At 49.4% G+C, this 236,305-nt stretch overlaps 7 protein-coding genes, 1 long non-coding RNA gene and 1 other non-coding gene across 17 annotated transcripts; 5 read left to right on the top strand and 4 right to left on the bottom strand.

Annotated features, from left to right (window-relative positions):
• The first annotated feature begins 21,333 nt into the window (after positions 1–21,333).
• On the top strand, positions 21,334–38,221 carry MIS18BP1 (MIS18 binding protein 1). The gene is made up of 16 exons (XM_072337080.1): positions 21,334–21,901; positions 23,211–23,342; positions 23,897–24,408; positions 26,087–26,163; positions 26,964–27,094; positions 27,538–27,628; positions 28,127–28,290; positions 29,423–29,589; positions 30,504–30,612; positions 31,549–32,311; positions 33,148–33,317; positions 34,123–34,265; positions 35,187–35,335; positions 35,846–35,927; positions 36,493–36,550; positions 36,732–38,221. Exons 1-16 carry the CDS (start codon positions 21,487–21,489, stop codon positions 36,824–36,826), a joined length of 3,258 nt encoding a protein of 1,085 aa, XP_072193181.1. The 5' UTR covers positions 21,334–21,486; the 3' UTR covers positions 36,827–38,221.
• Positions 38,217–70,944, bottom strand: FANCM (FA complementation group M). The gene is made up of 20 exons (XM_072337367.1): positions 70,795–70,944; positions 70,367–70,498; positions 69,774–69,906; positions 68,732–68,860; positions 68,132–68,233; positions 67,364–67,548; positions 66,189–66,395; positions 63,295–63,526; positions 59,262–59,419; positions 58,546–58,698; positions 47,646–49,554; positions 46,248–46,324; positions 46,077–46,145; positions 45,020–45,157; positions 43,330–43,486; positions 42,946–43,052; positions 40,784–41,317; positions 39,435–39,792; positions 38,540–38,831; positions 38,217–38,364 (listed from the first exon to the last, which is right to left on the bottom strand). Exons 1-20 carry the CDS (start codon positions 70,942–70,944, stop codon positions 38,217–38,219), a joined length of 5,370 nt encoding a protein of 1,789 aa, XP_072193468.1.
• A 5,140-nt stretch (positions 70,945–76,084) lies between these two features.
• On the top strand, positions 76,085–85,683 carry LOC140253423 (heme-binding protein 2-like). Its single transcript, XM_072338985.1, has 5 exons — positions 76,085–76,391; positions 81,082–81,173; positions 81,676–81,817; positions 82,424–82,607; positions 82,990–85,683. The coding sequence occupies exons 1-5, from the start codon at positions 76,163–76,165 to the stop codon at positions 83,159–83,161; spliced, it is 819 nt and encodes a 272-aa protein (XP_072195086.1). The 5' UTR covers positions 76,085–76,162; the 3' UTR covers positions 83,162–85,683.
• A 3,194-nt stretch (positions 85,684–88,877) lies between these two features.
• FKBP3 (FKBP prolyl isomerase 3) lies at positions 88,878–93,308 on the top strand. Its single transcript, XM_072337088.1, has 8 exons — positions 88,878–88,903; positions 89,083–89,323; positions 89,430–89,531; positions 89,606–89,719; positions 89,856–89,991; positions 90,914–90,981; positions 91,783–91,880; positions 92,647–93,308. Exons 1-8 carry the CDS (start codon positions 88,893–88,895, stop codon positions 92,699–92,701), a joined length of 825 nt encoding a protein of 274 aa, XP_072193189.1. The 5' UTR covers positions 88,878–88,892; the 3' UTR covers positions 92,702–93,308.
• PRPF39 (pre-mRNA processing factor 39) lies at positions 93,303–111,053 on the bottom strand. Of its 6 annotated transcripts, none has more exons than XM_072337083.1 (14): positions 110,925–111,053; positions 107,227–107,592; positions 105,672–105,797; positions 104,913–105,031; positions 104,476–104,643; positions 102,754–102,919; positions 102,277–102,384; positions 99,830–99,994; positions 99,391–99,517; positions 99,029–99,297; positions 98,275–98,459; positions 96,846–96,920; positions 96,239–96,359; positions 93,303–94,809 (listed from the first exon to the last, which is right to left on the bottom strand). In XM_072337083.1, the coding sequence occupies exons 2-14, from the start codon at positions 107,584–107,586 to the stop codon at positions 94,756–94,758; spliced, it is 2,043 nt and encodes a 680-aa protein (XP_072193184.1). In that variant the 5' UTR covers positions 107,587–107,592; positions 110,925–111,053; the 3' UTR covers positions 93,303–94,755. The 6 variants fall into 6 exon arrangements, with proteins under 6 accessions (XP_072193184.1, XP_072193185.1, XP_072193182.1 ...); XM_072337084.1 differs by having other exon boundaries at positions 105,159–105,797; positions 110,925–110,981; XM_072337081.1 differs by lacking the exon at positions 110,925–111,053 and adding an exon at positions 110,345–110,461.
• On the bottom strand, positions 98,871–98,956 carry LOC140253664 (small nucleolar RNA SNORD127). Its single transcript, XR_011903940.1, has one exon. It is a non-coding gene; the product is annotated as a small nucleolar RNA SNORD127 (small nucleolar RNA).
• Positions 111,054–111,341: 288 nt separating the features above from the next.
• Positions 111,342–148,063, bottom strand: TOGARAM1 (TOG array regulator of axonemal microtubules 1). 3 transcript variants are annotated; one of them, XM_072338659.1, is made up of 21 exons: positions 146,786–148,063; positions 139,599–139,755; positions 137,785–137,919; positions 130,631–130,909; positions 129,294–129,547; positions 127,986–128,212; positions 126,216–126,316; positions 124,449–124,538; positions 123,857–124,023; positions 122,761–122,929; positions 122,328–122,462; positions 121,419–121,572; positions 120,633–120,738; positions 120,002–120,237; positions 116,433–116,591; positions 115,816–115,942; positions 115,408–115,526; positions 114,836–115,022; positions 113,386–113,605; positions 112,716–112,802; positions 111,342–111,890 (listed from the first exon to the last, which is right to left on the bottom strand). In XM_072338659.1, the coding sequence occupies exons 1-21, from the start codon at positions 148,007–148,009 to the stop codon at positions 111,637–111,639; spliced, it is 4,587 nt and encodes a 1,528-aa protein (XP_072194760.1). In that variant the 5' UTR covers positions 148,010–148,063; the 3' UTR covers positions 111,342–111,636. The 3 variants fall into 3 exon arrangements, with proteins under 3 accessions (XP_072194760.1, XP_072194761.1, XP_072194762.1); XM_072338660.1 differs by lacking the exon at positions 124,449–124,538; XM_072338661.1 differs by lacking the exons at positions 111,342–111,890; positions 112,716–112,802 and having other exon boundaries at positions 113,588–113,715.
• Positions 148,064–148,361: 298 nt separating this feature from the next.
• KLHL28 (kelch like family member 28) lies at positions 148,362–160,602 on the top strand. 2 transcript variants are annotated; one of them, XM_072338765.1, is made up of 6 exons: positions 148,376–148,459; positions 148,978–149,098; positions 151,237–152,135; positions 154,221–154,664; positions 156,877–157,085; positions 157,666–160,602. In XM_072338765.1, the coding sequence occupies exons 3-6, from the start codon at positions 151,237–151,239 to the stop codon at positions 157,827–157,829; spliced, it is 1,716 nt and encodes a 571-aa protein (XP_072194866.1). In that variant the 5' UTR covers positions 148,376–148,459; positions 148,978–149,098; the 3' UTR covers positions 157,830–160,602. The 2 variants fall into 2 exon arrangements, with proteins under 2 accessions (XP_072194865.1, XP_072194866.1); XM_072338764.1 differs by lacking the exon at positions 148,978–149,098 and having other exon boundaries at positions 148,362–148,459.
• A 39,678-nt stretch (positions 160,603–200,280) lies between these two features.
• LOC140253393 (uncharacterized) lies at positions 200,281–207,672 on the top strand. Its single transcript, XR_011903842.1, has 4 exons — positions 200,281–200,443; positions 200,567–200,692; positions 206,551–206,672; positions 207,021–207,672. It is a non-coding gene; the product is annotated as an uncharacterized lncRNA (long non-coding RNA).
• Positions 207,673–236,305: the final 28,633 nt, after the last annotated feature.

Raw genomic sequence — 236,305 nt, 5'->3', positions numbered from 1 at the left:
CTTTGGATGGACCTCCCAGATCTCCAAGGCCAACCATCAGCCCACCCTCCCACCCCCATCCCTCAGTGCCACTCCACAGCTCTGGAACACCTCCGGGATGGTGACCTCTCCACCCCATGGGCAGCTGTGCCACTGCTGTGCCACTGCAAGAACAAGTTCTCCCTGCTCTCCAACCTGTCCCCTCCACATGTGTTGAACTTCAGCTGATTCTTCTGGTACGAAACACTTATTGGCAGGTGGGCCCTAAAGGGCCGAGCACCTAAGGTTAATAACACACAGTCTATCAGCTGGTGTTTATTTTAATACCCATAGGAGTTTTGTAGGTACTTAGCAAAGCCCCAAATAATTTTGCTGTTACAACAATGCTTGAGCGGTCAAATAAGGAATAGGGCGGCCAGAGACTGAAAAAAATGCCTGCATGCTTTTAGCCATATAAGCAAAAATAAGAGTGTACCAAGAAATACAGTAGTCCCCATGCAGACATTTCAGCTGAAGCTAACTGCGTCTGTCACGTGTTCTTTACCCCTGGAGTATCATGTTTGGTGTTTTACACCAGATTCTGGCAACATGTTTCCCTTGTTAATTGGAAGCTGCCATTTCCCCCACAGTGTTTTGCTCCGCTTTCTGTATTTCTGATTTGCACTAGAGTGTGAAATAGTTAATGGTGGAGGAGAAGCACCTAAATCGTTAAGGCACATCACACCACTCAGACAGCCCAGTGAGCCGCAACAAGTGAACTCCTTTGGAGGACAGCATACCTCAAACTGACCTTCCAGCAAGTGCGCGCTGACCTCCTAACATGGCAAACCAGTAGTTAATAGAAAGGAAAACCCAGTTCTGCAACCTGCACGAGGGCAAGGACAGCCATAGCAACAGCTGATAGAGGTGAGCAGCCACATTCCTCACAATGGGTTCATTTTGTACACAAGGGGGGAAAAAAAGAGAAAATAGGAAAAAAAAGGCAAGTCATCTAATGATTAAGCATGGAAAAGACCTCTAAGATCATCTATAGCCCAACCACCATCTGCATAACAGGCCAGCATCAGGCTTTGGTTAATTAGGTACTACTTATTATGTGGCAGAGCTGGGAGATGTGCTTTGTAATGTAAAACTTCAGATGGTTATCATGGGCCTTGTTAACATCAACATCAGTTACACCATTGTGGGACTGTGGGATCCCATAGGTATGCAGATAGCTACGTACACCCAGCGGTGCCTTCGGTGCTTCAGCAGCGAGCCTCCCATTTCGTATCACCCCTGTACACCCGAACTATTTACCACCGGGAAGGAGACTGAGTCGCCAAAGCTTTGCCAAGCCAGGTACGGCTCCTCAAACCATCCAAGCATCTCCTCAGCAGTTCCCATGAACAACTCCAACTTCCACCGTGCCTACAGGAGGAGCACAGCACATCCCAGCACATCCCAGCACATCCCAGCACATCCCAGCACATCCCAGCACATCCCAGCACATCCCAGCACATCCCAGCACATCCCAGCACATCCCAGCACATCCCAGCACATCCCAGCACATCCCAGCACATCCCAGCACATCCCAGCACATCCCAGCACATCCCAGCACATCCCAGCACATCCCAGCACACCCCAGCACTGCCTGCTCCGCCCCTGCAGCGGACGGGACACCTTCCCGCACACGGCAAGGAAAACGCACAGCTTCTTCCCGTTTACCTTCCCGATGCCACAGCCGGCTGGAGGCTGCAGCAGTGTGCAGGGACATCTAGCGATCATAGGGAATAGTGCAAGTGAGCCTGGGGGCCGCGCACAACTCCTCCTGTCGGTAGAACCAAAGGGGCAGAGCTCAGAATTTGATACTACGGAATAACTGCTGTCTCCCTTTCGCCATCCTTCCCTCGAGACGTTTCCTGCCCATCCCGATGCCCAAGGCCACGTCCATTCAGCGCTGACCCTCGTTTGGCTCAGACCTTATTAGGGAAAAACAGAATCTTGGAATCACCGAGGTTGGAAAAGACCTCCAAGGTCATCCAGCCCAACCCTCCAGACACCAAATCCTTCCCACTAAGCTGCGTCCCTCAGTACATCCCAGCATCTCAAACACCCCCAGCAGCCCTTCCCAGCTCCTGGCTGCTCTTTTGGAGAAGAAACTTTTCCTGCTGTCAAACCAGACCAACCCCTGGCACAGCTTGAGGCCATTCTCTCTCGTTCAGTTGCCACTTACAGGGGAGGAGAGGCCAACCCCAAGGCTGTAGTACCAAGGCAAAGTACTTTTAATTTCACACAGCTACAAGAGCTGTCAACCAAGACAACTCCTCTTCTTTGCACTGAACAACCAGAGCTCCATGTGAGCTAAAAAGGACATTCACAGGTTTTGTTTCTTGTGCTTCAAATCAAGCAAAACACAACGCTTTCCATCACTACCATGTTTCTTTTTGCTCCACATCTATAATCACCCTCCTGGCTACAGCACTGGTAAGTAAACCCACATTTCTGACCTGCTGCATGTCTTACATTTCTTCTTTAATAACTCCGTGAGCGTGGCAGGCTCTTCCTATTAACGACATTACATCATCATTATCAAAGACGAAAGGAAATGAATTTTGTTTTCCAAAGCCTTGGCAATAAGTTGGTTCTTTACTTCATCAGACATCTGCTGTTTTTCTGCGCGTGTCGTTTGTGAAGCAGAGTTTTCCTTGTGACTGGATCCTCACACTGGTTTGTCATGCAGCAGCAGCGTTTACTGGGGCAATAAAGCGGGGCAGGATTTCTCATTTGCCCCATAAAAGAGCAGAGCTAACGGAAAGGCAACACCAGCCGCTGTACTGCAGATCCAAATACTCCTCTGCTTTAAAACCAAGCTCACCAAAGACCATCATGCAAAAATAACCACTCTTGGTCTTGGCCTGAAATTTATTACTGGTGCTGCAGTACTTTGTTTTAACAGATGGGACTTTATCTGCAAATTACATGGGCAGGCCACAACCTCCCTCAGGAATGGAGGAGTGCTGGTATTTACCCGGGCTCTTATCTTTGCACTTGAAGCCGTATTCCAACCACAAAACTCTATTTTCATTTATCGATATAGAAGACAAAGCACAGAGAATCTTCTGTTCTAAAGCACGCTGCATTCCTAACCTTTGTCTTCCTCTTGTATGTCACAGAGAGCAGCTGTCAGATCTCTCACTCCAGAAAGTTTCTCTTCGCCTTTTTAAGGTTCAATGCACTCTAATTTGTCTTCATGTTCACCACATAATTTCATTAATGCTGGACAAGTTTACACCGCTTTTCAAAATACTCGTTTTGCCAAGTGATTTGATGTGGCTTTGTTTGGAGCTTCTTCTCTACATAACTACATCGCAATTCACCCCAGAAATTCCGTGTTCAAAGTGAGTTTTGCTCACAACAAGTGCTTGTACAGTACAACAGCAAGCATCAGGAACCAGAGGTTTGGAGAGCAAACCAAGAGTGCCACGTCCCCATTCCCTTTGCAGGGACCTGCAGGACCTGATCCTGTGATGAGTTTCTGGTAAGCAACTCCCATTCATTACTTCCCATGGTGTTTTACATACGCCATTCTACACTGACGACTTTTGCACTTCATTTTGCATATTCTTTCTACAAAGATGCTTTTACTGTCTTTTTTCTTTTTCCCCAGCCATTAAAATACCCCCGGGTGTACCCATTAATAAAAGCCACAACACAAGTCTCAGAATAGAGTGAAATATCTGATTGTATCGGACTACTGGATTTCTTCCCATTAAACCCACCTACTGGATCAATGAATTTAAGATTCATCTTTCACTGAGGCTCTTCATTAATAGAAAGATTCTCAATTAATTGTCAGCTGTAAAACAGAAGCAGCCTACATCACTGAAAAAGAAGAAAACACCTCGGAGAATAACTTTACATATATTTGTAATGCAACATTATGAAAACCTGGCAGCGGCCGTCCCCATCCATACAGGAATTTCCAGTGCTCCAGAATGTCACAGAGCCATCAAATCACCAAGGCTGGAAAAGACCTCCAAGATCATCCAGTCCAACTGCTCACCCACCACCAATACTTCCCCACTAAAACATGTCCTGTAGTATCACATCTAAATGTTTGCAGGCAGAGATAGGAACCAAATGGCATGGTATGCATCACTGTAAGAATAGGGGGTTTCTGGTAGAGAAGAGCTAAAGTCATGTTTAAGAGTAGTAAATAATTGCCAGTGGTGTGATTGATACGAGAACAGTGAAGTGAAAGCAAATTCCAGTGTTTTCACTGAATATTACATTCAGATTCCGACATGTAAGGAAAGGAACTCATGTGAAACGTGGGCCTGGGTTTAAATTTTAAACACCTTGCCATTAAAGTTGAGGGTACGTTTGGGTCACAGCTCGACGCAGGTTTGGATCTCCATGGAATATCAAGTTTTTAAAGATACTTTTCCTTTTCAGACGTGACAGTTACAAAACCCTGGGCACAATAAACCATTTGACTTGGGGAAAGAAGGCTGAGCTATAAACTGAAACCAAAGTAGCTCAACTCGGGAGTGTCCCAGCTGCAGAAAACTCTTAATTTTAAAACACTTTGATTGATCCCCAATCTCTTCGAATTACACCACAGTAAGGACTGTGCACCCTTCTGAAATCAGGCCACGCTTCAATTACTTCAACCACGTATAGGTTTCATTGTTATTTGAAACATATGCAAAACACAGATACCAGCATTCTCTACAATTGATTAAATATCTGCCTCATTAAAGAACAAAATGTACAGTATAAGAGGCCCTACTGCGAGGGTTCACTTTGCATCAAGAATGCTAAACCTTGCCAGGGAAATGCTATTCTAGATCAATCCAGTTTGGCTGCACAACATCTGTATTTTAGCAGCTGGACACTTACACCACCAACACCCCCTCACTGAGGTTTTCACCAAATTCCTGCTAACTGAATAGAAACAAACCCAATTCTGCACCCTCATTCCTCTCACCTGATTCACTCAAGCAGTCCAAATGAACAAGGTGGCCAGAAATGGGCTTTGAGTACAACCTTGGAGTGAAAAGCCTCATCCCACAAACCGGCAGTGCCGACAACCAAATTTGGACCGGAGCATTTTGGAAGATTTGATGAATTCAAAAGCAGTTTAAGGAAACATGAAACCCAACAGGCTTTAGTCTGAGAGACCTTCATGGCTATTATCGTCAGTAACTGGGAGGTCTGAAAAAACCCTGTACCACTTCTGTGAGGATCCACAGTCTATTGGCCAAGAAGGGTGTAGGTATGGCCAGAGCCATCTCAGCAAGGATGTAACTGAGTGAGTAGCGCTCAGGCATGTTGGCTGGGTGGGTCATCGCTCACTGTCCTTCCCCTACAGCCTGCCAGGACACCACGTGCCTAAACAGAGGAACAGGGATAGCCAGCATGCCCCAGGAAGTCCTTGGAAAAGTAATGCTGTGGATTTTAGATGAGCCTGAAGAGCCTGTTCTCAGCAGCCTTCTTTACAGAGAGACTCGGGACGACATGCCCTGCAGCCCAAGCAAACCACTCCAGAGGTGGTAGTCTACATTTGGCTGATATTTGTCACAGGACCTCATTTCTGGCACCACGTAACCCATGGGAGACAGCTCCAGGAACTCCAGTAGAAAAACAACAAGGACTCCACAAGAAAAATGTTCACATAGAGGGCGGTGAGGTCCTGGCACTGCTGCCTGGAGATATGTGGGTGCCCCATCCAGCCCAAAGCCAGGCTGGATGGGACACTGGGCAGCCTGAGCTGGTGGGGGGTACCTGCCCATGGCAGGGAGTTGAAACCAGATGGGTTTTGAGTTCTCTTCCAACCTGAGTCATTCTGTAATTCTGGGAAACACAGGTCATGCTCATGCAGTTCCCACCACCAAAGCAACTGAAGCCAACTGCTCACCCTTCACATGCTCCTGAGTTACTACCTGAAAAGGAGGAACCAATTGCAGGTGGGTTTACTTCACCTGATGGCAACACGCAGCCTCTGGGTCACAGGCTGAGCACACTTGCAGTTAAAGATCTCAGTGCCATGAGTCTTTCACTCCTCTATTGCATTGATTAGATGAGAAGCAGTACAGCTCCACACTACTGCTGCTGAATGGGCACTTCAACATCAACAGGATGATTTTTGTAGTTGTATCACAGAATCATTAAGGTTGGGCGGACCTTGTGATCTTTTAGGTCTCTTCCATCAACCCATCCCCACCATGGCCACTAAGCCACATCCCTAAGTTTAAATCTATCAGGTTTAAATCAACCCCTTTCCAAAAAAGCACTTCAGCATGCAATTACCTTTAGAGATGTATGTTCCTCGTTAAGCTGGTAGAGTTGAGTGTGTCCTTAATGACACAAGAATAACAAGAACATGCTTAAGTATTTGAGGACAGTGAGTTTCTCAGAACCAACAATGTTATACACTGAGTTGACAAAGGAATTGGTCACTTTTACTACAGGGAAAATTGGATGTGGTTTTTCTTAATGCTTCAAGTAAGAAATACAAAACAGATTCCAGAACAAAGCCATTCTCAGGCATACAGGCATCCATCCATCTTCCTTCTAAGCTCTATGGGAACTGCTCTTCTGAGTGTACAAGTGAGGTGAGTTGCTGCCCTCATAGCTGCAGGGACAAACATGAAACATGCATTCTTGCAATATTCATTCTACACTTGGCACAAGGTTTTGTTTTCTGAAACGCTGATGATTTGTCAGGGATTCAAAGCCTGATGAACAAGCCCCTTTAGGCCCATTTGGGAAAAAATATTAGGACATAGGCATTCCTATGGCCCTACCGGCTTTTCTTTCACCCTCTGTAAAGGAATTATGAGATTGAATTTGTTCAGTTCAGATGGGGACTTGAGAGGCTTCAGCTGCCAAACCCTAATGAGCCTCTTCTAAACATCTATGAACATCTGCAAAGATTCTGAGAGCCACACAGCTTGGCCACACTGGGGATAAAGCACTGCATGGGGATGCCAAGAGATCCATCTGATATCAGAGCAATTTCCACTTCCAGGTCAGGTTTCACGTCTTTGTCCAAAGTGTAATTTTTAGTGAAATTATTTTCACTTTGAGCAACAACAAAATGCATCTTTCTCCAACCTCAGCAACAAGGGAGTTGGCTTTAGCTATGGCTTAAAGAAAAGCAACAGAGGTACAAGCAAGCAGTAACACAGCATTACAGCATAACGCTCCAGATAACACCGCCAATAGCATTACTTACTTCGCTTATAACTAATGTAATGCTGCAACATCCTCCAGATGTTTATTAACAATACCAGGATTGGAAAAGGAGAATAATGGTCGCCTACTGATCTAAAGCACCAACCGAGAGGTAATTAGTGCTGCCAAAAATGCCACCCCCACAGCAGAAGTTACTTTCCCTGCAGCAAAGCACCCTGCATAGCACAGGGTGTAAGTCCTATGGCTTTCTGAACCACACAACAGAATCAACACCAGCCTCAAATGCCTTCTTATATAAGAATTCCTCATTCAAGCAGTAAAAGAACAGTGGGTGCTGATGCAGTTGCTTTGCCACAAAATAATATACTGGAAAAGATGATAAAGACCTTCAGTAGGTGCATGATCCCCAAAACACGCCATGTTACACAGTTATTTATCAAATTAACGTCTCAGCATCTTAGAGATCAATTGGATTAACTCCACCAAGGCCACGTCAGTTCATCCTTACTAAGGCTACAACTGTAAGTTTGAGCTATTTCTTCCCCCATATGAATAAGACTATCTTTATGAGTGCCCTTGACTTCTCCATTCATTGCACAGAATCGCAGACTGACTTAGGCTGGAAGGGACCTTAAAGATCCTCCAGTTCCAATCTTCTGCCACAGGCAAAGTTGGCAACCCATAGATCAAGCTCTCCAGGGCCCCCCCAACCTGACCTTGATCACCTCCAGGGCTGGGACATTCACAGTTTTCCCCTTACAGCAGGGTGATCTACTAAAGCAGTCAAAAGACTTCAAGAGATAATCCTGCATCTGATCATTTGGCAGCACTCATTGCACATGGGGAAAGAAACAGTGACAAGCAAAAAGGACACAAACACAGAACAGTTTACATCAATGGCACCTTGAATAGTTTAATGTAAATTCCACACACCAATATCTGGGCTCTGTTGTCTCAGCCACTGCTGACTTAACCACTGTCAGAGTAAGCTGCTGATGGTGGCCAGCTGACCTAGAAAACAGAGGGGATTATCTGTGTAAAACACAGTCACCCACAGCATTTTAGGACGAGAGGCAACTGTCTCAAGTTGCACCAGGGTAAGTTCAGGCTGGACAGCAGGAAACATTTCTTCTCTACAAGAGCAGTGCTGCAGTGGCACAGCAGCCCAGCAGTGGTGGCTCATCGTCCCTGGAGGTGCTCAGGAACAGCAGAGACATGGCACGGAGGGATGCGGGCAGTGGGCATGGTGGGCTGGCCTGAGGTTGGAGGTCTCTTCCAACATTAGTGGCTCTGGGATTCTAGAAGGATGATCCCAGCACGCTGGGGGGATTAAATGAGCCCACAACAGAGGCAGGGCACTCAGCGCTTTCCTCTGAGCACTTCCAGATATGAACTCTCCATGAAGCACCAATGGAATCTGACAATCGCTTTGTGGCAGCTGGAATTACAGGCTAGCAGGGAAGCATCACATAGGCAACTTCACAATAGAGCTTCTTTCTGTCCTATTCCAGCTGTTTTTTGAGTATCTGCTTCTCCTTTCCTTCAGCCCTACATTTCTGGGTTGCAATACAGATCTAAAGACCAAGAAGTACTTGAAAATACCAGGAAAGCATTAAAAGCTATTAAATCTGCTGGCAAAATGATCAGTGCTTTTCCCCCTTCCTGAATATGTCAAGAAAAGGTAACCACTTCCAGCAGAAAATAAGGATTTCCGATCAATAAAATGATATAAAAAGAAAACAGAATTTCAGCACAAAATATAACTCTTTGGGGGTTTAGTCAAAGATTCCCATGGAAGTAGGTACGTCCCGTGTACACAACAAGAAGTCTGAAGGTTTAAAAGAATTCAAAGACAACAGCGGATTTACATCCAGCTTTAACTAAATGGCTGTTCTTTAATGCAACCTTTCATTTTAACAGCTCTTTTCTTTTCAGCAAGTCCTTGTGGACCACAAAGAACAGCACAGCACCTCTGGGACTCCTTGCATAGCAACACAGAGCGATCCTGGAGGGCAGCCAGCGGGCCAGGAGGAAAGATGAGGGCTGTAATGATTCCTGAAGGATCTGGGGGTTTATCTGGGAGATTTCTGCCCATTGGCCTCCAAAGGAAACTCCAGAGTGCACCTCCAGCAGCCAGGATGTGTGCCACAGGAAGGTGTAAACCCTCAGGATAGAAGCACGCAAAGGAAGATGAAGCAGATAATGCAGTGCTATGAAATCTGCCTCTCATCCACTTAGCAAAGTTTCTCCCAAAAATAAATAAATAAGTAAAATGATATAACTATTTCTAATGCTTCGTTAGAAATCAGCCTTTGTGGGGAGAATAGAGGGGAGAGAAGTCCAGTGAAGGCAGATGTTACTACTAAATATATAAATCATTAACTGTTACAAAGGCTTTTTTTTCCTTTCTAAAAGGGATTTTCTTTCCCTTTTAAAATTGCCTTTGCAATCCAATTACTTTGTTTTTACTTTCTGTATCAGCCCAAGTGTAAGATCTCCCCTTCTCTTCTGCCTCCACTGCTTTAGCCAGCAGCAAAGTCCCGCACCCAGGGCCACACATGGGGCAGGGATTTACATCACAAGGCCCCAGCACTGAGCTGTGGAAAAAAGTCTTTCAGCAGCAGAAACAGCATCTGGCTTCTTGGCACGCTGCACACACAGTTGTGCCGACAGATCTAGAGTTGCCTTTTACAGTGTCATACAGGCAGGCTGCTAATGGGACGTCCCACCCCACTTGTCCTCCTCCATGTCATTTTTCTTCTTCGACTCCCATTTAGCTGTAATGAGGCTGCAAACATTCATCCCTACAGATGGGCCTATCCCTTCCTTATGCTTCACAGCCAACTCAGCCAAACATCCATACTGAAGCAGCATCTACACATCCCTGCATAGGATTTCCTTAGGAGGATTCCAGTACACATCCAAAACCCAACCCAACAAAGCAATGGGCCATCTCTGACACTTTCCTACCAGAGGACCTCAATTCCAGCCCAGCATCACAGCCACCTCATTAAACAGGCAACAGAGGTTCTAAGAGGTTCTGATGCATCCTGCCCCAGCACTCCGGTCTGTCACTAGCCTGATGGGAACCAACACCACTTCATGTTATTTTCACAGATCTCCAGTGTGTGAACCTGGGAGACAACTTGTGAATCTGAATCCCAAAGCAAGCTAAAGCTCCAGAAATAAAGTATTCTTCTTACTTACTTGTTTAAGCACTCAGCACACCAAGTACACAAAGCATTACTCCTTCCTGTGTGGACAGAACCACTCTGCTGAATAAGCTCATTTTCTTAACGTCACATTAATGAAAATGAGCTCTGGAAAGCTATTTACTCTAGATCCATTTCTGGGAATTCCCTGAAATATCAAACACTACTTTCTAAATCCATTTGATCAGCTGGTTGAGCAGGATTTTATAACAGTTTTCATGATAGTCCTGCACTATGCCTGTATCTGTGCGCAGTTCTGGGCTCTCCACTTCCAAAGAGACAGGGATCTCCTCCAAGGAATCCAGCAGAGGGCCACAGAGATGACAAAGGGCTGCAGCATCTCCTGTATGAGGAAAGGCTGAGTGAGCCGGTCTGTTCAGACCAGGGAAAAGAAGGCTGAGAGATCTGATAATTCATGAATATCTAAAGGGAGGTGGGAGGCTGGTGGAGGAGGACAAGCTCTTCTTGGTGGTACACAGCTATAGGACAAGGAGTAACAGCCTAGAACAACTTACTGTGCTAACAGAGAAGCAAAACTACTTCAGACAGGACCTTAGCAATACCAGGAAAACATTCACAAACAAGCCAACAATCACATACAGAAAAGAGTTGAACTCACCCTACTGGTGGAGGGGATCTTTAGCTATACAGCACTCCTTCCCAAGAAGCAGCCCAGGTCCAAGAGATACTGCCCTGCCTATGGCTGGCCTTTATATGAGCTCAGCGGGGGCTCTGCTCTGGGTCCAACCCTTCTGGTCACACAGGGAGCACAGGTGCAAACAATGTGCCTGTGCACCGTGGGCCAGCTGCACTCCCTCACCAGGTGCTCCATCACCAGCTCCCACAGCTGAACAAAGGAAGTTCCATACCAATATGCAGAAGGTCAGGTGATGGAGCACTGGAACAGGCTGCACAGAGATGTGGTGCAAATTCCTTCTATGGAGGCACTCAGGAGCCAGCTGGACAGAGACCTGTGTGACCTACTGTATGTAGGGAGCTGCTTTAGCAGGGTGTTGGACTCAATGATCTCTGGAGGTGCCATCCAAGCCCTGTGATTCTGTGACATGTTAATATAAATACCTCAAAAAGAAAGAAGTCCAATGACAAAAAGACATGCAGACTTCCTGACGCAAACTCTTCAGCCTATCTTGCTGAGAAGTAGCATGAAGCAACTTGCATGGGGCAAGAATCTGGTCAGCTGCTCACAGGTGAATGACCGTAACTGCCCAGCATCTGAAACGGCTTTTCTACAAGAAGTCAAGCAAGAAGATCTCAGCAGATTGCAGTGAGTACCTTACAGGCTCAATGCTGCAAGATAAAAAGCATGCTGGCCATTTTCCAGCAAGGAACTTGAGCATGTGCTTATCTTTAAGCTTACGAGCAGTCACACTGAAGTCCCATGCTTAGTGCCTGAAATTAAACATTAACTCAAGTATTTTGCTGGATTGGGGCCAATGCAATTAAAAAAGTGGCAGCTCCAAAAGCAGGGCTGCTTGGGGAACAGTTACTCAGGTGCACCTCGTATGAGCTCAGCCTACAGTTGCAGGAAAGGACGAAAGTGCTGTTGCCTTTCTGCCTTCCAGTAAACTCCAGGCCTGTCAGCCTTTCAATTTAACCCCTGATGGAAATTAAAGCAAACTCATGGCTATGGGCAACCCATCATGGCAACCGATTGCCTCCATGACATGCAGTGAGTGAGGTTTGATCCCCAGCTGCATTTGTATCTTATACAAATGGCCTCGCACAATGTAACACAGATGCAATTTTATCTCAGCCGCTCAAAATAAAGGAGGAGGAAGTTCTAAAAATCAGGGGTTAGATTAATTGTCCCAGTCCATAACGGAGCCTTTTGCAGCATCAACCTGCAACTTCTCCTAGTGAAGTAAATCAAAGAGAGAGGAAGCAGAGACAGGAATCAGAAAGAATTAAGCACTGCAGAGTTAAGCTGTTCTCTTTCACACGTGAAATTCGGTATAAAATACTTCCCTATAAATACTCATCAATAAACACAACTGCTGCAAATGTATTTGGTAAATGTTGAGGTCAAAGGCCTCAACTGTTTATTGCCTTGTAAACTCAAAGGCAAGTAAATTTATTGCCTGAACGAGCTTCAGAGTATCGGCCATCATAAAAACTCTGCATCTGAGGCACAAAATAGCCCATCGGCTCTCACCACAGCCATTCTGCACGTAGCTCCGGGGCCACCGTGTGCAGCATAATTCAAAGAACCAGAACCTATGCTGCTGCCATGCCGAATATCCACTGCCATGGGCTAGGGCAGAGCTGCCTGTCATTGCCATTAGAACCACCACTGCGAGAAGTTATACACTTTTGTGCTTTTAAAAGCAATTTGCTTGCAGTACTTTTGTAGCAGCACATTTGCTTGGCATCACAGAATGGCCCAGGTTGGAAGGGACCTCAAGGATCACGAAGCTCCAACCCCCACCACAGGCAGGGCCACCAACCTCCACATTAATACCAGCCCAGGCTGCCCAGGGCCCCATCCAACCTGGCCTTGAACACCTGCAGGGATGGACGGGGCATCCACAGCCTCTCTGGGCAGCTGTTCCAGCACCTCACCGCTCTCACAGTAAAGAACTTCCCCTGACATCAACCTAAATCTTCCCTCCTTCAACTGCAGTGTCCAACTGAAACTGGAGGAGCACTGGACCCAGTACTGCACAGATGCTCACTATGCAGCAGTATTTACCCAGAATGCTGGGAGAAGGCTCAGAATGTGGATGAGATCTTGGTCTTACAGATAAAAGAACTTTGCTTAAGCCACATACTGCTCTTTCCTAGTGTCTTAGTTTCAGCTGGGATGGAATTGTTCTCCTCAGAGAGCCTGGTATGATGCTATGCTTTGGTTCTAGGAGAAGAACCATGTTAATAACACATTGATGTTTACAGTTGCTGCTAGATAATGTTGCACACAGCCAAAGGGTAGAAGCAAGGGGATGACTACATTAAACATGCTGGGTTGAACCACATCAGTCAGTTTGTCACCAACATGGGGCTCAGAGTGTTGAGACAACAGCAGACCTAACTGGGTTGCATTAACAGTCAATAGTGTGCCAGTGCAGTTTGATAACTGCTGGTCACCACGTTAGTTTTTTGCCTATTTATTATGGAGCTCTTAGAGATTTTTCTCATGGAACCATACTTCAGCCAGGGTTGCCAAATCCACGATTCAGGACCATACTTCCAAATTAATGTGTTGAGAATCTTATTCTCTCTCAGCTCCAAGACTTAAAATGCTTGGCTCACACAACAGCAAACTACATACGTGTGTAAGGTTCCCTGAATAGGCTTGTAGTTGGGAAACTTTACATTCTCTCTCCAGGAGATGCATGCATTCAGTGCCCTCGGTCAAGTGCTCCCTTCACAATTAGTGACAGACTATCAATTAATGTAAATTAACAGAGAATGGGTGGGAATCTGTGCAAACTGAGTCAAGAGAAAATTCTGGGCTTGAGCTAATACAGGATATAGCACAAAACAGTACACAACCAGACTCTGAAACCTGGACTGAAATCTCCCTGGTGCAAGAACTGATGTTTCCACTGTGGAGGATACAGACAGTGCCGGTAACTTTGGGGTCCACTCAAATTCTTGATCCCAGCCATTCCTGAAACCTTACATGATAAAAGCCTCTGGTTGTTCTGAGAAACATAGCCCACAAAATTCAGTTTGCAACACCTCCTCAGGTACAACAAGCTGAAACTGAGAAGGAAAGGCACTGTGCAAGGTGCTGTCACAGAGACAGTCTATAACCTCTGTGTTTGTATTTCTGGGTTTTAGAGATGTGTGATTAATTCAAAACAAACACAGGGGACCATCCTGCCGCACTCAGCACTGCGAGGCCACACCTCAAGCACCGTGTTCATTGCCAGGCAGGCAGCCAGCGAGGCCCTGGAGCCCCTCATGACAAATGTCACAGAAGAAACTTTTTGCACCCATGTCTGGCCTTTGTCTGCATCAGCAAACAAGCTTAAGGTGCAGCTGTGGACAGGCTATGCAGAGAGGCTCCCGGTACATGCTCACCACCATCAAACCACAACAGCAGCCTTATGAACTCTGAAAATCCTTATGGATTCACTTCTAAGAGCAACACCTTGAGCTCCCCGCTGTGCAGGCGGCTCTACTGAAGCCACTTCCCTTCACATCAGATATAATTTTGGATGTTCAGCAAGGAATCCCTTTAGTATTTTTGTTAAGGAAACCCCCAGATTCCACAGCACGGGGTTGAAAACAGCGGTGCAAGGTAAGCCGTTCTTTGATTCTATTTCCCACACCTGCTTTTGGAGGAGGCTTCCTTGCATTGGGCTCAGCTGGCAGAGGTGCTTTGCTGCGTTCTCCCCACTGGTGCTCCTGCACAGGTAGCAGCTCCCCCTGCAGAGTGCAGGCAATGAGGTAAGAAACAGATTCGCTTTGTTGCAACATCTTAGAAAACGTAAAAATGCTAAAAAACCAACTGTAAACCGATCTCCAGCCAAAGTACACATTAATTATACAGCTTAAGTCAGGCGGATGCTCAAGGAAAAGAGAGATAATGTTACACCCAGCTGGATACTTTGTAGTTAGCACAAATGTAATATAAAGCGTACCAGAGTTTGTCAAGTGTCTGTCTGGATTTTCAGTTTTCATTAGTACTATAATTAAAACCACATTTTCAGCTATATTACCTATAACAAGAAAGGAATGAGAAATGAGGTTGTCAAGGTCAGCCTCTCTCTGCTCTTTATGCTGAGTATCTGCAGGCCACAGGTTGTTGAATTTGGTGTAAACCAGAGTAATCAGATGGAATGTCACGTTACAACCAAACCTTTGTGGCTGAACAGACAAACTTATGAGGTCACTTCCTTTTCATCGCCAATGGAGCGTATTTATCTACAGCAATATACGTCAGGGAGACAGGCAGGCAGATGACAGACAGGCTGACAGATATATGGGAATACCAGCGCCCTAAACACGGCCACGGCAGAGCTGATGCACTGAAACACTCCCTTTCAGAAAGCTGTGCTTGAGCTTTCTGGCTCAAGCCTTTCCCATTTATAACTGACACCACCACAAATGCTTGTTATGGCCATTCTATTGCTTGTCGCAGAAGGCACAGCACAGATGCAGCAAATAGGAACACTGGATAATTTGGATGAGAATAAGCTAACAAGGTTAAGACCCAGGTGTACAGTTTTAGCACTTTGAGGGAGTTAAGAAGTTTGCAGGAGACCGACACACCAAAGCAACTGGCAATCTGACAGCAGGCTTCCCACCGGGGGGACGTACTGATCCCATCCGCTGTGGGAGCCTTAAGCAGGGATCGGTGGCGAAAAGCAGCATCGTTTCACTGGAGTAGGAAGAGGTCAACAATTTACTAAGGATCTGACCCATAAATTTCATTATTAAAAATGTAACTTGTTAATATTCAAGTGCCTGGGACAGACGAGGCACCAAGGAATGGGGCTCCCAAGGGCAGTGAGTGGCCGAGAAAGCAAATCTGGTTTTTGCTTTCCAGAGAGCCTGGGGGGAGGGAGGGAGGATAAGAAAAAGAAAGAAATCAAGGCAACTGATCAGTATTAAATATAAATGTCTAGTTTGTCCGTGACAATCAAAATGGGGTTTAGTTGGATTCAAAAAAACCAACAACATGACACCAAAACCAAAATGACCTGCTTCAAAGGAGATGAGTGAACCAACTGCAAACCTGAAAGAGTTCAAGATGATACCCCAGGAGATAACATTCTAAGAATAAAGTGCAAGAGCTCATATAAAATACAAAAGGTGTGTTGTAAGGAAGGATCAGAAGGGCAGACTTTGAGCTTCATCTCGTCATAAATCAAAAGCTTGTTCTCCGTCATCCTTGTCTATGAGGTCAGCTTTGATTCCCAAGCTGCAATTCCCAAAGGATGGAGGCTTTTCTATCAGCAAGGATGTGTCTTTCTTCCCCGGGGCTGGATCTGCCAGCCCTGCTGTCACCATGGGCTGTCATTATCTCAATCTCTTTACTGCCCGGGATTGTTCCATCCCGGAGCCACAGGGCACTATTGCAGGACCGTGAGAGGAAAACCCATTGGAAAGCAAAGGGCATTTGCAGTGCATTACTTCACAAAGCAGTTTATCATGACAGGCCATCTGCAATAGCTCAGCCATTGTCAGCGGCCAAACGATTCAGCACACCGCTCACCCTGTAAGGCGGGAGGAATACAGAACGTTATGCAAAATAAAAACAAGGGGTGAAAATATCAACTACCTACAAAACCCACCACTAAATAAACAGTGAAAAGTGTCACTTTCTGCCCTGCCATTTGCTCCACATCTCTTTCGGTCTGCGTAACTCAAGCACTAATCTCGTAGCTTTTACTCACGCAATAAACTACAAGAGGGGAGATTTAGATTGGATATTTTTCACAACAGGGGTAGTGAAGCACCGCAGGTTGCCCAGAGAGGCGGTGCTGCCCCATCCCTGCAGACAGCCGAGCTCAGGGGATGGGCTGTGAGCACAGATGGAGCTGTGGGTGTCCCTGTGGGACCAGGGGGCCTTGAGTGGCCCCTTCCAACTCATACAACTCTATGATTCCACGATTTGATGAATTAAAAAGTTTTAATGTTAATTTCACACCTATCATTTCAATTGCAGCACTTCTATACTGTGCAGTGCATCCCGTAACTTGCTCCATTAGCACTGAAACGTTTCACTTCAGTAATTCTCATCACTTAATCCAGACAAACACCGCTGTGTGGCATGAAATCTGATCGTCACGGCAAGCATCTTTAACAAAGATAGCACTTACAGAGAATAACGCGGACATTGGATCCTACGTGCTTCTACAGATAAAAACCTTCGTTCCTTCGGCACTAACGCAGGAGGCAGAAGGGGCACGAAGCCTGGATTTTTAAGCCAAGCCCGCCCTCTACTGCTTAGGAGACGGTAAAACTGCGAAGGGTCACCACGACTTGGTTCGTACGACCAAGAGCTCCCATAGCCGGAGCTTCCAAAGATCTGCGTTGCCCTGGAAGGCATTGTGGAAAACATGACACAGAAGTGCGGCGTTTCCTTCATAGCAGTCTTCACATCCCTGTGTGCTCCAGTACTATTTTGAAGCCCTGTGTGAAGTGCAGCACTGTAGGACCCAGCACTGTGCTGACACACTCACTAAGGTAATCTTTCTTCCTGAGGGTCTTCCTCTAAACGGCACTGTAAATAAATCCCAGCCCCCATTTCTAGCACTGCTGCTGAACTGGTTTTCATGGTGTCTGGCGAGTGCCCGTTTGCCATAAAGGAAATGCACTGGCATCAATTAAAGGCATTTCCCCTCTCATGGAGGAAAAAGCACCTGATCCCCAGTTAGTAAACATTGCCAACAATGAAATCATAGAATCATAGAATTACTCAGGTTGGAAAAGACCTTGAAGATCATCAAGTCAATAAAGCAGATGTTGCTGAGCTCTTGGTACTGACACAAGTGGCAGTGCAACCTTTACAGGGTACCTCCTGCAGCCCCTATGGCTGTATTAGAGCCTAATTTCTGTCCTATGAACACTTAGGAAAATGATTAAGAACAGTTCTCCACTTGTATTCCATGTTATGCAGAGAAAGTTCCTGGCTGGGCAGTTTCTTGAGTGAAAGCGTGCTGGTGGGTAACATAACGTCACAAATTTTGTTAATCCCTTAGTTGTATTAAACAGACCAATGGGGCAGAGCATTTGATATTTGTGCACTGTTAAGTGTTTGGTTTGTTTTCCCCTTGTGGCAAATTGGACTGTATTTCCCCTTCACCTTACCCAACACACTGATCAGCCCCATTAACTCAGTGGAACTCCTATTGCTGCTGTCATGACTGATTTTCATCCTATCTGTTGTTTTTAGGCTGTGGATTGGAATGGAAGTCTGCAAGAGACAAACTGTCAGCAGCGGAAGAATGAAGCAGTCCAAGTGTGGAAAGGAGTTGTGTTATAAGAACAGCAAACCTGCAAAGCTGCTTACTTCATATCCAACAAAGGGATTCTCTACACCAAATCTGGTATTTGTGTTGTAACCAAACATGCAAATAGAAGCTGATGGATGCTAGAATTAAGGGCAACTGCCTGCCTGCCCAATTGGAAGCAGTAGAAAAAACATTTCTCTGTTTCTGTCAGCCCAGTTGGGTTTCCTGCACTGGGTCTGGAGAAGCAAAAGCTGTTCCTGGGCATCTCTGTGTTGGCTGCGTGCATCTGAGTGACAGGCAGTGAACCCCCCTCTCAGCACATCCTCCTTTCAGGCAGTCATGGAGGGCTATGAAGTCTCCCCTGAGCCCCTTCTACACACTGACCCCCCCAGCTGCTCCCCATCAGACGTGCTCCAGAGCCCTCACAGCTCCGTTCCCCTCAGCACACACTCTATGGCCTCGCTGTCTGCCTGCCTGGCAGCGAGGGGCCCAACACCAAACCCTCTAGACTCTACATACTACAGCGGGTCAGCCCCATGTGCAAACAGACCACGGGGAATAAATATCAAATACTCCCTGGCAGCTCTACAGCCCACTCCTGCCTGCTGTGCCGGGAGACAAGGGGTGGATTTGAGTCGGATCCACCTCCTTCTCCTGAGCACCATTGTGGCTGCTGTTGTGGCAGCAACTAGAAAGCCTGCACTGCAAGGTGCAGGTAAATTCCTGTGTCTTCAACCAGATCCACGGTGTATGTTAGACGCAGGAAAACCAACAACTCGTGTGCTGTTTGGCTGCAGCGTGTGCTTTCTCTTGGAAACACTTCAGGATTTTATTCTTGTGTATTACCTTCAATGGGTACCGTCACTGAAGCGTTCCAGTGCTGTACTGCAAGCATAGAGGCGTAGGAGTGAGCATCTGCAGTCCTCTGAGCTGTGTCACTCTTCTGCATCATGTTTCTGTCCTGTGGAGATGCTCCATGTACAAAAACCAAGGGAACAAACAGCTTCTGTTGGCCCTTGAACATCTATGGCACACATGAGAGGATGGCAAATGTTCTGTGCTCCAAAAGCAAGGCTTCAAGGGGAGAAGCTGAACAAAAGCAGGGAGCGTGTTTAAAATCATCCATCTTTTATTGTATCTCATTAAGCCAAGATAAATTACTGTTGATAATTAGAGAAATGCTCTTCTGCCCTAAGGTCTTCCATTTCCTTTTCCTACAATCACTGTGAAGCTCAAAGAGGCACAGTTTGTTAGTACAACTCTTCATCCTGGAGCCATTTTTTCTGGCAGTTTAGTCATTACACTGGTCACATCTACACATCTGGGAGCTATTGGTAATAGGTGAACAGTTGGACTGCATGATCCTTTAGGTCTTTCCCAACCTTGGTGATTCTACGATCTGTCTGGCTAACTGGTGTCTAACTTGCTGGCATTACCTTCACTGCGCTTTATCCCCCTTTCTTGTTTGTTTTCTTTCATTGACTGGAAGGCATACAGCCATTCCTGGGAGAAAACTGTACTTTTGTTTTAATTTTCCAGGCTTTTATGTCAACCAATTTGTCCTTCAGATTTTTTGAGACCTTAAAATCAATTGCTTGTATGGCTGAAAAAAAGACCTGCAGGTTTCTTTGTCGGGGTAGGGAGGGCAGAAGTAAATATACCCATATTTAACATATACACGACTGTATATTCAAGATAGTTTATTACTGGCTTTAAAATTTCCTGGTGGGGAGTTCTCTGCTCCTCTCCCTTTGCTCACTGGGCTCTCAAAGCTTCCAGCCTTGCTTACAATGCCTGTGTGCGCCTCCTACTGGAGGAAATCACTGCAGCACTGCACACTCAGTTTACTAAAGGTAAGGAACTCCAACATAAAGAGACTTCTGCATTCTGATGTGAGTTTGAACAACGTTCATTTACACACTTTCAACACCAGCCCACGTTAATACCCACTCCCAGGAAATGCATCTGTTCAGCTCTACAGTCACAAGAAATCAGTGGGACCACTCAGATTCCTTGGTGTATGCTCACTGACCAGTAACACCAGAACACAAGGTGGGCTTGAGACCAGCTGTCAGATGAGGTTCATCAAGAGGACATCCAAGACCTTCCATCTGCCTGGCCATCAGAAGCAGGTGAGCATGGCCCTCAGCTGGGGGGAGTCCTACCCTGCAAGACTTGGATAGCAGCGTTCAAATCTGATCTCTCTTAGTGGCATCTTTCTGTGCATTTTCCATGCTGTTTTGGTACTCTAAACAGTCCCTCACATCTGTGCAGTACTCTGAACACAGCACTGACGGGACCTTGCACATACAGACTGTGATTTGCAGGATGACTCTGTGCTCCTTCAGGCTTCACTGGCATCAACACAGAGCAGAAGCTGTTACTTCAGACAACCAAAATAACTGTGGCCCAAAGCGTTCAAAAGCATCAGATGTTTTACCCTCATTCCTGGCCTTGGATACCTGAACGTGCAAACTAGCTTTAATTTGTAAGAGCCAAGGCCCAAACACAGCTGCCACCCTCCAGGTGTGGCCTTGAGCTAACGAACCTGCGCTTTTAACCTCCAAACCTAATACTGGCCCTGCAGCAGTCAGCTCTCCTGACACAGCTGCTGCTCCACCTGTACGCAGCACCATTAAACACTCAACCCACAGAACATCAATTAACTGCTCTACTACTTTTGTTAGCTGAAGCTCTCTGTAGGTAGCCAGGATGACTTTGCTTTCCTCACACAGAGCCACGCAGCTCCCACCGGCCCCAGCGACACCAGCTCCGCTCCACACACCGCTACCCCAAAGCGCCGCACCAGGACCCAGCCGAGCCATCCCATCCCCGCCCGCAGAGCTCCAGCTCCTCCCGAGACCCGCATCCCAAACATCGCAGCGTTCCGAGCCCGCACCGGCAGCACCCGCACAGCACTGACGGAGCCACCCCCGCCCCGCAGCGTCGCCCCGTTACCTCACTTCCGCTGCGCTCCGCCATTTCCGTTCCGCACCCTGTGACGTCACGCAGCCCGCCGCCAATCAGCGCGAGGCGCTTCCAACTCAAATCTTCTGCTGGGCGCTGCGCGCGCTCCGTGAGGGGCGGGACGGGGCCGGGCCGGGCCGGCACCACAGCGGGACCGGGAGCCGGGAACCGGGCCGTGACGGGACAGCGCGGTACGGAACGGCCCGCAGCCCCGCGCCGCGATGATCGCCACGCCCCGCCGCGGGGCGATGCCGTTCCAGGCGGTGCTCCTCAGCTCCGTCCCCACGAACACGCTGACGCCGCTGAAGGAGCTGCGCCGTGACGGTCCCGCCGCGCTGTGCCCGCCCTGCCGGCCGGCTCCGCTCCCCGTGCTGCACTCCACGCTGCTGGAAGGCGGCGCGGGCGCGCGGGAGCCGCTGGAGATCAGCGAGATCCGCCCCGGGCCGCCGCCGCCGAAGCGCCGCTTGCGAGAGCAGCCCGCCAGGCAGAGCCCGGCCGCGGCCTTCCTGAGGATGAAGATGAGGATGAAGACCGAGGCGGGCGGCGGCGGCAGCGACCGCATCCTGACGCCCGGCGGGCCCGGGCCGCGCCTTGCGGACGGAGGACGGCGCAGAGCCGCGGGGCAGCCCGAGAAAGGTTCGTAGCCGCGGGGAGCGAAACCTGCGTTCGTTCTACCGGGAGCGTCTGCGGCGGTGGGGGCTCGAAGCTGAAAGGTGGGGGCTGGGTGCGAGGTGAGGGCCGCCATCCCTACCCGGCACTGCTGAACGGAGCTGCGGCGCTCCTCGGTGGCGGTGTCCGGAGCGGGGCCGGCCTGACCGGGGGGCACCCAGCCCACGCAGGGCTGGAACTCGAGGGTCTCTCAGGCCCCGCCCAACCCCGCCGTGCTGAGGAACCGCGACCGGTTCGCTTAAATTCATTCCCCCTGTTCCGTTTGCGAACGGCGCTGAGCTGCTGAGAACTGTTCAGACTGGAGAGCGACGCTGTGAGATAAACAGAAACAAACGGCTAGCTTGTGCTGTCCCTGACAGCTGAGAAAGGAGGAGGGTTGGTGGCAGAGCTGCTTGGAAGCTGAAGTACTTCTGAGGCATCCTACTGGGTGCCTGCTCTGGTGCCTCTGCAATGTGGCATCCAGCTCCCAGCAGTTGTTGCAGTGCCAAGTTTGCAGACTCGCAGAACTCCACGAACAGGAGCACCCACAGCTCCTCCAGGTGCTCAGAGCCCCATCCAAGCTCTGTGCCCAGAGAAGTGCTGCACTGTTAGGAATTGCTGCCTGCTAGCACAGGGCTGCTGTCCGTGCAGGCAGTAATGATGGTTGGCAGGGGAAGCTGTTCCGTGGCAGAACCCTGTTATCCTCATGTTTGGACCATTCTGAGTGGAAGAGCCACTGAAATACTGTCTGATTTATCAGAGGGGTTGTGCTTCATCTCTGTACACCTGCTTGAAGTGTACTACGTATAAATAATGACTTTTAAAGGTCTCTTCCAGCTCAAACAATTCTGTCATTCTAAATCTTATGTGTTGGCTGTTTATCCAGTTAGTTAACTGAGAGTATTGCTATGGAGGTAGTAGCGCCCAAGCTTCATGTTTAGTTATTTAAAAAGCCTTCCTAAATCTCCTTGCTGCAACCTAAAGCCTCTCATTGTCTCTGTTGGACGTGATGAAAACAAGGAGCTTCTTATTTCTACAAAGCCTGAGCATTCTGAAACTTTTCTTTCTAACCCCAACTTTCCAAAATGCGTGTTTCCATCCTGCCTCGTCCTGCCTCATGTCAGTAATGATTTCTGACAGAGCCCTGTGTTCCTCTGGGGGGTACTACTGGGTAGAACTTAATAGTACAAAATAGATCCTGTTTGCGTTCGGATCTTATGAATTGTGTATTTTGCTTTTCCTCTTCCTGATGTTTTTCTTCCCCAGTTTCAACTGATTTTTGAACTGTTGTTTCCAGAATTACCCTGCGTTCAGATCCCCCAGAACCAGGCTGTGAAAATGCTAAACATAGACCCTATCGTATTGGAATCTCCTCAGAAGTTCTTCTTGCGTATAAAGCAGAAATTGCAGCAGAAGCAGCAGCAGAAAGGTACTCAATATTGCTCTCAGAACCGCTTCTAAAGCTTGCAGGACTTCAGGACTCTTTCTTATAATTTCTTGTGTGCTATTGGCAGAATAGTGCAGGCTGTGGTTTGCCTTTGTAGTCTGTGCATGGAGGAAAGAGGTGCAAGAAACCTGCAGGTCTGCCTTTTCAGCCCTGGAGATGGTGTTAGACTTGCAAGCTGTAGGTTAGGATGCTGCCTTCGGGCACTGAAGTTTGACACAATTTGTCTGTTGTTTTTTGTTTGTTTGTTTTCTTCCATGTGTGCCCATCCGATGTTCGTTCAGACTCTAGTGTTGTGGTCAAGAACTCTTTATGAACTAGGTGTGACGGTTTGGCATTGGAGTGGGAATTTGATGGAAATGTCCTAAACTTTGTATTTGCCAAGTGTTTCTCCCCCTCTTTTGCTTTTAATACATAAAGCAATTCAAAGAGGTGCTTGCTGTAAGGCTTAGCAGTTGAGTTAGTGCTTTCAGAACAGTAGTGCTAACCACGAGAACATACTCAGATTAACATCACTAACTGCCTTTTTTTTTTTGAAGGGGCAGATCCAACGTTTTCAAGCCCAAACAAGCAGAACGTTCCTCCTCGCCCAGCTGCAGAAAAGCCAGCGGTCAAATCTGCTTTTGGTGAGCTGCTCCCAAATGCTCAGACAGAGTGTGTGGCTGCTGATAAGGACAAGGAGGATAATTTCCTTGTGGAATCAATGGATGCTGATGATGAAATGTCTCTAAATACAGTAACCAGTACTGTGGGTGTCTGTTCTACCCCTTCTGACCCTGGGGATCAGTTAGAAGGAAGATGTGGAAATAGAGAAGCAAAACGTCCTGAAATTCAACAGGAGAAAGGACGGTTGCAGCCAAGCAATCAGCGAGCTGAGCACAGAGCAGAAAAGATATTGGAGACTGCAACTCCAAAACCCTCACGGCACTTCTGTAGTGTGCTCTCTAATCCTGAAGCCTCCGTGCCAAGGAAGCAGAATCAGAAAGAAAACTGTAATGGCCCTTTGGGTAAACCTCGGGCAGATCAGATCGCTGTCACTGCTGACAAAGAGGTGGGTGCTGACAAAGAGGTGTTACAGCTGTAGGGTAGAACTTCCCATGGGCTGCCTGTAGCTTGTCATCGTTTTGTTTTTTTTTGTCAAAAGTAATAAGTGTACAGATGAAGCTGCTGGGTGTGATGCTGGGATGGAGTTCACCTTCCACACAGCAGCCCAGACAGGGCTGTGCTCTGCACTTGTAGCTGGAGCGGCAGCGATGTGCAGCACTGCTTTGTCTCTGACTAGGCAGTGCTGGTGCAGCAGCAAACCTGCCCCAGAGCCAGGTGGGGAAGGGGGCACTGCTGAGATGCTGACCTACAGCACCCAAAGTGATATCTCACCATGGGGCATCATGTGCAGCAGTAGGAGCTGGGGAAGGAGGAGGGGAGCTCTCGTTATGACAGTGTCCTCCCAGCTGCTGCTACATCAATTGAGGCCCTGTTTCCCAAGATCTAGCCAGGTGTAGCTCACTGATGGGAAGCAATTTTCTCCTCTTGTTTCTGTACAGTCTTTGTATTTTACTTTTTTTTTTAATGAAGCTGTTGTTTAGCTCAGCCCATGAGCCTTCTTTCACCATGTGTTTTCCCCCTGTTTTTTTGAGGAGGGGGTGTGAGAGAGCAGCATGGTGGAGCTGAGCAGTGTAAAACCTCCTCAGGCCTTACTGGTAAATATTTTCCCCTCAAATGACTTCATTTTTTTTTCCCAGATGAAGGTCTGGTTGGTTTGTATAAAAGAAGGCTTTTTCCTCTAATATTACACACTGCAATCTGGGCTTAAAGAGCTCTCAGCTTGAAGGAGTTTTCTGTGAGATCACTTAAATAAGTTCATTACCACTCCCTGGTGTGATGTCCCGTTCAGCTCTTGGATGTAGAAGGGGAGGAGGGGAGATAATTCCTAGCTGTAAGTGAGGTGGTTCTAGGGATAACTGAATCTCTCTGTATTTGATGGCGAGGTGGAAATCTTGGGTTTGCTTGTGGAATATCCAAACTAATGTCATGGGAGGCAAGAGTCTTTTCCTAGAAGTTTAGTTTGCAGATGTAATTTTCACTTCAATAAGCACTTGGTAGTAGTTAGAACTTGCTGATTGGATCTTGGGGAAAGCAGAGTATTGTGAAGCGTGCTGAACTCCTCAGGAGCGAGCCCAGAGGGAAGCATCCCTCCCCAAGAGCTTGTTTTTGTGGTACCCCTGAGACATTTCAGCCCAAAACGATCTCTTAAAATATGAAGGCCATGCAGTGGGAATGTGTTAGCAGCTTTTAGAATTGGATACAGTCATTCTAATGTGCTCCAAAATTTTAGCAATAACGTCGCTCATGGATTTATTTTTATGATAACTTGTTTTTGTGAGCAGTGCTCTGAGGCATGGCGTGCTGGTGGTACTTTCTGAGGAGGGCTTTTTGGGTTTGCTAGGAGTCCTGACCAATGACTTTGTCTTCTAAAAGTCAGTGCTAAGTAATTCAAAGTGTTTGTTTTCATATCATATACTTTGCATTGGGACCCAACTTGCTCGTGATTCTACATTTATGCATTTAATGGCTGTTTTCAGGCTTTTTTGGTCTGGAGGATGATGCCTAAATAGATTCTCCAGATGTACAGCAGTTAATTTCTACTTTGCCAATGCACTGGCAGTGTTACATAGCTTAGTCTGATATCAGAATAATAGCAGGTGTGATCTTTTTTTCTTTCCCTACAGAAACGAATCTGCCTTTACAGCTGGTGCATTAAAGTGATGAATGGTCACACTGGGGTCTGTGTTGAAGGAAAACGAAAGTAAGGAAAAAAATCTGATTTAAATGCAATGTAAAACACGTTGGAGGGGTTTCAACATCTCAGCCCTAAAGGTGGTGCCATCCTTTGAGATGAGGGGTTGGAATATGTTGGTAGCTGTTAGAATCAGTTCCATGCAATTCTGCTGCCTGCAAGTCTGAAGGGAGTTCTGTTGTTTGTGGCAAGTTAGGCAGCTCAACATTTGGGCTGTGTGCCCTTAGTGCTGCTCCGTAGCTCGGTCCGTTGCCTACTGCTACTAAAGTATACTTCAAAAAAAATCCCACGTAGATTCTTTTTGCATTAATACTCACCTGTATTTCTCATTGAGAGGTCTCTTAAACACTTGTTAATCTCTACTTTTTGCGTGGACTGGAGCTCCTTCTTCAGTTATTGTCTTTTAAATAGGAAAGTAAGAAATAAAATATTCCCAGGGGGAGCTTAAACTGGGCTTGTATACTAGCACCTCTGCAACATCCGTGAGGGTATCACTGCAGCATCGAGCTGAATGGAGTCCTTTAGTCTACTTTGTTTTTGCATCCTAATGCCTGGCATGTTCTGCGACAAACACTTGCAGTAGTGGCAAGCTCATTTTGTTCCCCGTCCAATTATTAAATAAGAGATCCAGAAAATCTTCCATGCTAAGAAAGGAAATCCTAGCACATCCTGCCAGTGTCTGCCTGACTCATCACCTGGGAAACACTGTTACACTGATGTGGGATAACAATTCCTTGTTTTAAATTCCACCTTTTATGAAAATTGTGGGCTTTTTTTTCGTGTTATTAATATTATTTATCTTTTCTTAGAGATATGAAGGATATGTTATGGCATAGTAACGCAGTTGTAGAACGTGTAAAGTACAACCAAGTTAAAACATCATCTGGCAGTATCTACTTGCTACAGGGACGTATAGATTCTGCTTCGATGAGAAAAGAAGGTAGGAAGACCATTCTTAATGTAACATTACAGACTGAGGAGGGCTTTAGAGTTAAGGCTGCTTTGTGCGAACTTGCACATGCCATCAAAGCGAATGTTCTGTGTTATTCTGCAGTCTGGGCTCTGGGGGTATCAGCACTTCTGGCAGCTTCCAATGGAGCTGGGAGCTTTGCCCAGTCCCTCAGTGCTGGACAGGCTTCTGTTCCTGGCTCCCACAAACCGGAATGGCACCTTCACAGGTGGATGTCTGCATCCTGTGGCCCTTGGTTCACTTTACCATGACGTGTACAGTTCTTTCAAAGTGGGAAAATCTGCCTGTCTGATGTTTAAGATGTTAGTGAGTTTCTGAGGTGCTTACAAACAAATCATACTGCGTGGTATTTCTGTGTTTCCTGATTAAAAATATTGCTCAGCTATCATTAATGCCACTTCTGTTTCACACAGGATTTTCCTATCAGTTCATAAAAAGATTTATGTTTGGGTTTTCTGAAAGATGGAAGGAATACGTTGAGGAGTTACTCAAGGAATTAAGAAGGTAATTTCTTTGGAAATTGTTTAATTGTAATACTCTCCCAAGTATTAGTTGGTTTTTAAATATATTACAGTAGTGGAGGATGAAAGATTGTAGATGTGTGTATGGAGACTTCTGGTCGCTCTGTTGGAAGGATGGATAACCTCTTCACTGAATCACAGGGTGGTGAGTTAGAAGGGACCTTAAGGATCATGAAGCCCCAACCCATTGCCACAGGCAGGGCCACCAACTTCCACATTTAATACCAGACCAGGCTTCCCAGGGCCCCAGCCTTACTATTCTTCATTACAATGCTTTGGTTTGTTTCTGTTGAGATGCCTGGGATGAACACAAGTGAAGGGCATCTCTGATTCAGTGGCTTGAACTATGAGTAGAGCTGCACTGTCCTGCTGGGCTTTTGCTGGGATGGGGAGAAGGCTTTGAGTCTACGTAAGTCTTTTGTTAAAGGATAACTGCTTTAAGTGTTTATTATTATTTTTTTCTTAAACTCTAAATCATTAGGAAAGAACACAAAAAAAGGATTAAAGAGGATGAAAATGAAGAGAGTGACTCAGTGGTGGACACAGATGAGGTGCAAAGTACAGAAGACTCAGCAAGAAACGTAAAGAAACGTGAAACAAGGAACGCTACATATGAAGTGTTACCAAGGAAAGATGAACACACTTGTGAGTCTTCAAAATCTTTTTCTTTAGAGAAGAAATGGGTAGCTTGTGATAGTTTGGTTTTGGTGGCTTTGTTGGTTTTTGTTTTCATAGAATCACAGAATGGCCTGGGTTGCAAAGGCCCACAGTGCTCATCCAGCTCCAACCCCCTGCTGTGTGCAGGTTCGCCAACCAGCAGCCCAGGTTGCCCAGAGCCACATCCATTAGCAAACTTGACTGAAGTATCTCCCAGTTGCTATATTGTATATCATGCTCTTATCATTCTGGGATATATGCAGGATATAGTCTCCCTGTTGAGGCTTCATTCCTGGGACTCCCATGCAGTGCTGGCCTCCACCCTTGACCCCTTTTTTGGCTGGCTTCATTTTAACTCCTTCCTTGAATCTGCTCCCAAAGCAGGTTTCTTTTATGGCATCTTACTTGTTTACTGCCAGAGCTGAGGAATAGAGTGATGTGCTAACAAGCACTGGGCATGGTCAGAATGGTTGTAGAAGAATTACTTGCTTTGGATGTTTCCAGAGGGAACAACTGTGAAGCCACACGCCAACAACCAACATTTTTTTGTTGCCTGGTAATGCAAACTTCATTAGGGACACAGTTAGCTTCTGGCTTTTAACTTCAACTTCTTTTCCATATCTTGTCTTAGGCTCCAGCAGGACTTGGCAAACTGTTAGTACTGTTATCAGATTGTCTTGCTCATAACATAACTGTTTTCATTTTCTCATTACAGTGAAGGTTTGCTCAGTGCAACAACTTTTATCACTGTAATTCTCTGTGTTTTCCAAGTTCTTCATAGCCTTGTAAGCGAAGTGAAAGGCTCACAGTGGTTTATAGTTCATGAAGATGATTGTTTCAGTCTTGTTCAAGTATGCTTATTTCTATCCTACATGCTTGTAAAAGAGCATTGTTACTTTGTGGTACATCTGTATTTTCCTTATTGTTTATGCAAGTTCCAGGTTAGTATGGTTGGGTTGTGGTTGGACTTGATGATCTTGAAGGTCTTTTCCAACTTGAGCAGTTCTATGATTCTTAGTGAACTGGTTTAAGTACAACATCACCTTATGTTTGTGAAGTGCGTGACGGTGAGTTTTCAATATGACATTCGGGGCTGAACTGAAACTTGTTTTTCTTGTAGATAAAACACCAAAACATATCCCTTTACCGAACGGCTCCCAGGGAATCTACACCCGTAGTGGCCGTCTGGTCAAACCACCACTCAGCTACTGGTGTGGGGAGCGTGAGTTTGTGGATCAGGAGCTAAATGTTACTATACAGAAAGGTGGGATGGATTATCTGAGCATGGTAAGTGTCCCTTGCACATTGTGAGTTACACATTTCTGTAAGTGGTGGTAATAAATACGTCAGTAACTTCAGTGTCATTAAACTGACAGACAGGCTGCCCCAGTGAGTGCCTGACTAGGCAGGGCGTTTTGGAAACATTATGAAAGCATCTTAAAGCAGGAACAAAAGCCTCTGGATTATCAGAGAATTGTTGTTGCCTGTGAAGCTGGGATAATCTGTGATTCCTTCTGGAAAAAATGGAATGTTCTGGAAGGTCAGGAAGTTGTGCAGAGGTTCTGCTTTGGGTGACGGAGGTTCCCAAGTAAAACATTTCCTGCAGTGTAACATCAAATCCCTGCCAGAGCTGTAGGCAAGGTTTTACATTATCTGTATTGTTCTCAGCTTTCCCTTTTCTGTGTGGTTTCATATTCATTAGGAGAAGATGTTTCTTCATTTCTTACACCTTGGTCTGTCCAGACCCACCTCAGTTTTGATTGGGGAGGGTTATTCTCATATATTACAACACTCCAAGCAACTCTGATGGTGCTGTGATAATGAGCAAAGGGTGTGTGAAGGAAGGCAGCGTTCTTTTCGGCAGTTGTTTTCTCCATAAGATTAGCTGGCCATACAGCCCAGGGAGCACACTAACTTGTCAGCAGCTCCAGCAGTGCAGATGAGCGTCCAATTCAGCAGAAGGTCCTAGCTTAGGAGATTTTAACTGTTAGAGAATGGAGCGGGAGCCTGGTGAAGTTGCCTTAGTCACATGCGCTCATATCAGCACCTGTGTGCATCAGACAGCACTGAGTGGATCCTGGGCAATGCAGTAGCCTGAACTCCACCCATCCTGTAGACGTTTGGCTTTTTCAGAGCTGGTGTTGGTAGGCTTGCTATGTGAGCTCTAGCAGAAGTTTAGATTGAATTGTTTTATTTTGAAGTTGTATAGCGCTGAAAAACCCAAAAGAAAGACCAGTTCACTCTCTAAGGCGAAGGAAAGAAAGGATTCAACAAAGACAGTGGAAGAAAAAACAAAAAGCCAAGATAAAGGTAAAAAAAAAAATCACAACGTTTTTGCTTGTTCAATTGCAAGTTATTGAGTGGGATGATGATCTGGGTGCTGCAGCAGCGCGGTGATGTCTGGCTGGTGCAAACAACTTATTTACATCTTTAATTATCATTTGCTTCTGTGGAGAATTAGCAGAGTAATGCTGATGGCTGCTTCCAGAGCTCAGAACACGTTTGTAAACTGCTGCTTTGGTACAGCAGGAGCACGTGCACGTTTCTTTCCAGAAATCAGAGCAGTTAGGAATTCATTTATTGAAGTTCCTGCTCCTGTTTGGGTCTCAGTGTGCCTGATGTGTGCAACCCAAGGGAGCTGCCTGGGCCAGCTGTTGGTCTGGCTTTGCTTTTCAAGCTGCTCGGCTTTAATGAAAGGAAATGCCTGTGTGGCTGTACTGACAGTGTTCTGAAGCCTTTATTTTTAATAAAACTTGGGAAACAGCAGCACCTTGAAACCAATGTAAACATAAGGGAAAATACTCTGACCTAAAAGCAACTATTTTCTACAGAAACATGGTCTGGGTGATAAATACAGCTTTTGGGATAAGTGTTGGCTCAATCTCAGTCCAAGCATTTCAGCAACGTTTTCTGCTTGCTATTTTAGTCTCTGTCTGTTCCATGCTTTCAGGTTCTCTTGTTGCCTTGATAATTCTAATTCTTCTAATAGTCAGGGGGCATTCCCCCATGGGAACAAAGAGTCCAAGTACTGGAATTCTGTGCATGAAGGACCCTGCCTGCTGCTGGCTGTGCTCCCTCTGAGCTGAGGGGGAACATTTGCTCAGCCTCAATCCGATGCTCAGAACTGGCTTCATGCTGTGTTCTCTGTACCAGTTTGGAGGGAGGGTATTGTCAGTGTTGTTTGCTTACTGGAGTACAGTAATGATTTCCCTTAGGTGTGTGATATACTGACATCATCTCTTTCAGGGAAAAGCGAACTAAAAAGAGTAAGTACTAAAAACAAAGCCACGTCCACTGAAAGCAGAGAGGCCAGGCGCTTTATTTCAGATGATGAAAGTGACCGTGCAAGTGATACTAATAAAGTCAACACGTGGCTTTCCAGTACGGAGACTCGCTTAAATACTGAGCATGTAAACAACTATAATAGCAGAAACGTGGGAACAAGAAGAGAAAAGACAGGAAAAGAAAATGGAGACGTGCCTAGAGGTCAGAACACGTACTCCTTAAGGTCAGACAGAAAAGCTTTTCAAGGTGAGCCTTTAACAGAGGAATCTTCAAGCAAAGACAAAGAAGAGGAACGTGATGATTATATCAAGCTGACTGTCAAAAGGAAAAACAGACCTTTTTTGCCAAAAGAGGTTCAAGACTCTGCACCTTTGTCTACCTGCAAAAGACTGCAGGGCAGCACAAGCAAGGGGTCGAGCAAACTCCAGGCAGACACACACTGCGCTGCCGCCTCCCGTACTGCGCAGCTGAGGCAAAGGATCCCTGCCTTCATCGACAGTTCTGATTCCTCTGCAGGAGAAACCTCTTCTGGTGAGGAATATCACGTAAAGGAAAAGAGACCGGAAGCATCCAGTAAAAAAGCAAACGGTGATGTTTGTAATACTGGCAAGCCTTCAGCAGCAAAACCAAGTGAATCCAGGGGGGACAAGGTGCACAAAACACTCCCTTTTTTTTCAAAGGCAGCTGATGACTGGTCTGAAAAGGAGCTGCAGAAGCTGCACAGGCAAGTGGTTCCCTTGTCTTCAGAGGGCAAAGCCCATCTCAGATACCAGAAGGCCTAATTTGGGCTCTGGTGTGTTTGGATGGTGGTCTGAATTTGGATTTTTCAGGTTTTTGGTTTTGAAGCAGTCCCACATCACTGTAAATTTCCTTTTTGCTTTGACTCCCTTTTACAAAATACTTCTGGGTCACGAATTAAAGACCAGCAGAATAAAGCAGACAACGAGTATTTCCGGCAGTAGCTGTGGAGCACGAGCTTGCAGCAGCCCTGACCTCTTCCATGTAACAGTGAGAGGAGCACAGTTGGCAGCTGCAGGTTGGTGGCTCGCTGCTCCTCCACTGCTTTCCAAATAGGCCTCATTTTTTGTGAGATAGACATCTCTATGGATAAAGCTGAGAGACCCAAGATGACAGGAGTGCTAACATATGTGAGAGAGACAGTAACAGTGCTCATATATTCTCTTCCCTAATGAAATAAAACACTAACCATGTTGTGTCCGTATATTTAGATTTTGTAAAGGGAAGACTGACCACAAGAGTATTAAATTAACACGTTGGGCAGTTATTTAATGAGCTACTGGGCAGTGTTTAATATACACACAGCGTCAGAAAATGACCAGATTTGGCTGTATTCTCTTACTCTGTAAGGATGGCAGGCACCTCGTAACTGAGGCATTCAAAGGAACATCTGCATGTTATGGTGTCTCTGGTACCTCCTGCAGACCAGGTCTCCCCACGCAATGCATGATGGCACTTGGACACACTGTTAATCTCAGGTGCACAGCAGTGCTGCACAGATTCTCCTGCATGCAGAAGGCCGTGGTTGTGTTCTCTTGGCAGGGCTGTTGCTTCGTTTCCAAAACACAAGAATGGTTTCTGGGTGGAGGTGGCGATGGCTGTCGGGTCTCGTTCTGCTGAGGATTGCCATCAGAAGTACACTGAAGAACAGACAAAGGCTTCCAAAAGACCTGCTGTAAAGAAAGCCACGTCAGAAAAGCCAGAACAGAAAGGTACCGACCTCTTGGTTCAGAGCACAATTTGGTCTTTACATTTGACATTTGTTATTTATTATATAATGGGAGATGCAGCCATAAGCACGCACACACCTGATAATTAAGCAATAAGCAGTTCTTACTGTGCTTGGATTGGAGTCCTGGAGTAAAGGAGGCTATCTTCTGCACTGCAAAGGTTTGCTGCAGAACCTGAGGGATGTTGTAGCAGCAGTGCTGAGTCACAGCCCGAAGCGGTGATGGAGCACCTGGTGGGAAGGCAGGGCCAACCCAGAGGAGCTTGGCTGCATGCAGTGTACCTGAGTGATGAAGGGCTGGAACCAGGATCCTCCCCTTCCCAGCCCTCAGTTACGGGTTGGCAGCTCTTTCCCTTCATTTTTGCATCCATGGCTGCTGCATTTGGGCTTGTTCTCATTTGCTGTATCTAAAGACTTTACCACCCTGCTACTGTCATCCCATTATGGCGTTACAGATGGCAGGAATGAGAAGAAAATGGGCAGTTTAGAGTTTTTTTGCCCGTGAACCCCTCCTGGAGGAGCTGTTGGGAAGGCTCTGGGGTAACTTTCTGGTTCAGATGCAGGGAGAATTGATTTTTGAAAGTGTAAACCATATAGAAATGTGAAGGACCACAAAGAGGCCGTGAGAAGTTTCCATGAAAGAGAGGACCTCGCTGCTGGCAATGAATGATTCTATGATTCCATTCTATTCTACAACTCCATTCCATGCCCTGTGATTGTGTCCAGCTCATTTACAAGCATGCTATGTAATTAATGGCCTAGAGAACGTAATGCTTGGATTCATGTAGGTAAGGCAGAGCCAGTCGCGATCACTGCCAAAGTGGGAACCTTCAAAAGGAAGCAGCAGATGAGGGATTTCCTGGACAATTTGCCCAAGGATGACCACGATGATGTTTTCACTACTACACCCTTTCAGAATAGAAGAGTGAGGGTAAGTAAGCCTGGAAAAGCTGTACATACCATGTGTTTTTCTGATGGGTAATTCAAGGGTGTGCTGCGGGTCAGCTTGCTTGGTGCCAGCAAAATGAGGCTGTGGTTTGGGGAGGGGAGGTTTACCCACCTGATTTGATTTTGCAGCTCTTTGATTGCTGAGAGAGTGTGGAGCGTGACTTCCTGCTGCTGTCTGCACTAACTGGCTCCACTTGGTGATGCCTTAATGTGGTGCCCATCCAGAAGCAGAGTGGCACCATGGCTCACTGGAATGTCATAATCAATTTAATCAATGGTAGCTTCCTCGCTTTCTGTGGACAGAAAGTCCACAGTCCCTGTGACAAATCTATGCAGACTGGCTATGGAAGAATCAGTGCATCCATGTCCAAGGTGACGGAAGTTATTCAGGCCTTTTGATAATGCTCCTCTCTGAACCTCTTCAGCTCTTCTCTCGCCCTTCAAAATGGAAGGGCTGCAGGTTCCCTGGGAATCCTGCAGTCTTCCTCCTGAGAAGTAATGGTCAGCTCTGAGCCTGGAATTTAATCAGACTTTTTTCTTTTAATATGTGGTAGTAAACAAAAAAGGGGCAGCAAAATAGTGTTAAAGTAGGACCGAGCCATCAGCTGCCTGCCCTGTGGAGTCCTCACACACCTGCATTCAGCGCGCTGTGTCCGCTGCTGCTATCCGCATCTCAGGAGGGATGTGTAGTGCAGACAGGAAAAGCAACTGCTGTAGCAAAGGGGTGGGGAGAAGAGAACCTGCTGAGAGGGGAACAAAGCCTGGATCTGCTCAGTGCAGGCAAGAGGGATACAGCCAAAGTGCAGCTGTTGGCTGTGTTTGCTCCCAGGCAGAGTGGTGAGAGGCCTCTTAAGCACAGCTGGGGAAAGGGCAGATCATGGAGTGCTCTGCTGTGTCTTTGTAGTTGCCCACGTTCCTGGGAAGCCATGATGATGATGAGAACGACTTTTCACTTGCAAACAACCCAATCACACCTTCCTCAGCTGTCTTCCCTCTGGAGAAAACCCCTCAGTGTGAGCACATCAGCCCTGGTATGCTGGGACCCATCAACAGGTGGGAACTTGCTCTGCTGCTCCTTTGCCGATGCTTTCCTTTCTTATTTCTTCTGAGAAGGGTCACTCTTGGGGTTATTAACCTCCGTTATGCAGAGTAAATGCTGCAGGCCTTCAAGTATTTGTTCAGGGAAAGCTTTCATTTGACAGCTGTGGTTGAGCCACTCGAGTAAGTGTGGGCACCTCAAACATTGGCAATAAAGCTTCAGGCTTTGTTGGAATAAACCAGCACCCTCTTTAGTGAGAAGTGGCACTTTCAATAACAGATAATGAACCTTTGGGGTTTTGTCTGATACTTACATTACTAGTTCTAGCACATGCTTTAATTAAGCACTTCTGCATTGAGTCGTACTCCAGGAACTGTTGCAATATTTAATTGGCCAACAACAGCTTTTTAATGACGCCGCTAATTTTCTTTCTGGATGAGCGCTGTGTGCTGGCTGGAGCTGCACCCAGCTGATGCCCTGAGCACAGCACAGCGCTGACATGACTTGCTTGTTGCTGCCTGCAGGAAGGACTGCGACAGACACGTGTTCAGGATGCAGAAGACTCAGGGCTGCAGGAGCAGCTGGGACAACGTGAAGAAGCAGCAGGTGATGCTGGTTTCCTGAACATCAGTTCCACTGTACCAGTGCAGGCTGTGCTAAGGAGGATCCCAGGCTCACAGAGTGGGTGCAGAAGGAACGCAGGAGCCTTCCCTGACCAAAGCCAAACTTCTGGGTTTTGTGTCTGCGTATTGTAGAGAAAAGATACTTTGATTGTGATTCGTTGCCGTGATCAAGCAGGCTGCCTCTTTCAGGATCTGTAATTGCTTGTGGGTCCTGGGACCTTTCTGGTGCTTTAAATTCCTGCTGTCTTTTTCCTGTGCAGTGGGGGAGGATGTGGGACTCCCCACCTTGTGTCCTGAATTTGTGTTCCTTTCCTGTCCTTGGGTAATTCCGCCTCTTTAACAAACAGCTGCGATGCCATGAGCAGAACAGCACTTTAGCCACAGATTTGATGGTAGAGAAGCACTTTAAATCTCATGTGGGAACGTGGCGGCAGGGCAGCTGAGTTCTGCTGCAGTGCTGTCTGTGCCCATTCTGCCCCCTCAAACCATTCCCCCGTTCCCAAGGTGCCATCGCTGCTGTCTGATGGAGACTTGTCCTTTATTGGCAGGCTGCAGCTCTGCAGGGCACGCCGGCTTCCAGCAGAACCAGGTTCACCTTTGATAAAAGTAAGTGTGTTTTGTTTCTCCTTCCACTCAGCTTTACTCACCTTCACGCTGCCGCTGCTCTGTGGGTGTTCACATCTGCACTGAGTAACCTCAGCATCCTCCATCTCTCACAGAACCTCCTGTCCTGCTCCCAGCTCTGGTACACGCACTGATGCTCTCCTCCCTGTCTTTCCTATTGCAGGAGCGCGGCAGAGCCCTGCTGTAGGGCAGCTCTTTGTGGCCGAGGCAGCGGAGACATCGGAGGAAGAACAGGAAGATTCCTACTTTTCCGTTTGAGCTTCTGGAGTTTTTATTCAGTATTGATGCACTTGTATAAAGGAGCCGAAAGGGGGAGCTGCAGCCACCTCTCTGCTGTGCTCCTGCTTGAAGCTGGCTTGGGCTGAGCTCAGCTGCCCTGGGCTGTGGTTGCAGCTGGTTGCCAGCTGGGTGCCGTTCAGCACTGAGGAATGGCTTCTCCTGGGTCCGAGTGGAACCTGGGCAAGGAAGTTCCTCCTCCCTTTGCCCCGTGGCGGGGAGAGACGCGCTCCCACACCTTGGTTCCCTCAGACCAAACCCGAAGCATCGCTGTACAGTTGGTTTTTAATAACAGTTAGTGATGAATTGAAACTGCTTTGCCCTTTGCTCAGAGTCATTTTTAACACGAACGTAGCAGCAGTTTTATGAGCTCTCAGAGAAGCAGCTGCCAGGAATGGGTTGGGGCTGTTCTGTGAGCGCTTCTCTTTTAAAGTAAAGTAGTGCCTCCTGCCCTCAGCTGTGCTCAGGACTTTGTGTGTAGTGCAGAATAAAGCTTTGAGCATCTCTTTAAATGGGAGGTAACAGGAAGGAGGTAATCGGTAGCTCTTCAGCTCAGGGACTTCACTGCAGGCTCTCACCCTGTGGGCCCCACAGCTGAGCTGCTGGAGTCCCTTTCTGCCTCCTCCTTACAGGGAAAACCTTCATGTGCCCCCAAATAAACTTGCAGGACTTACATTTGGGCTGAGCTGCTCTGAAGGCGGCTGCTGTGGATGCATGCAATGGAAAGCTGAGGAGTGACCCCTGCACAGAGCAGGGAGCTGGGAGAGAAGGTGGGCAGCTCCCTCACCCCTTTCAGCCCATTGGCACCACTGGACCTTGCAGCATGTGTGAGCACAGCTCCACCTCCCTGCCTCCAAAGGAAAGGTGGCTGGTGAAAGGGAAAACAACTGAAAGCAGCCTTCTTCCAGTTCCAGCTCCCACTGAGGGCAGGGTGTCCCTGCGAGCGGCTGCAGCCTGCTGCTGTGTGACAGCACACACTGCTAAAGCAGGAGCTGCTGTGAGGCTCAGCACTGCCCTGAGCTGTGGGTGCCCCAGCCCTGGAGGAGCCCGGGGCCATGGCAGGGGGCTGTGGGGGCTCAGGGCCATCCCAGCTGTAACCCCAAGAACTCCATGTTCTGTGCAAAGCAAAGCAGGCACCAGCAGCAGCACAGGAGTGCTGAGGTGATGATGGCTCATCTGTAGGCACTGTGCTTCCACCACTCCCATCAATTAAGGGAAGTAGCTGTAGGTACTGCCCCGTCCAGCAGTCTGTGTGCCCCAAACCCCACTGTTTCTCTGAGTGTTTATTTACATATTTGACAGCGACTGTAAACTCAGCCAAGTGCAATGGAAGGAGCAGCCCGGGGCTCTCAGCAGCCCCACGTTCCTCTCCTCAGCTCCTGGGGGTGTTGCTGCTCTTCCCCTTCGCACAGAGGCTCTCGGGCAGCATCTGCATGTCGAAGCCATAGCGCAGGTAGCGGTACGTCTCCTCGGCGCGCTGCAGGCTCACCTGGGCACCAGCAGCAATGTCTGATGGGGAGCTGCAAGAGAGCACAGTGAGCGGGGGGTGAGCGGGGAGTGTGGGGACACAGCAGGACAGACTGAGCACAGCCCAGGAGAGCTGCTGGGAAACGGGGAGTGCAGTGAAAGGAAAGGGGGGAACAGCAGGAAAAGGTGGGAGCAGAGCCCAGTGACAGTCACAGCCTGGGCCGTTACCTGTTGACCATCGTCCTGACAGAGCTGAAGTGGTGGCACATATTGAGGGCAGCCAGGTAGCTGATGTTGGGAATGCTCAGGTAGAAGTTGAGCATTTCCTGCTTGTGACCCTCCACCTCTGTTGGCACGCAGATGGCAGCCTTCTTCCTCTGCTCCACCAGCGCCAGCTCCTTCAGCAGCAGCGCAGTCTCCTCTTGGCAGGAGCTGAACAGGACCCGGATCCCGGCCTGGAGCAACGCAGCGAGCGTAGTGTCGTAGTGCTGCGTCCTCTGCAGGAACCTCGAGGTTTCCCCTGCAGGGGGGCAATACAGAAACCTCAGTGCAACTTCAGTGCTCCCTTACTGTGAAACTGCCATTGACAAGGGCAGGCAGCCCAGGGATCCCCGCTATGAGACCTCACAGATAAAAGCAAAGAGGATGGAAAGCTGAACGAAAGGAGGCTGGGGGAGCTGTGGGACGGGACTGAGCGGGTTATTTGGGAGGGAGAGGTAGGAGCTAACAGTGAAAATGTACATTGTATGCGGGGATCTTAGGAACAGCCCCGTGGTAAGGGATGGGCAAGAGAACAGCACGGAGAGCTGAAGAGGTTTTGCAGAGCTACAAAGGAGAATCACAGGATCGCAGTAAGAAACGAGCGGCAATCAGAACAGTGTAATAATGAGAAAAGATGGACAGAACTGATGAAAACGCATCACTGGTCAGTAATTATCTGTACAGAACCAGGTCAGGTTGTGCCCTTATTGGTGTAGCACTCCTGCAGAGCCTACGGGAGTTTCCAGCCTGCCCTCAGTGCCACAGTTACACACAGTTACACACAGTTACACACAGTTACACACAGCCAGCAGGGCCAGCAGAGCTCAGCACATCCCCGCCCCACAGCCCCAGGAGCACCCACCTGGTTTGGTCCTGTCCTTCTCCACGATCACACACACCCTCTCAAACATGCCCTGCAGGCGCTGGAGGCGCTGGCTGACCTTATTCCTGTTCACGGAGCTCAGCAGCTCCGACTGGAATTTCCTTTCCACCGCCATGCGGTTGCTGACCACGTAATCGCTGCAGCCCAGCGGGCAGACCTGGACCTTCACGCCATGGATGGCCTTCAGGGAGGAGATGACGTCTGTGCCAGAGGAGATCTCGCGGCTGTCCACCAGAACACGCAGCGCCGCGTCGTTGCCCAACAGAGCTGGAGGAGCCTTCATGGGACCCGCAGCATTCCCAGCAGTGTCTTTCACCGAGCTTAACAGCTCTAAGTGCTGCAACCAACAGACATGGCAGAGTGTAAGTGCACTGCAGGAATGCTGGCTGAAAACAGTTTCCGATAGCGGTGCTTAACAGGCACACTGCGTTACACAGCTCGGGAAAAACCCAATGATAGAAGCTTTTAAAGGCATTATTGATACTGCAACTCACAAACAATACTTTAATCCCCTACAAACAAACCTCCTGAATCAGCTGAGCATCCATTTGCAGAGCAGCATGTGTGACAAAGCACCCAGCGTTCACTGCCACTGGAAAGTTCAGCAACAGCTGAGTAATGTAAGAGACTGAAGTGCAGCATGAAAACATAAGGACAGGGAATACAACCCCAGGTTGTTTTCATTTAGGAATCACAGCATGGCCTGGGCTGCAAAGGCCCACAGTGCTCATCCATCCCAACCCCCTGCTGTGTGCAGGTCACCAACCAGCAGCCCAGGCTGCCCAGAGCCACATCCAGCCTGGCCTTGAATGCCTGCAGGGATGGGGCATCCACAGCCTCCTTGGGCAACCTGTTCAGTGCGTCACCACCCTCTGGGGGAAAAACTTCCTCCTCAGATCCAACCTAAACCTCCCCTGTCTCAGTTTCAAACCATTCCCACTTGTCCTATCACTGCCCACCCTCACAGCAGCCCTTCCCCTTTCTGTTCATACGCTCCCTTCAAGTACTGTGAACAAGTATTTTAAAACTGCAAAACCAAACTGTTCTCTCTCTCTGCTACTGGAAACAGACCCATATTCCCTCGTGCTCATCAGACTCAAGAGCAGCTGATCCCAAACTTCCAGACTGGGTGCTCAGACACCCTGCAAGCAGAAAAGCTTCCTGCGGCAGCACCAGGGCTGCTATCACAGAGCAGTGTGGGCAGAGCCATCCCTCCTCCTCCCCCAGCCCCGTGCTGTGCTGCCAGCCCTCACAGAGCATTGCAGGGCAGGCTGCCCCTGCAGCACACCACGAGGCAGGGAGAGGGCAGTGCCAGCACCCACACCCACCTCGGCAGGAGCCTGGAGAGCCTCCTTCCCTGAGCTGCAGCGAGGTCCTGGTTGGAAGTCCAGCATTTCAGATACAGATGCCTTCAGGTCCAGAAGCGCCCGGCTCTTACTGTCTGCAGGCTGATGAGCAGGGCTGTTCCCAGCCATTCTTTTATGTGGCACAGAAGAGACGGAAGGCGGCGATGTGAGCAGCTCGGGGTTGTCCTGCTCTGCCCCGGAGCAGTGTGCTGCCATGCCCTTCTCGTTGCTCACACTCGTTTCCTCCCCGCTGGAGTCACTGAGGACAATAATCCGGGATGGCTTCTTCTGCAGCGGCACTGAGCGCTTCTGTTCCATCTTGGCCCTGTGTAGTTTTTTCCTCCGCCGAGTGAGGTACCGCCGTCCTGCACCACCAAAACTCTCGTTATCCAGGAGCTCAAAGTTAACGCACACCTCCTCCTCCTCCTCACTACAGTCACTTTTTCTGCACGTCTCCTCATCCCCCTCCACAACACAGAAGCTGTCCTCTGCGTAGGCCTCGTCTTGCTCAGGGACCTGCAGGGGGTGAAAAACAAACCTGGTCAGAGGGAAGCAATGCAGTGACTTTGCTCTTCCTCTTGGTCCACCTTTGCTTATCAATCCAGCCCACATGCAGAGCTTCTCACACATCCACATACGTGTTCATCGGCTCAGGATGGACATTAGGAACTGTTTATGCTCTGGAAGAGCAGTGCTGCAGTGGCACAGCTGCCCAGGAGTGGCGGGTCACCATCCCAGGGCTGCTCCACAAGATGGAGATGTGGCTCTGCAGAATGTGGGCAGTGCACACAGTGGGGTGGGGTTGGACCCACCTGGTCATCTTGGAGGCCACCAAAGAGATTCGTGGTGCAGGCAGGAGCGTCGTGCTGCTGCACAGGGCTGTGGGTGGATGCCACAGCAGCATGCTCAGGACATGCTGGGTTTGCAGGAAAACCAGGCAGGCTGTGCACACAGCAGTACTGCGCAGAACCAGCTCTGCACAAACACACACAGCCTCTGACAGAAACACTCTGAGGTGCCTTTATGATATTAAAAATGAAATGGAAGTTCAGGCTTTGCATCTGCAGTAGCACCCTGCGTCTGTGTGAACAACAAAGCTGACACTGTAAGCCCATGCTGCTTGGAGATTGAATGGCATGCGCTCTTCACTGCTTGCAAATCATCAGCACAAGCTGAGCTTTTGTTCATCAACAACAACAGCAACAGCAACAAAGTTGTTTGTTCTCTTCATCAACACAGACCTCAGTTCTGCTTGGCCAAAGATGAGGTGCAGACTGGAATATGGGAAAAAGAAATAAACCTTGGGGTGGGGGTGCTAAGGAACCACCCCAAACACCCATTTTTCCAGTTCTGGGATATATTTGGTCTCTTTGGAATAAAGGGAAAATTAAAGACTAAATAAGTAAAAAATCCTGTACAAATGATTCTCTGTGTGATGTACGAAGAGCGTGGAGCAGAACGGAGCAGAACGGAGCAGAACGAAGCAGAACGGAGCAGAATGGAGCAGAACGGAGCAGAACGGAGCAGTCAGCACACATCGGACACAGCTCCACATTAGTGCACAAACATGACTGTGTGCAGCAGGGCAGGAGCCCACCTGGGGATCAGCTCTGGAGCTGCTCATGCTCAGGACACAACGTGGCCTCCCAGGGCCATATGGGGGCTCAGGCTGAGCAGCAGCAATGAGCAGTGAGAGAGAAAGCATGCCGTGTGACTTCCTCATTCTTTATCACCCAGGGAGCAAATCTTGACTTCTGCTGGATACACTGGCACCTACTGGCACTGCTGCTTGCCTGGATAGTGCAGGGCATACAGCTGAGTAACGGGAGCATCCCAATGTACTACACTTCTGCTTTGGGGCTGCTTCTTCCTGGGAATTCAGTACTGGGATGCAGGCAGAGCACCGGGCTGCTTTTGCTTCACACTGCGGACAGCCTCACTGCAGCCAGTGGAACCTGTTGGCTTCCATCACGGAACTTCTGCATGCTTCCAACTTGAAAATCAAAACAACGTCAAAAACCTTCTGTTACAACTTACTATATAGCAACAATAGGCTGCAAACAACTCCTCAAGGTGGGACTGGGACTGAAACGCTGTCACACGTAACCAAACCTCACACAGACAGCAGCTGTTTGGTTCCATACCTGTGAGAAAATCTCAGTGCTGTCGAACTCCCGATGCACCATTTTGTACCTGCTCCCCAGAGCTGGGCTGCGCACGGACTTCAGGTAAACGCCTCTCATCTCTGAGTCTGAATGAGACACATCACAGCACTATTAAGGATACGTCTTTTCTTTCATTCAAACCCTGTTTTCCTTGAGCCGTTCCTTACAGCCTCCTACGTCTGAAGGCCTCCACACCCCCAAAAAGATCCAAACAGCAAAGGTACAGAGATGGAGAGCACCTCACCTACCACAGCTGAGGATGTTACTGCTTACAGCTGGCACGCAGCAGGGGGCTGAGGGCTGCACCTCTCACACTGCACTACCTGTATCACCTCCCTTCATCAGCCACAACCCACCACTCACCATTTAACACCTGGGTGATCTCTGCGTCGTCATTCAGGAACTGAGCGAGTGAGGAGCTCAGCTCCTTGTCTGTGTCTTCAGTTTCATCAGAGGAAACACAGCTCTCATCCTGCTGGGACAACTCCGCTTCTTCATCCAAGAACTGTCTTGCTGCATCCTGAAAAAGAAAAGAAACCCCAAACAAATGTTCAGTGAGATGAATTCATTGCTGCTACAATGAACTGACGTTACAGGACGCCTCCCATTAAATGCTTTCATGGGCTCAGAACATCAGCTAAAAGGAGAATCTGTCCCAAGGGAACATGATGGGGAGAACGCAGCACTCAGGGAAATAAAGAACATAGCAATGTCCAGGGAGTGCTGAAGGGCAAAGCTGGACTGCAGAGTGCTGGCCGAGCACATGCACTGTGCCCTGCTGCTTGCACTGGGTTAATGCTGCAAGGAGGGGGAACGGCTGTTTGTGAGAGTGGGCAGTGACAGGACAAGGGGAATGGTTTGAAACTGAGACAGGGGAGGTTTAGGTTGGATCTTAGGAGGAAGTTTTTCCCCCAGAGGGTGGTGACGCACCGAACAGGTTGCCCAAGGAGGCTGTGGATGCCCCATCCCTGCAGGCATTCAAGGCCAGGCTGGATGTGGCTCTGGGCAGCCTGGGCTGCTGGTTGGTGACCTGCACACAGCAGGGGGTTGGAATGGATGAGCACTGTGGGCCTTTGCAACCCAGGCCATGCTGTGGTTCTATGATCTCTGACTTTCAGCATTTTAACAGCCTGCTTACACCAATTAGTGCCTGAATAACAGGATTGTTAGCAACCCCTTTCCTAGCAGTATTTTGAATATTATGAACTGCACTGGAGGTCAGCAATTATGGGAAGAACCCCCGGTGCTACAGCCAATGAGTCTTCATCTGTCTTGCTTCTGAAAGACCCCGAGAGGATGAACTGCAGCATGAAAAGCACTGTGCCACCAGAAGCTAACAGCGTGGCCATGCTCAGGAAACAAGAAGTTAGCAGCTTTCCAGAGGGTCTGGAATTGCCATGTTCGTCATTAGGAATGGTTAGCTAAGTTGACAGGTGAAAGAAGAGTGGAATTCCATGAGCATATAAAAAGCACACACTGGTTTTATGAGGCTGTTGATCTCACCTAAACAGAATCACAGAATGGCCTGGGTTGGAAGGGACCTCAAGGATCACAAAGCTCCAACCCCCCACTGCAAGCAAAGCCACCAACCCATACGCTGAATACCAGCCCAGGCTGCCCAGGGCCCCATCCAGCCTGAAAAATGGATTTCTGGTCTTTATAATTCCTTTCATTCCAAAGTATACCGACCTGATACTATAGGAAAGCCTCCATAAAGAGGACTATCTTTAAAACAAAGTGGCACCAGGGGAGGTTCAGAGCAGGTACTACAAAGCGTTGCTTTATGGTGAGGTGTGCAGGCACTGGGACAGCTTGCTGGGAGGCTGGTGCTGCACTGCCAGGCGTGTTGGAGAGGCATTAGGACAGTGCCCTCAGTGATGTGCTAAGGGGCATTTCTCTGGACTTGAAACTATTTGTGTTGCTGCAAACACAAACACTTTATATTTGTAAATACATGCAAGACAAAGCAAAGCAGCTCAACGCATTGCAAGCTGAATGCCGGCTGCTCCAGCTGTGTGCTTCAGCCCACTCAGAGGAACAAGGGATTCCATACCTTGCGTGCGATGCTGCTCCTGACCTTCGGACGTTTCACACCTCTGTGCTGTGCCTTGGGGCCCACTGCTGAGCAGCCCTTGGAGCTCCTGTCTGGGTGCTTGTGAAAATCCCCGCCGTCATCACTGGACACGTCGGACTGGAGGAGTTTCACAAAGACTTCAGTGAATAAGACTAAAGCAAGACGCCCGTCACAGCCATCCCTCAACATCTGGCACTTCCTAAGCAACACCAGATGATTGTAATAGACGACATGTGTCAAAACGATGCTAATTGTTCTGCAAAAACTGGGCCCTTCAGAACAGAACAGAAAAACACACCATTTGGGATGAAAAAAACAGATTAAATGTGGTGTGAGCATTGGTTTGAGTTCAGATTTCACAGAAGGGTTATTTACTGCCTTTCACAAAGCTCAGCTCTCACACCTGCACCAATAATCCTCTCCCACACAGACACCAGAGGAGACCCTGTGGGAGAACTGAAGGAAGGAAGCCCCCCAGGCTGAGGGAGCTGAGCTTGTTAGGCCTGGAGAGAAGCAGGCTGCAGGGTGACCTCATTGCAGCCTGCCAGAACCTAAAAGGAGCCTACAGACAGGAGGGGAGTGAACTTCTGTAAATGGCAGATACCAGCAGGACAAGGGGAAATGGATTGAAGTTGAAGGAGGGAGGATTTAGATTGGATGTCGGGAAAGATCTTTACTGTGAGAGTGGTGAGGTGCTGGAACAGCTGCACAGAGAGGCTGTGGATGCCCCGTCCATCCCTGCAGGTGTTCAAGGCCAGGTTGGATGGGGCCCTGGGCAGCCTGGGCTGGTATTCAGTGTGGAGGTTGATGGCCCTGCCTGTGGTGGGGGTTGGAGCTTCGTGATCCTTGAGGTCCCTTCCAACCTGGGCCATTCTGTGAGTCTCTGAAGGAATAAAGGGCATTTTCATGTGCCCTTGGGCAGAACGTATGTTCAGTGTCACTTTCCTACTGACTGCAAGTGGGACGAACACTTACAGTCTCACTCCATGACTGAGTTTGCCTTATTTCCCCCCTTCAGCACAGAGCCCCCACTCACCACAGCCCGCGGGTGTCGGCGCTTCCTGGCGGCATGGACGGGCGATTCGCAGTCGCTGTCATCCACAACCTGTGCAGACAGAGAGAAGAGTAATTGCAGAGCAGAGCTTTGTTCTGACACTGACGCACCCGTCATTTGGCTTCTCTTCGTCTTTTCCCCTTTAAGACTCACATCAGGAGACTTCAAAACATTGTTTCTCCTATTTCTCCTCTGGAAAACAATCTCTTCTTCACTTTCACTGCTGGCTCCTACAGAAAAAGCAGTAAGCAACAATGGTAAGGAAACGCATTGTTCAGAGAGCAACGTCGCTGCCACTGAACAACCAACCTCCATCTCTCTCATAAAAAGGAGATTGCTTATTGATCTGCGCAGCAATCTGTTCCCTTCAGCCCTTTTACTCCAAATGAATACTCTCCAGTTGAGATGGACAATAAATCCCACTTTCCTGGAGATTCTCCGAGAGGAAATGACTTCCCCAGGCAGGACAGATACACAGAAAGGGAGGAGGGAAAGGAAACAGGAGCTGGGACACGTGGAGAAGCTGCCCTAAGGTGAGTCCAAGTGTCAGAGTTCTGGAGGCATTCTGCCACGGGTACAACTTTGGATGCACTGAAACAAAACCAGAACTCACCCAACAGAGCTCCCTAATCACGTTTCAGACAACTGCAGCCCTGCTGCCTCTCCCCATAGGACTGCTTATGCTGAAATACATGGACATGATAAAGGGAGAGAATTGGATCTGCAAGCAGCTCCTGAGCGGAGAAGAGAGATGGCCACTAATGAGGTGCATTTAGTGGATAGAATTATCAAAAGCACTTAAATATATATATAAATATATGCTTAAATAGACATCTATATATGTATATATATATTGTTCCTAAAACAGAGAAGTACAGAAAAGCAGACAGATGGGAGGAAATAGAGTCAGAATAGATCCTACAACGAGCTGGTGTTTCAAGCACAGGCCAGGCTAACGCAGAGGGCATCAGCAGGAAACTGTAGACGAGTCACACAACCATAAGAAAGAAACTCACCAGTAGAGCTTCTGTTCCTCAGGAACAAGGACAGACAAATGTGAAAACACGGGCACAGGGAGTGAAGCACAAAGGATTTGGTGGCTACAGATTGAGAGGAGTGAGAGCTGGCCTTAAGGGCAGGTGTAGCTCACATGGCTGCACCGTTAGCCCTTGTGGAGAGGTACCAGCAGTTTAATGCTGACTGCTTTCTTCAATACGTATGTGTGCACTTCAGCCTCAGGTGGGTGAGCCAGAATGCAGGACGTGTTACAGGAGGCTGGAGTTCTGGAAAGCCTCCCGATGGAGCCAGATTCAAGTAACACAACTATTAGCCCCTTTCATCTTAACCACCTAAATCACAACAGCTAGCTGAAGAACAGAGAATCATAAAGGCTGGGAAAGAGCTCCAAGGTCCCAAAGGCCAACCCCAGCTCCACCACAGCCACTGACCACGTCCCTCAGTGCCACATCCCCAAGGTTTTTGGAGTCTGACAGATATTGGTTCAGCAGTATTTGCTTAAACATGAAGCTAACAGTACCCTGAGTTCCCTACCTTCTGCAGGAAACACACGTGCAGTATGAAGGCTGGTGCCTTCCAGGTTTTCAGTTCTTCTTCCAGTGGGATCAAGCGCATCCAAGGCCGAACTCCTAAAGCTCTTCCTCTCTGAGTTTGCATCCACTTTATCCATAGGACGAACCTCTGGAACCTCCTCCCTGACAGCAGAGAACACGTTCTTACGAATCCTTTTGGCAGCTCCAGCACTGCCAACCTTCCTGCCCGTTGGGGTAGAAGGTGAAGGAGGGGAGGCTCCCTGTGACCCCCGTCCCGTCCTGCCCCCTGGCGTCCCACTGGGCACCGCTGTGTCCCTCACGTTTCTGCTCTGCTGAAGCAGTGGTGTGGAGACGTTCCTTCCCTCCAGATCTCTGCAATCCCATTTTGGTGACGTCTGAATCCTGCAGCCATCATTCAGAGATTTTCTATTGGCGGTGAGTTGAACACCCGCACGACTCCCCGAGGCACTGTTTAACTCGGGGGCGTTCATGGCATCCATGTCTTCCTCAGTGATTTCCTCCTCACACTCTTCAATGGAAAAGCCCAGATCGAAGTTAACAGAAAACAGCTCCTGGGAACAGTCACAGAGGTCACTGCTGTGCAGGCCCTGCTCAGTCGCACTGCTGTGGCCCCACGTTCCCCTGGGTGCTGTTTCCCCCCGTGCTGCCCCTTCCCTGCAGGCTGCGTCCCCATGTGGGCAGCCCGGCCCTGAGGGCAGCAGCTGTGGGTCTGGCCCTGCAGTGTGCCCGCCTGAGCCCGACCTGAGCCAAGGCTCCATGTTCACAGACGTCGTTTCATCGTTTGCTTCGTAGATGTGTTCATCTTCAAACAGGTGAATACTCTTCTCTTCATCAATAGTCACATCTTTCTGGTTCGGTTCTAAATCCCCTTGAACAAAGTGTTTATTTGAAGGGTTATTTGTGTCCTTTGCTCCGAATCCCTCCTTGCCCAACAGACTGTGGAAGCTGCCACCCCACAGAAGCCTCTCCTTGGCTCCACCAGCAGCTGCTGGTGAAGATGGTGCAGGTTTTGAAAGGCAGGGATTATCAGACGCACTCGGGTCAGCAGCGACCTCCAGCTCTGGACTTTCAGCAGGCGGCAGTGAGTGAGAGACCTCTAAGGAAGAGTGAAAGCCTTTGTCTGGCAGTTGCCCTGAATAACTCCTGCAAGGCAGCTTGGGAAGAGGGCACAGTGTTTCCTCGTGTCTCAACAGCTTTTCAGAATCTTCAAGTTTACTGACAGGGGGAGGAGAACGTGCTAACAGCCTCTTCACACGGGAAAACGCTGCTTCCAGCCTGGAAAGCTCTTCAGAGGAGCTGACAGGCACAAGGGAATCCACGTGTGATTCCGGGAGATAAAATAAGTCGGAGGACACGGGTGATTTCTCAGCCGTGAAGCTGCCGTAACCCACATCTCTGTGGTTCGGCTCCACTGAACTGCAGCGCTTATCCAACAACCTGAGATCCTCTACTGATGCACTTTCATGAGTTACGGGACTTTCACCGTCGTCACATAAGTCATTAAATTCATTTAAGTCAAACGTCACCTTCTCTATTTCCTCCTCCTTTTGACTGCCCAGGTCAGCACTCTCCACCGGAGTGAGCCTTCCTGCTGAGCAAGGCTCTGAAGCTTCAGTATCTGTAGGCAACTCAGGCTCCTCCAAATCCAGCCCAGGTGTTGTTCTGGGAGCCTTTGTGTTCGTTGTTTTAAATATAGAGAAGAATTCCCTCTCGTGGTCACTGATATCAGGTACAAACGTCCTTTTTGTGCGTGCCATGTCTCTTCTAGAATAGCGAGTCTTATGAGCAAACGTGGAACTGGTTGTGGAAGGATGGCTTTTGTTCCTTTCATCACGAATGTCTTCAGTGCGTAGGTGAGGCTGAAGCTCCAGTTCGTAGCTGCAGTCTCCCTGGTGGAAAACAGGGTGTAGTACGTACCGTAAGTGCAAAAAGGCCTGCAAGGATTTGTCATGAGAATATTTAAAACAAGGGACAGAAACAACCCAGGGGTTTTCAGAAAGGTAAAAAACAAAAGAAAAAACAAAAGAGGAAACGCTTTGCATTTAAGGTCACAGCGCTCAAAGAAAATGCCTCGCTGCAAATCCATGCTTGACTTGTCAAACCTGAATGCTTTAGAAAGACAGAAAATACTGAGCCCAAATGGCACTAAATGGAGCTGCAGAGCACAGCGCTCGCTGCTGCGCATCTACGTGCAGGGTGTAAAACAAACAGCTTCACTCCGATAGCGCTGCTTACAAACACTCTTCAGAAGTATTAAAAAAGAATGTATTAAATTTGCTTCACTAATAATTACTTTTTAATGGAGGAGTAACATCTGAAGAGAAGGTATACTCATGTTCTAGCAGTTCAGTCTGAAGGATCCCCAGGCTCCTTGATCCTTGCAATAAAACAAAGTACCTTTATACTGGATGAGAAATGACTCTTACGATCTTTCCACACAGTGAAGTCTCCAAAAATCTCATCAGACATAAGCAGGAAAAAAATAAGGTCCTTGCAATCTTCAACTCCTGAAACCTACTCATAGTCCTGAGATAACATTATCAGAGAGGTTCTGCTTCAGCTTGTGCTGGCCGCTGCTCAAACTTCAGCATCTCCCCATAGCATCCATTACCCCTCCACCCTTCACTAACCCTTCACAAGCCAGACCCTTCGCTGGTACCAGGCAACACACAGGCTCTTCCTGTACAAACACAACCCCCAGGCTTCACCCACAGAGAGCACAACTTCCCCATTCATCAGCAACTGGTCTCTGCATAACGGAGCTGTTCTAAGAGATGACACCAACATCATGGGACCAGCTGGTCATCCCTCCCCAAGACAGGGAAGAAACTGGACTTGCTGATCTCGAAGGTAGTTTCCAACATAACAGAGTGTATGATTCTACAAAACAACAGCCAGAGCTTCCACAGCCAGCCTGCCTGCAGATAAGCCGACTTCTACTGTCAGGCTCCTTGTGAGAGCCTTCATGGGAAACAAGGCTGAAGAATACTCTGAAAATCATTCCATCCATCCCACTGCACAGGGCAGAAAGTCATACCTACATTTACTGCTGCTGCCTCCTCCGAGAGTGTTCCTGAGAACTGCCCAGGGCTGAGATTCCAGGCTGCCTTTGAAAACAGCTTACACCCCAACACAGCTTTGGATACGCTCTGGCTGCAGTAGATAAAGCAGGCTATCCGGTATTAAGAGTTCATTGCCCAACTATTAATAATGATAATGATAATAAATATCATTTTAGATTTGAATACTAACTTTACAAGCGGGCCACAGAAAGGATAATAAGCAGAATGAATAAGGAAGAATCAGTGCACAGGCTGTTTTGAGGTCAGGGGCACAGCTGGCTACAAATCCTGTTTACTGCAATGACATCCGTGCCTCAGAGATGAAGTATGTCATCTCCATAAGGTCAGAACAGCAGAAAGGAGGAGCAGGGGGAAGGGGCTCCAATGCTGGGGCCATGAAATACCCACTCCATTCATCACAACAGAAGATGGTACTCAGTTGCCACACACTCACTGCCTGTGTTTAGCCCATCTGTTGTAAATCAGTATATCCAAAGGAACTAAAAGCCAGGATTCCTCACAAAGAGCATGAAAAGAAGATCCTTGGACTACACACATTGACCCATAAGAAGTCTTACTGCCAGAGCAGAACAGAAAACAGTGAGTACAAACAGGGGTAAGTTCCAAATGGTTGTTTTCAGCCAACACAGAGACACAAGATAGGGAAGTTTTCATCTATTAACAAAGAAGAGCAGTGACAAACAACAGCCAACAAAAGCTGGTCAAACTAACCCTGCACACGTCCTCAGAGATTGTGCATTTGGCTGCCAAGGTAACAGTGCTGACAGCAGTATGTTCAGCTCTGTGCAAGCAATGACTGAATGCGGCACGCGGCTTTGATTGAAGTATCCAAGCATTGTAGGAATACAACAGGTATAAAAGGGATTAAAGACCGATTAGCTGCCAAACCATCGAGTGTTACTGAGACAGAAGCAGGTGATGCTTCTTTCCACCCAAAACCCTTGTAAGAGCTGCAGCTCAGCCCATCCTATACCCAACACCTCTCTCATTTTTAAGGCAACCCAAAGTAGCACACAACTGAGCTGAGAGCTAAACCTGCAGGAAGAGATGAGGGGAAAATAGTAATTCATATTGCAACTGGATCCGAGGTAATCAATTAAGAGCAACTCAGAAGAACCATATAGCAGAAGTGCTGTGTGTCAGAACAACAGGACCAGCATCCAGGGCAAACACAGACGCTGCTTCCAGGCTTACATGCAGTTATGCAATTGTTCGGCAATGGTTCAACTTAGTTCAACTTGGTCATTCGAATACTTTCTCCCAGCAAGTCTAATTAATGCTGATGGAGTGAAAGGACAGAGTTAAGTTTATCAGCTGGTAGCCTGGCTACATACAACCTGCAGTACATTGAATGTTCTGAGCACAGCCAACCCAGCACCAAGGCGAAGCAGTGCTCTGTAAGCAGGTCATGCACAGGCACAGAAATTGGCACCTTGCTGTACTAAACAGCAACCTCACTTAGACCCACCGAGTCAGTACAGAAAACAACAGGCTGCCCAAAATTCCAAGGACAAAAAGGACCCTCTCAGGAGCACGCAGAAGATCTGCTGTGTATCCTGAAAGACAAAGCTAGATCTGAACCCTCAGCCACGGCCGTTCCTCCCCCACTCCCTACACTTGTGAAATATTTCTTAGGCTGTAATTATTGCTTGGAATATATTGGATATTATAACACACACATTGAGGTGTGGTTAGACTTCCTCAGAGGCTGGAAAAGATCTCCAAGATCAGGCCCAACCCCAACCCATCCCACCATGCCCAGTGACCTCAGTGCCACATCCCCATGGCTCCAGGGACCCCTCACCCCCCCAGCTCCCTGGGCCGCTGTGTCCCTGCAGCACCGCTCTTTGGGAGAAGAAATGTTTGTCAGTATCCAACCTGAGCCTCCCCTGGCACTGCTTGAGGCCACCATCTCTCATCCCTCAGCTGCTCCCCACAGGCTGTGTGCTTCAGACCCCTCAGCTCTGCTGTCCTTCTTTGGAAGACTTCTGGATACCAGAGGAATCAGTTTTCCTCCAGACACTTTCACGCCTACTAAAAGAGCTTCTCCTGATGCTCTGGAGGAAGAAATGCTGTCAAAAACGCTTTGGGGAAGTTCAAGTTGACTATACGCAGCCAGAGACCCTTAAAATGACCCATAGTTGATTCAATGCAGAAGCCTAATGACATAAAAACCACTTCGCCCTGCAGCAGCTGTGCTCTTTCTCTTGCTGACAAGTCACTACCAATGGATCCAGCAGTTCTAACACTGCCATGCTTTCAGGCAGCTCCTTTGGAACCCATCCACCACCAGCTCCCCTCTTACTGCGCCCACAGACACATCCTCACACCCAACTCACTGCCACGTCCCACAGCTCCAGCCCCCGCTGATCGGAGCGGCTGGGAATTCCTCACAGGGCACCACCTGCTTCATTGGCAGCTGCTAATCTGCTTATACTAACTTCAGTGACACATCGCTTTCAGAGCACCAGGCTATGCACCAAAAGCGCACTTTAAAAGACTTAATAGCAAAATCAGGCTTCGTCAGCAGGTGTCATCAAAGAGGCAGAGCAGATATTCCAGAACAACCAAGTGTCAGAAAACAAACAAACCTAAGGTTTAGGATCTGCTTCTTTCACAAGACTTTCAGTACAGAAGTGGCAGCTAGTTGCATTCGAGGCGTGTGATGGTAGCGCAGACTGCCCTGTTATTTGACAGCACAGATAGGTTATTACAGCTGACATTTGCTCTTCCTCAGCCTGGGATGTCCCTGTGCCAGGTAGGGTAGAACACACAGGGAGCCATGGCTCAGTGGGCACGGAGGTGACTGCTGAGTGGTTGGACTTGGTGATCACAGTGCTCTTCTCCAACCTTAACCAACCCGTGACTCCACAACGACCTGAACACCACTATTTAATTTCTACAGAAACACAGAGAGAAACGTGCTCCTGCATTTCCATAGCCCTCAATATACAGATAGCATCTTCAGTGACGTTTGGTGTACAGGAGCGCCTACAAGAGGCACCAGAGGACTGCCACGTACCCTTGCAACGCTTAGCGGAGAAGAGCTTTGCCACATCATTCTTCTGTAACAGCTTAAGGAACAACCAACCAATTATTTACCTACATACTTGTAGCCTGTGAAACAGCACGCAACCACTTCAATGCACAGATCTCAATGCAAAATCCCACTGCAGCGCTCCCTCCCAGAATCTGATCAAATAACACAATGGAACCAAACAGCACAAACAAACAGCAGCCAGAACCTACACACCAAGGCCTCTGGGATGTGCTCCAGTCCTGCACCGACAGAGGGAGGGACAACAGGAGTGCAAACATTAACAACGAAAGCTGGGAAACAGCAGGCAGAGGCGTACAGTGGTGCTATGGATATCACGACATGGAATGCACACAGAGCTGCTCTTGCCTGCAGGTTTAAGGCTGTAACCCTCCATCACGTGTTTTACATTTTCCTTGGTTTCCCTACGGTATGACATTATGGTTTCTAGAAAACTGAGAATGCTTAAATTAGGTGGAAAAAAGTCCTTCTGGCTGATATGCCTGAATCTGGCCAAGACTTCCATGCAGCACTGCACAGGATCAAGGAGTCAGCGCTGAGCACAGCAGGAACATCACCTGGAATCAGCACAGCTAAACCCTTCCAGGTGCCACACAGTGCCCAGTCCCGTTCACTGCCCCTTTCACATGGCTGACACCCCAAAATCTTTTCCCTAATCACTTTCCTGTTCTCACTGTGAGAATAAAACCCCATAGGAGCGTTCAACTCAAAACACCTGCAATTAAAGGTTGGAACCATCTAAACAAGGTCTTAATTATAGTTTGAGCTCGAAATGACCTGGCAGTAAGATCAGAAGGATTGATATGGTGCAAATAAACTGTTTTAATTGGAGAGCTGGGATTTTGGGTCTCTCCAGTTCTGCCTGGCAGCCTCACTGCCTAAGGACAAAGCAAAGCTCCTTCCCCACTCACACCATGAAGCACCGCTTTTCTTGGCTCGTTTCTTTGCAGTGAATGAGCAGGGACACTTCTGCATGCATCTGGTCGAGAACCCCAAGAGAAAGTATTTGCTTTATCTGCTCACTGCAGTCTAAGGCAGGTTTGGGGCCCAGGCTATTACAGCTGCCCACAGTTAAAGCCAGCAGTTCCACGAGCAGCTCAGTGCATCCATCAGGAACATGGCAAACAAATACCACTTGCTGCCTTAAATTAACTGTGGCTGGGGAGGAAGTTTTGCACATCTCAGAACAGATTTGCAACCAGAAACACGCTACTGCCAATGGGAGCCTAAAAAATGCTGTCTACTTCATGCTCCTCATCGGAACCATTTTTAACCTTGATCCAATAACTCCTGAGAAAAAGTCATTTGGAAATACCCTCAGACTATACCTGATTTAGAGCTCTGGGGGAGCACCTTCACGTCCTTTGGAAGTTTAGGGGATCCTGGAGCACTTTTCCCTTTGTCGGGAACTTCACCCCACGAATCACAGATGGATTCTAAGTTCTAAGGAGAGCCTTTGTTCTGAACGACACTTCCCAGTTCAGCCCTCAGTGGGAAATGGGTCCTCGCAGTGGTACTCTGGCATTCGACAGCATTAGGACTGCCCAGGAGTCATTAACAATTGCCTGCCTCCCAGAAAATCAGAACGCTTTTGCACATCAGATTCCTGCTGCATCTCCTCGGGATCTGGGGCAGATGACATCCCAGTAGAAGCGATTACTTTGCCCTGACCTTGTGTCCAGAGGCACAGCTCAATTCCCAAAATGCTGAAAAGCCGTTATTTTGCATAAGGACAACTCCATTTGTTCCCATGTTACAGGGCAATCCCTGCTTGTAGCCGGTAGAAAATCCAGGCCCATCTGCCTTGTTGCTGCAGTAATAAAGGCAGGCCGGCATTAAAGGCTTTTCTGCAGGGATGGGTGTGTTGCAGGGTTCTTATTTGGAAACCTTTCTTGATCCCCTCTCCAGTGCGCCCACTCCCCTGCACTATTAAAAGCATATGATTGCAATACAACCGAAATTATTTCACACATTTTCACTTCTTTCATTTAAAAACATGTAAGCCTTTGAATCTCAAAGGTAATGTAAAACACAGCAGCATTGGAGGCTTCTTGGAAGCATTAACTGGATGAGTACAAGGAAAAGAAATCTATCAGTGCTGGTGCAGTCTGGGCTGTGTTCGGTCCCAGAAAGAACACCTCCAGACCCTGAGCTGGCTCGTATGAAGCTGTTACTGATCCCTGAAATAACTGGCTCCATTAGGAACCCGCAGATCATTTGGTTATTCAGGGGAAATAACGCTCCGCCTGGTCTTGTATTTCCTTCCCAAGTAAGAAAATAACGTATAGAACTGTGGCTTGAAGCTCTATCACAGCTATTTAAGGAAGTAGCTCTGACTGTACTCGGCGTTATCCCTCGGCTATTAAGAACAGCAAGTTAACGTCAGACAGATTAGCAACGATATATTTGGCTATGGAGTATTTATGGTATGAACATGGGTGCACTGGAACTGCAGAGCCTGCAAAAGCTCCTGAGCTCTGCTAGAACGTTATGGTTTCCTCCCACTCACCCTCATACCAGACCAACACTGGAGGTAGATTTCCTTACAGGCTGAACTTCTGTTCAAGGTTAACTTCCCAGAGCCTGCTGGAACATCCCTTTATCCATCCCCACCACTCAACAGAAGCATGTCCTACAATTCCAAAACATGCTGACATACCAAAGCAAGGTGTGCAAATTACCACCTGCTGCAGAAACAACCTCAGCCAAGAATGCTCAGGTCCAAAGTCGTCTAGAAAACAGAGCTGGAATTCAGAGTAACCCATCTGTGTGCTTACACTGAGCACACACGTGTAGCTGCAGCTGCACTGCCCTGGCACAGCACACCAACACAGCAGGCACTGAGTGCAGCCTGGTCCCCGTGCCTTCAGCAAGCACCATGCAGCCCAGGGTCCCACTGTGAAACAGAACCGGACTCTAAACAAGGTCTGAATCAAATCTAGCAGAAGGGCATGATTTAAAGCCTCACGATCTTCCCAGAGTTAAGCAGTGCAGAGGCAGAAAGGAGCACGGGGCTGCAGTTTTGCCCAGCACAGCTACTCATACCTGCACAGGAGCAGAGACAGGAACATGCCATAGATATATATATACTCACTGATATAAAGGTGCAAAAATTTAAAGCACTGCCTACAAATCTAAACTTCTTTTCTTTTGCTCTATTTACATTTTTAAATGAACAAACAAGCACTTCATATGAGAAAATGGTGGTGACAATATGCTGCCCTGGGAAGACCGTTACTGTCTTTCAGGTGTCAAAATTGGCTTAAGAAAACTAAGAGAAAATTAATAAAGCTTTGATACAAGAAACCTCCATCAGTGAAGACAAAATAATTAAAACATATTACATTTCTGGCCTTCTGAAGCTTTGATGTCCTTGAACCTTGACAAGAACCTTGACAATTTGGTGTAGAGACAACAACCACTATGTCTGAAAACTGGGTGTCAGTGCTTGGGCAGGGTCACCCTCTGCTCACTGCGCAGCAGAGCCAGCTGAGCTGGGCTGACACATTCCAGCAAGGGACAGCAGGCAGACACATCTCTACAAAGCTTTGCAAAACCAAGTCTGGCACTGCCCTTTGCTTACAGCTTTCAGCATCTCCTTTGGGAGAGTTGTGGGAGAAGACTGACAGCGCACATGGCAACTAATGACGTCGCTCTATACATTACTTTAAAGGTACCAGAAGTGAGTATAGCACGTTCTACAATGAACACACTTGGGAACCTAAAACAGTCTTCTGGTACAATGCATTTTCACTGAGGAACTTGGAACACAGGTGTTCCAAAATGCCTGATTTGGTCGTGGAGAGTGAAGTCCTCCATTAGGTAAATGATTCTGACTCTTATCACCAGTGATTTATCTCTGGACTTCCTTCAGCTCTCTCTGTACCTGAACTGCCCCCTGAAGTTGTCTCTCTCTCACAGTGTGTTCTTAACCCAAACTTAGGAGCACAGACCCTAGAAAGAAATTAAGACTGCCATTGTTCTATGATGGAGAAGCTTATCTTAGCTCTAAAAAATCTATTTACAACTTGCCATTAATATACTTTCCTAGCAAAGAGCACAACTACAATGTCTCTATTCTCTTCCTTGATTAGATTAGTAATCCAGTAAACTCCAGCAGCTTAGCAACAGCTTCTGATGACCTAGAAAACTTCAACACAGTAAAAAGCAATACGAGTAGAACTGGAAGAAAAAAATAACATAATGAACAACTGCTTGTCCTGAAACATGGAAATCACTGTTACGAGATGCGTTTAATGCACATACATGATTTACTTCAGCCTGAAGCAGAGAAGGCTCAGGGGTCTCCTCAATGTCCATACGTACCTAGAGCCAGGCTCTTGTCAGTGGTGCCCAGTGCCAGGAAAAGAGGCAATGGGCACAACATGGAGCACAATATGCTCCCTCTGAATATCAGGAAGTATCTCAGTGCTGTGCAGGTGACAGCACACCGGCACAGCAGGTCTCTCTTTGGAGATGTCCAAAAGCCCCTGTCCATGCCCTGTGCATAGCTCTGCTGGGGCAGGGTGAGACCAGAAGGACCTCTAGCTTTAACTATTCTATGATTCTGTGATGTCACAAACCTCTTTCCAATTGCCATTACATCCTGGAATAGTGCTAGCACTGCTAGCACTCCAGGTGACTTTTTTGGTGACCACGCAGAATGAGAGAGCTCATTATTCAAGTATTCTCACCATGGATTACATACACGTGCGTGTTTTTGAATGTAAACACCTTACCTGTTCTTGTCTCATCGCTTCTATCATTTCCATGACACTGATAAAATGGTAGCAGCGCTCAGAGTGGTCAACCATACTTGTAGGAAAAGGACGATTCTGCCAAATACTCCACTCAGACAAGGACAGTTTATGAGCCGCCTCCTCTTCAGGCTTCTGCAGTTTAAGATCAGCAAGAGATTTTAGTCAAGAGATTGTTTAGCAAATCCAACGCCTCCTTCTCTGTCAAGGACAATAACTGCCCCGAACACAGGAAACAATCCAAATATTATCACAAAGGCTGAAGTCTGGTGTGGGAAATTCAAAAGTCACAGGCTTTGTGTTGCCAGAGCTGCTCACAAAGTACAGGCTGCTTTAAGCAGGGAAATGATACAGTAATTCCTGTTTTCTTGCCTGAATGAAAGACAGCTTGTACAACTTCAACCTTCCATCAGTAACAGTCGCACAGTTACATAAACAAGGGAATGAAAAGCTGTCGTACAGCGCATCCTGCTCGAATGTCTCTGAAGCAGAAGAGAACTTCCTGGATACCGGGTGACTTTTTTCCCCTGTTTTTAATAGGTTCATTTCAAACATCTAATTCCTAAATTCTTATCTTCAAAAACCTAAAAGAAATCCCCCAAATTGCACTGTTCAATAGGCATCCCTCCAACTCTTTGTTACTCAGTGCTTCCATTAGGCCAAATGTCAAAAAAGCATTGCACAGAGGTTGGACTCACTGATGTTTCATCCAGATTCTCTAAGGTCTCAAAGCGAGTGCGAGGCAGTACTGGCTCCTTTACTCCATCATCTTCTTTAAGTCTGTACAGCCTGTCCCATATCTCAAACTCCCCAGGTGACAGAGCCCAGTTCCCATGGCAGTGCATTTCCTTCGGATCTGAAAGGGGGGAAAATGCTGTAAGAAAAGCAATACATAGAAGGAAAAAGAAAACACTCTGTATAGTACCAGTCAAAAGAAGATCCCTCCTTTTTGCCACAAGCAAAATCAAATACAGAGAATCTGCTGCCAGAAACAAAGCATCAAGCCAGACATTTGTATGTGTTGTAATTATGGCCCCATCTACGGACTGTTGTGGGAAAGGCCTCCTATAAAGAAACACTGACAGATACAAATAGAGAGACATTCATTCAAACACCAACTGGCCTTGAAGTCGCTATAACAAACAGGGAAAGCATCTGGCTTGAATTGGTAAACGTAATTCTCCGTGATTTCTAAATGTAATTGCAGGGACAAACTGCAAATAAGCTGTGGGGGAAGTGCTGTACCTTGTTTGTATAAGTTACTCTTCTAATACTGGAAAGCAACTTTCCTTTGTTATGACAAAAATATTTCTTAGTCATTTCTCGACCAGATCTCTTTTCTGTTTTAAACCATTCAGGGCACGTAGAGATGAGCAAGAGGACAGGAACAAAAGTATGATGAAAATTTCCCAGGAAGAAGCAAAGGAAACAGAGGGCTTGTAGTTGTGTACACACTATAACACCAAGTGGGAAGTATGGGGCATCTGTGAGCATCAATGCCAGGTGAAAGCCAAGTCAGTGCTTGCGTTGCAGCTGACTGAAGACAAGGCCCTGGTGCTGCTCGGCTCAGAGAAGGAAACCAAGTTACTGCAGCAGTCTGACAGCAAGCCTCAGTGCAACCACTTTGGCAGCCACATGCAATAAGAACACTCGACCTCCCCAGCAGCCCTCAGTGCAAATAGCAAAGGAACATACAAAGCATTGCTGTTAAGAGCACTTAATGTGACTGCTTGCAGCCTGGATGCACAAAGCTTGGAAAAAAAATCATCAAGTTGATCTGACAACCACCCTGAGAGTGGGTCTGGGAAGAAGGGGCAGTCAGCACCCCGTGCTCAACTAACACTACGTGAGAGAAACCAGCCTGCACCTCTCAGTCCTCTCAAATTACTGCTGCCAAAGAACACATCTCCACGGAAGCACATGGGACTCAAATCCAGGTCCCTGAAAGTTCTGAGCACAAGCCTCAGCTCCTGTCAAGTCTTTCACAGCCAGAAAAGATCTACCCGACAGGAATATTTTTCAAGACCAGGGTTAACAAACGAAACAAACAAACAACCCCAGAAGATCATTATTGCTGCCAGAATATTTTTGACCCAAGCCTAGGAGATGATAAACTCATTTGTGACTACCGTACAGTACAGAGACCCAACTCAGGGAGGAATAGAGATGAAATGTAGGAAACAAAAATCAAGAAACACTTATCAGAAGAGCCTATCTCATAGCTCCTGTTATTTATAAGAACAGTTAAGTGTTAGGTTTGCTTGAGCAGTAACTATCCAGCACCCACACACCAAGACAGTATTGCAGTCTTTTGAATCAGTGTGGAGCTCTGGACCTGATTGCCTGGGAAAGGAATAAAGGAGAGGCCAGGAAGAGTCCCATCTGGAGCCTAATGCCCTCGGCCAGTCCAAAGAGACTTCCATTGCCTTGCTTCAGACATGTCTTCACATCCAAGAAGTAGGAGAGCTGCCTGCCAAGGAACCGAGGAGACACTTCCAAACAGCAAGTTGCTAGATGGGAAACAGCAGACATCAGCAAAAACCTTCTCAGGCAAACAGGTCTGGTTTGGGACAGTTTTGGCTGCTCTTGAAGACTGTTATCAAAACAGCATAGCAGAACCTTCTGTAAGAGTTCAGGTGATGAACGTGCCATCCAGACATTAAAGGAAACAATGGGAACAACAGATGACTTCAGTTTTCCTGTTACAGATCCAGAGGACAACTCGTTCTGACAAAGCAAGAGGACCCTGCGATACCATCTGCCAAAGTAATGCACAGGGACCCTACTGCCCAAGGTTACATAGGCATGAAGGCCTCCAATAGCTTGCAACATTCAGTATTCATTCAGTATTCAGTAACAGCTACTTTCCAAAGCTCTGTGCCCAGTAATTATTGCGTTTCTGTTCCTGAGCAGAACAAACGTCTGGGCAATACAATGTACTCTGTACCTGACAAAACACAACAGGTCTCTGTGAGAGAGGAAAATGGAAGGGAATCCCCTCAGCTTGCAGAGGGCAAAGATTAATGCCTGATTTACAGGCTGCTCAACTCTTCCCTTCTCCAGAACCAATTCCATACAGCAAGGAGAAATGCCCAACGTCTGACATGAACACTTGAACATCTCAGGCTAAGGGAGGAAAGGAGGAGCTGGAATTCGGTCATCTTCTCCCATAAGGTGTAGTTGCTGTTACACAGGGAAGGAACATGAACCAGACTGAAGGTTTGCCATGGGAAATCTGAACACCAGATGAACCCCAAGAACAAGTGAAGGATGAAGAGCAAGGAAGGATAAATGAGAACATAGGCAGCTTGTTCGTTACAGCTTCCACCTTCAGCTTCCCAGCATGGAAGGGAGCACTTGGATGAGAATGAGAAAATGTATAAATTGAAGAACATTCTCTTTGTTTTGAGATTTGCCTTGAACATCGTTTACATTGGCAGCAGGCAGTGCTTCACGCAGCAACGAAGGGGACTGGAACACAAAGCTGGTGCTCAGTATGAAGAAAGAATCAGTAATTTACACGCTTGTAGCACTTGTTTGCAAGACAGGCAGTCAATCCCATCCATCCTCATCCAAGGACAGCTCACCACCTACACCACGTACTTCAGTTGTGGCTGCTGCTAACCTACTTTGCACAAAAGGAACCTGGTAATTACCGCAGCCTGCCGAGTGCTATTCCCTCAGCAGGAAACAGGCTCTGCCAATTATCTGCTCTGTGCACCTTGTGCCTCTCAGTCCTATTTTCTAGGACGGACGGACAGATTTTCTACAATGATTAATTCCACATTCTGCTCTGCTCTTTGTTCTTACAAGTCGTATCTTTTTATGCCACCGCTGCTTTTCCTTGCTGGGTGCTGCCTGGGTTGTGTGCAAAGCCCAGATAAGCACGCCCTACAGAGGCATGGAAACAAGTGATCAGGAGGAGCATCACAGCTGTGCCATGGCCGTGTCTGCAGCACAGGCAGACCCACAGACCGGTTAGGCTGAGGATGGTCTGTACAGACTGACTTATTGATCCTAATCCTTCTCCTTCACATTTCTCCCACAAAGGATGCTGAAATGGGAACTGTTCTGCAGCCAAAGAGGAAAGTGATCATTTCTGCACGACTCTGTAGCTTGCTTCCCCGTATCTGTGCTCAGGCTTCTTGATAATAAGAAATTCTGCGCTCAGAAGACTTAACAACCACTAACCTTTACGTCTAACTACTTGGATACTGCTTCCATATATAATATATTCCATACACACATATAGACCCAAGAATTTAAAGCTTCTCAAGTCTTTCAGGAGCTTCTTCCTTCAAAATATTTGCTGTTGGTCTCGAAAATACCAAAAGCACTTAATAAAAGAGATTGTGAATGATTTCCAAGTATTTCTAATGTTTGGCTTTTCCATCCTACCTTACAATCTTTATCCCTGTCAGTGAACGTTTCCCTTTTTAAAACTTATCTTTCTCCAAAAGAGCTCTAAGGAGAAGGGTGAAACAAAGGTCTGATCTGAAGGACAGACATTTAAAGACAGAACTGTGATGTGAGGATGTCTAAGGAATAGAAGGCAGCGTCAAAGCAGAACAGTGGAACAGTGAATAGGCAGCAGGAAGGTGACAGCTGGCAGAAGGGCACTTCTGCTAGAGACCCAAACTCATGTGAGCAGGCACTTCTGATACGCTGTAAGATAACAACATGATGTAGCAGCTTGCAGAGTGCTTACAGAAAACACCATAATCCTCTTACCAGTGACAGAGGAGAAGAGAGCAGATTTATGGTGGAGAGAACTAGGTCTCCCTCTGGAAAGCCTTCTTGAATCGTTTGGTTCGTATTTCTCAGCAGTAATAAACATTCGGTGCAGCTCTGGATTTATGCCTTCTGGAATCATCCGCGGGCTGTGCTGGTAAAAATGAAGCATTTTGTTTCCTGAAATAGCTTTCTGGATGCTCCTTTTGTTGGACTGGCTTTGGTTGTAAGTCTGCAAGAGAAAGGAAAGGTCACATGCTGCTGAAATGCACAGGGCTTGATCAAAAGCAAAACAACACCTGAGTGTCTGTGGTGTCTTCCACTGAACAGCAGGGGTTGGAAGGGCTCCCTGGAGATCACCCATCCCAACCCCCTGCCACAGCAGGTTGCTCACGTGGCATCCAGATGGGTCTTGAATATGTTCAGAGGAGACTCCAGTAGCGCTGTGAGCAGCCTGCTCAGCGCTCCGCCACTCTCACAGGACAGAAGTTCTCCCCTGTATGGAACACTCAGTGTTTTGGAACGTACTGCAGTGAATTTCTACCAGCTTTTTTCCCCCCTCAAACACAGATAAAACAAATCAAGTTGGCCAGTTAGATCAACAAAATGGTGTGCTCAAGTTCCTGACCCACAAGTTCAGGGCTGGCAGCATGCATCCACACCATGGGAACCACAGCAGAGGAGCAACAGGACTCAATGTAAACAATAAAGCAGTACAGTTGTGCAGACAGCCTGACAATGGTTACATTTAAAACAGCTTGCAAGTCCTTTTAATTCCTTTTTCCATAATAACATACGGAAGTCAAATTAAATTTGAATTATCATCTCCTTGTGCCTATGCAAGACGTGCAAAGCAAACAGAGTAAAAATCCTAAGAGGTACCAAAGAACAGTGACTGTTCTTTCAATTGCAGACGTGCCTTAAAACTCCTTGGTGCAAATAAGACCAAATAGAAACACAACATGCAGCTTTTCACATTCTATCAGTCAGGCAGAAGCAGGCACAACGCTTACAAGTAACACAGCCCTTGCCTGGAGGAATCTGCAATCTGCAATAGATACAGGGATGATGTAAATTGGATTACATCAGAATGAAAGGAGGTCAAGCAAATTAAGGTATAAAGTTACTAGTTAATATCGTACGTGCTTCAAGTCCTTTTATTACACTTCCTTTCATTGCGCAACAGAGAAACCAAGATGAGAACAGAGAAACTGAGGCATGAATCCAGTCCCCACAGCACACCCCCTGCCCTAACACACTGCTCTGAGTCCCTCTGCTCCAGGGCTCTGCTGGAGGCAGCAGCAACGTTCTTGTGACAGCTGAAGCTGGAAAGCAGGGCTCCAAGGGTTGGGCACAAGGAGAAGCTCCCTGAATAAAGCTGGAAGGCGTTAATGGTGAGCTCCATTAAACTGCCCACAGACACCCCGTTACACGCTGAGATCCTGGCCCAGGTCAGAAAAGTTGTTTTATGGAACGCAATTGGAACAAGATTTTTGAATAGCACAGAACTCCATAGGAATGCAGCTGCTTAAAGAAAGCATCAAGGAATGTAAGGGACCATCTCAATATCCCACTAGAGTGGAACTTTCAGTCTCCATAAGCAGCATAAGAGAACATCTCTTTACAAATAACATTCACCTCCATTTTAAATTCTCTTCCTTTCAAATAAGCCTTTTTCCCCCCCAGACAGGGTTCTTTTGACCAGTTAAATTCCAGCTACCTACACATTTAAATCAGAGGCACAACGTTGATAGGAATAAACCAAATATTAGTAAGACTCTGAAACCTGGGGTTTGCAGCCATTAGCTTACACAGGTCTCAAAGCTTACAGTCATGAAACCCAACCCACCTGGGAACCAGCCTAGCAAGTAAACAAAACCAAACCCAACAAAGAACAAAATCCATTTTCAGCCCGAACAGTGATAGAGCCTACAAATGCCTCGCATTCAAGATGATGTTGCAAGATGAAAATGTGAAAATGCAGCTTCATATTAGACTGCAACCAATCCAACCAAAGAGAGCTGTCCCAGGGGTTCCCAGGCTTCCTCTCACCTAAGCACTACTGTGTCATCTTGGGTCCTAAGCTTGCAGTCATGCAGCTGTGGACTGACCCTGGTCAGCCCGCTGGCACAGCTGAAGATCAGTTCCCAGCTCCCAGCTTAGCTCTCCCCGGTACGTTTGTTTCCCAAGGGGCAGCCAGCACTCGGAGGAGATTAATTGTGCTCAGAGTTGAGTGCTGAGATTCAGGAATTTAGCAAAAGTAGATTTCCACTTAAGCTGATCTCTTCAGACCTCATACGCAAGCTGCTGCCACTAAGCACTGCTCTGAGAGCACGGTGCGTCAGCAGCTCAGAGCGAGGCACTTCCAGCCCCAGCTCTCAGCACTGCATTCCCATCTCCTCCATGGTCTGCTCTGTAACCTTGGCAAAACAAACACCCTGTGCTTTCTGCATCCCAGTTCATCATTTACAAACGAAGCACTTCTAACACCAAAGGCTTAGAATCGCACAATCATTAATGTTGGGAAGCAGCTCCAAAATCCCCTCATCCAACCCATCCCACCCCACCATGCCCAGTGCCCACGTCCCTCAGTGCCACATCCCCACGGCTCAGGAGCACCTCCAGGTATGGTGAACCCAGCACTCACTGCACAACATGCCTCAGAGCATTACCACTCTTTTAGATGACATATTTTTCCTAATATCCAACCTGAAAGTTGAAGTTCTTAGCACCGAGAAAGCACACACATTTTCTGACGTACACTGTAGGCTACGATACCTGCCAGCATGCTCAAACAAGACATAGCACTCCCACGTAGCCCAGCTTCTAACACAAGCACTCCATCTCAACCCCAAGGCCCCTCTCATCTCCCAGTGATGGAGGCTCACACCCACCCGCTCCTCGCGCCCCTCGGCGAGGATGACGACGACCCGGCCCTGCCGCTGCCGCCCAGTGCGGCCCATGCGCTGCACCAGCCGGATTGGGCTCTTCTGGGCATCAAAGCAGATGATGAGATCGACTTCCCCAATGTCCAAACCTTCTTCTCCGACACACGTCGACACCAGCGTGTTGTAGCCACCCTCACGGAAGCGTTTTACCACCTGAAGAAAAGAATGGATTTAACAAATTAGCCTGAACGCCCCCAGTACACACTTCTCTGTTTAGCCAGATTTTGAACTAGAAAGAAATTCATATTTAAACTACAAAACTCAGTCAGTCTTTCCAAATGTCTCGATTCCTTCACTGTGATCAAATACCACACGCTAATACTGTGGCGCAGGGGTAGAAGTGCCGCCTTGCTACACAGGGGGCTCGAAACCCGGGAGTTGGACTCGATGATCTCTAAGGTCCCTTCCAACTCGCACGATACTATGATACTATGATATGATATGATATGAATACTGTCAGTGCAGCCTTTCAATTCTAAAACCAAGGACATAAGAACACCTTACTCTGACTCTAACCATGGTATTTTTCTAAAATTGATCTTCCCAGCTTTACAATTATTTCTTTTTAAACTCTGCTACATCAGAACTTCAGGATATATCTTATTTCCATATCTAGGAGGAAAAAAAATCCCCAAAGCAAGTATTTTTGTTTGATTATAGAATCACAGCATGGCCTGGGTTGCAAAGGCCCACAGTGCTCATCCATCCCAACCCCCTGCTGTGTGCAGGGTCACCAACCAGCAGCCCAGGCTGCCCAGAGCCACATCCAGCCTGGCCTTGAATGCCTGCAGGGATGGGGCATCCACAGCCTCCTTGGGCAACCTGTTCAGTGTGTCAACACCCTCTGGGGGAAAAACTTCCTCCTCAGATCCAACCTGAACCTCCCCTGTCTCAGTTTCAAACCATTCCCCCTTGTCCTATCGCTGCCCACCTTATAAACAGCCATTTACATTCTGTTTACTAAGTGTAGTTTTGGATAATCTGAAAGCAACTGAACTACCTAGGAATGCACCAATGACACTTGAATTCTCGGTCATCACCACACAATCCATGTTAATAATCGTATTTATACAATTAATATTCCTTATAAATACTTCCAGCTGCAAGTTCCAGCTGTTTACCTCAAGCTGCTCCTTCTGGGTGAAGCCCTTCGTGCTCTTTCCCGTGGAGTGCCCAACAAAAGTCATCACTCTGACAACTGGGCTGAACCGGGACAGCATTTCTGCAATTTCTTGCACGCTATCCCGAAATGAAGAGAAGATCATCACCCTGGTGCTCACAGATGGGCTTCCGGACATGGTTTGATCTTTTAATTCAAGAAAGACAGAAAAATGCTTCTGTAAGTGACACAAAAACAACGATCCCCCTAAACAACAGACACATCTCACGAGTTACACACAGCTCCCACTTTGCTTCAAAGCAAAGGCAAAAAGACCTGCACCTGTATTGGGTTTCTTAGCAAGGCACCTTTAACCAAAAGCATATTCTTAATGCTACGCAGAGACAAAACTTGTCTTCTAGATACTGCACTTTTTAATACTTTATTTTGACACACATAGAGGTACCTTCTAGAGCACAAGTGTCAGCAGTAGGACAACAACAGCATCTTTCCTACTGTGTCACACTCAAAGCTGTCTCCCTTCAAGAACTTTAACCACATTTCAATGCTCTATTTGAGTTCATCAAATTTCTCATCAACAGACCAGGTAATTCACATTGGAACACAATCTAGAGCACAGTACCATAGCCAATTAGTTTACTTAGCACAGTATCCACCAGCACACCCTGCCTACAAGAAGTACCTGAACAAATGAAGCCAGCAGGCTCTTCTGTTCACTGTCAGCACCTTCACCCGTTCACTCCTTTTCCTTGGAGCTGTCAGTACTTACCAGAACCGCCCACCCTCCGGGACTCAAAGTGCTCTATTACTATTTCCTCCAATTTCTTTAATTTCGGATGACTGTAAATAAACTCCTTTTTACTTTCAGACACTGAAAAAAAAGACATAAAGCAATTAGAGATAGAAATGAAACTGCCACAACTGTAAAGATTCAGTGAAGTTCGTTTTGTGCTGTTGCAGTTCCCCAGTATCAGGCACACAGACGCCTGCTGCCTACACTCACTGCGTTCACCTGAACAAAAACTGTACTGAACTATTTACAGAAACATGTTGGTTAAATCCAGTTCCTTAAAGCTGCTGTTGTGTCACAGTCACACTGCAAGAGGCGCACAGTCAAATAAGAATATTTTAACCTTTCGTTTTAAGTTAAATTAAAAACTTCAAACACGGAACTCACTAGGAGGTAGTTAAACCCACCAAGAGATGGGAAACACCAGGAGGAGCCTGGGGAAAGTGATCTCAAATAAAGAACGCTATAGCCAGGTGTATCAGAATGCAGAGCTTCCTGCATCCACAAACTGTGCAGAAACACTCAGTGTTTCTTTCAAACAGGAAGTCAATATCCTGCCCCTAAAGGGGAAATACAGACCTGATCTACTCTTGTGAAGATTTCCATTTGCTGAAGTCTGACACACGTCTGCAAACATGTCTGCCAGCTGCTGGTACAGCCTCATGAAGTCCTCATTGCGACCAAGTTCATTCTTTGTACGAGTTAATCCTGCGTTAAAACAAGTTAAAACACCTCAGCATTCAGTCTCCAGAGCAAACCTCACCTTTGCAGCCCAACAGGTAAACTTCTCAAAAGCAGCAAACTCCTTTCAAGAACAAAACAGCACAAGTTAGCTCAGGAAATGCAACCAACATTGTGGAGAGCCAGTATTTCCTCAGGGAAGATGCTGCTGGAGAACTGAAAGATGAGAACGGTTTGTAGGAACGGAAGCCTGCGGTCCCTGGGCAAACTGAAAACTTCTACCTCAACCACTCGGCACAAGGAAAACCATCCAGAAATTCTGCGGCTTCTTTAACCAACTGGCAAAGAAGAAACCTAGTTCTGAAAGCTCAAACCAACAGACCACAAACTAATGAACAAACGGGTTTCTGGAATGACCTTCTGACGGTGCAGAAAAAAATTCTGTTCTATTCAAATGGGAAAGTAAATGTACCAAATCCAGAACAGAAAAACTGGTTACTAGAAATGCTTTCCCTCTGTCACCTTTTAACAGCTGACACGAATTTAAGGGGACTGAGAATGGAGGAAGCACAAGAGATGCCCTCCAGCACTAACAAGAGTTCTGTATCATCAGAGAACAACAACCTGAAATCAATTGTTGCTCAGCACTTTGCCTCTCCTGAGATATCGCTGCCACTTACTTAACTGGTGCTCTCTTGGAGCCTTATTTATTATTTTTCCAAAATTACTGCCACACACGCACATTTGCTTCCCCAGATGTACTCTGTCTGTAGCACTGGGTTCATGCAATTCCCATAGGGTCAAAGCAAAAAACAAACACCTACCAGACTTGCAACCCACTCGTTATACTAATTGATTTGTACAAAGCTAGCAAGACAGAGGAGGTAAATTAATTGAGGAGCAGAGGAACAAAGGAAGGACGCTTCTGAAGACTGCTCACCTTTCGATCCGTCCATAATTCCACAAAGGTAGATGAATAACGACCTCACTCCCATTTGCTGCAGCAGCTCGTAACCGTGATACAGACTGATACAAAGTGCAAAATCTCCCTCAATTACGCCTTGATGCATCCCCTGCAAAAATGAAACCGACTCACCATTAAGTCAGGGAGATGACAACCAGCAGGAATCACAGCGCCATTCGTATAACAAATACGAGACGAGCATTTGAGCAACAAGCCAAAGAGCAACACAGCACACAGAGAGCTTCTGCCTGCCACAGCCTACAGCAGGTTGCAGGACTTGGGCCCTCCGTGAGGTGCATAACCTCATTTTGAGGGGAAAGTGTAACTTTGGTCATCATGGACCACAGCTCAGCTTCTCAAACCATTCTGGTTCACAAAAGTGGCTCTCCTCTTTAACTCTCCCATGATAGAATCAAGAACTGTGGAACAAGTAGGCATGTTTTATTCCAGCTGAAAACAGAACGTTACATTGGAAACCTAGCTTTAAATACACCAAGAAACCTCATGAACTCTGAAGTATTGCTTTTCATTTACTACTTGTACAACGTGAAGTAAAGGATGACACTTACCACGTTTTGTGGGGACGGGTTTTTCCTGTACTGGTCTCTCGCCAGAATGATCTGGTACTTGGTGAGGCTGGGGATGTCCCGCCTGGATAAAACTCCCATTTTGATCAGGCGTCCAGCAAACGCTTCCAGCACCTGCAAACAGAACACAGCAGAGTACAAGGCATGTGAAGGATGGGGATGGTTAGCCTCTTCCACAGCTTTATTTTACCTCTCTTGTGCAATAGGATGCAAGCCACTCACTTACTTTACTTTCGTTTACTTGAGCTGTTGAATTTTTCAAAACCAGGTGGTACTGATTTCAAAACAACCTGTTACTGTACCAGGCACAGCCAGCACTCCCGGGCTCCATGCAGCAGAACTACCACAGTGCGGCTCCCTAAGGATCTGAGCCCCCCATGGCAGCTCCCCCACCTGCTGCCAACACCGACCTTCTCCACAAAACCAGCGCCAGCAGACGGCCAGCCCAGGCTGAAGGTGTTTGAAACGTGTGGCAGTGGTGGGAGCAGAGGTGAGCAGCGTGGCCCAGAACGCAGGCTGCCCTGCTTCCCTCGGCCAGCAGGCAATTTATTTGCACACATCGCAAGCACCTGCTTTCCACATTGCTGAACCAAGGGAGCTGACCTGAACTAACTCACCATAATCTTGTTTTTCCTCTTTGTTTTTCAGCCTGGTCGGGACTTATTTATTTATTTGTTTATACAGACTTAGCTTTGCGGGAGCACTAACTCTGTAATAATTGGGGTAATCAGATTTGTTCTACAGAATGACTCACAATCCATCAGCCCACTTGGCGAGCGGATCCCAAATCACCTCAGTGTACTACAGCACGACATGCCTCTGTCCAAAGGCAGCCCTGACCTGTGTGGCAGCGGGCAGCCCCTGAGAGCTGCGTACAGTGCATGCAGTGCATGCAGTGCTTCCCCAGCCTGACTCAGCTCAGCCCAACCGCAGCACAGAGGCTGCAGCCCAACAGCCCCTAACCCAGCTGCTGCTTCTCCCAGCCTGCTGAAAACCGAGTCTGTCTGAATACAACGACAGCTCCCTCTTTCAGGCTTCACACAACGCTGACTTAAGAATGTCTTCAGTTCCTGAAGATGAAATACCCTAAGAGGAGAACAAAAGCCATTTTAAAACTGTGATGCACGTTCAAACACTAAGTAACAACGCTCCATTCACCCTCCGCATGCATTTCATGCTGTGCTGGGTTTTCAGAGCCCATTAAGTCGCACAAATATTATGAAAAGCCGCACTATTCATATGCTGTCAAGCAGCAGCAGTTAGTTTAACTGCTCTCTGCTGCCTTGGCTGTTTTCACAGTTAGGTGCTGCTTCAGCTCCTTGCTCCGTGGATGGAGCCTGCATGGCACAAAGCAGTAAATCCCAAGCAAAGGGAGAGGCGATGATTGCCGCCACCAGCTCCAGCAGCATTAATCCCACAGAAACAAAAAGCACACAGAGAACTTTGATAGGGCGAAGGAAAAATTGTGAAAGCAAAAGCTAAACTGAGAAAACACGGTGCTGGGGAATTTCCACGCTGCTGGCTGCAGGCCCACAGCTCCTTCAAAAACAACTCGCTGCAGTCGGCAGCTAAGAGGATTACGACAGATAAAGGCTGCTGAGAAATAATAGAAACAGCCTCAATTCCAAACACCGGCGCACCTCAGGCTGCCCTGCGCCTTCCTACAGGGACAGCATCGAACCACAGAACTGCTCAGGTTGGAAAACACCTTCAAGATCATCAAGTCCAACCACAACCCAAACGTCCAACCCTCACTAACAGCCCTCTGCTCAGTCCTGGCCCTGAGCACCACATCCAAACACAGCCAGGGATGGTGACAAAACCACCTCCCTGGGCAGCCCATCCTAATGCTTAGCAGCCCTTTCTGTAAAGAAGTGTTTCCTGATATCCAGCCTAAACTGACCCTGGCACAACTCGAGGCTGTTTCTCCTTGTCCTGTCACCACTGAGCAGATACCAACCCCGCTCTTGCTGTAAGCACCTTTCAGGTGTTGGAAGAGAGCAATCAGGTCTCCCCTGAGCCTCCTTTTCCCCAGACTAAACAGCCCAGTTTCTTCAGCCTCCCCTCATAGGACATGTTCTCCATGCCCTTCATAAACCTTGTTGTCCTTTGTTGGACCTGCTCCAGCACCTCAACGTCCTCCATGTACTGAGGTGCCCAAAACTGAACACAGTACTCGAGGTGAGGCCTCACCGATGCTGAGTGCAGGGCAGGATGACCTCCCTAGTGCTGCTCACCACACCATTCCTGATACAAGCCAGGATGCCACTGGTCTACTTGGCCACCTGTGCACACTGCTGGCTCATATTCAGCCCACTGTCCGTCAGCACACCAAGGCCCCTTTCCATCAGAAAGATAAAACAGAATCATAGAATCACAGCATGGCCTGTGCTGCAAAGGCCCACAGTGCTCATCCACAACCTCCTTGGGCAACCTGTTCAGTGCGTCACCACCCTCTGGGGGAAAAACTGCCTCCAAAGATCCAACCTGAACCTCCCCTGTCTCCCTTTAAAACCATTCCCCCTTGTCCTATCACTGCCCACCCTCACAAACAGCCGTTCCCCTCCTTGCAGCATTTACCTGGTGCAAGCAAATATTTATTTAGAACAGAAGTTAATGCTTTAATTAAAAATTGAAGCCCACATGAGCGTAATATCTCTACTCTGGTCTGTTATTTCCTTTTTATTTCTGTTACTTTTGTTGCATAACGTTTTTGTTTTTTAATTTCCAATTACTTGTATTTCTATGTTTCCTCTCTTGACCTGGTTTATAACATGCAAGAAAATCATGTTGGCACTGTTTGCTCGGTGTCCAATTTAATCATCTTCTGCAAAACAAACCAAGGAAGGCTATTACAAAAGACAGCAGGATCCAGGCACCTGGAGCTTCCAAACTAACAGGAACAGTAAACATAACCTACTTAGAAGAGATACAGAAACAAGCACTACTCAGAGTGATTACTTTTATCTGGTCTCCCTACCTTTATTTCTAATTGAAAAGATAATACTCCTGGATTAGGTCTCCCGAACCTTTCCAAAACACTGACATGTTACATTACATTTGTTTAGATGAATTTCTTGCCAGGACTAATGACTTTTTCTAGCTTGCTAAATGCAATTAAAACAGCTGACAGATTTACTACCATGTATACAAGGCATCTGGTGAAGTTACCCATGCTGCACTAAAAGTGCCAAGAACAGAAAGGTTTTGGCAGAACAAGAACCTTCCCAGCTCCAGCACACAGCGTGCCACACCACTGTAACCACACCAAGCACAGAACTGATAGAGGAGGACACGAGGCTGTGAGGTGTGATGCAGGAGGCAGTTATTAACATAGAAATGTGTGGGGCTGCAGCACAAGATGCCTGAGGAAGGAGCTGGTGCTCAGTTTGGGTTACTGTGTATCTCAGTGCTGTGACAAACAAGTAAACCTTAACTGTAAGGGTGAAGAGTGCGGTTACACGTGAGCTTTGTGCCGACATATTCCTAACTCCCTCAAAGCAAAAACAGGGACACAGAAGGGAACGGTGCCTTTAAGATCATCTCCCAGTTCTCCAAAACTGATACCAATCAACATCTTTATTCCTCTCAAAGTTTCCTTGCCACACTGATGCTAATCCATAAAATCACAGAACGCCTTGGGTCAGAAAGGATCTCAAGGATCATCAAGTATTTCACTTATTAAAAGCTATAGAAAAGGCCTACGGTTTGTACTTCTCAATTCACTTCACTGAGAATATTTTTCCTCTGTTACTTTAGAGGTTATGAGAAGAAATGGTATTTCTATACAGACCTGTAGATCAGTGAACGGCATCGCTTTGCACGGGGCAGAATGAAGCACCTTGCTGAGAATGCTCTGTATCCTCAATTTGCAAGGCTGAACATTTGCTCCTGTGTACACAAAGCAACAAGCTGTGGGGAAAACACCCAGAATGGAGCACTAACAAATCCACCAAGAACCAGCAGCTGCAGGAAAAAACAAGCCAAAAAACCCACCCAAACAACAGTCTGCTCTGCCCAGCTCCAGAAACAGCCCTGTGCTGTAACAGCACCACACACAGCCCACAGCACATCTTCAGCACTCTATCAGGCAGCCTGTGGTACTAAACTACCAGGCACACCACAGAATAAAGCCAAATGAAATGAACAAAGAGCAGATCTCTGAAGGAGGACCTTAAATTCTTATCAGCCTTTCTCTTGGAGCAGCCGCTTACCCTCCAGATGATGCCTGAACAAGGGTTGGAACTGTTCTCCATTACAAAGCATCAGAGCTATTCCTGCAGGGTAGGCTGAAGAGCCTCCACACACCAGGCCCATAAGGCAGCCCATCTCAGAGCAATGAGAAGGCAGCCCATCTCAGAGCAATGAGAAGGCAGCCCATCTCAGAGCACTGACCGGCCGGCAGCCAGCTGAGGTGCCATGATTATGTTGTAGTAATTCAACTTGCCAAACCATGCAGAAATGTCCTACCCACACAAGTGAGGCTGGTGCTCGTACCGAAGCTTCGTTCAAGGTGTTGCTGTGATGTGGATCATTCATACAGTGTCTTGTTTCACGCACCTGCAGCCAAGCAGCTGCCCCAGGTAGGAACACCTTGATGAACAGACTGATACCTGCCACAGCTCAGCTCCATGAATGCTGTGACTGCACATCAGGAGCTGACCATGCAATCGTATCACCAAGCAAGGCTGTCAAGGAGGCAACCTGCCTTGGTTGGCCACCTCTGGCTGCCAGGAGCACAGCACAGAACTATTTCAGTCTGTTGGGACCTGCACATCTCCTGCTCCTCCGGCAATCAGTACTTTGTTGGATCAGGTAACCGAGCCTGGGAGGGAGAACTGCCACATCTCAGACACTACAGCTACATCCCCAACACATGTTCTGCTCCCACAGGCATCTCAACAGTGCATGAGAGAAATCCCTGTCCTTAAAGATAAGCCCCATGGCTTCCCCTTCGTGCCTGGGACACAGGAGTCCAACTGTTACATCTCATTAACGTTGGGGACCAAAGACGGGCAGCTACACGCAGAGCTGCACACTCCCTGCACAGCCCAGAGTCAGGGCCAGCTCTGGGACAGCCTTCCACATCCCAAGGAGCTGCGTGCCTCTCTCCTACCCACAGCACCGTGTGGCTGTCAAATCCCAAAGCTGGATATTCAAGAGCAAGATGACTCCCAGACTGTGCATGCAGTCAGCTTCCATTAACTGCGGGAAAAGGGAAGGAGTTGGGAAGGGAAAGCAGACAGGAAAGAGAGAGGAGCTGGAAAAGTGCTGTGAAAGGAAAGGAGGAAAAAGGAACGGGAGGGAAAGGAACTGGAAAAAAGAAAGAAGCAAGGAAAGGGAGATGGGAGAGGAAAGGAGCAGAGCTGGGAAGGTGAACCTTCACTAGAAACCCAGAGCACATGAAATGCAAACACCCTCATGGCCTGCACCGAGCAGAGCTGGCAGCAGCAGGCAATGCAAAGGGCAGCTGCTGTGTGCACACTGCGGGCTGGGAGGGCAGTGCTGGAGCTGTGCCCTGCACACACAGATACACACACACGGGTACACACAGATAGATGCACTGACATGCACACACATGCACACACACACACACACTCACACACATGCACACGCACACACACACACACACACACACACACACACACACACACACACACACATGCACACACAAACACACACACACACCTGGGCGCTGTCCCCGTGCCCGCCCCCCGCTCCCGCCCACGCGGAGCCCTTTATAAAGCGGCCGGTCCCGGCTCGGCTCAGCCCGGCGCCATGGAGACGGGCGGCTGCCGCATGAGCGGCGCGGAGCCGAGCGGCCCGGCCGCCATCACGCTGGAGGAGCTGGACGGCATGGCGGAGGAGAGCCCCGACTCGGCGTACCACAGCCACGGCAGCAGCCTGGAGGAGGAGGCGGCCGAGCGCATGGACGACGAGGAGCAGGAGCGGCTGCTGAGCTACTGGCAGAGCGTGGGCAGGGGGCACCAGGTGGACGTGCCCCGCGGTAAGCACGGCCGGTCGCGGGGCGGGGCGCTCGGGTCTGCCACCGTTCGCCTTCCGAGCCGCGGGGCTCAACCCGTTCCCGCTAATTGGAGCCGACGGGGGCTTACAGCCTTAATTAAAGGTTACATCGGCTGTCCCCGAACTACAGGATTAATCTACAGGTTGTCTTAGGGACGGGGCGAGCCGAGAGCACGGCTCGTCTGCTTTCAATGTAAGCAGTCTTTCGGTTCCAGCTTTAAGGGAACTAAAGGCTGAGATCGGCTTTTTGACAAGCCGGCCAGGTCTGCCCCAATGAAAAGTTCTACACGTTGCATGTTGAGCACATAGAAAATGAGAGGCTCTAGTAAATGCATGGCTCCGTGAGCACAAGCTGCCTCTGCACACAGTAATGCCCAGCAGGGATGCTCAGCGCTGCTGCTGGGCTTGTAAGGAGCCTTCAAAGAGGGGGCAGGCAGCAAGCCCCTGAGAGACTGCAAGTACTGCTAAAAGGAACTACTGTTCCCTATGAACTCCTTTATTCCAGCACAGAGGACACGAGCTCATTTTCTCCCTCCTTATCAAGTCACTCCAACAAATTCCATGTTACCTTTCTGACACCTGAACAAGGAGAACTGGTGGCTCCTTGGGCAGCAGCACACCTTGAGCCTGGCTGAGGGAGCTCTGAATGCACAGCAGCAGCAGGGCAGCCCTGGGCTCCAGTACTCACTGAGGGGTCCTTAGGGTATCAGGTTCAGAGGATCATAGAAGGGTTTGGGCTGGAAGGGGCCTTTAAGACCATCTCGTTCCCACCTCCTGCTGTAGGCAGGGACACCACCACAGCCCATGTTGCTCACAGCCCCATCCAGCCTGGCCTTCACAGCTCCCAAGGAAGGGGCATCCGCAGCCTCACTGAGTAACTTGTTCCCGTCTCACCACCCTCACAGTGACAAATTCCTTCCTAATATCTAGTCTAAATCTACCCTGCTACAGTTTAAAGCCATTTCCCCTCATCCTGTATTTAAAGTCAAAAGCAGTGCACATGCCAAAAGCAGCACGTTGCCATGTTTTGGTTACTCTCCTATAAAAGGTTTGCTTCCTAACGTGAAGCAGGCATTACAAAGAGCAGGACAGAGGGGCTTCCTTCAGCTCCTGCCTGGGCTGTCAGGCTGGGTTTCCCCTCACCAAGCAGAAAGAGCCCTTCAGATCAGCCCACAGGCTCCATTCCAAGTACAGGGAGCTGTTATCCTGCAGGGCACATGCAGTCAGCAAGAGCACCCCCAGCCCTGGGAGTCCCAGCAGGAACAGGGACGGCTCTCAGTGAAGACAAACCCACCGCTCCACACAAGCAGCTGATGCCACAACACACAAAAACACGGGAGTTATTTGCTGCTGCTGGTAGCTGTGCAGCCAGAGCACTGTCATCTTAACAGCAGAGCATACGCTTGCTGTAGCCTAGCGGTAAAGTCTGTGAAATAAGAGCAAAACTGCTCCTGTCACCGTAGTTCTGGGCTGCTGCAAGCTTGGCACCTTGCTGCGTGGTGACAGCATGCCTTGCAGAAAGATGTCTTGCTAGTAGCTTTTGTTAGCACCTTGTAAGGGTTACAGAGCGCCATCAGCCTCCTACAAACATCAGACACTGAGAGATTTGCACACCACGCTTCTAGGACTGACAGTTCAATTTGTCACTGTTAGCAAGACCACAGTAATGCCGTGGTGCAGCCTATGCCAAACCCCGCAGCCAAAAGGAAAGTACAGGTGTAGGATGGTGCAATACAGCTCTCGTGGCTTGGGAACTCCACGTTATCTACTCCCAGCAGAAGCAGAAAACGTGCTGCAGCAGTTCCTTCACATTTCTCAATTATAACGAGATTAACAAGAGAGCTGTTAAGCATGAAAAACATCCACTTGCCGCAGTGTTAGGATCTGAACTGAGCACCCCGGCTCCAGATCAAGCTTCAGATATTGACTTGCACGTGGTTTTCCATCAGTTCCAATACGCTCCCCATGCTGAGGTTATGCCACACGGGCAGTAGTAGCACATCTCTGTGGGTACGGAGGCTGCTGGGCATGCAGGGAAGGGACCGCGGGGGAAGGAAGGAAAGAAGGAAGGGGCTGCTGTCAAGTGTGCATCACCTACAGAAACCCCTTGGTAAAGGTTTGCCTCTTTCACAATACCTCCCCATAGGCTGTGATACGACTCTTTCATAACTTAATTTACAATTGTACAATGTAATTAAGCCAAGCCTTCACCAGGTGCACTGCTACAACTCGTTGTCATCGCCTCGTCTTGTCACACCAGCATCCAGGTGCCCAAGCCTGGACTGAGAGAGCATTTGTCCCCAAAGCAGCTCCGTTGCTTTGAGCCATGTAAGCTGAGTGCCGTGCAGGGCTCAGTGTTATGTGCTCATCGCACCGCTGTGCTGGTGGGCATGGATCTGTGGAGTGAAGAGCAAAACTGAAGGGACTTCCATTGGTTGGAACTTATCCCGTGTGTTAACATGCAGGAAAGAATCTGATCACGTTTAGCGGTGGAAGAATCAGAAATAGAGTTAAGGTTTCCAGGGCCCTAAAATATCTTCTAATTCGTCACTCCACAAATCCAGAGCTAAAGCCTAACGTGCTATTTTTTCCCTCAGCGCTCAAGGAGAGCAATTTTAAATGTCATTAATTGCATTTTAAGTTTATTTCCTAATGACATTTACAAAAACAGGTTTCAAATCAGTGTATCTTTCTGCCCCTTGTTAATAGGGTCTAGACTGCTCCAAACAGCCGTAGGACCCTGCACTGAGAGCCGGGAGATGTGGGTTTGATTCCCAGCTCAGCTCCAGATTTACCGAGTGACACAGGCTGTTAATTCCTCTGCTCCTTAACCCTGCCCTCCCTGCGGCCCTGTGCCCCCAGCCCCTGCCTGCCCCCAGCACCCTGCCCGCCTCCCTGCTGAAGGCTCTGGGGCACTCGGAACACACAAAAGAAGGAACCTTCAGTTGAAGCTTCCAGTCCTTTGCACTCCTGTGTCTGACGCCATGGGGACACACGGCAGAAACTCACAAACACTGTGTAGGAAAATCGAGTTTCTTGACCCCTGCCCAAGCGCACAAATGCTTGTGTTGCCTCAGCTTGGAGATATACAAGGGAGCGGCTCCTTTGGTGGAGGGGCTCTGCATCGCCAGGCCCAACCCTACAGCCAGAGCTGCTGAAGCCGCCTGTGAGGGTTGGCCACAGCCTATTTACCAACTGCAGCCAGAGACAAACACAAATACACTCACTGCAGCCACATTTAAACCGCAAACCCACAGGGAAACAGAAGCACAAGGATGTGCCGGTATTTCACACGTGGGTACAGACACTGGCCACGTGAGCTAAGAATCATAGAAACACAAGGCTGGAAAAGACCTGCAAGATCATCTGCTCCACCCGTCCTCCCATTGCCATTGCTACCACAAGCCACTAAACCAAATCTCGTAGCTCCTCCTTCCTTAGCTGGGAAGTATAATGATTAGCACAGCTGCTTTGCTCCACTCCCACCTTGCTGCTGTACTTCACTTTGCTGGAACATCCACATCACTGCTGGCTTCCAGCAGCAGCCCTCTGCCCCTTCCAGGCCTCCCAAAGCCTGCACCTGATGTCCTCAGCATCCAACCAGAGGCAGCAGCACAGGGGTAGGATGGTGAGGGGACCTGATGGTCTCGATGGTCTGTTCCAACCTGATTCTATGATAAAACTGTTACGCACCAAAAAGAAATGGAGTCAAATTAGCAGACACAGAGAAGTTCTATTCTAGTTCCTTTGTGAAACAATCACGTCTTGAGAAGATGCATTTCTTCAGTGAAGCACACTGAGGAATTCCAGTTTTGCTCACTCTTTAACAGGACACTTTTCTTCTCCCTTATCTGTACTTTCAGTGCTTTTAAAGAAACAAACATCTCACACCTTAAGAGTCGTCCATCTTTGCAGTTTCCAAGGGCAGATGTCCCTTAACATACCCAGGACGCTGGGTTTGATCGCTGCCTTTTCTTTACATACACAGTCAGAATTTTCTCTGCTAACTTCTGTCTGCTTCCTGCTCCCCCATCACCGCATCCTGCCCACAGCTGTGGTGGGAGCAACGCACTTCCATCCCCCCATGGCATCTCAGCATCCTTTGCACCCACTGTACCCTTGGTGCCCTCTGCTGATGTACAGAATCACTGAATGCTTTGAGTTGGAAAGGATCCTTAAAGGCTTTCTGGTCCAGCTCCCTGCAATGCACAGGGACACCTGCAGCTCCATCAGTGCTCACAGCCCATCCCCTCACCTTGGCTGTCTGTGGGATGGGAATCCAGCACCTCGCTGGGCAACCTGTGCAGTGCCTCAGCACCCAAACCCTCCCAGCCTTAACAACAGGGCTTGCGTGACAAATACAATCTTGTTTTTTTGTTTTGCATTTGCAAACAAGAGCAGCTGACGCAATTTACTTTTTCATGTGAAGGCATCCAGCACTGAAGGATTTGCTAGAATGGGCAGCACCATCTGCACAGAGCCAAAGCAGGCACTGCCAACCCCCCAGCAGACACAGCTGTATGCACAGCACATGGGCAAGAGCTGCTGCCTGCGCCTGGTGATGCGAAAGCACCGAGTCTGCTCCCATTCAACTGACAGAAGGCAGCATGAAATGTCCCACTGCGTCTCTGCAGCTTCACATCTAAACCTGGGAATGCTGTGTTTTGTTGCAGATATGGCAGAGCCCATCCAGCAGCTGACCCGAAACAACAGCCCCCAGGAGCGGCAGAGCATCCCATTCACCCTCATCCAGCGCAAAGAAAAGGTACCGGTACCGCTCCCTGCTCTCTTTGTCCCTGCTCTCTTTGTAACAGACTTGGCGGGATCCAAACCCAGACTCCCAAGCCGTGTTCCTTTATAACGTTAAGTGACCTGCTCAGGATTTGGGTGCTGTACATGCAAAGCGTTATATTCAGGTAACTGCACTCCATTCTTAACCTGTCACCGCTTTTCCAAGCATGGGCGAACTTCCCTATTTGTGTGAGCTGGAACCGAGCAGGAATGGCAGAGCACAGAGGGGCATCACAGCCCTTGTGACACCGTAGAATTAATTTAACATAAAACCCAAAACATAAATCCCAATCATTCCTTGTGCTCGCTATTCTCTAAAGAACAGCATTTCCTTATAATTAAGCTACTGAATAATGTATACTGAATGTATACTGAATGTATACTGAATAATGTATGACTTTATGACTTCTGCTTGCTTGTGTGTTGTTACATCAGTGAACTTCCAATACCAAACAATTCTCCTCCTGTGCTTGCAGCTCGGAGACCTGCTCTATGAAAAGCGTCAGTACGGGAAGGCCAAGTGGGCCTGCATAAAGATGAAGGAGAAGCAGTACGAGCAGAGCATCTGCCTGGGCTTCATGAAGCTCATGAGGTACATCTGTGAGCAGAACTCCTCAGGTAATTGGTGCCACCATCCTACATTACAGTTAAAGTAGCACACTGACACATTGGCTCCTCCCTGTCAGAGGGATATTTCTATTTTCCTCTCCCCAGGTAGATCTCCCCACATCCACCAACACTGTCATGCAATGCAGCCCTTCCAGCACAACACTAACCGGGCAGCTCCCTCAACACACCTGCTATTAGAGAACAGCTGAAGGAGGCCACCACTGTGAGGGCATGCAGACCTCCACAGCTGCATGGCACTGCTGCTGGCTGGCCCTGTATGCTGCAGGCTGTCATGGTGTAGCTTTCACAGCAGAAGTGGCATTGCCTCTTCTTTGTAGACTTGCATTTACTACAGCACATAGAAATGAAGCACCGTGTTTGTCAACAGCAAACCCTACAAGAACTCACAGTGCAGACCGCTGTCCTGCCTACACTTTGTTCCCAAATACTTAAAACATGACACACGAGCAATGTGCAAGATAAACACAACCATCCCAAAGTGGAGGGAAGCAGTAAAGTGAGATCATGTATGAAGACAGGAGTGCTCACTAATACTGCGTATTTGCAAATTGAGGTGCAAACTGCACCTTCTAAAAGCCATCCGTGTGTCCTCAGGGCTGTACCTGGGGATAACCATCCCCATCGTGACCATCGTGCACACCAACGAGTCTCAGTCGGAGATGCGGCAGGCAGTGACGGTGGCATACTACCTGCCCGAGCTGCTGCAGGATCAGCCACCTCACCCCTTTGACTCCGACATCATCATTGAAGAATGGCCTTCTACTATTGTTTATAGTAGGTAAGAAAGGTTTTTGCTTTTCAAACCAAATTCTTAAAGCTAACAAACTTCAAACATGACCTTCGGTACCTTTTTAAAGCTGCTCACTGTGCAAAACGAGGGCACTCAGTGAATAACAGCTACCAGCACAACCGGGGGGCGATGCATGTAAATATAAGGTGTAACTGCTTCTGACAGCACAGAGTTCTGTGCAGCTGGGACAAACCATCCAGCCTATCGCTGAATGGACTGAGCTAAGAAAAACTGTTACCTGTCTGAGCTCAGCCACAGTCAGTGTTGTTTGTGAATCACAACCAAATAGTTTAGAAGAGGAGCTGACACTTGCAGGCTGTTAGAGCTGCAGATTGTAAGAAAGAACCTGCTAAGAAGCTGCTCATTACAGGAGCTTCCGAGGGATCACCAACGAGGACTCCATCATGAGAGAGATAAACCTGCTGGCAGAAATCCTGGAGAGCCCCGAGCTGTGCCTGCAGGACACCTTCATCATCGCCGGCTACACAAACCCCGCTGCTGCCAACAGACACAACGAGATCTGGTTCCTGCAGAGGCCGTAGCCTCCAGCTCCTGGTGCTCAGCCCCCCAGAGCCGGTCCTGACCCACAACCCCCCCCGGGGCAGGACTGGGTGTGAGGCCCCCGGCAGCACGGAGCGTGGCTGTCAGCGCAGCACGGCAACCAGTGCAGCTCAGTGAGCACACAGAGGTACCGCCTGACACCGACACCATTTCCTACCGCAGCTCCCACCATTTCTAAACAACCTCCAGAGATTTTTAGCACCACAGAGAGGAGTTCACCTTATTTATTTTCCCCTCTGTTGGATAAGGGATTCAGAGCCCTCCCCCAGCCCAGCCCCCAGGGCAGATCCCCAGCACCAGCTACAGCCGCTGCCAGCAGGACAGAGCACAGCGTCAAACCCACCTCCTGAAACACAAACACCAGGTCTTCATTTCTAAAGAGACTGGTCAGATTTAGGCCACTGGGAGCAGACCAGGAGCGAGGCCCAGCCAGCTGACCAGTTCTGCTCCCATCTGTGCAGCAGAGGCTCTCAGTGCTTACCTCAAAAAGCATCCAACCAAAGTAACTAACCTCGAGAGGAGACCAAACAGGCAGAACTGCACTAACACTCACTGACACCGGAGGGGAAAAGTTACAGTTCACCTCACTGACGCACACAGCAGCCCCATGACCACCCTTGGCATTCCGAAATAGAAAGTGGTCACTCTCAGTTCTTTATAGAGGCTTTTTCTGAGCACTTTTTCCTTTAGTCTCTGTGGAATGCTGCAGCGCTGCCACTGCAGCCATCTGTTGGCTGCTGCCCACATCTCCCAGCAGAACCACCTCAGCCAGAAGCGCCCTCTGGCACAGCAGCTCTGGGCCCCATCAGTCGGTCAGAGCATCCCTTCCAGCTGGGCTGCCCCCACCTCTCCAGGCCCTGCCCCAGAACCCGACCACCCTCACTGTGACCGTCCCTTCCTGACCGCTGACTTCCCACATCGCAGCTCGTTCCCTTCAGCCGTGTCCTTGGGGCAGCTCCTGCAGCCCACACACAGCTGAGCGCCCCACAGAGCCCAGCTGCTGAGCTGTGTGTGGGGCTGGGGGCTGCACCTGCACTTACAGCACCTGACACTTTGGCATTGGGTTTGCAAACGGCTTTGCTCTCAGAAATCCCTCCTTAATGCCTCCCCTTACCTGATAACTGAATATAGGACTTAACGAGTATCTTTTCACACAGAATTTGATGAAGCCTGTCACCAGTTATTTATCAGTTACCAGGGTTATGCTTCACGGGGAGCTTTGTGTTCTCCAGCTGCAACACCATCATGACACGCAGTGCTGGTGAGTGCAGTGCTGGCAGCTTAGGAGGGGCTGAAGGGCCCACAGACCCTGCTGGAAGCTAACAAACTAATGGGAAACAGCCCCTCTAAAGCTGACCTGAGTGTAGTGCCCAGGGAGGCGTGAAAGGAGAAGTTCTGCTCCTCTCACTCCCTTCTTTTTCCCACCCCAACAACACAGCAAATCAAAAAACACATTTCCAACTTGGACAAGATCTGTCAGGTTCAATTTGCCAGTGGCAGAAGTGATCCTGGCACATCAGGCACCACGAACCTGCCAGGAGCAGCCGGTCCTCTCACCAGACAGCATCGCTGTGTACATACTCTGTCCTTTAAATGCCTTTTGTGTGCTGTATCCTGGCCCTTTCCATAGGAGACTCACCAAAACACTCGTGTGGCTCCGCTAATGTGGGTATGTCACACACGGCTTGTCACCAAACACAGACCTGTCCGAGTGCCGGCAATATCTGCAGCGAGTGCTCAGTGTTGTTCAGTGTAAAGCAGTGAGTTCTGGGGTAGTAATGATGCTGACTTAGGTTAGGCTGCTTCTGCTGCTGAGAACAAACCGACACATCCTATCTCTGAAGATGCATGTCATGGCTATGGAGCACGGCTATGGAGCACGGCTATGGAGCACGGCTATGGAGCACGGCTATGGAGCACGGCTATGGAGCACGGCTATGGAGCACGGCTATGGAGCACGGCTATGGAGCACGGCTATGGAGCACGGCTGTAAACAGCCCTCGGGGTGCAGGCACAGAGCTGTGTTTGCTAATTGCTGCTATGGGGCCAGCCCCATAGTCACTCCCTGAACGCCAAGGGGCTGTTCCGGGGACTCAGGTGGATCTTCAGTTCCCACACGAGCTCCTGCCCATTACAGGAACAGGCGCCGCGTTCCCCACCTGCAGCTCTGCTCCGTAAGCCGTGAAAGTATTTCCATTTCTCATTTGAAGGATTTGATTTTGCTATTCAAGGAGATAGGAAACAGGCCTCCCCTGTTCCCGGCAGATTAAACGCTGTAGCCTTAACAGACAAACACCATCCCGCATACCGTGTATTTTGCAACCAAGTGCTAGTGCCTACACCGCCTGTCCCAGCCCTGTGCTGCTCAGGGCCGTGCTTACTGCGCGTACACAACTAGAAGCATCAGCAAGCTGTGCTGTTTTACACCGCCCTTTGTTTTTACTTCTGTGCTGTCCTGTTTACTGTTATCGTTTCTCAGAGTAAAGGCGATGATTTCACTGTGTGCGGAGCATCCTTGGGTCTCGCTTTTGTGCCACACAGATTCCTGCCTCTGTTGGCACTGATCTCAGTGCAGTGCGTCACGGTCTCTTTGCTGCCGTGTTTCCCCTGAATGCAAACAGCAGAGCTCAGAAGGCGCAGTTCTGATGCTGCAAGAGGCCTGAGGCATTTGGGACCGTCACGGTAGGACCCAAAAGGTGTGAGCAGCACTCAGAGGCGGTGCACTCTGCTGAACGCACCCACCCCGTGCTGCAGCCTGCAGGGCCGCACAGCCACTCCTTCCCACGGCCAAAGATGCCTTCAGAGCCCAACTGAAGGGATGCTACACAAAGAGGAGGCACAGCTGCCGTCCCACCTTCCCATTCAAGCAGCTCATATCAACTATCTCACCCTCTCCAAACACAGGAGAACCAAACACACAGCTGAGCTACAGCTCTCAACAACAGCCTCAATCAGAGGAAACATCTGAGCCCTGCAGAAGGCTGGGCACAACCTGAACAACACAGAACCTCCCAGCACCACCACGTGCCACCTAGACTAGAAACCCTCAGCTCAGGTGTTGTTCTGCAAGAAGAAAACAAATGAAGCTCTCCACTGCAGCTCCTGAAGGGTAACATTGGTGCAAAGCAAAATAGCAGCTCTGGGAGCTGACAGCACAAAATTAACCGGGGAGCAAAGTATTATCTTAATGTGTTATTGCTGTTCTAGGTGGGGATGTTTAAGTAGGAAGGCATATACAGAAGTAGCTTGGAGAAGCTACTTCTAGCTTGGAAGAAGAGAAGGCTGCAGGGAGTCCTCATTGTGGCCTTGCAGTACTTGGAGGGAGCGTTTAAACAGGAGGGGGAAAGGCTGTTTGTGAGGGTGGGCAGTGATAGCACAAGGAGGGTGGATTTAGGCTGAGATGGAGGTTCAGGTTGGATCTGAGGAGGAAGTTTTTCCCCCAGAGGGTGGTGACGCACTGAACAGGTTGCCCAAGGAGGCTGTGGATGCCCCATCCCTGCAGGCATTCAAGGCCAGGCTGGATGTGGCTCTGGGCAGCCTGGGCTGCTGGCTGGTGACCCTGCACACAGCAGGGGGTTGGAATGGATGAGCACTGTGGGCCTTTGCAACCCAGGCCATGCTGTGATTCTATGAAGTAAATACCTGGTGGCAGAGCCCATTTACCAACAAGGGAAGGAAGGACTCACGTGGATGTAAGCTCTCTGGATCCCACTCAGCTCTTCACCGAGAGGAACGACGATTTTTTCCACCTGCCGCTCGTGTGAATAAGGCTGGATTTCCGGGGAGTCCTCAGCACACAGCTCGATCTGAGCTATCAGCAGGTTGGAAACGACCTGCTGCACAGCCTGGGGGGGAAGCCGCCAAACAAAAAGAGCACGTGTGCTTGTTAATATCCCAACCATGCAAGTCAACGCCTTGTGAAAGTAACGGCTCTTACACAGCTTTACATCTCACATCAAGGAAAACACGCTGTGCAGGAATTGAAACGTAACAACCTTCAACTTGAAGATTTCCAATAGCACATAAAGACAGATGGCAGCTGCACGAGGGGACAGAGCCCTCCCTTCAGGGCTGGGCGCACCCCAGGGCTGTGGGGGATGAAGGTTCCCCACAGCCCCACATGGTAATTACATGGCGCAGCTTTCCCTTTAAGTGGGTCTGGACGCCTTTGGTGCAAACCTCAGCCCAGCAGACGACGCTGAAGGCAATACAAGAAACACTCTGCACAAGCCGTGTGCTCTTTGGCTCCAGTAGGTTTGCATTCTCACTGAACAGAAGACACCATTTCCTTGAAGGAAGGGCAGGAAATAATGACTCCAGCAATGATCCGTACAGCCTACAAGGAGCAGGTCAACGCTGGGGAACCAACGGGCTGTGAAGTGCTTCAGCTCTGATTTCCAGCTCCCCAGCTTTCCATCTCCCACACCCGCTCAGCCCCAGCTGCTCACCTTGGTGTCACTGCCAGGCGTTGCACTCAGGGCCAGCACCCGGAACTGCCTGCTGTGTCTGCTCAGCTCCTTCACAACCTGCGGAAGGAAGGGCCCACATCAATGCCTGCACGGGAGATGGCGGGAGACAGAAGCTGGTGGATGCTTTGACTCTGTGCCACAGCAACGTGTCAGACAGCAAAGCGCCTTCAGGAAAGGTTTGCAGTTATTCTGCAGGCAGATAAGCTATCGGCTCCATGGCTGTGAAAATAACGTGCTGTAGTTCTGAAAGGAGCAGAGAGAAGAAAACTGCAGAGGGACAAAGCAGCCGCACTCTGCTCACACACACACGGCTCCTCCAGCTCACAGAGCAGCAGCTTTGCCTTCAGTCACCTACACATGGAGGTTAAGGCAAGATAAAACAACAGACTCTTTGCTCTGAGGAACAGCTGGGGCTCGTTCAGCTGAACAATCTGCGCCACAAAGAAACCTCCACTTTGCTGTTCCCTCCATCTCGGTTCTGCCCAGGGATGGCAGAGCAGCACCGAGGAATCACCTCAGCACGTCTCCATACAGGTTACAGCCAGACTCAGTGCGGGGATCGCACAGAGCAAAGGCTGCAAGAACTGCTCCCTGGAACTGCAAACCGCAGCGCAGGACAGGGGAGAGTCGGCGGGTCGGTCTGTAACCGCAATCGGAGCAGGGCCGGCCCGCAGCGTTACCTGGCAGTAGGCGTGGTTCCCCAGCGCTTTGTGGGCTTCGTCCACAACCAGGCACCTGATGAGCGCGGCGGGGCAGGTTCCCCGGCTCAGGTCGTTCACCATGATCTGCGGGGTCAGGAAGAAGACCCTCCTGGCGGCCCACAGCTCCCTGCGGCTCAGCGCCTGCGTCCCGCCTGGAGAACAACGAGCCGTGAGGGTCGGGCGGCGCCTCTGGACCCCCCCGGCTCATCCCCACGTTAACGCAGCGCCCTGAGCAGCCGCACACGAAGCGGGTTCGGATCTGCCCGGGCTCCATTCTGTGCCCGCAGCCCCTCGGCCCGGCCCCCCCCACCCCCACCCCGCTCGTACCCGTCATCTCGGCCATGTCCCGCCCGGGGATGCCCATCAGCTCGGCGCACGCCTCCATCTGTTGTGCCACCAGCGCTTTGGTGGGCGCGAGGAAGAGCACCTTTCCGGAGGGGAACCAGCGGTAGAAGTTGTACATCACCACGGCGGCCACGAACGTCTTGCCCAGCCCGGTGGGCAGACACAGCAGCGTGTTGGCCAGCAGCGCCGCGCGGGCCATGCGGAGCTGGTACGGCCGCTCCGGACGGTTGGTCGGGTAGATCCACAGCGCGCCCGCCGCGGGGCAGAAGCCGCCGGCCGCCGCTTCGGGGCCCGGATCCGGGTTCGGCTCCGGGTTCCGGTCCGGGTTCGGGTCCAGCTCCGCGGCCGCGGCCGCCAGCAGCTCGTCGTCATCGTCGTTGTTTGCAGCCGCCCGCCCGGCCCGCAGTGCGGGAACCGCGGCCCGCCGCCACGCCTCGGGAAGGGTGCGCTGCCGGACGGCGCCCATCGCGGGACGGGGCGGGACTGCGGGGAGGAGAGAGAGGAGGAGGGCGGGAAGATGGCGGCGGCCGCGGCGCCCGCGCAGCCCTGGAGCGCGGAGGAGCTGCGGAGCGAGGCGCTGCCCAAGAAGGACATCATCAAGTTCCTGCAGGAGCACGCGGCGCAGCAGGTACGGCACGGTACAGTGCAGTGCAGCACGGCACAGCGCGGCACCCGGACCCCGACCGGTCCCAAGCCGCCCCCGGCCGCGCTGAGCCCCGCCGCTGTGGTTGCAGTTCCTGGCCGAGCACCGCCTGCTGGGGCAGGTGAAGAACGTGGCCAAGACGGCCAACAAGGAGCAGCTGATCGCGGCCTACACGCAGCTGTTCCACACTCAGGTACGGCGGGCAGTGGGTGCGGGCCGGGCGGGGCGGAGCGGGCCGTGACGGTGCTGCGTCCCCGCGGCTCGCAGCGCTTCAAGGGCACGGACGGAGCCGAGCGGGCGGCGGAGAAGGCGAAGCCCGGGAAGGCGGAGGGGGAGAAGGAGAAGGAGAAGGCGGCGAAGGCCGAGGAGCCCGCGGAGGAGGTCGGTGAGGCCGCGCTCGGGGGGAGCCGGGCCGGGCCCACACGCGGGCTGCGGGCGGCAGCGGGCGGCAGCGGGGGTGGGACGGGGGGGGGGGCGGAGCGGAGCGCTTCTCCCATGTGAGCCGTTCTGTAAGCAGGGGCCGCCAAAATACACCAAGTCCATCCTAAAGAAAGGCGACAAAACCAACTTCCCGAAGAAAGGAGACACCGTGCACTGCTGGTACACCGGCAAGCTGCAGGACGGGACCGTGTTCGACACCAACGTTCAGAGCAGTAAGGCCGCGTGTGTGTGTGTGTGTGTGTGTGTGTGTGTGTGTGTGTGTGTGTGTGTTTGTGCCTTTGTGGCAGTGCGCTGAAGGAGCCGCTGTGCGGAGGTCGGTTGGGCTGCGGTGTGACATGGCTGCGTCCGGCCCCTCGTGTGCCTGCAGCCGCGGCTGGCTCTGAGTGCAGCGCTTCCATTGGTCTGAATGGAAAGCTTTTCTTCTGGAACAAGGCAGCACGGCTGGCTTCTCTAATGAGGCATGAAGCTCCAACCCCCGCCACAGGCAGAGCCACCAACCTCCACACTGAATACCAGCCCAGGCTGCCCAGGGCCCCATCCAAGCTGGCCTTGAACACCTGCAGGGATGGACAGGGCACCATAGCAGGGATGTGCTGATAATGCAGCCATGGCACAATGGGCTGGAAGGCGCCTTTAGAGATTGTTTGGTCCCAACCCCAAACCTGCGGCTGTGATTGGAGGATTCAGGTGTGCCCAGAGCCCTTCCAGCAGTGCTGCCCTGCACCGTGAGGAGCTCAGACCCACCAGCCATTCATTGCTTGCTTTAAAGCACTTCTGCAGCGTTCCAAGCAGATTCGGTTCCCTGCTGGCTCCGCTGTTGTTTCAGCAGCACATTTACGGTGTGTGCCATCAAACCTTGTAACTCAGAAATGACTCTGAGTGGATCCGTGTGTGACAGGTGTGTGTCAGTGTGCAGCCTGAGCCTGTAACGATGGTTTTAGTGCACAGTGCTGAATTTTTCCTAAAACAAAAAGGTGTTTATATACAGCGGGATCCCAGGTGATACAGGGCTATCACAGGGACACAGATACACACAGCAGTGATACAGGGCTATCACAGGGACAATATAGTGGTGATTCCAGCTGAAGTTCGGTCTGTGCTGTTAAAGCATGTCAATGCCAAACTGTCTTTCAGGCTCCAAGAAGAAGAAAGCAGCCAAGCCTTTAAGTTTCAAAGTCGGCGTTGGAAAAGTTATCAGAGGTGTAAGTAAGACTCGGCCCTGGTTCCCTCGGGACACACTGAGTTCTCAGTTGTGCATCTCAGCTCTGCACCACAGGACGCCGTGGGGATCCCGGGGCTCAGCTGCCGCGGCGCTGTGTGCTGAGCAGCCAGAAGGCTGGGCTTTGTCAGCACCTTCCTGGGAAGGGGACGCAGCCTCGGGCGCACGGCCAGCACTGCGGAACTCACCGGGCTTTTCTTTACTTGCTGGGCTCGGTGCTGCTGTGCTGTGCGGTAACACAGGGCCCTCCTGGGGTTACAGGCCACGAGGAGCAGCTGTTTGTTGTGAGGCCGACATGGTGCTCAAATAACTGCTGGCTTTGGTAGGGCAGCCTCTAAGAGGAACAAGGACTGCTGTGAAGCTGTATTCAAGAGCCAGCTTTCAGCAAGCACTGTAATCCAGGGACGGGACAGGGAGAAAATCAAGAGGTGGAGGCAGATCATGAGACAAAACCTCCCTTGGTACACGCAGTGTTCAGCTCTGAAGCGTGTCCTGGGCCGTGGCTGGTCTCTTGGGTCTGGCTCAGCAGCCGGCTTGCTGCACGGCTGGGCTGTGCTGTGCTGTGCTGTGCTGTGCTGGACAACCCAGGCTGGTGCCAACAGCAGCTGTTGGTAAATGTTTCCTCAGATGGAAGGAATGAGAAAGTACCTTGTAGAATGCACCGGGTGGGCCAGTGCTGGAGGAAATGATGTATCACACAGACCTTTGTAGAAGCGGGTGAGCAGCAGGTCAGCAGTTCTGTTGGTAGGGCTTTCAGTTGTGCTTTGTTTTGGTTTGTCTGCAGTGGGATGAAGCTCTGTTAACTATGAGCAAAGGAGAGAAGGCTCAGCTGGAAATCGAACCCGAGTGGGCGTATGGCAAGAAAGGGCAGCCGGACGCCAAGTATCCTTTCACATCAGTTCCTGCTATGTGGGGTACGCTGGCAATGCTGCTGGCAGGACGGTGTGCTTTACACACATGGACACGGTGCAGTGTTCATTGCTGTAGTGCAGGCTCAGAGGGATATAAATAGGTGACACGAAGTGATGGCTCCAACTGCCCACTTGTTTGGAAGGAAACCTCCCGTCCACATTCCTGCATTGCAGCGTGCAGCAAAGCTATCCCAGTGCTTTCTGCCTTTTCTCCAGCTCCTGAATGCAGCACAAACACGGGTAACAACCAGCACAGCTGGGAGAAGCTGCTGCTGCTGCTGCAGTGGCGGAGCTTGCAGAGAAGCAGCTCTAGATGCAGCTGCCATCACTGCTGAATGAGCAGCCCTGTTTATTTTCCTACCAACCCTTCCTGCTGCTGCTTAGGAAGGGATGATTCTCCTGTTTTGACCTTATGTGCTGGTAGTTGGAAGCGCTGGCTGAGTACCTTGAAATGGGGCAGTGTGAGCACAAGGGGAGGCAGCACTCCGGCAGTGAAGGTAAAACTCAGCTCTTCAGGTGAAGAGGATCGGAATCATGGCAGTGTTTTGCTAACAGCTCGTGTGCAGCCCTGGCACTGGGCAGCTCACTGGTGTTCAGCAGCAGCTGCGGTTCCACAGAGCCGCAATGTGAGCACAGGGCAAGCGATGTGATGAGCAGAGCAGGTGCTCAGTGGTGCCGTAGCTCCACCAGCTCGGTCTCCATGTTGTTTGTTGTGTTCCCTTAACTTGTGCCAACAGGATTCCACCAAATGCAAAACTTTTCTTTGAGGTGGAACTGGTGGACATTGAGTGAAATGAAGGTTTTCCTTTGCTGCTGGGATTGCTTTGGAGCAAGGAAGCTTCTGCCAGCTGCAGTTCTGCTCTCGAACTTCAGGATGTAACCACAACTGTGGCCTTGTACTGACATCAGATCTGCTGACAACTGCTGTACAAAACCTACCACTAAAGAAAACAGTTTATACGTGCAACTGGTGGGTGGTGCTTTTGTGTCTGCTTCCCTTCCGCCCTCTCCCCCGAGGGGGGAAATGCACCCACCTCCATTGCCCGGCAGCCCCACGCTGCGCTGCCGCTCCTTGTCCCTGCCAGCTCCACCATCCCCTCAGCACCCACCTGTAACTGAAACATCCATTCGATGCTGACACCTTTCTCTCACGTTCCTTGCAGTGCAGCTGAGCATTGCCCGCCCAGTGCTGCAGGGCACAGCTGTGGCACTGCTCCCATTCCAAAAGAGAGGGGAAATTCCTCCTTTACCTGCACTGTGAGCTGCTGGGTGCGATGTCAGCCTGCCTCCAGCTCCAGCTGTTGCAGTGCTGACCCTGCACAACTCAACCCTGCCTCGAACCAAACCGGAATGAGTTGTTGTTGTGAAGGAGGGAACCCAAGAAAGCTCCAAGAACGGCTGAATTGCTGGCTTTTATTACGAAAATGAAATGATCACTTTGATCAAAATGAAAAAGTTTGCTCACATTGTGTACATGAAAAACTCCAGATACAAAAATCATCCCAAACACGGCTTGTGCTTCTTAAAAAAAGAATGCAACATCATTTTGCACTGCATTTTAATTTCGGACCCCCCACATGGAATAGAAAACACATCACAGCTTCCAAAGGCTGCCACCCCCAGCTGCACAGTTCCAGCCCTGACCCTCTAACAAAGCAATCTGGGATTTGCTCACTGGGGCATAGAAAAGGATCGCACAGTGGAAACGGGCGTCGTTTGGTGGGAAGGAGAGAACGGGTTGGAGAGCTGCTTATTCTAAAACAAAGGTTTAGGGATCAGCCCCACAGCGCAGGGCTGGGCTCAGGGTGGTGCCTGCAGGGGTTGCACCAAGCGCCGCTTCCATCCAAGGTGCAGTCGGCAAAGCTGCACTGCCGTGAGCACTGAGGAAAGGCTCCAACACACTGCACAGCAGCTGGGCAAAGGGGGCTGAGAAAGTGGGAAGCATCCCCCTGCAGCCCCAGTGTCAGGCGGGGGCAGGAGGTGCTCTGTGCACTGCAGATGTAGCCCTGCAGCCTGCAGGGACCACGCAGAGCGGGTGGCTGTGCCCCGTGGCTGCTGCAGCCTGGGGTGGGGGGCTGCCCACCATGGGGCAGGAGGGCTGGCAGCAGCTGCAGCCCAGACAACATCCAGCTGGATCAGTGCCTGCACCCATATGGGAGAAGCTCCTGAAGGCAAGGGAAGGACCCACCCTGCGGCAGGGAAGAGCACAAGGAAAGGAGAGCAGCAGAGAAGAAACTGTACAGCCTGAGCACAGCCCTCACTGCCACCCCGTGGTGCTTATGGGGAAGAAGGTGGAAGGATTGAGGCAGACGTTGAACCTGGGAAGCAGGGGAGCAGCAGGAAAGTGTTCTCAGTTTGCTTCTAGATCTCACCGCCCTACTCTGTTATGAATTCATCTTCCACACGCTGAGCCCGTCCTGCCCGTGGTGCCAAGGGGTGAGCAACCTCCCTGCCCTCAGCTGGGCACACCGAGCTGCTGGGGTTGGGGAAATCCTACTTTCTCCATGTGGCCTGGGGAGAAACGAGGGAACAGCCTGGAGGGCAGCCAGAGCAGGTCAGCACTCTGCAGGGATCGCTAGAGACCGAACAAAACGCTTCAGAAAGCTCCATAAGTTAGTGCAGGGAATTTAAAAAATGCATTTATGGTAAACTAGAATTGTACAGATACCATTTATCAGTTACCGGCACACAATTCTTGCTTCACACATACCCTGTGAACATCAGCTCATTTTACATGCAGAAGACCAAAAAGCAGGTATTACAACAGTTCTTTCACAACCCTAATTTAGAAAAATAGATTTGACTCTTTGTTGATACTGCACAGTGAACGTCACCCGCTGCTCGGATCAAGTTGAAGGAGAATAATACTGTCCGTAATTCCACGCGTTCTGGTAATTGTACTGGAAAATAAAGAAGGAGACAGGCAGGTCAGGACACCTTGCTCCGTTACGCTGCCATCTGCCCAGAAAGGCACACACAACTTACGCACAACTTCAGCACCTCATTTCAGCTGCTCTGAACACAGCAGCCCCTGCAGTCACACAGCTGTCTGTGCTGGGAGTCACATCCACCACATCCCCTTCCACTCCCGCTTGAAGCTTTGCACGCCCTGGATCTCAAGCTGATACAGAGGGTGGAACAGCCGCAGGTGTTTCCCTGCAGTGCGAGGCCTATCAACTCCAAACCACCTTGCAAGAGCAGCTGGAAGTCAGCTGTGCTACTGAAGTGGAACTGAAGTGTCATTCAGTTGCAATAACAGCGAGGCAGATACTGCTGCCTGGGATGATCTGTCTGTATGAACAGACCTGCCCATTCCCTGCGGGCTCCTGTCTGCTCTTCCCCATGTCATTTGAAACACAAAAAAAGCACCCAGGGATGGACTTAGCACTTCAACAACAGCACAGAGACCTTCACCAAGGAAAGGTACAAGCCTGCTCCTCCCATGGCTCTGACTGACAACAAGGGGCTCTCCCAGCACTGACTGGTTTCCTTGCGCTGTAGAGCTGACCCGATTTTCTCCACCTGACTTTGGAGTGAACGTTTGTCCTTAACACAGGCAGCTCTAGAACAAGTTACACAGCTGTCTGTGTATCACTGAACACTGCTCTCGTTGGCTCACTGGGCTCCGTGCAGCCTAAATACAAATCTCCATTGCACTGCTTAAGCAAACGTTTCAGCTGGCCCCTCTACTACTCAGAACAAACAAGGCAATGCATTCCAAGCCCACAGCATGTGATGCACATCCCAGCTGACAAGTACCAGCACTATCCGCCTGCAGGATTAACCTCACAGACAAGGCAAGTTTCAATGCTCTGACTCCGTAATCTTCCCCTTGGCCAAGCCAGGACACAAAATGACCTGTTAGTGTAGGAGCAAGCAGAGCATGCGCTGGAGATGCTGCTACCACAGGCCCAGCAACAAGAGGAAACTAAACTTACTGACTTACTGTGTCCCTGTAGGGGACAAAAGGAAATGCCATGAAAGAACAGGCTCTGATCTCACATGCACTAGGTGCTACTGCAGGAGAATGGATACGAGACGTTACAGGAAATACTAGCTGGAGAAATTAACAATGAAAACTCTAATTAGTTGCTGTACTTCCCTTCATCCAGAGTTAGCCAAGCTGTTATTCTGCCCCATGCTAGAGAGAATGATTTAACACTTATGCAGTAGGATAAAGAGAAAGCAACAAAAGCAAGATGAGATTTTATTCCAGCCTTTCCTTAACATCTGAGTTGGCCACAGGTAAAGGGAAGTGCCCAGGAAAACAACAGTTTGCATAAATCCAGAACGTGCACAGTAGGAAGAAAATCTGAAGCACCCGCTTACCTGATACCAGGCATTATAGTTGTATGCTGCCTGATTGACCTGCATGTCTCCATCCATCATCTGTGCTGACGCCATGGTTTGCTCATCTGTGAGCATTTTCTTCTCATCTGGCTCCTCCGCTCTGCAAAGTTAGCACATGCTCGTAAATGGAACTGACATTTTGCAGAGGAACGCACTAACAGGCAGCAGGAAGCAGCATTTCCAAATTCAGCATCCTGTTTACATGGGATAATGCAACAAGATTTTGACAAGGATGGTGATTTCTGCTGCTCAGAACAACCTCAGTCTGCCTTCCAAATGATACTGGTGCCCCAGCTGAGACTTCAGCTCCCTGCCCCTACTCAGAGTTTTGTTACTTTCACCAGCATTCCTTAGTTTTAGTGGAAGGTCACTTTTAATCACTTACAATTTTGTTCTTGTACAGTCAGTTTTAAAGGCAAAAAGATTTACTTCACAGACTAACCATAACATGAACCCAAAGTCACCAGCTTTGGCTGCTCCCTGAGGTATTTCTGCAGCATTTACACTCCCTATATCCAGGTACTGCATGTTCCTGCTACCCAAGCTGCATCATCTACCGAGTCAGCTCACAACTCAGACTACCCACCCGTTCTCTGCTCTCCTCTTTAAAGTATCCTGCTCCTTCAGAAGTGCTTGGTGTTCGTCATACGCATCCAGAAGCCTGAAGGGAAAAAAACCAAAGTGCTTTGCTCACCACTTCCACGTTAACCTTTTAAACACAAGCAATTGTTTTAAAATGTCTACTTCAACATACAGAAATGCTACAATATTCTAACCCAGTGAGCCGAAACAGACTGAAAAGCCAAGAAATAAACAGATTCCACATCTAAATTTGAAGGGAGATTCCATGAAGCGCAGTAAAAATTTCCTCAGAAGCATTAGCTGAGAAATCCCCGACCTGCTCAACCCCTCGCACTGCTGCACTTCTTTTAGGAACAGACTTCACAGGGGTTTCCAAAACGTGCCGCTCCTTCCAGCAATGGCGCCACGTCTCCTTGGTGCTGATGCTATCCACACTGCACCGACGTTCAGGAATGGACTTTCTTTAAATACTGCCAGTCAGTATAATGCAGAATGAAAACTACACTGAAGCACCTTATGGGCTTTTCTCCAGCAGGAAAGGACAGGTTTATTTACTGCAGCCCCAGAGAGCTGAGCCACTGGTGCTTTATAGATGACCGTGTCCTGCTGAGTGGAAGCCTCATTTCCTTTCCTAACTCAAACTCAAATGTCTCGCTGAATATCATTTCACCTGATGCGTGCTACAGCTTACAAGGCATCAAATGAAAAATGCACCAGCCGTCAATACTGCTCTTGGGAAAAACGTTTCTGGCTCTTATTCGTCCCCCTGTAGTACTATTTGTGAGTGTAACACTTCACTTTGTTTGATCCATCTCAGACCTGAAAGTTGCAGTGCCCGGCTGCCATGTGAGCTGCAGTGCTCAGAGCCAACAGAAGGACAGCTGTTACTAAAAACATACAGAGCAGAGCAGAAAACTAACTCCTGCTTCACCGTGCCAAGTTACTTAGCTGCAGAACATAAACAGGAGCTTATTTTACATTACGGAATCAAGACAAATAGAGCTTAGCTAGTACTTCAGTAAAAGCTGCACTCTTGCATGATTCCCCCATGTAAGTGTATGGCATTGTTAACACTTCTCATTGCACGGGAAGGGAAAAACCAACAATGCAGTTTTGGGAGCTCAAGCAGCCGCTCCCAGGGCACAGCAGTGTGTTTTATAGCCATGCCACAAAATATTCTCTTTGGGAAGCGCCTGCTTAGGAAAAGAAAACTGCAGCAGGAAGTCACGGGTGGTTAGAGAGGAATATCAGAAAAAAAGGCAGGATTTTCAGAAGATTCCTACTTTAAAATAGGCCTTCAGCATGGGAAAGCTGACAGAAACAACTGGTGTGGAAATAAACAGCTCTGTGGGTGCACCGAGCCATCCCCTTCCCTGCCACTTCGACAGGCACGCTGTGACCTTAACTGGGCTGCTGCACACTCTGTATCTTACTTGTTTACATCAGAACCAAAATCTTCAAGAAATTCCACTTTTCGCTGTGAAAACGTAACCCTCATTTTTATAGACAGCGAGCCATTAACAGCCTTATCAAAACAGCTCAAAATGTTCTCTTCGTTTTGTGTGAGATCACCACAGTACTCCATTTCAAGCAAGTTGAGATACAGTTTTGTGTTTTCCTGTACAAAAAACAAACAAACAAAAGAAGAGGAATAAAATCAGAAGTTGTCATCCCACTGCAGCAGGTATTTAACACTGAGTGCATCTACTGAATACATCCCGTAAGCATTACATCACGTGTGTGTATCAGAACAGCCAATATCAACACTTTGTTCTCATACTGGTCATCCCTGATCTGGTTTGGTGCACAAAGGGATCAGAATCGATCCAACACCACAAAAGCAGGAGTTGTGTGGAGCTAACAGAAGGGCTGCAGCAGTTACACAAAGCAATCCGAGAGCTACGCCTGCATGATCAGTGTGGTTTGCCTTGAGATGGGAACATTTCCATAACGGTTACGATTCCTAAAAGGCAAAATGAAGCAAACTGTACTTCCCACGAAAGACAGTTACAATTGCAAGCTGCAAAAATGGCAACGTCAGTTTAGAGGGACTGGTGTCTCCATGCGGTAACAAAACATCACATACAGTTACAGTACCTGTCATCACTGTTGCCATACTTTAAGAAATGAGGAAAAAAAAATACCAGTTTGTTTTTGTTTTTAGTACAGCAAAGAAAGAACACATACTTTGTCGATTTCTATGGCATCTGACAGCACTTTTCTTGCCTTTGGAAGATTTTTCTGCACTTTGAAGAGGTGCCGAGCTAATTTGATGGCATAGAACGACGATTCACTAACTGACTTGGCATTCCTAACAGCTTCTTCCAGCAGGCGCTCGGCTTCTTCCATGTTCCCATGCCTGCGCTCTAAGCTCACTCTTCGCAAGCGAACCATTGCTAGGCCTAGAATGCACTCCTCAAACGTCTTCAAGATTCTCCTCGCCTCATCGATGTTGCCTAAAACACCAGAGAAGGCGCTTTAAAACACGACACTTCCAACGGCTTCCTTAAAGCAGAACCCCTCCCAGGAGAGGTTAACTTTGCTCTTACCCTGCTGTTCCTCAAAGGCAGCCCACAGCATGTGAACCATCGGTTTCTTAGGAAGATGTATTGTGCAAGCCCTGCTGTAGACATGCCTCACTCCTTCAATACTATGATTCTCCATGTATTTGGCATACTATAGTTGAAAACAGAGCAGAGATTGAATAATTTTACAGCTTACATTTGTCTTTAAGTACAGGACAGAAGGATAAAATTCTTTTGTTTAAACCCATTCAGCACCTTTATTGAACCACTAGACTAGTTTCTGTAAGGAAGGACGTAGAGAGGCAACGAAGTTGGCATATGCAGCAGTCAAATCTGGTTGCAAGCAGACCATCTCCTAATGCAACAGATATAGTTATATATGAACAACGTTCGACAAGAGTACAAAAGGTTAGTCACCAGGTCAGTGTATGCCGTGGGATCAGTGGCAAACCACCTCCCTTACCTTAATCCAGAAGTCCTCATAGAGGGCACATGAAATAACACATCTCTCAAAGAGGACCACAACTCGTTCATGCGTCCCATTTTCTATCTCAAATTCTAAGTACTCTTTCCAGTTTTTTAGCTGAGCTTTCTCCAGAGGTTTCACGTGAAAGTAAGGCCTCTTTATCTGCAACAATCACAGGATGTGAGGTAAGACTAACAAGCACACAGTCAAGCCCGTTAAAAAATAACCACGCACCATTCAAGTCGAGGCACTTTAGATTAGCAGGACTTCAAAGTGGCACCTTATTATCTATGCAAGTGAGTCAAGTGGGGCGATCCCACTTAACTGAGAAACATCATTCATAGCTACATTTTAGGCTAGAACTTGGCTCACCCATAGAGTTTACTAAGAGCAACTGTATGCAGGATTTGAAGGTGACAGTTACTACCCTGCAAACCCTTCCATTACAATGTAACAGCATTAGAGGCAACAATTACCCTGCACAAACATACTGCCCAAACACCACTACAACAACGAATGTCCTACAAGTTCAAAATTTGGTTGAGAATCGTGGCAAGGAAAGACAGCACTGATCTGAATTCCATATCAAATATTTAAACTAAGCCGATTATTCCTTAAGTAGTGAGACTGGTAGGCCAGGCTGGATGGGACCCTGGGCAGCCTGACCCAGAGGCTGGGATGGAACTACATGATCCTTAAGGTCCCCCCAACCTACACAATTCTGATCCCATGACTGTGCCGGCAATGCTGCCAACAAGAGCTGGGTTGGACAGAGCTCAGCACAGGAAATATAAATGCTGCTCCAAACTAAGCATGGCAAAGCATCCTTCCAGAGATATTCTTTCCTTCTCTTCACATCTAATTTTCCTTGATTATTTGTTTCTCACATTGCAATTCCACAGTATACACTCCTCCGTTCATTCAGATGTTGAATTATTATAAGCGTTATCACAATTGAGGAGGAACATTCAGTCCCTCAAGGCCACTCCAAATTTAAAGCCCATCATCTCCCTGTGGTCCTTACCGAATCCTACTATGAAGCCCAGCAGCTTGTTGTGGTGATAAGTTTAGGTACACTGATGCTGCTAAAAATTAAAAGGAACAGAGGTCTGGGAGGCTTCCATCGCTACCTGATGTCTGCTGTACATCTCTGTTGTAAAGACACATTTAACTTCATCTTATACACTACAGATCCAAAGTGTTAGTGTCTACAGAGCAGATGCTCTCCTGGTAAAGCAGGTAGAGATCCTGGCCAGGACTAATACAGAATAACCTGTTTCCAATACATTTTCCACAGCACGCCCATTCTTAGAGCATTTTATGAAGCCTCAGTAGCATGTAGCTAAACCTCAGCCAATAACAGCTCCATTCACTACCATTCTGTGCTACCCATCAGCACACCTGAGCCTCGCTTCCTCTTGAGACGCTCTCTGTATCCTTTGCTTCCCTCCAGGACAGACACCAAGCCCAAAGGAGATCCTGCAACACCTGTACCTGCCAACAGCCCCCCAGGCTGTGGTGCCCATTCACTGGAGCTGACTGCCTGCCGGATGGGCTGCGGTACCACAGCTCTGAGCTCCCTTAGCTTACTAAGCACCTTGTCTACTCTACCAAAGCACAACAAGGAACACAGAAACAGGTCTGAGATCATGTAGGCCTTAAAGAATCTCTGACCACTGCGCCCACGATTCCTGGACACAATGTGCTCTTTGTTCTTCTCTTCCATTTCAATGTTGCAACACAATACCACGCCCACCACAAAACACTGAAAACCTGGGGCTACTCTGTCAAAAGGAGCTGAACTTCATTCTACATAGAAAACGTTTTCTATTTCTGTGATCAAAGTATTAGTTTAATTAACTACTTTTAACATGTTACACATGGGAGCAGCACGTTAATGACAGTTACCTCAGGAAAACAAAAGAAAAATGATTTTAGATGCAAGAACATAATCCAAAAATACACAGGCAAAGAACACTTTTCTTTTAGGATATGCCTTCCTTCTAAACTAACGAAGGGAGGAGACAGTAATTACAAGTACTGTGTAACACTCCGCATGTGCAGAGCAGGACTGAATTACAGACCCACACAGCTGTAGGGTTGGAAGGGACCGCTGAGGATCATCAAGTCCAACACTCCCATCAAGCAGGCAGTGCCACAGCACCACAGAACTGCACGGCACTCAGGACGTGTATTTAGAGGCAGCTTAGTGAAATAGCGTTACACCACCTTGTCTCTCTCCAAAACCTTTGAAAGGCTTTTACAACCTTAGGTGACAGATTTGACCTCACAAGCTGCTTTTGACAAGGAAAGCGAAGTGAGACCTTTACTCCAAGAGCCACAAGAGTTTAAGCTGTGAGGCCTAACCATTACTCAAACTCTCAGTCCCCAGCCTTACGTTCAGAACTCTCACATGCCGCCTTACAAAGAGAAAACAAACTTACCCCTTCTTCAAATGTCCACCTCTTACTGACTTCATGTTCATTGTGATTGAACATTTCCTGATGAATCTCAATGATTCTGTGCCTCATGTTCTCTATTTCAGTGATTAGCTAAAACACAATTGGTCAGAAATGTAACACAAGGAGACGCTGCATCAGCTTCGTAAACACACTTTATGACAACAGTACTATGCATAAATCAAAGGTAGCACGGGTGCATTAAACGCTGCACAAAACAGCTTGGGGGAGGGAGGAGTATTACCCCGATGATGCCTTGGTTCTTAGTGCAACCCAACTAAAGGTTTTCTACGTGAAGTTTTGGTCTTATCTTAAAGATGAGCTCCATTTCTTTGACACCTACGGAAGTGCTGTTAGAGCATGCTCTACAGACAAAAGCCGTCTGTCTATAGCATGAGGCAAGGAGCAGTGATATGCAAGAGTAAGGGAAGAAATCCCGACAAGAACTCTCTGCATATGTACCTTGGCAGGGTCAGTGATATCCTCGGTACCCGAGGGCAGATCGTCGCCAGCCGACGCGTCGCCCCCTGCGTGGCCATTCACAGATGCGAGTTCCCTGCGCAGCTGAACAAACTGCTCAGCAGTCAGGAGGTCCCGAGGCAAGTTGTTCTGGACATGGTCTTTAAACCTAAAACAGTCACACATGCATCAACACTAATTTGATGGCTCATGTTTACATACTGTGCACAGTCAGAACACAGTCATCCTAGTTGGGTTCTAAATCACTTCATCCATCCAGAACACCACTGAGCATACAACTCTGAAAATGTACACACAGAACAAACCTACCATATATCAGGTGTTCACAAGTTTCACATCTCAAAGGAAAATGAAATAATTACAAACTTAAGTAATGAAAACAGACCACTTAGATCTGCAGGAATGACAAGGAAGACTAGTGCGTAACTTAACTAGGGCTTCTACCACCCTCTTCATGTCTCCAAACCAACAAGGAGCTCAGCTACCTATAAGTTAGCCAAGCATTTCTCTTTATGCTTAAACAAAATCATGACATCAAACAGAGTAGCACATTGATACGGCAGAAGGAAGGGATGCCATCCAGCGGGACCCTGATCAACTCAAAAGGTGGGCACGTGTGAACCTAATGAGGATCAACAAAGCAAAGTGCAACACTTTGCTCTTGGGTTGAGGTAATCCCAGGTCTGTGTACAGACTGTGAGGGTAGCCCTGTGGAGAAGGACTCAGGGTCCCTGGCAGATCAAAATATGAATGTGAGCCAGCAGTGTGCTCTTGCAGCTCAGAAGGCCAATGGGATCCTGAGCTCCATCAGCAGAGGGGTGGCCAGCAGGGACAGGAAGGTGATTATCCTTTCCTACTCTGCCCTCATGAGGCCCCATTTGCAGTGCTGTGTTGAGGTCTGGGGCCCCCAATACAAGAAAGACAGGGAGCTGCTGGAGGGGTTCCAGAGGAGGCCGCAAAGATGCTCAGAGGGCTGCAGCACATCTCCTATAAAGACAGGCTGAGGGAGCTGGGCTTGTTCAGCATGGAGAAGAGAAGGCCGTGGGGTGACCTCATTGCAGCCAGCTAGGTCCTAAAGAGAGCCTACAAACAGGAGGGAAATCAACTTTTTACATGGGCAGATAGTGATAAGACAAAGAGGAATGGTTTTACGGTAGAAAGGAGACTGAGGCTAGATGTCAGTGGAGGCTTTCACTGAGAGCATGGTGAGGAGCTGGCACAGACTGCCAGAGAGGCTGTGGGTGTCCCATCCCTGGAGATGTTTAAGGCCAGGTTAGACGGGCCCTGGGCAATGTGATCATCCCAGTGGCTCAGAACGCTGCCTGTAGCAGGAGGGTTGGAGCTTGATGACCCTTGAGGTCCCCTCCAACCCAAGCCTGTGGGTGACTATGAAAGTGTTTTGCCACAAGTGAGCACTGCACGAGGTATTAAGTTTTAAAAAGTTCTCCATCAACACGCGCTTTCCTTCTATGATTCTGTTTTTTCAAAGGCTGATCATTCCAAGGCATTCCTTTAATCCGCAGAAAAATTTGAGATCTAAAACCATATTCCTAAAACGTGTACGTACCAGAACTTAAAAACAGCTACTCAATAGTTATGAATAAATAAAACTATTTTAAATTGTTGCTCCAAGTGAACATTTTCACTGTAAATAACTAGGTTAAGAAATTCACTGCCTTAGCTACATCTTCCTTTCCTCTTTACCTTTGGAAGTGATGACTGTAGAGCTGTGTTGGAATTCCAAGGATACGATCATATATGGATGTAACTTCCCTCAGGTTTCCCTGCTCATCTTCCCAGTTTATATACATTTCCCACAGTCTGTCAGAACGGAAATCTGTCCCAGCAGCTAAAACTGCATGTTCATAGGCTCTGAAAAAGAATTTAGTTGTTTCTGGATGCAGTGACAGAGCAAGGAAGAAAAATCCTAAGAAAAGCTTTCATTTAATTGCAATCACACTTCTATTGCTTACTGAGAAATTTTCATATGATCCTCTTGGTATCAACGCAAGATCTCCAGAAATTGAGAAGGTTCCCACTTTCCCCTCCAGCCCCTTAGTAAGACACACTCATCTGACTGCACTACACAACACAACGACACACACGCTCTTCTTGTACCACTCACTCAGCTTTCAACTTACCCTCGAATAGTACTGTTAGCTTCGGGATCATCAGGGTCCAAGGTGTCTTTTAAGAAGTTTATATAATGTATCCAAAGATCAACACTAAGAGGAATTGCCTGAAGCCCTCTGCGATAAACCTATGAAGAGAACGTGAACTGTACTTCAAATACTTAATGGTGTCCTAATAGAGAGGCAACACTGTGTTATCCGGTGAACCTTAGAAATACTAATTACTGGAATTTTGTTTAAATAATCTACCATTACCATTCGGGTGGAGGTTGGATAGAACATGGCAATGTTCTGATCTCCACGTGCAGAGTCTTGATCTTCAAAGCGCAGCGGTCCCTGCATTCTGACCAGGTTGTGTGGGCAGGCTTTGGGGTATAGACCATAGGGCACAGACCCATTAGATCATCATTGACAGCGTCTGACCAAAAATGCAATAAGATGTAGCAATTGTGACCAGCAAACCAACTATATTGTTTTGAAAATGAGTAATAAATGTAAGTGAGAGAAAAGCCCTGCCCTACTTGTTAAGCTGCAGTGTAATACAGAGGCTTGCACTGCAAAGCTTGACAAACTGTAGAGGTTTAACGCACCTGCCAACAAAGAGAGAAAACATTAGCTACAAATGCCACAGAAGTGACAAGTGCAAACAAAATCCCTACAAACCTGACCATACACGGCAGGTTCTGGCAGCCAAATGACTTGTGGCAGCTCAGTCATTATTTGGCTAACGGGATCAACGGCAATAGCTTCGTCCAGCTACCTACGTACCTCATCGGACTGCTTAATGTTGTCGTGTCGCTTTTCTAGGTCTGCATACTTCTTCCAGTACCCATAGCAATATGGGTAGTGTGTGAAAAACTTGTCAAATGCTTTCCTGGCAGCTGGTAAGTGGTTCTGAAAAGAAGAAGATAATAAAAGGTAACAGATCATTTCCAACATAAAGTTTGAAGAACAAAACAAGCATCGTGTGCACTTGCAGCCCAGAAGGCCAACTGTGTCCTCGGCTGCATTAAAAAAGGGGTGGCCAGCAGAGACAGAGGCAGTGATTATCCCCCTCTACTCAGCTCACGTGAAGCCCCATCTGCAGTACAGCATCTAGGCCTGGGACCCCCAGCACAGGAAGGGCATGGAGCTCTTGGAGTGCGTCCAGAGGAGCCATTAAGATGGTCAGAGGGCTGGAGCACTGAGGGAAGTTTGAAGGAATTGGGACTGTTTAGCGTGGAGAAGAGAAGGCTGCAGGGAAACCTCACTGTAAGCATCCAGTACTTGAAGGGAGTCTTTGAACAGGAGGGGTAACGGCTGTTTGTGAGGGTGGGCAGTGACAGCACAAGGGGGAATGGTTTGAAACTGAGACAGGGGAGGTTTAGGTTGGATCTTAGGAGGAAGTTTTTCCCCCAGAGGGTGGTGACGCACTGGAACAGGTTGCCCAAGGAGGCTGTGGATGCCCCATCCCTGCAGGCATTCAAGGCCAGGCTGGATGTGGCTCTGGGCAGCCTGGGCTGCTGGTTGGTGACCCTGCACACAGCAGGGGGTTGGGATGGATGAGCACTGTGGGCCTTTGCAACACAGGCCATGCTGTGATTCTATGATCTAGCTAGTATCCTGTCCTGGCATCATAGTGCAATCAGACCAAAGATACACCTAATGCAGTAAGCCCACCCCAAGGACTTCAAAAGAAGTCTAAGAACAGGACAAACATACAACAAAGCCTCTTCAGAAACCTTTCCTGGCCACAAAATTTGCTTGCATTTCATAGTCCCTAGATGGAATCATTGGACATTACAGCCATGCACTGTGTGTGTGTGTATGAATTCACTCAGGCTCAACAAGTAACAAGACAGAATTCTGTTTTCGCAAATCCTGCTGCAAGAAGTCACACAGGTTATCTGCCTCTCATGAGGAAAGTCATTGGTTTTTGTTTGCTGTGGTGCATGTGGCTAAGAAGGACCAAACTAACACATGGCAGGAATCTTCAGATAATGTTATAGCTGATTATTTACTAGTAAAATCTAAGTGCAAAGAGCTATCTCTAGTAACGCTCAAGTTTGAGCAGATATTTTCACCTTTAGAAGCTGGAACAAAGTTCTTGCAAGTGTAAAAAGCAAACAAACATAAACCACGCTATTCCCATTTTCAAATTAGTTACTGTTTCAATATCATCTTAAAAACAGCTGCTCTTATTTTATGACCTTTACAACCACCTCAGAGCAGTGCACATCAAAGCCTGACGTACAGTTCTGATTTGTTACTGGAACATCCATGAGTTAGTTCGGTTTTGTTTGGTTGTTTCTGGAAGACCAAGGAAGAAGGGGCGCACACTAACCTCTTGCTCTACATACTGAAGCAGATAGACCCATCCTGTGAAATCCTGGGGATTGTCCTCTACTACTTTCCAGAACTTGTCAAAATCCGGAGGGAAACCAGCCTCAATATCTGTCGTCTGTAAACTTCCGATATTTGGAATTTCACCCTCTTCTTGTGTGTTGTCTTCATTCAGGTCAGGAGAACTATCAGGCGATTGTTCCATCTCAGTTACACTCATAATTTCTGTGCTGAAGTCCATATTCTGCTCTTCTGTTGCTGTTTCAGCGCCATTGCCAGTGCTGTCGTTGCTTACAGCCGTTGCCGTTGTTGCCTTCTCCTCCTCTGTATTATCCGAGTTCTGCACAGTTGAGTTTTCCATGCTGTCCTACAGAAATAACAAGATTTAATATTTAAGTAGTGAAGATTCAAGTAGAAGTTGTCTGTGAAATAGCAGCCCGCGTGGTCATTAATTCAACTGCAGTACTTCAGGAAGTGGCAGTAAGAGCTGTGAGTGCTCCCACTGAAAGGGAGGGGGTGGGGGAACCACTTATTCCAAACAGACATTACTGACATCAGAAAGCTGCCCGCTGGCTCTGACTGCTGCAAAGCATACGTGGGTCAAGCTGTGTCTATACAGATTCATCCATCTTGTTATCTCGAAAGCAATGAGTTCATGTTGATCCCTTTGTTCTAATGAGAGAGCACAGAAGGTTCAGAAAAGCCTAAAAAGCTCAGAAAAAAACTGGGATTCTACCTCAACAACTCGAGGATGGTTCCTAGTTTAACTAGAAACAGGAGTCAGAACAGACCCTTCCACCATCAGATGGAAGAAGGCACCGCTTGAACCCAAAGCTTCCTGATGTTCAGCCAAGTGCTCCCTGCACTCCATCACAAACCTTCACCAACTGCAGCTGCTTCTCTCAGCCCTGCACAGCTCAGAAGTGTCAGTACCAGCCATGCGTTTTTACATGCAGATGCAAGCACATCACTGTGGATTTTCCACATCATTGTCACCAGGAGCTATCAAGGCATAAAAGTCAACAAATCCAGTTCTCCTGTATGAGTCTGCTGGCAGTTTATTCCAAGCAAAGAAATCCATTAAAACATATTCATTAAAATAGAATTCTCCTACTCAGTACAGATCAGCATCTTCTGCAAAACAAATCCGTGCTTGGATTCTAGGAGAAAAACAACATTAGCAACACAGTGACGTTTCCAGCTGTTGCTAAGCAGATCCATACAGGCCGAGGCCATCCTGGTCCCTCAGTGAGAGCTGCTAGAGGGACCCAATGAGCTGGAAGGAGATGGCTTGAAATGTGTAAAGGGATATTCCATAACATAAGGCATCACGTGGAAAGAGAATTCTGAGGGGGGTGAGAGCTCACCTCCCCTGCTGGGGTCCATCAGTTGATGCTTTTTCTTTTCTCTGCCTTAGTAAATAGCTTTAACTCGACCCATGAATTCTACTTGGCTTTTTTTCCCCACTGAGAGAGGAGGGCAGTGAGCAAACAGCTGTGTGGTGCTCAGCCACATGCTGGCTTAAACCACAGCATTATGCTCAGGGTGCCTTCACCCCCTGCCTGAACTGGCCCAGGTGATAACCTCACACAGAACAGAACTACTATCAGCAGCAGACTCAGTGAGCATTAAAGATGTGTATGTATACACCAGTGGGCCGCAACAGACACAGCAGCTCCTTGCGTGCAGTCACACAAAACCCAGGTGGCTGCTGCCTCCTCCTGCCCCTCAGGACAGACTCTGCCTGCCTCCCACTCCTCACTTTGATCCTGCTGCCAGACGCTGCCCTGCCCTGCCCTCCTCAGTCCCTGCCAAGCTCTGCAAACCACCAGGGGGAACCATCCAGCCAGGATCTCTCAGCTCAAGCTGCATCCCAATAACAGACCAACACCAAGTGGTGTAACAGCCATGCAGAGAAAGATGGCTCTTCACTGGGAACCTACTTTGGCAGAGGAAGTAGGAGTTCAAGCATTTAGATAAGGCCATCACCTTCAAACACACCCTCACTTCTCTCTATGGGGTTCTCCTCACAGAACAAGATAAAAAACTTACTTAAACAAACACCCAGGTCCCACCCCCACTTCTTATCTATTGAATCCTTAAACCACCAATAACAGAATGGAAAAAAACTGGCAAAGGAAACGTGCCTGTCCCCTGTCTTCATTGCTGAGCTCACAGCCGATGTTTGCTGAACAGCTCACCACGTCAGGTGACTCTGAAGTATGTCTCAAATGTCCACGTGGGCCTACTTTGTAAGTGTTCTAACCGCTGCTCAAGAAAAGCATTACTTCAGTTCTCTACGGGATACATCAGCTGGCAACCACATAAACAAGGTCTTTCCCTTATGGAAAACCTCTCATAAATGTGTATCTTTATGTGACAACTGAAATCCAATAGCCACACCCTGACCACAGCGAGCACTTTGCTGCCCTTCTGCCAGCAGAGAGGATGCTTTGGGTACAACGAGCAGTTTGTCCTTGTTGGGAACCAGTTCTTCCCAGTTTAGCATGGAGAAGTGAAGGCTTCTCTCTTGTGGCCTTCTTGAAGGGAGTGTATAAACAGGAGGGAGAATGGCTGTTTGTGAGGGCAGGCTGGATGTGGCTCTGGGCAGCCTGGGCTGCTGGTTGGTGACCCCGCACACAGCAGGGGTTGGAGCTGGATGAGCACTGTGGGCCTTTGCAACACAGGCCATTCTAGAATTGTTCCCCACATCCCAGGCTGCTCTAGAAAGGATACATCCAAATTCAGCTTCTTTGGAGACTATCAAAGATGTCTTTGATATAAATCATTTTTTTTCTTAAAATCATTTAGTTAAAAATGTAAATCAGCAAAGCAGCCTCACTGTGCCTTGACCAGGGCAACGCATGGCCACGTGTGCAGCAGTTAAGAAAAGCTGGCCCCATCATTCGGAGCTCACCTCTGTCAGGCTGATGGCACAGGGGCTGTGCAAACCGCAGTCCCAACGTTTACTATGAGCCATAGTACCCAAAACCCGCTCTGCTGGAGAAGCAATCCTCCCACAAGGCCGCACCGCCACATCTCAGAGCAACTCAATTCCGGGAGTTTCTACATCTCCCAGACTAACGTCAATCGTGACGCCGGATAACGGCAGCTCTTACACCGCTTATGTGCGAATCCATCCCAGCCGCGTGGCTGCAATATCCCTCACACGGCGTCCCGCGACACGAAGGCGCTCAGGGCCCGCTCAGCCGCCCTGCCTGCCCCGAGCTGCTGCCGCGTGGCTTCGGCTCCGAGTTACCGCTCTGGCGGCCGAGCGCACAGTTCGAAATCCACCGTCAGACGTTCCGGCCTGTGACATCGCCGGTCGGAGGATCGGCGCTATTTCAGCACACAAAGTTCGGTTACAGCCGTTCTCCCCTCACACGGCCGGTCACCCCGAAGCGATCGGCCGCAGCCGCCTGATGGCCGCGCACCCGGCACCTCCCGCCCGGCCCGAGCCCCGCAGGAGCGGCCGTTCCGTCCGGCTGCGCGCCACAAGGCCCGCCCCGCGCCGGGCCGGTAGGGCAGGCCGCGCCAGTAGGCCGCTAGGCCGGGATAGACCAGCCCAGGCGGCCGGGCGAGGGAGGAGCGCCCCGCCGGACCCCAGCGCGCTGCCCGGCCTCGGCCGGGGGCGGCATCCCGGCATCCCGGCATCCCGGCGGCCCTGGGCGCCCCCCACGTTCCCCGTCCCGGACCCACCTCCGCGGGGCCGAGCAGCGCAGCCTCCTCGCGCGGCGCCGGGCCTCAGAGAAGAGCGCGGGCCGCGCCTGCGCACTGCCTTCTGCGCCTGCGCCGCGCACGCGCGCTGAGCGCCGCGTCCGGACCGCGCGTGCGCCCACGGCGCTCACAGCCCGCCCGCCAAATGGCGGCCATCCCCCCCCAACACACACACAGACACACACATACACATATATACACACACACACACACACACATATATACACACACACACATATACACTCACACACACACACACTCACACAGAGCCCCGAGGCGAGGACGCGGTTACAGAAATAAATCCGTTTATTGCCGTCAGTTCTCGTACATCGCGCACAGCCGGCAGCGGGCGGCAGTAACGGGCGCTTTCCTCCCGGCCCTGCCGTGCTGCCGCGGGCTGCCCCCGCTCGGCTCCGCGCGGCCCGGCTGCAGGCGGGGCCCAACACGGCCCGGGTCAAACACCCAGCACGCGGCCCGCCGTGCTGAGGCGCTGCCCTGCCAGGCTCCGTGCAGGCGCTCAGAGGTCCCGGTGCTGTGAGGGCAGCACGGCCTGGGCCTGCACCGCCGGGCACCGCGTGACGCCGCAGCACCGCTGCTGTGCCAACTGAACGTGCCGACTGAACGTGCCAACTGATCGCCGCCCCACGAGTCCCCACATAAACAGCCGCCATCTGCCATCAGCCCGCAGGCGCCGTTAGGTGGCCATCTCCAGGAACTCCTCCAGGCTCCTCCTGATGTGCGGTGGCTGCGCTGCGGCGTGAGCCAGCAGCCTGGGGCCCATCTGTGCAAAAAGCGCTTTGGACAGTTTGGCTGTGGCCGCCCGGATGTTCCCTCCCGCTCCAGGCAGCGCGCCGCTGCTGGTCATGGTGCCCAGGAGGTGCCACAGCACAACTAGAACCTTCTGCTCCACAGCGTGAGGCTTCCGTGGGTACAGCTCCACTACGAGGTCTGCGAGAACAAGAGTGGTTAGTGAGCAGTGGCTGGGGACTATTACAACATGCAACTCAGCAGCGAGCCCCTGCTTTGGGTACTGAATGTCATCTTCTCACAGCAACTAATGAAGGAACGCTGCGCACAAAAGCTTGTCTGTTTTCACAGCACCATGAGTGGTCCAGGAACAGTTACGAGCTTTCCCTACAAACGTCCCTTTCATTCTCTCTCAGGCTTGAAGAATACGGCCTACAAGGAGAGACTGAAGGGACTGGGGCTGTTTGGGCTGGGGAAGAGGAGGCTGAGGGGAGACCTGACTGCTCTATTCCAGTACCTGGAAGGTGACTGCAGCAGAGCGGGGCTGCTCTCTTCTCACTGCTGACAGGATGAGGGGAAACGGCCTCAAGTTGCACCATAAGAGGTCTAGGTTGGGTATCAGGAAATGCTTCTTTACAGAAAGGGCTGTTAAGCACTGGAATGGGCTCCACGGGGAGGTGGTTGAGTCGCCATCCCTTTAAACACATTCGTGGTTAAAAACCGTTTGGATGTGGTGCTCAGGGCCACGACTGAGTGGAGGGCTGTTAGGGTAGGATGGTTGGGCTGTGCTTGGACTCGATCTTTAAGGCCTTTTCCAACCTGAGCAGTTCTATTACTACATAGAATCATCTTTTCTTTTGTCAGTACTAGCTTCAATGTGCATTACAAGGGGGTGAAGTTTGACAGCTGGTATATTGTTAATGCTCACAGTGCACTGTGGTAGATATGCAACCACCTCAACCTACAAGGAGTTTGCATAGTTAGGATGGTACACAAACAAGCGTGCAAATCAAAATGGCATCTCACCAGCAAGCTTTTCTGTGATGTCTTGTTTAGCTTTTCCATTCAGAAATTGGACTTTCGTGCAGAACGGCTGCAGGAGCAAATAGCTGTCTAAATTTAAAGAACAAAACATGTTAAGAATTGTAAACAAAATTACTGGAAATAAGCACATTAGAAAACAAACAAACAAACAGCAACTAAGAATCTTGCTTATGATGCTTTAAGTCCAAGAATAAAGGTAATTTATTAAAGGGAATATAACCATACAAGGATAATCTTAACAAGCCCTAATTCAGAGGGTCTGGTAAGATGTAGCATTTTCCTTTACTGAAAATAGTCATTTCTGCTCCAAAGCCAAAAGAGCTGAGGAACACAAACAGCTGTGCCATGTACAAATCCCCACGTCTGGTTCTTTGACCTGCTTAAGAGCTTCAGCATTCTGACACGCTGCCGGGTGGTGACAGACTTGCCATGCAAACATAACAAACCCACCTCCACAGTTAGGACAAGTCTAGCTATCTATTCCTGTATGGAAATAACTACACTGACTTGCATGCTTTAAAATGTGTGAGAGTAAAAGCAGGGATGTATTGAACAACACAATGACTGACTGGAAATGACTGGAAAGAACAACTCTTGGCCTTTAAACCATAATGCAATAAAAACTCCTCAAAAAGAAGAGAGAGCAGATTACCTAAGTGTTGACACAGAGCCTGAATAACATCTGTCGCAGCTGCGTAGATCCCTGGATTTTTGGAGTTCAGGTTGTTATCTACCATTGCAGGAACTAACATGTTGATAACTGGTGATAAATTGTCTTTCAGCAACGGAATCATCTTGTGCATCGTCTCCAAAGCAACCTGATTTACTTTGCTGTTGGAGTCATGTAAGCGAGACTTGAAAGCATCGAAGATCTGAAAAGGCATCCAAACAGCATCCATCGGAACCAATACGTACTTCAGGGGGACGTTACGTTGCCTGCTTGTTTTTACACTTCAGTTGTTCACCACAGCAAAAGACGGCTCTGATACGCAAATACTTGGGATTATTTTTGGAGCAAGTAAAGCAACACTCGCTGTTTATTTTCATGCTGTGCGTGCCCCAGCGGTACCCAACCCACTTGATCTGAATGTCAGGCCTTGCTCTACAATGTACTTGAAGCAGACCAGCCGTCTGTATCTTTCTGCACAGCTCCAATTTTTGCAAGCAATTATTTTTAATGAGACACAGCTCTAGTCGGCAAAAAGAACATCCAGTAGGATCTCTGAAATGTGTCTGACTTCTGTCTTCTATAGCACACAGTGACATGGTTGTCTTAATAACTAATAACCCCTACTATTAGAACCCCTACGCGTTACTACAAGATATCCAATAATCTAAATATGTTTGGGTTTTTTTTGCCTTTCAGAGGCGTTAGGAAAAGGAATCCTTCACAGGAACGCTCTGTCCGAACCTCTTACAGTTTGTTCACACTGTGTCTATCCTGCAGCTCCTGCATCCAGCCCATCATTCTACATTTCACCTCTTTACAAAAGCAATCGGATCTTAAGGATGTAAAAAACATTCCTAGTTAAGATGCCATGAATTTTCACAGCAGTATTTTATTGATTTACAGCACAGGCGTCGCATTGTTAAAGGTCAACCTCATTTTCACTCTATCAACTCACCAGTCACAACTGTTGGACATCACCACATCTTTCTCTCCCTTCCTCCTGGGAAGGACACTTACCCCAAGCTGTTATACTACAGTGACGACCCTTCCCCACTTTCTCCAAGATAAACAAAGCTAATAATGAAACTTGCAACTGCCTGCGACGATGTCTCACGCCTTGATTGATCCTTCCTGCTCTGCCTGTTACCTGTTCCTATTTGGTACCTTCTCAGCAGCAGCGTCAAAGACTGCACAGAGTATTCCAGAAACACTTCTCTAACTGCTGCCCAGGTGAAAGCTTCCAACTTCCTCCTCCTGCTTATTGCCTTTACTACCCTTGCAGCTTACATCTCTTAAGGCACACCTGACCCACCCCTCAGAGCCTCCCTGTTAACCAGACATTCTTATCGAAAGAAGAAATCGTGATTTTTAGCAGACAATTCTGTGATGGAATTTTAAAAGCCTTTGAGTTTGAAAGCTGTCACACACTCACCTTCACAATGTTCACTACAACAAAGTCCTGGTTGTTCTCTGTATCTGATAACAGTTGTTTAATTCCACTTATTCGATCGCGGAAGTCTTTTGCATTCAATAAACCTACAATGTCCTTAACGTATTCTTCACTTTCCAGGGAATTACGAGGACCTGCTTTTCTGACCTCACGTGCTTCTGCAGCCTCCCTGTGGAAAAGGAAGAACTTTTAGTCAGCAAATACATCAGCAAACTGAAACGAGTCTTTAGTCTTAAATGTTCCCTTTCTGTGTAAGGGCAAATACAGAAGCAAAAAGCAAATCTTATCAGGCCTGGAATTAATTACTCTGAATAGTAGGTGGTGCCTGATAGACGCCCTCAGCCCAGAGGAGTCTCAGACTCTATGAGCTCTGTATTCTCTGATACAGACATTCTGGCCTAGTTTGAGTCTCTTGTGCTTTTAAAATTCCATCACAGAATTGTGACCTTCTGTGAATTGTGAATTGAGCACCTTTCTGTGCTCCCTTCTCATCATGCGATTATTCTCCTAGAGATCAGTTACTAACAGCATAAACTACTCAGGACGATCCTTACCTGTCAGTGATGCTGAAAGCATCTCTGGAAGTAGACGATGACCTCGAATGTCCAACACTGCCGGTATGAGAACGTCTTCCTTTTGCTGAGGGTGTGTCTAAGGGCATCTCTCCCAAACCCTGCACAAAATGAAACGACTTATTAAGCTGGTTGGTAATTCTGCAGCACCAGAGACTCTTTAGAGGCAAGTCTTACAGCCATGCAAAGCACAGCAGCAAAGTACAGCGGGTCCAGTGTATCTGCAAGGATTAAAGGCATGGACAGGTCAGGTAACAATCACTGTATTAATCTGATTACCTGTCTTCATTTGAATACAGTCCTCCCATTCACTATAGATCCAATGTCTATAACTAAAAACTACTACTAAAGTTTGTGTTTCTCAGCTGTTACACAAGTTTTTCTACATACCTTTTGATGCAGATTGTTAACAAATTCCTTAATGTAAGGCAAATCCTTGGCTGGCACATACTTTTCAAGTGTTTTATCAAAATCAGGATGAGTCATCATGCAGAAAAGCATCTTTCGACCATAATACCTGCAGGGAAAAGACATGCCATACACATCAGTGAGCAGCCATCTGCACATTTAGACAAATGTACCTTCAAAATAGAGCAGTGCAAAAAGATTGCTGTCTATCTGCACATGTCACCAGGCTCCTTTCCACCTTCCTCCAGGGAAACTCTGGCCAGCAATCATCACCTGACCAACAAATGAGCACATGGAAGGCTGAGAACAGTCTTCCATTTCAGTGTTCAAGTACTGGCTGTATTTAGACAGGGTGGCCCAGCTCTGCTGGTCAGACAGCATGCATCCTGGAGCTCAGATTCCCATGGCCTGGGGAGGGCACATGGCAGAAGAGCACGTCCACTGATTCCCTCTCCTTCCTGCTGCTAGGTGGTAATTCAGGTAATTCCCATCACACATTATCTTAACAGCCATCTACCGCAGCAGAGCACCGTACACAGAGCTACGCAGACATTTCAGCCACCTCTAGTATGTTTTGCTTAATTACTGACTTCACTAACCTTGTTTGCTGTGAACTATCCAGTGCAAACCTGGTGATCGCAGGGAAAGTCCTGTCAGTGACACCTTTGGTTCCAGACAGCACCCACTCCGGTCCCACACGTTCTATAATATCTGCCATGTGCTGGGCTGTGCATCTTCTCACCGCTGTGTGCAGGTGGCTAAAGAGAACACGACTGCTTAGTAAGAGCTCATGACAGCAGCTAACTAACAGAACTTATATACCCTAGCAAACATGGCATACAACTACGCTCTATTATTCTTTAGCACAGCCTACAGCGAGCATACTGCTGATATGCAGGTACCTATTCTGGCTTTACAGAAAAGGCAGAGCCTGGCAGCTCCATTTAAAAGGATAGTCCATTGGGAGAAGTATCATCAAGCAGCATTTCATTCACTCAGAATCCCACACCACATGAACATAGAAGGGAAAAAGATGATGTCCTTTTTGTTAAGGACCATTGCAGCCCCTGCTCCTCCCGCGGGGCAGAACCCTGCACTCTTCAGGTGACTAAGGATGGTCATTTTGTCCCGTGAGAATTTATTTTCTGATTTCCCTACAGATGTTAGTGAAATCTTTAGGCAGGCTCACCACTACAGGCTCCTCCCATCAACTTCATGTGAAACAAGTCCCCACGTTCAGACAGAAATCCCCTATCATTTCTATTGCTTTAAAATTAAATAAAGCACTATTCTACCGACTCCTATAAGCCTTGCAGGAGCCTGTTTTCTGTAAGACAGAGGACTTTACGTCCTTATGCTGGTAAAAGCCAGAGAAAACTTGAATTAATGTTCAAACTTGTGCAGCAAACTCATCCTGCACACAAATCCTGCAGTACCCGCTGACCCCACATGCTCACAGTACGCAGCTCTGCAGATCTGGAGCCTTCCAGTCTTATTTTCATCACTGGGTTCTGAGGACAGTTTTAATGCACAGTGAATGAGGTGTTGCTATGGCCTGTTGTTCCAAAGGAACGCCGGGTTTAAGGGAAGGAGCTGAGAAGGAAGGACTTGCTATCCACACTACTGGCTTCCCTGGCTTCTCAGCCTGATGCAGCCATCCCGCGTCCTTCCTGAATGACTGCTCCTGTTTCAGAAGGATTTTGTACCATAAACATCACGGCCTCATTGGAGGTGAAGGTACCCCTAGATTCTATTGCACAAAGCACCTTCAGTTGGCACAGTGACAGCCAATGGGCTCTATTAAAGCTGAACATTTTGCAACTCCAGATGCAGCTCAGGCCAAGATCTATGAAGTAACGTGGCAGCCAGCATGCTGAGTTCTGTGCTAACACTGCTGTGGTCTGAGCTGCTTCCAGGCTACATAACTTAATACTAGAGTTCAGTACCTGCTGTCCTGTCTGTACAGGAGCCCCAGATCTCATGAGCTTGGGAGAAAGGAAACAGACACAACCTATCTCCTACAGTACGTGCTGGTGGGAAAATGACACCTATGAGGCTTAAAGACTAAGTAAAACCAAGCCTCTGTCCCTCACAAGTGCCTGCTGCTCATGCAGAACAGCAGGAAACTGTGTCCTGTGCATATCAGATCCTGCAAGTCAGCAATATTCATACACATAAGAAACGTGGTTTTACAATTTCTTGTTCTGGAAGCACGACTGTGACTCGGGAATCTGCTCAGCATGGTGAGCTTGCAGCAGTTATCCCATGTCTTTAGAGCAGTACCTCATAAAAGCAAACAAATGTTTCTCATTGCTCTTGATGGTAAAGCCAGAACCAGTTTTGTAGGGGTGAAGGCTCAGCACATAGGCCTACTCAGGGCTGCAAGTGTAATACGTGTGATCACAGTAGGCTTGAAGCAGGCTTAGCAGAAAGATGGGTACGTTTTGAAAAGGTCTTATGGATCCTACACACAATCATAGCTGTTAACCTGAATGGTGACATGGTGAATACAACAAACACACGGCTTGGATTCAGAAAATACATCCTTTCTGTAATCATGCCGTTGTGTCAAACAGTTCTTCCATTTTGCAGCGAAGATGCAGCCTGTTTTCCCTCCACATTTCCCCATGGGAAGGCAGTTACCATTACTGACTGCTACAGACCACAGAGATGCTAACTGCAGATGTGCCACACAGGCTTGGGTGCCAACGTGGTCAGAGTTTCCTGAACCCAGGATTAGAGAATGTGAAGCTCACGGTGCTACATCGGGGCTACACCTAGGACGTGCCGTGCACTAAATGCACACGGTGCTCCTTACTCAGAGCTCAAGTAATTCTGATGCCTTAAATGTCTGGAAGTGTCCCTGAGTTCACAGACTGAGGGGTCGGATCCCTGCTGATCCCATGGGGATCTGTGTGTGCGTTTGAATCTGCCACTGAAGACAGAGCTCACACTCAGCCTGTTCTGGTTGGCAGCACTGCTTAGCCAAGGACAGCTGAAGAAGGGATGGAGTACTGAAGGGAGTAAAAACTGGACCATATTACATGGCTCCTGAGCTAAAGCAATGCACAATGACTGCCCGCTGCTGCTCTTCAGTTCTCCCAAACGACTACATGCAGACACATTTCTTACATAATCTCAATGCTAAGGCAGATATTTGCCTTTCAGTTTGAAGTTCAAATAACTGAAGTACGGTTCTCATTGGCTTTCAGCAGACAGAATCTGTACATTCCAAAGCAACCAGCTTCCCCAGAAACAAAGCAAGAAACAAAGTATTCTGAATCAAAACTAACTGTTACGAGTTCTAGCTATGCAGCAAACCTACGGACTGATTTATAATGGGGCATCTGAGATATTCAGTGGAAAGGATAGGTTACAAGGAATTCATATCTAAGCGATGACGTAGAAGCAGATTAAATACAAGCAGGTGTAAAGCTAACATAGTGAAACACCTAATGGCTCTGTTAGGTCTTGATAGTGCAGGAAATGAGGATATAAAAGAACAGAACAGCATACTTAACAGGTAGGGTGAGAGACAAGAATGTGACTTCTGCTACAGATTGGAGTGAGCTAGAGATCAGAACCACAAACCACGGAACCAGAAATGGAAGCTTGTCATATCTGAGGGAGTCAAGAAAATAAAGGCCGTCACCACTGTAAAGGAAATTAAAGGCAGACACAGAAAGACTATTAAGCAGCAACAAATAGAGAACAACATGAAATCAGCCAGGATGATCGCAGCCAGAGAACTGGAAGTTGTCATCATTTTTCTAAAGAGAAAGCAATGCTGAAGAACTGAAAAAGACGCTTTTCGCTGCAGAATGAATGGCAATGAGAACTGCTCTGTGAGCTGCTTCAGGCAAAGCAAACCAGCAGTTTCCTAAGAACATTCTATTAACGTTGAATAAAATGACTGAAATCTTGCAAAACCACCAGAAACCACCAGCTCCAAAGTCAGCCGCCCGCTCCGTAGGTAACGCAGCAAAAGGAAGGGGTTACATTTGACATTTATGCCAACAAACGGCGCCCTGGGCAGAAGCTTTGCACAGCTGACTTATTGTATTTTCCATTCTCTGCCTGCTATATTGTGATATTTCTCTAATGATTATATTTGATATACTTAATCTATTGGTAAGTTAGTTCTTTATAAAGTCTTTGTAAGAATTACCTTTGCCCTCCATTTATAAGAGAACAAAGTGCACGTGCTGGAGTCACATTATTAACCATAGCCTTCAGTGCTTTGTCTACCTCTTCCCTTATAAATGTGTTGGATTCCCCAGCTTTGTGCAAAAGGACTTTTACTGTATTATCTAGTTCTTGATCCATGCTCTTTCTCAGGTAGGTGAACAAATCCCCTAAACAGACCACAGCAGCTCGAGAAACACCTGAGCGTAAATTCTTGACCTGCACACAGGAAAAACCCAAACAAACAATGAATAATGTTTATAAAATAAATGTAAAATAAGAAAAGCTTCACGTTTCCCTTTCTAAGCAACTTCAAAAGCAACTGAGAAATAACATTTCTAACTCGATTCACAACGTGTGAGAATTAAAACACATGCACTCAAAAACGTTATCAAGTTACGCTGTAAATCTTTTCAGCCTTTTAACAAAAGAAATAAACTGTTGGTATCTAATGCATGAGCTTCTCTGCTGAACTATAAACTCATCCTCGTGAGGCAGAGGAAAACTAATCATAGCTGAACATTGCATTTCACTCCAGCGTATCTCACAGCTATAAAAGACACGGATTTATATACACACACAGTCAGTGAAATATTCTGCTATTAAAATTTAACCTCTTGAGCCACAGCCAAACTCGTTTCATGGAGCTTCCCAGTCAGAACAGCTGTGTGGTACGCAGACAAGCACCGAATGAAGTTCAGCCCTTCAATCTTCTTCTCCCTGTGCAAAGAGAACATTTAAATTCAAAACCCTCGCCAACGTCTCACAAAAGAAATGAAAGCAGAATGACGGAAACCAAAGAGCAAACAAGATACACTGCAGAATAAGGCAGGGATGCACAACATGGAAAATTCTTCTGAGGTGAGTTGTCCCTTTAATGCGGCAGTAGGGCTATTTTAACGTACTCATCTCTCTGAGTTCTGCCCGCTGCTCACAGTGGTGGCAATTAGAGGAGTACTTTCCCCCTAGAATTGAGAAGAGGAACAGCGCTGCAGCCCCCTCGTGCCAGTCAGAGAATTGGTGAAGCTCCATATTTCACAAGGAATGACAAGAAGGGATTCTAAACGTTTCTGAAAGCCTGAATACGAGGCCTTCGCTTACAGCGTTTGAGTTACAGTCATTCACCTCGTATAGTCATAGAATCCTTGAAGCTGGAAGAGCCCTTCAAAGGCCACCCAGACCAGCTGCCCCGCAATGAGCAGGGACAGCACAGCTCCTCCAGGAGTTAACAGCAGCTTAATTCCGATTTGAATTAATAAAACAAAATTCTTCTCACCCATCACTTGTCATCCTTTCTTGCATTTGATGTTGTCATCACCTGGCAGTGCTTTTAAAGGCAAGTTATCAAAAAGAAAGCCTTACACAGTGCAGCGGGTTGCGGATAAGGACTCTGCACATACCAGTCGTCATCAGCCAGGAGTGCCAGAGCTTCTGTCAGGGCTGCCTCTGGTTTTGCAAAGGGCTCTAGTTCAGATGGATCCATTACTTCAGGGCTGTGCGTGACCGACGGGGTCCGGTCCTTATAGCGCCCTCGAAGCCCAAGAGGAATTTCATCTGAAAAGTCAGGAGGCCATCAAACGCACTGAGCAACGGGAAGAGAACAATTCATCCACGGGTAGAAAACACACCTCCAGCTTTTTGTATTTAGATTGCTGCCACAAGGGGACCAGGTTTTCAAAGAGACAGTTTTCCCTTGCACAACATCCATCATCCAGGAGATGTGAATCAGTTATTTTGTACATAACCATCCGTTCAAAAAGTCCCAAACACAAATGTAGCATCTTTCAGGTAAAAGCTGATGCACAACGTGCCAAGACCAACAGAGCAAAACTTACAAGTCCCCTGAGAAACTCTAGAGCTTTGACTGCCACCAATGGGAGCCTGTTTGAAGAGGCTTCTGCTGCGTATTTTGAAGGCATCACAGTGACGAGATGTTCCCAGACATGTTTTTCTGGGAAGGGGTTGCAAGAATCTGTTTGCCGGTAATACCTTGTAATACCTTGTAATACCTTGTAATACCTTGTAATACCCTGTAATACCTTGCATCACTGAAGTTGCTGGGCTAAGAAAAAAACCCTCTCACGTTGCAAACACCTTCCTACCAAAGTTTAGAAGCAAATCATTTCCAAGGAGAGTGATGAGCTCTGATCTTCACAACCAGCACCACCAGCACAATAACCTCCCAAAGGCTCCCAGGCAATCCATTGCACAAACAAGTCCTACTAAACAAACTGAGCTCTGGAAATGCCTCACTGCACATACCCAAATATTTTATCAGTCCTTATATGTCATTTAATGCAAGAGCTCACCAGAATCCAGCAGGGCTGAACGTTTTGTCTTCTTCAAACTGGATGTTCTTCTTAGCGAAGGATTCGGGGCAACATTTTCTAATGACAGTGATGCTCTTCTTGATGGTGCCAATATATCCCCATCGAGATTTAACTCTACAGAACAAATGTCACAATGACAACCACAGCAGATCAGCAAAAGGAAAAAACTGCTTCCAATCCTCCTCTGTTTTTGAGATCTTTATAGACTACAGTATTCCAAATGTTTCTGCAAGTGCCTCACTCTGCACTACTCACATTCTAATGCAAATGAGTAAAGAATAACCTGCGGTTTAGCATTCCTTCCAGTGATACCTTCTGTCACACCATTTTTAGTAACTATCACAGGATTTTAACTTCCACTTCCGCAGTGTTTAACAGCACATGAGCAGTTTAACACAAAACCAGTGCTCACTGTCAGTTGCTGCGCTCTCGGGTTCATTCAGGTTCAGTCTTTCCCAAGGACTTCTTTCCTTTTCTTCAAGGCCTTTGACTTCCTGATATTCTTTGTGACTTTGTTCTCTTCTTTCCTTTTTCTTCTGCCTCATCTTATCCTGGGCAGATTTTGACATGGTCACTTTTACCTACAGAAAGTAACGAGCCCATTGTGATACAAAATCTGACAGAAAGCACAAAGCTACCCAACAAGCCTAAGGTTTCTAAGTCTGCCATCTCTCTGTCAGCCTTGTGCTGTTCCCTAAAATCTAAGTCACCAGAGCACAATCTGGAGTAACTGCTCATCATTCATCCAGGACAGCAAATACAGCTCAGAGCCTCGCTCCAGCCCCAGCACAGCCTTGAAAATGAGTCTCAAGGTCCAATGCTGAACTAACAGCAAACGTTAGTGGAGCTCTAAGCACTCCACAGTGCTTTAAAAGATCCTCATTCTTTTAATCTAAAACGTCAGAGGATCACACAAACACTTCATGTAGTTCACTTAATTTGGTACCATCAATACTGGTAATTGGTGTTGCTTGCAATAGCCTGTGTGAGGTGCAAACACAAGCTCCCTCCAGACCATGCCAAGAAGATCAAATTTATTTGCTATGTTGCCAGCAATCAACAGTGACCCCACGCTGCTGCCTGATTTAAACTACATGGACACTGCAGTAAGTTGCATTACACAGACACATAACCCAATCTTTATCTAACAACTGTTAAAGAAATAACGCTGAATAATAAGGAAGTAGTTATAGGTCTGGTGCAACACCCTGCAAACATCAGAAGAAAATGACCGAGCCCTGATTGTCATTTACAAAATACGCAGTCAGTGCAGCAATGCACACACAGCCAACCACACACTCACAAATGCATCGCTTTGTTAATCCAGCTTCAGTCTTCACCTCACAATGGAACCCCACAAATGACTGCAATGAGAGGATCTGCATTCTGTTGCAAGTTACCTGAGCTATGTGTAATCAAAATCCTGTCTACCACAACACAGGGTATTCTGCTGTATTCACACATACTAAAACAGGAAGTGAGACAATATAATAGTCCTGAGATTGTACCTCTTTCTCCTTTCCAACATGGCAGTGAGAAGCACTGCTGTGCTGGATGCTTCTCCTGCAGACCCCCGGCGATGGCTCAGGCTCCTGCACAGACTGTTCATCTCCATTCTCTACACACGTCACCGTCTGGCTCTGTGTTTGTGCAGGAGGAGGACTTGCAAACACCCCTGGAAGGCACGTTGTGTCACACCCTTACCAAAGTGTTTATTCCATTCAGCAGAACTCAGCAAAAAACAAGGCAAAACAAAATTAATTCCAGAAGACAAAAGCTGTCGAACCACGAGCAGCAATTTCCAGCCCAGGTAATCCTACCTCATGCCACCAGGCAGGAGGGATGCCCACAGGCTGAGGGCGGGCTGGGCTACAAGCACAAACCAACCTTCATAGTCTGCAGCCATTTTCTTGTTAGAACGGAACACCACCAGCATAACTGCAGAACCTTCAGGCACGGCTCTATTTTCATTTAAACTGCAGACTGTTTAAAATCTACAATGTCTTAAGGATCTGTTTCTCCTCCTGCCTCTTTACAAGAGTATACTTTCCACCACTTCAAAAACACGAGATGTGGGAGCTACGTTAGTTCTCTTAATACCTTTACCAACGATTTCAACTGCATCTTCAGACAGCACACTGGGTGAAACGGAACCTGGGCTGCTCAGCTGCTGGGAGCTACACGCCAACACTGCAGCAGAGAAGAGAACACAAAATCACCCACTGCACACCAGGAAGGCGCTCACCCCTCCATACATCTCTTATTCTTCCCAAGTATCACCATACACCGACATTCCAATTTATGACTTTCATGTATTGACTTATTTTCAAGCTACTGACACTCGCAGGCTTTGCCAAACATCAGTACCTTAAGATGATGGAAAAGCACGTATGAGAAAAGATCGCTGCCAAAGGATAGGAAAGACAACCAACTTTTGTTAAAGGAGGTTTAAACTTCTTACATCAAATGGGTTCACTGAAACCCCGCTGCAGCAGATCACATCTGACTGACTGTAAGTGCAAAAATGGCTATTAATGGTTCTTAACTAATCCAGCACTGTGGCATCACCAACCAGCAGCCCAGGCTGCCCAGAGCCACATCCAGCCTCGAAGTGGCTGCTTGCATTAAGAAAAGACTGGAATTCTCTGAAGTGAAATCAAAAAGTAATGGGATTAAGTTACAACAAGGGGAATTCAGGATCAGTGTGAGAAAAAAAACTTCAGTCCATTTTGGTTAAACAACAAACTGACTGTCAGGAATTCTCCAGGTCCCGCTGTGGAAGCTGGGAGCGTTCCGAGCTCTGACCTGTGAGATGGGCCATGGCCAGGCAGCAGGGGAAGTAAAAGACTTTCCACCAGTTGGCTGCACAGCTGTTAGGTTGACCTTATCCATAAAGCAGAGGCAGCCCTCCACAGGAGGTCCAGCACTGCGCATTCCTACCAAGCAGCCGGCTCAGTAAGCAAGACAAATGTGCTGCTCGTTATCTTACGCTGAAGGTTAACTTCTCACAGAAGATCTTTTCATATAAGGAATGCAAAAATCATTAACCACAGTATGTATCGCTGTATGCAATGTTTGCTTTCTGACTTCAGCTGTTAGTTGACAAACCTATTTTCTACTTTATCCTGAAAAAGAGGAAAACAGCTTCATCTAAAACAAGGAGCATTAACCTCAGTTACAGAAAAAAGCCCGTCAGTGTTGGTTGTGACAAGGATGGATCGACTGGGATGGCAAATTCAGGCCTGTACGATGCCCCCCAGTCTGAATCACACCACACTTGTAACCTTGGTGGAAAAATGCACAGCTGCTGAGCTGTGGGGGGCTGCAGCACGGAGTCTCTGGGCAGAAAGAACAGAAGGATTTCAGGAGCACGGCTCCCACTCGTCTGTTCTCTACGGAAACATCTTCTAACTGAACCCAAGTTGATTCAATATACATAATCATAAGCAATTGATTTCTGCCCATGACAGAAACCCGCAGTTTCCTGTAGTAGCATCACTGCACTTCAATCTCCTACCAGGAAATTAGCTGCCTGCAACCTTCTGACCCTTCTTACTCTTCCCTGCTGGAACCCAATGAATTTGCAAGTAATACACTTATGAATTTTGAAGTGGACGTACTCACAGGCAGCATTTCCATTAACACCATTTATCCTGACACAGAAAGGAGGAGATCCTTGAGCCTCTCCTTGCCTGCTGTTCCACAGCATAACCTCAACTTGACCACATACAGTCTAGCAATTACCTCGTCTTAAGTGCTCAAGGGACACAAATTCATTGAACAATCAGGAACACGCAAAGTGAAATCAACTGACTCTTCTATCACGTTGCTGAGGCAGGGAATGCATTCATAAGCACGGTGAAATACCTGGGCTTGAGTTATGTTCTGCCACATTCGCATCTCCGCTCCTCACTGAAGAGATTCTTGCAGGCTGTGCTTTACTTCCCAGCAGGGGAAACGTGTCTGACCTGTCACAATACAAAAGACATTTCAGAAATACAATTCTATGCCAGTCAGAGCCGAACTAAATAACTAACTAAATAACTAACTAAATAACTAACTAAATAACTAACTAAATAACGCTTCCCAGCAAAGACATCAAGAGATTCCAGTTTCTGCTCCCGAATGTGCCCAGTAAGCAAACATTTCCTGAATACTTCTACCAGAGCTCATGTTGAGTGGAAAACGAAAATGAATTCAGTAGAAATAACTTGGTGAGCAGGACCATTGTGAAGTACAGCATAAAGACGACCCTTAAGGGTCAGCCTTACACTACTGGGAACATAGATTCAAAAAGCTAAGGAATCATTTGGCCTAGAGGACTGATGCTGCTGGCTCCAATCTGGCAAGGAGGGCAAATGACAGGGAACAAAACCACCACCCTGTGGCTATCAGGAATGAGCTGTTTGCAGCTCTTTTTCTAGCAGACAGATGTTCAATGTGTTTGAATACCAAAGACTCTAAAAGCAAATACACAGAAGCAGCCCACCATCTGGTTGCCCAACTGCCCTGATTTTAGGGTCAGACAATGCAGGCAAGCTTGCACCTGAACTAACTGCAAGTTCTCTGAACATTCCAAGGCTCTTTAAGCCCTTGGGATATAGTCTGTCATGTCTGCAAGTTCAGCCTTCCTGCCAGAAGTCACTTCTTTGTTACCAGCTCAGCATTCCAGAACTCTGCATGCTGTAAAACATTAATTTGTGTGCCACGCAAAAATGGAAACGGCACGTTGGCCAGGATGCGGACTCCATCAGAGGCGTTCTGGCCAATACCTGACTTGGAAGCACATCACACGCAGCAGGTTGTAACCCTGACATTTCAGGTATTCCAGCATTATCACATGTTATTTTAAAAGCTGTGATCCAGCAGTAACACACACAGAGAGGGTATGTACACATAGATGAGTTTGGAGACTGTTTCGGAATCATTTCAGTCCCCTTTCACCCTCAATAGCCTTTCTTATGTATATCTCCTCTTTTCTCTCCTATTCTACTAAGATAAAAGGTCTCTTCAGAACAGCGCCAGAAGTGACTTTATCATGGGCTCCTGGGGCAGAAAAGGAGATTCTGTACTGCAGAATTTGTAATATTTCACAAAAGACATTTTCATTTCTTTAAAACAGGTTATGAAATGGAAGCAGCTCACGATTTGCAATGATAAGTTTCACCTACGTTGTTTGCCTTTCATTGCAAAAACAGCCCAACCAATAAACCCCAAAAACATGCCCACATCAACATCCAGGCAAGCAAACTTTAGCCATCCTCTGAACCCATGCTCCCTCGCACTCATATACTGAACTGCTACGGTTCACATCACTCCTGTGACAGCCTGAAGTCTTAAAACATTTACTGCCACTGCCAATACTTTACACCAACTGTGCTGTGTTACTGTGACTGCACCACGGGACTCGCACCACTTAAAAACCAACACAAACTAGAATATCATTAACCAGCAATGGTACAAAGTGATGTTTTTTCAGGTTGGGAAATAATTCCCAGATAAAAATCAAGTTATTAAGCATAGCAGCTTCCTTGAAAAGATGAATCAGAGATTCCAACCCTGTTAATATTTAACTAACACCAGCAAGGACTGTGTGAGACACTCTCAGAGCAGAGTCAACATGTAAGTTCTACTCACATTACTCTCATTCTCTGATGGACTGTGGATACAGGTGAGGTCAGAGACTCCTGGCTGTGAGCTCTGCTTTCACTACAGGAGCTTGGGGAGGAAGCATGAGAAGGGGCATCTGCAGACTGACTGAGCTTGAGAGCAGAATCAGGACTGTCAAGTTCTGAAAAGTTACTGCTCAGCTTTGCCCTCTTCTTAGCTGCGCTGTTTCGTAGAGATCTGAGTGAACTCTGCATCTAAACAGGATTGGAAAATAAAAGAAGACCATGTTTTAATGACTGCAAAGGAAAAAAGCATAAGAAATTATGACTGTCAATTCAATAGCAGCTCAGGGCTTGTGGCACTGATTCTTCCCTTGCCTGTTCAGTACCTCAAAGTACTTCCAGTAATGAATACAGGATGGAAGAAGACTGCAAAGATAGCCATAAGGTTCTACAGCTCTTAGAAGCCTGGGGACGAAGGGCAGAATTTGAGAGTGGAACAATTTCTATCAATTGTGACAGAATTAAGAACAAATGCATGGGGAAAGACGGCACACAACAAAACCATCCAGAATACCAACACTTGTCATGTAATTAGCACTGCTTCGGACAAGGTGGACACAGCTGACCACCTCTGGAAGCAATCTGTCACAGCTCTGTGGCATCTGACTACGTTCCAGGTTGGTGCAGAGCAATTCAGGCTGTTGAGCAGCAGAGGCAGCACCAGGATCCCTCACCAGCAGCAGGCACAGCATTAGGGACAGGCACAAGCACCCCCCAAACAGAGCAGAAGCCTAATGTCAAATGTGGCATCACTCTGATCCAGTTTCACACCCGTTTCTCTCATTTATACAATGAAAAAACAACTGAATTCTAAGAGAGCTGGGAAGTGCTGAGTACCACAGACAGCCTGCTTCAGTGGACCTGGGAGGCTAAGGAAGCTTAGAGTCCAAAGCACCCTTCATCAATGAAGTTAGGAGTGATTTGTTTTAAAATGAGTGATCATTATTTTAAAGCTGATGTGAAATTCACAGTGAAGCCTCAATACCAAAAGAATTTGCACAAAGGGCTGCTGTTCTGTCTCAGTGCCACAGTAACTGAAAACCTCAGCGCTGAGAAGAAAAGTGAGATTAAGATGCCTGGAAGAAGCGCAGTGAGTGTACTCCAGAATCTACATTTAAGGCTTTACCTGGCTTCTGCCAGACACCCAATGGTACCTCACTGAAGATCCACTGCACTGATGACAGTGTCAAACAGTTTGAGTCAGAAACACGTATTATTTTCTGTCTTATAATCCATCAATTGGAGAAGCGTGTCGAATCACACATAGACAAACCTCTTCGTGGTCCACCTCCTCGTCATCAACACTCAGCTCTGACAGATCAGCTGCAAGCTTCCTGCCCGCTTCATTCATCCAGGCGTCCTCACACTGCTCGGCTCTCCCCTGCGCCTTGCTGGGCAGTGGGCTGGCGAGGCGTGGGATGGGGGGCACAGGCCTGCTGCTCCCAGCCAGCCCCCGGCGGGACGCTGGGTGTCTCAACAAGGTGGGCTTCAGCTGCAGAGGAGAATGCTTCTCCTGCAAGTTCTGCCCTGGATAAGACAGAGCCAGATGTCAGTCCTTTGGAGAGACAACAAAGTTATCCTGAAGAAACAGAGTAACATAAAATGCTGAAGATACAGAGAAAATCATCCAGAGATTAACAGACACCTTCAAGACAAAAGTTTTCTGTACATTCAAAGGACAGACGGCTTCCGAAGAGTTAATTCAGAAACCTTCTATGTATGTGCAGAAATGAGAGTCTCAGTGAAGATGAAACTCAGAACAAACTGCTTTTAAACAGTGCAAAATAATATGTGGAAACTGTAGTTTTGCTTAAAGGAAGCACGCTTCATGAGTGGGGGGGCATCAATTTAAGCTCAACAGATACTGAAGTCATTTTAACCTACCAGAAGACTGCCTGTACTAAGCACTCAAAAGAAACCAGGTAAACTGCTTACATAATTGTAACTACATAAGCTTACAGATCTTTCAAGGTTAACAGGATGTATGTGTGAGGTCTCCAGAGACAGAAATCAGAGCACAAAGAGCAGCCTGTGCCATTAGCTGTCAGTGTAAATTGGGATGGAACAAGCACAGATTCCACCCACTGGAGAGGTGGCTTTTTGTAAACAGAATTTAAAGAGCTTTCCTAAGTGCTGGAAATCTGACATGCAGGTTCCCAACTGCAAATAAAGAGGTAAAATGGCAAAATACATCGAGCAGAACTTCTTTGTACCTGCATCGTTTGGAGCGTTGGAAGTAACAACTTTCTTCAGAAGTGCTACATTTTGGGGTCTGATTTTTAGTTTGATGGTGAGCTTCCTGCTGATAACATCCCCAATAAGAAAAGCAGAGCCACTGCGTGTTATCTTTTATCCCATATATGTATATGTATATATGGGATATATATATGACATGGTTGAAACGTGTCAGTATTTAAATGTACTGATATACAAAGATGATACTTTTAAAAAGAAGCCTCCAGTGAGATGAGCTGTGAAACTCTCACACTTACAGACAGAGCCCTGCGTGACTCCCTGTTTACCTGGCAATGTAAGTTTTCTGCCTGCTCCTTGTAGTCACTTCAAAAGCCAATGTGAAATCAGTTCTCGGTATACTAACAGCACTCCTACCTGCACCGTCTCTTGGCTTTTGAGAACTCGGTTTGTGCAGCCCTTCAAAGCTTTTAAGAGGCCAGGAGTTGGAGAAGCTCATGGTGTTCTCTTGGGGCTTCTTCGGGGACTCAGCTGGAGAGGAGAGGCGCTTGGGGCTGCTCCCAGGTGATGCCAGGGGATAGGAGGGCAGGATGAAGGCCCCCTGGTTTGCAGCAGTGCCTTGTGAGGATGACGTATGTTCTGCTTGACTGCAAACACCTTGCTGGGTCTTGCTGGAAAAATTCAGGCTGGCACAAACTAAACAAAGTAAAAGAGCACTATTTGTGGTAATTACCCTCTGTGACAGCTATTAAAACAACAATCTGTAAGGAAATAACACACTCTCTGCACAGTAAAAATTAAAGGGTGGCATTTGACCCAACTGATTGCAGGCAGATCTGCTAACTTCATTTGGCAAACTGTGTTCTCCCTCACAATATCCATTCCCTCTCTGCGTTTGGTCAACCAAGCCTAAGCCTAAGCTGTTTGGCAGGCATGTTTATAAAGAATTACACTTCAAAGAGAAGAATCGTTCAAGCAGATTGATAGGGAAAATGGTAAAGTTCTCAACCAATATGCTACTCATGTATCCCATGTATAGCCCTGAACCATGACCCGTGTAGGGGTGGTAGACTATTGTGAGATTATAAACTGTAGAGTTAGACGATAATAGTGCTGACATTGTTATTCAGTAGTTAATAAGTTGATGACCACGAGACAGATGGAACGGACCGGTCTAGCTCGGATAGCTCGGATGAAAGAAGAGAATGAAGTTTTGGATAAGTTCAAAAGAGGAATAACACGTGAAGCATGAAGTCTGGCTCAAGCTAAGGACCTAAGATGGAACACAGCGTTGAAAAGAAGAACTGAAGATATGTTAATTAGTCTCGAGAATGGATAACATAAGTGATGTAATGTTTTTCTGATCATATAAATATAGGACCTTTGTAAAGCTTGGATGTCATTCACTAGGAGTGACCCAAGCTCTGTGTGTTTGTTGCACTGAGCCTGTTAATAAAATCAACCCTAGAGCACCCACGAGTTCGAGTCTCGCCTGGTTCCATTCTGCAACAGTTTGGCACCCCAGATGGGACTCTAGGCGTTGATTGTGGTAAGTGCCTTAATTTTTGGATTATATCCGGAAGAAGTGCATCCACTCTTTTAAAGGTTCAAGTCCTGTTATCTGGGGTTTGAGTCCCTGGGTCCTATTTTCCGGGGTTCAAGTCCCTGGGTTCTATTTTCTGGGGTTCGAGTCCCTGCATTACAGAGTGGCTGCAGTTCTTACTGGACTTTGGAATTCTGTTTGGAGAATAATGATGGAGGGATCACCATCTATACCGAAGGGTTCACCCTTAGAGGAAATTTTGTGTAACTGGGGTAAGATTGAGGGTACTTCAGGATTAAATAGGAAGCGAGTGATCACTCTGTGTCAGGACGACTGGCCATTATTAACCTGGGTTTGTGGGGCTGGTCCCGACGAAGTATGGCCACCTGAAGGGACGTTTGATGATAAACGTCTCGCTACCATGCGGCGAATACTCCAAGATAGAAATCTTTATCAAATGGATTATTTATATGTGTGGATAAACTGGGCTGATAAAAGGAGTCAGATTAAGCTGCGGAAGGCTACTAGTAAAACCGAATTATTAGCATATTTTGATGATGAAAAAGATGGAAATGGTGAAGAGGTGGGACAGTATCCAATGACTACTGAATTTCATTCTAATCTGAGGGCTGGTCCTGATACCGGACCTGATGTACCGCCTCTATTAGCAGCAGCAGTACATCAACCCTGGAAACCAGGAGATTTGATGCTATGGAAAGAGAAAATGCTGCGCCTACAGGAGGATGCGGAAAAATGTGCTAAGATGTTGTCTAGTATTTTCAGAGATTATAAACCTAATTGGGAGGACACACAGACTCTCCTACAGGAACTATTTACTGTAGAAGAGAGAGAGAGGATCATGGCTAAGGATAGAGAGTTATCAAATACTAATCCAGGAAGACCTGTATGGCCCATAGCCGATCCGAGATGGAATATTACTATTCAGGACGAGCTTCAGGCTTGGAGAACAGCTACACAGGGTTTGATAGAGGCTGTACGCCAGTGTGTCGAGCGAGTTACTAATTGGTCCAAAGTACAGGAATGTCAGCAACGGTTGGATGAACATCCTAGTGATTATTGGCACAGACTCCGTTCTGTTTTACTTAAGTATGGGGGTATGACAGAACAGACTTTTCAGGAGCCACTTGCGATTAGTGTATTTGTAAATCAGGCTGCACCCGATATTAATAAGTATTTTAAGAAATATATGCCAGGATGGCAGGCAGAGGGGCTGCAAAAAACATTATCTGTAGCCACTTTTGTATACAATGGGCGAGATCAAGAGAGACGGGAGAAAATGCGACAAGACGAGGAGCGGAAGCGACAAGAACGAGAGAAACAGACTGAGAGGAAACGTGAGAGGCAGGAAAAACAAGAAGATATGGCCTTTTTGGCAGCCACAATCGCTCGGTCGACTCAACAGAATAGGTGGCAAAATGCTAGAGGCAGAGGTAGAGGAAATCGGGGAAGGAGACGAGGATTTCCACCCCAAATTGGTGGAGAAGTTGAATGTTATTGGTGTGGAAATTTGGGGCATATGCAGCGAGAATGCCCCCTCAGACCTCAACCTTCTCTAACCCCCCAGCGTTATCCGGTGGCAGACGCATCTGGGCCTCGTATAGATTCAGGAGTGGGAGGCTTGAGACAAACTGATCCGCAATAACAGGAAGATGGCTGTCACTCTGAGTCCGGAAGGTCATGTAATCGCAGAAGTAGATGGGCTAGAAGTTACATTCTTAGTAGATACAGGAGCAACTTTAAGTTTGTTAAATTTCAATTTGCCTGAAAAATCAATAGAAACTGTTACTATTAAGGGAGTTTTAGGGGTAGAAGAGAAATACTTGAGTAAACCACTACCCGTGACTTTGTCAGGACGGATAACATGGGCACAGTTTGTTATTTCACACACTTCTCCAATATCCCTATTAGGAAGGGATGTCCTCCGAGAACTAGGAACTAAATTAGATTTAAATTCGAAAGGGATGAAGCTGTACTTTTTGGGGAATGTACCAGCTGTAGAAAGGGAACAGAAACAGAAAATTGAAATTCCAGACGACTTACAGGACATACCCTCTGGTTTGTGGAGTCATAGTAGTGAGGATATAGGATTTTTGAAACCTGCAAAACCAGTGGTAATCAAGACAAAAGCTGGACCACCCCCTCAATTAAACAGTACCCGATTGCAACAGAAGCATTACCCAGTCTATAGAAACAAATTCAGTATTTTATTGATGAAGGGATATTGAGACCCATTATTAGTCCATATAATACTCCTATTTTGCCTGTTTCGAAAAATAGGAGGGATGAGGACAGGATCCCTGAATATTGTTTCGTACAAGATTTAAGGGCAATTAATGAACATGTGGAAGCCCTACATCCAGTAGTTCCTGACCCTTCACTAATATTAACTGAGATACCAGAATGGTCCAGGTGGAATACTGCAATGGATCTGACGGGAGCTTTCTTTAGTATACCTATTGCTGAGGAAAGCCAAGAGATCTTTGCTGTCACATGGGAAGGGAAGCCGTTGACATGGACTCAATTATCTCAAGGGTTTACGAGTTCGCCGACTTTATTCTCACAGATTTTGAAAGATGATTTAAAGGATGTTATTTTACGTCAAAAATCGGTGTTGGTTCAATATGTTGATGATTTACTTATTGCTAGTGCAACAAAAGAAGCCTGCATAGAAGACACAAAGTATCTGTGTAATAAATTGTATGAGAAAGGACATAAAGTCTCCCTTTCCAAATTGCAGTTTTGTAAGCCTGAGGTATTTAGGGTATGTATTAGCTTCAGGGTTAAGGAAAATTGATCCAGAACGAATTAATGCTATACAAGCAGTACCAAGACCAATCATGAACAAACAGATGAGGGCATTTCTAGGACAGGCTGGATTTTGCCGACCGTGGATTATAGGGTATAGTGAACTTGTTAAACCTTTACAAGAAGCTACTAATGATCACGCCATCCAACCTATACCATGGACTGATGAAATGCAGCAAGCTTTCCAGGCTATTAAACAGGTGCTGTTTTCAGCCCTGGCTTTGGGACTGCCCGACTATGGTAAGCCGTTTACCTTGTATGTTACCGAATCAAGAGGAATTGCAAAAGGGGTTTTAGTTCAAAAGTTTGGACCTTAGGAGCAGCCTGTGGCCTATTACTCACAGTCATTAGATCCTGCTGTGAGGGGAACTCCCTATTGCATTCGGGCTGTGGCTGCAGCGGCTGAACTCACCAAAAAAGTCCGAACCATCGTCTTGGGACATCCCCTGGTTGTAAAAGTTCCACATGAAGTACAAATTTTGCTTAAAAAGTATGCAGAAAAATCCCTTTCTCCACAGCGCACTCAACGCTATGAAGTCATTCTGCTCCTGGCTGATAATATCTCCTTAGAACGATCAAAACCTTTGAATCCAGCCACCTTACTTGCTGATTCAACTGGAGAACAAAATAAACACGATTGTGTGCAGGTGATTCACTCAGTCTCATGACCAAGAGAAGAATTAAAAGATGAACCATTAACAGAGCCTGAGCTGAATTTGTTCACTGATGGTTCTAGCTATTTCATTGCAGGAAAGCGCTACACTGGATTCGCTGTAACAACTGAGCTGACTGTTCTACTAGCAGAATCTCTCCCAGGTGGGTTGGGAGCACAAGGAGCAGAACTTATTGCGCTCTGCAGAGTGGCACAATTAGCACGAGGCAAGAAGGTAAATATTTACACGGACTCAAAGTATGCCTTCGGAATTTGTCATGCTATTGGCATGCTCTGGAGAGAGCGAGGCTTTCTGACCTCGGCAGGAAGAACAATAGCTCACGGTGAGCTAATACATGACCTGTTATTGGCTATACAAGAACCGCGGGAGATTGTTGTAGTTTACATACCTGCACACAGTCCTAAAAAACATGCGTTAGCAAAGGGAAACCAACTTGCAGATGCAGCAGCTAGAACAGCTGCTGTGCACCCTAATTTTAGTGTTCCTATTGTGACTGTACAAACTACACCAGTGCTATCGGACCCTAAGACGCTTTATGCAGAGATGAATAAGGAGGAACCGGAGGTGTGGATGCGTATGGGAGCGGTTCAAAAAGATGGGATTTGGATGATTGGGGATAAACCTATGTTACCGCATAAATATTTGTTAACCTTGGTAAGGTGGTATCATGATAGAAGGCGGTCTGGGAAATACTGCAAATCAGATTGATCGTTTGTGGATAGCACTGGGAGTATATGCGACAGCAAGACGAATTGCTGCAGGATGTGAAATATGTCAAAAGTATGGGATAACCAGACCCAGGATGGAAGAAGGGAAGAAACCACAAGCCGAATATCCTTTTCAGAAACTTCAAATTGACTTTGCTGAAATGCCACCAGTATTGGGATTTAGATATATGTTAGTTATTGTGGACCATTTGTCCGGCTGGGTGGAAGCATTTCCTACTTGAAAGAATGATACAAAAACTATGATTAAAATTCTGTTACGAGACTTAATTCCAAGGTACGGAGTCCCAGAAGAAATAGACTCAGATAGGGGAACACATTTTGTTTCCTCAATGATGGCCGAATTGTCAAAGACACTGGGAATTACTATGGCAGCACATACACTTTATCATCCACAGTCATCGGGAAAGGTAGAGAGAATGAATAGGACCATTAAAGATAGATTAGGCAAAGTAATGTCACATACAGGATTCAAATGGCCAGACGCATTACCTTTAGTCTTATGGGATTTGAGAACATCCCCTAGAGAGCCTCTAAAAATTAGTCCAGCTGAGGTTTTATTTGGGAGAGTAGTGGTAGTACCAGGAACGTATGTCTCAGCAAAAACTGCACTTTTGGAAGGGGAAAAGAATATTACTCAATATTTGTTGTATTTACAAGATTCTTTTAAGCGAATTCAGCAATATGCATATAGTTGTCAAGGGTTACCAAGAGATGTTAAAGTACATGATATTATCCCGGGAGACTTGGTAATGATGAAAGTGTTTAAGCGGAAACATAAAATGGAGCCCAAATGGGAGGGGCCCTATTGTGTGTTGTTAATTGTTGTGATTGTTGTGATTGTTATTGTTTATGTATTAATACAATGCTGCAAGCGAATGGGATCTGCTATAGCTGTAAAGGCACCGCCACCTAAGACAGTTTATGATAGATATCAATAAAATACTTGGGAAAGTAGTACTTAGAAAAGGGGGGACTGATAGGGAAAATGGTAAAGTTCTCAACCAATATGCTACTCATGTATCCCCTGTATAGCCCTGAACCATGACCCATGTAGGGGTAGTAGACTATTGTGAGATTATAAACAGCAGAGTTAGACGATAATAGTGCTGACACTGTTATTCAGTAGTTAATAAGTTGATGACCACGAGACAGATGGAACGGACCGGTCTAGCTCGGATGAAAGAAGAGAATGAAGTTTTTGAGAAGTTCAAGAGGAATAACACGTGAAGCATGAAGTCTGGCTCAAGCTAAGGACCTAAGATGGAACACAGCATGAAAAGAAGAACTGAAGATATGTTAATTAGTCTCAAGAATGGATAACGTAAGTGATGTAATGTTTTTCTGATCATATAAATATAGGACCTTTGTAAAGCTTGGATGTCATTCACTAGGAGTGACCCAAGCTCTGTGTGTTTGTTGCACTGAGCCTGTTAATAAAATCAACCCTAGAGCACCCACTAGTTCGAGTCTCGCCTGGTTCCTTTCTGCAACACAGATTGAACACAGCTCTGTTGTTTGCTGTTCTGCATTCCAAGTCTGCACTGCACAGCACGGACAGACAACTTTCAAACTTCAGTGACACAAAAATACAAATACAGCACAAACGTTTTGAGTGATACTTCCTTGAAAAAAACATTCAGACACTGTTTTCTCCTAGAAACCAGTAGAACAAAAATGGAAAGACTCTGAATAGGGACAGAACAACATATCCCAGTTGTTATTTCTTCAGTCAGCATAGAGAAAGCGAGACACTTTCCAAGTAACACACCGTGCCCTACGATACAGCTAAAATCCATATACCTTTGTCTTGCTGGCAGCTATTCAATCCCAAAAGCTGTAAGGCAGAGTCCACACTGCCACTCTTCCCACGCGTCTGTGTGCATCCAAGCGCTCCACATCTCCCTGAAATATGTGGCTGATGAGAACCCACAGCACCTTTCAAAAGGAAAGCACAATTAATAAGAGAAATACTTAACGGATGGCATCTAACAAAAATGTATATGATATTTAATAACAAATGAAGACACTGTGATTTTGTATAGACCAACCAGTCTCTATGAGATAAATACAAGAGTTTCTAAGCAACCTCCTAATCCTCCTCATAGGCACAAGCTGGAGAAACGCCTGGCTGCTCTCCCAGGGCACCCCCCCCACCCTGAGAGCATGAGGGGCTCACAAAGAACCCACGATAGAGCAATCAGCTGTTCAAATACATGACAAGAGAAGGAAGACCACACCTTCAAACCCCCAAACACAGCCAGTTTCTTTACAGCAATACCACTCTCAGCCTGTGAGGAAACTCTGCGTTCCACACATGTCAGCACCCCCCAGAGAATGCACAGCAGACAGCACTGCCAAGGGGAGAGAACAAGGCAGGCATGGTCTTGCCCAGCCTCTTTGTGCGCTTCTTGGCTACCCAAACACAAACCACTAAGCTGACACTGTTAGCATAAATTAAATGCAGTCCTACACCTAAAACCTTTAATGGCGCTGGTTTTCAAAAACATGACACTTTTCCTCCTTTAAACAACCTCTGAAGCTCCCTCTTCAGACAGCTCGCTACCCGAGCTGGTCAGACAAGTTAAAAATAAAGGAGGCAACACACAAATCTAGATGAGATGTGAACTGATCCAGACTTGTGAAGAGTCCATCATATGTAAATATGACCACCCCAACATGTTGTCCAGTTCGTGGTTTAGGATTTCATATCCTGCAGTCACTAACACCTGATTCTTGGGAAGCGCCGTTCTAGTCAACCAGCTGTTCCTGCTCAGGAGTCTGTAATATTCTGTGTCTCCTTCATCTGCAATTCAAATTCTATTTCACAGTGTAAATCTCTGGCTGCATGACTCTGCTGCCATTCTGAAGGGCACTTCTTCTCTTTGGAGAGTCAGCAGGAAGATGTGTAACACAGAATCACAGAATGCATTGGGTTGGAAGGGACCTCAAGGATCATGAAGCTCCAACCCCCATCACAGGCAGGGCCACCAACCTCCACACTGAATTCCAGCCCAGGCTGCCCAGGGCCCCATCCAACCTGGCCTTGAACACCTCCAGGGATGGACGGGGCATCCACAGCCTCTCTGGGCAGCTGTTCCAGCACCTCACCGCTCTCACAGTAAAGAACTTCCCCCTGACATCCAACCTCAATCTGCCCTTCTTCAACTTCAATCCATTTCCCCTTGTCCTGCTGGTATCTGCCCTCTCAAACAGTTGACTCCCCTCCTGTTTATAGGCTCCCTTTAGGTACTGAAAGGCTGGTGTGATACACCTGCTCACATAAGCACACTAATACCGTTTGAACTCACTGTGAAGTATGGTGGCACTATTTGCAATAAAGGCAGACCCATAAGCTCTGATGGAGCTATTAAATCTGGTGGATGTGTGTGTGTACAGCAGGGCTGGAGAATAGGGCCAGGTGCTGAGATGGTGTGACTGCCCTGAGGAAAAGGGGCTGCACGTCACCCTGTGCCTGTTCTGCAGCTCCGTGCTGTGCATGACACCCCAGAGCAAAACCAACAGCTGCAGGCAATAAACCATACTCACTTCAGTTCAGGTCAGTATCAACCTGTCTGCAAATGGCAGATGAGATGCGTACTCACATTAGTACTCACCAGCACAAAGGGAAGAATGCTCAGAATTAAAATCTACACTATTCTGAAATGAATTTCTTGATGGTCTTCTTCTACTAAAAAGCAACTCATCGCTGCCTGGAGCTCCTTGAGGGGACTGCAGCCTTGGAGAATGGACAGACTCTCTTGGTGAAGAGATCTGCAGGAGAAAGGAACACAAAGAAACAAAGGTGTGTGTGAGCAGGCTGCTCTCTCACAGTACTGCATGCTGCCCACGAGCCCCCACTGCCCCCTCACCTGCCAACACAGCGCTGGAAGCTCCTCTGCTAACCACAAGCAGTGGAGCTGCAGCCACAAAGCATCCTGACCCACAGCTTACCTGCCCAGCTACTCCCAGATTGCGGGTACTGGAGGACTCGTACCTAGGAGAAAGCAGCTGTGGGTTTCCCATTCTCACTCCCACAAGTTAACATCACATGTTCAAGAAAAAATGGAAAGAAAAAGTTGTGCTATTCATCATTTTTTAGATTTAAATACTAACGTTTTGACTTATGCATGTGAAATCTTTAACTAGACAGTGGCTATTTGAGCTGTGAAAACAGCTTGCTTCAGATGGAGTCCAAAGGCTGTGCGTTGCACTATCAACACCCTGCAATGAGAACCAGCTGCAGGACAGCTTGGAACGATACACTCAGCAATGGAGAGGGGCCCCCAGGTCCCTTCAAGGGGCAGAATCCCAACACAAGAGACATATATAAGCCAAAAGAAACTAAATCTCCAAGCCCTATGAAGAGACTCCCCTTGAAAAACTAAACTCATGCTTTCACATCCCCCAGCTCTAACTGCTCACTGTGGCCATGCTCCTCCCTTACAAGGCACACAGTAACTCACACACATCCCTGCTGACAACAAGCACAGAAGCGAAGCAGCCATTTGGATGCAGCCCCGTGTGGGAGCTGGGCTGCTCATGCAGGGCAAAATCTCATCTGCAGCTCTGTAAGCAAAGCCACTGCAATGCTCAAAAGTTGAAAACTGGATATCAAAATCTTCCTCCCTGAAAGACAGTTTCAGTGCAGCACTGCACTTTATAATTGGGTTTTAGAGATCAGATTCTCGCTTGAAATGGTTTGCTGCCTAAAAGCTTGGTTTAAAGTTGGCAGTGAAGGAAAACTTAAGGAGCTGAGATACTGAGATCGGTCCAGATCCCCTCCTTAATGGCAGACAGCAGGAGGAGCCCAGCAGGCATGAGATGCTTTAGTAAGACTGGAGTAGAGAACATGAAACTTTGGGAAGAAAAAGAAACAGATTCTGGTGACAGGACACAGACTGAGGACAATCCTTCAATCACTGTGACGGCAACATCAGGCGTCCTGAAGGATGCTGGTTCTACTTTAACATGAGAGACAGCAGCCAAGTGTGCAGAGCGATCTGCTTCAGGTTGTTACAGGTGAGGGCAAAGGAGAACTCAGCATCCACAGAACCACAGAATCACTCCAGTTAGAAAAGACCTCCAAGATCATCAGGTCCAATTCCCACTCCTGCAGGCAGGAGTTTAACAGCATTTTAATCTGCCGGCCTGGACACAGGTGCATTACTTGCACAAAGTACCAATGCCTTTCCATGCACACAAGCCAGTATACGCAGAAAGAACAAACAACATGACGCTGAAGTGCCTGTACAGCTTTGCTCAGGAGTTCCAATTCCAGCTTCAAGAATAAAAGCTGTCCGTACTCTTGTACACAAATTGTAATTACAGAGTATAAATTTCCCATACATGGGCATGCAGGGCAGTGGCAAATAAAGCAAACCTAAGGCCACCAGAGTTTTCATTGCAGCAGACGACAGATCCCGGAGAAGGGAACCCTCAGAGCTTTCATTCTGACTTTATTTCCAGCGCAGCAGAGCCCAGCAGAAGTCAGAGCACTGCTGACCAGCCCAGGGGCACTGTGCTGCCATGGCCCCTGCATGCACAGCAACTGCATGGGGCCGGGCCAGCAGCCACCAGCAACACCCACCTGGGGCAAACACTGAGCACAGCACAAGTACAGAACGGCAGTTCAGCATCCTTGAAAAACCACAGCTCATTTCCCGGCACTGACACCCCAAGGAAGAATCCCACACACACTGTCAAACTGTGAGTTATGTGAAAACAGCTCAAGTGCAGCGTACAGCATAGTTCAGCTTCAGGAGAATGTTCCAATGCTGCTGCAGCCAAGGGCACAGCTTCCAGCAGCAGGTGCGGTAACCCACAGCACGTATGTTCTGCAGGGGAAAGCAGAAGATAGCTTTAATTATCTGGGCACGTTGTGCATTCCACACAGCACCCCCTGCTTGCAGCATCACAGGGACACCTGGCTACCAACATCAGTGGGGAGCTGCCAGCACACACCAGCATCTGTTGTGCCCTCAGGAGGGCAAAAGTGTTTTTGTGGCCCAAATTGCAATGAGAGTTTCTGCCCTGACAGCTTCCTTCATCTGCAGTTATGAAAGATTACAGTTAAAAAGGGAACAGGGGAATTCACTGCCCGAGCAGCGTTCTTCAGCTGATTCACATAACCTCCCAGGAGCAGCAGGACATGCCAGGACACTATTTGAGGAGGCAACACATTTGGTTACAGCAGGTTAACTTCAGTTACTTAAAGGCAGCACCCAGAGGATTCACAGCCTGTGGCGAGTCCCACAGAGAAGAGCACAAACATTTCCTTTGGAATGGCCTGGTTTCATTCTGAAGGGAATGAATTACTCTCTCCTAAGGAACCAGAGCAGACTTAATGCATCAATGTTTGCAAAAAAAGCGTGCTGACTTCAGCAAATTCAGACTCTTTCTCCATCGAATTTACAGATAACACCGAACATCACAAGGCCAGAAGCAGGACCCTGCTGAAATACAAAGGAAAGGAATTCATGGGATTAGACACTTGATTACCAGCACATGAAAGCACTCCACTGGTGCTGCCACAAAGCTGCAGAATCCCAGCAGGCAGCGCCCCATTAACACAGTGGGTCCAGCACTCCCATTGCAAAGCCTGTGCTGCCTGCAGAGCAGGGCACACTCGCTGCTGTGTTCAGGCAGGCGTGTGCAGCTGCCAGCAAGAAACACACAACTACGCCTCGTGACGAAGCCAGGCTTTGCTCTCAGAAAGAGAAATGGGAGGCTGGGGTTCTGTGAGCAGCCATTAAATGGTAAGCCTCACGTTCTGACATGGAAAGCACTGAGCTGTGAAATCAAGCAATTGAACCACAGGATGCTCACTGTCAGAAATAACAAGAGCTATGGAGTAAACGAGGCTGGCATCCATGTTTTATTTAATGCCTTTTTAACAGCTGTGTGCTGTTTCCCCCAGGAGTGCCACGCTCTGTCAGTGCACCCAGAGCACAGCGCAGCCCTGCTGCCAGCTGTTGGCACAGCCACCAGTGCTGCCATGCAGTCCAACACGTGGGGCTGTGCTGGTAGCAGCCCACAGTCACACTGTCTGTCTGAATACCACCAGCATCGCTGACAGCTCTGGGTTGACAGATGGGTACGGCACAGACAGGCTTTCCAAGCTCCTCAGAGGTTACAGAGCAGCATTCCATCAGCAAACCAATTAACATCACTGGCAGGCTGTGAAGCCCTGGAGGCAGCGTGCTTTATCTTCCCACTGCCAGTACTGCTAACCCAGTTAACCCACGCACTGACCTCAGCCCTTATCTGATCAGCACAGTCTAGACGTGGCCTTGGACCATCGCTGTGCAACATGACCCTACAAATACCAGTTAAAAAAAAGAACTGTAGAGACTCATTTCATGCATCCTTTCAGCCACAGAACGACTCCAGAAGTTAACTTTTAAACAAACTCATCTCAAAGGAATGTTTGAATTAATAATTAATTCTTTTACATTTACACAAACAAGGCAACTATGCAAATGTCATGCATGATATATCTTAGTAAAAGAGGGCAGCTATGAAGTGACACAGGGCTGCCCTTCTTTCTCCTCACATCTTGACTGTTAATGCCCCAAGGTGAAGGGCTTTACTTAAATACTTTATGGCAGCCTCTTCCAGGTAACAAGGAATGTCTTCAGTACAAGAAGTGCCCAAGTTCAATAGTACCCGTGTGTCTGAAGAGAGAACACAGCTCACCTGCTTGCAGGGAAGATATCTACGTGCCGTGGGATGAAAGTAATTTTGTGCCATGCATGAAACCAAACAAGCACCACCAAGAGGCCAGCAAACACTGCACTGCAAATCAGAAAGGCAGAGAAAGAGATGGGCAGCCCTGTCCTATTCTGTAGACACATTTACCAGTAGATTGATGAACAAAGAGAAGGTGAAGGCAGGGGAGGCACTAAGTCATCAACCCACTGTGAACAGATAAAAATCTAATTAACTGAACCTCTGAGTTTACACTTCCATTACAGTGACAGGGATCCAACCAACGGAACTCAAAGATGTCTTGCAAACAGCTCCTCATCCTAAACGAAGTCCCTGGCCACAAAGGCAGCTCTCCAGACTCAACTGGTGGCACACTCTCTATTGACAACAGGGCTGCTTAAGCAACTGCTGCACTAGCAAAGTAAGTGTCAAAAGTGGCAACTTCCAAATTCTATCAAACATGACATCAAGTGTCATTACTTACCTGCACGTCAGCACAAAGCTGTGTGGAGAGGAGTTACACTTCAATGCAAAATGAATGCCGGTTATTTGGAGGTTTCTGGTTATTCAGGTGCTGTGCAAGTAAGAGTGCAAAGGGCAACTAACGTACCTCCTTTTGCAAAGGGCAACAGATGAAGTCTTCAATTCTGACACCTCAAAGTTTGTGATCTGCTTTCTACCAACTTTGATATGTAAGAAAACAAAATGGAAGTGAGAAGCAAACAGACCGAGCTGGAAAGCAGAGGGAAGAGATGTGAACACAGGCTGGATGTGGCTCTGGGCAGCCTGGTCTGTTGGTTAGAGACATAGCAGGAGGTTGAAACGAGATGAGCATCGTGGTCTTTTTCAACCCAGGCCATCCTATGATTCTATGATTGTAACAAAGAGCATCTGTAGGAGGCGCAGGATGACTTGGAAATAAGTCATTAGATGCAAAAAAAATGACTTATTTCTACAAAGCAATAAACACAGAACATGACAAACAGTATTTCTCCCTGTAGAATATTCTTGTTGCCACCTACATTATACCACAGCAGTGAAAGCAAAGCGAGAGTGGTTAAATTCACAGCTTGAGTCCCCTGTTCAAAATAATGCTTTTACCAAATAAAGGCTGAAACCCATTCAGGTCTAATTCTGCAAAAATAGATGGCAGAAATATATTTGGCATTAGACGCAAGGACATAAAAATAGAGATGATTCCAAAAGGAAAGCGGTAATTTTAGGCTGAAGTACTCGCATAACTGAGGAAGGAAAGAAGAGGAAAGAAGAAAAATTATAATTGCAAAGAGATCTGTGGGCACACAGACAAGTTTGTGCCGAGTGGTTGCCAGAGGAAGGAAACGGATCCACAGACCCTTCTGTTTTCTGCCAGTAGGTGCTCTGTGCAGGAGGAAACCCACATCTCCCACCCCACAGTGTCTGGGATAGTCCACCTTGGAGAGCTAAGCAATTCCCTCCCCACACACACACACACACCTCCAATCCTTTGCACTGAGATTAGTTTTCACCCCAGTATTGTGGGATGGCATTTGCAGCCACAATTTTCACACTACACCTATAAAAAAGCACAGAGCATAACAGGCTTCCTTGGAGCAGAGCCAAGGATGTTGCCTACTAAAAGCAGTACCTCAGCACCCCGACTTACAGCCACAAAGCTGTGGCTGCCTTCCCAGGTTACATTTCAGTCCACACCACTCCTAAATGCGTTTTACACATGCAACAAAACAGAAACCAGGAATTAATTGTTTGCCTCCCTCCTTCCAGAGGTGGAAACTTTGGGCATTTCTCCTCATTTACGGCGAGAAATCAAACCACATGAGCAGAGAAGTTAAACAAAAAGCCAGCAGCACCTCCCCAGGGCCCAGCTGTCAGCTTGGGCAGGAGCGGTTCCCACTGCAGCCACAGCCAGGAGGGCAGCCACATGTTTTGTGTACATGTGGATGCAGGAAGACACACCAACTCCCTCCAGATTTTTACAGTGCAAAAATGCTAGCTCACATTCCTTTTATAAGGACTTCATTAAATCCCAGCCTTCACAAAGCAGCCTTGTCTATCATTACTCCTGATCTCAATCAGTACAGGAACCAGTTACAAAGCAATTATGAATTAAATTCTGAATCACAGAATCATAAGATAACTCAAGTTGGAAAAGACCTTAAAGAGCAACAAGTCCAACCACGACCCAACCATCCTACCAACCTCCAACAACAGCTCAACCATGTCCCCGAGCACCACATCCAAACGGTTTGCAAACGCATCCAGAGATGGTGACTCAACCACCTCCCTGGGCAGCCCATCCCAGTGCTTAACAACCCCTTCTGTAAAGAAGTGGTTCCTGAACACCTAAATATGATGAAGGAAATATGAATATGAATATTAGGTGAAGGAAACACCTAAATATGGCAAGGAAATCTATGCCACAGTTTTCCATTTTCTAAGAAGAGTTCAGGTAATTCCAGAGTAACTCATTCACTGAGGATCAAGTAATGCTACATTAACCTCCCCAGCACACACTCCAGGTCTCATGGTACCAAAATCAGATGTCACATACAGAGCTGCTGAGAAACTAAAACGGACCCAAACAATTCTTCCAAGGTCCCTTCCATTTGCAGACATCGATATGGTCACTAAACACTGCAGTCCAAACATGGGTCAAGCAGAATCATTATTTCAGCCTCACCTATGTTCTCCTGGTCGAATCACTATGAGGAATATGTGGAACACGAGTCACATACACACATGGCAGCCCACAGACTTCACTACAGGTGCACAGAATCTCCCTAGCCAGTCAGTCAGGGATCACCAGGGCGGGATGTTGGAAGCACACAGTGAGCACAGCACATCTCAGCAGTAAGATTTCCTACGCACATTCAGTTGTCTGTTTTGTCCTGGTGTTAAATCTGACACTTGGAGCACTCAGATCGGGTGTCCCAAGTCAACGTACAAGTCAGTCCACAGAGAACCTTGTGCACACATCAGCAGCACGAGCCTCACCTCAGAAATACCCGTTGTTTTGCAAACCTATGGAAACTTTCCCACCCTCTTACAGAACACCCCCTTAGAAAAAGCAGCCTGGAGGGCCAGCAGCACGTACCTGCTCCACAACCTTAGCGAAAGGCACATCTCCTGCTCCACCTTCCCCGTCTCCGCCGCGCTCACATTCCCAGGGCAGTTTGTTCTTCCCTTTCCCAGCACTCAGGACTCGTCGTGCCGTCACACCGGGTGAGCCGGAGCTCCGCGCAGCATCTCCAGGGAGGGACCCCCAGCTCTGCGCACTCTGCGTCCTGCCGCCAGCCAGCAGCCATTCGGTGTCGGCGCCGTGCGGCACCCCGCAGCCCTGAGAGCACGAAGGCAGCGGCAGCGCGTACTCCACCGTGCCGTGCTCGCCCAGCCGGGGAAGGCTCTTCCTGGCCAGCCTGGCCTGCACCGCGTGCATCACACCGTCCCCGTCGTCCTCCAGTTCCACCGCGTCCACCGCCTCGAAGAGAAGGCCGCTCTTCCCGGGCCCCATGGCCGACGCCAACAAGGCGAAAGCTTCCAGGGCGGCGTGCCGCACTCTGCGCTTGCCGTCCAGCAGCGCCGGGGCGAGGCCGAAAGCCAGGCGGTCCAGGTCCAGCTCCCGGCCGGGGAAGGCGAGCAGCGCGGCGATGCAGGCGACCACCACCTCCTCGCGCACGCGGGCGTTGCGGTGCCGCAGGTGCTCCCCCCGCAGCAGCAGGCCCAGCACGCGCCGCGGCCCCGCCGCCTCCATCAGGCGCCGCAGCAGCCGGTGGCAGCGCTGCCGCAGGGCCGCCCGCGGGTCCCCCAGCCCTTTGGCCGCGGCCGCCACCAGCGGGCCCAGGAAGGCGAGCAGCCGGCCGCCCAGGCGCAGGGCCAGCAGCCGCGCGGCCTCCAGGGCGCCCAGCACCACCGCGAAGTTGGCGTCGTCCAGCAGCGCGCACAGCAGCCCCAGCAGCCCCAGCAGCGCCGGGGCGGGCGCCGAGGCCACCGCGGCCGGACTGAGGGCCGCCAACAGCCGCTGCAGCTCCTCCACCGCCCGCGTGCGGCCGCCGTGATCCTCCTGGTCCAGCAGCCGCCCGCGCAGCTCGGCGGGGAGCAGCCCGAGGCCCGGCCGTTCCGCGGGGCCGCCGCCGCCTTCCGGCTCCTCGGGGCCGCCCGGCTGCCAGGCCAGGCCGCGGGACGGCTCTCCGGGCACCGGACCTCCGCGCCGCCTCCCAGCCGGCCGCTCGGGGCCGTCCCCCGCCGCTCCGAGCTCGGGGCCCGGCGGCGGCTCCATGGCGATGGCGGGCGGCGGGGCCGGGCCCAGAGCCGCGGCCATGGGCGGCGGGAACCGAACCGCCCCCGGCAACGCCGCGCGACACAACAACGCCGTCGCCAGGGCCCGGCCCGGCCCGCGCCGCGCATGCGCGGAACCGACCGCGACCCCGCGCGGCGGGGGGGGGGAGCGCTCCTGTGCGGCACCGCCGCGGGGAAAGCGGAGGGAAGCGTGAGGCCGCACCGGGAACTTCGTCCGCACAATGACGGTGTCGCGGAGGTCGCGTGGCGGGATGCGGGAACACGGCGCAAAAACGGCGCTGAAACGGCGCTTCGCCGCAGCTCCGTTCCCCGCACCCCCCGGCCCCGCGCTGTGGTACGGCCCGGCCCGGCCCGCCGCACTGCGCGTGCGCGACGTTGCGTGAGGCGGCGGCGCCCGGAAGTGACGCGTGCGGCCGCCGGGCACTGCTGTGCCACAGGGAGCGAGGCCGCGGCCCGCGCAGCGCGTCCGCAGGTCAGTGCGGGGATGGACGGGACGGTCTCGGTTCTCGGTCTCGTTGCGCTCTGGGACGGGCGGTGCCGTGGTGGGCGGGGCTGTCCGCGTCGAGGCCGGCTGGGGCTTCCCGCAGCCCGGCCTGAGTGCTGGGAGCCGCCTGCCGCACGGGCCTTCCTTTACGCTTCTTGTCAGCCGGTGCCGTCGGTGCCCCGCTGCGGGACGGCCCGGCGCTCCGGTACGGCGGGGCGGGGCGGGCGGGCAGCGCAGCGCGGTCAGACGGGGCGGGCAGCGGCGGGCTTCCATGCGGCGGGACGGTGCGCGGCTGTAAGTAACGCCGTGTCGGCTCCCTGCTGAGCTGGTCCGCTCCGTTTCCTCGTGCTGTCGCCGTGCTGGCGGCGTTCCGTGCTCCTGTACAAGCGATCCGAGCGCGGACACAAAGGGGCGTTTGCTGCTGCTGGGCAGCTCTCTAGAAACGTTGTGTTGCAAAAATGCTGCTGCATAGAAAACGCTGTTATAGGGAGCATCACCTTCCACAGGTATCCCCACATGGCTTTGTTTGAGATGTGTGCTTGAGGCTGACAGGTGGCCGCGGAGCTCTTTGCCAACCTTCCTGATGGCTCCGTGTTTATTCTGTGCAGCGTAGATGCATAATAAGAGGTGAGCTCCCTCCCATCCCTGAGCAGAGCACAGCTCTCCTGTCTGCCGCACAGCCTTCATTCTGTCAGCTCTGCTGTTACATTCTGCATTTAGAAACTGGCAGTTAATTTGACTCTTTCACATGAAGCAGCTCATAAGTGGGCTGGTCGCAAATGAGGTGCCAGTTAAGGAGATGATGAACTTCTTAATAACGAGTGAAGGAAATGCGCTTTGGAAGCTTGTGTAGTCATCTAGTGAATAAAAGAATTCAATCAGCTTTTCAGTTCAGGAGTTGGATGGCAGGGATGTTCCCGCAGAACAATGGCGATGTTCCCCAGCTGTGCTGCATGTCAATGTATTGACACCCTCCACCCTCTCACCGCTGTAACAATTCAGTGAATAAGAACTGAGGAGCTCCTGCAGCTCTCAGTGGTGGGCAGCAGCACTTGAATGTTAATGAAGCTGGAATTAGAGCAGGTATCATGGTGATCGTGGGGCTGTCAGGTGTCACAGTGGAAAGGAAAACTTCAAGGAATGAGTGCTTGGGGGCTGGGTGAGCTGTGGGTGGCAGCTTCCTTCTCTCTGCCCTCCCTGTGCCCACAGCCTGGGAAGAGTTGGAGGCAGTGGCAGAGCTCAGGGTGCTTTGGACTCCCCCGGCAGTTGTGTGGGCTGGGCTGCAGAGCGCTTATCCTTGTTCCGCTTCTTAGAATCCTACAATCATTGAGTTTGGAAAAGACCACCAAAATCTGAGTCCACCCCACCACTGACTGGGTCGCTCAGTGCCACAACTCCACGGCTCTTCTCGCCTTTGGGAACCAGTGTCCCCACTGCTCCCAGCACAGCCTGTGCCAGTGCATTGCTGTTCTTTCAGAGAAGAAATGTTTCCTAATATCCAACCTGAACCTTTCGTGGTGCAACATGGAGCCATCACCTCTCATCCTTTTACTGTTACCTGGGAGCAGAGGCCGACCCCCACCTCACCACCACCTCTTTTCAGAGCGTTGTAGAAAGCAATGAGGTGTCCCTGGAGCCTGCTCTTCACAGCCACTTTTCACAAGACCTGTGCAAAGGCACGTCAGACTTTGTTGTCCTCCTTTGCTGGTGCTTGGGACCCTGACATAACCTCAGCAGAGCAGCAAAGTCCCCCTTGGGGTGAGGTGAGGGTCTCCCTTCTGCTGTGCTCCCCTGCCCATTCAGAGCGCAGCAGGCCCTGCTCATGCACACTGTTTCCTGCAGTCCAGTGTCCCACAGCCTGTGACTTTTTTTCTCTGCTTTGTGACAAGGAGGGGCTGTTATGGTCTGTGTGGAGCAGGGGCTGTGGGGCTGCGTGCCTCCTGAGCATGGAGCGTTATGCAGCACTGCTTGGGGTGAGATGCAGCTGGGATGGCATGAGGCAAGGAGCACGAGCTAGCTTAGCAAGTTTTAACTTTGTCTCAAATAAGCCAGTTCTTTATTTCACAGAACCATAGGGGCTGGAAGTGACCTCTGGAGCTCTGCCAGTCCAGTCCCCCTACAGCAGTTGCACACAGATTGTGCAAGTGGGTTTGGATACCTCCAGATAGTGAGACTCCCGCACCACTCGGGGTAGCTGTCCCAGGGCTCTGCCACCTTCACAGCACAGAGTTCTTCCTCATGACCATATGGAACTCCCTGGGATCCAGTCTGTGCCCAATGCGCCTTGTTTTGGTGCTGGGCACTATGGAACAGAGCCCAGCCCCAGCCCTCAATTCCATGCTGCAGATATGGATCAGCGCTGCTCAGATCCCGTCAGCCTTTTCTCCTCCAGGTGCACAGCCCTGGGGCTCACTATTTTATTCTGATCTCTGTGCTGTTCTCTTGAATATGTGATGTAGAACTCCTTCATGCATTCAAAGTTTGCATTTTATTCCAAAAGGAAAAAAACGTTTGTGTATTTTTCAATAAATGGTTAATATGGCATACACTGTTAATAAGTGCTTGTCCTGAGTTTAATGTGTATCTATAAGCATAGAGCACGAGGGCCTGAGAGGTAAATTGCAATGTAATACACTAATTTAGATAAAAACATAAAAGGAAAAGTAATTTTTAAATGTTACATGTGGCACGTCTATGTGATATGAGTAATAAAACAGCTGAGAATGAAACCCTGAGTAATGCCTCAAAAATTCTGTTTGTCACAGATGGACCAGTCGTCTCCAACCTACATGCTTGCCAACCTAACCCACTTGCATTCTGAGCAGCTTCTGCAAGGCTTGAATCTCCTTCGCCAGCATCACGAGCTGTGTGACATTATCCTTAGAGTTGGCGATGTCAAGATCCATGCCCACAAAGTGGTGCTCGCCAGCATCAGTCCATACTTCAAAGCCATGTTCACCGGGAACCTTTCTGAGAAGGAAAATTCAGAGGTAGAGTTTCAGTGTGTTGACGAAGCAGCCCTACAGGCCATTGTGGAGTATGCCTACACAGGAACTGTGTTCATCTCACAGGACACCGTGGAGTCGCTTCTTCCCGCTGCAAACCTTCTCCAAGTCAAGCTGGTGGTGAAGGAATGCTGCACCTTTCTGGAGAGCCAGCTCGATCCTGGCAACTGCATTGGGATATCTCGTTTTGCAGAGACCTATGGCTGCCACGACCTGTACCTGGCTGCTAACAAGTACATCTGTCAGAACTTTGAAGATGTTTGTCAGACTGAAGAATTCTTTGAGCTTACGCATTCTGAATTGGACGAAATTGTTTCCAATGACTGCTTGAATGTCGTGACAGAAGAAACAGTTTTTTATGCACTGGAGTCCTGGATCAAATACGATGTTCAGGAGCGACAGAAGTACTTAGCACAGCTGCTGCACTGCGTCCGACTGCCACTGCTGAGTGTGAAGTTCCTTACAAGGCTGTATGAAGCAAACCATCTCATTCGTGATGACCATACCTGTAAACATCTTCTAAACGAAGCTCTAAAATATCACTTCATGCCTGAACACAGACTTTCCCACCAGACCATGCTGATGACGCGACCTCGCTGTGCTCCTAAAGTTCTGTGTGCTGTAGGAGGAAAAGCTGGGCTGTTTGCATGTTTAGAAAGGTAATAGCAGAGCTGCTGCAGCAGTTGGGTGGCACAATGCTCGTGCGTGATTGCTGTCACCCCATGTCAAGACAAGCACTGAGGAGCTGTGCTTTGCAGAGGTGTGGTTACTGCTTTCCTCGTTAAGTGAGTTTTCTTGCAGTGAGGACGAGCAGTGAGTTCAACATGCTTCTTGGTTTCTACGTGTAGTCCTCACAGTTATGAGGCCTTGTTTGTACCAATACAACTAGTTATAAAATCTCTTTCACTCTGCATTCGGTTAATAAAGGTAGCTATTTTCAGTTTGTACACCACTTCTAACTCAGGAGCCCTTGGAATTAAGGCTAACCCAGAGGAAAAGCTGGGGTTCCTAGCAGTGTTAAGTTCTTGATCACTGTGCAGTCGTACCTTTGGTCTGCTACTGAGCCGGCCTTTTTTACCCAGTTCTCAAATTAAGCATCCTCTTCAGATTAGAGGTTTGCTGCCTCACTGAAGCTGGTCACACCATCAAAAGGAACATAACAGAAACAGCTTTCGTATGGTTCCATTCTGGTGTGCCTGGGCTTTCTTTCAGCACTGTATTGACATTTCCAGAGGTGGCAACTCAACTGTGAGTGTTCCTGTGTGTATGTGTGTACACGCACTGCTGTGATGCTGAATTTACCTTTATCAGGGCAGTCCCTGTGTTAGGGCAGGCTGCCTGGGCTGGCCCTGGAGCTGGGTGCTGGGATAGTTTACTGAGTTATTTTTGCAACAGTTCAGTGCTTGTATATATGGACACACACTTAAGAGCAGTTAGGGGTGTTGTGAAAGTTATTTACAGTTTGCTTTCCTGATCAGTGGGTGTCAACAATGAAGTGGGAGTTGGGATGTTGGGACAGGGTTGTGTTTTTAAGGAAAAAAGGGTGGTGGGAGTGTTGAGTGCCAAATCTGTTTGGTTAGGGGAATAGGAGTCCTCTGGTACACCTCAGCTCTGTTTCCTCCACAGGTTCTTAAGCCCTTTTAACAATGTCACATACTGGTGTGCTTCAGGATACTTTGTTGTTGTTAAACAAAAATGCTTTTTGAACTGCGTGTTCCTGCATACCAGAACTCCTCTCACTTGTTAATTTATGATTCGTATTAGTCTCTCATAAACTGATAGTTCCATTCATACTTAAATAATTTTTCTTGGCAAAAAAAGGCTTATATCAGTCAAAAATTATTACCTAATAATTTAGGTACCTGATTTTCCTACAGCTAAAATGTGAAGTAGGAAGCCCTTCTGCCACGATGCTGTTTTTGCTTTTTGTTTCTACTTCCAAAAAGGCTGATTTATTTATTTATTTATTTATTAATTATGAGGTTTTTTGCTCCTGCTTCATAACAACAGAATTTCTTGGAATCAGTTTAGTGCTGCTCCTTCCTGCTTGGGCCACTGCAGTGAAGGGCTGGTGTGCTGTCAGTCATATATAGCATCATAGAACGGCCTGGGCTGCAAAGGCCCACAGTGCTCATCCAGCTCCAACCCCCTGCTGTGTGCAGGGTTACCAACCAGCAGCCCAGGCTGCCCAGAGCCACATCCAGCCTGGCCTTGAAACCTTCCCTCTCCTTAGGCAGCAGTGTATAACCACAAACTACAGACCATACTTTCTAAATGCGTGTACGTGTCCATGTGTGTACCTCTCACCCTTTTTGTCTCTCCCATCTCCATGGCCATTCTGAGTGGCTGTTTGGTTTCTGGTTGCTTGGTTGTTTTCATTTTACCCTCCTAACCCTTTGGTTTGTATTTTGCAGCTCACCTGCCTCCCAGAGCTGCACCAGCACCCTGCTGTTTGTCCTCATGCTGTCTGCAATGCTTTGTGCCTTCACAGTCTGTTTTGTACTTTCAAAATCCATTCTTTCAGGTCTCGGATTTGGTGCTCTGACTTCCCACCATGTTGCTGCACAGCTGTGTGCTTTTGCTCTTTGGTTTAGCTTATGACCAGGCCCTTGGAAGGAACAGCTGACGTGGGATGAGAACTATGATGCATGAACTTAAGACTTTGTTCCTTGTTGCTCATTTGCACACAGCAGAGCTTCATAAGTTAGGTTTGCTCACGTAACCTTTCTTTTTCTCTGTTTCAGTGTTGAAATGTATTTTCCCCAGAACGATTCCTGGATAGGCCTGGCACCTCTTAGCATTCCCCGCTATGAATTTGGAATATGTGTCCTAGACCAGAAAATCTATGTTGTAGGAGGGATTGCAACCCATGTGTGTCAAGGCATCAGCTACAGGAAGCACGAGAACTCGGTGGAGTGCTGGGACCCTGACACGAACACCTGGACGTCTCTGGAGAGGATGTTTGAGAGCCGCAGCACGCTGGGAGTGGTGGTTCTGGCAGGAGAGCTCTATGCCCTCGGGGGCTACGATGGGCAGTCGTACTTACGGACTGTAGAGAAATACATTCCTAAAGTTAAGGAGTGGCAGCTAGTGGCCCCTATGAACAAAACGCGGAGTTGTTTTGCTGCAGCTGTCTTAGATGGAATGATATATGCCATTGGTGGTTATGGTCCCGCCCATATGAACAGGTATGTGATTCTCATGTCTGTAGCTTGATGCCATAAGCTGGAAATCAGCAGAATGCACTTTTAAGCTTGTATTCGGCAGCCAGTTAAAATATTCTGAGATAAATCGGTGTTAATCCGCAGTGGGCCTCATTAATCCTTCTGTAGCATCAGTCTAGCAATTCAGCTGGGAACTCTGTGTTTGAACTTCTCCCAGCTGGAACACAAAGATGTGTGTGTTCTTAAAAATCCCTGAGATGGGAAGACAATGAAGTCAAATGCATACATGTGTCCTGCTGAGCCAGGGAGTGCAGGGTGTCTGACCCCGAGGATCCTCAGCCTGGCTGTCCCAGAGAAGTGCTGTGGGCTTGTTTGCTCTGCCCTGTGGCAGCTCCTTTGTCAGTGGGGCCCAGCAGCAGGTACAGCCCCCAGGAGAGTCCTGCTGAGCCACAGCACTGCACCAGTGCCCCAGGTGACCACGGCGCCAGGACGTGAGGTTAGCTCTGACATTTAAAATACTCCTTAGAAATGAATGGGCTTTTTTCTCATGCTCAATATACCTTATATTCAAAGACATATTTATTTTTTTTTTTTTGTACCAGCATGTTCTTTAATTGTTCTGTTCCACGTTGTTTCGTGTGGGTAGTCTGGGGTAGTTAGTTATGCAAAGTAGTAACTTGTACTCTTCATTAGAACTGGGAACAAATCAGCCATATGTTCCTCTGGGAAGCAAATTAATAAACAACGAACCCGAGGAGCTGAGTGGAGAGAGAACATGAAATCTTGCTTCTAAGAGGGGAAGCACTGATTATTTAACAGAATGGTGTGATGACGTGGCAATACACATTAATTGGATTCCTCACACTTTGTATGCGCTTATGAAAAGTAGTTTGTGAAGCAGAAGATTGGTTCCTAAACAGGGAAGTGTAACTAAACAGTTTTCACCTGGAAAAGGCAAAGAGTACTCTAAGTTAAAGAAATATGTAGCACCAGTAGGTTACACTACTTAGTATGGTTCTAACCTTGTTGCACAGACTGCTTAAAAAGGAGGGTAAGCAAGACCTTGCTGAGGACAATCTATTCATGACCGGTGGGTGCTCGGGGTGAATGCCCGCCTTTGGAAGGGAAACTCAGCTTTGCACTTCAGAAAGTGCAGAACTGAGCAGTGGAGTAACAGGAAACATCTTCATCGTGTGGGTGTCTTTGAAGGGGAAGGCTCTAACATCAGTTCTGTGGTGTCTTTGTACAGCATCTGCTCTGTTCCTCAGTCAGAAAGGAATTGCCAGCACTTCCTGGTAGTTACCAAATGGATGGATATTTCATCAGTTGCCTTTTAAAATTGTACTTAGTCTTTATTGAGTAGCTTTGTTTGTATTGATTATTTGGGGATGCAGCTGATACACTGTGCCATGTGGTCACGAGGCTCGTTCTAGCGTGAAAAACAAGCTGACTGCTGTGTAATTAAGCCCCTTTTCTCCTACTCTTCAGTGCTTCTGCTTTTCTCTTTTCTGCCTCCCTTGTGCACTGTAGACGAGGCTGGCCACGTACGAGGAGCATTTGGGTGACTGTACAGATCCAGTGGTTAATAAAATGATGCTGATAATTTCTGTTCTATCCCAAAGGTCTCTTCTGTCCTTTGTGCTCTGATCAGCAGCCCCTTTACTGCTTTTCCTGAGGGATATGCTCTCCATGTGGTTGGGGTTTTTTTGCTTCTGTTATTTTCAGGGATGCCTGAAGGAATTTCTGATGCGTTACCCAAATAGAAACACTTCACATCTACATTTGGTTCGGTTTTCCACACATTTCACTTTCTTATAAAAAGCAGCAGTCAACTTTGAAGGAGCTTTCTGTTCTGAACTCAGCTTTGAAAGATCATCCTTTGTTTCAAGATGTAACCTGAAGACGCACGGTGGGGGAGTGAGAGCATCAGAAAGATGGCTGAGCTGCAATTGCCATCTCGGAGCCTTGGAAGTGCTTTCTGGCAGTGCTTTCTGGAGGAGCTCCAGCTTCATGAGCTGTGTGTTGTGGAAGGGACCCTTGAGGTGATAGCTCTGCGTTCAGCTTTGTGTGCTGCCCTTGGGGCAGTAGAAAGCAGCCATGCTACAGCATTTTCCACCAGCTCGAGTGCTTTTTCATTGTGTTACGGTACTCCTGACGGGCACAGCTAGATGAGTTTCTCACGGATGTGGATGTCACTAAAATCCAAGCCTCACAAATTGTTTGTTTGTATTTGCAGCATGGAACGCTATGATCCAAGTAAAAACTCTTGGGAGACGGTAGCTTCGATGGCTGATAAACGAATAAACTTTGGTGTTGGTGTGATGCTGGGCTTCATTTTCGTGGTAGGTGGGCACAACGGTGTGTCTCACTTATCGAGCATTGAGAGGTACGACCCCCACCAAAACCAGTGGACTGTGTGCCGACCCATGAAGGAGCCCAGAACAGGTAGGGACATCCGCAACTCTCAGCACTTCGGTGGGCTGCTGTTTCAGAAGTAAGCTGCTCTTTGGCCTGGTAGAAGCTGCACTAAGTTTGGCTCACAGGGGCTTGTCTGCAGGGCATTGATCTTCATCTCTGAACTGGGTCACAGATTGCTTAATCAATTCTGTACAAGAATAAGTGTTTGAAGTCCAGTCTGTTTTTGTTAATAGTGAGCGGTACCGGATAGAACTTGAGATAGTACTTCTGTTTTTCCGTTAATTTTGAATTAATATCAGCAATTCTGTGGTCATTCTTCCATTTTATGCTGAGGCCCCATAACACATGGTCTGTACTGCCTGCCTGTGGAGTGTTGCTTTGCCTTAGGAAGGGGTGTGAGTGGAGCTGAAAAGGAGAGTTAGCATCTGTAGAGAGAACGACTCTCCTTTTGCATCCATTTTCCTTAAAGCTGGGCCAAAGTGGGAGAGGCTGGGTGGGCTTTGTCTGCTCTGCCTTATGAGGAGCTGCCAGTGGGGTCTCAAGTGGGAGCAAAAATACTCCTTAGTTCTGTGCTGAGTGATCGGCTAACTTCTTCTCTTTTCAACAGGAGTGGGTGCAGCTGTAATTGATAACTACCTTTATGTAGTTGGAGGTCATTCAGGGTCATCCTACCTGAACACTGTACAGAAGTATGACCCCATCTCAGATACCTGGCTGGACTCTGCTGGTATGATGTACTGCCGCTGCAATTTTGGTTTGACTGCACTTTGATGACAAGCGGGACTTCATGGACCTGTTGCGAAGATGGAACTTGATCTGGTTGAAGATGAACCCTGCCACCGGAGACCATATGCTGCGTTTTCTGGAGCTGGAAAGTTGCAGGAATGCGGTGGAGTTGTGGTTGAAGTGAGGAAGGAATCATTTCCTCTTGGCTGCTGGCCTTGTTACTTCGGTGCCACGGGCAGCAGGAGTGGGAAGCTCACCAGCAGCTGGGCTTGGGTAGCATCTGTTACAGGCAGGGAACTTTAACGAGTACTGTACATGCCTAGGACGTGGTTAGGACACTCACTGTCTGTCTGACCCTTTCACTTTCTAGAGCTTTTCTCTCCCTCCTGCCTACTAAGAAACATGAAGTTTACTGTGCTTGGGGTGAGAGGCGTATGGCTGTGCTGTGTGATTGGGTTCTGCTGATGACTGCCCGATTGTGTCTTCATATTAAGAAAATGCCAGTGCTTCATAATTTTTTTATGAACAGTAACTAAAGGGCTGCCTTGTTTCTGTATCTCAAGGTCTGTAAATAATAAATGCCATAGTCTGTTGCCTGTATGCTCTCCTTTGTGACCTGCCTGCTGGTAGGAGGGCTGGGACAGGTAGGAACTGCTTGAAGAAATTTGCAAGGCACGTTTATTGCCTCGTAACAACATGTTGTGATCTGATGAAGTCCCGTTTTTAAACTTTCCCATGTATTTCTCTCATGGATAGATGAGTACCAGAGGTGGTGACTCAGTCTTGCTGGTCTGCTGTGTGCTTTCAGCTGTGATGCAGAGAGAAATGACAGCAGTAACACACTGGAAAATGTCACAGCAGCATTTGTAGCATGACATAAAATAAATACTCAGAAAACACCCAGTCCCATCCTTCCCCAAAGCACACGTGTCTGTATTCCTACGCATTCCCTTTCTAAAAGAATGTGTGGTCCCTTTCTCAGAGTGCAGGGGTGTGAGCGGTGCAAGCCGTGTGCCTGCTGCTGTGGCTGTCCCTGCTGTCAGTGCGCTGTGCAGGGAGCACCGTGCCTGTGCTTGTGCTGCTGGGTTTCCTTCTGACTCGCTTGAGACATTTGTGCCTATGGAAACTGTCCGGAGTAACACAATGTAGTGAACGAGCTCTGTGTGTTACCTTTTTTTTTCAGAAGGTCTGTTTCTTGTTCTCACAAATACATAACACGTACATGTGGAGCACTAAGATCCCAGCCCGGGTTCTTGCCCTGAACACCCCCCGGGTGCGGTGCTGGTGAGAGCAGTGCTGGGCCCAGTGCTGCTGTAGCACCAGGTGACAGCTGTGTGATGGCCTGAAGCCTGGTGGCAATGCAGGCAGGTGAAGGGAAGCTGATGCTGTGGGTAGTAACAGTTATTTCAAAATAGATGGGTGAGTGTGCAGCATTTCGACTAATTGAGCACCGCTGGGTTTGTCTCCTGCTTTGAACTGGGAATTGTGGTTATCCTGAATTTCTGTTTCGATTGTGTTGCCAGACCTGAGGTACTTAGCAGGTGTTCTGCCTCGGGTTACTTTCTGTTCTGACGTGTTCAGTTCACATTTGTCTCCCCTGGTTTTCCAGGCCCACGTAGTATTGTTTTTGAAGGTGCAATAATATTTAAAACAGTTGCTTTAAAAGCCATTTCTTTGTAGGTGTGCGTAGCAGGCGTTCTCCGAGTACACTTAATTTATGGTTTATTTTCTCCTTGCAGAGCTAATTGCAGCTGGGCAAGCACTGGTGGTCTTTGTTCTTCCATAAGCTCAGATCTGAGCAGCCGAGGGAGCACAGGAGCTTTATCCTCACAACACAGCTCACCCAGCTCAAGTCCTTGCACAAATCCTGCACTGCTCTTCAGGTTTGGCAGAATTAAGCAGGACTTTACAAGCAAATAATTCACAGCGTAGGAGTTTTCAGAGCAGTTTATGTGACCCACTGAGGATTTGTGGTTACGTAGCAGTAACGGTGGAGCTGGATGGGAGTAGCTGCTCTGTGTGGGAGTGCAGAGGAGGGGAGTGATTCCGTGTGCTCTTCACAGCCTCACAGCTGCCCTTGGTTGTGATATTTTCCAGTATCTGTCTGGACATAAAGTTGTGGGACCATCTAATATTAAGGAAGAAAATGTTCTTACTTAAAGTCAGCTGTGTGCCTCTAAGCACAGGGGCGTTCTGTGCAGGTCAGTGTGTGCTGGACCGCAGTACCGGCCCAGAGTTCTGCTGTTTTCAGCTGTTTGTCTGTAAGCTTCATGCCTGCCTCCGCCAGGAATGTGCTTCTTTCAGGAGGCTTCCTTGGGGCTGCAGGGGCCACATGTGCACATGGGTGACAGCGTGTCACCGTGGTGAAGCTGCCATCAGTAAGTCCCCACCCATCATCTAAAACAATGCAGAATGTCCCAGCTTGCCTTAAATTCCTGATATTTAACTGAAAAGCAAAGAACTGGGTGATAGTTGCTCTGCCTTATGCGCTGTGCTGTATTTTAGACCCAAGAACTATCACTTTTAACAGGATTGAATAACTGTACAGAGAAACGGGAGCGCAGTGCTGAGTGCTGAGCAGTGCTGTGGTAGCTGTGTGTCCGTACGGCGTTCTCACCTGCTCTCCTTTAGCAGCAGTTTTCTGTTATTGTTTACAATGTGCTCGTTGAGTCCAGCAGGAAATGAACTGTGACTTGCATCCTCGTTCCTTGCCCGTGTTCTCGACGTGTTGGCCCTTTGATAATGCTCTGTAACGATTGTTGTAGCTATTTCATTGAGTGCAAAGCAATTTAGTAAATAAACCTGGAGAGAAGCTTGCTTTCACACTTCTGTTGGGTGCTGAACACAAACCCGTGGCTGCCTTTCTTTCCTCATGTGGCCGTGATGTCTTTGGGATGTTCCCCAAATGCAACAGCAACGTGATTTTCGTGTGTCCCTCCCCATTTCCCACAGCACCACCTGCTGAACCTGCTGATCAGAGCTGCAGGTCCTGCTTGCCGTGTGCTCTGGGAAGCTCCCTGCCAGCTTCAGACACACCGATGTCCAGAAACATCTGTTGGGGTCAGTGGGTTTAGCGGCTGAATGATGTCAGTTGGCAGCTGGACGGCTGGTTGTCTGCTGTGGGTGTCACCTCCCCTTGTGTGACGGTCTGCGTGGGGTGTCAGCAGACACTGCGCTCTGCTCAGAAAGGGAAGTAAGACTTGGCACGTGAGGTCAGGTTGGGGTTTTGCTGGCTTCATCTCAGTGCTGACACACGCTTCTACCAAATGGAGACTGTGGGCAGTGATAGGACAAGGGGAATGGTGTTAAACTGAGACAGGGCAGGTTCAGGTTGGATCTGAGGAGGAAGTTTTTCCCCCAGAGGCTGGTGACGCACTGAACAGGTTGCCCAAGGAGGCTGTGGATGCCCCATCCCTGCAGGCATTCAAGGCCAGGCTGGATGTGGCTCTGGGCAGCCTGGGCTGCTGGTTGGTGACCCTGCACACAGCAGGGGGTTGGGATGGATGAGCACTGTGGGCCTTTGCAACACAGGCCATGCTGTGATTCTATGAGTCAGTGGCTGATGGGGACACTGAGGCCCAGCAAGTGCTCCCTGTCCACCACTTCCTCACACCCAGCTTTTACCACGTTGCCACAGCTGCTCAGTGCTTCCCTGCAACACAAGCATGGAGACAGTGTCCTGTGCTGAGCAAGAGGTCTCAGATGGGAACCTGGTATTGTGATTGCTGTCCCGTGGGCGTCTCTCCTTCCTTTGGAGCTCTAGCATTCGGTTAAAGACCTATTATTTTTAAGGCTGAATTGTTGACTGGAACTCTTTGTGGCTGACAGGTATCTGCTTTCACAGACCCACAGAGCAGCCTGGGTTGCAGAGGCCCACAGTGCACATCCAATTCCAGCCCCCTGCTGTGTGCAGGGTCACCAACCAGCAGCCCAGGCTGCCCAGAGCCACATCCAGCCTGGCCTTGAAACTTCCCCTCTTTTTAGGCAGCAGTGGTTCTGTCCTTTTATTTAAGTGATGGAAGAACAAACTGAACATGAAGTGGGTGGTTGTGCATCCAGCTCTGAGCCTGGGCTTTCCTGTGGCACACCAGGCTGTGCTGCTGCCTTCTGCACACTGTGCTCCCGAGAGCTGTGCCCCGGCTGGCAGTGAGGACTTGTCCCCAGGCACACAGCTGTCTGTTCTGAGGCCGCGCTGTTGGAAATTCAGGTCCTGTGCATTTAAAAGCCGTGAAATGATATTGCTTTGCTGGAGGATGGCAGTGTTACTTGAGAGCCAGAGGTAAGGGCACGCCTGAGTGCTTTGCTTAATTGGAGATGAAACTCAAATACTAACAGCTTTGGGCTGCAAATTTGGATCTGTATTTCAGACCTCTGGGCTCCGGAGATTTGCTGAGCCTGCTGTAAGTGCTGGGATGCAGCGGGTATTTAATTGTGCTGTGGATGTGGATTTCCACTGCCCAATCCCTCAGTGCTCATTGAACGCTGCAGGATGAGAAGCCCCCCATCTGCACACATATCTCCTGCTGTGCTTGCAGGCCCCGGGTGTGCGCTGAGCCCAGCAATGCACTGCACAAGGTGAAGGCTCTGGGGGGCCCAGGAGCTCTCCCACCCCCCAAGGGCAGAGTGGGGGTACAACCCCTTCTATCCCTGGCTGCAGGACGGCTGCCCCATGCAGCAGCCACATCCACTGCCCTCAGCTCTCCATTTCCCTGGGACAACTCTGATTTCTGTCTTATTTTTTCCATCTCAGACCCTCGGCAAAGCACATCAGGTGAACATCCCGGCAGCTGCCCCACAGCGTGCAAGGCAGACAAGTTGAAGATCACAGGTCACGGTGTGGTTGGGTTGGAAGGGACCCCAAAGCCCCAACCCAAGAGCAGCACTTTGCACTTGACCTCATTTGGTCCACTCTCTTAAGCCTGTCCATCCCCCAGACACGGTGCTTCTCTCTCAGCTGCTGTCCTGACCAAAGCCAGGATGTTTGCAGCCCTGCTGCCACGTTCCCCCCTCTGCTGCTCCCATTGCAGGGCTGCACAGCAGCATCCCGGCCCCAGCACTGTGGCTCCTGGTGCATCCCACGGGGTCCTGTGAGCCCAGTTCTGTACCCAGGGACACACAGGTGCTTACAAAACCTGCTGTCAACTTCCATCTGCCACGCTATTTATTTTAAACCTTGAGTTGTCCTAAATGAAAAAGCACTTTCCTCATTTGTGCAGATTAATTTAGAGAGCTGGAGATAATAATATTTTATAAATTTAGCATAAATTTCCCAGAGGGTTTGCAGATATTCAGATTAAACTCATTCCATTCAGGCTGATACCCAGCTAGGAAACAAAGCCTTCCTCTCCCTGGAGCCTCCAGACCTGCTGTTGTTGCTGCAGTCTCTCCAACCCGTGCTCTCTGGGCCATACCCACAGCTGGGACACCTCAAATCCCAGCATCGTGGCACATCCTGCCTTGGATGGGGCCCATAAGGATTACTGAGCCCAATTCCTGGCTCCACACAGAGCCACCCAACGATCAGGCTGTAGGTCTGAGGGAGGCGCACTCAGTGCTGTGCCAATGGAAGCCACAGGGATGCTGTGGAGGTACCATGCAGATCAGGGTTCCTGGTTCTTGGTCCTTCCTTCCTCCCAACGGCTCCTCTTTTCCCAGGATCACCCCCTGCTGTCTGCATTAGGATTACTGCAGGATGAAAACGATCCAGCTGACTTAACATAAAGCGACAGGCCTTATCACATGGTGTCATCCTGCATTTCCGAGAGGAAAAAGAGAGCGAGAAAGTGAGAGAAAAGATGTTAACGCTCCCCACGGTCACAGCAGCAGGAACTGGGATGTGGGAGATGGGAGAGCTGAGAGCTGGGCTCTGCTGCTGCCCCAGAGAGCTCAGCAATGCCCGGCTGCACACAGAGCTGCTGGCAGGGGGGGAGGAGGGGAATGTGTGTGTGGCCATATGGAATCATGGAATGGTTTGGGTTGGAAGGGACCCTTAAGACCGTCTCATTCCAACCCCCTGCTGTAGGCAGCTCTAGGCCACGTTGCTCACAGCCCCATCCAGCCTGACCTTGAATGCTTCCAGGGAGGGGAATCCACAGCCTCACTGTGTGTCTTTGTGCCTGTGTGCCTATGATTCTGTGTGTCTGTGCCTACACATCTGTCTGCCCACGGGATTGTGCAGCCCTGTGCCCCTCACTGAGATGCTCCTGTGCCCTTCTGACATGAATCTGATGATAGAAACCTTATTTTATTCTGCAGAACGAAAAGTAAAAGGAAAATTAATGTAATGTGCCGAATTCTCCTTCCCAGTCGCTCCAGAAGCATTGCTGGCTTGGAGGCGCAGCGCCGGCCGTGGAGAGGAGGGGACTCCGAGCGCACCGCCGTGGCTGCCGCTGCTTAATCCGACTCGGAGAAAAGGCTATTAAGCTCTGAAGGGATCTTACACGCATCCCCGCGGCATTTGACACGCTAATCTCACGGCAATAGATTAATTACAAACGCTGTTTCTGTCGGCTTAACTGACTGCCGAAAGGTCACGGCTAAAGGGTACAGCTGCCGTGGTTGCGCAGAACGGCGGCGCTGCGCGGCACGGGCGGCCCCGGGGGGCACTGCGGGGGGCGCGGGGCGGCCCCGGGAGGAAGAGAGACCGCGAGGCACAAACGCGGGATGCTCAGGTGGGCTCCGCACCGCCGGCTTCGCTCTCAGCCGTTCCCACGCGGCGCCACGGGAATGGGAGCCGGCGGGAGCGGCGGTGCGATGCCCGGGATGGAGCCGAGCCCGGGGTGCGGAACGTCCCTGCGGGGAGCGCTGGAGCCGCGCGGCAGCCCCTGCGCCGTCACCCGGCCGTGGTCCCGCAGCCGCACGGGGCCGAAGCACGCGGAGTTTGTGACGCCGCCGCGTGGGGTCGGGGCGCGCGGTGGAGCTGAGGGCGGCCCCGAGCGCTGCGGGCAGAGGGAAGGACGGTCTGTGGGACCCCGTCCGGCTCCGGCCGTTCCGTCGTTCTGTGACCGTGTCTGGGGAAATCCCTCCGTGCGGCATCTCGGCCCACGCGCGGCGCGTCGCTACGGAGCGGGGAGGGAAGGAAGCGCGGAGCCGAACAGCTGCGGCCCCGGCGGAGGGGGGGGAGGAGCGGGGGCCGCGGGGAGCTCCGCGTTGGGCCGCGGGGTTCTGCCGGGCGCTGCTGGTGGAGCCGCTCCGCCCCGCCCGCAGCTCCGAGCGCTCCGGGGCGTTGAGAACGAGCCTCGCGCCGGCAGATGGTAGCAAAGCTCTGCTCTCCGCTACAGCGCCCAACGGCTCCGCGGGCTGGAATTCGGGCGCTCAGCCGGGCTCGCACTGCGCGTCCTGCGGGAACGCGGTACGGCCGGGAGCCGGGATGGGCTGTTCGAGCGGAGCGGGCGGGGGGCTGCGGGGCTCCGGGAGGGGCTCTCCGGGGACAGAGGTTCTGGGGACGGGCGTTGGAGCGCGGCTCCTTCCGACGGCGTTGGGGAAAGGATCCTCCGTCGCTCGGTGCAGTTTTACTCGTGGGAAGCTGCGAATTGCGCGGCCAGCTGCGGCGTCGCGAGGATTTGCAACGATCCCTTCGTGCGGACGGAGCACTTCACGAGCCGCGCCTCGATGCGTGACGCGGAGACCCGCAGCAGCCGGCAGCCCAACGGGAACCGCGGTGCCATCGCTCACGCACCGGGCCGGGTCGGCCCGCATCGCCGTCGGGTTGTGGTTCTGACTGCAAAACCCCGAGGGGCTGCCGGGATGAGTTCCAAAGAAGGATGGGACAAAAGCAGGGAAAACAGCCGCTCCCAGCAGGACTCATTGCAGATATTGGGCTCTTCGTGTCTAGAAGTTCTCAATGACTTCTAAAGCACAGCTGAATCTTTATTCCTCCAGAAAATCTGTTGCTGATGTGGATCCTTTCCCTGCCCTTCAGTTTCCTTTGGAGAAACCTGGAGCATCCCAAGTGGGGTCACAGCCTGGGGCTGTGGGAGCGCGTGAGGTCCCTCTCTGCCCCTCTCCCTCTGCCCCACTCCTGCAGCACCGTGTGGGGCTGCTGTGAACAAAGGGCAGGACCCGGCACTTGGTCTTTTTGAACCTCATCCCGTTGGCCTCAGCACATCAGTCAGCCTGTTGTCCCTCTGTAGGGCCTACCGAGCCTCAGGCAGGTCACTGTGTGGTGCACAGGGGACATTCCAGTGCCCATCCAGCAACTGACGGGTCATCCAGAGGAAAAATGGCAGTGAGCGTTGAGAGGGATGCCTCCAGTCAGTGCTGAGGAAGGGCTGATGGAAAGGGGGAAGCCAGGAGGAGGCAAAGGAATCACTCAGAGTGACATTTCAGCCCTGTCAGCCTGAAGGAAAGCGAGATGTGTGGCAGCACTGGGTGTGTCGGAACCTCGGTGTGCCTATAGGGATGCAAAGTCCCACAGTGCAGATGGGTCCCGTGCTCAGGGTGGGCTTCCTGCAAACAAGGCTGATGCCGGGCAGCTGCTGAGCAGGCTGCGATAACCCCGCACTGCTCTGGATGTGCTCAGAAACGCTTTGGTCCCTTCCCAGCCTTTCCCTGGCAGCCAGGTTTACAGGGTCACATACACTAATAAACTGCCATCTCTCCAACATGTAATTACAAACACTGCACTCAGTTCATCTTGCGTGCTGAAACCTGACACTCGTGGAGCAGAAACCTGGTTAAGAGCTGTGTGTATCAGGAACAAGGGAGGGACACCTCCAGCATCCTCTGGCAGCCGGGGCTGCCCGCCCAGCACTCAGGGATCCCATGGGGGGCTGGAAAGCACAGCTCTGCAGCACTTGGATTTTGGGGTGTCTGCGGCCTTTCCTCTGCTCCCTCAGCTCAGCCGAACTGCTCAGCTGGAAGCCTGGAGACTGGTAGGAAATAGGCACTTTCACCCCAAAATGGGTAATTCGACTCCAAAATGGGAACTTTCACCCCCCAAAATGGGCAATTTCACCCCCCAAAATGGGCTCTTTTGACCCAAAATGGGCACTTTGACCCCAAAATGGCCACTTTCAGCCCCCCAGATGGGCACTTTGACCCCAAAGGTGTCTGCCCAGCCACAGGCTCTGCAGTGTTGGTGCACAATCAGGGATCCCATCAGACGTGTCTGTCCTGTCTGTTCCCTGAGCCCCGCAGCAAACAGCCGGGAGCACACAGAGCAGGGGGCTTGTCTGCTGCTGTGCACACTCCCTGCAGGGAGGACAGAAGTGGTGCTGCTGATTGCGTGCTGTGTCATTAATATTGAACAGTTTGCCATCATAAAAGATTCAAACTCAAAGATAATGATTTTCGCACTTCCATACGGCTGCGGCGCAAACAGGATTAGTGAGGTCTCATATGCAGTGCTTTAATTAAATCCATAAAGCACGCTTCTTAATAAACTTGCATGCGTGGCTTCGTCTCAAACGAAGGGCTGCAGGCAGGTGGGGCCCAGTAGGGGGGAGGGATGATGTGCCCCATGGTGGGGATCTGCCCTCTGCACAGCCTGGCCCTGTGGGATGGATGCAGGGTGAGCGATGCGCTGTGGGTGGGGTGGGTCTGTCCATGTTTAGGTTAACGTGCAAGCAGCTTAATTTGGGAATATATATATATATATAAATGCCCATTTACCACCAAAACACCACACTCAACTGTGCAGAATCCCATTTTCAGACCTGCTCTGGCTGGGAGCATCTTCTGGCTTAATGCAATCATTGATAACCTGGAGGCAGAGGTCTCCTACGGTTTGATTTCCATGAAACAAGTCAGAAATCAGCTCTATGGAGCTGGAGAGCTGTGAGATGTCACTGCCGAACTGAAGGTGATCCGGGCCCCATGAGCTGCACATCCCCACTCTGATCCCAGGGGCTGCCCAGGGCCATGCCAGCCCTACACTGAGTGCAGGGAGCAGCACAAGAAGGGCTGGGTGTGCTCCGGGCTTTGGGTTCCGTGGGTCCTTTCAGCATCCAGCACTGATGAAACAAGGAGCCGTGCTCTGTGTGCACCTTCAGGCCCTGCACAGGACAAGGAAACACCGAATAAATGCTAGGAAGGAAACATGATTCCATTTTCTGACAGTGATGTTCAGAAATGCAGGAGATGAAGGAGAGCTGCTCGTTGTTTTGTTATCCGTGCTGAGCTGCCAGGGAGGAGAAAAATCCTGAAAATGAGACTAGTTTTTCAATGTGTGAGATAAATATCAGCACTGCTGAGGAGGGGCTGCAGCAGCCAGGAGAAATGTGCAGCTGATGGAAGCAGACGGTGTGGGTGAGCTCCGTGTGGGGACACACTGCCTGCTGCAGAGCGGGGCTCACTGTGCCAGCAGCCGGGCTGTGGGGTGAGGTGGGTGACATGGGGTGACATGGGGGGGCAGAGAGTGACACTGGGTGATGTGGGGTGGTGTGAGGTGACATTAGCAGGAAGTTTTTCCCCCAGAGGGTGGTGACGCACTGGAACAAGTTGCCCGAGGAGGCTGTGGATGCCCCATCCCTGCAGGCATTCAAGGCCAGGCTGGATGTGGCTCTGGGCAGCCTGGGCTGCTGGTTGGTGACCCTGCACACAGCAGGGGGCTGGGACTCAATGAGGTCCTTTGCAACCCAGGCCATGCTGTGATTCTGGGACTCTTCCTTTATGGGTGATGGGTGACAGATCAGCCCGGTGCTTGCAGTGCTCCCTGCAGGCTCCCAGACGTTGGGTGGCTGCTGTGTGGGCACAAACCCATGGCTGCACCTCTGGCTCGGGATTGCAGCAGCTCAGGGCCCTGGACATGGGGTAGACCCCTGGTTGCCCCTGGGCAGACAGCAGCACGTGTGCTGCAGGGCAGGCTGTGGGAAGAGCCCCGCCGTGTCCAGGATCAGCTCTGCTCTGTGCACAGTGCTGACAGATCTCTGCTCTCTGCTGCTGCGCTTCAGGTGGCCATTAACGGGCCTAAGTTTGTTTGTTAGGACTGTGAGAGCACTCAGTGCTATTTAATGACTCCTATCACAGCTCTAAGGAAAATGGAGAAAGAGGGAAGTAGATTGGGCTCAGAAAGGATATTGGGTCTCACATTTGCAGGTTTCCAATCTTGTTTTCCTTCCTGAAGGGAAATGATGACCAAATGTCCTCCCTCGCTCCATGGTCTGCAATGGGTCTGAACCCGGCAGCCTGCAGGCTGTGTGAAGGGTGGCTGTGTGCGGGTGTAGGAAGCCCTGCTGCTCCGGGGTGTCACTGTGTGTCCCCTGCTGGGCTCACAGCTGTCCTGCCCTGCGCTGCCCACATCCAGGTAACGAGCTGTAAAAGCTCGAGCTGTTTCCTGTCTTCTGGCATGATAATGGAGCACTGAAGAAAAGAGCCTCACTTGCAAAGTTAGGCTGACATTGTGAGCCTTGCATACCTAATAAACCATGGCTTCTTTAACTGAAAAGTGGAGGTTTTCATGGAATGCTGCCCTTTTCATTACTGCATACATCTTAGCTTTAATTTGGCATGGGACGCATCAACCTTGGCTTTTGGAGACAAGGTTAGAGCCTGCAGAGCATGAAAATGAGTTCTTCCAACCCCTTCTTTTTGTCATTTCCTACTCTACCGGGCACAGGCTCTGGGAGAACACAGGCACAGGAATTACATTCTACACGGTCTGGCACCAAATTACTGCAGGAGATGTATTTCCTCCGTCACACATCGCCCCGTTGTTCTCCAAGAAGAAGGAGCGCTTTGGGCCGCAGAGGGGAGCTGTAGCCAATATGTGTGCATTTGCTGAGCACATTTTGAGATACCCGCTTCTTCTGGAGGGCCCACAACAACCTTCTGCTCCTCTCTGGAAAACAGAGTCCCCTCACTACAGCCGCACTGCTGTTCCAAAGAGGCATCATGAGGCTTTTGGGATGAACCACCTCCTTGGTTGGGTCTGTTACGGGCATTTTGCTGCTTTCTGTCCTGCTGGGCTCAGGGGAGCCCTTCAGCAGCCCCCCACCCTGCAGTGGGTGGGCAGAGGTGGCAAAAACAAGGGAAAGCAAACAAAGGTGGATATGAAACAAAAAGCTTTGGTCTGTGGAAAGAAAATAAAGCAGCGGAGTTGGCACAAGACTCCCATCACCCCAAGTGACACCAGGAGCTGCAGAGCGGGGCACTGGGATGGGATGTGCTGATGCTGCAGCGGTTGGATGGAGCCAAACCTCTGCCCACCACAGCACTGACACGATGGGAGAGCAGTGGGGCTGTCAGCCCGGGCACTGCCAGGTCCTGCAGTGACAACTCCGACCTCTGACTGCCAACACGCACAGCTGCACTCCAAGCAGCCGGGACCTTGGAGCAGTGCAGGGGAGGGGGCTGGGAGGAACTCCTTCTGGAAGAGGGGAGGTCAGACAGCTCTGGTCAGTCAGTTGCTCTGTTGCATGCTGATTTGCTCCATTAGCTTTTAGTGGGGTGAGACTCTTTTGTGCCCGTTTTGTTGTTAAATTCCACTTTCACTCAAACTGCAGCATCTCCTTCCTGCAGAGAAGGACCGTGAGCAGGAGGAGGGCTGCAGCCCCAGGCACACCCAAAGCAGGATGACTGCAGTGAGCACCCCACAGCTCCTGCCCTGCTCTCCTGTCCCACGAGGTCACCATCGACAGGGCTCATGGCTGGCTGCACTTGCACCCAAGGCTCTGCTCCCAAACCCCAGAAGCTCGGGGCAGAGGATCTCACAGCCAGTGTACAGCCCGTTGCTCCTGAATATCAGTGGGTTTTGTAGCTGGCCTTTCTTCCTAGGGCTCCCGGGGCAGCTGAGCCTGCTCTGGTGCCATTGGAAGCCTTCGCGTTGGCTCTAATGGCACTTTGGATCAGACTCTCTCAAGATGGATGATTCCTCAGTTATCTGAATGGCAACCCTCAAAACAGAGATAGATTCTCTCTGGACACGGAGAAAGCTCCAAAGGGTAGATTTAGGTTGGATAGAAAGACAAAATCTTTCACAGGGAGGCACTGAACAGGATGCCCAGTGATGCCACATCCCTGGAGACTTCCAAGGCCAGGCTGGATCAGGCCCTGTGCAATCTGATGGAGTCCCTGTGCAATCTGATGGAGTCCCTGTGCAATCTGATGGAGTCCCTGTGCAATCTGATGGTGTCCCTGTGCAATCTGATGGAGTCCCTGTGCACCGCAGGGGAGCCGGACTGGAAGAACAGAACTGTGGAATCCTTAGAGCTGGAAGGGAGCTCTGCAGGCCATCCATCCCAACTGCCCCGACTCGTGCAGAGGTTGCTGCACTTCATGGGTGAGCCCTGGGCTGCTTCATGCTTTTGGTGCCACAGCGTGCAGCAGGTTGGGCATGGATCACCAGTGAGTGCAGGCAGCACGCTCACATTGCACTGCCTTACAGGGGCTCACTCCAGTGTTTGTTTCATGCTCCATTTCCACCACTAAATGGCTGTAATATATAATGGGATTATTCCACTCTTTCTTCAGCTGCACTTGTGACCATAAGGGACACGGAAAGTGTCATTATTGGGGGAAAAGAACTGATCGTGTATTTTCATATGCAGATCATTATGTGTTAAATCAGAGCACTGACATGCTATGGAAACAAGTAAACCGAGTTAAAATACATCTGAAATTCCTAATATGTTCCACTGACACCTTATTAACTTGCAGCCGTCTTCAGGGCCTGTGATTAATGGATGTTCTGCCCACTCTTGAACATCTTCATTCACTTCAGTCCCAATTTTGTCACGTCACACTCCTCAAAATGTGATGTTTTCTCCTGTGATCTATGGTCAGAAGGACCATATTGCAAACCCTGCCCACTGATGCCATGGAAGTGTACCTGCAGGATACAGGAAAGCATCCAGGGGGGCCTGGATCTCTCCAAAGAAAGGGACTCCCCCTCCTCTCAGGGCAGCTGTGCCAGGTCAGCTCCAAGCAGATAAATCCTCAGTCAGCAGAAGTTGTTTTACAGGTTGTTTGCTTGGCCGTTAAGTATTTAAACTACGTTACAGCTCATGACTTAAAATAGGAGCCGTGTATGTGTGCCAGAGCACTGGCACAGGGTCCAGAGAGGTGCCCTGGGCTCAGCTCTGGGTGCTCCTGCTGGGGTGGGCCAGAAGGACCCAGAGTTGTTCTCCATCCTCTGCCAGGCTGTGGTTCTGCGATCCTGTGAGGGTTTGAATCCAACTTCTCCTCAGCTCTGCCTGTAGCTGCCTGGAAAAGCAGCCAGAACTGCTCGGCAGCCTCCTGCTCTCTCCTCAGCTGTGACCCAGAGCCAGGAGCAGCCCCGGTGGGTGCAGATGGGGCTGCAGGGGATGGCTGCTTTGTACCAATACTGATCTCATCTTGGTATCCTCTCTCCTGTTGTCTGCATCAGAGCAGCCAGTTAAGGGTGAGGCAGGAAAATGCAGGTGTCTGTCTGAGAAATTCCCTCTGTGAGCAGTGGATGCCACGTACCACAGACAGCCAGTGCTCTGTGAACCTCCTGACTTCCACAAGGCCGTGGAGAGAAGGATGGAATCCCACCTGATGGGAAAGGCAGAGGCCTTGGTGTGGGGCTCAGACGCAAATTGAACTTGCTGAGGTGAGGGGGGACCCTGACCCCACCACCAACCTCACTGGGTCACACTGGGCTGTGTGTTCATTGAGACTCAGCGTGTTCTACCTGAAAACAAACGCTCTTCTTGCCCTGGAGGACACCGACTCATCCATGACTCAGCCCAGTGAAAACTGATGTGATTCTTTACCCACATATCTGGTCCTTTTCAACCCAGGCCATGCTATGATTGCGTGGTTCTATGACCACCATGACCCGCTGCTCAGGTGGGTGCTGGCAGCCCATGGGAGTGACTGGCCAGGCTGCATGGAGCTGAGGACACCCACAGCTGATGGTGCAGCTGCAGAGCTGGGGATATTGCACAGGGGGGATTGCACAGCCACCCCCTGCCCCATGTGTGCAGGGTGAGATCTGATGGATGCATCACATTCACCTACACAATGTCCTGCAAGGCGCTTTGCTCAGGCATTGCAAGGCCCAGCATTGCCCACATAGCACAGTGCTGCGTGGGGCTGCACAGCGTGCTGAAGCCCTGGGAGGGCGTGAGGAGATGCAGTGAAATGCACGTTCCTCTCCCAGACAGTGTTCACTGCAACAGCACTTTGAAACAGAGACCTGGAAAGAGATGCAGAATTCCTTTGCTCTTCCCAGACGTGGCTCAGAACGGACGGAGCTTTCCAAAGGCTCTGGGAGGGCAGCTGTGCTGCATCCACCCATGGCTGCTCACACGTCTGCCATTGCTAAGCCTTCCTCAGGGCCACGGGTCGGGTTAAATTATCCCCTGATCATTTCCTCTAGGATTCGTATTTCTGGATTCTGAATTGCACAAAATGTCTGCAAGTGAACAAAACACCAGGAAAATGGCTTTCTGCTTCCAGCCATCAGCGATCATTACACTGAGGGAAGTGCTGTCAAATAGCAGATGGTGTATTATTCTGGAATTAACTGATCAACATATGTTGACTTCATACGTAAAGCCCACATTTGAGGTATTCAGGTATTATTTCATGTGTGTATAAAGGAACCCTCCTTTCAAAGACTCAGCTCCCAGAGGGCACAATTAGCAGATTCAGACACAGAGGTGCAAATCAAGTTTTACACCTTTACCTGGTTTCTACTCCTTTGAGTTGTGACAGTGCTGCGGAACCTCTTCCTTTTGTACTGAAGAAGTATTCTGGAATGGAAAGAACCCCTGAGCCTGGTGTGCTGTCTGTGTTCCTAACGCTCCGCTGCTGGGAGGGTAGGAGAGCTGGGCTGCCCAAAACGGTGCCGGCATCCCCAGGGTGGACACACGAGGCTGATGTGGGTCAGCACCATCAGGAGGGCAGGCAGCCCTGGCCCTTCTCCTCTTTCTGCCTCAGATTGAACTGCAGCTGAGAATTGCTCCTGGCTCCTGTTTTTCAGAGAGCACGGGATGTATTTGGAAGAAAATACATCAGAAGCAGGAAATCTGAACGTGCGCCCCCCAGGGCTGTGCTTACATCCCACGCTGGGGCTGAGCACAGCACCCTGCAGCAGTGACCGCTGGGCTGGGAGCAGAGCTGTGGTGCCAGCTGTGCCTGCAGCTGTGCTGATCCCAGGGCAGCCCCTGGCAGCTCTGTGCACAGGGCTGATGCTTCCTTACTAATGCTGCTTCTGCTCTTCAGCCAGAAACATCGGGAGGGTCACAAGCACGGTTAGGTCCTTGCTGAGCAAATTTCTGCTCTGTGTCAGAGATGTGAACCTGAAAGATGAGGTTTCTTTCTGCCCACCTTGCCTGTGAGCATCCAAACTGGCAGCCAAGTGCTGCCTCTGCCTTCTCTATCTTGAGTATCTGAGGGTTTATCTTCTGTCGCTTGATCCGTGCATCAGGCAAAAGCCATTTGTTAGCAGCAGGAATACCAACCGCCAGAAGTAACCAGCACCTCTGGATGCTGTGCAGCCCCTTGGGCAGAGCTCTTGGGACAGGTCTAGAGGAGGAGCATTAAGGTGTTCAGAGAGCTGGAGCACCTCCACTATGAGGAAAGGTTGAGAGAACTGAGCTGGTTTAACCTGGAGAAGTAAAGGCTGCGGGGAGACCTCATTGTGGCCTTCCAGTACTTGAAGGGTGAGTATAAAAAGGAGGGGAAGGGCTGTTTGTGAGGGTGGGAATGGTTTGAAACTGAGACAGGGGAGGTTGAGGTTGGATCTTAGTTTTTCCCCCAGAGGGTGGTGACGCACTGGAACAGGTTGCCCAAGGAGGCTGTGGATGCCCCACTCTAATGTGGAGCTCTCAGTGCCCCCCATTGAGAGCTCTTTCCTCCAGCATTTCTTCCCAGCTGCTCGGAGTTTCAGGGCAGTTACATCATTTTAATATCCAGCAGTGGATCCGTTCCTCATGGGTTGGTCTGGGCCTTTAGAAACTACCTATAATTTCTGCAGTTTCTGTGGGGGAGTGAATTCCACATCTTGATTACGTACTATGTGTGATTAACTCCCCTCAAGCTTTGTTCTAAGCTGATTGCATAGTAATTCCACAGGACAGCCTGTAACCTGTCTAATGAAAAACAGCTCTTACTCACCGTGCCCACTGAGCCCTACAGTTGTCTCTCTGCCCTGCCATGCCCCATCCCCAAAGTGTTTCTTTTCCACTCTGCAAAGGACGACCAAGCTCACAGCTGGGTGGGAAGTGTCAGCCTTTACCATCTACCCCGTTGCACTTGGTTCATCCTTATCCGGCCAGCGGTTCACCACATCATTTACTTCACATCACTTATTGCAGCAGTGAGATTATTTAACTAGGCTGAAATCCCTTATCTCATCAGAAGTACATTCTGAGCACTGGGTCAGTTCCTTTGCCACGTGAGATAAGCAATTGCTCTAACAGAGAACTTGCTCTTGTTTAAAGCACAGCTCGGTACACGGAGGGGATTTTTAATTGAAGTGCCCCAGGATCTCACCAAGGTTAGAATTAGGTCAGGAGGAATTTTCTCAGCCTCCTTCAAGGCAAAAGCATTCAGCCCATTTCTGCCCACTTCTCTCACACAAGTGGCACGGTTTCACAAACACAGCGCGGAGCTCAGACGTGGCCTTCTACACTGCCCCTGTAATTGGATTCACAAATCCAATTACTCCAGTGTATGGGAAGAACAACTCAGGCACAGATTTAAGTTTTTCATCGTTTTTCCACTTTTCATCCCCCACATCCCAGATCCTGAGGCTGCTGGGTGATAGACAGGAGCAGGAAGAGCGGGTGGGAGGCCACGCACTGCACGTGGATGTTAACTCCTGCAGGAATGTGTTGGTTTCTGTGCAACCAAAACTTGGAAAGCAGAGCAAGTCAAAATGGGGCAGCAAAATATTTATTGGGTCTCTTCCTGAGCATGTAATTGTAGTGGCCAGGGGCTGTTGGTGCGAAACACAGCACGGCACCAGCTGGCTGCCTCCTGTGCCAAAGAGCAGATCCCAGAAGCCCATCCATAGGGTTGCCCTGTGCCCTGGGCTGCCCACAGAGCATGGGCTGCACATTGCTCTCACTCCAAGTGATGCCTGCAGCACCTGCAACAAAAGGATCTTGGTGGCCAAACTGCAGAAAGGTGCACGAATTAGGAACATGTCCTGGGGACGGACTGGTGCACCCACCTTGCGTACCTCCCAGCTTGGGGTGAGTTCACTCCATCACAGTGAGACCAAAATGCTTTGATGTTTATGTTACAGACATTCACAACATGCCTGTGAGTGTCAGAAAGGTAAAATTCCCTGCTGAAAGTTCAGTGCTTTTTTGTGCTTTTAGCACTGGATGTGTTGGAACGAACTGGAGAGCCCAATGCCCACAGCGCCCAATGGTCTCAAGCCATAAGAAGATACATGACTACGTTTGTATTTCAATACAAATACTGGAGTCTTTCTATCCCTCCTGCAGAGCTCTGTGGGGTGTCTGCTCCCCTGGGCTGTGCTGAGGTTTCTGCTCAGCATCTCCTCCCACAGAGTTAATACTGCAGCATTACACCAAGAAAACAAAGTTCCCGTTGAGCTGAGGAATCGTTCTTGCTCGTATGGCTTTGTACAGCTTATTGTAAAGACCGGAGGGATTGTTTTACAAGCTGCCTTGCAGGCTTTTATGTTATTTAATTTAATTGGAATCAAATTAATGTTAGAATCATAGAATCACAGAATGGTTTGAGTTGGAAGGGGTCCTTACAGGCCATCCAGTCCCACCCCCCAGTGCACAGGGACACCCACAGCTCCATCAGTGCCCACAGCCCATCCCCTGCCCTTGTGAAAAACTTCTCCCTTACCTCCAATCTAACTCTACCCTTTTATACTTTGAAACCACTTCCCCTTATCCCATTACCACAGACCCTGCTCAAAATCCTATCCCCTCTTTCTTCCAGACCATCTTTAGATAATGAGAGGCCGCTCCCACGTCTCCCCGGAGCCTTCTTTGATCATGGAATCCTAGAACGGCCTGGGCTACAAAGGCCCACAGTGCTCACCCAGTCCCAACCCCCTGCTGTGTGGTGGATCTGATGTATTGATTACAGCCACTATTAACAATGTGTCCATCCTGCACGAGGCTGGTCCACAGACCTGGTGACATAAACAGTCACTTGTTTGTGACCTGTCACTATTTTGAGATGATTTGGGTGCCATTAGTTTGTGTTTGACTGTGAAGTAAGATGGCTGCAGCTGAGCCCACACAGGGAGAGGAAGCCTGGCCCAGCGCTGGGTGTTTGCTGCACAGGAGAGCTCTGCTTCTACATCCTGGAGCAAAGATTTCATCTGCTTCCTTGGACACCTCTCGGTGATGCAGAGTTTTGTGTGGTTAATTCACTCAGCAGTCTTTTTATAACCAGTGACTCCTATAGCTCTGTGTGTATGTGCTGCCTTGGAACCAATGAAGGTTTGGTTATGTACCATGGGCGAGGAGTGTGGGTTTGTTTGTGCTGGGAACTGGGTGGAAATCTGTTTCTGTGCTTCTTTTCTCCACATTACTTTATTTCTTGTCTTGCTGCCATGAAAGATATTCCATGCTGTATGAGCAGCAGTGTTTAACCGTGTCAGAGCAAATCAGAAGGGGATTTTGGCTGTATGTAGAACACAAATGGGACAGTGGGTGCAAAAGCTTCTGTCTTTGAGGTGATGTGTGTAAGAGTGCGGGGCTGCGGAGGAGCCGTGCTGTCACTGCTGGGAAGATGCCGCCTCCAGCAGCATCCTATAGGGCAGAGCTCTCCCAGGAGCCAAGCACACCAGCTGAGCGATGGGCTGATGCTTTTCAGAATCCACATTGGGTTGTGATTAAACACAGCCAAGGAAACGCCATCCCCAGCCACACCCGGCGCTGCTGCGGGCACTGCTGGCGGCTTGGTGACCTCACAGTGACAGGGACCTTCTGTGCAGGGCGGCACCCAGCAGGACTCTGCCATCCCACACCACCCCCGGCCCCTGCCGGCCCCCTGCCATGGGGCTGCCCCACACATGAGGGTCCACCAACCCTGGAGCTTCCCCACATCGTCACCAACAGCAAGGAACTGGGGAGCAAGAGGGAATGTCAGATAAGGAGAAGGAAGGCTCAAGCAGCCAGGTGGAAGACGAGGCCGGGAACACCAGCAGTGATGCCGAGCAGCTGGAGGCCCCGGGGCCGGAGAAGGCTGGCGAAGCTGAGCCACAGGCAGCAACCCTGAGCAGCAGCCAGGCCTCCCTGGGGCAGGAGCTGAGCCCCAGCGCTCAGGGCACCTCCAGGGAGAGCAGCTGGGCGTCACTGGAACATACTGAATTGGAGGACCAAACTTCCCTGACCGAGCGGGAGCCATCGCTGCTCAGCATCGACTCTGCGGAGCTGCAAGAGAAAGTGCGGGCCACGGCCTACCAGGCTGAGGATGGAGCGAGCTGGGTGAGCCAGCAGGCGAGGAGAACGGTGACCAACAGGAGCCAGCAGACCGGCACCGAGTGGAGCGGGACGACTGAGGGAGAAGCCCTGACATTGCCCGGATTGGGAGCTCTCAGCAGCATCAGGGCACAGGGTCCTGTCTCCCTGGAGCTGGTACAGCAGAAACCTGAGGATGCTGCGCAGGTCCCCCAGGGCAAAATGGTCATGGAGCTTAGGATGGATTCTGGCAATTTTCAGGGGTTAGAATTTGTGCTGGGGGGAAACGAACAGAGGCACACGTTTTGTATAGGCTTCGCTGATACAGATGAGCTGACACACGGCGTTTTCCCACCAATCAGTGATAATTTGAAGAGCAGTTTGCCAACTGAAATGATGAGGAGCCATCAGGAGCAAACAGCGAATCAGGAGACAGCAGGAAAAGCAGCGTTCCAATGCTCCATAGCTGCAATGCAGGATGCTGGGGGGATGCGCAACCTCATGACTCTCAAAGGAGGGCTGGGGGCAGGAATGGAGAAAATGATGATCATCTCTGGTGAACAAATGGGCAACACCATAATTCAGACAATTCCTGGACCGACTCAGATGTCACCTGAAAGTCAGCAGCCCCAGTAAAGCCATGATGTGGGTGGGAGCTGGATGGTTCGCATCCCTCAGACGTGTGATACAGCAGATACAGAACTGCTGCAGATGACGGCATGCCAGACGTGGGGCAGCGAGAGCGAGAACAGAAATGCAGAGAGGACCTCAGAGCTCCTGGTTGCTTCTGGTGGCCCTAAGGATGCACAGCAGGGGGACTTACCCAGAGGAATGGGCAGTTAGGCTCAGCAGACTAGTGCTGTTATTTGTCTGAATGAAGGTATCTGGATCAAGACAGAAACAAGCAAATCAATCAGGAATAGAAACCAACAGGCAAATGCTTCTCAGGAGTGAAGGGAACCAGGAGATCCCAGTTCACTGTGCCGTCGTAACTTATCCTGCTTAGCAGAATTTCTTGCTGTGCCTTAGGAGGAGAGGAAACTTGTACCTTCAGGCTTTGAAACACTTCTGAGAGGCTTCAAGCAATGCCTGTTGCCGTGCATGTCTGTAAACACTAAAGCCATCATGCAGAACATGGAAAAGAGAGGAAGAGTGGTGGAAATAAAGTAACAGCGAAGGAAGAACTGAGCTGAAAGGTGCCAAAAGGAGTAAAAGACACATAAAAGAGAAAAAGCAGTTAGAAAAAAATACCCGTGTTGTCACTAAACTTTTGTTCACTACCTCTGTCTGCAAGCCAAAGGCTTGTATCATGTCTCGTGTCCCAGGACACGTGGGAGGAACATGTAGCGGATCCTCCTGGAAGACGTAGTAAGGCACATGAGTGGGTGATCTGAGACAGCCAGCATGGCTTTGCCAAGGGCAAGGTGTGCCTGAGCCATTGGTGGCTTCTGTCACGGAGTGATGGCATCAATGGACACAGGAAGGGCAACTGATGTCATCCACCTGGACCTCTGTAAAGACTTTGGCATGGTCCCACAGCACATCCTTATCTCTTAATTGGGGGGACATAGATGCAAAGGGTGGACTATTCGGTGTGTTAGGAGTTGGTTGGAAGGTTGCAGCCATAAGGTTGTTGTCAGTGATGACAAGTAGTGCCCCCTGGGGGTCCGTTTTGGTGTTTTTCAACATCTTTATCAGTGACACAGATGATGGGATTGAGTGCACTCTCAGCAAGTTTGCAAGCTGAGTGGTGCAGCTGATATGAGAGAAGGAAGGGGTGCCATCCAGGGAGACCTGGACAGGGTTTAATAGTAGGCTCACATGAACTGAATGAGGTTCAACAGTGCCAAGAGCAACGTTCTGCACTTGGTTCAGGGCAATCCCAGGTGTGTGTACCAACTGGGAAAAGGGCTCCTCGAGAGCAGCCCTGTGGAAGAAGACATAGGGGGTTTGGTAGACAAAAAAGTGAACGTGAGCCAGCAGTGTGCGCTTGTAGCCCAGAAGGCCAATGGTATTTTGGGCTGCATCAGTAGAGGGGTGGCAGTGAGCTGGGAGGGGATTGTTCTCTTCTGCTCTCACATTATGAGGCCCTACCTGGAGTACTGCATCCAGGTCTGGGGCCCCCAACACAGGAAAGATGTGCAGCTTTTGGAGAAGGTAGAGAGGAGGGACACGAGGATGCTCAAAGGTTGAAGCACCTCTCCTGTGAAGCCAGGTTGAGAGAGCAACAAGAGGGAATGAATTTAAAGTAAGAGACTTAGATAATGGGGAAATCCTCAGCTGAGAGGGTGGTGAGCTGGCACAGACTGCCCAGAAAGGCTGTGTATGTCCCATCCCAGGAGGCCAGGTTGGATGGGGTCCTGGGCAGCCTGATATAGTGCCTGGTTTAGAGGCTGGCAATGCTTCCTGCAGCAGGGAGATTTGAACTAGATGATCTTTGAGGTCCTTTCCAAAATAAACCATTTTATGGTTTTGTGATTCCAATATTCCATGCCATGGCCATGTCTGTTTGCTCTGCAGTGCAGCTGGAGTTGCACTTAGCACACTGAGCCCCTGGTTTCTGGCTGCATAAAAAGCTCCACTGATGTCCAGCATCAGAGCTGTGGGCTCCTCGCCTCCTGAAATGGCCCTTCTTGTGAAAACTTGTCCTTTAACCTCTCCTTTTCCATTTTCCCACCTATACATGGGGACAGCAATGCCTTCTTCCCTAGATTTGTAATGCAGGACACATGGAGAGAAGAGAGGTTTAGCACAGCTAGAAACTGATCATGCAACCCACAGCAAAGACCTGCGGGCTGCATTTCCCCTCCAAAATAGAGCAGAAGGACAGTGGTGAGATAGATTTGCACATGGCATGGAGCACTAATAAATGTCCCCTTCCCTTTGTGCAATCCACCCCTGCACTGCCCTTCCCTGTCACACCGGCTGGGAGATGATGTTGGGTTTCCTACCACTTGCTCTGGTTTCTCCATCACATCTTTATCTGCAGGCCTGCAGCACGAATTATCTTCCCAAAGCAGCAGCTCCCAGATCTCAGGATGATGTGAGCTTGTTACCTTGCAACATCTTTCTTAAAAGGTTGTTCTGAATGCAGAGTGCTCCCTTGCCTTGTAGCATCAAGCTTTAAAATACAAATCCTGAAGACTCAGAAGGAAAGAAATGAGAAAGAGCCGGGAGCTGCTCTTGCTTCTTTAAACCCACACCATCAAACCCTTTTCCTGAATACTGCCAGCCTTTGGACTTCATTCTGTACATTTAGATGTGGCAAAGCTAAATCTGACTTCATTTCCAAAGGGCTGCACGGTGCTTTTGGTCTCCTTCCTGGAGCCAGAGTTGTTATGATTTATGGTTCTTAAAAGGAACTTTCAGCAGTGCTGAGCTATTACTTCTGGAAGCAGGGGATTCAAGGAGAAGTGAGCATGAAAGTGCAGCTGGTGTCGGTAACTTGAATACTACCTTAAAAGGCAACTCCATGTGCTGTTCTGAAGTTCTGTGACAGATAAAACATTAGAAACTTGTACTGTGAGATGTCAGCAGCTGGAAACGTGTACAAATTCAAAACCATAAAATACAGTCATAGAATGGTTTGAATGGGAAAGGACCACTAAAGGGCCCCTGGTCCACCTTCCCCGCAATGCACAGGGACACCCACAGCTCCATCAGTGCTCACAGCCCATCCCCTGACCTTGGCTGTCTGCAGGGATGGGGCAGCACCGCCTCTCTGGGCAGCCTGTGGGCATTTCCTTTGGGCTGCTCCCTTGGGAGCATTCAAGGATGAAGTCTGGTATTGATTTGTCACAGCTGCTTTGTGCTATTAAAGCTGGTGTGACCATAAGGGGACGGGCTGTGAGCTCCTGGCCGGGCTGCTCAGCAGCTGAGTCTCTCTAAGCTCATTATCTCCAGAATCAGGATCCCCACGTACTTTCTTCCAGATGGCTTTCACTAGGGAGGGAACATCCTCTGCTTGTTTTCACTGCGGCCATTGGAAAATACATCTATGAAGATCACTCAGCATCTTACTGCTTCGTGCCTCTCTCACACATACTGGTAAGCCTTTAGGAAGGCATTTGCCTAGATGAGATTTCAGAATTTTTGGCCCATTTTCTGTGTGGTTTCAGGTGGAGTTAGGAAAATGCATATCAGCCGTAACTCCTTGTCAAAGCAGGTCAAGGCTTTATCAATGAAGCCTTGTAAAGGTTAATGTGGATGGATGGTATTCTTTGTGTTTCTCTCCTGTGCCCCCGCCTGGTGCTGCCTTTGGACAGGGATGTTCTGCTGCACCTGAGCATGTCTGTGCAGTGAGTGACCCGCAGAGAGCGGCTCCTGATCCTACGATGTGACGGTAAAACTGGCATTTTACTGGGTATTTAAATTAGAAAACAAGAATCTCGCGCTTGTTTTGGTGGGGCAAACATCTGGGGCAGTTTTCCTTAACCAGCCCTTCATGGGGTATCCAGGGGGATAGGGGGGATCTCTCTGCATTCCTTTGGACAGCTTTGCTCATTCCACTGCTAGACAAAGCTTCACAGATTTGTAGGAAAGCATCAAACGTTTTGTTTTGCAGAGCAAGGTTGTGCAGTAGTTTGTTGTAATTGGCATGTGAGGCTGGGAAAGAAAGGCAGCCAACTTGTGCCAATTTATCCGGCTCCAGCAGCATCTCCCGTGAGCTGATTGCTAGGAACGTGCAGTGCTGCTCTCATCAGCTACCTTTGAACTGCTCTGGGTGGAAGCAAGAAAGCAATCACTGCGTGCTGGGGGCAGGGCGAGGCAGGAGGTTTGTCTTCTTTCTATAATACTTCAGATGAGGTGTGTGGTGAGGGTGGGAATCGCTTCTTTCCTATTTATCAACACAGAATGGAAAAGCCGGCGTGTGCTGCAGCCCCTGTCAGTGCAGGATGAGTGTGGGAGCAGCTGCCAAGCTGTGACCTGCGGGTGCTGCAAGGCCCTGCACTCAGCCTGCATGGCTTCACCATGGAATCCTACAATGGCCTGGGTTGCAAAGGCCCACAGTGACCATCCAGTCCCAACCCCCTGCTGTGTGCAGGTCACCAACCAGCAGCCCAGGCTGCCCAGAGCCACATCCAGCCTGGCCTTGAATGCCTGCAGGGATGGGGCATCCACAGCCTCCTTGGGCAACCTGTTCCAGTGCGTCACCACCCTCTGGGGGAAAAACTTCCTCCTCAGATCCAACCTAAACCTCCCCTGTGCTGCTTGGAACTTGGTATCTTGGTGTGGGCATGCAAGATGCTCTGTGGCTATATGATGAGTGCTACACTGAGGCTCCCAGAGCTGTGTGACGGCAGTGGCAGCTACAGCTGGATTCCTCCCATCTCTGCTGGTCCCCACCCGCAGGAGCCGTCAGCCCGCACTGATACAGGCACAGCTTGGAACCAAGGCGGGCACCCCCCTCTTTGCTCTTCCAGACCGCATTTTTCCTGTGCTGCCCGCAGCTCCTCACAAGCTACAGGTTGCCGCCTCAGGGCAGGTTGCCTTCAGCCCCGACCCGGCCCCTCCTGCCCTGTACCACCAGCACAGCCACTGCTCTGAGACGGGGCAGCTCTGCGGCAAGGAAAGCCGAGAGGAAAGAAGTCCGGCGCTCCGTGCTGCTGCTGCCGGCTGTGGGCAGCGCTCCCGCTCCCCGTGCATCAGTTGGTTCAGCGTTCCCTTATGCTCGCCAATGAGAAGCACGCGTTCAGCGCTGCTGGATGCTGAGCGGCAGCCCCACAGCTCAGCGGACGGCAGCGGGGCTCCAGCAGGCGGCGGTGCCGTGTGGGTGCGGGGGATCCATGCGCTGCACCAACAGGTCTGTGAGCCGGGATGCGGTGCGCCCTGATGGCTTTGCTGAGCACTGCGCACAGACAGCGCTTGATACAGCACGAATGTTTGGGGATGAGCTTTGGTTTTAGTAGAGGACGCTGTTGTTTATGTTGCGAGAGCCTCTGAGCTCCTGAAAAATGCAAAACCACGGCATGATGTTTTATTGAGAGCACAGCAAAGTGTGTGGAGAGCCATGAACCACACACTGCTGCTGCTGTGATGCGGTGACTGAGACAGGAGGGTGATTCCACATGGAAACAGAAATAAAGGCATGGAGCTGAACCTGCCTGGGTGAGGCCTGTGCTTCGTGTCTCTCTTCTTGGGGTATTTAAATGCATAACTTGTGTAGCTGGTAGGAGCAGGACCAGACCTGGGCAGTGTTGGCCATCTCTCATGTAACAAACATCACCACAGACCCTGCTAAAGAGTTTGTCCCCTTCTTTCTTACAGCCTCTCTTTAGATACTGAAGTCATACCAGACTGAAGTTACGGGTATGCACAACTATTAGATAACAAATCCCCATTTGCCTCCTCCCTGGGAAGATGCACATCCACGTAGCAAAGCCAGCAGAACTGCTGTGGGCTCACAAGGCACAGAGCTGTGGATGGCTGTGGAGAGCTCGTCAGATCCTTCTGACCCTGGACCTGAAGCAGTGAGGATGAGCAGAGCTGTGCCGTGTTGTGTGCAGCCCTTTATTCAGCACAGTGCATTTGCCCAAGGAGGCTGTGGATGCCCCATCCCTGCAGGCATTCAAGGCCAGGCTGGATGTGGCTCTGGGCAGCCTGGGCTGCTGGTTGCTGACCCTGCACACAGCAGGGGGTTGGGGCTGGATGAGCACTGTGGGCCTTTGCAGCCCAGGCCATTGTAGGATTTGGGCTGCGGTCCCATCTGCAATAAGCAGCAGAACGCTGAAGGGAGAGGGAGCTGAGTGCCTCTGGCATTTCTGAATAATGTGCTTTTTTTCATCTAGCCTAATTTAACGTGTGGTTCAGATGTTGCTGTCTGGGAGCCGTGATGGATCTTTCTGTAGTGAGCGTGTCTGCGCTGCTCACAGTAGCTTGTAGCTATTCGTGCCCAGAAATAAAATATGAGTATGTTTAAATTCTCCCCTTTACATTTTGCACTGCAGTTATTAGTGAAACCAATGTATTTTTTGGCAGTTTTTCCTATTACTTTGTGACTACTTGTGTTTAACTAATAGCCTTTCTTTTCCCCCGGATGTCTTCTGATATTCCGGGGCTCCAGCAACACTCAAACCAGCAGTTTGCTGTAATGGCACGGCCTCATTAGGTTGATGCATTTGAACATACATATTAATAAGGCTGTCATGAGAAGGATACTTCATTTTGCTCTTCTCTGGGGTCGCCGCTTGCCATAAGACCAATGGCACCATTGGGTGGAGGCGCGGGGCTGTGTGGGGTGCAGGGGAGCTCCTCGCTGCCTCCCATCTCAGCCCTCACAGCAATGAACAGCACAGGTAGCACTTCTGCCTTCGTAATTAACTCCCAGCCCGTAATTCCCAGGAGCGGGGAGATGAACTGCTGCTCAGCTGGGCGGGCACTAAAAATAGAGCTGCAGAGAAGCCCCATGCCGGCTCACGAGCAGCGTTACATGGGATGTTTAATTAACAATCCATTTCCTTTTACTTACGGCTGTTTCTTCAGCCTGTTGCAGCGTTTCACGGCGGATGCTGCGGTGGCTGTTTGGGCACCTTCCTCATAAAGCTTCAGCTGGAATTTCTGTCAGAGCAGCCGACGTGGATGTGTTTTATTTTTTTTTGTAATGGGCTCTGGAAAAGGTTTTCCTTTCTTTCTCATTATAATGGAGCCTTCTATTGCTTTTGAGGCATTGGCTATATAAATCTAAAAGCTTTCATTATGCCTCATTTCAGCTTTCATAGTCTTCCCAAGGAAATACAGGCGAGGCAGCAATGCAGTCACAGTGAGCAGCAGGAGCAGCGTGCTGAGCCCGGCCCTCGGGGGCTGCATGGAGCCCAGGGGACATGATGTACATGATGTCAGTGCCCCCCAGCCCCGGCACACACAGCTGCACTGGCTCAGGCAGCAGCAGCGCCCCCAGCTGAGGCTGCTCTCCGAAGGTGCTGGGCACATTCCCCACCTACTGGAACTGTTCTCAGCTCTGTGCGCTAATTGGGTGTTACTGGGGCAGTGCTGAGCACCCATCCCGTGACTCATCCTGCAGAACTCAAAGCATTTCTTTTCAGCTGGATGTTTATTATTATTATTAGATCAGTTCACGTAGCTGGAAGAAATGGGATAATTTTGGGCATCAGTAAAAGAGATGAGCTCCTCCTGCAGCCTGATACAGTGCAAATGATTGTGTACTCTGCTTTCCGTAGGACTTAGAACTAAACGTAGAGCAGCTTTGGTGGGGACTCACCTCACTGCACAGAGATCTGCGTTCTCCTTTTCTCTTCTTTATTTTTAAATTGCATCACTGCTGGCTCTGATAAGTACTGCAACAATCCTGATCGGCCATGGGAGCATGTAAACTCCAACAGGTGAACCTGATTCTGGTGTGCATCCCAGTCCTGGTGTCACTTAGGAATACAAATTGTGATGCTCAGCGGTTTCCATATCCAGAGACCTCTGCAGACACAAAATGCTCCTCTCCATGGCACATCCCACGTGGTGCACAGAGCACGCCGTGTGCTGGGCCTGGTGGGGAGGCTGCACCTCACTTCCCATCAGGAATTGTCCTGGTCTGTAAAGGAGGAGCTGCTGGTGTGAATGAGATGAGCCCAGCTCTAGGCTGAGCTTCTGCTCGCTTCGTGTAGCCATGGAGGCACACAGAAATGCGGTGTTCCACCCCAAACTGTGAGGACTGAAAGGTCAGCAGTGCTCCGCCTTGGCACCAAATACACGCTATGTGTCTGCCCATGCAGGATGTCTGTCTGAGTGCTCAGCAGAGCAGCTGTGGGGTGCTGGGACCAAAATGCTCCTGTCACACTGAGCAGTGATGTGGGGCGCAGGGATGCAAGTACCAGCACGGGGAGCTCTGTGCCTGGAGGAGCCCTCCCACCATAGGGGAGGCTGCAGCTCCTGCGTGCAGAGGAAGCTGGGCAGTGCAGGTGTTGGTCAGAAAGGTCTCCTGGCACCTCACGCTGCTCCACGTTATGGCAGACGTTGCCTTAAGTTAGCACAGCGCATCACAATGTGTGGCAGGTACTGCCGGTTGTGTGACAGATGCATTTTGTGATAGGGTTGATTCCTACAAGCTCACAAAGCCATTAATCTATCATTGCTACAAGGAGGCTGAGTTATGCTCTCCTTCCTCTGTGCTCAAAGCACCAGAGGATGCTGATTTATTTATTTTTGGCCTTCTTCCAGCTGCTTTAAATCCCTGCGGTGTGAGAGGAAAATCTACTTCATTCTCTCCCAACTTGTACACACGTCCTGAAGGAAGGGCCATGCCAGGCTCCTATTTCTTGGTGCAGAGAGACTCAGATCAGCTGCTTGGAGCCACATCCACGGCCTGGAGCACCTCTTGGGATGGGGCACCCACAGCTCTGGGCAGTGCTGGGGCCTCTGCCTCTGAGTGAAGGAATGCTGATGAACACCAGACCCAAATCTCCCTTCTTTTAGCTTAAAGCCGAGATCTTGGAGCGGGTCCAGAGGAGGAGCATTAAGATGCTCAGAGCTGGAGCAGCTGTCCTATGAGGAAATGTAGAGGGAACTGGGCTTGTTGAACTTAGAGAAGGCTGCAGGGAGACCTCATTGTGGCCTTGCAGTTCTTGAAGGGAGCGTTTAAACAGGAGGGGGAAAGGCTGTTTGTGAGGGTGGGCAGTGACAGGACAAGGGGGAATGGTTTGAAACTGAGACAGGGGAGGTTCAGGTTGGATCTGAGGAGGAAGTTTTTCCCCCAGAGGGTGGTGACGCACTGGAACAGGTTGCCCAAGGAGGCTGTGGATGCCCCATCCCTGCAGGCATTCAAGGCCAGGCTGGATGTGGCTCTGGGCAGCCTGGGCTGCTGGTTGGTGACCCTGCACACAGCAGGGGGTTGAGGTTGGATGAGCACTGTGGGCCTTTGCAACCCAGGCCATTCTAGGATTCCACGATTCTATGGTTCCATCACAGTCATCCTGCTGCTGGGACCAGTTTCCTACTGCTGCTGCTGGGGCTGCCAGGCTGGGAATGCTGTTTTCTATGGCAGAAATTCTTCCTCCCTGAGACAGTGTGGGTTTTACTCAGAGACCCGCTTCAGTATAATGTTTACAGATTACTGTTCTAAAGACTCTCAGCTTGTCTCCTTGTACTTATTTTGTTTTATACACACATGTATTCTGCAGATAACACAGAGGAATTCAGCTTGCTTCATTAAAAGTGAAGGGAAGGAGCCTCGCAGAGGCACAGCCTGCACTCAGAAGTAATGAACTCGCTGTGAAGGAGGACAGCTCGTTCTCTGCCCCTTATTTATTTACTCGCTCATTTGCACGATAACAGATGGAGATCAGCGTGTGCTGTGCAGAAGGTACAGCACTGCTAAACCGTCTGCAACCAGCTGCAATGAAGGACTTCTCTCCTGATAAGGGGTGAAGAGTACGGCTTCATTAGACGAGCCAAGGAGGGATGGGAAAGAAGACGATTGCCTTGGAGAAGCACAACGGGGCTAAACCCTGTGGAGGAAAAGGCAATATTTAACATGAAGGACAGTGCTGCTATGAGGACTCGTCATAAGTTGAGACCGGAGAGCAGAATAGAGTTTCTGAATTCAGGAGAGAAAAAAATAGAGACTAGTTCCCTATGAAATACCATAGACCTGAACGACCCTGTCTGCGCTAAGCAAAGATTCCCCAAGGTGTTCTCTTTGCAAGTAATTATTTCCAAAAGTAGCTTGAAATACGCTCCGTGCTCTTCTTCCTGAGCTCACTTTCACATATGTGAACTTTATTCTTTGATTAATAAATAGACTTTGCTGCATGTGTGCGGTGACAGTGGCATATTAAAGCAGACCGAATAATTGACTGAAGTTTAAACCTGTCACTCAATGATCTGATAATAAATGCCATAATTTATTTAACTTTCAGATTAAATCCCTGAGCAAATATCTCAGAAGCTGCTGCTGATTTGTCAGTGTGTGCAGCTTTATCTGCTGGGAAACTTCAATAACCAAATCATGGCACTTGTGCAAAAAAACCCACTAAATTGGTTGCCCAAGGAGGCTGTGGATGCCCCATCCCTGCAGGCATTCAAGGCCAGGCTGGATGTGGCTCTGGGCAGCCTGGGCTGCTGGTTGGTGACCCTGCACACAGAAGGGGTTGGAACTGGATGAGCACTGTGGGCCTTTGCAATACAGGCCATTCTGTGATCCTGTGATTCTATCAATCATGGTTTTTTATTGACAAGTTGATGAGGTTGGTCTGATGTTCTGAATATTGAGTTATTTCCCAATGCTCTATTTTACTTGCTCTGAAGTTGCACTGTTTGTTTCCAGCTTAGAGGGACAGTGATCAGCTGCAGCCAACTGCAGAAGTTCAGCAAGGAACTTTCCTTTCACGTCAGAGTCGAGTTTGAAGATGCTTCAGAAGCCCATAAGCGGTGCGGGATTGGCTTTGCTGACCCGCTGCTCGCCAGCTCCTTTCATCTGCTCGGGCTCACGTGTCCCAGATCATGGAGGCAATTTCCTTTACAACAGCCCTGGCTGCACCTCGATACCAGCAGACATCTTGGCTTTCAGGATCAGCGGACTACAAAGAGAAGCTAAAGAGAACAATTGGATACCATTCCGTCCCCCACTCCTCCCCAGCTCAGCCTGCTATATGGCTGGCTGCCCGGCTTCTCCTCGCTCGCTCTGTGTGGGAATGCTGAGCTCGGGGACTCCGGGTATGGAAGAAGCAAAAGGAATTCGTCAGAGAGAGAGCTGCTGCTTGTTACCCCTCTAAAACTCCTAAGAACTGTGCTCCTTTGTCACCTCGGCTGCTGGGAGGCTGTGCACCACCCTCCTGTCTGCAGTCAGTGTCATGGAGTTAGAAAGGCTCTCCATAACCAAAAAGGGAGGGTGGAAGGTGCTGCTTTCAGGCTTAAAGTCCCGTGTTCTGCTCAGCTGTGACAGCACGAACCACCTTGGCAGAGTTTTCCCTCCCCTGGAGTCAACATTCTGGACCTGCAGCAGCTCTGCAGAGGGCAAATATCACACAGAGTGCATTTCTCACACTGCATGCAGGGACCCGGCTGGGCTGCAAAGGCACGTGGCACCTGTCAGCTGCATGATGTACCCGTGCCATTAGCTTCGTGTCCCAAGGTTCTCTGTGGCCTGCCAGGTGCTGGCAGCAGGCACAGCTGCAGAGCTCAGCTGGATCACAGCTGCAGAGCAGATCTATATAGCACAGCTGGAGCACTGATGAGCCCCAGGCTTGCAGCTGAGCTGTTCTGAGCCCACTGTGTGTACATGCTCTGGGTGCTGCCACTGCAGCTGGATCCTGGAGTGTCCCCACATCACTGCTCAGGGCGGGCAGCGAGGCAGCAGGCAATGAGCAAAGCCCTGTTAACATCCCATGGCTGCTTCCCTTGCTCTGCTTGATGTTTTTTGTGCTTCTTCCTCCTGATGTTGCTTCTTTACATGGAATGCCATACTGGGCATTATGAGAGCTTAAGAAAAGCCTCGTCCTCCTTCCATGGGAGTGGATTCAGAGCATCAGCTTGTGACTCTTTTCAATACTAGAGACCTTTTCCCAGATGTTTGGTTTCCTCTGACTCCAGATACCTTGTGCTTTTGGGGGCTGGTGGATTTAGAAGAAGGGCACTGCAAGGAACAAGAAGTGAGCAATGAGAACCATTTTAAATCACTTATTGCACTTCTACTATGACATGGCATGGAAAGCAGCCCGCTTGGTGAGGAGGTACGGACAGATACGGGAGGAGACATATTTCCATTTTAATATGAGCTCTTCTCAAGGTGAAATAAGAGAGGTTTCTTATGATGACCTAAACAGAACTTCAATTTCTCATGCCTGCCAGCACTTTGCAGTTTTTACAATTCATCTGGGCTTGTTACGGGGAAGTCAGCTGGACCACAAAGCAAACACTTAGTGATGTGCTCACTTGTAGCCTCACCACAAGCAGGGAGAGGTTTGTACAGTGTGCAATGAAGCAAACTGGAACAGTAGTAACAGTTGATAAGAATTTCCAAAGTGTTGTCCTGCTTATCTCTGCCATCAGCTAATTTGAGACCGGCTGGTTGCCATGGGGATGTGGATGCAAGCAGCAGGATTGATGCTCACAGGGATGGGGATGTGGGGTGGCACTCAGTGCAGGGCTCTGTGCTCCATGACAGCGGGCCCACAGCCCACAGCTGCCTGCCTGCACACTGCAGGTCCTGGAGCCAACCAATGACATTGGGAGTTTGCTCCTGGCCAGCCCAGATTTCCATCATCTACCAAATAATCATCAAATGGTCCCTCCTGAAGCTCACGTTCTCCAGCCATGGAGCCACAGGTAAGGTGCAGCTGTTGTCTTGATGAAAGCATCACCAGCACAGGCATGGTGACTTCTGGATTGTTTTTCAAGCTGAAAGAGGGAAGACTTAGATTGGATATAAGGAAGAAGTTTCTTATAATAAGGGTGGTGAGGCAGTGGCACTCGTGGTCCAGAGAGGCGGTGCTGCCCCATCCCTGCAGACAGCCAAGGTGAGGGGATGGGCTGTGAGCACTGATAGAGATGTGGGTGTCCCTGTGCACTGCAGGGAGTGGGACTAGAGGGCCTTGAAGGGGCCCTTTCAACTCAAACCATTCTGTGATTCTATGAAATCAGACAAACTGAGATTGGAAACCAGACATCACTGCAGGTGATGAAGTATCAGGACATCTTAGCAAGAGCAGCAGCTGTCCATCGCTGGCAATTCAAATCCAAACTGGATGCAGAGCCCAGGAGCAAGCAACCAGATGCAGGGCAGCCACAGCACCCATAGCAGTGCACAGCACCCATAGCAGTGCACAGCACCCAGAGATGTGTGCAGCACCCAATGTCTCCCGCTGAGCTGCACAAGCAGGAGCTCTGTCCCAGCCCAGACTCTGTGCTCTAATTACCTGCAATTATCACAGCAGCTTTTCACAGAATCAAAGGCTTCTCCTGATAAGTCCATTTCTGTTGATGGCTTGGATTCATTAGGCTGCGTTTCAGATGGGCTTCTTTTCAAGCAGCCCAGGAAGGTTTCCGGGTTTGTGCTGGAGAGACAGTGAGATAATGAAGTGCCTTGCTGACTCAGCTGATTCCTGCTCTCTGGCTTAATCCAGCTCACAGATGAATTACAGAAGGCCTTTGAAATGCCTCTCAGCCCTGCGAATTGATGTGCCTCTCAGTGCTGTGATGAGTTCCACTAATAAGACTGATATAGCCATGCTCCCTTGCACAGAGACAGGTAATTTGCCCTGCGGGTGCCACTGGCCTCTCCTGGCCCCGAAGCCACCCGGGAGTGCCTGGCTCTGCCTGTGCTCTCAGCGGGCTTAGGCAAGTACGAATGTGGCCTCCATGTTACACATGGAAGAGCACAGAAGGGGAACAAGAGCCTGCTGGTGTTCTGGGTGAACGCAGACGGGTCCACCAACAACCCCAGCCTGCTGCAGGCACTGGAGCTGGGTTAGGGTGGGTTAGGGTTAGGGTAGAATAGGGCTACAGGTAGGGCAGGTTGACTAGGGACAAGGTTAGGTTAGGTCAGGGTTACACTGGGGTTGGGTTAGGGTTAGGGTAGGCTAGGCTAGGTTAGGATGCATTCAGTCAGGTTCAGGTTAGGGTCAGGTTAGGGTTACATTAGGTTTTCATGAAGCTGGCTGTCTCCCAGTTATGAGGTCCAACACAGCCTGAGCACCACTTGGCCACCTGCCTCACGGATGGATCCCTGCAATCAGCAGAGGCTCAGATCTGCTGTTTCACAGTTTCCACCCAATTTGTAATACAATAATTGACTGCTGATCTACTCAGGTTTTACCTTACTTTTAAACTGTGCCTGGAAGTGGGAACCAAAACCTGAGCTGTCTTTGCAGCAGGAATCATTCGGTGCAGCCAAGAGCATTGCACCGATGCCGCATCCATCCTGAGCTGAGCAGTGGCTGTCCTTTCCCCGAGCATCCCTGAACCAAGGTGGGTCCTGGATGCCCTTTGTGTGAGGCCCTGGCACTGCCCAGAGTTGTGGGCACTGGAAGTGCCTGAGGCCATGGATGGGCCCTGGGCAGCCTGAGCTGGGGGCAGCCAACCCTTGGCCAGTAAAAGTCTTTCAGGTTCTCTCCAACCCAACCATTCTGTGCATCTGTGATCTGGGGCTGGTCTTGGTGCAAAGGCCATCCCCCCCAGTCCTGCCCGACTGCCTCCAGCAGGACGCTGCTTCTTCCAACTGGGTATTTCTGCATCACTCGAGAGCACCAGGAGATTACAAAATGTCCTTTCCTCTTCAAGGTTTTTTAATTAACATTTCTATTATCAGGCTTAATTAGCACATCTCTGGCTTCCATCTGCTTTTCCCTGTTCCAGCCTGCTGAAGACACTTTGGTACGGCGTTATGCATCCCATCATCAGGAATAATAAATGAACATCATTGTGCTCGGATCACACAGCTTGAGCTGAAGGACCAGGCCCTGGTGTGAGAGGCGGCCGCTCACCCCTTCAGCTGCCGGCTGATTTCTGGGTTAGAGCAGAGCTGTGATTGTTCCTGATACTGCAATTACACTCGTTGTGGGGATGAGGCCAAGGCTGCACTGGGAGCAGAGATGCTCTGTTGGCCTCGAAGTGCTCATCCAGACTTCTGTGTCCGGTGTGTATGAATCCCATCAATTTCCAAATGATTTTGCTAACAACACCCAGGGGTTGCATTTCCATCCCAAAATCTGGAGCTCTCCTTCTGTAGCACAGCGGGGCACAGAGCAACACATGCACTGCAACCTTCTCACAGCTCTGATGGGAAACAGAAGCTGCAGTCTGATGGCTTTGGTCCTGGTGCTTCCCATCAGGCTGTGTAGGTAATAGCCCCTGTTTCACATCTACTGGAGAGGAGCAGCTCCTGCCTACACAGGGCAGCCTCCTGCCTGCTCCTGCTGCTGCTGTGCCCTCACACACTGCACTGCCAGCTTTACTCTGCCCCGGTGCCTTTAGCACTCACAGTCACTGCAGGCACAGGGCTGCTCTCTGCCTCCAAATGCTGGGGGTCCTTAGTGGGGGCAGGGGCTGAAATTCCAACACAGAGACAGCCTGAGCAAGCCCAAGCCCTGCAGCTTTCTTAGGGCCAGCTGCTCTTTCCTTCTGGTGGGGGTTTCTTCCTGCTGAGTTCCACATCACTTCTCCTGGGGATGTTGGTTGCTGCCTCTGATGCTTCCAACAGGCAGCAGGAGGGCTGTGCTAATGCATACAGCACACACCTCTTTCTCCTTACACGGAATCACAGAATCATTGCAAGTGTTTCCCTACTTTCGCTGCTGCAGGAATTTACATTTATGTTCTTGTAAAATCATAGAATCATTAAGGTTTGAAAAGACCTCCAAGATCACCTCTGAAACTTCTAAGCCCAACCCCAGCCCACCCCCACCATGCCCTCTGCCCACATCCCACGTGTGTGGCTGCTACATGCATCCCCTTTGCTACACAGAGCTGGGCAAAGGGAGAACAGAAATTGTGCTTCTAAGCGGCACCTCAGCAAATCACCCCATGTGCAGTGCAGGTGAGGAGCGGGCAGTCAGTGCCCGGGGTGCAGAGAGCTCAGGGGTTGGAGCCCTGGGAGCTGTGTGTCCTGCATGGAGCCCTTGGGCAGCCCCAGCGAGCTCCGCTCTGGCCCTGGGTCCCTACAGGCACTCAGCCCCTGCTGGGCACGATGCTGCCAGGTCACATGGTGAGAAACAGCTCTTCCCGCAGCAATGAATGCACTCAGCAGTGATATCAAATATCCTGAACAAGCACAGCAAGGCACGCACCTGCACACAAGATAAAGCTGAAGTAATAGATGACAAAGATGAACACAACCCAGAAGATATTTCTTATTAAACAGTTGCCTGCCTGATTTGTTTCCTGTATTAGTGATGATGCATGGCTGCTATTCACATTAATAGGCAGCCATAAAGCAATTTTGTCAGCTGAGTTTTACCTGGAGTTAAATAAAATATTACTGTTTGTGACAGACGTAACTGCAGGCTCTGATAGTACAGCATCCTGTTGCTCTCCTATAGCAGGCCGAACGCGTGCTTTTCTAACCGCCTCTAACATATTGCACCAGCGATCACAGCGCTGTGATAGTGCGACTTTTTAGCTTGATTACACCACAAGATGAGCTTTTAATCCTCTACGAGAATGCCATAAACGTCAGCAGGGAGATGAAACACCCCAACAGAAAGCAAACGCTGGGCTTTGTTGGAGCCCTGTGGACTGGCGATGGAGCCCCGACCTCCTTGTTGTCCTTTTCTAGAGCTGACGTTGTTCTGCATTTTCACTTCTCCAAAAGATTTAATTATGTCAAAAACGGCATCGATGAGTTGCTGCAACATTAACACGCCTCCTACCAGCGCATTCCGAGTGCAGTATTAAAGTTTATGGAGTTCAGAAACAAACTGTTTAATTGCTGGACACGGGATGTATTTTGATCTCCTTCAACAAAAGAAAATGAGTGAAAGCTTTGCTTCGTTTGCAATTGAAATCAATATGATGAAACCAAAAATTGGCATATTTATGCAGTATTAATTCTAAGGAGCACTGCTAACAGCTTAGACTCCTTCCATTTAGAATATTCCTTCCATAATATTCAAGGGGCATCAGACATTTCATTTTTTCACATTCCTTCTTCTGATATTATTTTACTGGTGTTTCACATCTCTGATCCCACCCCGTCCATCCCTGCAGGTGTTCAAGGCCAGGTTGGATGGGGCCCTGGGCAGCCTGGGCTGGTATTCAGTGTGGAGGTTGGTGGCCCTGTGTGTCATGGGGGGTTGGAGCTTCGTGATCCTTGAGGTCCCTTCCAACCCAACCATTCTGTGACTGTGTGACACAGAGACACAGGAAATCAGGCAACAATGTCAAACAACAATGGCTAAAGAGAGGAGGGCTGAATGGCAAGGGTGGAAAAAATAAGATGGTGGTGCTGAAGAAAACAGCCAGGATAGAAAGCAAAAGGGCAAAAAGTCAAACCAACAGGAGATGTGGCACTAAATAGTACAGCAGTAACATCAACAAAGGGGAACAGAAGTCCTCGCCAGCAGTGCTGGTGCAAGGACCATTCAGGAGCACTAGGGTGAAGCTCAGGATGATGGCAAGGTGCGTGCAATACTGAAGGGAACAATAGAAGAAAACAAGAAGAGAAGGGATGGAAAATACAGACAAGTCCTCGTTTCTTGGTGGGAACTGCTTTGAATGGGAGCAGATGCAGATGCTCTGCGGGGTGACACGGGAGCCTGTTCTAAGCCCTCAGGTGGGACTCTCCTCATTTATCACCCCCAGATGGCCAAAGGGGAATCGCATCAGTAGAAGAGACCTTATCTTCCCAGGGACAAGCAAGGCAAACTAAGGTGCAGTGATAGCGGTGAGGCAGCGCTGCGTTGGAGCGTGGCAGGCAGATGCTGTGCTTCCCCGGCAGTAAGCTGATCAATGGGAGATAACGATCTTCTGAGTGTTTGGGTAAGCAAAGAGAAGAGCTTTATGGAGAACCGATGTCTTTGAGAAAAGCAGCGCAGGGAACACTTGTAACTCCTCTCACCTTAAATTACCGTATGTCTGAGGGAGCTGATGAGGTCAGCTGGAGCTGTGCTGGTAATGAAGAGAGCTCTGAATTTCAAAGGGACAAATGGAGAAATGCAGCCGGTCTGTTAGTGAGGTGGTTTGTAGATCTCAGCTGGTTGTGGGCGAAACCCAAATTGGTTGGAGCCCACGGTGCCACAATTGTGCGACATTTGGTGCCAAGGTAAGAAGCGCAGATCCACCTGAGACAGGAATTAGGGGTTGGCAGCATCTTCTGCAGAAGAGGGGAAGAGCTGACGGTCAGTCCCTGCTGTCCCGAGGCAGGGGATCACAGGGAGAGCCTCCGGCGGGCTCAGCTGCATCTCAGGAGGGACATTAAGCGCTAAGTGCTCCCACAGACAAAAAAAGCCATTAACATAAGAAGGAACAAAGGGAGAAGTGGAGAGTCTACGTGTTGGAGGTGGATGGAATTTAAAGGTAACTTGCCCATTGCCCCAAACAAAGCATATACGTGATCTCCATTTGCAGTAAGGATGATTTACGTTAAACACAGGGACTAAAGGAATAAAGCAGTTGCTGCTGTACCAGATGGGATATTACGACTTAAATTGGAGAAGACGGATAATAATGAAAAGCCATAATATGACCAAGGAGATGAATAACTGCCTAAAGGAGAGTTGAAAAACAGCGTTAGTGGGAGCTGCAGGCTGGAGGGAGTTGCGAGTGGATTTTCTGACAGACAAGAGAAGGGACCAGTTTTATTAAATATTTTCATTAACAATGTTGGTACAAAATCTGAAATATGCCAAGGGAATGTCGGGATAAAACCAGATATCTGCTTGGTAACGCTGAGCTGGGAAGCATCACTACAGCTCTTCTTAGAGAGGAAGAGGTGAATGATCATCAGCACTGCAATAGCAAAAATAAGACGTGCTAACATCCTGGCAAGTATTAAGAAACTTGGCTTTAAATCAGCAATCAGTCAGCTGGGAAGAAAAGCAGATGTATTGATGGACTATGGGCAGGGCTGGGAGGTGTGTGAGCTCTGCAGGGTTCTGTGTGTGGGGAGCTCTGAGCTGGGCACGGCCATGTGCAGCCAGGGACACAGCCTGCCTGTGCCAGCATGTAGCCCTGAAACGAGGCAAGTCCCAGAGCTTGGCAGGGCCTTCCAGGTATCTGTGGTGTATTGAGGTGTGTAAGCAGAACTCAGCAGACAGAAGCTGTCCAGCCAGTTCACCACAGCTGCAGATGCCCTCACCTGATCTGGCTCAGTGCACGCTTGGCCTTTGAAATCATGGGATTATATGCTGGGCTGCAGCACCGGGCCTGGAGGCATGCACTGGTACTGCCTCCCTCACTGCGGCAGTGCTGGCCAAAAACCATGAGATAACTCAAAGCCACAGGTGAAAACTCTGATGAGAGAAACCTGATCTCCAGCAAGGGCCGCGTGGGGAGCAGCCCCAGGTTCTGCAACAATAATGAATGCAAAGAAGGTCCCTGAAGAACCCCCTGCAATGATAACCCTGCCTGGCACACGCGCTTCGCAGGGACTTGAAAGTAGGTCTGGGTTTTGTTGATATGACAGTATCAATCAATCTAATTAGATCTTTTTGCATAACCGCATAGCATTTGCATAAAAGTAAAGGCAGCCCAGGAGACCGCTAAGAAAAACAAGGGCTGAGGGAAAACAGAAACTTCTGAGTTACTATTTTTCTAAGAGCAAGTCAGCTCTGCCGGAAAAAAACCTTGTATGAGTCGCAAAAGCTGCAGTGCCTGGAGTCTACATCTGACAGAATGAGGAGCAGAAAGTGCCTTTCAAGAATGAAAATAGGAAGAGAAGTCCTGGAAACATCAAAAGCTCCTCTGTGCTCCTGCAAAGGGCCGAGCAATCGCTGGCAGTACCTGAGATCGGAAAGCTGTGGATTTAATTAGGATTCTTAGCTTCATCTTTCAAATTCACTCAAGAAGTCAGAGAAAAAGTCTTGGACCAAAGCACAGAGCCTGTGCTGGGCTTTGCTTTTTGTTCTTCGTGCCCGTTGAGCTGTGCTGAGGGCACACAGAACAGAGCTATATCAGAAGAGAATCAGAGATTAAGCAAGAGCGTGGTTTAAATAACGTGCTTATCTTGCTCTGTGCTTGAACAAAGGTGGGAGCTGGGCTGCTGGGTTATGTGGTCACAGCGTGGGTCAAGCCAGAGCTGTGTGACTGCAGTGACCACTGGCACCTGCTGAGTGGTGGGGAACCCTGAGCCCAAAGAGCAATTGCACCTCTGTGACAATCACGTGCCTCAGCCTCTCCCTCAGTTAATAACACAACAAACCTTGTAAGGGTCACCTTCAGCACACATGGGACCTGGCACCATCTCACCAAGGCGATAGATGGGGCCTTTGCCAATGTTTGCTGAGAGAAGGCACCCCAAATAGGTCTGACCCATCCTCCTTTCCATCTGCAGGGATGTTGCAGCTTGATATCATCCCTCTGTTGTTAATTAATTACTGGCTAGCCTCTAGTTACTTAGTGCTAACAAAGCTTGTTCATTTATCAGTGGCCACTCAGAATCCATTACCTGTCACCTCAGGAAACCATCTATTTTTGACTTGCAAACCTGTTGCACTGAAAGTCCTCAGAGGGCTCTGACAGGCAGGCACTGATGGACAAGTGGGCACAAGCAATCCTTCACACATAGACTGCTGGCCAAGCCTGGGGCAAAGAGTGCAGACAGCCCAGGGGACAGCAGCACGTGGCCTTCCCTGCCCTGTGCTCACAGGGCACCCAGAGGGTCACCTCCCAGCAACCAGCTGCAGGTACCAGCATCCTTGCAGGCCGGTGCTCAAATCACAAATCCACATTTCTCAAATAGTGACTTTTGCAAAGAGGAAATTTTCATTAGTCTTCCTTAGGAGTGTGTGCATTTGGTGACTGAGCTACACTTGGATTAATGAAGTGATTAATGCGCTTTTCTTCCATCTGGAAGCTACTGAGTTATTTTTGCTTTCCTCCACAATGCTAAGAACAGGTCAGCCTTTAGGTGCATGTGCAGATGCAGAATTACTAAGCTGATGGTACAGCTGGGCTAGAGCATAAGAAATACAAGAGTCTGAATGCATTGTAAGGTGGAATAATACAAAGATGGTAACAGATGTTCAAAAGGTTACTTATAGGGAAAAACTCACCAATACGGATGCTTTCACTGGGAAATGCTGATGCAATCTCCACCAGGGAGCAACCTCCAAGAGATGCTGCCTTAGTGGTGGTCAGCCCTTAAATGAGGTCTAGAGGAGGTGGAGTCAAGCTCCCTCCCTTCCAGGAGCACAGCTACATCACTCACCTGTGCTCCCACAGCTGACCCAGCACTTGCCTCAGCTGATTAATCAGAGCTTCAGGCTGTGATTACCAATTTCCCATACAATGCATGCTCTTTTTTTGCCTGCACAAGGCAGAAAATGTGTGACAAAAAGCCCAGAAATAGTGGCCAGGCTAATTATACTTCAACATACATTTGGGGATTTCCAGGTGTGAAAAACATCTGCTCCCCAAGGACTCACAGCAACTTTCTGCTTGCCTTAGTGCACAGGGGGACCGGCAGCAGCAATCTAACCCCGAACCTCTCAGCACAGAGCAGCTCAGTGCACACGTGGCACTGCTAAGTCCTAATCATCCCCAGCTGCTCCACCACCCCAGACATGAGCTGGGCTCCATTTAAGCTCCATCCTTGTTATTCTCTCTGGTTAGAGACCTGCTGTAGGTCTGCCTGGTGTCTAAGGGAGCCCGGGCTTCTGTGGCTCTGTCTTTTTGCTGCCCTGTGCTCCAGCTTTTGCTACTGATGACCAGAGCTGTAACCCCTAACTGGGATGCTGCTGGATGTACCAGGTTGGTGAGGGCTCTGCTTGTGGAGGGTCACTGTAAGCCCCTGGCTCTTTGCTGCCCTGCTTGTGGTGCTCCCTGGCAGTAGGGGCAGCTGCCCAAAGCTGTGTGACCTTCCCTGCCTTGCAGGATGCTGTGTGCCTGCTCTTATACTGCGGTGCCCAGTATGATGGAGGAGCTGCCTTGTGTAGTGCCCTGGAAGCCTTTCCTCCATATGGGGCCAAGCAAGCTGGCTCTCACACAACACTGAATGAGGTACGTTGCACCAAGAGGGTCTCAGCATTTTTGGTACTTGCTGCTGTAACTGTTGGCTTGAACACTTCTGTGTATGAGAGCGGCTGGAGAAGAACCCACGTGGTCTTTTTGGGAAGCTGCTGGCAGCTCTCAGAAGCTGGGTGCTGTCTGAGCCCACCTGCAGCTCTGCTGCTTTTTGTGAAGTCCAATTGCATCCCTATGGTAAGAGCCCCATTTCTGTGGCACCATAAATAAGTTGATGGAAGTTTTATGCTGTGGCTCCCCAGTATTATTGCTGGGGAGAAAAAACACTCTGACCAATGGGGCAGCCAGCCTGGTGTTGGGTCTTCAGGGCACGGTTTACACAAACACAACACCCAACTGGACCGTTATGCTCATATATCTCTTATCGCACCAATTCAACATGGAGAAAACCTATAAGGGTGTCCAAACCGTCCTCCCAGGCATAGGAGCCTGGAGTCAGCAGACCTCCAGACCTGAGACAGACGATCATCCTTGCTGTGCAGCAGCACACAGCCGCTGCTCCCCACTGCAGGGCTCAGCCCACTCCTGCTGGCGGGGTTGTGTTTGGGGTTGCAAGCAGCCCTGGCAGCTGCTTTAACTCCTTCAGCTGCTTTTGTTGCTAGGACTTCATTAGCGCTTGTTTTTCTTAATGGCCCATTTCCTTCAGTGCTTTAAAATAACGGGAATAAAGCACCTGTGCCCCGTGGGTGTAGCAGCAGAGCACACTGGCAGTGCTGTGCTGCTCGGGGCAGGCCTGCCTCTGTCTGGGATGGGCATGCTTTCCTCTCTCTTGTTTTTCATCCAACGTGTTTAAGTTTAAGTAGGACAGAGCGCAGCATTTCTGACTGTGCCGGTGGGTGTTTCCAGCCAGCTGACAGCCAGGAGAGTTTTTTATTACCTGTGTTTTGATGTAAATTGGAGCTGCGGGCCCAGGAGGGGTGAGGCTCCCTGCGAGGCAGCAGCCTTTAAAGCAGCTTTCTGGTGGTGGGGCTGGGCTGGTGATGGGCTCATCTGCACTCCCACTCATCTCTGTGCCCTGCGGTGGGGAAAGAGACTGAAGAGCCGCGATGTGAGCACAAAGAGCTCACAGCACCGAGAGCTGTCGGGGCTTTTGAACTTTGGGACTCAGAAAATGCCTGGGAAAAAAAGATACTCTTATGTGCATGAGGGTGAAAAGCTTTTCCCTCCTGAGCATCCGTGCTTTAATTGGGGCCTTCTTTACATAATGCACTTGGCACGGGGCTCCCTTGGCTCCTTGTGGAGCTGCTGCTCACGTGTGTATGTGATCAGGTGGCCAGCACAGTTCTCCCTCTGAGGCTGCTGGTCCTGTGGGGTTGGGTTGGAAATGAAGGTGGGCCGTCAGGCATGGCAGAGCACTGCACAGTCCAAAATGCTGAACCCCAGCAGCCTGTCATGCAGTGCTCAAGGAAATGAGCAGCCTGCCGGGACTATGGAGGAAGCATGTACAGATCTATTCATAATTAACTATGCTATATTAATTTGTTTTTTTCCTGATTCAGCATTTGTTTGCTCGCCATGCTTAGAAGGTACATGGCTGGCAGAAAGACTCTTGATGTGACTGAAGGTGCTCTGGTGCATTCACTGCAGCACACTGAGTTCTCTGTGTGCATTTCAGAGGCACTGGAGCTCTAGGAGTCCATTGGGAAAGCAGCTGTCAGTGCTGTGCCGTGAGCTCTGGTGCTCAGGTTGCTCTTTGTGCACTTTTCCTTTGCAGAGCCCATACACAGGGCTTGGTGGCTGCCTTGGGGTGAGTGCTGCTCTGAATCTGCAGGTGAGCTGTGTGGTGTGGCAGGACATCTCGGTGCTTTCTGTCTATTGCTACTACTGCTGCTGGCTCTTCCCAGGAGACCAAGAGCTCAAAGAAGTACTTAATTATCTCCTAGGAGATCGTGATGTGAAACTGCAGCTCACGGTCCACCCGAACTAATGGGAAGAGGAGGGTACCACTGCTAATACTGTGGGCTCAGCATATAAAATGTGGAGCCCACCACCTATTATCATGTTTTATATGGATGCAGCAGCTCTTGCTAGAGTTCAGGGAGCAAAAATGGTGCATTTAAAGCCTTTCAAAGTGGTGTTCAGGTGGAAATTATGGCTGCTTTTCTCTGCCCTGCTGCAGGGGAGCTGGATCCAGCTGTCTGCCAGGGTGCTGGGCTGCTTGAGACGAAAGCCTCTTACAGTCCTGTGCTGTGGCTGCTGAGATAATTGTGATGGGGAGTCCACAAGGAGGGAGAGGAATTGGCTGTCTGAACTGGGGAGCTGGTCTTGCACTGGCTTTAGGAGTATGGATCTGACTCTGCCGTGCAGAGCCTGCTCCTCTCCTATTGTAGTGTGTGTGGGGAGAACGTGGAGCTGTCAGTGTGCCCATGGAGTGTCCCCAGGCCTGGCCACAGGACAGAGAAGGATCCAGAGCCCCCGCTGCCAGCTGGGACCTCCCCATGTGGTGCTGGGTTTCCTTCTCTCAGCTCTTCCAGTCGGGTGCTGCCCTGGTAGCTGTTGCAGCTTGGAGAGAGAAACCTGATTTTAGGTTCCCTGTCTCAATACGGGATATATATCTGTTAGTAGAAGGGAGAGACTCTGTCTTGATGGGCTGCTCTGCACCCTGGGCTTGTAGGAAGACCTTGAAGAACTTGATGGTCACCAGAGCAGATTCATTTCCCACACTGGGGGACGTGTTTGGAAATGTTTTCTTCAGCCTCATTTTCCAGCATGGAACCTCCCAGCCATGTGCTGCAGTTCCTGCTTTCTTTAAAGAGATTTTAGCTGGAATGGAAAGTAGGAAATAAATAATCAATTCCAAGCATTTTGATTTTTATTACTGCCTTAATATTTGCTCCATCTAATAGGAGCATTTCCAACTTAGCAGCATTAAGCGTTCACTTTCAAGTGTTGCTCTCAGTAGTGCCAAATACCTTCCAGTTAAGGTCTGGGTGGAGTTACACCTGCAATAACGTGCCAGTGTGTGAACTTCCCCAGGATACCTGCAGGGTTTTCCTCTTCAGGAACAAAATCCTGCAGGGAACTGAGCTTTTATTCCAGACAGTGAGCAAAGGAGCGACCTGCAGCAGATGGCACAGGAGCGCGCTGTCTGCTGCTGCAGATTTACAGGGCCTCCAAAGTGCAGCCACAGAAGACGTTTGTAACTATCTCTGATCTGAGTCTGATGAATTGTCTCTGGGCTTCTTTTTCCCCTGCACTCGAGCACTTTGTTTCCTGCCCTTTGAAACAAATAGCTGTGACTATCACTCTCTCCGAGCAGAGGGCAGAACAGCCACAGGGCGTTTAGGGGGGATGGAGAAATGGTCCTTAATGCTACAAGTTTTCCTGTTGCTTTATGTTGAGCAGTGACTTTAACATGTATTTCTTGTGGCTGGTGGATAACTGTGCCTCCTTCTCATTGGGTTTCTACTTTGAGAGGAGGGGAGAAGGAAGCAGTCTGTACATCTTCCCTTGCCCCTTCCATTTCCCTCCCCCGGGATGCTATGTGGGGCAGTGCTGATGGTCGATGTGTTGAATATTGGGGATTTAAGGTCAGTGCTCACCAGTTCTGGCCTGCAAGTACCCGCAATTGGCTGGGCTCGGCCAGTGCTTTGATGATGCTGAGAGGCAGAAGCCTTCTTGGTCCCTCCTGATGGTGCCTGGAGCAGGGAGCAAACAGCTGAGGCAAAGAACAGGCAGTCCTGGTGTGAGACAGCTTTGCTGTGAGCTGGGTGGGGTTATGAGAGTGGTCTAGCAAAGCAGGTTCACAGCTGAGAAATTCTAAGTTACTTTTAGATGCTATTTATGAGGTTCTGAAAGCAGCAAGGAGCCTTCCGTGCCCGAGGAGCTGTGCTCTCTGCATCAAGCAGCTTGCTTTCCCTCCCTGAGCAGTGATAGATAACGCTTCCTCATATCAGCTTGCATTTAATGTGTTCTTCCCTAAAATGCTCTTGGCTTTTTGGTGAGAAGTAGTAGGCTTGGGCGCACTGCACATGGAGGTGCAATGGCTCAGCACGTAGATATACACAAGTGAGCTCTGCCCTGGGCAGAGGAAGCACTGCAGCCCTGTGGGGACACATGCTGGGAGTCCCTGCCTGGCTGGGGGAGCGCATCCCATCCCTGTGGGCGTCCTGCAGCCCTGCAGCACCCAGCTGTGTGCTGTGCTGGTACCAGAGACCTTCCAGCTGCACCTTGTCTTTACTTTGGGTTGCTGACATAGGGAAGTTCTTTTTCCCTAATGAAAATGGGAGAAAAGGGACACGTGGGAGGATGTTTGGAGTTTCCATTCACAGCCCTGGTGGCAGGAGAAGCTCTCCACGTTATTCAAAGGTAACTCCATCTCTGTGGAGAGTCACAGTAGTCAGTACCCTGTTTGAGCTCAGTGTTCGTGTTTTTGCTTTAATTAAAAGGCTAAGCTGGGAGGATTACATGACTTTTCTTTAAAAAAAAAGAAGCCACTTGAGCTGCTGTATGAAGTCATTACTGCTAAAGATATCAAACAAAAGTTGGAGTTGGAAGCTCTGGAGGGGGAGAAGAAAGGGCAGTGGTGTATGTAATATATTTACATATCACAAAAACAGCATCTGCTCTCATCGCTGCAGCTTAATCCTTTTCAAGAGGCATCGTTTTGATTTAGATGTTTGCATGTGGCTGTTTGGGGCAGGTTTAACCCTATACCATGTGAATGTCTGAGTGTGGGTTGCAGCAGCTGGGCATGGGGCCTGGCAAAGTCAGAGGGTAAACTGTTCCCTAGAGTAGGTGCATCTATCTCTAAGCAGCAGTCCGCTGTTATTTGGCTCCCTCATGAAGCAGAATTGCAGTAGGAAATCGTGTTGGCCGCTCAGAGTTAGAGGATGTGCTCCAGGTTGGTGCTACAAACAGGGAGGCATTGCTATTTGTGTCACAGATTGGAGGGAATGAATTTGCATGTTGGAGCCTCTGTAGACAAAGCTCTGTGTAAACAGGAAAGAAAAAGCAGAGCAAATGATTACAAGAAAGAAAAGAAGCAGTGGAGGAAAAAAGGATCCTACAGGAGGGTGAGGAGAGCAGAGTGAGGCACGTGGTGCTGCAGCACTGAGGGCAGTGACACCAGGGTGGGCAAAGCAGAGCCACGGCAGCCGCTTCCCCCTGGCTGAGTGAAAACCCAACTGATGTCATATAGTGGGTTCAGAGGTTTCAGGATCTAATAGGACATGTAATTACGATGCTGAAGCTAATAGTCCCCAGCCATCCTTGCGCTGGTGTTACTGCCTGCTAACAGCCTTCAGAGCTCAGATAGAGCAGTACAGCCTCTAACAATTTCCCCTCTAACAATTACATCTTTTGACATCTCAGTAGTTCTGGTCTTGCGTTCTATTTGTTTACCACGTGCCATTGTCGTACAGCTCAGGCGCTGCCTTTCTGATCAAACTTGAGTTTGCCATTAAATCTGACTCATTTATGAGCAGGTGCTGCCTGCAGCTGAGTCCTTACCCTGTGCAGCAGGAGTCTGGCAGTCATACAGTGTGTGCTTTGTGGGGAGGCCAGCAGTGGCCCTGCAGGTGGGTGTGTGCGTGGGGGAGGGTGTCACCCCAAGGCTCAGCATTGCTGGTTGCGCTGAAACCAGGCAGGGCTCCAAACACTTGGGACTCTGGGTTCTTTCCATAAGCTTAGCAGAGAACTTGATTTCAGAGAATCATAGACCCTCTGAGGTTGGTCTGTGGTACCAAGTCCAGCCCCAACCCATTGCCCACTAATCCACTTATCCTGATGTGTCCCAGAGCCCTCCGACAGCTCACGCCAGCCGTGGCCCCGCTGTCTCAGTAGCCCTTCAGTGCCCAGAGGCACCTCTTAATGTCTGTTTGACCTGGTTTTAGGCTGGAGCGCTGCCACAGCCACTGACCTCACAGATTTGGAAAGAGCAACAGAAGAATTGGCTTTGGGTGTTGAAGAGGGAAGCAGATGCATCTCCTTCATCGTGGAAGGGAGCAGCATGAAGGTGGGTAGCACATTTAAACAGCAACCAAAAGGAAGCACTGCCATATCAACGAGAGAGCTCTGGGTATAATTCTGTATGGAGAAGTGCTGATTCCTGGCTGAAAGTGCACATCTGCCTGAGTGGATGGGGCTGGGTGCTGCTGGAGCCTGAGGGCACCGGGCAGCTTATCCTCCTCAGACCACCCCTGCACGCTGATTCTTCATTTTCATATTGCTCCACTGAAGCTAATGATAATCAAGAGTTTATTTGTTCTGCATAATCTACGCTGGCCTTTCCTCACGTTAGACCCAAGATCACACCACATCATTTAGAATCGCATCCAGAAATGATCTCCTCTCTCTGCTGCAGTCTCTGCTGAATGTCTGCTATGCAGATCTGAAATTGGATTACCAGAGCAGCGGAGATGAGGGCTGGAGGGAGCCGGAGGAAGCATTTTGTTCGAATTTACTGTCGGACTGAATCAATCTCCATATGGGAAGGCTTATATCTCTGTCGATGTGGGCTGCTTTCAGCCCAGACACCAATAAATTGCGGGTCAATCAGAGCAAGGCGGTGAGCTGCCTTTCGGTGGAGCCCTGCCCCCTCTGAGCTCTCCTTTGCTGGTTTTCGGCTGTCACTGCATGGGCTGGAATTTTATTTCCTTGCCTGAAGTGTCTCAGTTATCAGTGTTGGCCGAGCAGTTCAGCTGCTTCTGATATCAGTGCCTGCATTAGGGAATGGATGTGGGAACTGAAGGCTGCACTGCGAGGGATGGAGTGAACATGGGGAGGTGAGCAGAGGCTGTGCACGGTCACTGGTGCTGGGGTTGTTGGTGCTGAAGCTCCATCCCCCACCATGGGCACTGGGAATGAATTTCAGCAGCTGCCCTGCAGATCAAGAACCAACAGCTTCCTAAAAGCTTTCTGCCCCTGAAGCCATGGTGGTGGGGGAGCAGTGTCAGGGGTACACGAGGGAGGGAGCTCAGGAGTGTGTGGGGCTGGAGGGCTGCTCCTGAACCCTCCTGAACACACAGGGTGGAATGGAATGACTGGTTCAGTGAAGCAGTGCCACGCTGACATCTGCTTCCTTGTAATAATCCTGCACTGTGTAATAGGAAACCCACTGTGCTCCAAATCCGGCAGGAAGAAAGCTGCTTATTGATGCAGACAAGTGCGCAGCCATCGTCTTGTTCTCCCCTGTAAAACTTTAAGTATTCTGGAGCCCATCTCATCAGCTGTCTGGGAGCAGACAGGTCTGCATCCTTCAGCTTCCTGGCAGCAGCTCTGTTGAGCACAGCCCCAGGGAAGCCTCATGGAGGAGGTGAGCTTTTAACCTGGACCAACCTCTCTGGCAGCGTGAATAATGAGACGCTTTGATATATCAATAGCCATTTCTTGGGAGCGTGTTTGCTATTTGATGTGTGTGAAATGATGCACGCAACTCAGCCCAGCCTGGTCAATTGTTTGCTGTGTACGGTTTCAGAGTGCAGCCAGGGGCCTTTGTGGGCTTTGGGTATATCAGAAAGTGCTGGGGAGCAGCAGGGATGGCTCCAGCTTCCCCACACGGGGCTTCTGTGCCGGGGGAGTTCTAATGGCTCAGGCTGTTCAGTGCTGCCCTGGGAAGCGGAGAGCAGCTGTCCCAGGGCTCTCTGTGCTTTATTCTCCTTAAGGCAGCTGCCAGCTGGAGGATGCTTGAAGAGCTGCCTATGGTAATGACAAAGCCCTCCGGTAAAATAAAAGCAAGGCATGGTGGGAGCTGTGAGCCCACAAGTGGAGCACATATTCCAGCCATTCTGCATGCAGGGCTTGTTCAGAATGGAGGCTTATCAGCAGAACTGTGGATCCCTCTGTAGGGCTCCCCGGGCACATCTCATTTAAGCTTAAATCAGACTGAAATTGTACTTACTGCCCAGCGTGGGGCTCCATCCAGCCGTGGGCTGCCCTGCTGCTCTGTGCACGATGCAGCACTGTCTCAGTGCACTGTGGAGGTTTGACAGCTCTCCTGGCTCTGTCACAGCTCTGGGGACTGCAGTGCCCTGAGGCTCTGCTGCCCACCCCACATGCTGCCCAAGCACCAGGAGCCACACATTTCCAACCCACACTGTGGGCTCATTTCCAGGAATGAGCCACATCACTGGGGGTTGTGAACTTTTGGGCTGGGTGAGAAGGGCACATGAAAGGAAGCAATAGCAGAACTTCAGGATATTATCTTTAGGGTACTGTTATAATTTCCTCTTTTGTATGAAAGCCCACCTGGTGGGGGTGGAGCAGCCCTGCTGTGTGCACTCAGAAAATGAAGAATGGGACAGTCTGGAAATTCCTATCTATCTGCAGACAATTGCTATACAAATAAAACAGTGGAGAGAATAAAGTAAATTACGTGAGGGGAAATAAATATCCCCCACGTGCACAGTAAGCCACTGCTTCAGAGCTGCATCGGTGCTAAGTGGATTTGTAGTGACTTTTTCTAATTCTCTTCGTTAGGAGAAAAGCTGTTGAAGTCTTGGTGTAACTTTGATAAACGCAGCACCCCTGAGAGGTGCAGGTGATTCATTGTGTGTCTGTAGGACAGCTGTCCCGTCCCACCCCACATCACCCACTGGCCAGGATTGATGCTGAGAGGCTGGGAGGATACACAGGGAATGGGGGCTCACCGTCCCTGGAGGTGCCCTGGGGCAGTGGAGATGTGGCACTGAGGGATGTGGGCACAGTGGGGTTGGCTGGGGTTGAGTTGGGGATCTTTTCCAGCTTTAATGGTTCCACATTTATTTATCCATACCCCGTTCTTTGAGGAAAGCCAGTAGAGATTTGTGCAGGTACCTGCAGAGCACTGGGGCTGAGGCTGCTGTGGCTTTTACCCATTTCAGAGCAGTTTTGGGGAGGCTGACTGAAGAGCCTCCTCCCAGCCCAAGCAGGTCCTGCTGTGTGGGCCATGGTGTGGTAGGGACCAGCATGAAGCCTGCTCCTCTGTGGCTTGGCTCAGCAAGGAAGTCGCTTAGTCACATTTTTGTGGTTATAACTGTGTCTGGATAGAGCTGCTGTATCAGGTGCCAAATACCTCCTTAAGCTGCCAGACCTGGAAGGGTGAGGCGTGGAGCTGTGGCCAGAGCTGGGTTCACAGGTGCTGGATCCAGGTGGGTGCTCAGGCTGCAAGTTCCTCAGGCCCCACCAGCCATGTCAGTAAGCCTACTGCTATGTTGCGGCAGTGCCATGTGAATGTACTGTCGTGTTTCACAGCTCCCTCCTGGAGGCAGTTCTCCAGTGCATGTCCCAGATAACAGTCTCTGCTTGGGATGCCTTGGTGCGCTCAGAGACACCAGCGGTCTGTTGGGTGTCTGAGATGCTGACAGAAGCCTGGCAGACCTTGTTTTGTTAGCTGCACGTGGCTTCCAGCGTTCTGTCCTGATAACAGAATGCTGGTGAGTGGAAGATGCAAAACTGACCTGCACGTATGGCAGTGCTAGAACAAAAAGACAAGCAGCTCGTTGCACGTGACATGGATGCTGCTTTATTTTAATGCAGAGAACTGACACATTATTTTTTTTTCCCGGATGCAGAAAGGGACGAATCGTTCCTGATGGGCTCATCACAGCCGTGTGTGTAACTGCTCACCCGTCCCCCCAGGGCTGCCTCAGGTTGCGTGAGGAACGTCGTGGTTTCAAATGCCATTTCTTTGTCAGCTATTTGTTTTGTTTTAAGTGCAGCCTTACCCTGCTTGCTTTGTGCAGGTGCACGGCAAATCGCTCCTTCTGTGGCTGATTACAGCGATTGCTCTGACTGGTGATGAAGGCTGATTGCCTCCCGCACCAGCAGGGCGGTGTTGGAAAAGCAAGATCTGGAGCAGGGCAATGCACGAGGAGGGGTTCTGGCTGCATGCTAACGAGCAGACGTGGCAGGAGCAGACCTGGCAGTTGCTGCTCTGATTTCTGCCCGTCCTCATCAATCTGATTTTGCTGACTGAGCTCAGCAAGTTTGCGTTCCTTATTCCAGCTGTCCTCTGCACAGAGACCTTGAGGTGTCTGTGGGGTGCATCTCAGGTGGCAAAGGAGGGAGCACAGTGACGGTGTGGGATGGGATAAGTGGCGCAAGGGAGCAGGAGCATTGTGGGTACCAGGAGGTTGAGCATCAGGTGCCTGTAGTGGGTGGTGCAAGAAGGGGGGGGTGTCTGATGGAGGAAATGGGATGGCAAATCTGAGCAGTCATCTCTCGTCAGGAATTAGCTTCTTCCTGGTTCAGTTTCAAGAGCAGAGCAGATTAAAGGCAGCTGTTGCAATAAATCTTTTCAAATACATTAAGTGCAGAACGTTGCCCGTCCCGCACGGAGGTGCTCCAGGTGTCCCCTCCAGCTCCGGGCTCTCCCAGCAGCTCCCACCCGCCCGGAGCTGCGGAGCCCCGCGCTGCAGCTGTGCCCTCCGGGCCGGAGCAGCTCCGTGCCCTGCTGGCCGCGCTCGGTGCGTGCATCCCGCGGTCCCATCGGCCTTGTTGTAGCGATCTGCATCTTGTACGGATGTACGGGGCTGAGCTGCAGTCAGACAGCAGTCTGACACCGAGCAGACTCGAGCTGCAGGGCTGGCTGTCAGCCCCACGCAATGTATGGGCTCCCTGACCTGCCCGGCCCCACCGGGTGCTCTCTGCCATCTATTACTGTCTCATGAAAACGTGCCCTGCAGTTCAGGTGTGTATATAATGGGGATGATATACAGTTGTACCTCAGACCGAATGCGAGCCATCTGTCAAAAACAAAAGCTAAATTCCGTGCAATAAAAGCCACCCAATGATTGATATTCCACATTAAGGGGAGAGCTGAAGAAAGCAATTTTGTTTATGGGCAAAGTGGTGTCTGGCACATTTTTCATGTCGCATAAAGATGGAAATCTCACCTTATGGCTGGAGATTACAGCTATATTTCGGTCTTTATAATTGTGGACAGATAGGCCTGTGATTCCACGTAAGATCATTTCCAGGTACCTCTGATAACGGCTCCATCCCAATGCATTTCTTGGTACTTCCCGGAGCCGTGGTGGTTCCCACCCGCTGCACTGACAGCAGCTCGTGCTGCGCCGCCCACTCTCGCCCTTGGATCGGTTTGTGAAAGGTTCCCGTGCTTCTCGCTCGCTTCTAACCCGTCTGCGTGTCGGCCGGTCGGAGGGGCCGGAGGAGGGCAGGGGAGCAGCGCGGCTGGGAGGGGGATGGGGCAGAGCGCACGGAGTGCTGAGAGGCGGCTCTGAGCGCCTCCAGATTGAACGAGACCTTCAGTTATTAACAGCAGCATTTTGTGGGATTTTCACTTGAAATCACCGAGCTGCCCCGGAGCTGGCTGAGGGCAATTGCCTCTGCAGCACGGGCTGACGACTGCGCGGCACGCAGGGTCCTGGCAGGTCACGCCGCGGCTGGCTGCTTAATGCTGTGCTTTCCATAAGGCCTGCAGAGTTCTGGCCCTGCAGGAGGCTGAGCAGGGACATGGATCTGCTGCGGGATCTGTGCGGTGGTTCCGTCAGCATCTGGGTGTGAGCTGGATGTTAAAACTCCTCAAGGTTTCCCCCCAAAGCTTCTGTGCAATCAGTGTGAGAAAATAAGGGCCCTTCAGGGCCAGCCCCTCCAACTGTGTGACAAAGCATCGCGCTCTGCTGTTCCTGCTTGGTTTTGGGGGTGTGCCTTCCATGTTCTGGCACCCTTCTGCTTTCTTAGCACAGTTATTTCAGAAGTTCTCCTTGGTGATGCTTTCCATGATACTGAACTCCAATCTTGTCTTACGGCAGTGTTCTGAAACCAAACCCAAACTGCCCCACGTAGCAGCTGCACGCCAGCAGAATCCTTTGGCAGGTGGACTCCAGCCCCGCGTGTGAGCAGCTCCGCAATGGCAGCATGTATCAAAGCTGGGTTTTGTGTCTTAAGTGAGATTAAACAGAAGGTGGTTTTCATTTGACCCTTAACTACTTCAAAAGTAAAGCCTGACTTCACATCAGCTGTTGCCTCACGGAAGTGCTGTGTTAAGGAATCGGTGTGGCAGGAGGAGCACCTTGTAATGACACGTGAGGTTTGACCTCCCCAGCTTCACAAGCAGCTCAGCAGGAGAAGGCTCCTCTCCCAGCACAGAGCGTTCCCTTTGTAGGAGGAATGGAAAAGCGGTGCTTGGTGTGGGGCTGGCTGCTGGGACGGGGCTGGGGCAGCTTTGGTGTGTGTGGGGTCCTGGTCGTGGGGCTGGGCATGTGTGTGTAGGGGGAGGAATTGCCAAGGCAGCCCTTGTGCTTCCTCGGTCAGCCTGGGAATCCTGCCCCCCTGTTTGTATTCAGCACAGGGGTTCTTTGAGCTGAGAGCTCTTCTGGAATGCACCGAGCTGAAAATTCATTGCTATCTCTTCTGCTGCTGAAGTTCAAAGGGGAAAATCCTGGCCTTGTTCCAGCGTGCTGTTATCAGACTGGGCACGCTTTGGCAGTAAGGATGCTGCAGCAGTGCCTGGACCGGCAGCAGGATGCTTTCCTTTTGTCTCCAAGACTGCCCTCTCCTGGGTTGGGAGGAATCACAGAACCACAGCATGGCCTGGGTTGCAAAGGCCCACAGTGCTCATCCAGCTCCAACCCCCTGCTGTGTGCAGGGTCTCCAACCAGCAGCCCAGGCTGCCCAGAGCCACATCCAGCCTGGCCTTGAATGCCTGCAGGGAAGGAGCGATTTTTTTAACTGGATAAGAAAAAAAGTCACCAATGTCTCACGTGGAATTGGTGTAGCTGAAATCCAAGCGGAGGTGCCTCCCTGTTTGTTAGCTGTGCCCGGGCTGCTTTTCCACCCCGGTTCCTCAGGGTTTCTCTCCCTAAGCACACTGATGTGGCTGTGTCTGTGTGTTTCTGCTACCAAAGATTGAAGATGTTTGTGGCCTTTGTGACACGAAGCAATAACAAAGCGCTCGGTGTAGGGGTTGAAATTTAGGTATGTGAACTTTTCCCATCAAAGCATACACCTCTGGGCTGTAAATCTCCAGGCCACACCGTGCAGCCCTCACAGTGTGTGCTGCACTGCTAGGAAGCAGCGGCTTCGGGAGAATGGAGTCGTCTCCTCCCTTGGGATGCTCAGCACACGAATACAAAGCTGACCCTGGGGTTCTGTAGGTGATGCTGCTGCCTGCTGTAGTTTTCCTGTTTCTCACTCTTAGCAGTTGAAATGTGCTCCCCAGCAGCAGCACAACCCTGCTCTGGTAGCACGCAGCTGTTCAGGCACCCAGACATGCTGTGAGGTGATCACTGCACAGAGCCCAGGGATGGATGCGGCTACGAGTCGAGCAGGGCTGTGCCGAATCCTCCCAGAGCTTCACTGTGCATTGCTGCTGCTCTGCTGGTGTGGGAGCTGAGCTGGGTGCACCGTGGTGCAGCTTGGCAGCTGCTGGTGCAGTTGGTGGTCCTGGCATCAGGGCTGAGCTTGCAGGCAAACAGGGGTTTGACCACAGCACTTGTGTGGCTGGCAGCGTGGGGAGCTGCTTGAGCTTTGTGTTCGGGAGCTTACGCCCCTTATGTGCCTTCCACCTGGCACTAGGGGTGTAAAGGAGAACGCTCAGCTTACCTGTACTTCAGGGGAGAGGTGTGTCCCTGCCCTTCTGGTGGAGTAAGCCTCCAGCATAGGGCTTTTATTAAAGTAATTTCAGTTTTGAACTGGAGAACAGAGGCTTGAATAGTCTTCATTCAATTGGAAATGGAAAATAGGCTCAATGAGGAGAGAGAGTGTTGGCAAAGGAGTTCAATATTAACGCTTTATTTCAGTAACAACCTCTCACTGTTAGTGAAATAGGTGGAAATAAGTCAGGATGAGATGACTTTTTCATAGGCTGCAAATGGATGATTATGGGCAGTGTGTTGTACGGAGCTGTGCGGTGCAGCCCCGTGCTGAACGCTGCTGGGTCAGACTTGTGTGCAATTAAATACGCATCAGACACAACCACGGAGGATAAATGAACTCCACATGCTGCTAATAGCTCACAGGAAGCCCTACGCATGGGCTGCACTGCATCTGTTGTGTTCCAAGCATTCATTTTCCTTGCCCAGGCCAGCCAGCCTTGCAACCAGGGGCCAATTTCCGTGACAGAGCCGCAGCTCGGTGGCACTGCGGCTGTTTGTTCTGTTGTAACAAGCAGGGTGTAAATGGCCGCTGTGGGCCGGGGGGGTTCCCTGCGTGGTGCTGCCGTCTCAGTGACGTCTGCTGTCCTCCTAACGGCGTGATCCGGTTGGTGACAGCACGTGGCAGGGCTGCGTGGGATAGGGCTGCACTGGGGACGTGGAGTGATGCATCTGGGACGTGGGAGTGCAGGCAAATGCTCTTTTCATGTTGTTGTTTAATTTTTCCTCTCTGGTAGAATACAGTTTGTTCAAGGGTGTTTTCAATGATGCGTTTGATGCCTTCTATTTTTCTCCTCGTAGAAGCAATCCGGAATATCTCATATTTGGAGAAATGCTCGTTATCATCATGTCCTGCAGTGCTTTTCTAATTAGTAGTCACTGTTAGTTTGGGGCTGTAACTATCCTGGCAGGATTCAATCGCATTTTCACTAAAGCCAAACATGTATTTAGCAAGCAAATTTTAAACCTTTATCTGGGTGCCTTCTCTGTCATAATCTGCACACATCTCGCTCTGCAGTAAATTACAACTGGGATGGCTGTGGAGTGGGGTCTGGCAGCAGCTGTACCTCCGCTCAGCTTTGCATGCCCTGTGGGTGCTCTGCTTCCACTGGGCTTCTTTGTAAGGCCTTCTCTGAATTGGAAAGAAAAAAAATACACGTAGATGAGATGAGAGCACGTCTGCTTTGTGCAGCGTGTGCTTCCGTACCCGAACCGCCCCACAGATGAAGCATTAATCTGGTTCCCCAACACCAACAGCCTAAAGTCAGTCCAAAATCACAGAGTCACAGAGTCACAGAATGGCCTGGGTTGGAAGGGAAGGTTGGAAGCCTCAGCCTGACATCCCCAGCTCCCATCTCAGTCCTCAAAATGTGCTGTTCTTGAAGGTCGTGTTTGAACATCTCCTAGTGGCTCCAAGGGAGCTGTAATGCTGTCAGTGAAGGTCCTTGTAAAAACCATCAGCATCTTCATGTGTCTGTGCACCTTTTTTTTACAGCAAAACCAAAAATCCTACAAAGGATAGAATGAATTCATCCTTCTTCTCAAGCTGCTTTTGGACTACACTGTATAACCATTTCTAACATCAAACCATTGTGCTCCTGGCGTACAGTATGTTGTTTGCAGGAGGCAAAAAGGTAATTTAGCCTTGTGGTGTTTTTCTTAATGGAGGGAATTTCTGCTGGGCTCGTGGAGCTGTTCCAAAAGGCAGAGGATGCGGTGATGGGAGAAGCACATTGTCACACAGTGATGGGAGAAGCACGTTGTCAGGGCAGCCTGCTGCACACCCATGGGCTCCATGTGGTGGTGTGAGGAGGACTGGCAGCTTTTTGGACATTAGTCAGAAGAACAACAGCTGAAAAACACCCATTGTTTTGTTGAGATATTTGTGATAGCCCCAAGAGCCGCTGATACCAGCTTCTTAATGGGGGATGGATGAACAGTGGATAAATGGAATTAAGCATCCTTCGTGGACACACAGCCAGGTGTGAGTTTAAATGAATATAGAAGGAAAACAATGTGAGATATTAAAGAACAATTCAGAACTTCTATGGAGTCATTTGTACCGAGGGCTGACGCTGCTGCTATGGGAGATCAGAGGACTGTCAGTATGAGGGGCAACAAGCTGCTAGGAAGCAAAACTGAGCCTGGCTTCTTAGTTCTGGCCTTAGTAACCTTGTGACTTCTTGAACTTGTTCCAGCGTGATCCATCACCTGTACACCTGAGAGAGGTAAAAAGGCACCAAAGGGCTCTGAGTGAAGGGCAGCCTGATGGCCAACCATTCTGGAAAAGACAGTGCCATCGTATTCGTTTTGAACGTCCATTTCCAATAGCTGAAACTAAGTAGGTTTCATCATGGAAGAGAACTGCTGGGAAAGCTGGGTCAGGATTAATGAATTGTGGAATCTTTAGAGAATTGTTGGATAAATATTTTTAATGCCTTTTATAATATGCACATCTTATTGAAACAAAGATCCGTTGTGTCACTCTGCAAATTAGCTCCAAATTAGCACAATTTTAGAGCATTACTCTTTGGGGAATTTGACTCTGTTGATGTTTCATTCCAGTTGAGGACTGTAGCAACCATCAGGGCCCGACTCCTATCAGTGCGATATCTGCTGGGAGCGCCTGGGATCATGCCTAGTTACAGACCCTTAGGTGGCATTTCACCATGGAGCAGACAGACTGTGGGGAGTGCTGCAGTATTTCAGTGGGCTGCAGACACGTAACTTCATGCCTACAGACAAACCATCACTGTCTGCCTATGGGCGCCCATCAGGGAGCACCGATCTCCCACCTTTCTGAGCACACTGAGCATGTTACGGTGAGTGGAACGAACCTCCATTCTTTAGTTTCTCTGCATCTAAATGGACTGGAGCTTTTGCCAGCAGCTTGAAGGGCTTTAATCCCTTCTCAAGCCTTCCTTCTAGCCCTGATTTGCTTTAAAATCCTTTTTGGGTGTTTCATCTTCTCTTTTTGTTTATATTTCTTCCCATGTTCTTTTTCTCCTTTAATGACTTCCTCAAAGCAGATGGTCTTCGAGCTCTCTCTCTTTCAAGAGATATATTCTGTCATCTAAAAGAGAATTTTTCTCATCTGAAGAGTGTACAAGAAGACTTTATTGCCTTGGGGTGTAACATATACCCAGAAAATGCACACTTTGCAGAGACTTTAATCCTCAGGCCTGCAGCAAGAAGAGGCTGTGTTTGCTAATACTTATGAAGCTGGCCCGTTTTTTTTTTGCCCTAGATCTGAGAAATCTTGAATTTTGGGATCTATCTCTGTGTGTTCAATCCATGCTTCTTCTGCAAGGAGATAAGTGTCTTTGGGTCACAGCATGGTGACGCACTGGAACAGGTTGCCCAAGGAGGCTGTGGATGCCCCATCCCTGCAAGCATTCAAGGCCAGGCTGGATGTGACTCTGGGCAGCCTGGGCTGCTGGCTGGTGACCCTGCACACAGCAGGGGGTTGGAGCTGACTGAGCATTGTGGGCCTTTGCAACACAGGCCTTTCTATGATTCTATGTTCTGCAATACCATTAGGGGACTTTTCATCTTTTCCAATAGAATGGAGCTTCTGCATCTCTGTTTCCCCCTTCTTCATTATCTTCCAGCTTGAAGAAGTCTACTGTGTCCTTTTTGGAGAGGATCTGGGCATGAAAGCAAAAAGCACATGTCCCCTCCTCCATGTCTGCTCTGTCCCACCCTGACCTTGCCTTTTTGGCAATGGGATCAGTGCACCCTCTGACAAGAGCACATCTTTCTCTTTCGGTGCCATTGTCCTGACTTGAGGCAGATATCCAAGCCAGACTGGTGTTCCTGAAACCTGAATTGAGTCCCTTTTTCCACCATCTGATGGTGCATCCCTGCCTTTGGTGGGCTTCTGTTAAGCCAGTGGCTTGCTATGCTGGATTCTGCTGCCAGGTGTGGGTTTCCTTCTATCACACATGAATTAATTAACACTTAAACCATCATCAGTCAGTTCTAGTAATAAGATTAGCAAGGAGTACGTCAGGGCAGAGGAAGCTCAGAGAAAGAAGCAGTTGCATACTTCCAGCACACATTTTGACACCTGTGTCTATGATACGGCCAGGAAAACTGCAAAATCACCCCTTGGTAATTTGACAGCAGGGATCCCTGGTGACGTGGCATTTCAAAGCAGTCTCCAGATGCATGGCTTGTTGATTGCTTCTTGCAGTCCAGCCCATCATTTTGCTGGTCTCCAGGCAGCGCTGGGAGATGTCGGTCCTCTCTCCTGTGCTTTAATTCCTCTCTCAGTGGCTGTTTCAGTATATTTTTCAGTTGCACAGGCATGCCAAGATGCAATGTGTGCCTCACAAGGCTGTGTGCTGTGCTCTGCAGCTGCCTCCAGGCTCTCTGTGTGCCTCCTTTCCATCCCTTTTCTAAGAGGCATCTCAGGAGAGGCTGCTACATCTCTCACTGCTGTGCACACAGGGAGTGTGTCCTTCAGTGGAAAGTGGAAAATGCTCAAGAACTCGGGGGAAAAAACATTGTGGCTTGCTAAGAAGATACTGCACCTGAAGTCCCCGCTGCTTTCTGGGAAACACAGGTACCTTATGCTGGTACAGGACAGACCCTGCTCTTAGCTTTCCCCAGTGCTGTTTCAGATGCAGCAGATACCTGCAGCACAGCTCCCAACCAAGCTGTGCCTGTCATCAGGACAGCAGCAAGAGCAGGTGGAACAGGCTGCACAAGGAGGCTGTGGATGCCCCATCCCTGCAGGCATTCAAGGCCAGGCTGGATGTGGCTCTGGGCAGCCTGGGCTGCTGGTTGGTGACCCTGCACACAGCAGGGGGTTGGGACTGGATGAGCACTGTGGGCCTTTGCAGCCCAGGTCATTGTAGGATTCTTTTTGCCATGTTGCTTACATTGCAAGAGCATTGGTAAGTCAGAATTCCTGATTTATCAAAGCTTTAATTGCTCACAAGGATCAAAAGCAGGGTGGAAGCAGTGGCAGCACCTTGCTTCAGGTCAGAGGCATCCTGTGTTTCAGCACTGGTACTCGATTTCTGTCCAGCATTCCTCTCATCATGGTGCTTGTCCTGGGGGTTAGAGGGGACTGCTCGTCAGCACCAAGAGCTTTTTCACTCATTAATCTTTTACCCCTCTGCAATATCTTTCTGGAGAACGAGGTGCCCCAGCATGAGACATCCTCAGGGTATGTGTTTTGATGGGGAATGCAATCTTACTGCTGTGCACCAAGTACAAAGGGAATGTAAATAGTTATGTAGCCTGGAGCCTGCTTATATACCGACGGTGACTGGGTGTCTGTCCTTGCAGCCTGGCTGCTGAATGGTGGGAGCTGAGCAGTGCCTGCCCTGTGCTTGGGAAACTCATGCTGTTTGTCCCTGTGCTGAGCAGTGCAGGTGCCCTCTGTGCCCAGAGCAGGGGTTGGTGAGGAGCTGGCTGTGCTCTGGGTGCAGACACTGAGTTTCCTGGGTACCTGGGATTCCCTTTAGGCAAGATCTGTGTGTCACTGCTGTGCTACTTCCCAGTGCTCGTGTTGGAATTCCTGCTGTGTGTCTTCTCTATAGGCACCCATTTGTCTCTCTGAAATAACAGCTAGGTTCATCGCCAGTCCATGCGTGTTTTGGTGAACCTCATTGCACGTGAAGTCATCTGTTGTTTCACTTAAGCTGGCTGATGGAGGAGCACTGTCCTCACTTGCATCTGGCAGTGAGCAGAAACTGTCACTAATTTCTATTAAATGAACTGTAGGCTGTAACTGCATCGAAATATTCTATCCATCTTCCCGGATAGAGCTGCCTGTGATCACCCTGGGTTGGCCAGTTTGCAAGCACTCAGTGACAGCATACGGAGCTGTTAGCAACACATCCTCCAGGGATGGGGATATGCAGACAGCCCGGTGTCACTGGGTTGTTGGTTACAAACTGGTTGCTCAGGTCGGTGTGATTGGGTATGTACACGTGCACTGTTTGACAGTAGGACTGAAATGTTTGTGCTGTGATGGAAGGAATCAAATATCGCCTGTGGGTTTCTTCTGCAGCCGTAGCTGTGACCTCTGAAGGGGCCCTGGTCTTCAAAATGAAGAAATTAAACTTTGGGGTGAAAATTAGGGTGGCTGTGGAAAGCTGCTTAGGGTCTGGGAAGGAAAATCGAACTTGGGAGTACTTTTAGGGATACAGAATCATAGAATCATAGAATCACAGCATGGCCTGGGTTGCAAAGGCCCACAGTGCTCATCCAGCTCCAACCCCCTGCTGTGTGCAGGGTCACCAACCAGCAGCCCAGGCTGCCCAGAGCCACATCCAGCCTGGCCTTGAATGCCTGCAGGGATGGGGCATCCACAGCCTCCTTGGGCACTGGGAGTTAAAGCAGTGGGATTATTGGCCCCTCTGCTGTTCCAGTGAATATAAACCTGTTTTCTGGGCTTCTATGAGCATGGAACTTCCTTTTGTATTTCACAGAAAAGCAAAAGATAGCGTAGGTTATAAGAGCAGAGATCTTAATAATGTGAAGGGGCCCGTCTGCTTACTGATGCATGAAAAGTTCCCATCGAGGATTTATGTCCCAGTCGTGTCAGTTTAGCTTTATTTTATATCATGCTCTACAAAAATTGCATTCAGATTAGTTTCCTGCATAGCATTTTGTCCCCTATTCTCAAGTATCAGTGCCTACAAGGCAGTTAATAATCTAAAAGAGATTTCTGTTAGCAATTTAACTGGATACAATGGTGTTAGGCTGCTGATCGCATGGCTATGGGAGTCTTCTCTGGGCTAGGCCTGCAGTGCAGATTGGGAGCCGTGGTGGTCGTTAGGTTGTAGTAACTCTGCACAGCCATGGCAAACCCAACCATCAGTACAAGCTGGGGGGTGTAAGGATGGAACACAGCCCTGCCAGAAAAGACCTGGGGGTAGTGATGGGTGGCAGCTGGAATGAGCCAGCACTGTGACCTTGCAGCCCAAAGCCAACCATATCCTGGGCTGCACCCAATGCAGCGTGGCCAGCAGGGCCAGCAGTGGCTGTGCTTTGTGAAGACCAGAGCAGCAGCCATTCCTTTGCTGTGCCACGGTTGTGCTGTCTGCAGGTGCCCATGAAGTTCTGTACAGTGGATGCTGTTTGACAGGTGGCTTGTCTCACTGGGAGGAGATAAGGGGGTAAATGTGAAGTGAGGGGACACAAAATGCTGTGTAAATCCTGCTGCAGGAGGTGATGGCAGCAGCCCAGGGCAGGGCTGGCCACACATTTCTGCAGCAGCCCACAGCAGGTGCTGGAGGCAGATAGGGATGGGAAGGCAGACTTTGCTGCTGGACAATCCCTGTGCACAGAAATCTTTGCTCAGATTCTGATGGATTCAAGCAGTAGTTTTGTATTTTAAGGTTTTTGATATCTCACTGCTAGTGAATTTACTTGTTTCTGAATAGGAGGCTCAGGGGAGACCTCAGCACTCTCCACAACTCCCTGAAAGGAGGTGAGGAAGGGGTCGGCCTCTGCTCCTGCAGAACAGCGATAGGGCAAGGGGTGATGGCCTCAAGTGGTGCCAGGGAAGCTCAGGTTGGGTGTTGGCACAGCTGCCCAGGGATTGGTGGGGTCACCATCCCTAGAGGTGCTCCAGAGCCGTGGGGATGTGGCACTGAGGGACGTGGGCAGTGGGCACGGTGGGGTGGGCTGGGGTTGGCCTTGGGGATCTCAGAGGTCTTTACAGCTTTGATCTAATTGTCCCTCTGACCCAAAGGAAGTACGTATTTCCCAGCACCTCTCAGCCTCCTTTTCCTCTTGAAGGAGAGAAGATTTAGGTTGGATATGAGGAGGAAGTTCCTTACTATGAGAGCAGTGAGGTGCTGGAACAGCTGCCCAGAGAGGCTGTGGATGCCCCGTCCATCCCTGCAGGTGTTCAAGGCCAGGTTGGATGGGGCCCTGGGCAGCCTGGGCTGGTATTCAATGTGGAGGTTGGTGGCCCTGCCTGTGGTGGGGGTTGGAGCCTTGTGATCCTTGAGGTCCCTTCCAACCTGGGACATTCTATGATTCTATTAGCACAAATGGCTCCCAAAGGAGAGGATGAGCACAGAAGTCTCTGCTTACAGAGCACAGGTAGGGATGTGCAAGCAGAGATACTCAGGAAGCATGTGGGGCGTACCTCAGTCACCAGCCCTCCCCTTTGGGCTGTGCCATGCTGGCAGACCGCAAGGTTCCTTGCCCCAAATCAGCAGGGCTCAAACATCTCAGTGTGTGGGAACCCCAGAGGCAGCTGTGCCTGGGCAGCACGCTGCTGCTTGTGCCCACGTCGAGCTGCTCTGCACCCTTTGGTGTTTTTCTCCTGGGCCCATTTCAGATTCCTGAATCCCCCATTCTGAGGAGGCCACCGAGATTCAGGCTGTTGCAGTTTATGGGCTCAGGCAGTGAGCGGTGTCTGCAGGGCTGGCAGCACTCAGAGCTGCGCTCAGACTCACCTCCCTTCCCAGGAGTTTCGGTTGCTAATTGTTTCCTAAATATTCTAATTCATTTATAAATCACGTTGCCATGGCAACCATAATTTCCATGCATTACGAATATCAGACACCTCTCAAATCAATTTGTTTTCCCTCGTTGCCATAGCGACAGACATTTTGTCAGAATTATTTAGGTAGAGAGAAATCCGGAGACCTTTGCAGAGCTGGAGCTGCAGGAGGAGCCCTGCGGGGAGCCAGCTTCCCATCCTGCTGCTCTCCCCCCATCCCTACAGCCCTCTGCAGATGTGTGTGGTCCCAGAGCTTGGAGCAGGCAGCCTGGAGGCCGTCATCCCATCTCTGCCCCATCTCTCCACACTGGAGCTCATCACTTGGCCGCTGCTGGCCCTCAGCTGTCAGCCAGCTGCACGGGGAGCTCCTCCTGTCTGACATCCTGCAGTGCCTTTCCACTCTGCAGTCTGATGGCTTTTTTACATGGGCCTGGGTCTCTTCTCCCACCTCAGCTTGCCTAACCCTTGCTTTTCAGTGCAGTTTCTAGTAAATCAGGTTGAAGTTTTGCCTACGTGTGTTTATGGGTATAAGCACTGCTATAAGCAGAGTGTGGGTACTTAGAAAAACCTCAGCATTTCGCGTAATTGCCTCAATGGCAGCCGAGCTTTTGGAAGCTCTGGCTTGCTATATCGTGCATGTAGCCTGTTTGTTTTTTGCTCAGAACCAGGGTTGCTCCCGGTGGCAGTTCAGTGCTTGTCTCCCCATCCAGTTTCTGAAATAAGGTTCTCCAGCACTGATACTGCAGCTGCTGTGCTTTTGGTTCTTATTGCTGTGTGCAGTGCTGGGGGAACAAGAAGCTCACAAGAAAAAATCACAGCATCACAGCATGGTCTGGATTGTGAAGGCCCACAGTGCTCATCCAGCTCCAACCCCTGCTGTGTGCAGGTCACCAACCAGCAGCCCAGGCTGCCCAGAGCCACATCCAGCCTGGCCTTGAATGCCTGCAGGGATGGGGCATCCACAGCCTCCTTGGGCAACCTGTTCAGTGCGTCACCACCCTCTGGGGAAAAGCTTCCTCCTCAGATCCAACCTGAACCTCCCCTGTCTCAGTTTAACACCATTCCCCCTTGTCCTATCACTGCCCACCTTGTACTCAGAAAAAATGTCCAAAGACTGTTGGTTTGGATCATCTGCACAGTCCAAGTTCCTTGAATCTCTGATTTGCAGAGCAATGGCATCACACCATATATGACACACAGCCTGTTCCATGGCATCCATCCGCATGTGGTTATTTAGGAAATAACGGCCATTAGAAGGGTTCTGCAATTAAACAGGAGTGCTCAAGCTGTAGGTGAGCTCTGGAAAACATGGATTTGGATGTGAGGTGGGATGCTCAGCCGTGGGCTCAGAGGCCCCAGCAGCAGCCCAGGGCTGTGCTCCTGAGTGCCGTGCTGCCGCAGGGTGTTTGTGCTGCAACGAGCAGCTCCCTCGAATGCCTGCTATCTCCTTGCAATGTAGTGTGCAGTGCTGCCTGTGCTGGCAGTGCCAGGCAGAGGAAGCAGGACGGCGGTGCAGGAGCTGACATCTGGCAGCTGGCGAAGGGAAGCGCCTCGCAGCCGGCAAACCTCCCTGTGCACCAACTGCTCCATCCGCTCTTCTGCTGGCACTAACCTGCACACACGCCTCCGTGTAACCCCGGACTTCATGTAATGCTGCTGAACGGGTGAGTATCGGCCAGTTAGAGGGGCAAACCCCCTGAAGAGAACATGTTTTTCCATATAGAATGTGACCAGAAAATACGAGGCAGCGCTCTTCCTCCTGTGTCAATCACTGAAAGCAGTCGGAGGGATTTATCAGCGAGTGGTTGCTGCACCTTTCCCTGCTGCCGCGGCTTCGCCTTCCGTCCGCTTGGTGGTAGCATTTTCTCTGTCTTCCCTCCTCTCTCCCAGTGAACAGCGGCGGATGCCAGCAAGGAGACAGCTCCCTGTTAAGGGTATGATTGAGGCTGCACTGGGTATTTATTTTTCCTCTGTGATGCAGTGAAGTTTAACGCTGCGATCCTTCGTGGGCTGGGCTTTCTGACATCCAGAACGCTGTTTTCTAATGTGGAGAGAAGAAGGAAAAAGCTTGCAGCCTCCAAGTGTTCTTCCCAGGCTCTGCCTTGTCCTCTGGCGGACTTGGAGCCCCGCACAGACCTGGCCCTGCTGGGAGGTGACAGCACAGGGCCAGGGCTCGCTCTGTCTCAGAATGTTTACAAACCCAACTGGGTTATCACAGCATTTTGCAATAGGGATCCTGGTGGCAGGGCTGGCTGCACAACCTCCCCAGGAAGGTGCAGTTCCAGCAGCTGAAACCATCCATCCCCACGTCCTGCCGCTGTGATGTTGTCACAACGTGCATCTCTCCTGGCTGTTGGCGCTGGGTGGAGGACTTGGAGCTACGAGGGCTCACAGCCTTTCTGAAGAGCTTTTTGCTTAGGAGCTGGGAGGCACAGAGCTTCTGTGGTGTGAGGAAACCCAATGGGAGTGCAGTGGGTGCATGGACAGCTGGTGACACTGGGTTCTGTGTTGGACATAGCTCTGTGCTGGGCATAGCCCTGCACTGGGATTGGCTCTGTGCTGGGCATGGCTGTGGTGACCTACACACTGAGTGCTGGGTGGGAGGCTGCTGGGCTCTTGCATGGAGCAGATAGAGATTTCCAGATTTCCACCTGGCCAACAGGAGGGGTGAGGGGTGACACCATGGAGAGCAGCCTGGAAGGTGCTACAGGGGGAAGGGCATGGAGGGCAGGGCATGCAGGGCAATGCTGGGCACAGCAGGGGCAGCTCCTTCCATCAGGACCGCCAGAGGTGATGTCTGTTGGCTTCATGTTCTGTTCCAGCTATTCAGTACCGACATGAATGCTCCACCTGGATAATGGGCTGTACTTATCTTGCTTATTTCTCTGACTTATGTATTTTTTTACATATATATTTTACTTGCTATTTAACGTATTATTACCTCTGGCTGCCTTTAACCTTTTGTGCTCTGAGCAGAAGCACTGGGGCCAGCAGTGCCGAGGCTCTTGTGCTCGTGTGCTGTGCAGGTACTTCTCATTTTCTGCAGAGAAAAATCGCAGCACCACCTGCTGTAAATGAAATTACGGTAACATTTATTTTATTTTATTTTTTTTGAAATGGAACTGTGCCATTTATAAATAGCTTTTCTGAGAGGCATTTACCGCCGTTCTCTCCTCTAGCAGCAGCGGGCTCCATCGCCGGCAACTCGTGGTTATTAAAACATAGTGAATTGGATTGCAAGTTAAAAAGTCTTATTCTTTTCTACGATGGCCACAGGGGATGGCTGAGCTGTGCAACTGAAAGGGAACCAAACTTTTCCATCTCGCAGCACCTCAAGGACACCGACTGCCCGGGCTCTGTGTGCCCCGTGCCACCCTGCTGCCAGCACCTCCTGGGGCTGCCGAGCATCTCTCCTGCGTCTGCTGCTTCTGTGGGGCCGGGTGGGATGGGAGCACCGTGCAGGGCTCAGCATGCTGTGCTGCAAGCTGCCAGGCTCGGGCTCAGCAGCAGATTTTGCTCTTCCCACCTGGGAAGGGCTCTCATGTAGATCAGCCCCCTGCTTTATACTGGCAGGGAAGCCAAAGATCACAATGATTGTGGCAGCTCATTAATGCCATTGAGGGCTTGACAGAAATATCGTTAGGAAGGATGTGGGGGAAAGAGGTGGTGCTAAAATCATTCAGTTCTTTCCCTAGCACTTCTTCCTGCCCAGCAAAGGCCAAATGCTGCCCTAGACCTGTAATGATGGATGTGTGCCCCTGTGCTGCTCCCCATCACTCCTCTGCAGTACATTTCCCGGTTTGCTTCCAAGTTTACTTCCCCTTTCCATGCCCTGGGGCAGCCCCTGGCAGCACAGCCAGCTTCTCCCCAAGCTGTCCCAGCACAGAGGAGAGCCACCATGCATCAACACATGGCCTTGCTGAGCCGGGCACTGCGATTAGCAATGGCTTCCTAATTACAAGGTCTACCTGTTATAATGCTGTGCAATAGAAATCATTATCTAGGATGAGGGATAAACCTCTTAACAGATTACTATTGCAAAATGTATGATACTTGGCTGTCTTGGAAGCAGCCAGCTTCAGTCTCTGTCAAGAGCGGCGTAATTACCGTAATGAGCTTTTGGCAGGTTTTGTTGGAAGTGCGGCTCTTTTTGTTCTTCTTTGGAGAAAGCAAAACAAATCAGTGGCTCTGGGAGAAGGGGGGCTGCTCCTGGACTGGCCTCCCTCTTCAAGTCCACGTGCAGAAAGAAGAGGTGAAGGCATTGCTAATGGCAGCTCTCCTCCCAGCGCTGCGTCTCAGGCTGCAAGCAGCTGCTTTTGGGGAATTCAGCCTTGGCAAGGCATCTGCTGGGGCTGTGGGGCTGTGGGGCTGTGGTGGAGCTGTCGGCAGGCATCGCACAGCAGTTCAGCTTCAGTTGCCGGGATTTCATAGTCCAACCTAAATCTCCCCTCTCTTAGTCTGGAAACATTTCCCCCTGTCCTGTCCCAGCAGACCCCACTACTGAGTCTGTCCCCTTCTTTCTTACAGCCCCTTGAGATACTGATGGGCCGCTCTCAGCTCTCCCCACAGCCTTCCCTTCTCCAGCACAGCCCCAGTCTGTCTTGTAGAAGAGCTGTTCCATCCCTTGGATCATTTCTATGCCCCTTCTCTGGGCGCATTCCAGCAGCTCCATGTCTATCCTGTACTTGACTCCCCACCTGGACACAGTTTATTTTATCTGGTGAAAACATGATTGTCTCCACAGTTTGTCCTCACCCCGGGAGCCCGGCGCTGTCTTTCTCTGCACTTTGCCATTCTGCACTTGGAGCAGCACACACTGAGGAGCAGTGCTGGGCAGTGTGTGGGTGCACGGCTGTCTGTCCCCATGCCGCAGCCCCAGCGGGACTCAGTCACACACAGACAGTTCCTTCCTGCTCTGTCAGCAGATGAACGGGTGATTTATGAATACATTTCTGTTCTAGCAGTGGCTCTGCAGCCCTCTGAGGAATATTCCTAACAGAAAAAGATTGTCAGAGAAAAAGGAATGCAGAAGCCTCTCTAGCAGCTAACGTTTCTTTCCCTCATGCTGCCAGCTCGGTTTGCACAGCAGGAAGCAGCAGTGCTCCTGCAGCATGGAGTGTGAGCTGCTGGGCACCGTGCTGCTGGGGGGGACGTGGCCTTGTGAGCAGCCCTGTGGTGTGCAGGGCTGTGGGTCCCATGGGTTTGGGGGCACCCTGACTGATGCTTGGAGCTGGAAAAGGCACTGCAGAGAGGAAGACTTTGCTCATAGTTTGCATGTTCTTGAGACGCTGGGATCTCGAGTGTTTTACCTGCTTGTATGGCAGTGCTTTATTCGCTGGTGAGGGATGGCTCCAGCGGCACACCTAAGGAACGTTTTCCAATTGAAGAAAGGATCCTTTTGTTTGTGTAGCAAACGAAAACAAAGCGATTGCGAGCTGCTCAGAGCTGAGCAGGGCCTGTTTTGCTCATTGCTGTCAGCTTTGCTTAAATCTTTGAAGCAATTGTTTTGCATTCAAGTGTATTCTAATAGCTGTCTGTATTGCTGCCTGTGAAAACCTAATTTCTGTGACAAATCATTTTCCTGTTCAGTGTGTTAGGTGAGGAGAGCCACGCTGCTAAAACCAAACCGTCTCCCTGTTAACAAAACCGCTGCGATTGCTGCTGGCATCCCAGCCCTGCACACAGGCTGCGGTCCTGGGTGGCTGCAGAGTCCCTTCCTTTTGCAGCTCGTGGCTCCTGCAATGTCCCACATCCTCTGCAGCTCCTTTTGCTGATGCTGGAGCTGCTCTGAACTGGGGGTGTCACACTGATACTGCTCGCTTGAGGGACGGATATGTACATGTAAGCCACGATCCAGGCCCGCAGTGACCCCTGCTCAGCTGCTTCCTATTGTGACCTCAGGAGCCCCATGGTCACCCTGAGTCCCTCTCCTCGCTCCTCCCAAAATCATCTCTCCCAGCAGAGTGATGTGATGAGCTCTCCTTTGCTCCCTCCACTCCCCATGCCATTAAAGCTGTTCCCCCCCATGCCCAGTACGCAAGCATGGGATTTCATGGCTCAGGGATGCAGCCAGCAGGTCAGTGCCACCAGGTAGGATGCTGCTTTATGACTGGGGCCACAGCAGTAGCGTTGTGCTAAGATGGATGCAAGCTTCCAAAGGCCACGTTCCCCAGAGCTCAATGTCTTTGTGTCTTTTTGCTTGGGTAAGCCCAGGAGAGCTGCCTGAGCCACAACTTCTGCACCTTTCTTGTAGCACCGGCTGCCTCTATGGCCATCCTTGGGTACTGGTGTGTGCATGCAGGCTTGGGTCAGGTTCTGAGCCACGTTTTCCTGCATTCCTGGAAAGCTTTGATACTTTGGGCCTTCATGCGTGTCTGGAACTCAGTTTTCTGACGTCTATAATGGAACAGTAATGCTTCTCCTTTCTTACCTCCTCCACTACAGACTGCTACTACTGTTTGATTCTCCAAGCACTGGTAGTGTTGAAACACTTGTGCATGATCCAGCTACTTTAATCACTGTGCTCAGATCATCTTCAGTAACCTACAGGAGGGAAATGGGCTCTCTAGCACACGGAAAGGTTAAGAAATAATGCTTGGTCACCTTTGCAAAGCAATTTGAGCTCTATGTATGAAATTATAAGTATCAGATGAGAGCCGTGCATTATTAGCCGTCTCTTATCTCCAATTGACCTTTCCCAGTCCGTTTAACACCCAGTCAAAAGAAGCCAGGACTTGATTTTACACGCCTTGGCGCTGTGCCTGTAGCATCAATTAGGGTGTCCCAGAAGTGCCCGTTTCCTCATCACACCCCATTAGCCCGCTGTGGAGGGCAGGAGCAGACCCATGGTAAACTGGTGCTGAATGGGCTCTGTTGGGCTGGTGATGTCAGATTGCAGAGATCCCAGAAGAGGAAAGAGCCAGTACATGGCAGTGTCCCCTGTGGAGCTGCTGGCAGGCAGTGGTGGTGGGAAGTGGCCTGTATTGAGGTTCCCTGATGCGTGCGACTGGGGCAAGCAGGGGCCGTACATCACTGTTCTGAGTCACACTTCACAGCCACCTGCAGCAGGTCGCTGCCGGGCTGTGCCGACCTTTCCCAAAGTGCTGCTCCCTCTGACCTTTCCAGGTGGAAACAAAGATCATGAGAATTTCCCTTCTCTGCAGCCTTCTTGTCACGCCTAACATCAAAGGAGTGTTGTTATTGGATAGCGGGTAACTCGACTTCTATTGTTTTACTGTTCTAATGTTCGTGTCAGCTCCTATTTTGATTCTCATTCCATGCACAACTGAAACAAGGGATGTGCAAGACTGTTAATTCCACCTCTTATGAAACATGTTCAGCCATTCTATGGCCTGAGGTAAACACGAGGAGGTGCTGGGTGGGAGGCACAGCTATCGGTGGGGGAGAGGGGGTTGGTGTGCTGGCACTGCATGCTGCTATGTGTAGCACATTGCAAAGTGGAGAGGGAACTGTATTGATTTCTCCCAAAGAGCGGTGCTGCATTGGCACAGCTGTGCAGGGAGTGGAGGGTCAGCGTCCCCAGAGGTGTTCCAGAGCTGTGGGGATGTGGGCAGTGGGACGGTGGGGTGGGAGGGGTTGGGGGTGGGATCAGGGAGGTCTGTTCCAACCTGGATGATTCTGTGATCCCGTGATTTTCCCAGTGCTGGAATGGAAGCAAAATGGACAAATGTGGGCTGACCTTGTTGAGTCGGCTGGTTCTGATGTGCCGCACCCAGAGGTCCCAAAAGGGCTAAAATCCCTCCAAAAATGGAAAATGCATGTAGGGAAACCCTCCTCCTGAGCCTGGCAGAGGCGTTGGATCCTGAGAGCCAGCCTCCTCTCTTGGTTTCCTTGGGGCATCCATTCCAATTTAATCTTTGAAAACCTGCAAGTAGAACACATCTTGGCCACCTTCCACTATTGCGTGTGGATACATCTGCAAACTTCTGTTATGCAAGGAGTCATTTAAAAACACCGAGACAAAACAAACTCTTATTTTCCATATGTGAGGTTTACAGCAGCCTCACCTCCCTTTGATGGCCAGCAATATTCTCCAACGAGGAATGCATCGTCTCCACCCCACCTTCCTTGTCGGTCTGCGCTTAAGAGGTGTGACACAAACCTCCCATCAGCCCCACCGCATGTAGCCCACAGCTGCCTCTTGTGTAGGGCCAGATGTGACAGGAGTCAGCTGCTTTTCTGGCCCAATCCTTCAACTCTTCCTCTCGGGCAAACTGGAGCAGCTGAATTTGCACAGTTCTGCAGCAAAACATCCAACCAGTGCGTGCAATTCAGCGGGTTGTTTTGGTAATTCCAGCATTTACGGGCTGAACTCTGTGTTGTGTGAGCTCTGCATCCTGTCTGAGTGCTTGTAAGGAAGGAAAAGAGCCGTGGTGCTCTGAGACCAAAAAACTGATTATCCAAATTAAGATGAATGCAACTGGGATAAAGGCAGTTGCAGAACGGTGTCTCCGAGCATCTGGAGAGTCAGTAATAACACATCTCAGCTGCTTTGCCTGGGTTCCTTTGGAAGAAGGTGAAGATTGGCTTCAGTGCCTTGAAAGATGCGTCTCAGCCCCTGGGTCCTGGATGTGAGTGGGAGGATGGTGAGTGGGAGCTCTGAGAGCGGGACTGATGGACAAGCAGTGATGGGGCTGGGCCCACATGGCTGCCATCAGGGGATCAGCAGGGTGGGTGGCAAATGGACGGATCCAAAAGGGCTTCGATCTGTCGTGTCAACTGCTTGGAGCTTTGTAAGCTTTCATCCTTTGTAAGGACAGTGCAACGCCTGCCTCCTGTTTGCTTTGCCATTCACTCAGCATCCTCTCATGGACTCTCATGGACTCCACAGCTCTGCCTGAATGTGCCCCAGTTTCTGGGTTTTCTTCTATTTGGAAATGGTTTTTTTTGGTGGTGATCATAGCTTGTATTTGAAAAAGAAATAGCTCGGGAGAGAGAGAATTGTTCTCCTGGTAGACATCCCGCTCAGTATCCCATAAATAAATGGGAGTTAAAATCTCATCACAATCTGGTTGCGCTGGAAACCGCCCTTCTGGCTACGCGACGCCCAAGGTTGATGCTATAAGAAGCTGGTAATTTACCATCACTGCTCTAATGAAATATTTAATCAGATTAATTAATGTGACTTTATTAGTCGGTGTGCTCCTCAGCCTGGATCTGTTACTGCAGCTTCCTTGGCCTTTTGTAAAGTGATGTGGAAAGCGTGATTTATTGTCTCCAGCATCTCCTCTGTTCTATCGGCCTCACTGCAGCTGGATGTCCAAACCTGTGGCTCATTGATCAGCTTCAGGGAAAGCATTCACAAGAGCTGCCTGGAGAGGAGCCAGGCTGGGGTCAGACTGCAACCAAGGGAGCTTCCTTTCGTCTCCAGTGAGCCCCAGGTTGGCTGGCCAGGTTCCAGCTGGGCACATCGGTGCATCAGCATGAGGACAGCTGGAACTGGGGACTGCAGCAGAGAGGGTTTTTGATGATCCCTTGGACAATCACAACTCAGTAGAACAGCGTGCACTGATTTGTTTGTTTGCTTACTTGCCCTGCTGCCTCTCGATCTTTGAAGCAGCACTGGTGGCCATTGGTCACTGTCAGTGCGTGGGGTGTAAGGCTCCTTTCTGTGGCAGAGGTGAATCACAGAGGAGCCACAACGAGGTGGCAGGGCGATTCATAAAGCTGCCCCTTGCAGCACCAACATGTGTATCATTCCTCTGCTTTCCCCTTACTTAACAGCAGCATCTGCTCTCTGCCAGTGTTGGGGACCCACTGCCCTGTGGGGTCTGTCCTGATGGGGCTGTGCCCTTCTGGCAGCAGTTGGGTGCAGCACACTGGGATGGAGCACACTGGGATGCAGCACATCAGCACACAGCATACCAGCTCCCTCTTGTTGCCAGCAGCTTCTGCCCCCAGGGACAAGCAGGGGCAGCAGGCATGGTGCTCCACAGCAGGGCTGTGCCTGCTGCCTTCTCCTGCATGTGCAGAATCTATTTCCCTGCCTCATTTTACTGCTACGTGTCAGGGATAAGCATACACAATATATGGCTCCCTCTACTACTTTCCTGGCAACTAGTAATTTGAAGTTTTACTATACATTGTATTACACACTGCAAAGTTGTTGACTTCCTCTGGCTGATCTCAAATGCACTTAAATCATGGATGAATGAACATATATTTCAAAGATAAGCCCAGAGCAAATGAATTGGATTTATTTTTAATGCTGACTTGTTTCTAATGCCCAGTGACACATGAACAAACGATTGCCATCAGTTGTCCTCTTTCTCCATGGGATATTGCTATGGGCAGGATAATATCAGTGCATTTAGTGTTATAAATCATCCCTCTGGCTTGATATTTCTTCTTTAAGGAAGGGCTGAGATTCATCCCCCAGAAGATAGATCAAGCTTTCCTTCTTGTTGTGGTACCACTGAAGCCAACAGCAAGACTTGTGTGGGTTGTCTGATTCAAGGACACCTCTGCTCAGGTGTGTCTGTGCTGGCTGTCCTCACCGGGTAGGGATGGGGAGGGGACATGGAAGGGTTGGTGTCCCCAGAGCCACCTGCTTTCCTGGGGCCACACCTTAGAGCAGAGCACAGGCTCAGGGCAGCTGCTTACTGCCAGGTACAAAAGGCGGCCTGTGCTTCTGGTCATCGCCTGGCACTTCCAGGTCTGCTGCACCTCTACCCTTCTGCATCTGAGGGGCAGTGAGGAGCCCTGGTGCCAGATGCAGCAGACATGGCACCGCTGCTTCGCACAGTTGCCTGAGAATGTTTTCTGGTTTTCTTTCCCATCCCCTTCCCACCTTTCTGGAAGAGGCTTTGTTTGAGTTCTGCAAAGCATGGAGCTGCTGTGTTCACAGAGCTCCCTCATGACGTGCGATACCTTCCAGGGAAGGCTGTCACTTCTTTGCAGAGGAAAGCGGAGCATTTTGTTAGACCTGCATGGATGAGCCCTGAAAAGAACACCCCCCCGTGCAACTGGGAACAGTGAGCAAACTAGATTAGAATTTACTGAAAGCGCAGAGACTCCCAAGAGCTGTCCCCAGGTGCAAGTGAAGATTAGCATGCCTGGGGACTCTGATTCATCCCTTAACACTTCCCAAGAAAGCAAGAAATCCTCTCTGAGGGAGTGAGGACAGATTTCCTGCCGTCAGCAAGAAGCTGCGAGTTCACTGAGCTTTGGGCAGCGTTGCCTTTGGAGAGAGGTACAAAGAGTGATGTGAGCACGTGGGTGATGTGGGACATGGGAGCACTGAGGTGCACTCTCAGCTGTGAGGTTCCAGAATGCAAACAAGGAAGCAGACCCAGCACACGGTCTGGACCCACCTCAGGCAGCTGCAGGCAGTGCCTGTGCTCTGATTGTCACCATGGATGGAGCAGTGCTGGCTGCCTCCTGCCCAGGGATGCACCATTCTGCCTGCCTGGTGCCCAGCTCAGCCTGCAGCACGTGGCCACAGAGACTGCAGCACCCACACGAGCTCAGGGAGGCTTTGCAGCCATAGCCAAAGTATTGTGCACATCATTTAGAGGCATCGTTCTCTCTGTCTCTCTTTTTTTCCATCAGAGAGCCTGTTTCTCCACATTCAGGCACATTGTGCCATATGTTGTTTTTCACGGTGTAATGAGGTGAGGCACCTAATGATGAAACTGGCATCCTTCCCAAGAGGTAAAGCCACAGAAACCTCACCCTGCTTGGGAAAGCCCCTGCGGGCCTGGGCTGGGCGGCCAGGGCTCTGGGGATGGGAAACCTTCACTTCCAAGGGCCGGGGCCATGCACGTGTAGTGCCCTCCTGGCACTGGGGCTGCCCCTCTATGCTGGGGCAGGGCAGACCCCGCCACACCAACCCCAGTGGTGCCAGAGGTCCTTTGCTTTTCCATACATCACAGCAACATAATTGTAATGGCTTTTTAAATACCCTTCAGAATGTATGTTGGAGATCTGAGGAGCTATTAATAGAAAATGTTTTAAATCTCTCTAGGATTGTTTATGGCAGCCTCTTGTGAATTTGCAATGAAATGATAACTCTGCTGGGGAAATCTATTATGCCAAGCAGTTTGTTACATCATTTTTCAGTGTATTAATTTTAATTTCAACAGAGGAAAAGCCACAGTGAATCCATCCATCATTTCTGAACGAGATGGTGTGCGATGGCCTCTTGGGGCTCCTCCAGCTCTGTAGGCACCGTTATCAATAAATGGGAGTGGGAAATTTGGGGTAATTTCCAAGTACAAGAAACTGCTACAAATAGGAGTGAACCAAAGAATGCAACGATCAGAGCCCAGGTTCAGTCTCCACCCTGGGGATGCAGCGTCCATTTGGCTTTAAGTGAACAAAACCATTTCAGTAGAACACAGGTTTGCACATACATGCAAAGTCAGAACAACAGGTCCTCTGCCCAAGGAGGCTGTGGATGCCCCATCCCTGCAGGCATTCAAGGCCAGGCTGGATGTGGCTCTGGGCAGCCTGGGCTGCTGGTTGGTGACCCTGCACACAGCAGGGGGTTGGAGCTGGATGAGCACTGTGGGCCTTTGCAGCCCAGGCCATCCAGGATTCTCTGGTTCAATGCCTTTTCCCTCGCTGTAACCAGATGTGGAAGCCCCTGTCCTCCTCAGGCTGCAATATGTCATTCCATGGGTTTGAGTTCAAGAAAAATCACTTGAAATGTGCAGTTTAATTCCAGCGTAGTGCTTTCATCTTGCTCGGAATAGCTGTTGTTCTTGTCTCTCTTGCTGGGTTTGCTGCACTGAATAAAACAAAGTACTGAAATGAAAGAAACATCATTATTTTGAAATCCCACGTACCCATCTTACAGCTTCATGTCCTGGACAGGTTGGAGAAAGGCAATTTGTTGGGCTGGTGCAGATCTGAGGCTAATTTAGTCCTTAGCCCAAACCCACAGCTCTCAGGTTCTCCCTTACTTCAACAAAGATCTGCTTCCTTTATGGCATCTTTTAACAGCGAAACAAGATTTTATTGTTCTCCATTTCCTTTCACTGTGGCCATCGTTCTGCTCCCGCTCTTTATGCCACGTCTCTATTAGTACTAATGTGGAAGAAGTGAAGATATTTTGTCCCTTTATTAAAGCCCGTGGTTTTATAATGTGATAAAGGGAAAATAAACTGCGACTTTATTCCGAAACAATAGAAACTAATTTAAAAGGAATTCCCTCTGAGCCTGTCCCGCCCATCGCTCCTCCCCTCACTTTTCTCTCTGGACTCCCCCCACGGCTGTACCTCTATAGTGAGGTTGCTCGGTGACTTTTCTTGCATCTCCCTTTTCCCCTGATAAAGGCTCCCTGCCTCCCGCCCCATGGCAGGGCGATGCCTGGCTCTCCCTGCGCTGCTTAGTGGGGCATTGGCCTCTCACTCAGCCTCCCCATGCTATATGCCCAGCCCTGCCATGCAGGCTGAGGGAGGATGTCTCCATGACTAATTATTCCTAATTACTGAGGAGTGGGTGCATTAATCATGCTTTGTACTGCCTCCTTTATTCCCCTGTACAGCACTATCTGCAGCAAGCCAGAGCAGCACCAGGGGAGCAGGCATTGCTGCAGCAAACAGAGCAGTAAAC

Source organism: Excalfactoria chinensis, chromosome 5, assembly GCF_039878825.1.
Source record: "Excalfactoria chinensis isolate bCotChi1 chromosome 5, bCotChi1.hap2, whole genome shotgun sequence".
Lineage (NCBI taxonomy): Eukaryota > Metazoa > Chordata > Aves > Galliformes > Phasianidae > Excalfactoria > Excalfactoria chinensis.
The sequence above is the reverse complement of the archived record's forward strand: the minus strand, read 5'-3'. Positions and strand labels throughout refer to the sequence as shown.

What these genes read in the sequence shown, in the direction of transcription:
- MIS18BP1 (XM_072337080.1), top strand. Translation starts at nt 21,487, where the DNA reads ATGATCGCCACGCCCCGCCGCGGGGCGATGCCGTTCCAGGCGGTGCTC. An exon ending in TGCTTCGATGAGAAAAGAAG is followed by an intron (nt 27,095 to 27,537) that starts GTAGGAAGACCA and finishes TGTTTCACACAG; the next exon opens with GATTTTCCTATCAGTTCATA. An exon ending in TTCAGAATAGAAGAGTGAGG is followed by an intron (nt 34,266 to 35,186) that starts GTAAGTAAGCCT and finishes GTGTCTTTGTAG; the next exon opens with TTGCCCACGTTCCTGGGAAG.
- FANCM (XM_072337367.1), bottom strand. Translation starts at nt 70,944, where the DNA reads ATGTGTGCAAATAAATTGCCTGCTGGCCGAGGGAAGCAGGGCAGCCTG. An exon ending in CCGAGGGGCGCGAGGAGCGG is followed by an intron (nt 63,527 to 66,188) that starts GTGGGTGTGAGC and finishes TTTCTCTTGCAG; the next exon opens with ACTTACAACCAAAGCCAGTC. An exon ending in ACGTGTGTTTCCTGCAGAAG is followed by an intron (nt 46,325 to 47,645) that starts GTAGGGAACTCA and finishes CTTTTTCTGTAG; the next exon opens with GAGCCAGCAGTGAAAGTGAA.
- LOC140253423 (XM_072338985.1), top strand. Translation starts at nt 76,163, where the DNA reads ATGGAGACGGGCGGCTGCCGCATGAGCGGCGCGGAGCCGAGCGGCCCG. An exon ending in CTGTGAGCAGAACTCCTCAG is followed by an intron (nt 81,818 to 82,423) that starts GTAATTGGTGCC and finishes GTGTGTCCTCAG; the next exon opens with GGCTGTACCTGGGGATAACC. An exon ending in TCTACTATTGTTTATAGTAG is followed by an intron (nt 82,608 to 82,989) that starts GTAAGAAAGGTT and finishes TGCTCATTACAG; the next exon opens with GAGCTTCCGAGGGATCACCA.
- FKBP3 (XM_072337088.1), top strand. An exon ending in CCGAGGAGCCCGCGGAGGAG is followed by an intron (nt 89,720 to 89,855) that starts GTCGGTGAGGCC and finishes TTCTGTAAGCAG; the next exon opens with GGGCCGCCAAAATACACCAA. An exon ending in TTGGAAAAGTTATCAGAGGT is followed by an intron (nt 90,982 to 91,782) that starts GTAAGTAAGACT and finishes GTTTGTCTGCAG; the next exon opens with TGGGATGAAGCTCTGTTAAC.
- PRPF39 (XM_072337081.1), bottom strand. Translation starts at nt 110,365, where the DNA reads ATGGATTCGCACATAAGCGGT. An exon ending in TGGATTCGCACATAAGCGGT is followed by an intron (nt 107,593 to 110,344) that starts GTAAGAGCTGCC and finishes TTATTTCTGTAG; the next exon opens with GACAGCATGGAAAACTCAAC. An exon ending in TTCAGTATGTAGAGCAAGAG is followed by an intron (nt 105,798 to 107,226) that starts GTTAGTGTGCGC and finishes TCTTCTTTTCAG; the next exon opens with AACCACTTACCAGCTGCCAG.
- TOGARAM1 (XM_072338659.1), bottom strand. Translation starts at nt 148,009, where the DNA reads ATGGCCGCGGCTCTGGGCCCGGCCCCGCCGCCCGCCATCGCCATGGAG. An exon ending in AAAGCCAAGAGACGGTGCAG is followed by an intron (nt 129,548 to 130,630) that starts GTAGGAGTGCTG and finishes TGTCTTATCCAG; the next exon opens with GGCAGAACTTGCAGGAGAAG. An exon ending in CTCCTGGCTGATGACGACTG is followed by an intron (nt 120,739 to 121,418) that starts GTATGTGCAGAG and finishes CTCTTTGCACAG; the next exon opens with GGAGAAGAAGATTGAAGGGC.
- KLHL28 (XM_072338764.1), top strand. Translation starts at nt 151,237, where the DNA reads ATGGACCAGTCGTCTCCAACCTACATGCTTGCCAACCTAACCCACTTG. An exon ending in GGTCCCGCCCATATGAACAG is followed by an intron (nt 154,665 to 156,876) that starts GTATGTGATTCT and finishes TTGTATTTGCAG; the next exon opens with CATGGAACGCTATGATCCAA. An exon ending in CATGAAGGAGCCCAGAACAG is followed by an intron (nt 157,086 to 157,665) that starts GTAGGGACATCC and finishes TCTTTTCAACAG; the next exon opens with GAGTGGGTGCAGCTGTAATT.